We start from the raw sequence: 240843 nt of genomic DNA on the forward strand, positions 1-240843 counted from the left end.
CTGTTACTGCCCATGTTCTACTACTCTGTGGCTGTGGTAAGACACCATGGCCAAGGCAATTTATGGAGGATTTATTTGGGCTTACCCGCTTCAGCGGGTGCTAAATCCATAACCATCATTGGTGGAGAGCATGGCCAGCAGCATGATGCTAGTAGCTCATGCCTCACATTTGCTCCACAAGCACGAAGCAGAGACAAACCAAGAATAGTGTGAACTTTTGAAACCTCAAGTCCCACCCCCACGTCTCCTACAAGGCCACACTGCCTACTCCATTCCAAACAGTTCCACCAAATGGGGACCAAAATATTTAAATACATGTCAATGGAAACGTTCTCATTCAAACCTTAACACACTTAACTGTGCTATGCGTGACTTTTTGTTGCATTTTATTGAGTAGCAAATTTGTTATTGTATGTGGGGTGGTGGTGTGGACAGCAGAGGGGGCCCCAAGTGAGTGAAATCCAGAGGAATGTATATTTTGATATGGTGTGGCCTGTCAGGGTCTCTCAACGCCATTAAATATATGGGCCAAGCTCAGAGATACGGCAAAACTTTTCTCAGGAGTCCGTATTGTTTATGGATGATATCAGTGTGAGCAAAGAGACACTGCAGCTTCTCCCTTCCAGATGTTTATAGCCTGAGACCTTTCACCTGCTGAGACTATCTAACCCTTGTCCTTGGGCTGTACTTACTAATAAGCATAAATGAGGTTCCAGGTTCAGCAGTAGTGGTTAGATACACACACACACCCCGCCCATCACAGCTTCACTGTATATATCTGTGCTCTCTCCATTCCTTCACCACTACTAGCTAGAGTTGCAGGGCTAAAACACGTAAGATTGGTGCAGGGGGTACAATGCATGTTGCAGCACATATGGAGGACACTTCATGACATTGGGTATCTCCACCATAATTTCTGTTGGTTCCAGAGATTTAGCTTGCACTTCCTTACCTGACCCTCTTCTTCCTATTTAAAGTAACACAGGAGCCAGAGAAAGATGGCTCAGGCTGTCAGGCGCACCTCCTGTTCTTGCAGAGGACCCAGGTTCAATATCTAGCATCTACATAATGGCTCAACCACCTATAACTCCAGTTCCAGGGATCCGATGGCCTCTTCTGGTCTCCAATGCTTCTTATACCCATGGCACTTATACTCATGCAGGTTTATATAATACAGATTAAGGTTTCTTTTTCTTTGCATAATTGCTTAGAAATAAATAGCTTTTTTTTTTTAATTGTGAGCCTAGCCTTTAAAACTGAGGCATCTCTCTAACCCTTCATTATGTTTTAAAGAAGGACTTGCTACAGTTAAGCTGGCCTGGAACTCATGACCTCCCTGCTCCTGCTGTTTTAGTCCTGGGATTACATGTATATATACTTCAGTGCTCCCAGCTTGCTGTGCCTCTTAATACTAAACATATTTGTTTACTCCTGTTGGTTTAATGTACGTTAGCCTTGTCAAGATTTATACTCTTCAACTCCTTTGGTCTTGTCTGTAGCTACATTGCACTTTGGGTTCCAGAAAGCTAATAAATGTTACCGGGCTTGCTATCTTCATAGTATTGGGTCTTTCTGAGTACAGTTTTCTCAGTGGTTACACCCTCTATCTAAATGTACTTTTTGACCATTTCTCCAAGAGAAATTCCCCTCCCCTTCTCCCTCTTAGGCTGGCCTTCAGGTTGGTAAGTAGCTAGGGATGACCTTGAACTTGTGACCCTCCTGCTTTTCAGTCTCCTTATTCTTGAGAATATTTATTATAATCAGGTTTGTGTGTTTGTGTGTGTGTGTGTGTGTGTGTGTGTATATATATATACACATATATATAACATTTTCACATATTTCTATGAGTTGTTTCCGCTTGCTAAGCTTTATTCATACTGATTTATTTTTTAAGGGTGTGCCACCACACCCAGCAAATATATCATGCTTAATATATAGGTATGTGTACCATGTGTCTTTTGTCTGTGCACCATGTGTGCCTGGTACCCAAGGAAGTTAGAAAGCAACACTGGAGCTTCTAGAACTAGATTTAAATAGTTTTGAGTCATCACATGGGTGCTGGAAATCGAACCTGGGTTCTCCAAAAGAACAGTCAGTGCTATGGACTTCTGAAGCCCTCTCTCCAGCCCCTTGCTCCCTTAAATTGATGGTATGGATAGTGCGTTCACTTGCTGTCAAATTTATGGCATTTGTGTGAGCAGCTATTCCCACAGCTGTCTGGTAGTCTTCTTTGGAAAAAGACCAAAGCCCTTGTCAGTACCTTAAGGGGAAGGTCATGGCCTTCAGGCATGTCTCGCTGTTGACTACTTTCCCAGAACTATTAGGAGATGGACTTTTGGGCAGCAGCAGCTCTGGGAGGAAGGAGTTGTAGACATTACCAGCACACCACCAAACCTACTGCTGACAGTAACTGGATGGCTTGACCTCACATTCAAGGTGTGCTAATTAACCATTGCCATCAGTCTCACAGATTCTCAATATCTGGGGAAAATCTTGATACTTTTGAGTTTTAGTTTGTTGGTAGTAAATTCTCTTTGAAGAAAAGAAGTGATAGTAATTTTACTAATAGAAAACAAGATAGTTTATATATTCAATCTTTGTTTTATTTTAAGTGTCTCCTATAAATAGAAATTTACCATTATTAATGGAGGTATGGGGGGGATCAGGAGCATAAAGCGAGGCTCTCTCTGTCTTAAGGCAGGCTTGAAATTTACCACAATCCTCCTTTATCCTCACCAGTGCTGAGCCACCATGCCTGGTTCTGGTGATAATTGTTGCCTACACTCCTATAGTTTTTAATATTTGTTCTTCCACCTCAGTCCTGCTTTCTTTGTTTGTTTTTAAAGGTGTGTGTCTGCTCTCTCTCTCTCTCTCTCTCTCTCTCTGTGTGTGTGTGTGTGTGTGTGTGTGTGTGTGTGTGTGTGTGTATGTATGTATGTATATACCAGAAGATACCTTTGAAGTTGGAGCCATAGTTAAGCTACCCAGTGTGCATGCTAGGATTCAAACTCCAGTCCTCTGCAAGAGCAGCAAATCTCAAAAGTCATGGCATCTTTCTTACCTTGGCCCTCTAAATGCTGGAATTATAGGCATGGCACCACTACAACTGGTTCTATTCCTGCTTTCTGATTCGTTGGTTGAAATAATCTCCCTTGGCTGGTTTATAAGTTTCTATAGATTCTTGTCCTGACATTTTAGGGGTTTTCTCAAAATATTTACAACATGGAACGACCTGAGTTAAACTCTAAAAGGTATGAGCATTCTCCTATAAAATGATCTTATGTAACCACACTTACCTCTTAGCCAGTACTTTAGATTCTATACGGAAGGGATTATTTTATTTGCAGACACCCAGGAGGTTTACCTTCTCTTCACACTCAGCTGTCAGCTTGTCAGCCTCTTGTGCCTTAGCCCTGCAGCTGTTCTCAGATGGTACTGCCTAGCGTCACTGTCAATTGTGATACACTGAGACATGCAGCCCGGCCTCTGTGGTAGGACTGGGATATATGGATACATTCTTGAAATATTGGGAACTCAAAAAAGCAACAATATTGCCCTAAAGTTCTTATTGTGCCCCTCAGCATGGTCATAGGTGGACAGAAGTCATTTTTATGTAACAAAAGGTCAAAAATCAAAAGAGCATCTAGGGCAGCCAGCGTTCCTGTGGCACAAGCTCACCTACCATGGCAGGTGGGAGCCCTGGATCACCAGTGTGCAGGATTCAGGATGGTGACCTCACGGGTCTGCAGCAGTCTCGGGCTCTGCAAGTCATGGATGTAGTATGAAAAGCACAACCTAGTAGTCAGGCACAATTAAATAGCATGTTTAATTATCTCACAACAGATAGTGCAGCAGTAGAAATTGTAAGTCCTTTGTTTAAAAAGTCACTCTCCCTGAAACTCCCGACACCATGGCTGAGGAACTGGTGACAGGGCCAGAGGGATTAATAGTCTTCCAAGGAGCTCAAAGTCTCCAAGTTAGAGCTGCCTTGAGAGCAGCCAAGAGACCTATAAGGAACAGGTACACATACACTCAAGCACTCACACGTGCAAAGGACACAGAAAAGACATGGATGGAGGGACAAGGAAGGGACCACAGTGGGGCAGTCACACACATGCACACGAATGCCACAGAGTTTCAGTCCATCTGTGGCTATCTCCTCTGGGAGAATGAGTGGTGGCCTGAGCCTGGAAGCAGGTGCTGGTCATCCCCAGCAAGCCCCCTACATCCCTGATACAGTCAGTACACAAGCCGGCTCTTGAGATGAGGGGCCAGGCAGCAGTTAGTGGGCAAGGATTTCTCTTGGCCTGGGAAAGGCAGGGCACACTGTCCCAGAGAAGCTAACAAAGACTATGCCGAGGACTAGGCTGGTGGCACTCGACTCTGGGCTCAGCTGCACTGTTCTAACAGCAGAGAAGAGGCTAAGGGGCTGGCTGTGTCTGCTCTCAGGCGGGGGCAGGAACGTGTGTGCAAAGTGAGGCCCTGAGATGAGGATATTGTGGGGGGGGGGCCTACCACATAGGTTCATAGAGGAAACCTTCATTCACAGCTTCATTCAGGGGTTCCTATAAAGTATCTGTGGATTCAAGTACCAGCAGTTCTGAAGAGGGCTGTTGGGATGGAGTGACCAGCACATGCTGGGAGAGCAGCTGCCCTCAGGCCCAGGAGGTCAGGAACCAGCCTAGACGTGCTCTGGCCCCTGCCACTGAGGCCCAATTTGATGAGACAGACCAAGTAGTTATAAGATCTCCTCCCGTGGGCTCCTGGTCTTCAAAGGTGTTTGCCCATTTGGCACAGATCCATTCTGACCGTGCAGGAGTTTGCCTTTCTCCCGGTCTGGCCATGTGAAGATGGCATCATCGCTGTCCAGCTCCGACTCTGAGTGCATCAAGCTGCTGCTCAGCATGGGGCCTTTCTGTTTACTGCCTGCCAAGAAAAGCCCAGTGTCAGGAAACATCTTCTGAGGCCTGAGCCATAGCCCATTCTCATCTCTGCCTGGAAAGGAGACAAGCAAGAAGACCAGGCATCCTACAGAACAGGTGGGAGGAGGGCCTGGGCTGCCCAGAAGAGTGCAGAGGGCAAAGCCTGGAGATGAGACCTGAGCTTCAGTTGGTGTGACCAAGTGGTGGTCTGTTCTCCTTCAGGTAGTACTGCTTATGTCCCTGGACAGAGAGCTACATAGTGAGACCCTTCTCAACACACACACACCCTAAAAGTAGATCTTAAAACGGGCAGATTCTCATTCAGATACAGTCCCAAGCAGCCATGTTATCAGAACACACCATGTTCCGTGTGTGTGTGTGGTTTTTTTTTTCCTGTGACAGGGTTTCTCTGTTGCTTTGGAGCCTGTTCTGAACCTGGCTCTTGTAGACCAGGCTGGACTTGAATTCACAGAGATCCACCTGCCTCTGCCTCTCAAGTGCTGGGATTAAAGGCGTGCACCACCACCTCCTGGCACACACCACGTTCTGTAAGAAGCCTTGGGGCTGGATTGCTCAGCAGTTAAGAGCAGCAGCTGCTACTCCTCCAAAGGGCCTAAGTCTTATTTCCAGCACTCAAAACACGTGGCTTCTGTAACTACATCTCTAGGGGATTCCCAACACCTCTGGACTCCATGGTTCATACACTTACACAGATAGCACAACTACACATAAAGAATCTTTTTAAAATCCATAAAACTGAAATGCTAAAGGCCACAGCAGTCACCTTCACAGGTTCCCCTCACTAGAGACACAGGTATGAACTATTTGTCAACGGCTTTAGGGTAGATCCCATTCCCAGAGCGATGACTGCAAGTAGGGATAGCCAGCAAGATCACTCCAGCAGTGTTCTATACTGGCACTGCCCAACCACAGGAGCTAGCTTTCCATCTGTTAAAAGTGGTGGCTGTCAGGTGAGTTGTACTTCAGTCAGGCAGTCCACAACCTCGCCATCCAGCTGTCTAAACATCAATGGCACCCTGAAAAGACTGGTGGGCAGCCTGGCAGCTGTGAGTGCTCTCTGGTCTCCCAAGGCTGGCTCAGACCTGACCACTCCCATCCCACTCAAGGATCACACCCTGCAGTGGGCCTCATCCACATCTGTTTTGGCCATGCAGTGTGAGCTAAGGCCCACCATTACAGGGACACAGCGCTGGGGTATGCCTGCAGTCACACCCAGAGCCTCGGCACCAGTGCAGCAGAGCCACGGAAAAGCACTGGCACCATGGGCCTCTCCAGTGTGGTTGGAACAGCGGCAATGGAAGGCCCAGGAAAAGGCCCTGCTTTTTCCCGTAAATGCTGTTCCTTCTCCCACAGCCCCTCTACTGGAGACCTCAAAAGAGCATTCACTTCCTTCCTAGTATCCACACCCTCCTCTCTTCCCCACAGCAAAGGACAAGAGCCTTTAAAGGGATCCCTCCTTGGTTGTACAGCCCCATCTCTCACCCAGCACCTGTCTACCACAGCTCCTGCTCATGTACTTCACCCACTAAAAATGACAAAGTTGGGGAACAATCAGTGAAAACTATATATACACACATCGCTGGAACTCAACAGTTTTCTGAGTCTATACTCAGTAGAGCTCTGTGTGTGTGTGTGTCCTCTAAAAGACACAGTGATGAGCAGTATATGGTCAGTAAATATATACCTGTCAGTAGATGACTGGGTGTGAACCTGCTGTAAGGAACATGGCCCAGCACGTGGCACCATTTGCAATCTGACTCCAAGATACTATTAACCTGGGCACCGACTGGACGGTAGCACAAAGAGAGGGCCAGGGGCTGATTTCTTAGGCGTATTCCCTTGTGACAACTCCACCTGCTGTATTTCCAATATTCTGGCAAACAGAATTGCCACTTTTGTGTGTGGTAAAAAAGTAATTTTGGCCAGGTGGTGATGGCACATGCTTTGAATCCCAGCACTCAAGATGCAGAGGCAGGCAGATCTGAGTTTGAGGCCAGCCTGGTCTACAGAGCAAGTTCCAGGACAAACAGGGCTATACAGAGAAACACTATCTCAAAAAAAAAATCATTAATTTCATTTGGTTCCACCTACAATAATAAAAAGAACAAATAAAAGCAGATCTAAACCTGCTGCTGTCAGACTCTGGGCTCTATCCTGCCCAGTGTAGCACCTCAGCCCTGCTCTGCCTCAGAAGGGGAATCCTTGCTGCTCCCTTCATGACACTCCCAGTCTAGGATTTCACCACCAGGCCCTGCCTTGCATGCAGTCTGGTCATGAGTCCTGGCCCTCTGTCCCCCTTCTCAGATTATCTTTGTAACTCAATTTTGAAAAAGGATTCAAAACCCATAGGGCATAAGTTTCCCCACCTCTAACGTCTATAGTCCTCCACTCTGCCAGCCCTGCAGGCGGCTGCTAGGGTCCCTGGAGTCAGGACTTTTATGACAACGCTTCCCCTCCGCAGCTAGTCTTGGATGCCTGGGTCTTTTTAGGGTTGTGACCCACTTTTGAGTGCTGATCCTGACTGGCAAAGAATTCCACCTTTCAGTCCTAACCGACCATTCTGCTGGGTTCAATTGAATTCTTCTCTAACAGTCCTGGTAACAACTGTCCCGATTCTGTCAACATCCAGATAGGAATCGGCTTTGACCCTGTCTGCTCCTCAGCACTGTCACCACCTCCTCAGACCAGGCTCCCTACTTGCAGTTCTCCTTTTGACCTGCTACATGTCGTCACTAGACTCACTGAGCATGTTCAAAACACCACATTGTGGTGCCACCCAGACAGATGCAAAGCTCTAACCCCATGTAAGACACCCCACTACTCTTAGAGGGAACCTCAGCACAGACCTGTTCATCTGTATCCAGCCTTGGGTCACTCACTCTGGCTCACTTGGTCAGTATAAATAGCTTTTGTCCACATCCCCAAATGCCCTCTGCTCCTCCGAGCAGTGAGACTTCATCCTCACATTCCTATCTGCAATGCTGTTGACTGATCTGATGTGACTCATCCTTCACACCCAGCTTCACTCCTGCTTTTTTAGTTTTTAAACTATATCTCTCCTTTCTTGCCTTTCTGCTTCCCTCCTTCCTTGCTGTGAGTATGTGAGATTATGCATGCTTCTTCCAGTTTGTGGTTCTGGGAGCTTGAATGCAGGTTGTCAAAACTTGTGGCAGCACTTTACCTGCCGAGCATCTCTTAGGCCTCCCGTGTACTCTTTATTAAGACCTTTTACTATCATTCTGTATAGTTGTGAGTGTGGAAACATGGTCAGGAGTAAAGCCATAGGGGCCTCGCTGACCACTCTGGAAGCTAGTTACACACAGTATTTGTTTGGGGGGAGTGTTCCGACTGCTGCTCTGGTAACTAGGCTCACTTCAGACTCAGGACTCACAATGGAGCTGCCTGGGTGCAGAGCCCAGTTGCTTGTGAACACTTATTCTCTGTAGCTCTGTCTTCTCTGGGGCAGAGGGTCTTAGACCTGTCCACAGCCTCTTCAACACAAAGCTTTAAGCAGAAGGATGTTTAATAAACACTTTCTTTTGTTTTTGAGACAGGGTTTCTTTTTTTTTTAATTAATTAATTAATTAATTAATTAAAAATTTCCACCTCCTCGACAGGGTTTCTCTATAGCTTTGGAGCCTGTCCTGGAACTAGCTCTATAGATCAGGCTGGCCTTGAACTCACAGAAATCCGCCTGCCTTTGCCTCCCGAGTGCTGGGATTAAAGCCATGCACCACCACTGCCCAGCTAATAAACGCTTTCTGTAAAAGCAGTTTAGAAACAGCTTACATGGAGAGCGACGCCCACAGACAGATGACCTGTCTGGGGCCCTCATAAAGGAACCTCAGCTACTGATCAGGCCCAAGGGAAGGAGGCCCATGATGCTTGGTTCAGGAAGGGCTTGTGTAGCAGGAGTCACAGTGGGAGACACCTGGCCCCCAGGACCCACAGACGTCAGGAAAGCAGCTGCCATAGGACTGATGGCAGCTGGGGATCTGCTTAATGATGGAGAGGGTGGGGTAGGAGAAGGTCAGAGGAAAAGCAGGCTATGGTCTGGTCTCTGCCTGGAAGGATTCAAGAGACTGAGGCCCCTGACAGTGACCACAGGGTCACTGAGTGAGAAGCAAACCTGGGATGAACAGGCAAAGGAGCACGAGATGAAAGGAACATGGGGCCTGAACACTCAGTCCAGAGTCCTACCTGCTCGGGAGGTTGGCTTCAGCTCCAGGCTTTCCTGATCAGTGGCATCCAGGATCTTGTATCTGCTTTTCCTCTTGGGTTTTCCTTTTTGCCTAAAAAATAACCCCCATCTCTGCTCAGGAAGGATCTGTGAGGCTCGACGTGCCGAGGCTGCCGGTAGACGGTACCTCTCCTTACTTCTCAGCCAAAGCAGGTGGCAACCTGAGACAAGGGAGTTGTGGCCCCTGTGGGATGGGCTGGCTAGAAAGCACAGCAGACAGCGAGAGAAGCAGTACACTCTGCTGATGGGTTATCTGGCTGGTGGGGCTTTTAAAAAAACCATACTTTTCTAAGTTTTAAATAAGGCAATATATCAGATCTAGTCCCAACCCTCTCAAATTGCTCTCAGTTGAGTATTTAAGTCTGGGTTTCCTTATCTGTGGATTGGGAGAAGGCTATTGGGGAATATAAAAAAAGATAATGCCTTCTGAATGTTATCATAACACACAAAACTCAAAACTTTTGGTTCAGGTGCTAGCACCACACACAAAAGTCTTGCACATGCCAGACAAGTGTTCTACCACTGAGTTAGGCCTGTAGCTTGAAATCATGCTTAACAGTAAAAATTTTACAATCAATGTAACCATAAAATAATTAATACAGCTAGCTAGGCTGTCTCAAGTAAAAACAAACTAGAACATGCAACCATGAACTCAAGTCTAAGTCTGTGTCCAGGTGTGAGGATGGCTCATAGCACCGCAGAGCACATACACCCAGCCACACCTCCACCAGGGTCCCCACCTTGCAAATATCTGCAGTAATACCCCTTAAATGAGGGCAGTGCTTCTGCCTTCAGGAGTGGGAAATGAGGGTTTTTCTGCCACAGGCCTTAGGTGGTCAAATCCCATCCCAGTGACTGGTTGCCTGCAAGGAAGGTGCCAGGTACCTCCTCATGGAAAGGTTCTGTGACTGGAGCCACACAGACTCCAACACATACTTGTCAGCACCCTTCACCTTACCTCTTGCAGCAACAGATAGTAGTCCAAGACAGGATTCCCAAGGCAACAACAATGACAAAGGCCGCAATAATAACATACAGCACGCTCCATTCTGCAAAGAAATCAAAGTGGTGACTTCACAAAGGGTAAGAATGTGCTTGGCTCCCTTGGGAGGGTGAGTGGAAGCTTGTAAACGTCTAAAATGCCCCTGTGTCCCAGGCCCCACTCCAGCAATGCTCTGGGCACTGCCCAGTGTGCAGGGGCACAACTCTAAGATGGGAATGTGGGTTCCCATGAGGTCACAGCATGCAGGCACTCCAAAAAGATAAGGGGCTGCCTGGAAGCACATGGGATTCAGGTTACAGCATGCAGCTGCTCTGACTGCTGCAGAACCCTCTGCTGGCACTCAAAAAGTGTGGAGGAAGGGACCAAAGAGTCCTCTGCAAACAGAAAATACAGAGTTCTGCCTGCTCATCCACCTTGAACACCAACACCTACCCCCGCAGCACAGCGCCATTCTGCAGCCAAGCTGGCTGGCATAAAGCCACGCACTCACCACAGTTGCTGTCTCCGTCCCTCAGCTGCACCTTGATGAAATTCTCCATCCAAAATGGGTCACAGATACAGCGCTTGGTGAATGAGTCACAGTGGCCGTGGTCAGAACAGTTCAGCTGACATGCTGAAGGTGGCAGGAAAGAGGTAAGTGTGAGAAAGAGCAAGGCAAACAAAAGCTTCAGAGCTCATGGAAATTGAAGTCCCTTGTTTCATGTTAGCTTCATGTTGATAGGCAGGTGCCAGACCCCGGTCAAACAGCTCCCACAAGTCTCCTTTTACTGTCTGTATTTTTGTGACCGCCCATCTGGCATGCCCCTTCTTCAGAGCAATGTAATTTCAGAAATAATACGTAAAATACTACAGACTTTAAGAACTCAAAGTTTTAAAAGTAGACTCTAAGGAAGAGGCTCTGCAGTGGGTCTAACAACAGCTAATTCTGAAGCAGTGCTTTGTGAATGCTATTGCCCACAGCGTGCTGCCAACCATGTCAGTTCTTTGGCCTCAGAGTCACCAGCTCTGTTAGTGCTGCCTGCCTTCAAAACTGAGGGTGATGGTGAATTTGGAGGCAAGGTTGGATAAAATAAAGACACAAGTATTTTCTTCCTCAGGCTCACAGTTCTCTGAGCACTGTCAGGGGCCTCTGGGCCCTGGGGTAAGAATCTCCCTCCAGGTGAAAGGTTGTTTGCCTTAGGGCTTTGCTCCCAGCTTCCCGTGACTCACTGACAGTGTTGATTTCCAGGGCTCTGAATATCAGGAAGTCAGCCTTCTGCTTCCGCAGTTCACTCTTGAGCATGGCTGCCACCTCATGGCCTTTGAAGAGTTGGTGGGGAGGCTCATTCTGAACAAAAAATAACATCTTGGTGCTGTAGAGACAGACAACAGTGAGTGTGCTGGAGTGGTCCAGAGTGGCAGCCATAACCTCACCCACTAAGCACCCTGTATTCGTGAAACAATGCTCAGCCTGTGGTAACATGCACTGCCACAGCAGGCCAGCGAGAAAGATGCTTTCTTCCCCACCTTCATTTTACAGAGGACAAAATGGGGGCCCAGAGGAGCTAACTCACCCAGGGTCACACAGTTAATTATGGCAGAGCCAGATCCCCACCCTGTTACACAGGACCCTAAAGTTTACCCTTTTAGCAATACCCTGACTACCAGCAACTGTGGTCCACACAGCTAGCAGGAGAGCGAGAAAAGCAGGGTTGGATGTGGCCCTATCCACATTCAGTCTTCACTAGCTATCTAGCTGGGTTGGTGCTTGGGTTACTAATAAAGCACGCCACAGCACTTCATAAATGTAAGCTGCTGGAAAGATTGCCCATACGCCAAACAACTATTATTGTGAAGCAAAAAGACAGACTCCACACAGTAGGGTTGCTGGGCTGAAGTGATGCCACTCCAACCCAGAATCTGTTTGCTTCCCGCCTGTCATCTGAACTCAGGTCTCTCTGATGGCCTGTTCCTTAGCATCACAAAGCAAACCTTCCTAATCAGTGGGCCATGTGGACTTAAAGGTTTGCCCAAGATATTGACCCCTTAGCATATAGGGTGACTGAGGGGCCTTAAGTATCCCAAACACCCTGGCCCAGCTGATTCCAGGACAAGCTACCCTAAAGTATTGCAGCGTCATCCACATGTGACATGACATATAATTTGGGTTGAACTGTCCTTGACTAAAAGCTACTTACTACACAAAATGAAGCCAACAGTAGGGCCCTGCAAATTCCAGACCCGATACAGTCTTTACCATAAACCATTCCTCCTGTAATCCATGTGTACAGCTTTTATTTTTGTCTCTACCAATAACGCTCACATCTTCATCTCCATTTCCACAGGACAAATAGTGACTACTCTGTATCATCAGAAACTTGCTGACATTATAGAGCCCAGGTCTCCAGAGATGACTCAATCCAATGTGTCTCAAAATAAACTTGCGGTAGTAAGTAACAGCCAGGGTGGTGACACTTACCTTTAAACCTACCACTCAAGGTGGAGGCAGGTGGACCCCTGTGAGTTCTACTCTACATAGCATGTTACAGGTCAGCAAGGTCTACATAGTGAGACCCTGTCTCAAAATAAAAAGCAAACACACAAAACTGTTGTGGACTATTAGTTGAAAATATGTTCCATTCATTTATGCTGCGGAACATTTGTTTAGTGATGCAAAGATGTGTTGCATTCTTTCATTTTGCACTTGTTTAACTCTGTGAAGCTGTGTTTCTTTGCCTGCCTAAAACACCTGATGGTCTGATAAAGAGCTGATTGGCCATAGCAAGGAAGGAGAAAGGATAGGCAGGGCTGGCAAGTAGAGAGAATAATTTGAAGAAATCTGGGATAAGAGGAAGGAGCAAGAAAGGAGAAGGGGAGGAAGACATCAAGGGCCAGCAATTCCAGGTACACAGCCAGCCATGGAATAAGAAATAAAGTAAGATATACAGAAATAAAGAAAGGTAAAAGCCCAGAGGCAAAAGATAGATGGGATAATTTAAGAAAAGCTATCTAGAAACAAACCAAACTAAGGCCAGACACTTAAAAGAAATAATAAGCCTCTGCGTATTTTATTTGGGAGCTGGGTGGTGCCCCCCCCTCCAAAAGAGCCAATGTAGAAAAGAGTAAAAACCAAACAACAGCATTTTGGTGTACCAACGTGGGACTAGAATGAAAGAAAACTAACATTTACAATACAAAACCATCACTGATCAAATACTACATGTTATGATTTACAAAAATAGCTTATTAAATTTTTACTACACTACTTTGTGTGTGGATGTGTATGGAACTCAAAGGGCAACTTGTGGAAACCTGTTTTCTCTTTCCACTACGGAAGTCCCAGGGATTGAACTCAGGTCATCAAGTTTAGCGGCAATCTCCTTTACTTACCGAGCCACCTCTTGGTCCCACATGGTCATATTTAATCCTCAACATGAATGCTATAAACTAAGTACTAGAGTGTTCACAGGTGATAAGCAGGTTGAGAGAGGAGATATTTCCCAGGATACCTACTGTATGGAAGGCTGGACACAAGGCCCTGCTTTATCCCTGTAGTGTGCACCTCCCTCAAAGGAGGACTGATGTGAGACTTTCCTCTATATGCTGTGGTTACTGTTAATGAATAAAGAACCGCTCTGAGCCTACAGCAGAGCAGGGTGGGGCGGGGAAGAGCCAGGAGGGGAGGACTAGACTGAACGCTGGGAGAATGAAGGGCAGAGTCAGAGAGAAGCCATGTAGTCCCCACCAGAGAAGGTGCCAGAACTTTAGCCAGTAAGCCACAGTCACAGCCACGTGGCAATACACAGATTAATAGAAATGGGTTAAATTCAGATGTAAGAGTTAGCCAATAAGAAGCTAGAGCTAATGGGTCAAGCAGTGATTTAATTAGTACAGTTTCTGTGTGGTTATTTTGGTTCTGGGCAGCTGGAAATGACCAAGCTGCCTTCTCACTACAGAGGAGCCCATCCTCAAGTCCTGATCTACGCCCTGTTCTTCTTTATGCCCACCTGCAGTGATGCCACACTTCTACCCAGGCAATTCATAATGGCTTGGGCCAATCTAAGCGCCGTCTGTCCGAGTCTGCTCCCTAGACACTGAGCGCAGCTTTTTATTGCTGTTGGTTGAGCTGTTTGTTTTATTTTTTATTTTTAAAGAAAAGAGTCCTGGAGCTGGAGAAATAGCTCAGTAGTTAAGAATGTACACTGTTCTTACAGAGGTTTGATTCCCAGCACCCTTGGGAGGCAGCTCACTACTGACTGGAACTTGAGCTCCAGAGAGATCTGATTCCTCCAGCTTCTGCAGGCACCTACACTCACGGCACATGCATACATACGAGAAAGGAAAAAAGAAAGAAAGATGTCCTCGTCATTTCACTGACCCAGTGGACTGTGGATCAGAGTCCCTGGAACCTTGTACACTGCAGAGATCCAGCCCCATCCACTTAGGATGAGACCTGGGTCTCATTAAATCTCCAGGTGACTGTCACAAGAAGCTGGAGTGACAGTAGTGACAGTTGAGGAACCTTATCTCTGACACCAATGCTGCTCAAAGTCAGCATCCCTCCTTGGAGCTGCTCCCAGTCATCATCCCTCACCGATGCTCCCAAGCTCAGGATGCATCTCCCTGGGCCCCTCACACAGACCTAACAGGACCCAGTATCACCCGTGTTGTCTGAATCCTACCCCTCTCTGGCACTTTGCCCGAGGCAACAAAAAGGCTGAGAGGTGGCCTATCTTTGAGAGATGAGTCTGTATCCACTCTCCATCCTCTATCCTGCAGCAGCTTTTGCAGAAGTTTCTATGCAGACTTCTGTGTGCTCAGAGAGTAACACTGTCCTACCTTGTTGGCAACTGCAGAGTATACCCCTTGTGCTAACTGTGTGTTCTGAGTGTGCTGCAGGCAGCCCCACCACCAGGTCACCCTCCCTGTGGTTCTTCCCAGGTTTACCATTTCTTACTCTGTTTTCCCCTTAAATGCTGTGGGGCTCCAGGGTTATGCTCACCTTGCCCCCTGACAAGGTGAAGATCTGAAGAGCACTTTGCCATCAGACATGAAGATACAGAGTGTGGAGTTTGCCCACCTGGTTTCAGTCTTGCTTTGGCCCAGTATTTCCCCACTATGCCCCCTTCCCTACATTTTGGAATGGTAATGTAAGTATATCCTGTGCCATTTTATGTTGGAAGGATGTGATCTGCTTTTTTAATTTTTCAGGGAATTACAGCTAAAAGATTGCTTAAATCTCAGAAGGGACTTGGAACTTTAGACTTTTAAATAAGTTTGAGACTGTGATAGACAATGGGGACTTTTGAAGTTGGACTGAATGCATTTCTGCATCATGATATGGCTACAAGCCTATGGGAGCCAGGGAGTGGAATGTGGTGGTGGTTTGGAAGAAAATGACCCCCATAGGAAGTGGCACTATTAGAAGATGTGACTTTGTTGGAGTAGGTGTAGTCTTGTTGGAGGAAGTGTGTCACTGTGGGGGTGGGCTTTGAGGTCTCTTTTGCTCAAGCTACACTCAGTGTGACACACAGTGGCTTCTGCTGCCTGTGGATCAAAATGTAGAATTCTCAACTCCTTGTCTGCCTACACGCTGACATGAAGATAATGGACTAAACCTCTGAAACTGTAGGCCAGACACAATTAAATGTTTTCCTTTATAAGAGTTGTGGTGGTAGTTGGGCAGTGGTGGTGCACGCCTTTAATCCCAGCACTCAGGAGGCAGAGGCAGGCAGATCTCTATGAGTTCGAGGTCAGCCTTGTCTACTGAGCGAGTTCCAGGACAGGCCCCAAAGTTACAGAGAAACCCTGTCTCAAAAAACAACAACAACAACAACAAAAACAAAAAGAGTTGTGGTGGTCATGCTGTTTCTTCACAGCAATATTAACCTAACCAAAACATCAACTATAATCCTCTCTTTCAGAAAGTCTGGAGGCAGGAGGTTCAAGGATTCAAATCCAACTTGGGCTATATGAGGAAAAGAAGTTACCCAAAATTCAATAGTCAAGTGAGTTCCTTCTTTCTCCCTAACATGAGTCCATGGCCTGAATCACCTGCCCGGCTTCGCTCAGCTTCATCTCTGAATGTCCTGACCCAGGCACAGCACTGCTGCCACAGCTCCCCTGTGCTCCTTACCACCTTAACTAACGCTCACCGTGTTGCTGGACAAGCCCGAAGCTCCCAACTGCTCCTCCTTAACCTCTCTAACCTCTACAGTACTCATCTCCCTGAGGATAAATTTAAAATAGGATTGCCTTGCTTTTAAAACACACTAATTGGAGTGCGTTTGTACTTTCTGTCTCCACTGGCCTCACATTCGACCACATCCTGGGCTACTTGCCTTTAGGCGCCTGCACCATCCACCTCAGGCCCGCAGCTCTGCTGTTCCCGTCTGAGTCGTTTAATTCTCATATGTGCTGGGCAAGGAAACTTTTATTTCTGGAGCATCTTTGGGCGCCCTCCTCCTTCAGCTCTCCTGGGAGAACTAACTGCCCTCCCTGGCTATTTCCTGAAGGCCACACAGTGTGCCCCCAGCTGTGCAGTAAGGACAAACACATTCATCTCCCTTTCAGACTGTAGCTTTGTGAACATAAAGAATCTCTTCTGACCTTGCTCCCAGAGCCTGTTTGACTTTTTACCACAGGGCCTGAGGCCTGACTGGCAAGGCAGACTCATGAGTAGCTCCTAAGTCCTAAGTACCCACCCTTCTCCACCTAGCCCCACTGCTGTTCAGCTGGGAAGCCTTGTGATCCCCAGGATTTCCTTTTCTCTCCACATTCATTGTCCAGCTACCTCTGCTCCGTGTACGGCTGAATCTTTTGCACAATGATGTCGGAATCCAGCACCCCCAGGAGAACCCCAATCTGGCGAATGAACATCCCTTTCAGCCTCTCCGTCAGCTGGCTCACATTAACATCCAGAATGATCTCCACCAGGTTGTTTTTCCTGGGATCTGGAAAGCACAAGGATCAGTCATGGCTTCAGAAGTGAGGAGTTAAAACAGGCCTGTCACTGTGTTTTGCTTTGGCACAGAAGGGGAAGTGGTGACAGCAGTTAGACATTCTTCAAGTGGGAAAGAAGAGGAGCGAACTCTTAGTAAAGCTATCAGGAGCAAGCTTGGAAAGCTTCCCACCACCCCTGCCACCCAAATCCCAGGGTGAGGCACCAACCATAAGACACCAGATTTCATGGGAGGGGGCAGTGGAGGTAAGACCTGTTTGACAGGCACAGCCGAGCTCTCCAGTTAACCCTGTCAGCGGTCTCCCCAGACCCCACCAGACTTTCAGGGATATGCTGTACTTTGTTTATTAAATATGGGAGGGAGAATACACCTCCAACTGCCCTAACAGTGGTGTGGATGCAGCCAACACATGGAAAGTCCAGGTAGCCGAGAAATGACCTCAGTGCTACACTGATGATCTCTAGAACTGAGATGTGGTTATACGTGCTGGGCACAGCTGAAGCAACCATGGATTTCCCAGAAAATCTTGCCTGCAGACTTGGATGGAAGAGCCAGGGCTGTAGCCTGATTTTCAACACAGATGAGACCCCGTTTGTTTCAGCCACGGTCTTTCCTAGAGGCATGGCAAGGACTGAAAACCCTTCCCAAGGCAGAGCCATGCCTGAAGCTGGCCAAGAGTAAAGAGCTAACATCTCTACTAGGGGCCATCAGCCCTGCCTACTGCCATCCTCCCTACCACCAATGCAGCCACCAGCATCACAAAAGCAAGCTTCTATTTAAGGACATTAATTTCTGAAAACCTGAGACATGTGCAGGACATCACTTTACTTCCCTGGATTGTCCGATAAAGCCCGAGGCTCAACTTACAAAAATAAGATGTTTTTTGTGTATTTGGGTGCTGATGAGACATTATGACTCAAGCCGTTCCTGTGCTCAGATCCCATGGTACCTGAGCCTGCTCCCAGACATGTGCAGAGGAGAAGGGAATGAGCTGGGACAGGCACAACCGCCCTCTCTGAGGCTCGGGGTTTGCAGGAACTCGGGGAGGTCTGTTACTGGCTTGGTAGGAGGGTACAGGAAGTGAGCTCACCAGGTTTCACTTCCACAGTGGTCCGGTCTGTGTCACTCTCCCCCTTCGCATCGGTCACTTTCAGATGAAACGTATAGGTTCCCTCAACCAAGTTAGAGAGGAAGAGGACAGGGTGATGGTCAGACTGATTCAGCACCTCCTGTGGGGGTGAACAGCATGGATGTTGTGGGACAGAATGCCACTCCTTTCTTGGGATAAGCTGCCGCTTGAGCCACATAGCATCGCCCTTTACGGCCCCTAGGGTCAAAGGCTAGAAGATTCTGTGTGCACCAGTCTTGGTGACCCACAGGAAGGCATTTGACTCCCCAATTCCAGAGCACAATCTAGGTTTGATACAGGGGTGTTGTGGTTAAAACAGATGCTGGAGGGTAGGATCCCCCTCTTCACCTACCCCTCCCCTGACTTTACACAGCACTCCCACTAGCCCACTCACCCCTGCAGCTGGGCTCGCCTCGTCTCGAGTCCACAGGTAGCTGACTATCCCCTTGTCATCTGAGGACCTGGAGCCATCCAGCTCTGCCGTGCTTGTGGGCAGGGTAACCACCACATTGCTGGTGATCTTGGCTACTGGCGGCTTGTTTATTTCTAACCAAGGAGACATCATTGAAACAATGTGACATTCTGGAAAAGCAAGATGCTGCTTGTGATGCTGATGAGGAGCTAATACTGAAGAACCTTAAAGGGAGAGCTGTTCTGTGCTCATCCAAGGGTGTAGAGCAAAAGCCACTAGAGCCAAGGCTCCCAGGCTCTCCCGTTTGTTGCACACAGAGGGGACAGTGTGCTTTCAGCTCTCTACTTCAAAGGAATTTAGAGACTGGAGATGAAGGCCAGGGGCACTAAGAGCCCATGACTCTGGTTTTGCCAGTTAACACCAGGACCTCTCCTTTCAAATGCTGCTCTCAGGGTGCCCCCAGGGTTCGTTCCCTCCCATCCCTTTTGCCTCCCAGGAAAAGAAAAGGGTGATCTATGGCACAGAAGCTTGGCTGGCTGGGGGTTACACAGTTTGGTCAGCACACTGCTCGGATGTCACCCACTGATAGGGTGGTTTTTCTACTACGAGCTCATGGCCTCTCCCAATCTGCCCCAGTCCCGTGAGGCCAACACAACAAGGCCGAGGGACAAGCCAGATAACCCAGAACAACTGCGGTGCGACAGTCATTCCAGCCCCTGGCAGCAGAGGTCACTGTAGCTACCGGGATGTCACAGAAACCCCAGGTCTTAGCAATTAAGAAATTGCTTAATACCTCCACTATTCATTTGAGAAGGAAAATCAGGAAGGAAGCAGGGGATGGGGTAGGGAGTGCAGAGAGGAAGGGGTTTAAAATCAGTTACTACTCTCAAAGATTGTTTACAACATTACAGCTGCCCTCCCCAGTCTGCTTCCCTGTCTCCCCTTTAATCAGTTCTGCCCCCAAACAGGACAAGGTGGCTTCCTGGGCTGTCAGACCCCAGAGGCTGCTGCACATACACAGAAAGACGCACCTTCTTTGACAATGACATTCACAGAGCTCTGGCTCTGCAGGCTCCTCTCATCTTTGACAGTCAAGGTGAACACGTAGCTCCCCACTTGCAGCCCAGTCACAGTGGCGACACTGCTGTTGGCGTTCTCCAGCTGCACCCCGTCGGGGCCCCTAGACAAGACAGCAATCAGAAGGCGGAGTCGTACCTGTCTGCTGCTCTCCTGGCAGCAGGAACAGCAATTATTGCTTCAACTAAGACAGGAACAATTGTTTCCCAAACCACGACAGAAAATGTTTAAAAATATTCTGTTTGGAGAAAGTATCACTTGGCCCCCAAACACAGTCGTCTTCTGGTCAGAAAATTTCACTCATCAGCTCTTAAACAAATATAGGCTTATCTTTTATATGAGCTTCTAGAACATTCAAACTCTTCACTATTCTAGTTTATATAAGAAATAGTCCTCTGAGCAGCTCTGCTCAACAGGATGACCCAAGGACGAGGTTTCTGAGAAGCATTTCTGGCCCATTAGCTGGTTTACCCTTGCCTGCAAAGATGCAAAACATACTTCTTATCCACACTCCCGAGTCCTCCTGAGGAGGAGTTGGGGGAAGGATGCAGGCCAGGGCTGCAGAAGGGCTCTTGGGACAAAACTGTCTTCTCCCTGCTCTGTAACTGAGTCTCTTCCAGATCATGGGCAGTGCCACAAAACACTGCGACACCACATCCTGCCTGCCACCTTCCCCCTGTGTCTCAGGGCACAGCAGCCGTCAGCAGGCTTCCGGTCAGCACACAGCCAGAGCCCTGCACACCCACGCATCCCTCCAACTAAGGACAACCAGAGAAAGCTGCCAGCTCCCAGCTCTGCTTTTGAAACTTATTACCTCTTACCAGAATGGCCTCTCCTGAGTCGTCTCATCCAGGAAGCACTATCTCTGACTGCAGGTACCACTGACATTCTGCCTGAGGGTTCCTGAGGTCTGCCTTCAATAAACAGTTACAGCAACAACACACTGAGCTAAGGGAGACCCAGATCTCCAAAGCAGCTGAAGAGATGATGTCTGGTGCCTGACATAGACTGCCTAAGTAGAAACTAAAGCCTTCTCTACCCATCTCCAATGCTATAACAAAGTGTCTGTGTGTATATGGGTGTGTGTGTGTGTGTGTGAGCATATATGTTAAGACTAAACCCCACCTGTCCTGTGGCTGTTGTTTTTGGAAATAAAGAATTTTTCAACTTCCCTAGAATCCCTTCACTTCCTGCAGGATCCTGTATACAATTTAATTTCCATTTGTTATGGTTCATAAGTGCTGAAAGAAACTGTGCAAACAAAAATGGCTCAAATAGGTAATTTCAATTTAAAAAGTATTATCTTGGCTACAGTCTTTGATCTTTGGCTAACTTAACTGAGAAACAATGTCTCCCAAGAACAGTAACATAGGCATGCTTTTGTTTTATAGATAAACTTTCAATTCCTCTTAGTAGCTGCTTGCTCATCCTCAGCTAACCTTACCAGTTAGTTTTGAACAATGGTATTTTTCTGCTCCATTACCTCTCCAGCCTGCCTCTCAAATGTAATTCAACTATGCATTTGATGATGGAATGGACCTGCAAAAACCCCAGGACCACACTACCTGGGGCGACTGATGATACACATTCTTCTTTAAATGAAAAAAAAAATCAGAAAATCTTTCTAAAGAGCTGAAATTTAGAATTATAAACGTTACTTTCTCCTCTCCTGAATAAGCAAGTAGGAGTGAGTCAAGCCTGAAAAACAAGTAAAACCGTGCTCTTCCAAGGCCAGGAACTTCTGCACAGAACACTCACTGGGTCTTCTCCCAAAGATAGGAGACAATTCTCTGGTCATCCGTGCTCTTGCTGCCGTCCAGGGTTGTGCTGTCCACTGGCAAGGTCAGCTCTTTGTCTGGGCCTGCATCTGCCTGGGGAGGCTTGTTGTTCTCTAGGACAAAGAAATGCAGCCATCAAAAGCAACACTCCAGGTGGTAGAGGAAAGGACCCTTGGGGCATTTGTTCTGGTAGCCATGGGAACTCTGCCTCTTAGTCCAGAACTTTACAAGGTATGTGGGAGAGAGATGGATGCCATCAGGGGACTCACAAGAAGAATAAGACTGATTCATGTCAAGCGATTCTGAAAATAGTGAAGTTTTAGCTCTGCAATCTAATGCAACAGGGTAGGAAGCATGAGACAGCTTTCTAGATAAAGTGGGTTTCACACCACTCCTTTAAAATCATGTGACACTTGACATGGTGTGGCTCCCTCTCCCACGCCACGTTAACACACAGTAACTAGCAAGGGAAGGGCACACACTGAAGCTAAGAAGCCTCCTCTAGCTACGAAAGGGGGCAAGGGAACAACAGATGTTGTTCTCTGTGGGTGATGCCTTCTACCTCTGTTCCTTCAGTTCAGAACTCAACCCCTTCTCTCCTAGACTCCTGAGGAAGAACTTACCAGGCTGCACAATCACAGTCACTTGAGCGGTCGCCTGCTGGCCTATTGTGTCTGTCACTGTGAGCTGGTAGGTATAGTCTCCTTCTTGCATTGCAGACAGCTGCAGGGTTGGTGTTCTAACTCCCTACATGCAGAAATTCAGGAATGAGCAATGAATCCCAGGATCACAGCACTGCACACAATGCTCACTTGACAGAAATGGTTTAGCCAGGTCTTTAACCCTAACTTGGTTATTACCTCCCAGCTCAGCATAGTGAATGACGGCTGAAAGTTCAGCATGAGACATTGTACTAATAAGAATTTCTATAGATTCTGTGACCGCAGAAAGACCTGTCAGAACACATCAACTACAATGGGTCAAGCATGCCTTGGGTCATGTCTAGAAACCCAGAGATACAGAATCCTTCCTAAACACCAGAAGGAACATTGTAAAGAAGAGGCAAACCTCCAACACAGGTGCTTCCTATAGAATAATGCAAAACCTGGCAACCTAGGGCTGAGTCCAGCTTGTAGGTATTTTGTTTGGCCTGTAGTGCTGAATAGTTGGAAAATTCCACCCAAGAGTCTCATTTATGTCTGGAGTAGGGCCATATCTCCATGTGACAGCAGCCATCAGATTGAGGAGGCAAAGGGTCCTCCAGTACAGTCCCACCCGGATTACTTTATTTATTTAAATGCCCTGTCTATTCTGAAATACTTCTAGGGAAGATATCCTTTAGCCAAACGATCTCCTCCAATGAGTTTATGAAGATTTGCACCCTGGTTGCATCTGTGTAATTTGACTCTCTAGGCTGAGTCACCCATAACAGACACATTTCTTACCTTGCCTCCTAATATGAAAGGTTTCAGACAATGTGCTGGTCAGAGGACCTAAAACTTTCTGAATTAGTTTGGAGATTTTTTTAAAAAAAAAGTCTAAATGAACAAAACTGACTTTGTTAACTAAAATGGAACAGAAATAAACCTTGAGTGGGTGACCCCAACTCAGAACCTTCCTGCCACCTGAGTGAGAGGAGACATGAGCATTCTCATACCTGCATCTCCACCACCTTCCCTTTGCTGCTTGGGCTGAGTGACCACTCGTAGCTAGTGATGCCATGGTCGTCAGTGCTCTGGTTTCCAAAGAGGGTGATGGAGTTCTGCGGCAGGGTGATCACTTGGTTGGGGCCTGCGTTGGCCACAGGAGGGTAGTCCACAGCTTTGTTCACTGTCAGGCTCGCAGTGGTGGAGTTGGTAGCCCCGTCAGAGTCAACGACAGTCAGGCTATTGGAGAGAAGAGTTCAACAGGGAGGTTAAGGGAAAAGGAATAGACCTGGAGGACTGAGCGTCAGTACTGGGCAACACCACGGTGGCAGGAGTTTCCACTCCTCCCCGTCCTGTTGGAAAAGCAGGGTAATGTTAGAGACATCTGAAACCAACTGAGGGTTTCCTTGCAAAGGGTGAAGTTCCTAATGCTTTGTATCTACTGAACACAGACACAAGCTCTGTAAAGTCTAACCTCCTCACGTCTCCACACCCATGTGAAGAGACTGAGAGAAAAACCAACTTGCCCACAGTTGTACACCTTGACAGCAGTGGCCTCAGAATTTGTGATCCAGGCCCTATATGTCAGCAGCAGCAGACTGCTCTGCTGCCTGTGTGTGCCTGTGTGCTAAGACCCTCTCAGTGCTGCAGAGAAACCCTAGCTGCCCTTGAATGCACAGAGATCTGTCTGCCTCTCTCCTATCTCTGGAGTGTCAGGATTACAGGCACCCACCACACCTGGCTCAGAAACTCATTCTTAAGAAGGAATTGAAGGACCCCAACTTGTCTTAACCACAGTTATGCCGTTCTGCAAAGGTTTTCAGATAGCAAGCTTAATTAGGGGCCTCCGGAGTCCAGGGCCTCCGGAATGCTGAGCAGATAACAAGCTCCATTAAAGGCCTCCGGAATTCAGTGCCTCCGGTATGCTGAGCAAAGACACCTGAGGTTAGAGCAAGGGCAGCCTTATCTGGCTGCAAAACAGGGAATTTATGAACTGGCCATAGAAAGAAGAAAGAGAGGATTGCGAGGCCTGAGTCACGTATAGAGCGGGGCTCGTCACGAGTCAGGGGCTGTGCAATCAGACATCTGGTCGCCAGCCAGGAGAGGGGAAGGCAGGATAAGAGGAACAATAAACCGCTGAGTATTCCCCTCATTGTTATCTAGGTTAAGAATTTACCACCCTGCATCTCGCTTCTGTAAACCTTGCTTTTTGCTCTCCTATAAGAACCCCTCACCCCCAACCTGCGGGGCGCAAGTCCTCCGAGAGACTTGGTCGCCCCGGGTACCCGTGTATCCCCAATAAACCTCTTGCTGCTTGCATCCGGCTGCGTGTTTTCGACTGATCTTTGGGGCACGGGGCCTCTCCCAAGGGAAGACGCCCACGGGAGTCTTTCAGAATAATCCCTGACTTCCATTCCTGCAGAGCTCACAGACAGCACACCACTCAGTCTGCGGCAGGCTGTCCACCATTGTTCTGTTTCAGCCATGTGCACATCACAAAAACGGATATGGACATCCTGGGCACAGAGCTCTGGGACAGACCAAGAAGGTTGGCTCCAGCAAGGCAGGAGCTTGAGATGGGAATGAATGCTTCTACGCAACATGCCCACAGTATGTGCAGTAAGAAGCAGGATTTGAAAGGGGAAATGTTCTTTTATAAGAGCAGGCTTCCACCTAAACGATGCCTTCCAGCTGAACAGCCTAAAGCTTCTCACACCACCTCAGAATGTGAGTGTAAGCGAGCGTGGAGTTTGGGATCCTTCCATTTGCTGACAGAAAGAGGAAAAGCTCTGAAAAGACTTGCCGTTTGTTTAGCTCTCACCAGCAGCCTCAGACACCCCAGCCATCTGCGGGGCTGCGTACCAGCCTTACCTTCCACCTGTGAGCCGCAGAGAACCTGAGTACTGCAGCCTTTCCAAAGAGGCACAGAAACTTAGATATATGCACAAGATCAAGTATTGGAAAAGGGGAATCATGGTGTTCGCTTCTTCCCCTGGCCACCTGACTTCTCAAATGTTTGTGATTGTTAGCTTGCCTCCTATGTCAGGAGGATTACAGGAGCAATTACAGACATAAAGGCTGTGGTCCTTTGTTCTGACTCACCTGGAAGGGTCCCTGGCTGGCCCTTTAGAGTCTTAGACTCAAACTGCACATGGCTACAGGGCAGGGGTAAACTAATGCCATGTAAAGGCAGGAAAAGACAAACAAGCAATCAAACAGAAGCAAAATGCTAATCAGGGCCACTCTCATATCACAGATTAAAAAAATAAAAAGAAAAGAAAAGAAAGCATATTCCCTATACTCATTTACCCCCAAATTGTAGGTTATCAGTGTGATTAAAAGCTCAGGCTCTGAACCAGGCGGTGGTGGCACATGCCTTTAATCCTAGCACTCAGGAGGCAGAGGCAGGTAGATCTCTGTGAGTTCGAGGCCAGCCTGGTCTACAGGAACTAATTCCAGGGCAGGCTCCAAAAGCTACAGAGAAATCCTGTCTTGAAAAAAAAAAAAGGAGATATATTTGTTTAAAGAGGTAAAGATGTGTTACATTTGATGTTCCAAAATGGGACCCATATTTCCACATAAGACCTAAGGAAACTGAAGAAAGAAAGAAAAGAAAACCCCAAACAAACAAAAAAATAGAGATGATTCCTTTAAGAGGCTCTACTATACAGCAAACACTTGAATAGCCAGCATGTTAAGTAGAAACAAAAAGCTAAGTAAAAATGCTGGCCACCATGAGGGCACCAGTTTCCTAGAGCTGGGGCAGTTAGATGCAGCTCTCAGTTGAAAGCAGCCCTCGACCAGCCTCGTAGTATGTAAAGCTTGGCTCTCATGGATCTGAGCAGGATGGAGCCAGTCATTAGTGCAAATGCCACTTAGCAGTTTAAGGTTTGCTTCACACGGTCAGAAAAGGCTGGAGACATGCAGTAAAGACAGATCCAGTTGTGAAAAACTCTAAACAGGCTACAGCATGTTTTAAAATGTGTGTAGGCTTACGAAAGAAAAAAAAATGGGTATAGACAGTCATAGAAAAAATAGTTTATAAATAATGAGGCAAAGACTTTAAAGAGAGAGTGAAGTGTCAGGTGGTGGTGGCACACGCCTTTAATCCCAGCACTAAGAAGGCAGAGACAGGTAAGACCTCTGTGAGCTTGAGGCCAGCCTGGTCTATAAGAGCTAGTTCCAGGACAGGCTCCATAGCTACTGGAAAACCCTGTCTCAAAAAACTGAGGGGGGGGGTAAAGTAATGTAAAGGAAAAAAGTCACATAAAAATGAGAAATATGGGACGACTGGAGAGATGTCTTTGAGGTTAAGAGCACTGACTGCTCTTCCAGAGGACCTGGTTCAATTCCCAGCACCCACATGGCAGCTCACAACTATCAGTAACTCTAGCTCCAGGGGATCCAACACCCTCATACGGACATATGTGCAGGAAAAAGATCAATTCATATAAAATAAAAATAAATAAACCATTTTTTAAAAAGATGGTAAATACACAGGGAGTCTGGATCCTGTATGGTGTTGAACTGACTTTGAATTTTTTGGATGTTCATGAATGAACAACAGCTGCTGAGAGACATGGGATTGTAAGAGGGAGCGCTGAATTAAACCAGCCTACACACCTTAGGAATGCTTTAACTTTAAAACGGAAGTCAGAAAATGTATTGGGGAAGAGGTTATGCTTTTATTTCCACAGGAAACAAAAGGCCATGGATTCCTTCAATGTGAAGAGATGGATGGGGTTTGATGAGGGGGGTGAGGAACCTCCTGAAAATCCTGGCTACAGATACAAAGAAGTAAACCGGGAAAGACTACAAGACAGTTGACTTATACCAATCCCTCTGCATGGGGACAGCTCTGAGACTGGACAACAATGTGACAACTAGTGTTCCCAGTACTAGACCATTATCTCCAGTTTCTCAGGAAGCTGTCTAGAGAACACAATGTCCACATTCCTAAGTGGTGAGGTGGGTGGCTTTTGGTCATTTGGTTGGTTATAGATTTTTGTCATCATTTATGGGGGATATAAGAATATAGGATAAAAAGACAACTATTAACCTCAAATATTTTACATTGGTATGAATTTTGGCATATTGATACAAATTTAAAGTTATTTTTATTATACCTTAAGTATGTTTCTACTCTTGTTTGGGATATTGTACTTATATAGCTCATTATATAACTTAATTAAAAATTAAGAAATGCAGGTAGGTAGTAATTAGTCATCTACAATAATCAAACTTGGAGTCATGTTAGGTATGTTTTCAAGGTTAAATAGGTAAATTTTAGATAGATAGATAGTCTTCAAACACTTTAAAGGCCTACAGAATATGGTATTTAAGATGTTTAATAACCTAAGGCTTTTCATGACAGTGAGACATGCAGCTGCTCCTGGCAGCACCACTCTACTTCAGAAAAGATGATTGGCATTAAAGAACCTCCATTTGGAATTTGCTTTCACTGTGGCAATGCCAGCTCTTTGAGCAAGAAACTGCTTTTGCCTTGACTGCTGACAGTATGCTGTACAAACTGGACAAGCAGAACACAAAGGGAAAACAAAGTGAACAGTGCTTCAAAATTCCTCCTTCACAGAAAAGTCTGCCAGATATTCTAGGCCTGTAGGCCAAAATTAGATGCCCCAGTGTTGCAGAGGAACTTTGGGTGACTGTCCAGGCAGCCAGATGTCTCTGCTTCTACAGTTTTGGAAGTTGCTTGCTCTGCACTTCCTGCTTACTCAGGTAATATTATATCCTTCTTGGGTCTTTGATGGAGTTGAAGAATAGTTAGTTATAGCTACAGTTTGCTTTAGTTATGATAGAAGGTAAACTAGGTACTGAATCAAGATAGAATGAATAATGGAATATTTTCTCTGAATTCACCAAATACAAATGGTCTGGATATTGTAAATGCAATTCTTACTTGATGAATGTTCTTATTATATATAGTCTTACTGTGTTAAGTTTAAAACTTTTCTTTTTATTTAGACAAAAGGGGTAAATGCTATGGAATATTACTTTAATGATGTAAAGATGTGTTACATTTGTTTATGTTGCATTTGTTTAACTATGTAAAGATGTGTTGTTGTTTTACCTTGCCTGCCGAAGGCGCCTGACTGGTATAATAAAAAGCTGAATGGTCAATAGCTGGGCAGTAGAGGGATAGGCAGGGCTGGCAGGCAGAGAGAATAAGTAGTAGGACAAATCTAGGCTCGGGAGAACAAGGCAAACAAGGGAGAAAAAGAGGTAGATGCGCAGAACCAGCCAGGCAGCCGCCAGTTAGCCAGACACAGAACAGGACATAGAGAATGAAAGAAAGGTTAAAAGCCCTGAGGCAAAACATAGATAGAGAGAAAGAGATTAATTTAAGTTATAAGAGCTAGTGGAACAAGCATAAGATAAGGTCGAGCATTTATAACTAATAAGAAGTCTCCATATCATGATTTAGGAACTGGTTGGTGGCCCAAAAGAAAGCCTGCTACACTCTGAAGTCAGATTACTATGTGACCTTGGGTAAATCACTTAACATCCTTGTGCAAAATTTCCTAATCTGTAAATAAGAATAACCAGAATTCTTGTTTAAAGGATTAAATGAGATACTGTGTGGTAGGGGATCAGAAAAACACTTTGCACACAGTAGGTATTCTAGAAATAGTAGTTATTACTTTCCCCCCCTTTTTTGAGATAGTCTTGTTATTTAGCTTGGTATGAGGTCCCTGCCTCAGTCCCCCGAGCGCTGGGGTTACAGGTATGTGCCACTATGTCCAATTTTCTCATTATTTTTAAAAAGGATCAACATAGCCCCAGGTTAATTCTGTATTAAGTGTCATATGAGAAACTGAAGGCAAGAACCAATTCAAATTTCCCCTCTAAGCCAATGAGTTAGCTCCAGGCTGCACTGGGGACTATTGTCCCTTCCTCTTAATAGGCAGTGAGTGTTACCAAGTAAGAGCACAATACCGGCTATGCTAGGATATCAACTCCTGTAGAGGGCAAAAAGGCCAGTGCACATACTGTACCTCTTCAGGGAAATGAGGTGCACAGCTGTTCTTCCTGAAACGCTAGGAATGATGTGGTTTTACAACCTGGTGATCTTTTGCTGTCTGATGAGATAGGCTCCGTGGCAGCTCCCAGAATTTGTGTTGTTACTTATCCAAGACCTTTACCTCTACATCTTGAGCATTGTTTTTAGGCCATAAAACCCATGTTATGAATGATGTCACTTGTGCTTTACAGTACCCCAAGTGACTTCTGTGCTGTCTTAGGGCCAGGCCAATCCTGATTCCCACAGGCATTATGTTTACTTCATTCAACCTGCCTAGACCCTAAACCTTGGGCACAATCTCTGAGTCAACAATACCCACTCTTGCAAAGAAGTCAGATGTCCTTTGTAAGGAATCTCAATGTAAACATGTCTTAAATTGTTGTGTGCTTGGGACTGAATTAATTGTTATCTGAATACTTTTTTCAAAAATTGTGCTGTGCTTAAATATAGCTAAAGTAAAATGATCTGGGCCAGACTCTAGAAGTCCTGGTCCACACTGGTTACAATAAAATCTGGCTCAGTGGAGTTCATTCTTATCTCTTCATCGATTGTATTTTTTCCTGTCTGCTGTAAAACCTGCAAGGGAATCACCATGAACTCCATGTTACCAACAATGTCTAGAACTCAATATATCTTAGACCCATGGAGGACAGACACCCAGGCATGAGCCACACAATGATAGGTGCTAGTGAGAAACTGATTACTCTGGATAGATTATAGGGCCTCATGGGAACCTGAGGTCTGTAAATTAGCTAACACTCCTACAGATTAGAAGGGGATTCAAAGAATAGTATATAGTATTTGAAGATTCTGTGTGTATGTGTATGTGAGAAAATTGTGTGTGTGTGTGTGTGTGTGTGAGTGTGTGTGTGTGTGAGTGTGTGTGTGTGTGTGTGAGTGTGTGTGTGTGTGTGTGAGTGTGTGTGTGTGTTTCAAGTCCAGGAATGAAGTGGGATGAGCCCTGACTGGAGGATTAGAAAACCTTTTTTGACTTCTAGCTGTGTGATCTCAGAGGAGTTACTAAATACAAACAACTACACCTTCCCCTATCTTCTGCATAAGATTCATGGTACTCATTATAAGTATATTGTAACATAAATTATGTAAATACAAGAAATGCACTAGAGTCTGCCTAAAGCCTTATGAAGCACATTCTAAATGTCTATGCTAATTCTTCAAAGGACTTTCTATGAATTAAATTAAATTTTCTAAAAAGTCCCAATAAAGAAAGATTCCAAAAATCATCTCCAGACTGCTAGTGAAAAGTAAAGTTGCTGGCCAGGCAGTAGTGGCGCACACCTTTAATGCCTTTAATCCCAGCCCTCGGGAGGTAGAGGCAGGTGGATCTCTGTGAGTTCAAGGCTAGCCTGGTCTACAGATCAAGTTCCAGGACAGCAGGGCTACACAGATGCCGGTGGTCATGTCAGAGGAGTAATAGATGGCAATTGAAGTTCAAGGTGTCAGCCCAGCAGGAGGAAACTCTGATTGCATGAATCTCATTTTAAGAAAGACTATGAAACTACAGACCCCAGAATGTCTTTTGCTTCTGTTGTGCCTTTATATATTTGCTACTGCAACTTCTCTCTGGTATCTGGTATAGTGCAAGCAGATGTAGGGAGATCCTCCACTGCCTGTAATGTAGTACCTTTATCTCATGGAAACATCCCAATCTACTGGGCAATTTTATCTGTGGATTGTCAACAAGATGACCCCTCCCTAAACTGTACTGTCTAAATTGATGATAATAATAAATGATAGCTTATACAGAGTTTTGATGAATAAAAATAAATAAAAGGATATGTTTCACAGCCAGGGCCAATGAGTTCCACTTAAGGGGCGTCTTTAGATCACAGTTCAGGTTAATAATTAAGGAAAACATTTCAGTCAAGGAGCCAGGCTGGATCTAATTCTCTTGATGATGATGCAGTTGCAGATTTCGGTGTGCACCATTAGCTAAAACAAACCTTTAATATAAGTTTAGCTTAGACCAGATGCCTTGCTAATGATTTTTAAAATAAACATCCCCAGAAAACCAATCTAAAGTTTTCAAGGATACATAGCTGAGCACTGAGCTGTCTAATTTGTTGGCCAGGGTTGAAAGTGCAAAGCAGTCCCATTGCTTCTTACACTTTCCATGCTACGTCTGGTTGATAACCTAGGGCAATGGCTAATTCTGCACAGATTCCTGACCTCAGTTTTCTGATACTAGTATATACCCTGAGGCTCAAAGTTCAGCCACTTGATTGTATTTTATGTATAAAAGTATGGGGTCCTGGAATTGTACCGATGACAGGGAGTAGAGAACTGAGGTCTATAAACAGAAACACCTGACTAACCAGGAATTCTAACTAGTCAGGGCTACAGAAAATAATTTCACTCTAGCTCTGAGAAGTGCTACAATTTTCTTTTTGTGGTCAAGAGTTACACACAGGGCAGAAAGTACATTTTGAGATTGAAAGCACTATGGCATCACAGTGTCTTGGGAGTGCAGAAGTAAGAAAGAGATTTACGGTATCTCAGGAATGTTGACTTGAGTCCGAATTAGAGGATTTATGACATTCGGGTGTATCTGGGCACCCCTGGATCCTAAGAAAACTGGAATTTACTCCTGATTACAGGGTGTTAGTTCAAAATGTTAGTTCAAAATGTTTATATAGTTGTGGGTTACTTTAAATTGCCTTCCCCTGCCTGGGAGAATGACAAAATGGCCATCAGTCCTAACTACACTCAGAAGTATAGGTTATAGTACACAGTTTTCTTATTTTCTTAAGACTCCTTATTAGTTTAGGTTTATGACTCCTTTAAAATTCCTGATACGATTACCTCTCAAGATAAGAAAGTGAACTACCGCAGTTTTCAGCCTGTCAATGAAAGAGCTAACTAAGAAAAAAAATGTTCCTTCCTTGCTCTGTGACAAGTTACTTAGGCTTAGTGCATGTAAGCTGTCTGGATGACTCCGCTTTTAATCTTTTCCCTACAATCATTCACTGAGAAATGGATGTAGCTCGTTGTGACTCCTGCTGTGTTGCTTGGAGGGCTGTGTTGGGGTATAGAAGTTGTAAGGGGAAGGAGAGAGAAGGAGTTAACACGGGCTAGAAGGACAACATCAAAAACGAGAGTGTAATGGTTTTCTGTCTCTTTAAGAGACAAGCCACGCCCACTCCCTCCCCCATCCACTGAGGCAGGCTGATCTTCAGCTTCCAGCCTGAGCTCACTGTCCTTTCTGTCTTCCTCTCAGAAAGGCAGCTTCGCTTCTGCCTCTCTCCCCACTTCTCCGCTTCCCCCTTCTCTGTCTCTTTCTCCTCTTCTCTTCTCTCTCTCTCTCTCTCTCTCTCTCTCTCTCCTCCCTTCTCCCTCCCCCCTCCATAACCCCCTGAATAAATATTCAACCTTACTCTGCATGTCATGTCTACCCATGTCTCTGTCTCCTGCCCGCCTGCCATATGTCTCCCTGCTCAGGGACCGGCAGCCATCTCTGCCTGGGACTGGCTGCTCCCAGAGCCCGCTGTCTGCCGCCACATGGCCTGCCACCACCATTTGGGACCTACAGCATTTCTGCTGCCTACTGCCGCTGAGGATCTTGCAGCATTTTTTAAAAAGATCATGAAAGCGAGAACTAGAAGGGAAACTTCAAGAGTAAAGACAGAGTTAGAAAGAACACATGAGTACGGAAAATAAAAGAAAGAAACCATCAAAAAAACGTATGAGTGTCTTTTCCCCTCAACCCCCTCAGAAAGAAAAATCTTAGCTTATGCCAATACTGTGGATTCCTTTCGAGCCCTGATCTACCTGGAGGCTGCCCCCGAAGTGGCAATACACAGAGAAACCCTGCCTCAACAAACACACAAGAAGTCACCACCACCACTGTGAGCAGTCACCACGTGACTGAACCCTCCACCAGCCCCAGAGTGAACAGACATTTTCAGAGTCGCTCCTACAAGGTCGATGTGAACTGAATCCTGATTTACCTGAAAGTGTAGTTCCCGGGGATGAGCTTACTTAGTTTTAGTATGGCTGTGTCTTCAGAGATCTTCACTTCTCTCAGAGGCCCCTTGAGCTCCTCCCAGTGGTACTGGACAATCTTATCGTCGTCAGTGCTCTCTAGACCACAAAGAACATCAGTTATGAGACAATAATGTTGGGCCTCAGCACTTACCCAGTTGACACAAACCAAGCAGCCACATAGAGAACTCAAGCTAGAAAAACGTAAAATTAGATTCTCTCTCTCCAAAGCAGTTTTTCCCCTGGAATCCTGGGTCAGTTGGTCCCTTAGGAGTGTTCCTGTGTCATTTCCTAAGGACTCTAACATAGGAAATCTCATTAAAATGCTATTGTGTGAAAAAGGAAAAACAATTCTTAAATGCATGAAAACATATTGAACCCTCACTTAAAAGAAATGAAAATTAAAAATACTCTTTCAGATATTATTTTTTAACCTATCACACTGATTTTTAAAAAAAAGTTTCAGACCATCAAGATGGCTCAGCAGGTAAAGACATTTGCCACCAGGCCTGACCCCCTGAGTTCAGTCTTCAGGCCCCATGCGGTAGAAGGAGAGAACTGATTACCACAAGTTGTCCTCTGACTTCCACATGTGTGCACCACCCACCCCTAGCACATACAGCAAGAAAATGCAATAAAATTTTTTGCTTCACAGCATAGTAAATGTATGGAGAAAAGAGCCCTCATATTAGCTGAACTAATACAGTTTACTGCTCTACATGGCAACATGTATCTTCACTACTAATTAGTGTAATAATTCTAGAAATTTATCTTATAGATATACTTTCATGTTTGTTAAACATCATGTCGACAATATTATTTGTGGTAGCACTGCTCACCACAGAAATGAATTCAAGTAACCTAAACGGTCACCAACAGATACTGTAAACAAGCACACTGACTTTCCAGACTCAGTGGAAGTCATCTTTGAAAGTGAAATAAGCATTTCATGCATTGATCAGACAAATCCTCCACACAGAGCTGAGCTCCATCACAAATGACAGTGTATGTGACATGTGGCCGTGTGAGTAAGAGCAAAGATGCCGCTGCATGTGCAGTTTCCAGATATGCAGAAAAACCCTCTGCAAGACACAGACAACAGCTGCAGCCACTGCTGTCTGGAGGACTGGGGGACACTCTCCTCATGCTGTCTTTGCATAGTATTCAACTTGGACCTTCCAAACTATAAAGCAACAAGTGGTGTCTGAACCCTCCTACCCTTCCTCTGACACCTGCTTCTTCCTGGGCCCTTCCTCTTAACAGAACCATTGACATATAATGCTGAGCCCTTTTTAAGTGTTCTCTGCTAGAGCAGGGGCTACTTTGGTCAAAAAGGGTGTCAGTGTGCCAAGACAGGCAGAGTGATGGGGATGGAGCAGATCAGAGCACAGGACTGAAACTACCTGAGCACTTTGGGTTGGGGCTTGGTTTTTATTGTTTTCCCAGTGCTGGGACTAAACCAGCTCCTGTGCATGCTATATAAACACTGCACCACTGAGCCACATCAACAGCCCTAGAAACCTTGGTCCACAGTCACAGTGAATAAAGATGATGGCTCCAGAGCACATGATGCTCTTCCAGAGGACCAGAGTTCAGTTTCCAGAATCCATACCAGGTAGATCACAACCATCTGCAACTCTACTCCATCTAGGGAGCAGAACGCCTCTGGCCTCTTTGGATACCTTGGGTACATGCACATATATACCCCTACACATATTTAAAATAACAAAAATAAATCTTCAAGAATCATTAAAACAAAACAAAAAAGGAACATAGACCCAGGCAAAGTGCACAGTGAGCCTCTCCAGGAGGCTGACAATGGCCTATTAGGCAGTGATGTCTGTTGAACACTCCTAGGACAGCCCTTTTGGCTACTGATGTAGCCAAGAACTTGATTCCAACAACCAAAAAAGGAAACACCATCTAAGCAAATATGTAAACAATCAGTTTCAGCTAAGGTAATTCTAACTGTATGTACAATCCTATTTTCTCTGAGTAGAAATGTTACATCAAACAAGATTTTTAACTGGCCTGATTGATAACTTCCCAATCAGTTGCTTGGGATGGTTGACCTTTCTGTAACATGGTTAAAAAGACTGACCTAAGCACAATATGGACACAGCTGGCCCTAGAGTTCACAGTGACTTCCATTCTATAACACTTAGACAAATACTCACGGCTGCCATCGATGATGGTTGAAGTGGTTGGCAACGAGATTTCCTGGAACTGGGGGGACACAATAGCAACAGGAGGCCGATTCTTACGGGGTTCTGCAAGAGTGAGCCAAAAAGAAATGGGAGAGGAAAATTTAAAACTGTAGGAGGGTGGGGCATATCTGTGTTGATTACAAATCCTTCTCAATGAACGGCTGGCGAATGAAGTAGCACCAGACAGGAAAGTATCAAGACCAGGCTGCCATTCTAATGGGCGACACCTGCTCAGGCCTGTTCCAAACCTGACTGTTCTCAAGACTATGCCAACACGGAGCCTGCTAGCCGTGTAGTCCTGACTGACCTTCAACTCACAACCTGAGAGCTAGACGGAAACAAATGCCTCACTCCATGGCCCTGTCACTCTGTCAGTGTGTCAGGCTTAGAAGTGCATGGCTACCGATCGCTACTTCTGGGTTAGCACAGCTCCACCCATGCTAGTCAGCGCCTCGCCACTGTGCTACAGATCTAGTCTGCGGTCGCACACTCAATGTCTGGTGAGAAGACTACTTTGGGTTCAGAGCCCAAGGAATTAACTCTGTTGCCAATAGAGGAAGAAGGTGGCACTGACCTATGCCAGCGCAGGCACTCTCTCCAGCTTCCTGCAAATATCTGTCCAAATGCAAACTACGATGCCTTACTGGTCCACAGTCTACCAACATGGCTCATTTTAAGAGAATGACAGTATGGATTCAGGACTGAGTTTCCAATGGGAGAAAACTGGTAGTGCTTAAATGGTTGGTCACTGGGTTGGTCACGTGGCCAGTTCTCCTGTGTCCTTCTCCAGGGTTTCAAGCTCCCTTAGGCTTCTTAATTACAACACTGGGTCATCTCTCAGCCCTGTCCACTTGGAGTCTCTGGCAGAAAGTCATTGCTTGGGTCATTCCCATGTCCAGCCCAGTACACTTTGATACAATTACTACACTAGACTAAGAATTGCCCAATACATAGAATATGACGACCCCCCCCACAAAAAAAAGAATAGGAATCTCAAAGCCTGAGGCCAAATCTCCTTCTTAGGAGTCCTGCAAAGGGAGCCCTGGGATGGACGCATACCTGGCTTCACTGTCACATTCACGTAGCCTTCCCCATGGGCATTCTGACCTTCCACAATCACCTTGAATTCGTACAGGCCTGGAGTCAGCTGATAAGGGAAGACAAGATCCTTTAGATGACTGTAAGGAGCAGAAGCTTTGTTTTAGACAACAGAGCACTTGAGCTTTCTTGGCCTGAATCCTGCACTCTTTTTTTGCCTTGTTCTCAAAGTGGAAAAAGTAAAGAAGCTAAAGGGATTAAAGATTAAAATTAATAAAAAAACCCCACATCTTTTAATGTGACTCTTATTACTGGCTGTATCTGGAACAAAAGAAATGTTTCAATCTCTCTATACTCCAATTTTCTTCTCAGGGGAACACTGAAGACCCAACCATTCCACTTCAGTTATGAAATTAAAAAAAAAATCAAGACTTATAAGAAAAACATTTTTTTAAAGATTTATTTATTTATTATGTATTCTCAGTATTCTGTCTATATGTATGCCTGCAGGCCAGAAGAGGGCACCAAATCTCATTACAGATGGTTGTGAGCCACCATGCGGTTGCTGGGAATTGAACTCAGGACCTTTGGGAAAGCAGGCAGTGCTCTTAACCACTGAGACATCTCTCCAGCCCAGAAAAACATCTTATTAAAAATAAAAACAACAAATGGGTAACTGGAGAGATGGCTCAGTGATTAAGAGCACTGGCTTCTCTTCCAGAGGACCTGGATTCAATTCCCAACACCCCCATGGCAGCTCACAATCATCTGTTAACTAAAGTCCCAGAGGATCTGACACCCTCCTTGGGCAACTGGCATGCAAGTGGTAGAGAGATATGCACGCAGGAAAATCACCCATATACACAAAAGCTAATTTAGTTAAAACAAACAGGGCAATGGTGGCGCACACCTTTAATTCCATCACTCGGGAGGCAGAGGCAGGCAAATCTCTGAGATCAAGGCCGGTCTGGTCTACAAAGTGAGTTCCAGGACAGCCAGGACTGTTACACAGAGAAACCCTGTCTCAGAAAAAAACAAATCAAACCAAACCAAAAAATAAAAACAAAAACAAAAACAAAACAAAACAAACAAACAAAAAATCAAATCATGCTTAAATATCTGATTTTCCTTTCGGTTTCTACCAGAGAGGAAGCACAGTGAGACCACCACTGTCCCACTAACAACAAGCCCTCTAATCCTTGACCACATACCAAAAAAAAAGTTTTATTCAAGCTCATTTCTTTTTTATCTTTTTCTTTTCCTTTCTTTTTTTTGTTTTTGTTTGTTTGTTTGTTTGTTTGAGCCAGGGTATCTCTTTGCAGCCCTGGCTGTCTTGGAACTTGCTCTGTAGACCAGGCTAGCCTTGAACACACAGAGATACCCCTGCCTCTGTCTCCCGAGTGATTAAAGGTGATCACCACCACACTTAGCTTCAGCTCATTTCTTTTTTTAAAATTTATTTATTTATTATGTGTACAATATTCTTTCTGTGTGTATGCCTGCAGACCAGACCTCATGACAGATGGTTGTGAGCCACTGTGTAGTTGCTGGGAATTGAACTCAGGACCTTTGGAAGAGCAGGCAATGCTCTTAACCACTAAGTCATCTCTCCAGCCCAGCTCATTTCTTCAGAGCCAAACATTACCTGTATTATTCCAAGCCAAATTTCAGAGGTATTGGGGCCTAGCTAAAAATTAAGGTATCAAACTTTTTATTGTTTTTTATTTTGTTCAGTTAGCATAAGTAATGTCCCTGATTATGATATAGTCTCTTTACATTCATTTATCTTAGTGACTGTAAAACAGTGTATGGATATATGTATAATAATTCACATAAGAATTCCACATTGCTAGGTACTTGAATGGTTTCCAAGTTTTTGTTAAGATTAAAATGAACATCATGGAAGAAAATAAAGATTTTTCCTTTTTTTCTTCTTTTTTGGGTGAGTACCATTCAGCCAATCTCTCCTCAAAATGCTTTTGTCCTTGGCTTCCACCTTGCTTCTCCCATGTCCTCTGCTTCACCCCACACACTCCCACTGGCTGCCCTGAGCTGTGACTACACCTTCGATTTTAAGCAGATCTACAAATTTATCTCTCAATCCAGACTTATCTCCTGGTCTCTAGTCCTTTCTTCCAGCTGCCAGTGGATCCACTCCACCCAAATGTCCCATATGCACCTCAGTCATATACTCCAAATGACTCAATCACCTATCTGTAAATTTCCTTCAAATTTGGTTTTTCTATCTTCATTTCCTCTACTCCAAGTCTAAAAGCTAGACTCATCCTAGACGTCTCTCCCCAGTATCTCCATCCAGTATCTCCAACCCATCCGATCATCTCCACCCACACCCCCTCTGCCTTGTTCTTCATCCACTCATCACAGCAGTTACGAATCAAAGTGTGGGCTTTGGGATGGAACGTTCTAGATACAACCCACCATTTAATGGCAAAATCTGGCCAAGCCATTCCCTTTTTAAATTTTTTTTAATTTTTTCATTTGTAAAATAGATCTTAATACCAGCTATCTTGAGATTTTATGACAACAAAAATAATTAAAATTAAATAAAAGAATTAGCAACATCTCTATTATATGATCTGAACTCAATAGATGGCTTCTTGTTTTAATTATACTTCAGTGTTTTTACTCAGAATCACAGAATAATATCATTTCCTACCTAAATGTGTCAGTAGATTCCTTACTCATCTTCCCCCTTTGCGTCTTATCTCTGCCAATTTGTGGAAGGCCTTCTAAACTGAAAATCTGAGCCTACCTCTCACAGGCTCTCTGCTCTATAGATACACTCAAGGTAAAGCCACTGAGATGGCTCGGCAGGTAAAGGCACTTGATGATGGGCCTGACAGCCACACACAAAGAAAAATAAAAATCCAAAGGCATTCAAAGTTCTTCCACCAGGACCTCCTTCTTTCCTGACAGGTGTTACTCACAGGCTGAACCACGTGGTATTCCTTCTGCCACAAGTCCTGCCTCTGAGAGAGTTGCAGCCCAGGGCTTCTGTTGTTAGAGTATTCTCTTTCCATACACCCTTTACCCAGTAAAGAGAGCCCCTTTCATGACCCAAGTAGGTTAACTCTAAGAAACCCACAGTAAGCCCCAGGCCTTCAGTGATCCCACTGATAACCAACAGTGGCCCATTACTGCCCATAAACCCTTTGCTGTAATTACTTGTTTCTTATGTTGCCTAAACTCTACTATTCCTGAATATTAAGATTGATGTGGGATTTCCCTCTGTATGCTATGAACCATTGGTTAATGAATAAAGTTGCTTTGGCCTACCGGCAGGGCAAAATGAAACTAGGCTGAAAACTAAACTGAATTCTGGGAAAAAGGAGGCAGAGTGAGAGAGACGCTATGTAGCTACCAAGGGAGAAAAATGTCCACTGGAGCCCACCAGAACGTTGCCAGTAGGCCACGACCTTGTGGTGATGCACAAATTAATAGAGATGGGTTAATTTAAGATGTAAGAGCCAGCTAGAAATATGCATAAGCTAATAGGTTTTAATTAATATAGTTTCTGTGTGATTATTTCGGGTCTAGGTGGCCGGTAAATGAAAGAGCAGCTTCTGCTTACATATGATTTTGGCTGGATGTGGTGGCGCACACCTTTAATCCCAGCACTCCAGAAGCAGAGGCAGATGGATCTCCAAATTTGAGACCAGCCTGATCTTCATAGAGAGACTGTGTCTCCAGAAAAAAAAATATGATTAACCACTGGGTAATCCCAAGTGGCTGCCATAGCATGCAGTGAACTGTCATTGAATGCAGGAACCGCTGGGCCAAGGGACGTCTTATTGCCCATAACTACTCTGAAGATCCAGTCATGTGGACACAAATAACCTAGCTTATCTCTGGAACTCTCAAGTGCTTATGTCACCTCACAGAGCTGCTGAGTGTATATTTTCAGCCATCTCTAGCATGCTGTAGTCTTCTCAACAGCAATGAAAATTTGAGAATCATACACTAAACAAACACTGGCTGTCCGCCACAGAGACTTTTGAAGGATTCACCACTAAAAGATTGTTCTCAGCTTCAGTGTGGCCAGAAACTCTGTATTCCCTGTTTCAGAAAGTCAGGGGCTCTCCCCTCACCCTGCAGGTAGAAGGAGGCAAACTCACCTTGGACAGTCGGAGGACCTGGGAGTGCCCCCTTTCCATCTCCCCACTGTAGTCTATGGGATGAGTGATCAGCTGCCAGCTGTAGGTGTAGGTTTCTCCTACAGAAGGGCAGTTAGGAAAACCATGAAAACATGCACCTACACACAAAAGACTGCCAATAACAAATCGCTTCTACAGCCTGCCAATAAGAAACCGTTTTTAAATCCTGATAAAGCTGTAGTTTTAACATGCTGCCCTAAAGTTGTAGGGAAGCCAATCATTTCCTGAAAGGGCTCTTGTTGACTCAGCCACAGACAGGGTCTCTCATTCTCTCAATAGTGCTCATTCTGCCCCACACCCACCCTCCAGCCAATCCTCCCTTTTTTTTTTTTAAAAAAAAAAAAAACAGGTTGTTCATGGTGTATCTCTCACTGAAGATACATGCCCTACCAACCACTACAGATGAACTGATTGGGAACAAAGGTCATTTTCTTACAAAACTTCTTTCGCAACAAAGAACAGCAATGACTTCTAAATAACATGGTTCAAAAATAGCATTTTACAGAGTGCTAACAATGCTAGTCTAGCTGAGGTCATCACACCCTGGTGAGTTAAAAGAGCTACTTCATTCCTGCTGAGCTAAATAACACCCTGCAGAAGATGGCAAGGCATGGCCCATTTAAAACAGGCCCCACTGAAATTAATTAAGATCAAATGAAGCAGTAAATGGTCCTCTCTACAGCTTAGACTGTATTGTTGCATAGCATGAGGGTAGAATCCCATCATCTATGAGGGATCACCCCCCACCCAGGAAAGTAATCTTCAGCTGGGGACAGATGCACTTCTGGCCGGGAAAGGTGGGGTGTGACAGGAGGGCTGCTGGCTGCTCCAGGGAGAGAGGAAACAGTCCACAGCACTCAGCAAAGCATGACCACACTTTTACCTGAGGAGCTCAAATGTTGAACACAATGCTTAATCCTCCAAAACCTGAGAAGCAAATTTTATTTTGTAAGTGTTCCTCCACCAAACTAGCATGATGATTTGGCCTGTTGTCATCTCTAGCTGTTCTCACATATGCACACACAAAAGTCAAATCTGAAGAGGCAGGGGAGCAGCAATAGCTAGGACTCATGCTAAGAGATAATTCTTCAAACTGTAATTTAAAAAAATTTCCCACACAGAAAACATATTCACAATAGCTTGGGAACTACAATTTCATATATCCAAAGCTAAAAACAGACTTCAAAACAGGATGATATTCCTAGGCAAGAGAAGCTCACGGAATGAATTGTGCATTAGAGGTAGAAATTCACCCATTGGTGGGAATGTACACACATAGAGGTTGTAGACAGAACGCTGTCGATCTAGGGCAATGGCTTTGAAACCAGACCTTCCGACCTTACAGAGATCCGTGTGGGCTGCCACAGTGCAGAAGAGGCTGAAGAACATGCAGAGAGGATCCTGCCTCAGTGTCCCCATCTTTTAAAATGAAATCATCTACCTCAGAGAACCAAAGAACTTGGACAGAGGAGAGTAGGGGAATTTGAGAGAAATGTGTGCTTTGTAATGTTGATCTGCAATATGATAATAATTCAAAAATACATGTGCAAATATAAGTTAGGAAAAAAGTACTGCAGAGTTGGGCCTGACTTCCACAAAAGAGCAGAAGTGGAGCAACCACTGCTAAGGAAGTGTTTTCCTCTCCTCCTTCTGTAAGACTTTAAGACAATTCTGAAGCCATTTCTGACAATTCCAAACCCTCTCAGCCTCCATGCCTTAGTGCTTCCCCTTCTCCCCTGGGAACCAAGGACCTAACAGCTACACATGCACGTACTCAGTTCCTGAACAGTTACCCATACACGTATATTTTGACTCAGTCCCCTGGGAAATGGGGTCAAAATGACCTCTTACCTCATCTGATCTGACAATAGTTCTCCAGTCAATTATTGGTATTAGCCCTTTTCAAATAAGCCAATCATAATGGTCAAGGAACAACCCCTCTTGTTTCTATGGGGCCTTCTCCTTTAAAAGTAGACTGTACCAGCTATTCGAGGTCTCTCAGCTTCCCAACTGCTGAGGGACCCTGTCATGACAGAATTAATAAAATCCTCATGCTTTTGCATCGGCTGTGGTATATGAGGTGGTCTCTGGGGGCGACTCCTTCTCGGGTTAGACACTAGAGTCCAACATTTCCTCAAGGATGACTAAATTCCTTCACCTTGAACGTAGCACCCAAGGAGGAAAGGAAAGAGTCTCTCTGAAGACAGCGGTTGAGCCCTTTCATTCCTGTCTTACTCTGACTTTGGGAGCACTCCTCCTACTCCACCTCCACTCCCTGAGGACCCAGCTCTACCAGCTCTTTCTTGAGGCCTCTCTCTGCCTTCCTTCCTAGCACATCTCCATTCCTTTGTGCCACCTTCTGACTCACAGAAGCACCCTTTATCAGGGACCCCCACAGCCACCATACTTGCCTAGGATCCAGAGAAAGCAACAGCAACCAAAGAATGAAGCACCCTCCTAACAATGACAAGATACCAAGAAACACCTTAACCATGACTCCAGATGCTTATATCCCAATACAAACACACAAACATGAATAACCAAGACAACAAGCCTCTTCAGAAGCCAGTAATCCTATTGCAATAGGCCTTGAGAATTTAGCTGAAGCACAGGACAAGACTTCAAAATTGCAAGTCTGAATATATTCAAGAGCCTTAATGAAGATTGTGAAAATACAAGTGAATGAAATAATGAAAACGGTTCAACACATGGATGTGGAAATAGTATCACTAAAAAGCAGACAAAACCCAAAATTAAATAAAACTGTAAATGAAGAACTGAAGATGTCAAACAAAAATCTCAGAGGTGCCAGGCAGTACCTGGAGGTGGTGGCTCACACCTTTAATCCCAGCACTCAGGAGGCAGAAGCAGGTGGATCTCAGAGTTCGAGGCCAGCCTGGCTACAAAGTGAGTTCCAGGGCACCTAAAGATACACAGAGAAACCCTATCTAGAAAAACCAAAAATAAATAAATAAATAAAAAACCTCAGAGGTAAGCCTCATCAACAGATTACAAAACATGGAAGAGAGAATTTCAGGTCTTAAGGACTAGGTAGAAGAAATGGACAGCTCATTCAAAAAATAAAACAAAAAAAAGTTAAATCTAAAAAAGAAAAACCAAAACCCAGGAACAAAATGTTCAGGAAATCTGGGACACTATGAAAGAACAAGTCTATAAATAACAGGAATAGAGGAAGGAGAAGAAACCCAGGTCAAATGTACAAAAAATATTTTTTAAAGATTTATTGTATATATATGCTGTTCTACCTGCATGTATGCCTACATGCCAGAAGAAGGCATCAGATCTCATTACAGATGGTTGTGACCCCTGGAAGAGCAGCCAGTGCTATTCACCTCTGAGTCATCTCTCCAGTCTCCACAGAAAATATTTTTAACAAAATTGTAGAAGAAAATTTCCCCAGTCTATCAAGGTACAAGAAGAATATGAAACACCAATAAATTGGACCAGAAAAGAAATTCCCAATAATGCGTAATAATGAAACACTAAATGTATGAACAAAGACAGAAAATTAAAAGCTGCATAGAAAAAAGATCAACTCCTACATAAATGTAGGCCCATTAGAACAACATCCAACCTCTCGATGAAGACATCAAAAGCCCAAAGGGCCTGGACAGATGTGCTACTAACTCTGAGATGCCAGCCCAGGCTACTATACTCAGCAGAACCATTGATTAAAATCAACAAATAAAGAAACCATTTCACAATAAAACCAAACTTAAGCAATTTCTATCTACTAGTTCATCTCTACAAGGACATTAGAAGAAAAACTCCAGTCTGAAGAGGTTAACCACACTCAAGAAGACACAGGAATAAACAGTCCAAGAACAGTACATTAAAGGGGAATGACGACTACACTATACCTACAAACTAACAAGACTCAATAAACACTGAGAACCCTTGATACTGCAATAATAAGACAGACTATCAGACTGGATCAGAAAACAGGATCCATCTTTCTGCTGCATCTAAGAAAACACACCTTGCCATCAAGTATAGTGATCATGGCAGGGTAAAAGGACATAAGAAGGTATCCTAAGACACCAGTAGGTAGAGTTGTTTTAATATGAGACCACAAAAACAAAACAAAAAACAAATGATAGAACCTAAACAGAAGAGCTAGGGAAGAATATAACATAATCATTAAAGGAAAAAATCCAGGAGGATACTGCGGCTCTAAACATTTATACACCAAACATAACAAGGGCACTCAAATTCATAAAAGAAATGTTACTACAGCTAAAACAGGGCAGATGCATGTGCAAACTCACAGAGATCGTGTCAGTGTGGACAAAACCTGCACAGGTTCAAGCCAGATGGGGTCCAGGCACTGAAAGAGGGAAGTGGATACGGGGACACACCCTTAACCAAGAAGCCATCTGCAATTATACTCCTGGCAAAGGGACAATCAGTTTTCTCCAATGGAGTTCCCTAGGTATATCAACCACACTAAGGGCATACCCAACAGTAGGCTGGTCAAAACAAAACAAACTCAATGCCATTTTTAATGGACTTCATTTCATTTTGCTTTGTTTTGGACATTTGTCTTTTTTTGGTTTTTTGAGACAAGGTTTCTCTGTAGCTTTGTTGCCTGTCCCGGAACTAGCTCGTGTAGACCAGGCTGGCCTCGAACTCACAGAGATCCTCCTGCCTCTGCCTCCCGAGTGCTGGGATTAAAGGCGTGCGCCACCACTGCCTGGCATGTGTTTATTTTTTAAATCTTGTTTGGTGGTTGTTTTTTTTCCTTTTCTTTTATCTATTTATTCATATATTCTGTGCATATGAGTGCTCTGCCTCCATGCACATTAGAAGAAGGAATCTGACCACATTACAGATGGTTGTGAGCCACCACGTACTTGTTGGAAATTGAGCTCAGGACCTCTGGAAGAGCTCTTAAATGTTCTTAACTACTGAGTCACCTCTCCAACCTTATTTTTTTAATATTTATTTATTTTATGTGTATGATTGTTCTATCTGTATGTATGCCTGCATGCCAGAAGAGGGGATCAGATCCCATCATAGATGGTTGTGAGTCATCATGTGGTTGCTGGGAATTGAACTCAGGACCTTTGGAAGAGCAGCCAGTACTCTTAACTTCTGAACCATCTCTTCAGCCTTCTAGCCCTCCAAGCCCTGTTTCTTGCGACAAGGTTTCTCTGTGGAGTCTTGGCTGTCCTGGAACTAGTTCTGCAGATGAAGCTGTTCTCAAATTTGTTGTTTCTGTTTTTTGTCTGGTTTTATTCTTGAAAGAGGGAGGAAAATAAGAATATAAATATATAAAATAAGGGAGATCTGGGAGGAATTGGAAGAGAGGAAAAACATGATCAAAATATATTACGTGAAAAAAAATTTTCAATTAAAAAAAAAAAAGTGCAGTGACCTGATAAGGAAATGTTACTTCAAGAACAAAAATACAGAGTGGAACAGGGTTCCAGCTCTGGGAAAGTATATTCGGCATGCATATACTACTTAGTATTAGACTCCCACATTGAGAATACTGAATTCAACCAGACGCACACCTTTGATCCCAGTACTTGGGAAGCAAAGGAAGGTGATTCTCAATGATTTCAAAACCAACGAGGACTACACAATGAGACTGTTTCAAAAACAACAAAGAATGCATTCCAGAAGGATTTTATTTTCATTATTTTTAAATTATGTGCAGTATATGTCTGCGTGGGGATATGTGCACATGAGTGCAGGTGCCCTACAGGCCAGAGGCATCAGATCTGATGAAGCTGGAGTTAAATGTGATTATGATTCACCCAGTGTAGGTGCTGGGAACTGAACTTAGATCCTCTGGATGAGCAGAACATGATCTTAACCACTGAACAGACCCAACAACAAAGAATAAGAGAATCAGAAACACACAAACATAAAATGGAAGGGCTCGTCCTGAAAGAGGAAGAGCATTTTACTTGGTCAGCCTTTTAATGTGAGACACAAACCAACCCCTTCCTGTCACAGGAGATCATAAAAGATTATGGGTTTTTTGTTTGTTTTGTTTTTTGTTTTAAGAGACAGGGTTTCCTCTGTGTATTCCTGGTTGTCCTGGAACTAGCTCTTGTAGACCAGGCTGGCTTCGAACTCACAGAGATCCGTCTGCCTCTGCCTCCCGAATGCTGGGATTAAAGGTGTGAGGCATGCACCACCCCCACCCAGCTGAGATTATAGTTGTTCATGAGTCAAATTTGGTATATTAACACACACTTAAAAGATGAAATGGATGCTAATATTACAAGATTTGAAACAGTGAATTTATCACCAACTCTCTTATTTTTAAAATCAAATATCATTATATATGTGCATATATATTATATATATATATTTTTTTAGGTTTCTCGAGACAGGTTTCTCTGGGTAGCCCTGGCTGTCCTGTAACTCACTCTGTAGACCAGGTTGGCCTTGAACTCACAGAGATCTACCTGCCTCTGCCCCTGAGTGCTGAGATTAAAGGCATGTACTACCACACCAAGTGGTCACCAACTCTCTTATATGACTTATAAATATAATTTTTTTGTTTTTTTTCTTTAAATAAATTTTATGTGCATTGGTGTAAAGGTGTCAGATTCCCTAGAACTGAGTTACAGACAGGTATGAGCTGCCATGTGGGTGCTGGGAATTGAACCTGGGTCCTCTGACTCTTAACCATTTAGCCATCTCTCCAGTCCTAAATATAAATTTTATTTGCCATTTTGAAGCTTGTACTTTCTTTTTCTTTAAAATCTTTTTGTTAAACTTACCTCCCCACCTCCTCTCTCTCTCTCTCTCTCTCTCTCTCTCTCTCTCTCTCTCTCTCTCTCTCTCTCTCTGTGTGTGTGTGTGTGTGTATAGAGGCACACGTAGGTCACAGGACAATCTGTAGGAGTCAGTTCTCTCCTTTCATCATGTGGGTTGTGGGACTTGAACTCAGATCATCAGGTTTGGTGGTAAGAGTCTTTACACACTGAACCATCTTGCCAGTCCTGACTTTCTCAAGTAACAATCTATATTAGCAATCATCCTGAATAATTTCAAGGTCTGCACCTGTTATTTACTAATTGTTTAGCCAAAATAAATGGTATATCTGAGTCTTGGTTCCTTCCTTTCTCCCCCTACCAAGTATTCTACCACTGAGTTATATTTCAGCCTGGTTGTCCCCTTTACATCACACACAACACAATCTTATATAAAAGACTCACAATAAAGAGCGTCGGCTAGGCACTGGAGAGGCCACTTACATACCGTCACATTTTGCTCTTTCAGGTCATATTGTAAAACAGGGATTATTGTTCCTAGCTTTACTGAGAAATAAAAACCCAGGAGTAATTTGCTTAAAATAATTGAATGAATTAGGCTTGACATCGAAGCCTACAGATCAGGCTGGAGAGCAGCTCTATGACAAAGCACTTATGTAGCATATGTGAGACCTAGCACGCTAAGAAAGCAGAGTCTCTGCTCTCCAGCTGTACAGAAAACATCACCTCCAGTGCTGCCTCCAGATTTGTATGCCCACATGCCACATCCTGTCTTCACAGGGTTGTTCCAAAGGCAAATGCACCGAGGCTTGTAGCTACCAATGCAAACACAATTGTGTTTCCCAAAAGGGCCACCTTACCTTGTTCTGGTTCTGGGAGAACGTAGGCATTTAGCTGAACTTCGTTCTTAGGCAGGGTGATCTGGACACTCTTCCCAGCAGACACCACCAGTTCCTTCACAACTGGAACAAGTGACAGCACCATGAGCAGAAGCATCCAGACCGCTCGCTCCCCTTCCGCTGTGACCTGACCCTTCCCTGAGTCATCCTCAGCCACCATCTTCATCTGCTACCTGTCCACTCTCTAGTCCCCTCAAGTTTGATTCGGTATCCACTTTTCCATTGGAAAGGGTCTCTCGAGGTTATCAGAAAGCTGCTTCTTAGGTTTGCTCCCCACCTCAGGCTGGTGGCACTCACTCCTGCTGACTGCCTCCACATTAAAGCGCTCACAACACTAGACAGAGCTCAGGGCTCTGATTTCTTCTGCGCTGTACTAATGTCTGTCTCCACATCTGCTTTATACACTACTTTCCCAAGAGTCCAAATTCTGCTTCAATGACCACTTTTATCAGGTAAATACTTTTTCTTAAGACATATAAATAACAAAGGATAAGGTCAGTCAGAAGGCCCACCTTTTCCAATTTCTGTGACTACTGACTCATTGTTCACAGGTTAAGATTATTCCAAGATTCTTAATTCCTTTCCCACTTGTGCCCCACCTTACCCCACCCATCCGGTCTTGCTACGACATGTCCATCAATCTCCTGCCTCCCACACAAAGGCCTAAGCTGGCATAGGAGAACCACATGGACTCACCTTCCCTCTCAGTGTCACAGAAGCCGGGGAGCCTCTGGGAGCACACGGAGGCTCTGCAACTGTAGGTTCAGTGGGATGTTTACCTTTCCTGTATTCTACTCTTTGTTTCTGGTCTAAACTGTCTCCTCTCCAAGAGCTCTTTCCAGATCACTTTCTGCATTTCTGGAACTCCCAAATCAGCACAAAGCTGTGCACTGTTCACACTGTTTGCCACCTATCTCCTATGTGTCTGTGTTTCTCAACTTTGGCATTATTGATATTTTGCATCAAATACTTATTGGGGGGCTGGGGAAAGCAGATGGTTTACACCCACTGAAAAGCACTGATTCAGTCCTCCAGCAATAGCTGTTTACTGGACATGAGGCCTCAATTCTAGGAGGCCTTGCAGGAAACAGCAGACTGGCCAACTTGTATTCTAAGGCTGGGGTGAAAAGGGATTCCTGAACAAGCAAGGAACTTGAGGTTTATCTGCCTCTGCTCGGGAACATCACACTTAGAGAGAAATAAAGCCATAACCTTTATGGAAACTGTAACCTGCAGCTGCCCCAGGAGAGGGGATCCTCTCTGATGGAACTTTTGGGGGGGCAGGGGGAGACATTATACTCAGTATAACTGACCAATCTGGCTAGTCAATACAGCAAAAGCCAAACACACTTCAGTTTCACAGAAACTCCACAGGCTTTCTTCTGAACACAGAAATCACATGTGGCTTCAGGACTGGAACAATGTCATGTTTTATTAAAAGCAAAGGAGACCCCCAGAAAACCAAAAGTGGCAAAAAAATTAAAAAGTGTTCACTGGTTTTGCCTTGCCCCTGCTGATGTACTGTCTCCACTTGGTCCCTCAGTTCTGCACCATTAGGCAGAATTGGTAAGGCAAAGCTCTAGGTCTAAGCCCCTTCCCATGCTTGTCCTGAGAATCAGGTGGCAAACGCCTGACCCACAGCCAGGCATCTGGGAGGCAGAGCGGCACATCAACACTGCCTCCCTGCACATCCGTTTCTTCATTCTTAGCACCACCCGTCATACTGCCCCATTTATTTATTTATTTATTTAGGTTTTTGCTTGTTTGTTTGTTTGTTTGTTTGAGATGGTCTCACAAAGCTCAGGCTTGTCTCAAGCTCACAGTCAAGGGTGATTTTGACTTCCTGGTTCTCTTGCCTTCACCCACAGATAACATCCCCAGCGCAGTTAGTGCCTTCAGGTCACAGTGGCTCTGAGAAAATGAATTCCACCAAGTCTCCCAGGTGGGCAGCTGCTGAGGTAGGGACCTGGGGCTCCAGACCCACACTTTCATGTACAGACAGGGTCATGTACAACAGTCAGGCGTGCCTCCTCTGTTCTCTCTAAATGGGAAGACTTGAATCAAAGTCCCCACTTTCTCCTCTCATCTCCAAGGACAGAAGCAGTGAACCTCACCTGGGTATGGTGCTGAGGTGCTCTGGGAAGAGGCCTGGGGCGTAGGGGTAGCATAACTGTAGGAGGGGACCACTGGAAGAGAGGGATCGGTTGGGCTGTGCTCAGTGCTTTTTACTTGCTGAGTACTGGATGTAGGACTGGAATGCTCTGATGGTTCAGAATGGACGGACACATTCTTTGGCCAATCAGGAGTCTGTGTAGTATGGTCAATGGTGACGGGACTGGAAACTGTGACGACTTTGTGGACCTAAAGAAATATGAAAGATTAACTTCAGTGAGCAAAAGTTACAGACTAATTGGGGTGGGCTCATGAAATGATATCAAAAACATTGAAGAAATTAATCTTACCACCCAAAGTCAAATAGTGTTAAAATTTGGAGCTAAAGACTCATTGACGGAATGCCTGCCAGACATGTGAAAGCCCTGGGTTTGATCCTCAGATCCATAAATTACAGACAAAAAATAAAATAAGCTGGGTATGAAGACTCTCACCTAAAATTCTAGCATTCAGGAAGCTGAGGCAAAGAGTTTTTAACAAGAACCTGAGGCTAGCTTGGGCTATGGAGTAAGAACCTGTCTCAAAACAAAACAAAACAAAAAACAAACAAAAAAACCAAGGAGTTCAAGCAATGACTCAGCAGTTCAGAGCGCTGGCTGTTCCTTCAGAAGACCTGGGCTCAATTCCCAGCACCCAGATAGTGATTTCAGTTTCAAGGATCCAACAACCCTTTCTAGCCTCTGTGGGACCAGGCACACACACAGTGTACAGACATACATGCAGGCAAAACACCCATATACATTAAAGAACTTTTAAACTTAAAAATGACCAAGAGGGCTGGAGAGATGGCTCAGCAGTTAAGAGCATTGCCTGCTCTTCTAAAGGTCCTGAGTTCAATTCCCAGCAACTACATGGTGGCTCACAACCATCTGTAATGAGGTCTGGTGCCCTCTTCTGGCCTGCAGGCATACATGTAGACAGAATATTGTATACATAATAAATAAATAAATAAATAAATAAATAAATAAAGTGACAAAATATTATGCTCAGCTAACAGGGGAAAACAAACTAAAAGCATATAAGGTCAAACAGTAAATATCCCTATAAAAGTCACGATGAACCGAAGAAGTAACTGAGAACATGTCATGTTTTCTCTCTTGAAGGATTCTGGGCAAGAAGAGTCCTAAGCTGAGCTTTATAAGGGTAACAGCTGTTTACCACACAAAGGGGTAGAGAAGGAACATAGGCACAGACATGAAATTAGCATAGAGCAGTTGGGGCTAAAAGCCACAAGCACAGCAAGAGGCAGGAAGCAATGGAGATGAGCTGGAACACAGGGAGAGGCAGAGCCACACTGATGAACGCTGAAGGACCATATGCAGAGAACGACACAGTCAAGTGTCTGTCTAGGTCATGCTGCAGAAGCACAGTGATGACAGGACCACCACCTCATTCAACCAACGAGGAATAGAGAGTAGTGAAGCTAGCGTGGGGGTAGGGATCCTCACAAATCAACTTACTGGAAACACAATTCACATCAGAACATGAGGTCAAGTTTTGACAAATGCACACACCCACATAACAACAACTTAGAGACAGAACATCTCTACCAGCCCCAAGGGCTCACTGATGTCCTTTTCATTATGTCCCTGCCTCCACCTCCAGACTCAGGCAGCCATTGATTTGTTTTGTCACAGAAAGACTACTTTGTGTTTTCTTACACTTTCTATAAAAGGAACTGTATGTACTCTTTATTTCTAGCTGTGTTCACTAAACAAGGTTTTGAGATTAGCCCATGGTACTGAATGTATTGGTAGTACATTTTTTATTTTACTGAACAGCATTTTATTACAGATATATCAAAATTTATTTTCCATTTATTTACTGGTAGAGATTTAAGTAGTTTTCAGTCCCCAGATGTTATAAAGAAAGCTGCTATAAATGTTTGGATATATATATTTTTACAAACACGTTTTATTTTGTTTTTGAGACAGGATCTCATTATGTAACCCTGGCTGTTCTAGAACTCGCTATGTAAACCAGGTTGGTTCTGAACTCACAGAGATTTGCCTGCCTCTGCCTTTGCCTTTACAATGCTAAGATTTGTGTCTGGCCCAATTTTTACTGATAAATATTTAGGGGTAGAATTGCTGACTATACTTACTGAATGTTTGATTTTTCTTTCTTTTTTTGTTTTTTGTTTGTTTGTTTTGTTTTTGAGACAGGATTTCTCTGTGTAACAGCTCTAGCTATCTTGGAACTCACTTTGTAGACCACCAGGCTAGCTTCGAATTCACAGAGATTCACCTGTCTCTGCTTTCCAAGTGCTAGAATTAAAGGTGTGAGCCACCACAGCCAGCATGTTTAACTTTCTGAACGGTTAGCTAAACAGTTGATAGTTAATGTCAGCTTACACTCCCACAGCAAAGTACAAGAGCTGCAGGCCACAGCTTCCCCAACACTTGGTGTTCCTGTTCTGTACTTCCTTGTCATTCTAGTGGCTTTGACAGGGAACTTCCTTCCTTCACTAATGATGTTGGAGATATTTTCATGTACCTACTACCATTTTTTTCCCCTTGGATGAGGTCTAACCAAATCTTTGTCCATTTTAAAGGCTTTCTTAAGGTATAATTGACACAAAAGATATTTAATGCTTATACTTGGTCAAGTTTGAACAGATGTGAACAACTATGAAATCATCAATTCAAATGAGCTTCCAAAGATCCCCACGTTCCTTTGTACTCCCTTCCCCTCCCCACCTACAGTCACCAAGCAGCACCCTCTACTTACTCACTCTAACACTTTCCATTCTAGAATGTCACATGAACAGAAAGACATGATGACAGTGTCTCACTATGTAACTCAGGCTGACTTCCACTCTACGATCCTCCTGCCTCCGCCTGCCTAGTGATTGCCACCCTATGTCAAAGAATTTTGATCTTTCCTCTTCCTCTTCCCTTTCTCTCCCTGACCCCTCTCTGTTTTCAGTTTTCAAACCCAAGGCCTCACACAGACTAGCCCACTGTTCTACCACTGAGCTCAGCTCACGCTTTTGTAAAAATGTCTGGAATAGTTGTGTGTGGTGGCACATGCTTTTAATACTAGCACTTGGGAGGCAGAGACAGAAGCAGAGGCAGGAGGATTACTGCAAGTTCAAGGACAGTCATGGCTGCACAGTGAGACCCTACCTCAAAATAAATAAAAGAACAAACTTTCAATAGTTCTCGAAAGTTACTGAGGAAATTGTGTAGCATGCCCATTGATCTGGGCATTCAAGGTATCCTATGACCTTACCAACATTTGCTGTGAATGAGTTTTAGATTCATTTCTAAAGGTGGGGGCAGCATTATAGTGGAATATTATTTAGTGTTTTAGTAAATAAAGCTTGCCTGGAGACCAGAACATAAAACAGTCACACTAGTCAGCCATACAGACCAGGCAGTGGTGGCACACACCTTTAATCCCAGCAGCCACACTAGTTAGTCATAGAGGCCAGGCAGTGGTGGTGCACACCTTTATAGATGAGACAGGAACTCTCTCTTTCAGTCTGAAGACTTCATAGATTAAGAGCTCTCTAATGGCTGGCTGCTTTGCTTCTTTGATCTTCAGGTTGAACCCCAATATCTGTCTCTGGGTTTTTATTATTCATGCTACAATTGATGCTCGTCTGGGGTACAATTTACAAAAAAGCCATTTGTCTGTGGCTTTTAGCTACCAGGACAGGCCAGAGCAGCACGTGGGGCTCTGTCCCACCCAGCTAGGTTTTCTTTACTTTTTTATCCAAGCCTCTGAGCAAGTTTGGGATTTTCCTGTTATAGCTCTCTGAAACAGTCTCCAGCTGCCACCCAAACTCCAGAAGCACCTGGGCTCCAAAAGCAACAGGATTCACTTGCTCTTGACTAGCTGGTTCTGCCTTCAGGCAGCTCCCCCACCCCCTTCCCCACTCCCATCCTCTTCCCCCTCCCCTCCCCCCCACCATACATGCTCCCCCTCACAACAATCTTCTGTGCATTTTTCAGACAGCCAGTGCGTGCCCCCCCCCGGGTTGCAGGCTCTCCCTGAACCCCCTTCTCGGGCTGCTGCCAAACTAACTAGGTAGCTTCCTTGAAATCCAGTCAATCTTTCACTGTTCTATGCAGCAGCATTAAGTCTCACATCTTCATCAACCTTGTCAGTAGATCTGGTGAGACAACGGGGAATTCTTAAGAGGAGGAATTAGTTAAAAGAGGAAGTATTTTCCCACATTAAAAAAAATGGGAAAAACCATTATAATGGAGGGAGTTAGGGTCTTTTTATGATAATATGTTAGACAGTTTGAAAGCGGCACAATTAAATGAGAGGCTATCTAATTTAGATGGGATTCATGAGATGTCAATTGTAAATATTAGCAGTTTGTCATTTTCATTTGTCATCATTTTTGTCTTCTCACTAAAAAGTTAATCTGCGTGCTAGGATACAGGCCTTAGAAAAATCTAATAAAACAGATCACAGAAATATTCAAATCCAGTCAGAGAAGTTTAATCAAGAGTCAAATTCTACATTACATTGTAATAATAGAGAGGAATGGCCTACGGTTTTCAGACAACCAACCTTAACACATCCAGTAACCTTATAGGAATTGCCAAATGTCAGAGGCTCTGTTACAGATAACCGAACTCCTAGATTTAAGGAGATTCCAGGAAACAACAGTCTCATATGGCATACATGCAACTTTTGTGAAGCAAATGTTAAACTCATGGTCAGTTTGTAATAGAATTATCTTTAACGACTGAATAGATTTGGTTGAAGATGTTTTAGAGCCTGGTCCACAATTACAATGGAGCACCTGGTTCAGAGAAGAGGCTAAAACTATTAAACAGTGGAGTAAAGCTAGAGGTATAGAAATCTCCCAAGATCAAATTCTTAGAGGAGACCATGCTACTACAGAAAGGCAGGCTGTATATGATGACCACACCCTGGGTCTATGCCACGCAGCAGCTTTGAATGATTGAGACAAAATTGGAGAAATAGGAAAGAAAATTGAGTCATTTACTAAAGTTATACAGGCAGGGCCCAAAGGAAACCTTTACAGATTTCTCACAAAGATTGACTTCAGCAGTAAAAAGAATGATACCAAATTCAGAAGCTAACAAATAATACTGGAATCTCTGGCTTTTGAAAATGCCAGTTCTCTATGCAAAAGGATAAGATGTTTAAAAGCAAGAACAGCACCTTTGGAGGGATGGATTCAAGATATTCCAGATACAATTAATATTGAATCTCATGACCATGATGATGCATAGATAGGAGAGGTGATTTCCAGAGATCCCAGGAAAAATCAAAATGTCAACTGTTATAATTGTGGCAAACAAGGTTACCTTAAAAGGGATTGTAGACATGGCATTCCTAGAAACAATGTTTTTTCTAAGAATGATCCATTGAGAATGCTCCTTCCTTCTGGATTATGTGGAAGGTGTGGCAAAGGCAGGCATTGAACTAATGAATGTAGGTCAACAAGGAATATTCAAGAATTTGAATTAAAGAACTTAATGCTTATTGTAAGAAACCATACTGCTCTGGATAATAGAACAGGTACAGAAGAGAGAAAAAAATTCAGGAGAAACCATAAAGCAAATATTTTGACAAATTTCTATAAATGAACAAAGACCAAAATTAAAAATATGAATAAATGACATTATCATTGAAGGTCTGGTAGACACAGGTTGTGGATGTAACAATAATTTCTCCAGAATCTTGGCATCCAAATTGGCCTCTTCAGGATGTAAATGTTCAATTTTTAGGGATCGGAACTTTATCTCAGGTAAAGCAGAACATGAGATGGGTTGAATGTATAGGGCCCAAAGGACAGAGAGGAATATAAAAACTAACAAAGCAATGAATTTATGGGGATGTGATTTGTTACAGCAATGGAATACTCAGATTAACATTCCCCTAATCTTAGAAAAAAACATAAAATAACATATATTTCTAGGGAAAATATTACAAGATATTATAAAGAACAGTCACTGACCATTCACGTTATATAAGAACAGGGAAAAACAGCTGCTGATCTTCCAAAGGCACCAGTAGCCCTAGCTTTAAAATGGTTGAGAGACAAACCTGTACGGCTTAATCAATGGTCTTTAACAAAAACTGCAGGCTGTAGAACAGATGGTACACGAGCAACTAGACGCTCAGCATATTACAGAATCAACCAGCCCTTGGAATTCTCCTGTATTTGTCGTTAAAAAGATATTTGGAATATGAAGACCGGCAACAGATCTGAGCTGTTAATAATGTGATTCGACCAATGGGTTCTCTAGAGCCTAATATTTCTTTACCTATTGCCTAAAGGATGGCCTCTTATAGTTATTGATTTAAAAGACTGTTTCTTCACTATACCTTTACAAGAAAAGGATAGAGAAAAAATTGCCTTCACAATGCCTACTTATAATAATTCTCAGCCTGCTAAGACAAATCAATGGAAGATTCTCTCACAGAGAGTGTTAAATAGCTCCGCCTGTGCCAATATTTTGTACAACAGCTGTTGGAAATGATACATAAACATTTTCATGAATCTATAATTTACTATTACATGGATGACATTTTACTATCTGATTCAAATGTAGATACTTTAGAAAGTATGTTTGAAGAAGTAAGCAAAAATTTGTTTTGTTGAGACTTATAAGTTGCTCCTGAAAAAATACAAAGAGATGATTCTATCAATTATTTAGGTTATAAAATAGGTTTACAAAAAAATTAGACCCCCAAAAGGGGCAAATCAGGAGAGATTGATTGCAGACTCTTAATGACTTCCATTGCTAGGAGACATTTCCCATCTATGGCAAACTATTGGTATAAAACCCAATGAATTATTAATTTAAACAAAACCTAAGATGGTAATAAGGACTGAAATAGTCCCAGGGAATTATCAGCTGAAATTGAAAGAGAATTGGCTTTGATTGAAGAGAAATTGCAGAAGGAACATGTGGATCATGTATATCTGAATCTTAACTGCATTCTGGTCATATTACCCTCCAAATATTCCCCTACAGAAATTTTTATGCAGAGGGAAGATATTATCTTACAATGGATCTTTTTTATCACATAAACCAAGTAAAAAATGAAAAGCTTATAAGGAAAAGGTCTCTGAGTTAATTCTAAAAGGAAAATTGAGATGTCAACGAGTAGGAATAGACTCAGCAGAAACTATAGTGTCTCTTAATAATGATAAAATTGACATATTATGGAAGACAGTGAACCCTGGCAAATATTTTGTAGTAATTTTTGGGAGAGATTAACAACAACTATCCCAAAAGCAATAGAATTCAACTTATAAAGAACACTAACTGGATCCTTCCTCACATTGTATGGGACACACCAAAAACTAGAGCCCCTACATTTTATACTGATGCAAATAAATCAGGGAAGGCATGATACAAATCAGAAAATTTAAGTAAAGTGGACCAAAGCCCTTATGATTCTGTATAAAAGTCAATATTATATGCTATTCTTTATCAACAAGTAGAAGAATGAAAATAGACCCGTATCTATCACCATGCACAAAACTCAAGTCCAAATGGATTAAAGACCTCAACATAAAGCCAGCCACACTGAACCTTATACAAAAAAAAGTGGGAAGTACACTTGAACGCATTGGCACAGGAAACCACTTCCTAAATATAACACCAGCAGCACAGACACTGAGAGAAACAATTAATAAATGGGACCTTCTGAAACTGAAAAGCTTCTATAAAGCAAAGGACATGGTCAACAAAACAAAACGACAGCCTACAGAAAGGGAAAAGATCTTCACCAACCCCACATCAGACAGAGGTCTGATCTCCAAAATATACAAAGAACTCAAGAAATTGGTCATCAAAAGAACAAATAATTCAATAAAAAAAAAATGGAGTTCAGACCTAAACAGAGAATTCTCAACAGAGGAATCTAAAATGGCTAAAAGACACTTAAGAAAATGTTCAACATCCTTAGTCATTAGAGAAAAGCAAATCCAAACAACTCTGAAATTCCATCTTACACGTGGAGAAATGACCAAGATAAAAAACACTGATGACAACTTATGCTGGAGAGGTTGTGGGGTAAAGGGAACACTCCTGTATTGCTGGTGGGAATGTGAGCTGGTACAGCCCCTTTGGATATCAGTGTGGCGATTTCTCAGAAAATTAGAAAATGACCTTCCTCAAGACCCAGTAATACCACTTTTGGGTATATATCCAAAGGATGCTCAATCATGCCACAAGGATATGTGCTCAACTCTGTTCATAGTAGCATTGTTTGTCATAGCCAGAACCTGTAAACAGCCTAAATGCCCTTCGACCAAAGAAGGATAAGGAAAATGTGATACATTTACACAATGGAGTACTACACAGTAGAAAAAAATAACAACATCTTGAATTTTGCAGGAAAATGGATGGAGTTAGAAAACATTATTTTGAGTGAGGTAACTGAGACACAGAAAGACAATTGTCACATGTACTCACTCATAAGTGGTTTTTAAACATAAAGGAAAGAAAACCAGTCCACAAATCACAATCCCAGAGAACCTAGACAACAATGAGGACCCTAAGAGAGACATACATAGATCTAATCTACACGGGAAGTAGAAAAAGACAAGATCTCCTGAGTAAACTGGGAGCACAGGGACTTTGGGAGAGGGTTGAAGGGGAGGGGAGAGGCAGAGAGGGGAGCAGAGAAAAATGTAAAGCTCAATAAAAATCAATAAAAAGAGTTATCTAGGGATATGCTAAAAAAATGTTACTCTCATAGTACTAAGGGATTTTAAAGAACTTTTCAACATAGTTACCGATTCATAATATGCAGAAAGGGTTGTTTTGCATATTGAAACCACTGAATTAATACAAGATAATACAGAATTGATTTTATTATTTATTGAGTTACAAGATACCATCAGGAAAAGGAATCATCCCATATACATAATAAACATCTGATCCCATATGGGTCTGCCAGGTTCTCTAGTACAAGGTAATGCAGAAATCAATTAATTATTGATTGGAAATGTGCTTGGAGGCCTCAGAATTTCATTTAAAAAATCATGTCAATAGCAAAGGTTTAAAAAAAGACTTTTCCGGGCTGGAGAGATGGCTCAGTGGTTAAGAGCACCACCTGCTCTTCCAGAGGTCCTGAGTTCAATTCCCAGCAACCACATGGTGGCTCACAACCATCTGTAATGAGGTCTGGTGCCCTCTTCTGGCCTGCAGGAAGAGTACCGAGAATACTGTATACATAATAAATAAACACATCTTAAAAAAAAAAAAAAAAAGACTTTTCCATCACATGGCAACAAGCTACAGAAATTATAAGGAGATGTCCTACTTCTTCTTTATACAAACAAACACCACTACCTACAGGAAGTAACCCAAAGGGTACTCAAAGGAATGAAATCTGACAGACAGATGTGTTCCATATTATAGAATTTAGAAAACTAAAACATGTACACCACACCACTGATACCTACTCAGGTTTTCAATGGGTAACTTCTTTGAGTTCTTAAAAGGTGATTCAGTAATCATGCATTTCTTAGAAGATATGGCCATCCTGGGTATACCAGTACAAATAAAGAGAGACAATGCTCTAAGAAAGTGAAATAGGTTTTTGTTTTTTTTTTAGAATAGGTTTTTTTTCTTATTATAATATATAGCATATCACAGGTAAGCCACACAATCCTACAGGGCAGGCAGTTATAGAAAGATCAAATTGAACTCTAAAGGATATGTTACATAAACAGAAAGGGATGATAAATAACCCCAGAAATAGATTGCATAATGCTTTATTAACTTTGAATTTTCTAAATGCTAATGAGAAAGGAACAACAGCTGTAGAGAGAAATTGGATAGTAGAAAAAAACTACAGAATTAAATCAGTTGATATACTTTAAAGACGTAATGACCTTAGAATGGAAACCAGGACATGTGTTATATTGAGGACAGGGTTTGCTTTTGTTTCCACAGGAGAAGAAAAGCTATGGATGCCATCAAAATTGATGACTCAGTTTGAACAAGAGAGACCTGTTGATTAGAAGAGATGATAGTTCATTAAGCACCATGGCCATTTAATCTAAGCTAACCTATAAAACTAACAGATGTTTTTCATTTGATCAGATATAACTTGCCAAAAGAGAATCTCCAAAAAATGAGGGTTGGGGAAGGGCTTTTGTTTCTGTCTTTTCAGGAGAATAAAGGTATCCAGCCAAGGAATCTGAAGACCATTGGACAAATGAGACATCTGAAGAAAAAGAACAAATCATCCAGACAAAATGTCTCAAGCAATAGAATAAATTGGCCTATTGGTATATCACATTTCCAATAGCATAGAATTTCATAAATCTTCCCAAATGTTTGTTTCTGCTGTTCTCTACAGATATATAATGCAAATGGTTTTTTGTAGTCCCATTCTAATTAAAAATTAAAGGGCTTGAGAGATGTCTCAGAGGTTAAGAGCACTGGCTGCTCTCCCAGAGGACCTGAGTTCAACTCCCAGCAACCACATGGTGGCTCACAACCATCCATAATGAGATCTGGTGCCCTCTTCTGCACTGCAGGTATACATGCAGACAGAACACTGTACATAATAAATAAATAAATCTTTTTAAAACTTAAAGCTGGCTTTAGAGTTCGAATGTGACTCTCCTTCTCTAAACTCAAGTATACTTTTTAAAGTGAAATCCAAAATCTCTGTCTCATGTCAGAAGAGCCACCTGATATGAGTCAAAAGAAAGACAAACATTTAAGGACTATTTAATTGCCACTAATCTCTTAATCCTTTGGTTTTATATTGACTCTTTAACAGCTTTTCTTAAGGTATAAGATTTATAAGATTATATATATTAAACCTTTTGTCATAATATTAATGGTCATATAGAATACTAACTAATTCTAGAAAAAGGTTTCCTCTACCTTCTTGTACATGATTTTGGGTTTGAGTCTCTATCAGTTTTCTTCCGTGAACCATGAGCACACCTAACAGTAACTTTTGAAGTCTTCAAAAGGAGGATCGGGCCAAACAACAATGATTCCTCCAGACTATGGTAACACCACTAAGCTGAAAAACACCACCTAAAGATCGGCTTTGGACTACAAACTGCTCAGAACAATTTCGAGGTGGAGAGCTGAGATGATTCAACCTAACAGACTACTCTAGCCAGGACTTGAGACAAGCCCTGCATTTTCCCATTATACAGAGGCTGGACAACAAATGATATGGCTACCTCTCCCAGGACTTGACAATTAACTCAAGTTTTTCTTTTCAACATCCCTCAAATAGCAGGAAGTAAATTTAAGAACATGATGCCCACATTCCCAAAAAGTGGGGTGGGTGGATTTTGGTCATTCAATGGGTTATGGATGTTTGACATTGTTTAGGGTGGTTGGTTACAAGTTATAATTGGTTATGACCAGGAGGAAAGTTGAACAAAGGAGATTAGATTCAGAGTTCTTGTTTTGAAAAGAAAAAATGGGTGATACAGATATGATAGGATAAATAGTTAGATGATTGAATCTCCTCTGTAAGGAAAAAAGGGAGGATATAGATATAAGATAAAAAGGTAGACAATTGAATCTACTTTTAAAAGTCAACTACTAGCTTTAAATGTTTTACATTGGATTGGACTTTTGTATATTGATACAAATGTGAGATTAATTTTGTTAAAACATACTGTGCATACATTTCTACTCTTGAGACAAAAAATGAGAAATACAGTGGTATATTATTTGTGTTTTAGTAAATAAAGGTTTCCTGGAGACCAGAACATAAAACAGTCAAACACTATTTATCATACAGGCCAGGTAGTGGTGGTGCATGCCTCTATGAATGAGACAGGAACTCTTTCTCTTTCAGTCTGAAGATTTCATAGATGTAAGACTTTCTAGCGGCTTGGCTGCTTTGCTTCTCTAATCCTCAGGTTGAACCCCAGTATCTGTCTCTGGGTTTTTATTATTCATGCTACACACTATACTGTGGTTTCCTATTGATTAATGTTGAATATCTGCTGTGTATTTACTAGAGAACTGCATAATGGGTTACTAAATTTCTAGTTATAATTAGGTTCTCTAACATTTTTTTTCCAAAATCATTTTTTGATCATCAGTATTGATCCATGAGAACAGCTGTATTAGTTTCCTAGAACAGCCATGAAAAGTTAACATAAATTTAGTAGTTAAAACAACAGAACTTTGTCTTGGTTCTAGAGATGTAAGTCTGAAAGCAAGATGACAGGACCACTCCTGCAGCAGAGTGCTAAAGAATCTTTGTCTTGTCTAGCTCCCAGAGACTTTAACATCTGTGGTGAATTGAGTAAGAAAGGTCCATAGGCTCATATGTTTGAACACTTGGTCTCCAATTAGTGAAACTGTTTGAGAAGGATTAGTAGGTGTGGTCTCATTGGAATGGCTGTGGCCTTGTTAGAGGAGGTCACTCGAGATGGACTCTGAGGTTTCAAAAGTCCACACCAGGCCCAGTCTCTCTCTCTGCCTGCTGCCTGTGGATCAGGATGTAAGGCTCTCAGCTACTGGTTCAGCACTATGCCTACCTGCTTCCCACCATGATGATGATCATGGACTAACCCACTGAAACTGTCCCAGTTAAATGCTTTCTTTTATAGAAATGGTCGTGATGTCTCTTCACAGCAACAGGACAGTAATTAAGACAACAGTCCCTGGTTTGTAACACCTAACTCTGCCTCAGTCTTCACAAGATCTTCCTTTTTTGAGAATCTAAATCTTTATTTCCTTTTTTTTCACAATGCCACTAGTCACTGGATTCCAAGGTCAATCCAAAAATAGCTCTTCTTGAGCTCCTTAAATTACATTTGCAAACGTCCTGCTCCCAAATGTGGTAGGATGTTGGGCATCTAAAGGAACTAGAAGAAATAGGAGTCCCAGAGGAAACACTAGACAACCCATTAAAATGGCTTCTCTCCATTTATTTACTTCAAGTTTTTCTCTGCAATGTTTTATAGTTCTCAGTATATAGCTTTTGGATATATTTTGTCTGTTATTCCTAATTAGTTCATGGCTTTCAATATTATTGCACATTTTAAAAAACAGTTTCTATTACATTGTTAATAATGTATATATTATATATTAATGTATAAACAAATCAAACAGTTGATTTTTGCATATTGACCATACACCCTACAACTCTGCTATCTCCGATATAGAGTTCAGACAAATTTTTTATTTTTTTGGTGCATAATTACACTTGTGACAAAAGTAGTTTGCTTTGTTTCTGGTCTGCATTTCTTTTCCTTGCACTTTCAAATGGGCAGTTTTCCTTTGAGTTTCTGAATACATATATAGCAGCTACCTGGGCATTTTGAACCACTAATTTCATCATCTGAGTCAACATGGGGTCAGTTTCGGTTGACAGCCTTTTATCCCTGATTATATAGTCACTCAGGTTTGGGCCTGGTGTCACTCTGATTTCCTTTTTAAAAAATTGTTCTTTGGCCGGGCGGGTGGTGGTGCACACCTTTAATCCCAACACTTGGGAGGCAGAGGCAGGCAGATCCCTTTGAGTTCGAGGCCAGCCTGGTCTACAGAGTGAATCCCAGGACAGGCTTGATAGCTACAGGGAAACCCTGTCTCAAAAAATCAATATATATATATATATAGATAGATAGATAGATAGATAGATAGATAGTTTTACACATTCATATAATGAATTTTTGATATCCCCCATTATCTCTACCATTCTCCCCCTCTTCCCAGCAAGTTCCCCCTCCTATTCATGTCTTTCCCCCAATGTGTTTAATCATGCTTGATTGCATGATCATGGCTCAGCAGTTATTTGCTAGAGAATGGGAAACTTATCTGTGGATGAGGAAAGGGAAATGATACCTACTCCTCCAGCAAACACTAACTGCCCACAGTTCCTTAAGGAGAGTGAGGCCTCATGAGCCCCTCCTCCATACATGACAGAATGGTGACAAGACCAGTCTTTGGCAACTGTCACACTATGTCCAGAAGACAGTTTGACAGCACTCTCCCTGGTCTCTTTCTGCTCCCTCTTCAGAGACGTTTCCTGAGTCTTGAAGGTGTTGATACAGTTGTCCCGTTGAGAGCCAGCACTGTTCTCCTTGCTTGGAAAGGAATCCTCTTTTCAGTCACAGACTTTATTTTCTGACATCTCAAACCCTAAGACTTCGGACTTTGACCACCTGCTTCCCCATGGTTAGGAGATGTACTTGGTGTAAAGGGCAAAAAACCTTAAGCTCGACCTGACATAAACTGTCTTCACAATCAACTCTGCCCTCTTCATCCTGCACGCTTCCTCACCAGGCCTCCTGCAGTCTCCCCACATGGGTACAGTACAGAGGCTCAGTCAGGGATTATAGCTTACAGTCTTCTGGGGCTCATCTTCTTTGTTGTTTACTGTTTAGGATTTTGTTTCCTTGAAAGGTCCTCCTCGCTAAATGTCCACATAGTATTATTGTGCACCCTGCTCCTGGCAGCCATGAGACAGTCAGGCTTCCCCTAGGCACGCTTCTCTAGTAGGGAGCCTGCTGGATACCCCAGGCAATACTTTTTAAAGTGCAAATGAACATTTTTATCACCTCCAATCTTCATCTTTCAAAATTAAACTTTCCTCTAGCTTCTACATTCTTCTGGGTTCTTTCTAGTTGCTTTATGTACTTTTTCTTTAAAAAAAAAAAAAAAGAAAGAAAGATTTTATCATTATTATCTGTGAAGGTTCAGGAGACCACTTCACTCTGCCATCATCACTGAAAATTCCTCTTGTGGGATAAATTTCAAAATATTAAAGATCTAATATGTGTAAAGCTAAAATAGATCTGGGACTTGGGGAGAAGTAAGTATCAGATAACACCAGTGTTTCTAGCCTGAGTGAAAGCCTGGCTGCACAGTAAAGTCAAAACTAAGACAGAGTACAGGGAAGTAATGGGCAAGTTATGTTACAGACATATCGAGTCTACACCACCTCTAGGAAATGTCAATAAAGACTTGTTCCCAGATCGCAGCTGAAGCCACAGAAAACAGCAAACCACAATGAAAGAGCATATGAGCAAAGGAAACAGAGGCTTAAAGCAGAATTTGGGAATTCCAATGCATGAAATGACCCTAACACTGAGACACTGCTGTCAGAAAGAAGGAAATGAAGCAGGAAAGTGCACACAAACAAGAAACAAGGTACAGTGTAGCCATGCGAGACAAGGACCAGCGGCCTATCAAATACAAGCTGATGGAAACACACTGCAAAGGCAGTTGGAAATTTACCAATGACCCCAGCAAGAATGACTTCAGTAGAAAATTCCACAGGACCAGGGGTTAAATAAAAGTCCTCGAAGAAGAATAAGCTGCTATAGACTCCACTTCCTATTTGTGTGAAAAGCATGGAAGTGGGCTGGAATAGAAACTGAGGATTCAAGAAGACATAGTCAAGGACATATTTGGTATTACTGAGTGGTCTGAAAACTGAACGATGAGACGTAAAACTTGGAATGACTCTCAAAGAATGAGAAATATCTTTGCTACTGTTTTGCCAAAAAACAAAACAAAAATTTTGAAACCTGATGGCACTGAACTCACTGAGTCCTACCTGTCTCTGACTCCCAAATGCTGGGATTAAAGGAAGATGCCACCATATCACCATGCCAAGTCATCAAAATGTTTTAAAAAGAAATGAGAAAAGCCAGATTTGGTGGCATGCACCTGTAATGACAGCATTTGGGAAGTAGAGGAAGGAAGATAATGAGTCTGACAGCAGCCCAAACTACATAGGAGACATACATAGTAAAGATAAAACAAATGATAAGGAACAGGTTCAACACTCTGCCTAAAAACTTTTAAAACCAGATAAAATGTATAAAATAATGGCATTCGTAGAAAGCGGCAATTCCTACAAGATAAAACACACAAGGTAAACCTTGACCTGTGAATGCCCCATCTGACTGTCAGAAGTTTCTACGCTATGGCCCAAAAGAGCAAGACCAGTAGCCTAACTGAGCTGAAGAGATGCAGCTGGAGTCTAGAGGAGAGGGACACAGAGAAGCAGAACTCTCCTGGATGGGAGCAAACAACCCCAGGTCAAGGAAGGATCTAGAAAAAGGTTAGAAGAGCAGTACTGAGAACGGTTGGGAACAGCATTTACTCCACAAAACTGAACTGGGAACTTTATAGGGCATCAGTTAGAGAACTAATAATAAAGGAATTGCTTCAGTAGTTGGAGAAATTAACCCTCAAATAGATGTACCTCTGAGCTCAAGTGACAAAATTCAAAACTAAGATTCAAGAAGAATCACCACACACGCCAGGTGTGGTGGTGCATGCCTTTAATCCCAGCACTCAGGAAGCAGAGGCAGGCATTTCTATGAGATCAAGGCTGCCCTGGTCTAATAGCAAGTTCCAGGACAGCCAGAGCTACCAAATGAGACCTTGTCTTGAAAAACCAAAACCAACAACAAAAGATCAAATAGTTTTTCAAAGAGTTTGACCACATTCCAGAGCAAAGCTCAAGAACACCCACAGTAACACAAAGTCACCAGCAGCCCCCTAAGTAAAATTTGTAAAATAGCAAGTGCCTAATTAATAGCCAGACATGGAGATAAAAGAGGGAACTAAGTTCTTACAGGGAAAACCTCATTCAATTAAAACTGATCCTGGGCAGATATAAGGTATGTAAAGTGCTTCTTGCACAAGCCTGATGACCTGAGTTCAATTCCCAGAACCAACTCCATGATGCTTTCCTCTGACCATCACATACACTGGTATAAGCATGCCCTCTACTCCACATCATACACATGCACACAAATATCAATAATTATAATAGTAATTTTAAAAATTTATTTATTTTTTTTTAAAAAACCAATCCAGGCTGATGTGGGATGCCCCTCTGTATGTTGTGAATATGTTTTATTACCATTGGCTAGTAAAGAAGCTGCTTTGGCCTATGGCAGGGCAGAATATAGCTAGGCAGGAAATCCAAGTAGAGAGACAGGGATAAATAAGGTGGAGCCAGGGAGACACCAGCAGTCACTGGAAGAGTAAGATGCCAGAGCATTATTGGTTGGCCATGGGGCACATGACATTACACAGAGTATTAGAAATTGGTTAATTTATATGTAGAGCTAGCTAGTAAGAAGCCTGAGCCATTGACCAAACAATTATAATTAATATTACACCTCCAGATGTTATTTTATAAGTGGCTGCAGGGAAAGGCGGGCGGGAGAGAAGCCGATCCAGTGGGACCAGGCAGAACAGAGAAAAGTCTCCAGGTACATTTGGCATCCAAGGTGAAGCATGAGCCCATGACCCTGAGATTAAGAGTCTCATGCTCTACCAACTGAGGTAGCCAGGCTAGGGCAGGTAAGTCCTGTGGTGTTTAGAGCCTGGGTGCTTCTGGAGTTTGAATGGTAGCTGGATTCTGATATAGAGAGGCTGCAACAGGAGAATCCTGATCTCACTCAGAGGCTTGGAGAAAAAAGAAGAAAAAACCTAGCCAGTGGGAGCCCCTGTGTGCAACTCTGGAGTGTGCCAGTGACAGCAAAGCCACAGACAAGTGATTTTTTTTTTGTGAATTTGTGCCCTAAAGTTGGGCACCAATTGTTCCATGAATTCTAATTGGTCTTAATAATAAAAACCTGGAGCCAGAAATTGGGATAAAGGCTGAAAGATCAGAGAGACAAAGGAGCAAGCAACAGACAACTCGAACCTTGCTAACTCCTCAGACAAAAAAGGATTGAGCTCTTGTCTCTTCCTGCCTTATATTCACCCCCACCCCGCTCTGCCCAGCCATATCAATTCCTATCTGTCTGTATAGACCTCCAGACCTCTATGGTTAACTAGTGGCTAGCTCCACCCTCTGATCTTCAGGCAAGCTTTATTTGTTAGAGCATAAGCAAAACATTCTCACATTTCCCTTTTTGTTTAAAATATAAAAGGTTATAACTAATATAAGAAAAACCATATACAATAAGTTTAATAACTACATATAATACATCAATAATGTCTAGTCCATTACCGATTGACAAATTAAGAGAAAAAGAAACCTCTAAACAGGTCACAGTGTGTTTAAAAATGTATGTATGGAAGCTTAAGAAAGAAAATAGACATAGAAAGAAATAAAAGATTTTCAAAAATAAAACAAAATCTTTAAAGAGACAGCAAAAGTAATATTTTAAAAAGCCATCTAAAGATGGGAAATACATGGGAGGTCTGGATCCTGTATAGTATTGTGTTGATTTTAAATTTTTTGGTTGCTAAAAAGCAAAAGACAGCTGCTGAGAGACATAAGATTAAAGGAGATATGATAAAATATACCTACCTAAATATTTTTAAGATGCCTTAACTCTGAAACATAAGTCAAAAAATGTATTTGTAAAATGGAAATTAAAAGATGCATTGGAGAAGCAATTTTGCTTTTGTTTCCACAGGAAACAAGAGACTATGGATTTGTTCCAGTTTAATATGGACCAAGTTTGATCAAGGGAGATCTCCTGAACCTTGACAGGTGATGCCTATTAACAAAGGTTATAGCTGGTCTTCCCAGGACTTAGCAATTATCTCAAATTTTCTCAGGGACCCCAAAGATACTTCATCTGCAGACAGCAAGAGGCAGTTTGGAAAAAAATGACATCTACATTCCCAAGAATGTAGGGGCAGGGAAAGGATGGTCTTTGGCTATTTGGTAGGTTATGGATGTTTGTTATATTTATAGAATTATAGGAATATAGGATAAAAAGACAACTATTAATCTCAGATTTTTTCATTGACATAAATTTTGGTATAATGATTCAAATTTAAAATTAATTTTTCTACCCTGTACATATGTTTTTATTCTTATTTAAAGGATTTCTGTATATTGATACAGATTTAAGGTCAATTTTGTTATACTATATGTACATTTATACTCATTTAAGGTATTTATGCAGTTCATTTAAAAACGTAGTATATAATTAAAAATACAAATTAACAGTCATCTATAATAGCCAAACTTATAGTCATAGTCATGCTAGCTTACTAGATATGCAGAGATACATTTCAGTGGATAGGTAATCTTCAAACCCTTCAAAGACATAAAGAATATGGCATTTAAAATATTTTTAAAAACTTAGACTTTTCTTAAGAGTGAGACAGGTCTGCTCCTTGGCAGCACCAATTTACTTAAAGAGGATGATGGGCATTGAACAAGTTCCTTATGGAGTTTGTTTTCAATGTGACAAGGCTAGCCATTTGGGCAAGAAACTGCTCTTGCCTGGACTGCTTGAAATATGCTGTATAAACTAGACCCACAGAAAAATGACTGCTGAGCTTGCTGAAACAAGGTAGGCCATTCCTTCAGGGTTCCTGCTTCATGGAAGAGTCTGCCAGACATTCTGCAGGACACAGAGAAAAATGACTGACAAACTGCCAATGTAGGTAGAACAGTTTCAAATTTCTTGCTTCACTGAAAAATCTGCTAGATATTCTAGGCCTGTAGGCTGAAGAGGGATGCCCTAACATTAAAGAAGAACTTTGGGTGATTGTCCAGGCAGCGAGATGTCTCTGTCATTTATAGAGTTTTGGAAATTGTTTACAATGCACTTCCTGTTTACTCAGGTAATATTATATACTTCTGGGGTCTTTGATGGAGTTGAAGACGAGGTAGTTATAGTTTTCCTTAGTTACAATAAAAAATAAACTAAATATAAAACTTTAAACTTACAAAGATAGGATAGATAATAGAGTATTTTCTTTAATTTTGTCGAATACAAATAGATTTACTATGTAGACTTGGCTATCCTGGAACTCTGAGATCCTCCTTCCTCAACCTCCTGAATGCTGGAACTGAAGTCTCATCCTAGCATGTCTGTTCAGAGAAGGAAATCTCCTAGAGATAGCAGACCAATGAACATGAAAGTGGTGGAGATAAGGATGGCATGAAGGGATGAGGGTAAAGGAGGTTGACTGAGGTATAAACTGAATCTCAGTACAGTTGTTAAAAGAAACGTATCAGGAAATCTATAATGAACAGTTGATGGGAATAAGGGAAGAGGTGAGAGAAATGGATTAATTACTACTGGGCAGGGGGAATTCTGAGACTGATGGATATAGTCACTGTCTTTTAGTTTGGTGTAGTTTGATGGGCATTCATATGCCAAATTAAGCAACTTCGTCTAGTGTGCTGGTATATGCCTGCAGTCCCCAACATTTGGGAGACTGAGCAGGAGGACAGAAAGTTCCAGTGAGTTACAAAAATCAGATCCCATGCCTTTCATCCTAGCACTTGGGAGGCAGGTGGGTCTCTGTAAATTCAAGGTCAGCCTGGTCTACAGAGCTAATTCCCAGAGAAACTCTGCAAAAATAAATAAATAAATAAATAAATAAATAAATAAATAAATAATAATAATAATAAAAACCCTCCCATCTCAAGAAAAGAAAAAGTAACCAAAATGTAAACTTTAAAAAAATGTGTATGAATGTTTTGCTTGCATGTAAGTTTGTGCATACAGTGCCTGCAGGGCCCAGAAGAGGGCTTCAAATCCCCCTGGAATTAGAATTATGAATGGTTATTAGTCACCATGTTGGGTGCTGAGAATTGAACCCAAGTCCTCCGGAAGGACAGCCAGTACTCTTAACTGATAAATCATTTCTCTAGCCCCTTAAACACTGTTATTTTATGGCAATTTTACTTTTAAAAAAGTATGGTCAGTGGGCTAGAGAGATGGCTCAGCAGTTAAGGGTATGTGTTGTTCTTGCAGAGGACACTGGTTCCATTCCCAGCACCCACATGATGACTCAATCTCCTGAAACTCCAGTTCAAGAAATCTGATGCCCTCTTCTGACCGCTGCAGGCATGAGGGATACTAATGGCACACATATGCAGGCTAAACACTTACACACATAAAATAAGATAAATAAATAAATCCCTTCTTGTTTGTTTTGTTTTGTTTTGTTTTCTGAGACAAAGTTTCTCCATGTAACAGCCCTGGCTGTCCTGAAACTCACGTTTTAGACCAGGCTGACCCTGAACTCACAGAGATCCACCTGCCAAGTGCTGAGATTAAAGGCGTGGACCATACCTGCCCAGCTAATAAATCTTAACAAAAACATATGGTTGGGGGCTGGAGTGATAGCCCAGTGGTTAAGAGAGCTTGTTACTGTTGCAGAGGACCTGAACTGGTTCCTAGCATTCATGGCAGGTGGTTCCCAACCATCTGCAATTCCATCTCTATGGGATTAGACACCTTCTTATGACCTCCACAGGCATCACACATGTGCACACATACATGTAAGCATGTACACGCACACACAAACACAAATATAATAAAAAATAGATCTTAATAAATAATAAAGAGCTGGGCATGGAGTACATGCCTTTAATCCCAGGACTCAGGAGAAAGCAGAGGCAAATGGATCTCCGTTGAATTCAAAACCAGCTTGATCTACACTGCAAATTCCAGGCCAGTCAGGACTATGTAGAGAGATCCTGTCTTAAAAATAAGTAGACAGACAGATAAATTTTAATTTTAAAAAAGTATAGTGCATTAACAGTATAATCCAATGGTAGAGTACTTAATTAGTGTTAGCATGTAAAGGTACTAGACTGCTTGATTCCCAGCACTGAAAAGTAAATAAATAAATAAGAAGCATGAAGTCTAGAAAGAGCAAGCACTCATTTTATATGGAGTAACAAGAGGGTTACTTGTGCACCCAGAAGTTAATGGCTGTACAAGGCCAACCTTCCCTTGCTAACAGACTGTCTCCACTTTTTCATTAGAGACAGGGATAGCTACTGCTATATAAGATGACTGTTTGCATATAAAGATTAGGTATTACTTGGAAATGTACCTATCAGCTTGAGAAGGGTAGAGAGATAACAAGGCCTACTGGTCGGTGTCTTCATCCCTCTACCCTGTTCTTGAAAGAGCTTATAGACAAGCCAACTGATGTAATATAGACTCCAGGGCAGAGGAAGCAGGTCATTGATGGTCTCATCACCCAAAACAAGCGTCTGCTGGCAGCAAGACTTACTAGTTACAAGTTGTCCCGTGAACTCTGCCCCATGAAGTAGTCTCACGGAGTGCAGAGGCTAACATATCCTGGCACAGTGAGGTTCATGCATGTTACAGCAACCGACAAGACTTGCCTGTACCTTGTTGCCTGAAGGTAAGGCATTTCACATGAAAATAACTCATGACTCAGAAAATAAAGCACAACCCCTCTGTCCTCCAAAGCTATGCTTCCAGACATCACTGATGAACATTATTTTCTCTCACGGTGGCTTTACTTACTTCTGATTATATCAGAGGATCCCTAGATGCCCTTGATCCTTTTCAGCAAAGTCAGTGTCCAGGCTCTCAGTCTCTCCAGATAAGGGAGCTTGCTGAGGGGCTGGGATGTAGCTCAGTTTCTAGAGTGCTTGACTAGCATTCATGGGGCTCTAGGTTTAATCACCAGCATCACATAAACTAGGTACAGTGGTGTTCAACTGTAGCCCCAGAACTGTGAGGTATATTAAGAAGATTGTAAACTCAAGGTCATTCTGAGCTACATCATTCAAGGCCAGAGAAAGAAAAAGAAAGGAAGGGAAGGAGAGAGGGAGAAAAAAGAAAGAAAACAAGAAAAGGAGGAAGGAAAAAATGGGGGTTCCATGTATCAAGAAACCAAGAAGGGACAATTTGGATGTATGAAAGGACCAGCTTGAGGTAACAAGGGAGAAGTCAAATAAGAACAAAGTATATCTTGGTGCACCCCTATCTTAGCACTCCAGAGGCAGGGGCAGAGGCAAGCGGGTCTTGGTGAACTTGAGGCCAGCCTGATCTACGTAGCAAGTTCCAGACAGAACAGGGCTATATGGTGAGATAAGAACAAAGTACATTGACAAATGTATGAAGATGCCACTGGGCAAGGTGACATCTACTTGTAATACCAGTACTTGGGAGGCAGAACCAGGAGGGTCAATGTAAATTCAAAGTCAGCCTGGCTCATAGTGAATTCCAGGACAGCATCACATAGCAAGACACTATCGAGAGAGAGAGAGAGAGAGAGAGAGAGAGAGAGAGAGAGAGAGAGAGAGAGAGAGAGAGAAAGAGAGAGAGAGAGAAAGAGAGAGAGAGAGAGAGAGAGAGAGAATGAATGAATTAATACAAAATAAATAGCATCCTAACATTGTACACAAAGCTCTTTCTTTAGGAATCATTGCTCAAATTAGAGTCCCAGAAGCAGAAAACTGTGAGCTTTTTAAAGTTAGACAAAATTTTATTTTTAAAGAAACAGTTTATCATTTATTTGTGTATTTATTTTTAAGGAAATGAGAAGGAAAACTTGAAGCAAAGTATTTTACTTCAAAAACTATGAAATACTGAATGGCAGGGTGCATGATAGAAGGAAGGAAGGATGACAGAAGTCATTTAAAACAAACCCAGTTCTGAGGGGCTGGAGAGATGGCTCAGCAATGACAAGTACTCGCTGCTCTTACAGAAGACCTGGGTTCAAATCCAAGCACTCTTATGACAGCTAAGAACTGTTAGTACCTCCAGTGCCAAGGGATCCAAGCCCTCTTTGGGCCTTCTCAGGCACCACACACAAACACACACACACACGCACACGCACACAAACCACATACTACATATGCAAGCAAAACACCTAGTCACATGAAATAAAAAATAAATCTTAAAAAAAAATTCTGAGCAAATTATATTCAGAAGTTCTACAGAATAAATGTCTGTGCACCCCCCAAATTATATGTTGGAAATCTTAACCCCGCAAGGAACTGATATTTAGGGCATGGGGCCTCTAGGAGGTGAATGCTACCCTTCTAAAACAGGCTTTATGGAGTTTGTTTATCTCCCCTACCATGTGAGGAGAAGCAAGGGCCTATGAGGAACAGGCCCCTCACCGAAATTCTGATCTGCCAAAGCCTTCATCTTGAATTTCTGCAGCCTCTAGAACTGTGGGAAAGAAACTTCTGTGGTCCCTAAGTCACCCTCTGTGGTCCCTAAGTCACCCTCTGTGGTCCCTAAGTCACCCTCTGTGGTCCCTAAGTCACCCTCTGTGGTCCCTAAGTCACCCTCTGTGGTCCCTAAGTCACCCTCTGTGGCGCTGTTTCGACAGCCAAATGGACTAAGACAAGAGGCAGATAACAGTTTCACTGGCTGCATACAAGTAAAGCAGAATATTAAAGAGACCCTTAGAACACCAGATGGGAACGGAGCAGTTATGAGATAGGGAAATATGAGAGGTGCTGTGGATCAGAAAACAATGCTCTGCAAAAGGAAGTGGGGCCTGCGGGGACGTCTATCATACATACATAGCAAGGAAGCAGGCGACCCATTTCTTCTCAAGATGTAATAAGCCATTTGTGTAAGATTACAATGGGGAGCGGGGATGCTTAAAGGTATATATGCAGAGACCGCACTAGAAGAGTCTAAACCTGGAGTAAAGACCCACATGAACTACCCAAAGCAGAGGCCTGGAAGTAACCTAGGGCTATAAGAGAAAAAGTCAAGTTTGTTAGCTTATCTGTAAGGTAACTAAGTTAGAATTTGGGAAAAACAAAACAGAACCAAAAAAAAAAAAACAAAAAACAAAAAAAACCCTAGGCCCCAAGGGATTCCAAATTTGTCAGAGTAATAACCAGAAGAATAAACGAACTCTTGGCAATAATTTCACAGCCTAAAGGATGTAGACAAAATTTAAAAATACAAACCAAAAGCAAGCAAGCAAGCAAGCAAGCAAGCAAGCAGAAAACCATGGAGAGTTGGGCGGGGCATGACAAAACAACAAAAGAACTTTCCTTGCTAGAGATGAAAGGCTGTCCTTGGTTATGTAATTGTTCTCCTGGGCTGCCCACATCCACGCCTTATCTTCTCTTCTGATAAGAGGGAAGCTCAGGCCGCACCAGGAGTCAGCACATGAGTGCTCAGGGGAAGCAAGCAGCAGACAGCTGCAGATGAAAGGCTTGCAGAAGCTGAGCCGCTGTTCAGTGACGGGAATGGGGAATGAGCATGAATCTTCCTAAACTGTGGTCCACGTGGACCTTCCTTCCTGAACTCCTTCACAAAGCAGCAGCTAATGCCAAGGGCTGGACCATGCCTACAGTGCCTGTTCCAGGTTCCAATTAACCATCTTCCTTGCTCCTTCTGCCACAATTCAGAGGCTCTTGACACAGAACAAGTACAGTGCTCAAGCCAAGCGAGACTAACTTTTCCCTCTTTTAAATGGCATTCCTTCCCACTTCAAAAACACAAAATGTCCATAGTACCTGCTCTTGCACATCATAATGTATGTGCAGCCAAAAGGATGAACAATTCACCCTGACAAGCTAATGCCTTTACAGTACTGCAGGCATTTCAGGAAAACCCAGAGCAATATATGACAATTTCTCCCAACTTTGAATACAAAGCTACTTGACCTACCTTGATGAAAACAGAATAGACCAGAAACCGTTAGTGATGGCCAGTCAACACTGAGTAGGATAAGAACTATGGTGCATATACATTCTTCAAGTTTTCCTTGTTGACTAATCAGAACTCTGAAGCTGTCTCCTCAAAGAAACACCTATCAGTTAAGTACTTAGAAGGTACAGGTAACCTTACCACCTTCCACAGTTTTCCATGGCTTTGAGGCTAAAGCACTAAGTAAGCTCTTAAGCAAAGCATGGAGGGGATTGCCCCATTTTTAGCCATGCTTGCAGTCCTTGTGCGAAGTCAAAGTCTGCAGTGTCTCTCTGTGCAGCACTACCTGCAGCAAAGACCCAGTTGGTATGCAGAAGTCCTCCTCCACGTCCACCCACTCTATCAGACCAGAGAGCTTTGTAGCCACCCCCAACACATGTAAACAAAAAAAAAAAGAAGTCTCTAGCCGATCCAAACCCAGGGTCTGTCTCCCAGCATGCAACTGTGCTCAATAAAGCCCAAGTTGTGTTTTCACTGTCTTCTAAAAGACTGTCTGGTATAAATCTACTGTGGCTTCAGATTTACTGACCCATCGCTAATGCCACTGGTCCTAATCAGCCTGGGCTGCCCTCTCCCGTGTCCTTTGCAAACCATCACTCTTCCCCTTTCTGGACACACATCTTCCTACCAACCTGCTGGATTTTCATTCTTAGCACAACTGTCATCCCAGCTCACTCATCACTCCTGCCTTCTACATGGTGTTGACATCTGCCTTTCAAATCCTCATCATCCCAGGTCCTGCCTAAGGAGTAAGAGAGTTCCGAGAACAGACTCGGGATGGATTCACACTGCCCAAGTCAGACGAGCAAGCTGGGTGGCTAGTCTTTTTTTCTCCCTTGAGTTTCTTCTCTCTACCAAGGATAGTAACAGTACTGCATAGACTTGTTATGTGACTTGAGAACAACAGTCTGTAAAGGGCTCAGAATAGCACCTGGTACACAGGAAGTATCAGTGGACATTAGCTGTTGCTGTTAACACCATCATGTTAATGGTCATCTCAGTTCTCACAGGTCAACCGTTGTTTTTTAACAAAATCTCAATCAATAAAGACTCAAACCTGTTAGTTCAGAGGCAGAGGAAGTACCCAGCTGACCTTCCTCCTCCTCTCTCCTACTGTGGCAAAAGTCTCCTCAAACTCAGTGTCCTCACTTCTCTTCCCTCTGCATCTCTCTAACAGTCCATCTTACTCTCTATGGTTTGTTCTTAATCTTTTGTTCACTTCCTGTCAACTGCCTGCTTCCTCCGCCTCTAGACCTATGGTTGACTTTATTTAATCCTGTTTACAATATTCAAGCAGAGAGTTCTTGGATGAAAGGTTTGTGCTAGGGCTGAGCCACACCACAGCAAGAAGCAGGTTCCCAGTAAACAATGCATTCGGTTCACAGCATGATCAACAGACAACTCACTGACGCATCCTGTGAGGCTGTTTCCTGTGGTTTCTCAACCCCCTTGTCTCCACTAAACCTCACCATATGCTTCAGCAACGTCTTCCACAGCTGTGCTTCAGATTCTGTCACTACCAGAACTTCTACAATTCTAAATTCAAATATCCTATGCTCTGCATATGGCCTCTTGCTCTTCCCATAATCACTGTTCCTGGTTATATGCTTGACCATGGAAACCTCCAAACGACAATCTTCTGTATTCTACCAATGAGCCCATCCTATCTTTATCTCCTTTCATATCTTTTTTATTCTCTGTCATCCACTCCCTTGAAAACCTTAATTTCCATGCACCAATTTCCTTTTGCACAAACCACCTAGCAAATCTCCTACCTTGGATGAGTCAAACTACCAGCCTTTTCCTGGCAGGGTTGCTGGGAGCTACTGAGAAGAGGCACATAACTGGAAGATCAGCACACTACTGTACGGTCTTCATCTTCAAGACTACTTAGAAGGAAGGCTTCCTATTTCCTTACCTAGTTTGCCATCTTCTATCTGCCACAAAGTCTCCTTCAGACCCTTGCCACTCTCCCTAAACCCCTTATCTTCCTGTCTATTGCCCACCTACCCCTACCCTACCTGTTTCTGCTTCCATTTTCCATAATCTACCACACTTTAGAAGAACCAAAGAATGACTTAAGAATTCCTTTAGCAAACCTATCAATATTCACTTTAGTTATATCCATGAATTCTTTCCTCCATATTATAATGAAGGAGGTATCCTACTTATGGCTAGTCCCATGCTTAACACTAAACCAATGCTCTGTATTATTCTATACTAACCCCCACTCCTACCCATCCTGTAAGGCAGAGTCTCTAAGTATGGTCCCTGGACCAGAGTACTAATGATCTCTGAAAACTTAGAAAATCAAATCTTAGAGTGGGGCCTCACTGGGTTGAAGCCCAGTGATCTGTTTTGAACATAGCCTTCAAGTGAAGTTGATGATGCTAAAGTTCGGGGACCCCATACCTAAGGGAATTCTTGGTTACTCTCTTTTCTGTACCCTTCACTTACTTTGATAGTAAAGCATCTCTCTTGCCTGGGAGGCAGAAGCAGGTGGATCTCTGAGTTCAAGGTCAGACTGATAAACAGAGTGAGTTCCAGAACAGGCTCCAAAGCTACACAGAGAAACCCTGTCTTGAAAAACAAAAACAAAACAAAACAAAACAACAAAACAAAAAGTGGAACATTTCACAAGATGAAACCCACCTGGCACCACTGTTGGCCCAAGAACCTATCTATAGCTAGCCAGGTCATAGGCCCTAGAGGAGAACTACTACTGCTTTCCTGCTAAGTGGACACAGCATTAAACTGACTCCTACCCCATAGATTAGTGCACCTCTCATCAGAGAAGCTTCCATTTGCAGTAGGTAATGATTAACTCAGACCCACAACTAGGTGCAAAGAGGAAGAAACTGCAGAATGTTCAAGAATGCTCAGCCTTTCAATGCAATGCCCATCAAAATCCCAGCAAAACTGGTACATTTACACAATGTACAAATGTACAAAATGTGGTACATTTACACAATGGAGTACTACACAGCAGAAAAAAATAACGACATCTTGAATTTTGCAGGAAAATGGATGGAACTAGAAAACATTATTTTGAGTGAGGTAACCCAGACACAGAAAGGCAATTATCACATGTATTCACTCACAGGTGGTTTTTAAACATAAAGCAAAGAAAGCCAGCCTACAAACCACAATCCCAGAGAACTTAGACAACAATACGAACACTAAGAGAGACTTACATAGATCTAATCTACAAGGGAAGTAGAAAGTAGAAAAAGCCAAGATCTCCTGAGTAAATTGGGAGCATGGGGACCTTGGGGGAGGATTGACGGGGGAGGGGACAGGCAGGGAGGGGAGCAGAGAAAAATGTAGAGCTCAATAAATATCATGGAAAAAAAAAAGAATGTTCAGCCTTAAATGGAATATATGCACTACCCTTTCCTCCAAAGGTTCAGAGACGAGGGGAAGGAAGGCTACGAGCCAGATGCAGTAATGACTATAAGGAAACTGTGTCATCTGGACACAGCAGGGCAGCTGCACCTCTGAACCCACAGCACGGAGGAGAGTTAGGCTCTAAGTTCCACCCCTGCCAAGCACTATTGGCAATTATTAGCTGCTGGGAGAGAAAAGGTTGGTTTTCTCTAATAGTGTAACTCCTGAGAAGTCACCCATACTCCAGTGGAAGGCCACACATCAAGAATATTTGGGGGTTGGAGATGGCTCAGCAGTTAAGAGCACTGACTGCTCTTCTAGAGGTCCTGAGTTCAATTCCCAGCAACCACATGGTGGCTCACAACCGCCTATAATGAGATCTGGTGGCCTCTTCTGGCCTACAGGCAGGATACTGTATAAATAAATAAATAAATAATTTTTTAAAAAAAGAATATTTGGGCAACACAAGTTGGACTTGATAGATGTTGTTTTTTATTTTATTTTGTTTTTTTTAAGGGCACAAAGTTGGGCAAGCATGAAAGTGGGGGTGCATTGGGGAGCAATCAGAGAAGAGTGAATATGAGTGAAACAAATGGGATGAAATCCTCAAAGAATTGATAAAAGGTTTAAAACAGTCTGACGATGGTGTTGGCAGAAGTGCAAATTGCTGCCCAAAAGCAAAACAGTGATGCTGAGAATCCAGATATGGGGGGGGGGGGGAGAAAGCCAAGTGCTTCCTTCAACGTGGAAATGTGAAAGATCTCAATTTAATAAGGAAAAAAAGATAAACTGAGGGTGCTATTACAAAATCTACATTAAGAATAAAATGTCAAGCCAGGCAGTGGTGGTGCATGACTTTAGTCTCAGTAGTCAGGAGGCAGAAGCAGATGGATCTCTGTGAGTTCGAGGCCAGCCTGGTCCACAGGAGAGTTCCAGGACAGACAGCATTACACAAAGAAACTCTGCCTTGAAAAACCAACCCCCCCCAAAAAAAAACCAATCAAACAAACAAAAAGAATAAAATGGCAGGAGTTAGAGAGATGGCTCAGCAGTAAGAGTATTTGTTCTTGCTGAGGACCAGGGTTTTATTCCCAGCACCCACATAGAGGCTCACAATTGTCCAGGACTCCCATTCCAGGAGATCTAATGTTCTGCTCTGACCTCTGTAGGAACCAGGCACAGATGTGATATACACACATACATGCAAGCAGAAACTCACACAAATAAGAGTCTTTAAAAAATAATAACAATAAAGCCAGGCAGTGGTGGTGTACACCTTTAATTCCAGCACTTGGGAGGCAGAGGCAGGTGGATCTCCATGAGTTTGAGGCCAGCCTGGTCTCCAGAGTGAGTTCCAGGACAGGCTCCAAAGCTACAAAGAGAAATTCTGTCTCAGAAAAAAAAAAAATAAGGTGATGTCAGGCAGCAGTCTGTCCAGAGAACCGGTACTAATTTCAAGGGTCTACTGAGGTCCTGAGAACATCCTTCCCTGGGATGAGGGAAACTGCTGTCATTCCCTGCTTAAAGTCCTGAAGGACTTCTCACGCTCAGTGGTAGAGCATGTGCCTAACATGCACAGGGCTAGGTTTTGTTAACGCCATAATCACACGCTACAGAAAGACACAGACTATGTCTTACACACCTTCACACTTTTAGTGCTTAGAGAAGTACTTCTCACTGACGGTAGGTTTCCATAAATGGCTGAGGGTACATTAAGCCAAGAGCAGTAATCTCTAATGCTTCAGTAAAAGGTTTTCCTAAACAGTAAAGCTGGCTTCCAATCCCAGGCCTGCTGTTCATTAGCTACATGAGGCAACCTGCTTAACCTCTTTGGGCCTCAGTTTCCTCACTGGTAAAACAAGGCTAGGAATACCTATTTGGAAGTATTGCCATGAAAACTAAACAAAGTGGCACGGCACAGAGATTAGTACACACAGTGCCTGGCAAGTAGTAGCCTCCCCACTCGGGTTTCAACCTGACAGAGACAGCTAGGACAAAACAAATACAAAAATAAGTCCCAGTAATCAAGGCAGACCGCGCATAGAATGAGTCATTCCTGTTAATCATTTGCACAAGAAGATCAACAACGAAGAAACATAATAAGCAGCAGAATAAACTCTACTGGTAGCATGTTTCTTAGCATATAAGCTTGGTGAGAATTCCCCCCAGACACTTCTTAGCTGATAGACTTCCTGCATCCCAGCCCAGCAGGTCAGATCTTGGTCCACAGTACCAGGTATAGTTTATTCAAACTGGAATAGAAACCAGCTCATAAGGAATGTGTTTACAGGCAGGAGATGGAGGAGCAAAACTGACTGCAGCTACATCAATCGGCTGTTTTGCTATCTGGCAGAACAGACTGCAAAGCCATTGGTAGAGACTTACACCCACACAGCTGCACTTACCTGTAGCCAAGAACCAGCTTAGAATAGATAATGAGCAGTTTTTCTGCTTTAACCAAGCAGCTGTCAGACTTGCATAAAATGAACATTCTTAGGAACTATGAAGAAATACCGCCCAGCTTTCCACATACACTGGACCTGTGAGCACTGCCACAGTATCAGCTCCATTGCTCATGCAGGAATGAGAAAGAGTAGATTTAAGTTCTACTCCCTGGGAACCTGCTTACCTCTACAGAGGCGCTGGGACTCACAGCACCTGCTTCCTCTGAGCCATTCAATTGAGAATGCTGCTCGGCTCCACGTGGAGCCACTTCACTGAGAAGATCTCTCTTCTGGCGAGCCCTGGTTAAACTGTGATGGTCATCAGAGGACACAGCAAGGGTGAGGGGAGACCTGGAGAGGCTCTGCCTCCTCCGAGACGTCCTGCCCCAGCCTAGCCTCAGAAGAAGGGGCTCATCATCTTCAGGTAGAAGGCCCAAACCATTTACAGTTTGGGATTTTTGAAAAAATATCACCATGGAATTGGAAGACTCTGTCCTAAAAAGCTGGCAGTTTTGGGGCTTGCTGCAGTCGGCCTGAAAACACATCCCGTCCAGCCACCAAAGAGCATGACAGGCAGAGTCCTGGCAGCAGGCAGCCCAACAAGCTTGGAAAGACAGGCTTCCTTTAAGAAGCCAAAGGTGATTTTCTCCCCCAGTTCTCAAGCCAACTCCATAGAGTGTCTTCCCCTGATGGCATCTGCTCTCATTAGCATCTAAAAACAAAAAATGAAAACACTTTAGGATGAAACCAGATGACATTACTCTTCCATAATGAGCCGGAACACCAGCTCTTGAGGCTGTTTTGAAGACAGGTTTGTTGTTTTATTAAGACAAAATCTCACTATGTACCCTAGCTGGCCGGAACCCATTACTTAGACCAGGCTGGCCTTGAACTCACCTTGCCTCCTGAGTGCTAGGATGAAGGGTGTGAACTGCCATGCTTGGCTGAAGACAGGATTTTTTTAAAAAAATTAATTAATTAATTGATTAATTAATTTATTATGTATACAATATTCTGTCTGTGTGTAGCCCAGAAGAGGGCACCAGACCTCATTACAGATGGTTGTGAGCCACCATGTGGTTGGTGAGAATTGAACTCAGGACCTTTGGAAGAGCAGGCAGTGCTCTTAACCACTAAGCCATCTCTCCAGCCCTGAAGACAGGTTTTTAAAAGATAAGAAAATCATCTATTGAATAGAACAGAGGGAAAAAAACATTTTATGACTCAGGATATTTTAGTTTATAAGACAATTGCTCCACATCCATGGAGGAGATTCCATTCTCAATGAATTTCTGCCATGTAAAGCCTGTACAAAGAGTCATAACTTATGAAACAAAATATAGAGCAAAACTTCAAGGACTGTTCTGATGAAAGTACCTGGCCAGAGTCCCCAAACTTGACCTTCTACTTGCCTCCAAGGTGTGTCAGGGACAATGGGCTAAGGGACCAGAAGTGTAGGTAGATGAATACGCTGTAACATTTTCTCTACTGAACGAACAGCAACACAAGCTAAGCACTCCTGACCGCATGAGGTAACACACACAGGTATTTTCTAATCAGCTATTTGCCAGCCACATGACTTTGCATATCATGTCAGGCAAAGTAGTGATGAAAATTACCAAAATCAAGGGAGAAATATCCTAAATGGATTATCTTAATGACAAGCCATATCATTCCAAATAAATAAATGAAAACATGCAGTAGTGTTCTACTGTATGTAATCTAGGTAATAACATGATCGGATTCTCAGTTGAACTATTTCAGGAATGAAATTGATCTTGATCATTGCCTCTGACGAAATCTGTTCTAAATGAAAGTTGTTGTCTTAGGGCTTCTGTTGCTGTGATGGACACTGTGACAGGAAGTAACTTGAGAGGAAAGTTTGTTTGTTTCCACATACACTTCCATGTAACAGTTTATCATCAAAAGCAGGTAGGGCAGGAATTCAAGCAGGGCAGGAACCCGGAGGCAGGAGTCGATGCAGAGGCCATGGAAGGGTGCTGCTTATTGGCTTGCTCCCCATGGAGCAGTTACATGGCTCCCCAGTAACACAGGCCACCAGCCCAGGAGTATCTCCACCTACAATAGGCTGGGCTCTCCCCCCTCATCAATCACTCATTAAGAAAATGTTCCACAGCTTGGCAATGGTGGCACATGTCTTTAATTCCAGCACTCGGGATCTCTGTGAGTCCATAGTCGGCCTGGTCTGTTCCAAGATCTAGTTCCAGGACAACCAAGGCTGTTAAACAGAGAAACCCTGTCTCAAAAAAAATAAATAAATAAAAATAAAAATAAAAAGGAAGAAAAGGAAAAAAAGAAAAGAAAATGTCCCACAGCTAGTCTTATAGAGACATTTTCTCAATTAGGTTTTCCCCCTCTCAGATGACTAGTTTGTGTCAAGTTGACATAAAAGTGGTGTGGGACAATTCTGTATTCTGTCAATTATGTTTTAAATAAACGCTGATTGGCCAGTAGGCAGGCAGGAAGTATAGGTGGGACAACCAGACAGGAAGTATAGGTGAGACAAGGAGAACAGGAGAATTCTGGGAAGAAGGAAGCCTATTCCTCCCCAGTACTGTCCAGACACCAAAGAAGCAAGATGTGACCTGCCCCACTGAAAAAGGTACTGAGTCATGTGGCTAGTATAGATAAGAATAATGGGTTAATATAAGTTATAGGAGCTAATAAGAAGCCTGAGCTAATGGGCCAATCAGTTTATCATTAATATAGACATCTGTGTAATTTCTTTGGGGCTTACTGGCTGTGGGAACCGGGCAGGACAGAAACCCCAACAAGCAGGCCCTCATGTTACATAAAAGTAGCCAGCACAAAGTCCTCCCTCCACCCCACCCCTCAGGACTAGAGAGTAAACAGGGCCTCAGACATGTATATAAGAACTCTACCACTGGACTATCTCTTCATCCACTTTTAATCTTTTACTTAGAGATGCAGTCTCACTAAGGGGTTCAGGGTGGCTCTGAACTCACTGTGTACCAGGCAGACACTGAACTTGAATCCTTTCAGTCTTCCTAAGAGCTGGATTACAGACCTTCCTGTTTTATCTCAAACTTACTCTGTTTCCAAGGATAGGCTTGAGCTCCTGATTCTCTTGCCTCCACCTCTGAGGTGCTAGAGTTGCAGTCATGCACAACAATGCCCAACTCAGAATGGCTCTTTAAACTTCCTGTTGACCCATAATAGAGGCTCTCTTTCATCAGTTTAACCCTGTTCCTGAAGTTATAATACAGAAAACATATTAGAACTCAAGGAAATGCCAGGTGGGTGGGACTCAAAAGGCAAAGACAAGAGTTGCCCAGAACAAGTCAGCTAGCTATAACTATGAGCTCTGTTGGATTATGAGACCTGCCTCACAATGAATATATTGAAAGAGTGATAGAGGATGATTCCTGACAACCTCAGACCTCCACATATACTTCTGCAGAAACACATGCACACATATAAAATGGAAAAAAGAAAATTTAAATATATATAGATGCGTGTATGTATGTGCATGTGTGTATACTTGAAATATAGATAGGAAACATGCAATAGAATCAAAGCACTGATGAATAAATGCATCTGCATATACACAGAACTGAAAACACACTAACTAAAGCAACTGTTCACTGGCCAAAACCAACCTGACTCCCACGAAATTTTCACTAAGTATCCAACAGGCTAAATGTGGACACAAATTAACTGCAGAATAAAAAGATAAAGGCAGTCTTTTAGACTACTGAGTCACAAGTTCTATGTATGAAAGTCAGTCTACCATTATTCTCTGAAAAATGTGAGATACATTGGCATCTAATACCAGACAAGGCAATTTAGAAAACCAGAGAAAAAAAAGAACTTCCTTAAGAAAAGATGAATAAATAACAATTGTGAAACAAAGATGAAGGAAGCTACCAAAACATTCCCAGTGTCCTCGTCCATCTTCCCACAGTCATCTGCAGCATGTGTCTTGGCAATAGCTGTGCCTACAGTCATTGCTATCATCAATAAATTGTGGCTTAGTGATTTATAAACTTTGCTAAAAGCTGGTATAGTGGCACACACCTTTAATCCCAGCACTTGGGAGACAGAGGCAGATGAAGCTCTGAGACTGAGGCCAGCCTGGTCTACAGAGGGAGTTCCAGGACAGCCAGAGCTGAGTATCACTTTTGCAGTGAGTATCTCTGTAATTAGATTCATGTTCCTGTCTGTTGCCTTCAGTCCAGGGAATTGTCCTAACACAGACTTATCATTACTGGTATTCGAGTAAAGAATCTGGCATCCATTGCCAGATAAACCAGCCTCAGACAATCCCTATGCTTAGAAGAACAGATCTGAGCAACATATAAATGAAGAAGTAAGTCTTCTGGGAAAAGGATGAGACTATCCTCTGTCTTCTCTGCCTAGCTCTCAGAAACATGAGGCTCACAGACACTCTCCTGCTAAAGGAGCTACTGAGGAACAAAAGAGAAAGCTATGATGGATGAGATCTGTATAGAAAGATATTCAAGAAAACAAGCGGAATCTGAATGAGGTGATCAGAGTAACCAGACTGGATATGGTACGTCTGTCAACAGGAGAAGATGGTTAGGGTTAAGTAGAGTAAGCAGCATTCAATTGTTGTGGGATACATGATAACACTGTGAGCTCCAAGTCTGCATTTGTATTAGTTCAATAAAATCAACCTTGGGTCAGGAGGTGGAGTTAGCAACTAGTTGACAAAAAGTAATCATAGCGAGTCAGAGGGTGTTGGGGGAACGGATAGGGAGATGTACAGGAAGTAACAGGGAGGGACTTTCGGTTTAGTGCAATGGAAGAGACACTCTCTTTCTGAGGTGGTGAAGAGAGAAGGTCAGTTAGTTGCACTTCAATCTCTCTGAGCTAGCAGGTTTTTACCCCAGCATTTGATTCCCGAGTATTTATTGGTAAATAGAATGGTAGAGATTCAGTTAAATGGCAATGATAGGAGGTGGATCCAGCAAGATGTAAAAGTCCCACCAGGCAATGCTAGAGAAGTGAGCCAGTAACTGTAGCCACAGTCCGTAGATGAAACAGCAGTAGACTCAAGTTTAGTAGCTGTGTCAGAAATAAAACATCCAATTTTCAAAAGAGAAGAACACTAACATTTGGAAGGGACCATAAAAGGAAGTCTGGCACATCACTGGATGGCCAGACAGATCCAACATTTCCAAGAAGAAAATTCCCTCAATTATGAAGTAACCAATCATAGGCTCAGGCTTTTGGCAGTTTAGGACTGGGATCTAGGGTTCTATGGGGATTCATAGATAAGAAATATTGGTATAATGTTTGAATCTGGGAAGACACTTCTTATGTGCATGAAGAATGATCACTAACTTGTGACCACATCTCAGTGATTCATCAGTACAAAGAAGTCTAGGGCCAGGCAGTGGTAGCGCACACCTTTGATCCCAGCACTTGGGAGGCAGAGGCAGGTGGCTCTCTGTAAGTTTAAGGTCAGCCTGGTCTACAGAGTGAGTTCCACGGTAGTTAGGACTACACAGACCATCTACCGGTGAGTCTCACTACAGTCTCTGGCTCACAGGTTGCAGCTTGTACTTTTGGAAGGACCTGCTCCATACCAACAGGTCTTCCCTCTGGTTTATGGCATGTTTTCCTAAGTTCCTTATAGACCTCTTTTTAGCTGTTTCTCATTTTGAACCACTTGACTTCACTTTTCTTGAGTGGCTGTACAATGTGCCAGACTTCCTTTTGTGGTTCCTTGGGGTGAGGGGTGGGGTCTCTGGAGCTGAAGAGCTGGCTCAGTGGTTAAGATCATGTATTGCTTTTGCAAAGGATGAGAAGTTGGTTCCCAGCACCCACAAGGTGGCAATAATTGTCTGTAACTCAAGTTCCAGGGGACTGAACACCCCTTTCTGACCTTCTAAGGCACTGTACTCAAGGACACCCACCCATATTCAGATACACGTATATACACATAATAATTAAAAATAAAAATAAAATCTTTAAAAAAAATCTCTGGGCCAGGCTGGTATGTTTTTTCATTTGTTTGTTTTTATTTTGGTTTCTTGAGACAGGGTTTTTCTCTATGGAACAGCCCTGGTTGTCTTGGAGCTCACTTGTAGTCCAGGCTGACCTCCAACTCAGAGATCTACCTGCCTCTACTACCAGAGTGCTAAGATTAAAGGTGTGCACCACCATCGCCCAGTAAGCTTGTGTGGTTTTTGATTTGAGGACTGAAGTGGAAGTTTTGAGGCAAGGTTTGTTTTTTTTAGTTGTGTGTCAGTGTGCGGATGTGTGTGTCCACTCACAGAGTGTACAAATTGATGGAGTCAATTCTCTTCTTCCACAGTGTGGTTCTCACAGATGGAACTCCAGTCATCAGGATTGGCAGCAGGCACCTTTGCTTACTGAGTCATCTTAACAGTCCGAGTGGGAATCCTTTTAACATGGTAAAAAGTTCCCATATAAGTAGAACTTATATGTAATTAGGTACCTGCCTATGTGTGTGTAAGTTCCATGTCTCAGGAAACCCTTCTCAGAAGAAAAAAACCCAAAAACACACTATTCTCTCTTTTGTTTTCTATTTTTGTGAATTATATATAGAATTATTATAGAAGGGGTAAATATTGTGACACTCAAAGTTTTGGTGTATTTTTTCTAAATTAAAACATCTCTTGTACTTTGCTATACTTAAGGGAAATCCATTAGGAAGACCTCAACTTTTATTAGTCATCAAATAATACATATAGGAAAGAAGCCCTATCACCATGAAAATGTGGAAACTCCTTTAGGGTAGCTCATCCTTTGCTGGCTGTGTTGAAACTCACTCTGTAGACCAGACTGGCCTAGAACTCACAGAGATCCGCCTGCCTCTGCCTCCCAGAGGCTGCTGGGATTAAAGGCTTGCACCACCACCACCCAGCTCTTCCTTTTTAAAATGCTTATTTTTATTATTTTTAATTTTGAGTGTGTGAGCATATAGAGCGTAGGTCTCTGAAATCAAGTTATAGGCAGCTATGAGCCACCAGACTCAGATTCTGGGACCCAAGCAAGTGCTCCGAACCTCTGAGCCATCTCTCTAGTCCTACTCTTTTGCACTCCTGGTATTTTGTAGCAGTGTTCTTTTTTCCTGTGATTGGTTTTAGTTTATTAGATTTATTGACTTCTCAAACCACATTTTATTTTAAATAATTTTTCCCCTTTATTATCTTTTTGTTTCTTTGCTTTTTGTTTCCTTAATTGCTCTTAATGTATTATTCTTTTTCAATGTTTTAGAGATGCATAAATCATTGGTTTTCTATCATAAAAATTGAGCCTGCTGGATTTGTTAGTGCATATTTCTTTCCTCCTCCTCCTCCTTCTTCTTTCCAAGACAGGGTTTCTCTGTGTAGCCCTAGCTGTCCTGGAACTAGTTCTGTTGATTAGGCAAGCCTCAAATTCAGAGATCCACCTGCCTCTATCTCTTGAGTGCTGGGATTCAAGGTGTGTGCCACCACCACCTGGCTAAGGAGTAGTACACGTTTTAAGCCCACCAGTTGGGAGGCTAAGGCAGGGGATCACTGTGAGCTCCAAGCCAGTCTGAGTTACAGAGCAAGATCCTATCTTTAAAAAGAAAATAAAGTTTAGCCATTAATTACATAAAACACTTACACAAACAAAACAGTATTTTATCATTATTAAATGCTACTTAATGTTGCTTAGTTACTTTTCTCATTGTTGTGACAAAATACCTGAGAAAAAGGAACCCAAGGAAGGAAAGGTTTGTATATGTCTCCAGTTGGGCAGAGTGCAGTCCACCATGGAGAGGCATGGTCTGTGGTGCTGACCATCAACCAGAAGGGAACGGTGGTACTCAGCAGGCTTTCTCCTTTCCCCCTTTTTTATGCAGTCTGGGGCCGGAGCCCAGGGACAACGCCATCCACATTCAGAGTAGGTCTTCAGTTCAAGCCCTCTGGAAATACCTTCACAGATACACTCAAATGTGTGCCTCATTAACATGCTAAGTGCTTATTAATCCAACCAAGTTGACCACAGAAATAAGTCATCACATGGGTGGTTCCATTGGGTATTCAATAATTAGAAACACAAGACAACAGTTCGTCTCCAGCCATTCAATAGATGAGAGTAAGTTCTCTTCTGCATGATGAAAAGATAATTAACCATCTCAAATAGACACTAGTTCTAACTTCAGCTCTGAACATCAGTTACTAAAAGCTTAACCTTTGAAGGACAACTTCTCCAAGATTCAATTGCTGTTGCTCTTAGAAAACAGTCTGTGAGAAGAGGAGGCAGGGGCACCGGGGGAGTCAATATTGGATTCCAGAAGTAATGTGGATAAAAGGTGAGGTGAAAATAAACTCCAATTTTAGATCAGTTCCTCTTCCTGCCCACGCCTCCATAGGCTGGCTCTGCTCCCAGGGCTTAGGCAAAAGCAGTATTAAATGCTTACAAAAAAGGGCTTACAGTTGGTAGAACCCGAGACTGAAAACTCTTTGTGAACGGCTGGGGCTCACTGTAGGTAGAAACATGTAGAAAGTTCAGCTAGGGTAAGAGCAATAGGCAAAGTTGATCACTGTCTATAATGATGGCAAAGCAAAGAAAGCAGAACTCCCATGTGTGTTACCTGGATGACCCCCAACAAGAGGCCCTGGAACTAGCAATGCTTATTCTCATCACTCCTCAAAAGGAGAATTCTAATAAATCTGGCACAAAATCTAGACCGGGTTTCATAATTCCAAGTAGCAGAGTGGAGACTGCAGAATAAATGAATTATTGCCAGGAGGAAATTCACTAAATACTTTCAGTAAGCTGTGAACAATTCCAGAAATATTTAGAAGCACTGCGATTGCCTCTGGCATTCTTAAAACTCAGGCAGGTAACAAGTCTGATTTCAGGAGCAAACTTGGAGACTCCACTGACTGGCAACTGCACAAAACACCCACTACCTCAAAAGCCATATTGAGAAAGTACCCGGGGAATTGAACCAAATCCATCATACTGCATCCAAAAGGAAGGACTATGGTGGTGGAAATAGGAGTAGGGACTGGAGATACTTTAGAAAAGAAAAAACCCAGAGCAACTGTTAAGTTCTTCTGTGGGGTGGGGGTTTTTCTGCAGAAAACAGCACAATGAGGGCATTTAATAGGTAAAATCTGCATATTTCAGTGAATGTTTAAATTTATCAGAGCTAGCTGGGCAGTGGTGGTGCACACCTTTAACCCCAGCACTTGGGAGGTAGAGGCTGATGGATCTCTGTGAGTTCAAGGCCAGCCTGGTCTACAAGAGCTAGTTCCATAATAGCCAGAGCTGTTACACAGAGAAACCCTGTCTCAAAAAACAAAACAACAACAACAACAAAAATTATCAGAGCTAAAATTATTTTTATGAAGTCTCATGATTCTGTAACAAAGTATAGAATTCATCAAATGTTTTCCCCTGGACCTATTAATGAACTATTATTAAGGAGTAAGGCAGAAGCCTTAAATTTGGTGCTGAACCTGTGAACTGTGGCTCTATACCATCTCCCTCCCAGCAGTCATCATCAAAGGTATGCTCAGCCAAGATGGCCACCACAGAAAACTGGGAAACACAGGCACACTAATAGAACTGCTCAAAAAACAACATAGGGGCATGCCCACCTTCCTTTTGCTGTCAGGATATCTGTCACCTGCACACCTACTGATAAACAAATACCAAAAAAAAAAAATGGTGCCACATTCCTCCCCACACCAGTTTTCTTCTGTAGAGCACACTCAGAAGACCAGGCAGGGGGTAACAAATCCTTCATAGGGTGCAATTAGGTATTATGAAGTTTGGAAAAGGCCAGAGTAATAACCATTGCCCCCTCTCCTCTTTCTCAAAAGGGCCAACACTTTTATTTCCTCAACTGCACACGTCAGACTGAAGGTAGCAGCTGCCTCACAAAGCAGTCCTTTGAAAAGAAAATAATTACTATGTGCTGCCTTCGCTGTGTGCCTAGATTGTTAAGAGCACAGTTTGTTAAATGTTATGGTGTAGGTAACTTGCTGAAACTAAACTCTCCGCTAAACAAGTGTTACTAGGCTTTGATTCCTTTCCTTGACTGCAGTTTTTCCATGTTCCCATAGGCCGTTATAAGAAACTCCCTAGGACACAGATGCCTGACACATATGTCTTTGCTGCTATTTACATTAACTTTTGATGATCTGCAAAATGAAAAAAGGTTTCCACAGTTGGAGAGCTGGCTCAGTGGTTACAAGCACAGGCTGCAGCTAGGTGGTGGTGGTGCACTCCTTCAATCTTAACACTTGGGAGGCAGAGGCAGGTGAATTTCTGAGTTCCAGGTCAGTCTTGTCTACAGAAGTCAGTTCCAGGACAGCCAGGGTTACACAGAAAACAACAATAATAATAAAAAAGAAAACAACAACAATAAAAAAAAAGATCACTGGTTGCTCTTCCAGGAGACCCAGGTTTAATTCCCAGCACCCTCCTGACAGCTCATGCTGTCTATAACTCCTACATTTCTTTTGGCCTCTCTTTATCCATTTCATGAAGTCTTCCTTCTCTAAGTGCTGAGTTTGTACCTTGTAGCTTTGGATTCACAGGCTTGACAGACTCTTGACAGTAGACATTCATAGAATCTCCTTAGCTTTTAAAGTTCAGCCACTGAACTTTAAATAAATAAATTTGTTATTTTAAGAGGTAAAACTGAACAAAAGATGTCACCTCCAGTATGGATCACTTGGGTTTGAGTCAGGTTTTAATGCTGATTAATTTCCTTGAAAATAAGTTTTGAAGTTAGGTGTGGTGATGCTGCCCCACAATCTCAGCACTCAGGAAGCTGAGACAGGAGGACCTGAGCAAGACTCTGTCTCGGAGAAAGAGAATGAAGGAGGGGAAAGGAAACTGAGAGACACAGAAGCATGATGAGCTGTGTAGCGCAAACCTAAAGACCTACTACATGGCTTAAGAGATCACTGAGCAATGAACCAACTACGAAATGGGCTTCCTTGTCCAAACCGTAAGCTGGACAGTCCTTTCGCATCACAGAGCAGTGCTGTGTCTGTGAGAGGACCAGCCAAGTTTCAGTTCCTTGAGCTATCCATCTATTTCAAACCACTCCACTCCACTTCAAGATGCGCGAGGTTTTCACCAGGGAAACTTCTGAACAAAGTCAACAGTGGAGAATAGCTTCCTAGTTCACCTGGTCCACGACCCAGTCCTTTGTCTGAGTGACACGGACAAAGAAGATTTTAAAACAACCCAAAGTTCTGGCCACCTAAGCGAAAACATGGGAACCATTCTATCTCAATTTTAATTCAGCTTCTGACTGCTACTAATAAATGAAGTTGCATTAATTGGATATAGTTGTCATTATGTTTCAAAAGGCCCATCTGTCAAAGTTTAGCCCAGAGACATTTCTCACAACCAAGTGTTAACAGAATCACTGGTATAGCTGAAAATAGTGCTCTTACCATAAAGTCACCTGCTCAGAAACAACCCAGTCATCAAGAGCTTTATACTACTTAAAGGCAGATTAAAACATGTACTTAAAAAAAAAACCAACAAACTGTAACTGGGGGTTACATTGCTACATATGATGTACTCAGAATCCTGCTTTGCTGCTTCTCCCACCACTTTATGACTAAAAGACTCTCAAGAGAATGCTGTCAGTGAGGAGAGCACGCCTCCAAGCCACAGCGTGAAGGAAGCCCACACCTCTCCATGTAATGCTGTCTTTGTACTTCAAAAGCACAGGTATCAAATGATAACAGATAAGCTTTGGTTTGTATAAAAAAGGGTAGGCTCTATGAAGGAAAAAAATGCAAGAAACCAAAAGCATCTAGATAATGCCTAGGATCTAGCAATTTCCGTGAGTTCCCCTGACAATGACACTGTTGAGATGTTGCAGTTGATTGCTGTCTCTGACTGCAGCTATTATGAGCTGATAAATTATTTGCATTCAACTACAATCACACCAACCTCCTCTGAAACCCACACAAAGAACCTTGAATCAGAGCCCTGCTTTGTTTTGGAGAAGATTTTTTCCCCACCCCTGGTTTGTTTTCTTATTTCTAAAGAAAAGGTCATTTAGAAGCCTGCAGCAGAGACATACAGATGAAATAAATTAGCAATAAGCATGAAAGGAAACAGGAAAACTATAGCTAGCTATAAAGTGTTATTTCAGCAGATATGGCAAATAGGGAAAAAGTTTGTCAGTTTATCCATTGAAAGCCTCTCTTTTTGCAGCATTATGTAAGTGTCATAAAAAATTAAAAAAATAAAACATCTGCAGTAGGCTGAACTGGGACATATGAGGACTCGATACAACTGAGCTCCCAAACTTAAATATCTCAAACCACTTTTTGCTTATAGCAAATGAAGTGCAGAGCTGCAGATGCCGTCTCATCTGTGTGTAAATGAAAGCGGAGCCGTGGAGTAGTCAGTATTCTTAGAACTTCTGAGAGTCAGTTTATTTAAATTAAATCAAAACCAATCTGTATCTGTACAAAAATAATTTTCTCAGGGCTCTGACTCTCTAGACGCTACAGAGCTGCAGTGCCTTCCCTCCAACCCTCCCTCTGAGATAAACTGAAAAGAGCCGGCCAGACTGAAACCACTTCAGATGGATTCAGGAGAGGGAGGTTCAAAGGAATCAAAATAGCCCATGCCTCACCAGCCACCTGCTATAGAAGGGCTTGGCTCCTCTCTGCCCTATTCTTTGTGCTCCCACAGCACATCTTGTAATTTTCATGCATCTGTCTTTTCTACTTCTCCTCTGCTTCCATACTGTGATCTCTATAGGCAGGAACTGGGTTTTATTTTAGTCTGCTATAGTGCCCGTTGACCTAAAAAAATGTCTATAGTAATGCAATAACACTAGTTATTAGTTCTCACTAATTATTTGAATGGCATATCTTAGAGAAGATCTGGAGAGATGGCTCAGTTGGTAAGATGCCTACTGTACAAGCATGAAGACCTGAGCTCACAGCCCCAGAACCTATATTAGAAGGCTGGGACCTGTAACCCCAGTTCTAGAAGGGGCACTGGTGGGGAGTCAGGCAGATCCCTGAAGCTCACTTGCCAGCCAGTCTATAGTCTAATCAATTGATGCTCCAGTTCAGTGAGAGGCTCTATCTCAAAAAGCATAGGTAAAGTCAGGCATGGTAGTAGCATGTGCCTTTAGTCCCAGCACACAGGAGGTGAAGCAGCAGATCTCTGTGAGTTTGAGGCCAGTCTGATCCACATAGTGATTTTTCAGGCCAGCCAGGACTACATAATGATGTTCCTATCTATAAATACATACATACATACATACATACATAGAGACATTAAAAAAAAAGACACCAGGCATCAACCTCTGGCCTCTACCTGCATAAGCACACATGCATATGTACCCACATGCACATATACACATACCCCACACCAAAAAATAAAATTGAAAATAATAAATACCTTAGAAAACTTACTTAAAATGTAGCTGACAGGGACACAGGATCACATGTCTGTAATAGAGTCTTGCCTAGTACACTAGAGACTCTGAATTCAATCCTCAGTACTTAAGAAAATTAGGGTATTTCAAGCTTCTAAGTATATCAAACACTCATAAGAGCCAAGTATTACAAATATTAGAAAAATGTAACTTAATGCAGTGTTGACATTTATGTCTCTTTATCTGGTATAGACAAGCAGCTTTCAATTTTCTTTTTGGTTTTTCGAGACAGGGTTTCTCTGTGTTGCTTTGGAGCCTGTCCTGGAACTCACTCTGTAGACCAGGTTGGTCTTGAACTCACAGAGATCCCCGTCTCTGCCTCCTGAGTGCTGGAATTAAAGGCGCGTGCCACCACCACCTGGCCACTGACTTCACTTTATGACATATATTTTAATGCATTGTTCTTTATCCTATACCTTCACTTTCAAATTTCATAATTTATGCATTCTACTGACAAAAATAAAAATTTGGATAAACTGGTCAAGGCTCCTGACCACTAATTATCTAATATGAACTCTCTTTAAACACATGGCATCATTGTTGTGTTGAGTCAAAAGAAATTAATTTCAAGATTAAGTCTAGGCAGGGCACCAAAATGTGTCATGTGTCTGCAACCTCTCCCCAGCCCCACAGAAACACATGGAAACCTCTGGAAGTCTGTGGCACATGAGCTCTCACTCTCCACCATTTCTTCCCCACTGATGGAGGCAGTCATGCTCCCAAGCACTTCCCACATATGTACAGAAGGGTGGAGGCGAAACAGCTCAATCAAAACAGCTTGGGGAAGGAAAGGAGAGCCCTTGTCAGAGAGACTCCAGGGAGAGACAAGAGAACTTTTGCTTCTGCCTTAGCCATCCTGGGTAAAGAAAACTGTTCCAGGTCGGGTTTTCTGTGCTGAAAGGCCAAGCTTCCCACCCTTTAACCTTTCACAGAAGGAATGACATTAAAATCCACCTTGTTATTTTAAAAGTACCTTGTGAGAAATGTCAGCATGCAGCTTCTGAGCACACCCTGGGGAGCACAGCGGAGGGCAACTCTGAAAGCCCAGCAGTGGAAGCTGGTAGAGGGAGCACCAAGGGAGAGGGAAGCTTGGCTGCTGCCATGCAGACTGACCTGGCAGGGCACAGATTGCCTATCTACAAGGCAGCTTCATTTATTCTAATTGATACTCATTCACACTGGCAGGCCCATTTCCATAGTCTCCAGCTGACTCAGATTGCTTTCGGTCAATAAACACTGCAGTTTTTTGTGGGGGCACTTTTAACAGGTAGATGGCAGTTCTCTTAAATCTGTAAAATCTGAATTAGAAATGAAGACTACCAAAGTAAAACTAAGTCAATGTAAACACCACTCCTCTTCACCAAGCCTGTGAATAGTCAAGTCATTCCCTTTATTACCTACAAGTGAAAGAATTCAGGAGCACATAATTATCTCAAACTCAAATGTGTTGTTGAAGTAGGATCAAAGCATAGCGACAAGCCATTTGGAAGACCATTCCTAAAAACCCCTGTCTGCTGAGTGAGTTTGAACTGGGGCAAGATACTCTGAGCACCATCTTTAGGGACAGAGCCTCCAGAGCATCAAACTGGCCTTGGCCAGGATTCCTCTGCTTCATACTCTTTAGACGATGTCAGTGATGTTTAACTCCCCACTCAAGGGTAATCCCTTCTTATCTTATAGCATTGTCTAGATTCCCTTTGTGACTGACAGGGCAATTCAGGATGCTGGAGACTTCACCTGAGTAACGAACTTGAAACCAAAGCAACAAGAACATCCTGATGCTGGTAAGATCTTCCAGTACTGATTGGCTACATCTAAAAATGAAGCAAAGACTATACATATAGTTCTTGTCCTATCTCTTCAGATAAATATTCTCACTGCTGATTAGGGGATGTAGGTTATTCAAGGTAAGAGCAAGTTGGGTCGAAAGAGAATTGAAGACATGCCTGCATAATTCTGACTTGAGGTATAAAACAAATTGATTGAACCCAGGGCCTCCTGTATGCTAAAGCATGTGCTCCACCACTGAGATATATCTTCAACCTGTTTGCTTTTTGAGACACACCACATGGTTCAGGAGCTCTTAAAACTCCACACCAGCCTCAACTTCCCATTATCCCCTCAGCCTTCCAAGGGAATTACATGCAAATGTTACCATGTCAAGCCTCTATCCACATAATTCTTCATAATTCTTTTTTTTCTTTTTTTTTTTTTTTTTTTTTTTTTTTTGGTTTCTCGAGACAGGGTTTTTCTGTGTAACAGTCCTGGCTATACTGAAACTTGTTTTGTAGGCCAGGAGGGCCTTGAACTCACTAAAATCCACCTGCCTCTGCCTCCCAAGTGCTGGGATTAAAGGCGTGCGCCACCACCTGACACTATCCACATAATTCTTAACAGAGTTTTACTTTACTAAAACTAACTTGAGGCATCAAATTGCTTAGTGTTAGGTCAGGCATGTCAGTACACACCTCTGCACAGGGATGCAGAGGCAGGTAGATCACTGTGAGTGAGAGGTCAGCCTGGTCTCCATGGCAAGTTCTAATGTGGCCTGTAAGTGAGATCCTATCTTAATAATAATAATGATGATGGTAACAGACTAGTTCCCTACATTTCTAGAATTCTACAAGGAATACAGTGCTGTCATTGTCATTACATTGCCTCAAGACCATAAGGAAACCTCAAACTCCTATTTTTTTTAATGTGTATGGGTGTTTTGTCTGCATGTATGCCTGTATACCATATGCATGCAATACCCAAGAAACCCAAACTCCAAGTATTCCTTGGAAAGAGAATTCCCATTCCCCAGGGATGTAAAAGATACCAATAGAAAGAAGTTCAATGAGGGCAGAAACCAATCCAGCTCACTACTCCATTTCTAATGCTTACACTAGCTGGCACACAAAAATTACCCTTTTAATAGAGGGAGGAACTAACTCTGCTATCTGCTTCCAACACAAAATCTAAAACTAATTCTAAATCAACTCCAGTCAAAACAATATCCCAAGCCAGGTGTGGTGGTACACATCTGTAATCCCAGTGCTGAGGTAGGTAGCATGTCCGAGGCCAGCTTGAGCAGCATAGCAATACTCTCTCTCAGAAAATAAGAACCACTATCTTGACCAAAAGACAGAGCCAACAGGGTTGGGCACAAGATTCTGTGAAGCACAAACATCATCATGTTGAGGGAAGTGAAACAGGGTGGAGGCTACAACAGTGGTGTGGCAGCAGAACACAGTACTCCTCGAGAGGAGGAAGAAGACTAAACAGGTGACCTGTGGTGCTCCTCAGAGACATACCACACCATGGAGAGTATCTGACAGAGTTCATTCACTCCTAGACTTGAACCGGTGTTAAGCCTGTGTAGAAATGAATGGGAGCTACTTTCTCTGACAATGCAGAGAGGCCACTGTCTGCATTATACTTAGAAATGGAGACTCAGATCCCACTGAACAAAGACGCAAGCCAGCACAGATCTCAAGCTCGCTGCTGCTGGGTCACTCTGAAATTAAACAAGACTTTCACCAAATTGAATTTCTTATGAAAATAAATACTGCTAACATTTATTGACTGAATCTAAAAATAGGGTGAGCCCTTTGCATAAGTATTTCATGTAATCCCTATAATAACCCTACAAGAGGTACTTTCATCCCCACTTTACAGATGAAGAACCTGATGGAGTTAGCAATACCAGTCCATAAGAAGCCCAGGATGCAGTAAGGCTTGTATGACTCTCAAGCCCATGCTGTTGGCTGAGGTCCACCTCTTGCTACCTTATGAACCGGCAGGTGGTCAAAACCAATTGTTTTCTGAGACAGCGTCTCACTATGTAGCTATAGCCAGCCTGGAACTTGCTATGTAGAACAGGCTGGCCTTGAGCTCACAGAGGTCCACCTGCCTCTGCCTCCCAAGTGCTGACTAAAAGTGTGGGCCACCATGCCCAGAAAGATCAATCCTTACATCTTCTCTCTGAAACATATCCAGTACTGTCTGCAGTCAACAGTAGCTCTGGGAGCTCAACCACATGGGTTGACTCTTATCATGGAATCCTCTGGGTGGAGAATGAGAAAGACAGCTTAAAAACGAGATCCATAGGAATAGTGGTGCATACCTATAATCCCAATACTCCAATTCAAGGCCCACCTGAGCTATGAGATCCTCCTTCTCTCTCTCACACACACACCACACAAAACAAGTAGATTCTAGGGTCTAGGGCTGTAGCTCAGTGGCAGAGTGGTAGAACTATGCTTGTCATAAGTATGACCCTGGGCCCAATACACACATGCATATTAAATAAACAAAAATGAATCAAGAGCCATAAATTTTAACTCAAACTTCTTGACCTTCTTGACGCTGCTTGGCTGGAAACAGGTGTCTGGGCACTGGTCACATCACTCCTAAGTATATTCCTGGCAACTTCTGACACAATGCTTTAAACTGGCAGCTAATCCAAACACTGAGATTTTTATAAAACCTACAAAACAAGCCAAAGACTATTCTTTGACCTGTAATTGTTCTGTTTTTGTTTTTGTTTTTGTTTTTGTTTGTTTGTTTGTTTTGGTTTTTTTAAGACCTCACTGCTACCTTATTATTTCTTCTCCTAAAAAATCCCCAAGAAGAATCAATTTAAAAATGTTTTTACATTGGGCCAGGTGGTGGTGGTGCACACCTTTAATCCCAGCACTTGGGAGGCAGAGACAAGTGGATCTCTGTGAGTTTGAGGTCAGCCTTGTATACAAGAGTTCCAGGACAGCTAGGGTGGGCTGTTACACAGAGAAACCCTGTCTCAAAAAAACAAAACAAAACAAATGCTTTTAAATCAAGCTAGGTTTACTGCCAATCACTCCATTTCCTCATCTCTCTTCACTTTACTGCACAGGTTATTAAATAAGTTTCTTATGTTTGCATAGAGTTTCTAAAGAAAACCCACCAAAAATACTGTTTCCCAAGCTGAGGAACTGAAGATGACTATCTCTCGCTTCAGAATGTTTAAGTCACAGAAAACAATTTCATGTCATCGGGAGAGAGGCTAACTGTGGGAACTCTGACCAATCTCATAAACTTGCATCAACTTAGTGTAATATAACAAGATCCCTTAGACTTGCTCATGCCAGTTAGCTGAACTCTAGAATCAAAAGGCTTCATGGTCTGTGCCAGCAGCCAGAAAACTCTCCTTTTCCCAGACCGCCATGCACTCAAGTCATTACCTTACAATCTAAGGAGACGGATTGAGGATTAATAATTCATTACCTTCCTGTACTGCAATGTAGTTAAGAATATAAGACAGTTTGGCAGGAGAAAGTTCTGCTGAAGGCTCATTGCTGGAAGAGATATTCCATTAGTCATCCAACTTAAATTGGGCACCCAGCACATAGAAGATAAATAGAGGTACCTAAAGGGGCTCCCAAAAATGCTTTTCCCTGAAAATAAGACCCATGCATGTTCAAAATATATCACATTATTTAAAAAGAAAAAAAGACATGTCTTGCTCTTACTGGCATAAGAGGGCCACAGATCACAAAGTATAACCAAAAAGGAATAAGAAAGACAGCGGGCTCAAGACCTACAGCTCCTTTGGCTCTTGTGCCAGGTACCAGGAACACTCCTGGCATTAGGGACACATATCTGGACTCATGAACATAAACACAAAAGAACAAAATGGACACTAGAAAGGAAGAGACTCTTGCTGAGCTTGGAGCCATCTCTGTGTCCCATCTGTGGTCTTTGTGGGTTCTGAGGCTATTAATCTCTCCATGCAGAGTCTTGGACTGATTAAAATATAAGATACATGGAGATCAAAATATCACCTTTATAGTACAAATGATAACAGTGGCTGGAGAACATGGTAGGGATGTGTAGCCACAACATTTCTTCTGTTTTCCATACAGAATTAAATTTACTCAATGAGGCAAATGCAGGATGTCCTGGGAGAAGTAGGCCAGTAGAGCATGGTGGAGCAAGAAGTCCTCAAGACTGGCCCAATCCACACAATAGGATTTATTTCTAATTTCATGAACCAGAAAGAAAAATCCCCGCCATTTGTGAAATGAACTAGACAGAGAAAAGGGAGCTACATTTTCTTCCTTGGACATGAAAAGCCCACAAACAGGCTGCTTGAAAAAACAGAGCAGAAAAGATAACACAACACAAATGTTCAGAGGGGTGCTATGGTTACTTTAACGTCAGAACTTGTTACCTGCTCTACACTACATGCTGGAAAGATAACTCTAAGCAAGACAGTTTCATGAAACAGATACACAGTTAAATCATTATAGTAGACTCCTGTTCCTAATCAGGATGGAGAACTCATCATCCCACCAGAACTGCCATCTACCATACAGAATATGTGCAACAATCAGCAATAAGGCTGCAGCCCTAAGAAAAGAAAAACTTGAAATGACCCCCACAAATACCCAGTTTTCTGTTAGAAGATGGTCTCCACACTGTAGCACAAAAAGCTGGAACCTAAGCAGGACAGGGGAGTCTCCCTGATGTTACAAAGCAAAGTTCTACATTTGGCTAAAAATTGAGGAAGTTGTTGTAAAAAGATGGGGTGGGGCAGCAGTCCAGTGAGAACCAGTCTGAGGTTAAGGACTGGACTGCAAACAATGTAAAGTAAGATCACCAGGTGTTTATTAGATGGAGAACAATGCAGGATTGAGAAGCAAACAGAATCATGGGGTTAAGCAGTGCGTAGGGTAGGAGGGAGGCAGGGCATGCTAGGACTCAGTCCAGCTAGTGTTAAGCATTTCTATTACATCACCTGCTAGTGGTGACACAAAAAGACTTGTTTCACGGGCAGGACCTGCGCCTGGGTTCTCTTCACAAAGCCTAGCACTACAGCACAGAATGTAGGGTACACAGAGCACTGCACAAAGGAGTTCAGACCAGAAGTCTTGGAGTCTGAGAGAGGCTTGTTTATGTGATTCAGAAAACATGAGGCAGAATGATAATGACACATGCAGCAGAATGGAGCATAAAAGCATGATATGAATGATGATCTTCTGATATGGAGGAGGGAAGAAAGAGAGAATGACTCAGAGATTTCTACCTCAGAATATGGGTGGAGATGCTCTTTTTATGTTTATAAGGAATAAAGGAGAAGCAAGAGAAGAAAAGATCTGGCTTCCGTTTTGACATATTAAGCTAATGGTAGTTATGAGACATCCAGTTGGAGATGTGTGACATCCAGGTGGCTAGGCAGTTTGGTACTCAGCAGCAGTGACAGATCTGGGAGTGGTAATCACAGAGCTAACAACTGAAGGAACGAGCAAGATTGCTAAAGTGAGTGAAAGAGTGGGGGGAGTTTTGAAACAAAGCCCTCAATAACAAAAAACTTAAGAGAAAAGCTAAGGAGGGGTTGAAAGGGAAAGTAATTGAAAAGTGCAGACTAGCAAGTAGGAGAACAAAGAAAATGGTGTACTTTTAAGGCAAGAGAAGTCAGGGTCTCAAAAAAATAGACAAAGATGCCAAGGTGCACAGATTTGCAGGAGGGCAGTTTTGAGACAGGGTTTCTCTGTGTAACAGCCCTAGCTATCCTATAACTTGCTTTGTAGGCCAATCTGGACTCGAACTCACAGAGACCCACCTGCCTCTGCCTCCCAAGTGCTGGGAATAAAGGCATGTGCCACCACCACCTGGCAAATAAATCAATTTTTTAAAAATCTTAAAAAAAAAAAGAATTTCACAAGAAAAGGAGAAATAAGAATCCATCATGTCCAATACCATAAACTAGCAAGCACCTAATACAAATGAGAGAGAAAGAAAAACATAAACAAACACCAACAACAACTTATTGTCATTGTTCATTCTCAACATTAACTTGACAGGATCCAGATCAACCTTGGAGAAGAGTCTCTTGGCAAACTGGTGACAAATAACTATCTAGATGAGGTTAATGTGGGCAGTAGTGCCCCATGGGGTACCAGACTGAATGAGCACCATTACTCTCAGCTTCCTAGCTGCCTACACACTCTGTCCACTCCTTCCCAGCCACCATGATGGATAATGTATTCTTGAACTGTGAGCCAAAATTAACCTTCCTTCTTCAGAGTACATCTTGTTAAGTGTTTTGTCATAGAAACAAATAACTAATACATCTGTGTAGCCAATGAACAGCTGACAAATCCATCACGATTAGCAGATGTCCCTCAATAGTAACCATAAATGTACACAGTCTTAACCTTGCAATTAAAAGTGCATGAGAGCCTACTGGATTTAAAAAAAAAAGATCCAACTACCAGTGTCTCTAAGAAACACATGTCCCTGGCAAAGAAACCTGCAGACTGAGCATGAAAGGATGGAAGTCAATTTATCAAGCAAATAAAAGCCAAAACCAAGTTAGCTTAGTTGTTTTATATCTGGCAAAACAGACTTTAAACCAAAATCAGAAAAGATTTGGGGGTTTTTGTTTTGTTTTTCTGAGATGGTGTCTCACTATGTGGTCTGGCCTCAAACTCATGAAGATCCACCTGCCTCTGCTGAGTGCTGGGATTAAAGGTATGCACCACCAACTAGAAAAGATTTTTCGGTGCTGGAGAGATGGCTCAGCGGCTAAGAGCACTGGCGGCGGTTTTTCCAGAGGACCCTGGTTCACTTCCCAGCACCCACATGGCAGCTTACAACTGCCAGTAACTCTACCTCCAGGGGATTTGACACCCTCGCTAAATAACAATGCACAGAGAGTAAAAATAAATAAATCAAAAAAGAAAAGATTTTTCTAATGTCACTACATATTAAAAAAGAAAAAAACATAAGACACAAAAATTATAAATATACATACAACAAATGTTGGGGCTCCCAATTTAAACACAAAGCCTAATGTACATGAAGGATAGATCTTGACACAGTAAGTGGCTTCAATATCTCACTCTCCTAAGAAGGAGGACATCTAGAGCCAGCAAGATGGCTCAATGGATAAAGGAGCTTGCCACCAAGCCTGACGACCTCAGTTTGACTCCCGGGACCCATGCAGTAAAGTAAACCCTCTAACATCTACACAAACTAGGATGTTCATGTGCATACACAAACACACACACAGATACATAAAGAAATGTAACAAGCAAACAAAAATAGATCATATTGACTAAAAATCAGTAAAGAAACTTCAAGAAACCTGACGGTGGTAGCGCACGCCTTTAACCCCAGCATTTAGGAGGCAGGGGCAGGAGAATCTATCTCTGTGAGTTGAGGTCAGCCTGGTCTACAGGATGAGTTCCAGGACACCCAGTGCAACACACAGAGAAACCCTGTCTAAACAAAAAGAAAGAAAAAGAAAGTTCAAGACTTGAGTTACAGAGCAGTTGGCAGAGTGCTTGCCTAGCACAAGACCCTGGCTTAGATCCCCAACCATGCATAAACCAGGCATTGTGGTTTTTGCATCCCAGCACTTTGCAATCCCAGCACTCAAGAGATGGGGGCAAGAGGATCTGAAGTTCAGGGTCATCCTCAGCTACATAGCGAAGCGAGTTAGAGACCAGTCTGGAATACATGATAACCTATCAACAAAACAAATTGTCATTTTTCTTATTCAAAATCCATTTGTGACTTCCCCCATAAAGAATAAATATGAGTTCAAGTACTTTTTTAATAAACAGCTCAATGTAAAATATAAAACAAAACAAAAGAAACTTCTGAGTTAATCTGCACAATAGATCCAGAGGATCTAAGAGACATTTAATTTACAGAATGTTCTATCCAAGAGCAAAGTAAAAGTTCTTCTCAGCCAACCCAGAGAACTTTCTCTAAAACAGGTCATAAAGCAAATCTTTTTTTGCTGTTTTGAGACAGGGTTTCTCTGTGTTGCTTTGGAACCAGTCCTGGAACTCACTCTGTAGAACAGGTTGGCCTTGAACTCAGAGATCCGCTTGCCTCCTGAGTGCTGGGATTAAAGGCCTGCGCCACCACCACCTGGTTCCATAAAGCAAATCTTAAGAAATAACTTCTATTGTAATACAACACAGTGGAATAAAACTTGAAATAATTAACAAGAAACTTACATGTATTATATGAATATTTAATTATATGAACAACAGACTCTTGAATGACCAGTGGATCACTAAAGAAGTGAGAGAGGAAATTCAGAAGTTTCTAGAAGCAAATAAAATGAAAGCAAAACGTATAGAACCTTTGGGATACAGCAAAGCAGTTCTAAGAGGAAAGTTTATAGTTGTGAGTGCTTATGTGAAAAACCAGAGACATCTCAAATTAATTATTTAAGTTCTTCGAAAAACAAGAACAATCTAAATCCAAAAGTAATAGCTAGCAGTAAATAATAAGGGTCAAGGCAGAACACAGAGAACTAGCCAGATGCCTATCAAGAGACAAATGGACAAAGATAATGAGGTACATATACACAATAGAGCTTTGTTCAGCCATAAAGAATGAAACTACATGAATTCCAGGAAAGTGGATGGAACTGAGAGCATTATGTCACCAGACCCAGAAAAGCAAATACTGCCTGTTTTCTTATGCAGAATCTAGGTTTTATATATACTATATATATTACAAATATATGTAAGTTTTTTAAAATTTCATATATATATGAAGGTGTAAAGGAATTATCTGGGGAAAGAGAGATGGGAGAACAGGGAGTGAATATAAACAAGATAAAACATGTGTACAAAAGGATATTAAACTCATTCTGCACACTAAAATATTAAATAAAAACATTAAAATTCTGCTGGGTGGTGGTGACACAGTCTTTAATCCCAGCACTAGAAAGGCAGAGGCAGGCATATCTCTGTGAGTTCAAGGCCAGCCTGGTCTACAGAATGAGTTCCAGGACAGGCTCCAAAGCTACAGAGAAACCCTGTCTTGGCAAATAAAATTAAATAAAAATAAATTATTAAAAAAAATAGAATTGAAACCAAGTGTGGTGGCTCATGCTTATAATACCAGTGCTTGGGGGGCTGAGATACCACCTGCTGCAAGTTTAAGGCCAGTCTGAGCTATTCAGTCAGTTCCAAGCTAGCCTGGGCTACAAAAGCTAGACTGTGAGTTTAAGGCCAGTCTGAGCTATTCAGTCGGTTCCAAGCTAGCCTGGGCTACAAAAGCTAGACTGCGAGTTTAAGGCCAGTCTGAGCTATTCAGTCAGTTCCAAGCTAGCCTGGGCTACAAAAGCTAGACTGCGAGTTTAAGGCCAGTCTGAGCTATTCAGTCAGTTCCAAGCTAGCCTGGGCTACAAAAGCTAGACTGTGTTTCAAAGAAACCCCAAACCAGAGCTGGGTACAGAGAACCTACCTAACATGCACAAGCATTGCAGAAATAATGGGAAATGAAAAAAAAAAACTGGAAAAGGGAGAATTTGAGCCAGGTCTTGTGACACAGGTTTGCAATCCTGGGATACTTAGAAGCTGAAGCTGAGTCATAAGGATGGAAAAGTCAAGGACTACCCAAGCTACAGAGGGGATAATCTGTAGACAGCCTCTCTGAAAAAGATTCAAACGGAGGCTTCTAAGCATGGCAAACAAGACTCCTTATCACCTGGCCACTCCCGACCCCTTCAGGAACTGCCCTTCCAGAAGCACTGAGTGGGGCGTGGTTCATTCACATCCTTTACACCTTTGCTCTCCAGTGCCCATTGCCTGGGAAAACCTTCTGAGTCATTCAAATTCAATTTTCAAAACTGCTTAGGTGTCAGCTTCTTGGAAAGGACTCCCTTCACCTCTGTGGTGGTTTGAAAGAAAATGCCCCCCAAAGGGAAGGACACTATTAGGAAGTATGGCCTTGTTGGAGGAAGAGTGTCATTGAGGGGGTGGGCTTTGAAGTCTTTTTTTTTCTCAAGCTTCCCTCAATGTGACATTCAGTTGACTTCCTATTGCCTGCCAGATGTAGCACTCTCGGCTCCAGCACCACATCTGCCTGCATGCCACCATGGTCCCCATCATAATAATAATGAAACTGTAAGCAAGTCTCCCACCCAAATTAAATGTTTTCTTTATAAGAGTTGCCATGGTCATGGTGTCTCTTCACAGCAATAGAATCGCCAACTAAGACAGCCTCTAAGCAAAATACTTCTTCTCTGGTTCCCATAGCATAGTGCCTGAATCCCTCCATCCTTTCCCTTAGCATATACTAGTGTCTGTCTGTTTCTCTCATCAAACTGGACATTTTTCCAGGACAGGAGCTGTGCTGCACTCATTGTAATCCTACTGCCTCAATTAGAGTCAGAGTCCTACTAAATTCTCTAATCATTAACCGGGTATGCAATCTCCTTCTCAGAGGCAGATAAGGAAGTTTCCAGAATCAACTGCTACCTTTAGGCTTATATCCTTGTTTTAGAATTCCAAGATCAATTAGATCTGTGCTCCATGCACACATAACTTTTCAGATATACCCATTCTTGTTTGGATATGTTAATATAGTTCAGATTTTAATTCCATCTATTGGTTTCAAAGGTATTATGTCTCTTTAAATTATCTTTGTAGACCTCTACTTTATGTTGGCTTTAACTTAATTCTCAAAGGATAATCCCCTCATTGCTAATGTACTTATTCAGTAAACAAAAAATTTTATGTTACATTTATATGCCAGATTTTATGCTTGCTTAGAATAATATCTCAATAAGCAAAAAGGCCAGATTCCTGCTCTCAAGAAGATGACTAAGCCAGGAGGTGGTAGTCCGCCTTTAATCCCAGCACTTGGGAGGCAGAGACAGGCGGACCTCTGTGAGTTCAACGCCAGCCTGGTCTACAGAGCAAGTTACAGGACAAGCTCCAAAGCTACCCAGAGAAACCCTGTCTGAAAAACAAAGCAAAACAAAACAAACAAACAAACTGACTAACTACTGAGGAATTTCCAAGTTCTTAGGATCATCTGATATTTGTTTCCAAATGACAATTACAAGGTCCAAAATGCTATTCTCAAATCACATAGCAGTAAAATTATACCGAAAAACTCTAACTCAGTAGCTCACAAGGAAAACAGGGTATCTTTTATCAGATAAATCATAATCATTCATTTCTAGCCTTCACTACTGAGCCCAATGCAGAAATGAAAAGGAGCCAACTAAATGAAGTCAATGGGTACCGAGAGCTCTACCAAAGGAGGGACTACTAACTGGTACCCAGGAATAGGTGGTAACTATGGAGTTCCCTTATTTTTTGTTATTTTTGTCAGGAAGAAGTCATATAATTCATGAGCTAAATGATAACAGAAAAAAACAAAAAGCATCTTCTATTAGAGAAAAAACTTGAATGCTTAGGTAGAAGCTGAATAAACACAAGCAGATAAATACCAACTCAGGCTACCTAAATAGGTTTTCACTGATGCTATTTTGTTACTGCACTATCTGGTAGATTTGCATCTCTTTATTAAAAAGAAGCAAAAAGAGAAGGAGAAGAAGAAGAAGAAGAAGAAGAAGAAGAAGAAGAAGAAGAAGAAGAAGAAGAAGAAGAAGAAGAAGAAGAAGTTGAAGTTGTTGTTATCCAAAAATACTGGAAAGTATAGAATAAGAAGAGATCATAATATATATTCAGTTATATATCTTACTTTAGACTTCTATTATGTGATTTTTTTTCATTTCATACCATTGACACCATAGCAAACATGCAGTTGTTTATTTTGCTTTTACCATTTAGTTTAGGATGTCTCCCCATATATTCATTCTTCTAAAGAAGGGAACACTAGATAGTATCTGTCCTAGTCACTTTCTGCTGCTGTGATAAATACCATGACCAAAAGCAGCTCAGGAGAAGAGGGCTCATCTCAGCTTACATGTCACACCAGTGAGGGAAGCCTAAGCAACTCAAAGCAGACACCAAGGAGCAGAGCTGCTTACTGGCTTGTTCAGCTACCTTTCTTATACAACCCAGGCCCACCTGCCTAGGGATGGCAACTCTCATAGTGGACAAGATCCTCCTACATCAACTAGCAAGTAAGAAAATCCCTCACTGACTGGTCAGGCCAATCTTCCTAGGTCACACTGACCACTGAAAGTAACTATAACAACATCCATCACATAAATATGCAAAAACATTACTGCTGTGCTATTGGGCAGGCAAATGCAATGTTTCACAGTACAGAATAAACAAGTATTGGTGAATGCTCTTATTCACAAGAACTATCTAAAGGTATACTTATGATAAACTGTTTATATTTTCTAGTATTTATTTTGTGTGGGCCTATGTTGGATGCACACGTGTCACGGTGTGTGTGTGAAGGTTAAAGGACACTTGTAAGTTCATCCTCTACATCCACATGGAGGTCCAGCGTTGTCAGGCTTTGCAGCAAACCTCTGTCTCTCCAGCCCAGTCATTTGTTTTTGAGACAAGGCTTTATTTTGTGGCCAGTATGGGCTGGAACTCACAGAAATTTTTTAAGATTACATTAAAAGAGGGCTGGCTCAGTAGTCAGGAGCACTGGCTGTTCTTCCAGAGGATCTGGGTTCAGTTCCCAGCACCCACATGGTGGCTCACAGCTGTCTATAACTCCAGTTTCAGGGGATCTGACACCTTCATACATGCATAAAGGCATGGTGACACATGCCTTTAATTCTAGTACTTGGGAGGCAGAGGCATCGTAGGTTACAGGACAGCCAAAGTTACAGAGAGAACCTGTCTCAAAACACACACACACACACACACACACACACACACACACACAGAAAACAAACAAAAGGATTGCACTACAGTCATGCATCACCATGCCTAGTTTTTGATACATGCACACACACTAAAGCAAAGGTCTCACTATGCATTTGAGACAAACTCAGTTTTATTTAAGTGTAACTGTGTGTCAGTATGCATACATACACGAAGGTGCCCTCAGAGACCAGAAGTTATTAACCACCTGATATAGGTGCTGGGACCAAACTCAGATCCTCTGGAAGAGCAACAAAAGTTTTGTTGTTGCTGTTTGTTTTTCCAAACAGGCTTTCTCTGTGTAACAGCCCTAGTTGTTTTGGAACTCACTTTGTAGATCAGGCTGGCCTCAAACTCACAGAGATCCACCTGCTTCTGCCCCCCCCCCCCCGAGTGCTGGGATTAAAGGCATGTGCCACCATGTCCCACATACAACAAATACTTCTAACCACTAAGCCATCTCTCCAGTTCCCCTTAACTCCCCAACAAAAGCAACAACTCTTTTTTTAAAATTTTATGTGGGCAAGTGTTTTGTCTGCATGTATGTGTACCACTTTTATGTATGGGACCCACGTAGGTCTGAAGAGGACATTAGATGCCCTAGAACTGGAATTGCAGGTTGGTGTGAACCACCATACAGGTTCAAGCAAACTCTGGGTCCTTGGAAGAGCAGTCAGTGCTCTTAACCACTGAACCATCTCTCCAACCCCAAAACTCTTGAAAGGGGAATTAAGTTAAGAGCCATGAACTTTTTAGATATCCTGATATTTATACCAAATGTTTTCTGTTCAAATTTTCTAGCACTATTTGCGGGCAGCTAATGTTTCTTAACTATACTATTTATTTCTTTGTTTTGCAGTGTGGAATTGAACCTAGCGTCTTTCGCACACTAGGCAAGTGTCCTACCGCCTGCCCGTGTCCCAGCCTCTAGATATTTTCACTTTAATCTTCATCAGGCTGTGTAAAAATAATTTCTTGGAGCGGTGTGAAGAAGCAGCGAGAACGACCCCTGGACGGACCCGAGCCGCGCACCGCTGCAGCCCCGCGTTCAGCGCCAACGTGTCCCCGGCCGCCGCCATGCCCAAAAGAAAGGCTGAAGGGGATACTAATGGAGATAAAGCCAAGGTGAAGGACGAGCCACAGAGAAGATCGGCAAGGTTGTCCGCTAAACCTGCACCTCCAAAGCCAGAGCCCAAGCCTAAAAAGGCCCTTGCAAAGAAGGGAGAGAAGGTACCCAAGGGGAAGAAGGGGAAGGCCGATGCTGGTAAGGATGCCAATAATCCTGCAGAGAATGGAGACGCCAAAACAGACCAGGCACAAAAAGCTGAAGGTGCTGGAGACGCCAAGTGAAATGTGTGCGTTTTTGATAGCTGTGTACTTCTGGTGACTGTACAGTTTGAAATACTATTTTTTATCAAGTTTTATAAAAATGCAGAATTTTGTTTTACCTTTTTTTTTTTTTAAGCTATGTTGTTAGCACACAGAACACTTCATTGTTTTGGGGTGGGGAGGAACATGTGTCACTAGCAATGTCTCCCAAGCTGAATGAATGATGGTTCATGATGGAAAACATCTTTCCCTGATAATTTTGAAAGACTCCTCTCGGCTCCCAGGAGAGACGTCCTGGGGACATGTTGACATATGTGGCCACCATGGCACAACATGCCTTGTGTGGGAGAACTAAGTTCGTTTTTATATTCTCCTCCCCCTGTACCATCAACATAGACTTAACTCCCTTAAGACCAGAGACCTGTTGGAACCTGATCCCCAAAATTGGTTTTGCCAGTCTGTTGGGCAATCTGGACTTTGCAGTGATATCATTGAGTGTCCTCAAAAGCACAGCGGTTCCTTTTACAGAAGATTGTGGATCTGCAGATTGATAATTCTGCCATTTTCATTTCATTTCCTGAAAGTCAGGGTCGGCTTGTGAAAAGTTGTGAAACAACATCCTCAATGTGAAATGTCAGCCCTCACTCTAAGCTCCTCCCCCTTTTCAGAGCATCCAATGAAGAATCACCAGGTTTTATAGTGGCTTTCTGATTTTGGTAGTCATACAAGAAGGGAGTTTGGAAGTTCTTATATACTGTTACTGATTGTCTGCCCATGTTCTGCCTGGAAAACCATGATTGTTTATGGAAAGTGCCTTTAATAAAGCTGGATACAGGTTGGCTTGGAAAAAAAATTTCTTATCTAAATCTGAAATTCCTCCATAATTTTATTCTGAACCAAGTAAGTGTAAGTGAAAAACAAAACACAGAAAGTCTCAGAATCACGTTGTCCTCCCCTGGTGCTCTGACTCTTTCAGCTTATTGTCATGGTTCTGGGAAAAACAACAACAACAACAATTACTACTACAACTTGGTCCTCCAAGGACCACCTGAGGCCGGAAGGCCTACGGCAGAAGAGACAAAGAAAACAAGCATCAACAAACAAGCTGAGTTAGGATCTTGCTCTGCTGTGTGACTTCTTGCTATGTGACTCTAGTAAGTCATTTTGTCCTTCTCTTTCTCTCTGGGTCTCAATTTATTTATTAATATAATGAGCATAAACTATCTATTTCAGGGTTACCATAAAAATTCAATGAGAAGGTATGTGACATTTCTAGAAACCTGGCAGGGGTAGGTACACTTCCAAAGAAGTGAGTCTCCCCAAGTGATGTTGCTAAATTAATTACTTCACTCAAATTACCTTACATAGAATAACACCAAGAACTAGTCAACAAAGCATCATCTTCCATAAAAAAAAAATATCTGGGTCAGCTTTCTATCAACTCAGTCTCTACCACTATAATCATACAATCATCAGCTACCACAGCCAGTGCTACTAAAACTGCTAAATACAGTAATTACTTGATTCTCAAGACCATGTCGACAACAGAAATCTTCATAGCCATTCAGCAAAAGCTGAACAGTTAGCCATAGCTGCGGCCCTACAGCAGAAGGCTGTCACTGCCCAGAGTAAAGGCATAGTCAACGTCCTTCTCAAGCTGCTGCTTTCTCACACTCCATACTCTGCAAGGAACCATGTCAACAGCAACAGCAACAACAACAACAACAACACTGAAAGGGTAAAGACAGAAAGTAATCTGTTGTTTGGTTTGATTTGGGTTTGATTTTTTGAGACAGGGTTTCTCTGTGTAGCTTAGGCTGTACTGAAACTCCCTCTGTAGACCAGGCTGGTCTCAACCTCACAGAGATCTGCCTGCCTCTGCTTCCCAAGTACTGGGATTAAAGGCATGTGCCACCACCGCCACGCAAGCAAGGGTATTTTGAAATTTGGCCTTTGACATTTAGCCTTCTCGACACTAACTCTTGACAAGAGGCTGTAAGGTAAAGTAGTCTTGAGAAGGAAAGTATTCCGTGAAGTCTATCAACATGGTTCCTTTCTATGAACAACAACAAGCAGAGCCAGTGAGACTTCTCAGTTTAGCAAGCCTGACCACCTGAGTCTGATCCTCAGAATCCACACAGAGGTAGAAGGAGAGAAGGCTCCACAAAAGCTGTCCTTTAACCTTACACAGACACCATTATGGCATGTACATACAGCCTCTCCAAAAAATAAATAAATAAAAGTAAAAAATACAACTTGTTAAAGTGAGATGTCACCAGGCATCACCGGTGGCTCATACCTTTAATATTAAACTTGGGAGACAGAGGGAGGCGGATCTCTATGAGTTTATAACCAGCCTGGTCTACAAATCCAGTTCCAGGCTTGCCAGGGCTACACAGTGGTATCCTGTCTCAAAACCAAAACCAAATGTGGACTCCTCTAGGAAAGGAAGCAAAGCATCTTTCCCTGAGCAGGTACGTTTACAGAGCTTCACATGCTTTTATATGTTCTCTCTCAGGTCAAGCTACGAGGCAGATCTTATCTTTCAACAAGGTAAGTCAGGTGAAATAAGAGGTCAAGGCCAGCCTGGTCTACATAAGTGAGATCCATTTTTTTAAAAAAATAAAAAACCATTAGGTAATGAGCCCTAGGCCTCAGTCATTACATGGCAATATCCAGCTCCAGGACCCCAATCTACTTAACTCTGAAAAGTTTTGTTTGTTTGCTTTGTTTTGGTCAATCTGCCTTTATAAAATGTCAAAATGAGTGATGGAGGAGGGTTATCTGTCTATTGTGTTATTTTCATTGGTCAATAAAGAGACTGCCTTGGCCCCTTGATAGGACAGAAAATTAGGTAGGCGGAGTAAACAGAACAGAATGCTGGGAAGAGGGCTATGATGCAGAAGCCATGGAGCCAGCCACCAGGTCAGACATGCTGAATCTTTTCCGGTAAGCCACCACCTCATGGTGCTACAGATTATTAGAAATGGGTTAATATCAAGATATGAGAGTTAGTCAGTAACTAACTCTCTAAGAGATAATGGGCCAGGCAGTGCTTAAATAAATACAATTTGTGTGTTGTTATTTCTGGGACTAAGCTAGCCGTGCGGGAGCCGGACAGGATGAAAAGCAGGCCTGCCCACAGCTCCTTACTACAAATGAGGGCTGAAGAGACGGTTCAGCACTTAGGAACACTGGCTGCTCTTCCAGACCAGAGTTCAGTTCCCAGCACCCACATGGCAGCTCACAACTGTCTGTAACTCAAGTTCCAGTGAATCTGACTCCCTCACAAAGACATGCAAGTCAAACACCAGTGCAGATAAAAATAAAAAATTTAAAATGACAAAATTAATACCAATTCTCCCTTATGAGAAAAAAAATCCAATTCATATCATGATTCCAAAACAAAACAAACCCAACAAGCAAACACCCACCAAAACGATGACCATTTCTGTCAGCAGGTCGCTTTCCTGCTTTCTGGTAGGTCTTTAAACCGAACCCAGGAATTCAGGATGCTGATTGTTTGAGAGGGGGCAGGGCAGAAGGGATTAAATCTTAAAGCTCAAAAATTATACCTGTTGACAACCACAGAGCGCCGAAGCAGAAGAAAGTGTAGAGCAGGTACAGGCTTCTCAGCGGCTTCACTGATGTCTGCCAACAATATCCTGGCAAAATCCAGGAAGCAGAACTTGGCTTGACTCCCAGCCTCTTCTCCATGGCCTTCCAGAGAGGCAGAACCAATACACTAGAAAGACAGAAGTAGATAAAATTATATGCCAAGTAATTAATAATTGATTCCTGGAAATGTGGAATGCTAGAAAATGTGACAGATCAGGAGAAAGAGAAATTTCAAGTGTGTCTTTCAATTGTTCATCCCTGCCAGTAAGTTTTCAGCCCGAGCTTTGGCAGAGCCTGTAATTATCAGTGTGACAACAGAGCAAGAGATATAAAATGAATCTGCTGTTAGAGAGGAGAACCTACATTCCACTATTGTCTAACCTAACAGCAAATCTGTGACAGAACGGGTGAGAACACCAACCTGAGGAAGCGGCTTTGATTTTCCACTTCTACTCCTAACTGCTCTGTGACTCTGACCAAAGTACTCTGCTATCTACAAAGAGGTTGGACTTCCTCTAACTGATTTTCAAGATGAGTCTCTTCAGGCACAGCAATTACCATCCAGCTCGCTTCCATCCCCACCATCATTATCTTACAAACCTACCCGACTTATGCTTTTACATCATCTGCTGGCTCCAGATCATTTGCAATTCCTGTCTTCAAACCGTGCACACTGCTCCCCACATATTAAATTTCGCACTGTGCTGGCTACTCTGTAATCTAGTGGCTCTAGGACATACAGGGTAGGGGAGAGGAGAATGACACCGATTTTTCCAGAAGTTTCTTCCCTCTTGGATAAATCTTGACAACATATGAGTTGATAGGGTTTTTAAAAAGCAATTAAAAATCAGTTGGCTAAGCATGGTATCTCATACCAAAGTCCTAGCTGCTTAGAAGACTAAGGAAGAATTGCTTAAATCCAGAACTTCAAGGTCAGCCTAGACACTGTCTCAAAAAAAAAAAAATTAAAAATCTTGTGCTGGTAGTAGTGGTGCATGCTTGTAATCCCAGGGCTTGGAAGGCAGAGGCAGGTGGATCTTTGTAAATTCAAGGCCAGCCTGGTCTACAGAATGAGTTCTAAGACAGCAAAGCTACATCTGTCTCGAAAAAAATAAAATAAAAATCTTTCTAAATATTATCCACACCTGGCAAATGACCCAAGTTAATGACCCTAGCCCTCACCTCCAGCCAGCATACAGGAACACCAGAATTGCCTGGAATGGATTTCAATGCCAGGAAATGAAGAGACCACAAACATACCACTTCAAATTGAGACAATGTCTTTGGCTGCGCCATAGGCACCTGAAGGACTTTCTTTCTCATTCTCTCCCACCCATTCCTATTTCTAATTTTTCTAATTTTCTAATTTTTCGGAAGAGAGGTATGTGGCCACAAACACATTCAGAAGTTCATGAAATGTAGCCTAAGAAAGTACACCCAGGAACTTCTCTAGCCTCCCAGGATGGAGTGTGAGTATGTGTGTGTTCGTGTGCGTGTGTGGCTCTTACCCAACACATTTCTGCCTCCCACAAAAAGATTGGAAACTAAAGGTGACTCAACACCTGTCATCAATATCCTGGCAGGTGGGTGGGAAAAGCAAGAAAGAAATGAATAGGTTTTGAAAACAGGAGTAATAAACACTGTTGGACTAGCAAACTGGTTAGAAGTGCATGAGAAAGGCAGAGCTAATTTCATCTGCACTCCCTGCCATTGACTTGGCTGAAACCTACAATTGCGTATGGGCACAGATCGCTGCTAGGGTCCAGTTAAAGACTTGCTGACCAGAGGCAGGAACAACAAAACACCACTAAGATCCAAAGTGTTTGTTATCAAATCAAAGCGTGACAACCCAGAGCGAGAACACACACCCCCACAATACTTGACAAATGAAAAGCTCCCAGTAGTTCTGGCATTTAGGGCGTTACAAGCACACCCGAAATAAAAGCACTCTGTTGCAGCAGCTGTTCTGACAGAGCAGGGGGCAATGTTTACTTAATACTTCAGGTTGATGGGGAATGTATCATAGTTCAGTCTGTCAGCTACATACGTGGAACTCCTTTTATGTACACAGCGATAAGATATGTTTGAATAACGACAGAGCACGTCTATTCAGCGGGTGTGAGTAATCAAGAATAAAGCTTTAAGGGGGAAAAAAAAGGTCTTACATATTTGAGAAAGTTACAGAACAGACTGCCATGAATAGCTTTGCTTATATTTGCAGACACTGTTTTCCAAATAGCTGAAAAAATGAACAGATTGTTCCAGGAGGTCGTCTTTCCAATTTGTTCCTGGTTTCCAGTCTGTTAATCACAAGAAAGCACAAGGAGAGTCGGCTGTGCTTCAACAGCATCTATTGTCGGTTGGCCACAACCACCAGGAGGTGAGAGCAGGCAAAGCACTCCTGAACCCCGGTCTGAGACTTTCCATTTTGATTCCCTTCACTTCGCTTTTGTGCTCACTGCGGCCACCGCAGGACCCTCTGTGTGGCATAATTGTCAAAATTCTCACGGAGGCAGGTTTCGCCAATGTGCCCAACCCCGCCCCCTTTATCCTGTATCAACTTTTTTTTTTCTTTAAATCTCAATGGGGAGATAGTCAAACACCAGAGACAGCAACTGAGGCGAGGCTACAGAGGTCGAGGGTGTCAAGCCCGCAGCGCCTGGTCTGCCACTCTGTCAGGGAATGGAGGGAGCTGCCTGACCAGGCCTGAGCCCCAAAGCGGGGGTTCAGCTTGAGACTCTGGTACCTGCAATGCCAGAAGCAGCTCCGGGTACCAACGCCGGGCCAGCGTACCCCTAGGCATCGCCCGTCCCGCCTCTGCCCCTCCCCTGAGCTCATGGTCCTCGGCCTGGCAGCCAGTCGCCCGGGCCACCTACCGGGGCTCAGGACCACATAGAGGGGTGCCGGCTCTCGGCGGCCTCCGCCTCCTCCCGGTCCATGGGCTCGGGGGCCCCAAACCTTCTCTCCCCTCACTCAGAGGAGGAGAAAGAGAAAGAAGAAAGTGCTGGCTCCCCACCCGGACAGCTCCCTCTTGCCTCAGCCTCCCTGGACAGCGACCGCAGCCGGAAACGCCGCCTCCTCCCACCTCCCAGGGCTCGACCCGGAAACACACTCCTCATGTTGAGCCAGCCCTCCCGCCCCCACCCTCCGGAAGCGCAATTCCAGCCGCGAGCCCGGGGTGGGAGGAGGGGCAGTGCTGAGGAAAGGACTACGCACAAGCGAGGACGTCCGGGCCCTCAGCCTTTCGCCTCGAGACGGGCTGCTCCTTTGCACGAGCACCGAGGCCCCAGTCTCGGGCAGTGCCCACAAGCAAGATGGCCGCACCGGAGGCGCCCCCCTACTGCTTAGCGCCCTGCCGCGCCATTGGCCAGGGGGAGGAGTGAGGACAGCGCTGATTGGTCGAGAGCGATGCGGGGGTGGGGGTGGAGCTGTAGCCGTCTGGAGCCAAGAGTGGGCAACGCGGCGTGAGCAGCGGCCCCAGGCTCCCAGAGCATCGCGCCCGGAGAAAGACTTCGCCGCTCGGGGCCGCAGCCTGGTGAGCTCAGCCCCTTTCAAGCCCTCCCCTGTATCTCAGCCGGAGCCTCTCCGAGCCGGCGCTGATCGATGCCGAGGCTCCCCAGGGACCCTATCGCGACTCCATCGCGCCATATCGCGACATCCTCGTGCCCTGTCGAGGCTCCATTTTGTCACAGCCCCTTTCAGTATTTATCTATCTATAATTTAAAAATTTGCCCTATCATATTTGGGGGCTGTCCCCCTTCATGTCGTGATTTCGCTGTGATCTCTCCGTGACATCACCGCGCCATCGTGAAGTGTGATCTCATCGCTGCTCTGTCGTTCGACTTCATCAATGTCGTGTTGTGACCTGGCTGCGGCGGGACAGGTGGTGACCGCCAAGATCCCTTCTCCCCTTCTCATCTCTCCATCACAGCAGCCCCGCTTCGATTATCCGGCTTTTGGAGTCTGTTATCCTGAGAGCTACCTGACCCCTTCTTCCTTCTCCAGCCAATGCCGGTAGCGGGATGGGCAGGGAGAGTACAGGGAGCATAAAGGGTTAATGCTGCTGCTGCTGCTGCTGCTGCTGCTGCTGCTGCTGCTGCTGCTGCTGCTGCTGCTGCTGCTGCAGCTTCAGCTCCAGCTCCAGCTCCTGCTTCTGCAGCCTCTGCCCGAGGGAGGGAAGAGAGAAGGCAGGGAGGTTGCGGGGGCGATTATGAGTCCTGGCTGGAGGGGTGGGTCCTCAGGGAAGTCTTCAAAGCCCTTTCTGGAGAGCTTGCCTTCTCACTTCTGTTGAAGCCAATCTACTTTGTCTGAAGAAGGGAGGGGAAAGGAACCCTAGAATGTCCTTTTCTTCCTTGTCAGTGTGAGTCCGGATAATCGAACTTCACCCAATGTGTGTCTTCATCCCTCCCTGTCTGTCCTCACCACTCACTCCCCATGTGCCTCCTGGAGAGAGATAAAACCCGGTGTCCAGAGCCAGGGGCTGCTGAACAGTGGGGCCAGCTCCATCCCACTTCTAGACTGGTGGGGAGAGCTGTCCAGCTGAGCAGCAGCGTGCATGGTACTCTTTTCCCACTTTTCTGGAGGTGACCTTGGACCAGGGTCCCTTCATCCTAAAGAATTTGCAGGTCCAACCTCTTAAAGGGGCTCCCCCCCATTGGAGGTCAGTCATGAGGAAGCCACCCCTTCAAATCCACCCTCCCCTCCCTCTGTGCTAATCCCTCCCTACATCCTCCACTTCCACCCCCGCCCCCGCCCCTCCTCTGCAGAGGGATGCTCAGTCCCTCTTGTGTTCACAGTTGGGCAAGGCGGGCATCATGGCCTCGGATTGTGAGCCAGCTCTGAACCAGGCAGAGAGCCGAAACCCCACCCTGGAGCGCTACCTGGGAGCCCTCCGTGAGGCCAAGAATGACAGCGAGCAGTTTGCAGCCCTGCTGCTAGTAAGGACCTGACTGATAATTGGAAGGTGGGAGGGCTGGACAGGAGGGCACCCAAAGAATGGGGTCAGCAAGTCCCCAGGGATATCTAAGTGGTGTTAGCAACCTGGAGGCACCAAAAAGGCCCAAGAGCTCTCTACCTTTGTACTCTTCTCCCTTGGGGGAGGGGGTGTGTGGAGGTGAATAAGGCTGCGGCACTGGGACCATGGAGGAGGCTGCCTGGATTTGCTTTCTGGGGCGTCCCAGAGCAGATGGGAGCTGACTCATAGGGTAACAGCAGCAGGTTGTAACTAGTGCAGAGTACTTGAGGGCTGGGGTGGCTTTTCTTGGACCTGAAAGAGTAGCAGGATTAGAAGTAACTAGTGACAGGTTCTAGAAGACAGCCAGAGTGGCCATAGGTGTGTTAAAAGTAAAGCAGTGGTGTGGCTCTTAGCCTGTTAAAGGAACCCAAGCTGGGGACAGCGGAGCAGGAGCTGCAGTGCTGGGGGGGGGGGTGAGTTGGTGTGTGGGGGGTGAAGGGAGGAGGGAGTGCAGCAGTTGCTTGTTTGCCATGGCAACAGGGAGAAGGCTCTGGAGTCAAGGGCTCACACTGCAGCAGAGGAGGTGTTTAGGTGAAATGTAAGGGGAAATGTTTTGACATGCGGAGCAGCGAGACACAGGAGCCATTTCCCGTGAGAAGGTGGCGGAAATTGATCAGAGACTTCTCTGGAGACAAGTAGTTAGGGAAGGACCCTGCATCCCTCGAGGATTTTAAACATGGGTCCTGAAGCCCCTTGCATCCCAGGTTGTGGGCATATAGATTAATGGACTTGACACCTGGTGACCATTTGCCCAAATGACTGGTTAAGGGGCACTGGACCTCCCTTCCATAAGATAATCATAGATGACAGGGATCCCAGTGGTCACACCTGTCTGGCTCCAAGGAGAAAGGAGGAGCTGGATGAAATGACCCCAGGATGGATCCCATTGCATAACCCATTCCTGCTAGCCCTCAGTGCCCAGGGAACAGGGAGAGGACAGTCTGTGCTATGTGTCTTTCATCCTGCTGATGGCGCATTACCTCCCACCCACCATAGGTGACCAAGGCAGTCAAAGCAGGTGACATTGATGCCAAAACTCGACGGCGGATCTTTGATGCCGTTGGCTTCACCTTTCCCAATCGGCTCCTGACTACTAAGGAGGCACCTGATGGCTGCCCTGACCACGTTCTCCGGGCCTTGGGTGTGGCCCTGCTGGCTTGTTTCTGCAGCGACCCTGAGCTAGCCAGCCATCCCCAAGTCCTAAACAAGATCCCCATCCTTAGCACATTCCTTACAGCCCGGGGGGACCCTGATGATGCTGCCCGCCGTTCCATGATTGATGACACCTACCAGTGCCTGACAGCTGTTGCAGGCACACCCCGAGGGCCCCGGCACCTCATTGCTGGTGGCACAGTATCTGCCCTGTGCCAGGCATACCTGGGGCATGGCTATGGCTTTGACCAGGCCCTGGCACTCCTGGTGGGGCTGCTGGCTGCTGCAGAGACACAGTGCTGGAAGGAGGCGGAGCCCGACCTGCTGGCTGTGTTGCGAGGCCTCAGTGAGGATTTCCAAAGAGCTGAGGATGCCAGCAAGTTTGAGCTCTGCCAGCTGCTGCCCCTTTTTCTGCCCCCAACAACTGTGCCCCCTGAATGCCACCGGGATCTGCAGGCCGGGCTGGCACGCATCCTAGGAAGCAAGTTGAGCTCCTGGCAGCGCAACCCTGCACTGAAGCTGGCAGCCCGCCTGGCTCATGCCTGCGGCTCCGACTGGATCCCAGTGGGCAGCTCTGGGAGCAAGTTTCTGGCCCTCCTGGTTAATCTGGCGTGCGTGGAGGTGAGGCTGGCTCTGGAGGAGACGGGCACAGAGGTGAAGGAAGATGTGGTGACCGCCTGCTATGCCCTCATGGAGTTGGGCATTCAGGAGTGTACCCGCTGTGAGCAGTCCCTGCTGAAGGAGCCGCAGAAAGTGCAGCTTGTGAGCATTATGAAGGAGGCCATTGGAGCTGTCATTCACTACCTGTTGCAGGTAAGGGGCCACGGGCCTACAGAGGAGGTAGGAGTGTAATGGGGAGATGGCATGCCTTCATGTACACGCTGGCTGATTCTATAGCCGGCACTCTAGGAGTAGTGTGTGGCCGAGCCTCCTTCCCTCTCCCTCCCTGCCGTGGGCCTCCACACAAGCACCATACCACACACCATATGTGCGCTCTGATCACAGCACACACACACACAACACAGTAACCTCCCACTCACATATACTCCCAGTTCACACACTCTACACATCAAAATCGAAGCAGTCTCTGCTGCTCACGCTACACCATTGTTTTACATATCATCGTGCCTACATATTTATGTGTCTTACATGTAAACTTGTAGAATGCAGGAGAAAGGTGGGGGGCAGGGAATGACATGGTTCCTGCCTCTGTAGAGTTTCGGCTAAATCTCTTTCCCCCACCATCCTGTCCACTCTGTGTATTTGAGAGGCCGCCGCCTCTTCTGCTCCGTTAGGATTGAGACGTGACTAGTCTCTTCAGTGGCCTGCTTCAGCCTCTGGACTCACCAGCCTTCTACATAGTAACTTATGCTACGCTCTGGTTGGTCTCTTTTTCTGATTTAACCCAAATAGGAGTGACTCCTCACTACCTAATGCAAGTCTCTCCCCCAACGCCTCAATTCAAAGCCTCTCTAAAAGACTACCATTTAGCTGTGGACCCCCGAGTTTCCCCTGGTCCCCTTGTTACCTTAAAGGTAGAGCATTAGGGGTGTGTGACCTGGGCCTCAGCATCAGGCATGTTGTCTGAGACCAACTTGACTCAGTTGTCTACACTGGGGTCCTGCTAGGTGACTAGCCCCTGTAGGGTAAGCCCTTCTGTGTGCTAGGTTTCAGGTAGAAGTAGGCTTGGTGCCCTTCTTGGGAGTGGACAGGGAGGTTTGTTTTGTTCAGAATTTTTTGTTCGTTGGTTTGATTTTGGTTTTTGGTTTTTCTGTATAGCCCTGGCCGTTCTGGAACTCATCCTGTAGAACAGGCTGACCTTGTACTCATAGAAATCCACTTGCCTCTGTTTTCCAAGTGCAGGGATTAAAAGTGTACATCGCCACCACCCAGCTTTTTTTTTTTTTAAAGTTACATTTATTTATCTGTTTCTTAGATGGGGTGAAGGGGCAGTGCGTGCATGCCACAGCACACATGTGGAGGCTGGAAGACAAGTCAGTTCTCTCCTTTTACCGTGTGATTCCTGGAACTCACACTGAGGTTGTAAAGTACCTTTACCCACTGAGCCATCTCGGTGCCCATCTATGATGGTCGTGCAGGCCAGGATTCCCCTCTAGTGTCCTTGGCAGGCTGGGGAGGCAGAGGGGAATTTCTACTTCCACTTCATTTCACTCGGGTCGTGTGACAACAGGTGGGGCCAGAGAAACAGAAAGAGCCCTTCGTGTTTGCCTCTGTGCGGATCCTGGGTGCCTGGCTGGCTGAGGAGACCTCATCCCTGCGGAAGGAGGTGTGCCAGCTGCTGCCCTTCCTTGTCCGCTATGCCAAGACCCTCTACGAGGAGGCTGAGGAGGCCAATGACATTTCGCAGCAGGTGGCTAACTTGGCCATCTCCCCCACTACCCCAGGGCCTTCCTGGCCAGGGGATGCTCTCCGGTGAGTTTGTAGTTGTGGCTTGTCCAGTCAGACCATTCCAAAGAAAAGAATTTCAGGCGTGGTGACACATGCCTGTAATCCCAGCACTTAGGAGGCTGAGGCAGGAATATCTGAGATTTCAAGGCCTAGTTAGGCTACATAGAAAGTGCTAGTCCCTGAGCAAAACCCAGTTCCAAAAAAGAGGAAAAAATAAATAGGTAGATAAATAAATGAAAGCAAAGAAAGAGGCAAGGATCACATAGGAACACCCTATTTCCCCTAAACTGGGCTCCCTGACAGGTCTTGAGCATTCCCTTAGGATTATTTCTTAGTTCTGCCTCTTCCATTTCTGGACTTTTTCTCACAGAACTACTGAAGTATAATGTGCCACTTGCCATTCCCAGATTTGTGTTTTTAAATAATAAAAACAAAACAAACAACAAAACCAGGGTCTCATCATGTAGCCCTGGCTGTCCTGGAACTCAGAAATCTACCTGCCTCTGCTTCCCAAGTGCTGGGATTAAAGGCGTGCCCCACCACTACCCACCCAGCTGATCTCCATATTTTTGTTAGAAACAGAGTTTAGGTTTTCTGAGCACCTAATACAAAGCCAGGTGTTCTGCTGTATACTTCTCAAGAACAATTTCATTTGGTCCACATAGCAAATCTGACAGAAATCTTTGCCACCTTTTTAAAATAAAAATGACCACGGTTGGTGGCTCTCACCTTTAGTGTCAGCACTTGGGAGGATGATGGAAGGAAATGCGCTTCAGAGGTTGAGAAGCACATAGGCCATAATCGTGCCCCGTGGCAGAGTCGTCCCCCCCCTACCCTTGAGCTCCGGCCTGCGGGACTGCCATTTGAGCTTTCTCTGAAGCGTATGAAAGCATGTCTTCTTCCCCTAGCTTCGACGTTCCTTATCTCTCCCAATCTCACCTTCGTTTGTCTCCACGTGCCCAGGCTCCTCCTGCCCGGCTGGTGCCACCTGACAGTTGAAGACGGGCCCCGGGAGATCCTGATCAAGGAAGGGGCCCCCTCGCTTCTGTGCAAGTATTTCCTGCAGCAGTGGGAGCTCACGTCCCCTGGCCACGACACCTCGGTGCTACCGGACAGTGTGGAGATCGGCCTGCAGACCTGTTGTCACATCTTCCTCAACCTGGTGGTCACCGCGCCAGGCCTGATCAAGTGAGGGGCTCAGGAGAGGCTGGGAGGAGAGCCAAGGAAGCCAGGGGGACTGCCCAGCCACCCCTTCTCAACTGTCTGCTTAGTTTCCCTGTAGCTGTAGGTTTCTCTTCGTTAGTATAAGTGCGTTTCAGAATAGACCGAGCCAGTACCCCAGAGCTCTCAGGGCATGCCTGTCGGCTCCAGCCATTGCTCAGCGCAGCTAGGTGGCATCTGACCAACCCAGATGGCAGGATTGCAAGTCGAAAAGTTAACACTTCTCTCTGCCGCATGAAGGCCTGGCAAGCTCTGGCCCAGTGAAGCTAGAGACCTCAGATGTCAGGTTTTCCGAAGGGCTGGACAGGGCCGCCTAACCCTCCGCCTGCCCCTCTCTCCTCTCCTTTTCTCCCCAGGCGTGATGCCTGCTTCACATCTCTTATGAACACCCTCATGACGTCGCTGCCCTCGCTAGTGCAGCAACAAGGGAGACTGCTTCTAGCTGCCAATGTGGCCACCTTGGGCCTCCTGATGGCCCGGCTTCTTAGCACCTCTCCAGGTAAGCCTTGGGGACAGAACATGTGAGTGGATTCACTGTGTTCAGAACCTAAGCCCTCACTTTCAGAACATGGTTTAGCAGAATTTTCCCATTGAGAGGCAGTTTCTACAGTAGCTCCCCATCCTCCACCCCACCCTTCCCAAAATGATAATAGTCTCTTCCTTTTAAAGACTTTTAAGGCAAGGCCTGGTGGGTGTTTGGTACAAACCTGTTCAGAGGCACACGCATAGGCACCTGGAATCCCTGGCAGCCTGGGAACGCTGAATCCCGTGTCTTCAAGGTGGAGCTGCCCCCACCTAGGCCCTGAGTCACAGACCCGGTTTGCTGCATTGAGATTTTTACCACTTAGCACCCCACCCCACTCAGTGATACGCATCGCCACTACCCTCTGCACAACTTCTCCCAACCCTACCTACCCCTGGCTGTGTGCAGGGGGAAGGGCGTCCCCTCCAGCCCCTGACAGCCCTCAGTGTCTCCCACTTTGACCGTGGGTGTCTGCTTGGGTCCCTCTGTCCCCGCCTGTTCTCTGTGCCCCATCTGTCAGGTTGGAGGAACAGAGCAGATGCCTGGGAACAGGGTGTAATGTGCCCATACCCTCAGCTGCCTGTTTTCTGTGTGGGGATCCCAGCAGGGTACCCTGCCGTGGAAGGGGAAACATATCTCTGAACTAGGAACCCCTTGTATTTAGTCCCTAAGGAGAGTCACCATACTATGGATCCAATGCTGGCTCACCCACAAATGCTACTACATTAGTTGAGGGTCTCCTGAACCCCTGAGTGGCAGGTGGGCCAGAGCTGGGTCACTGCGCACCATCCCCTTTGGCGCCCTCTTCTGGCCAGATATCAAATTAGTTCATTCTCAGCCTGGTGAAGGGCTATGGGCCACCAGCTGCTTGGGTCCCTGCTGTGGAAACCTCAAGGAAGATTCTTTTTCACATCTGACATCAGGCTTACTCCTCCCTCTTGTGCTTTTAGAAGTCTTGATGATGAGTGTACCTAGATTATTTAGTTCTCACAACAAATTGCCAAGATTAGCGTGCTACTGGCCCCACCTTAAAATGAAGAGACTGAGGCCTAGAAAAATTTAAACACCCAGTGTCACACTCACTGTAAGTGTCAGAGGTAGGCTTTGAACCTGGGCAGTGTGACTCCAGGTGATGCTTCTGTTCTCTGAGCATGTCCACATGGGCAGGAGTGGGAGGCACTGGTCCCGTGCCTGTCTGGGTCACGCCACTGCTCTTTCCGTTCTTTCAGCTCTCCAGGGAACCCCAGCATCCCGAGGTTTCTTCGCAGCTGCCATCCTCTTTCTGTCACAGTCCCATGTGGCACGGGCCACCCCTGGCTCTGACCAGGCGGTGCTGACCCTGTCCCCTGACTATGAGGGCATCTGGGCTGACTTGCAAGAGCTCTGGTTCCTGGGCATGCAGGCGTTCACGGGTTGCGTGCCACTGCTGCCCTGGCTGGCCCCTGCCGCCCTGCGCTCCCGCTGGCCGCAGGAATTGCTACAACTGCTAGGTAGTGTCAGCCCCAACTCCGTCAAGCCCGAGATGGTGGCTGCCTACCAGGGTGTGCTGGTAGAATTGGCGCGGGCTAACCGGCTGTGCCGGGAGGCCATGAGGCTGCAAGCAGGTGAAGAAACAGCCAGCCATTACCGCATGGCTGCCTTGGAGCAGTGCCTGTCAGAGCCCTGAGGGGCATCCAGTAGGGATAGACCCAGGGGCGGGCAGCGAGGGAAGGAGGGAGGAGGCATCTTCCCTGAAGCCCCCAAACTGGACCCCTTCTTCAGACTTCCCCTACCAACACCCCAGCTTTCTGGCTTTTCTGAGGGCTAGGGCACGATGCCCACCTCTCAAGTATAAGGAACTGCATCCTGCCCCCAGTCCCCTTGGGGCAGGGATTGGCTTGGAACAGAGGTTGCCCCGCCAGGCCGGGGAAGGTTGGAGCAGCCCCCAGAAAGAGGGCAACTAAGTGTCATTATACCCAATGTCTGGCTCCCTGACAGGAGGGAGGTTCCAGGGTAGGAGCGGGCTGGCAGGCGCTGACTGCCTCAGCCTGTGTGCCCTGCCGGCCAGGGCGTGGTCTCCCCAAGGCTATGGTGCCCCTTCTGGCTCCCCAAGGTCCGCGCCCTTTAAAGTGGCCATTTGGTTCTTGCCTTTGGTCCTCTTGGACAGAGAGCAGGCTCAGGCCATTAACATCACAGTTCTTCCTTCAACTTCAGTGACCCAGGGTCCGAGTTGCCCCTGCCCTTCCAGGGCAGTTTGGAGCAGGCAGACCAGTGGGGGGGTGGGGGGGATCTTCCTTCCACCTGTGCTTCCTCGAGGGGACCCAAGAGCCCTTGGTCCCGGGTCTCTTGAGCTTTTGTGTCATGTGGCAGCAGGGTGAAGATGGGGGTTGGGGGTTATTTATTTTGCTTGTCCTTATCCCTGCTTGGACACCTGAGCATCAGATCCCTGTGCCCCTGGTGCCATCTGGCCTGGCTGGAGCCGGGAACAGGAGGTTACACCACCCTAGAATCCGCATGTTTTCCCAGTGATTGCACTCCACTGCCACCGTGGTGCCTGGCTTCAGCTCCTCTACCCTAATCCCTGCTTAGACTCCTCTCTGCAGGGAGACGCGACTGGCGGCTCCAGCAGGAACTACCTTTCTGAACCCTTGGAGACCCGCACACACCCAACCCCTTGCTTCCCCCCTCCCCCCAGTGCGTTCTGTGATCGCCAAGTTCAAAGCTGTGCACATGTGGACACTCAATAAATGTTCATTGGTGATGAGAAGCCGCCTTTCTGGTCTGCCCTGCACCTACTCTGTGCCCTTCAGACTTAACATGCTCACCGCCACCTGCTGAGGGTGTGTCTTGAATACTTAGTAGATGTTCTCATTTATCTCCCCAGAAAGCACCATAGCTCTGGTTTTACATGCAAGGAAATCTTAGACACACTCTGCCCTCGTCCAACAGGTTCATAGACCCAGATGTTGATGTGGCTGGGCCCAGAAGCCCCGTCTCTTTGCAGCAACTTAGTTCCAGGGTCATTGCCATATTCCCCCAATTAAAAGAAAAAAGTGTTATTAGGGTATGTGTTTGGGGTGGGGTGCCTGTCCCATAGCACCCATGGAGGTCAAAGGACCTTGAAGTTCGTTCTTTCCACCTTTGTGTGGGTTCTGGGGACAGACGTTGAGTTGCCAAGCTTCTGTGGCAAGTACCTTTATTCACAGAACCATCTCACAGGCTGTGTTCCAACTTCTAAAGAAATCAGAAATCCTAATTTTTATTTGGAGTCCAACTCAAACATGAAAAACTTTTCAATTAAGTCACTACTGGCCCAACAAAACACAGAAGCCACATGTGACTTCCGGGCTGTCAGCTGTTGACCTGTGTTCCATGCCAAGTCAAGAAGGGCCTGAAAGGGCAGCGGGGAAGCCGGGTACCCTTTGCCGGTTCCACCTGGAGCCAGAACTGTCAGGTTGGAGCCCAGCCCGGAGAGCCCCAGATCTGTCCTGTATGTAGGCTCTCAAGCCTACACACATACACTCAGTACATCCTGTTGCTTATCTGTGGTTGGCTGTGCAAAGCAAGAATATCCATTGGAAAACTGGATTCTCAGATAAATAGAAGACAAACTAACCTGCGCACAAATGGCTTAATATCCAGAGACAGATAATGTAACAAATGTATTCACAATGACGTCTGTGGAGGTCAAAACAAAATGTGCCTGGAATCCCAAGCTTCCCCAGTCTCGATCGAGCAAGTCCAGAAAACGGAATACTGGCACTGTAGATCAGGCTGGCCTTGAACATACAGAGATCCACCTACCTCTGCCTCCAGAGTGCTGGGATTAAAGGTGTGTGCCACCACCATCAGGGGATACCCAGCAATTTAAATATGAAATCATGCTGAGGGAGAGGATAGATTGCAGATTTTGGAACAGATGAAATGGGATCCAGTTTGTATTTTAGAAAGATGGCTGCAAATGGAGCTGCTGGAGTTGGCGGGATGTGGTGCACGTCTAACCCCAGCAGTCTGGATGCTGGAAGCCACTTTGGGCAAGTGCAAGTCGAAGGGGTCGGGGAGGGAGCAAAGATGAGGAAACACGGAGGCAGGGGGAGCTCGATAGGAGGTATTAAATCTGAACTAAGTCAGTGGTAATGAGAATGTTGTATGTAAGACTTAGGAAATAGAACGTAGAAATTGTGAGTCAAGAGGACCATGGAACGGGAAACGGAAGATTCTTGACTCTGACCACTGTGTGAACTGTGGGATCACTCAGTCATGGGAAACACCGGGAGAGGAACAGACTTGTGAAGGAAGCTGTTCGGTAATGCTTTGTGTTGTTCACGGAACATCCAAACAGTAGTCACCTCCCCTGGCACAGAAAGAAGTCTGAGGGGATAACAGATTTGAGAGCTGACAGTAATATAGAGGTTCTTTAGAAACATGGGAATGACCCATTGGGGAAATGAGAAGGGCTGCAAAGCAAGTGATTTCTGCCCATGATCCTTGCCGCCAAGTTCCCCTCCTGCATGCCAAATCCAGCCAAGCTTGGAAACACAAGTCAGAGTGAGTTCTGCCCGCCATGAGGCATGGTGAGAGGGTTCTGGGTAGGCAGGGGGCTAGGCTGAACCTTGCAAAGCAGTGTTTGCTCTGGTGCTGCCGCTAAGCGGGGGCAGGGCAGAGCCAAGCTGCAGTGGTAAACTCCAGCCACCAGATGGAGCCTCAGTATCTTGTGCCAGATTTCACATTCCAACAAACACTCCCAGACTGACCCGTTGGGAGGAGGAATGTGGCGCTGTCATCAACGGAGGCCAAAACTTTTCTTTTTTTAAAAAAAAAAAAAAAAAAAAAAAAAAAAAAAGAGGAGAAGCCAGGCGGTGGTGGCACATGCCTTTAATCCCAACACTTGAAGGGCAGAGAACTCTGTGAGTTCCAATACAGCCAGGGATACAGTGAAACCCTGTCTAAAAGAGAGAAGGAGAGAGAGAGAGACAGAGACAGAGAGACAGAGACAGAGAGAGAGAGAGGAGAGGAAAAAGCGAGCCTTGGAAAAGAAATAAGTCAAGTATGTCAAATAAGAGTCCATATATATTTGAGTATGCATACTATGTGCTAATTATTAATAAGCTGTGTACATGTCTTATAAATGTGTTTGTGCCTGTTGTGTCCCCCCAAGCCTCCATCTGAGTACATGTACCTCAAAAAACAGTTCATAAGAAATTGTCACCTGCATGCTATACAAAGTGCAGAACCCTTGTCCCTGAAGCAGAAGGCACCTGATCTGAAACCCTGGTGGTGCACAGCTCTTCTGATCTGCGAAGAAGCAGAAGCAGATTGTAGAGCGTGCCTTTCCCCAGAAGAATTAAGCAAAATCGTCACTTGTCAGATGAACTTCCATGGGTAGCTACCCCGGGTCATTCATGTTTGGGGAGGGGGAGCCCTTCCAAAGAGTCCCTTAGTAGACCAGGGAACTTCTAACTATTCATTTACTTATTTATTTAATAGACATTTGTTGGCTGCCTGACATGTACCAAGGAACGTACTAGATACACCTTCCTCTTCTTTAACCTTTTTTTCTTCCCTGTTGGTTTTTCGAGACAAGGTTTCTCTGTGTAGCTTTGGAGCCTATCCTGGGACCACTCTGTAGGCCAGACTCACAGCGATCCACCTGCCTCTGCCTCCCATGTGCTGGGACTAAAGGTGTGCACCACCACCGCCCAGCTTAGACTTCTTTTCTTAAAGATTCATTTATTATTTTGTGTAGGTGGGTGTTTTGTCAGCATGTATGTCTGTGCATCACATGGGTGCAGTACTTGTGGAGGCCAGAAGAGGGTGTCAGCTCACCCAGAATTGGAGTTACAGATTGTTGTTCCTGCCATGTGGGTGCTGGGAATAGAACTTGGCTCCTCTGGAAGAGTCATCAGTGCTCTTAGCCATCTCTCCAGCCCCTCACTTGGACATGACTCACAGAGCAGGAAAGGAAAAGTAACCGCAAGTCCTAGAGTGCCAGTTAGCTAGTGTGTTTAGTTTCTGGAGTAGGAACAGGCATAGATCCCAGAAGCATTTTCAGTAGGGGAGGGACATGGTCCGGGGCATAAAGTCACTCAACAGAGTTGGAAATGGATCACAAGAGTGAGGAACTCAGGTCACCTGTTCGAGGTTTGTTGCCAGGGTCTACTCAGTGCAACCTAGGTCACTTTAGGTGGTTTTGTTTGTTTGTTTTTGCTTGTTCGAGACAGGGTTTCTCAGTATAGCCCTGGCTGTCCTAGAACTCACTCTGTAGACCAGGATGGCCTTGAACTCACAGAGATCCACCTTCCGAATGCTGGAATTAAAGCCATGTGCTACTGCCTGTTCACTTTAGGGATTATTAAAATAGATTCCTGGAGTATACTGCAGAGTTGCTGATTCAGTGGGTCTGAGGTAGAGTTCAAGAACTGACATTTCTAACAAGTCCCCAAACACAAGTCATTGGTGTTGATGAACAAGGTACCACACTTTGAGCCTTTTGTTTATGAAGAAGATAGGAAGAAAACTTAAAGTAATGAGAAAGGGGTGCCATGTGCTTTTTAAGATACCTGCTCAATGTCTTCCATGGTGAGCATTTACGGATTATAAGTAGAAACCCTCGGGCTTTAGTGTGGTGTTTCATGCCTGTAATCCCAGCACTTGCAGAAAGGCCGTGAGTTCTGGGCTAGCCTGAGCTACAGAGTGACACACTGTTTCATAGGCAAAAGTAAAAACAAACAAACAAATAAACAAAAACCTCAAGAAAACTGGTGAGCTTTAAAGTTGAAGAATGTGATGTCATTTATGACTTATGGTGCTGCAGAACCTAGGAGGCCGAGCGGGTGAGCCTGGGAGGGTGGAAGAGACGTGCGTTCAGCTTCAACTTGGAAACGTGGCTAATTGAAGCCTTCCTGATGCTGCGACCCTTTAACACAGTTCCTCGTGCTGTGGTGATCCCCTACCATAGAATTATGTTTGTTGCTACTTCATAACTGTAATTTTATAATTTTGCTACTGTTATGAGTCATAATGTAAACATGTGTTTTCAGATGGTTTTAGGAGACCCCTATGAAAGGGCTCAACTCCCCCACCGAAAGGGTCAGGACCCACAGATTGAGAACCGCTGTCCTAAGGGATCATCCTCTTGGCACCTGCATGTATGGTTTTGGATTTCTAATCTAACTGACAGACTGTGGAGGACACATGTGGGGGTAACAGAGAGGCAAAAGGTCATCAGACTTGGGAGGGGGTGAAGTTGCTTTTGAAGACCATAGACAGAGAGCCGATGAAATGGTTCAACAGGTAAAAGGCACGTGGTACCAAGCTTGATGACCTGAGTTCAATTCCCAGAACCCACACGATAAAAAGAGAGAACCAAACCCTTCAAGTTATCCTCTGACCTCCACATATATACATGTGCATGTGTGTGCACGCGTGTGCATGCATGCACACACAATTTAAAAATAATAAAGACAAGAAAAGATAGAAGCTGCTATGAACATGTACAACTGACATTAAGTGTAGGAATGATCGCCAGCACTCAGGAGGCAGAGGCAGGTGGATCTCTGTGAATTTGAGGCTAGCCTGGTCTACAGAGCGAGTTCCAGGACAACAACCAGGGCTATGCAGAGAAACTTTATTTAAAAAAAAAAAAACAGAAAAAGAAGAAAAAGAATGATGGGGGGAGGTGAAGATGAAAGGGAAAACAGAGTTAAGAGGAGGTGGCAAAAAAGAGTGAGGGAAACCAGAGACAACCGGCCCATCCCAAACCTGTTGGAAGAGCAGAGGGCTTCCCCAGGCTGGGACCAGGCATCATCCTCATGGTTTCTGGGCTTTTCCCACAGAAGTCCACCAACTTGTGAGCTATGCACCGACATCTATCTCAGAGACTAATTTCAGATGTTTGTGAGTGAGGTAGAGAGTAGAGGACGGAGGAAGTTGCCATAGACTCACAGACATGAATAACACATATGCAAGCTCACACCAGATCTTAGCTCTGTCCTGAGGAGGAAGGCTGCCCAGCTGCCCCATCCACCCTCCTAGCTCCTGGCTCTGGCCTCTGGAAAGCTCTTAGGGACGAATCCTTGGTTGCTAGCAAGGCTTCATCCTTTCCTCATAGCCTCCCACCCTTCCCCCTGCCAGGCTGAAAGAAACCCAATATGAGCTCTGTACTAGCCAGGTGCATTCTGGGATACTTACCTAGATCATACATCAGGCCGGTCAATATCTAACTTCTCAGTGGCCTTACACCTTTTCCTTATCTAGAAAGGAACATAAGAAAGCAACAGCTCCTCTCCACCATCCCTTCCTTTTTGCTGCAGCGGCAGAAACAGTTTGGAGAAGCCAGACTTGCCCAGAATTACACAGGCACTCAAGAGCAAGACTAAACTGTAAAGCCCTGAATCCGAGACAGAAAAGAATAATGATCCTGAGCCCGGAAGGAGGCTGGAGAAGGGCCACCTCATCATTGCGCTGAGCTGGCTGTTTGACCTTAGGACAGTAAGTCATCTAGCCTCTCTGTGCCTTGTCCCTCACCTGAAAATGAGGATGACAAGGGACTTGGTGTGGTAGGTAACTCAGTATTCACATTGTGTGGTGGATGTGCACGTGATTGTTTCTATTCCCCCGCCCCGTTTTTGACCTAAAAAAAATCTTCCTTCTGCTTTTAAAATTCTCATTGTCCTTAGCGTTTCCCACTTGCCTTTCTGCTTTTCAGGACAGAAGGCTTGAATTTGGGGAGAAAAGTAGGCGAGTTGACGGTAGAGATTAGGACATGCTTGACAGACATTGCCTACCATGGTAACACACTCACACACAGACTGTGCACAAGTGTAACACGGCACCCCTTCCACCCAGTGTCAGTTACACACTCAACCATCTCTGTGTCACAGATTCACAGGCAGCCCAGGCTCCTGTGGCTTCAGAAATACTTTGGTCCCTTCTTAGGTGGAGCTCATACCAGACTCTGACTCTTTCTGGATAGGTCGTGTTTACAGTATCCAAAGATTCTGGCATGACGTTGAGGGTTACCATCTCAGGAAGTCAGAGAGAAACAGACACCTTCAGTGGTTTTGATCCAAAGCCATGAAGGAGAGACTGTAACCTAACCTCCTACACACATGCATGTTGACACAAGTGTGCACATGAACTGATAGGCTCGAGTTTGCAGCTCACCAGTGTCTTTCACATTCGCCATTGGGTGGTTGGTTGCAGAAAAGACGGCTACCATTTAACAGGGGAGGAAGCTCATGCCAGAAATGCATGAGCTTTGCTTAAAGTCGAACATGTGCATTTTTTATGCATTCACTTAAAAAGATTGGAAGGGGGTGGCGAGATAGTGTACTGGGTTAAGGCACTGGCCACCAAGCCTCAGGACCTGAGTTGGAACCTTTGAACCCACAGGGTGGAAGAAAAGAACCAATTACTGCAAGCTGTCCTCTGAGCTCCACAAGTGCACAGTGGCACACGCATGCCCCCCTCTCCACATACACACTAAATAAATGTAGTAAGCAAAAGTAGATAAAAATTGCACAGACCCGAGCGAGCATAGGCCCCTGCGTTGCATTCCAGCCTTCCATTTGATCGCAGCTGCAATCTTGGAGCCCAGAAAGAGCTTACATCAGAAGGGCTTCGAATTCATTCACTCCTCACCCCACCGGTTCCCACCAGAGCCACGCCTCCCTTTCGGAGGCCGCTGGGGAAAAGGATGAGGTAGGCCATAGCTTGTCCCTTTAATGCGCGCCCCCAGAGGCCCGGCGCGCCCCCGCCACTATAACTAGAGTGCATGGAGCGGGCTGAGCTCAGAGGGAGAAGGACGGGCTCTGGGCACCCGCTGATCGACTTTTTTCAAGTGCGATCAGCTCCCTTACGTTCCTCCTCTATGGACCCACCCGCGGGCACCCACCACTGAGGATCCCACACCCGCTGGGCTCCCCGACTGGGTTCCACCCAGGTACCAGACAGTGAACCCCGAGGGCTGTGAGGGCTCCGGGCTTGAGTTCTTGCAGTGCCGTCGGACGAGGGCTGTGTTGCTGCCACGCCTCACGCCCCACACTACCCTCCCCATGCTGGTGCACACTTACTCCGCCATGGTGAGTAGTCCCGGGCACACTCGGCGGTGACTGGGGGATCGAGGAACCTGGGTGCTGGAACTTCCAAACCTCCTACCCCCTGCGTCAACGAAATCGCGAGGGAAGGGTGATGCAGGGCCTCTGCCAGGCTGAGAAAGTGGTGGCAGGAGCCCGAGGTCCCCAGCCTGGGAGTTCTGCCCGCAGGGCATTCACTCGTGGACAGCAGCAGGACCCTCGTGAGCTGAGGGGCACCTCGCGGGCTGGTGTCTTTTTATCCTCTAATGGCTCGCCTAACACACGCCTCTCCTGCAGGAGCGCCCCGACGGGCTTGGCGCAGCGGCTGGCGGGACCCGCCTGTCATCTCTGCCCCAGGCGGCCTACGGACCCGCGCCGCCACTGTGCCACACGCCCGCTGCCTCTGCCGCAGCGGACTTTCAGCCTCCTTACTTCCCGCCGCCCCTACCCGCAGCCGCCGCTGCCCTACGGCCAGGGCCCCGACGCCACCGCCGCCTTTCCGCACCTGGCCGCGGACCCTTACGGCGGTCTAGCACCCCTGGCACAGCCGCAGCCCCCGCAGGCCGCCTGGGCCGCGCCCCGCGTTGCCACCCGCGCCCACGACGAGCAGCCCGGCTTGCTGGCGCCACCCGCCCGCGCTCTGGGCCTCGACCCGCGCCGGGACTACGCTGCCGCGGTGCCCCGACTCCTGCACAGCCTCGCCGACGGTGCGCACGGCCTGGCAGATGCTCCCCTTGGTCTTCCTGGGCTAGCGGCGCCTCCCGGCCTGGAGGAACTGCAGGTGAGACCAGAAGGGCCCGATATGGGGGCCGGGATGGGCAGCGATTGAGCATCCTGGCTGGAAACAAAACATGACAAAAGCAGGATCCTCGACTCTTCTCCCAGCCCGCAACTTTCCATTTATGCCTCTGTCAGGAATAATAATGGTTAGGTGTTGTCTGGCAAAAAGGCGGCCTCGAAACTGAGTAGGACGGCAGCAACCTTCTTGGGATCACTTCTTTCTCTCCCCACTGTGGGACTGAGCCACGGTGGGCATCCACGCCCAGCCCCAGACTTCTGGAGCAGCCTAGGCTGGAGTTTAAAGAGGCTCAGTAGATGTCTGTCTAAGGCAAGGAGATCACCCAGGCAGGACTGCGGCTTGGGCGCAGATGGTGCCGAGCCCAAGCGATTCCTAGTCACGCCCGTCCTCCTGGTAGCCGCCTCAGGCAGCCGGTGGTGACCATAGGGCGGAGCAGACGTGGACTAAGGGGCAACTGACTAGGTCCTTATGCGCCCTCGCTGTCATCCTCTTCTATTTGCAGGCGATAGACGACCCGGGAATGAGCCTCCTGGACCAATCCGTGATCAAGAAAGGTAAGGAATGGTGTGCAACTTCCAGGGCAGAGCCGGGCATGATGGTGCAGGCCCCGGGCCGCACAGACCCATTTTCTTCTCCCTGGCCGTTGTTTCCTGTGCGTCGCCAGGTTCAGTGGCCACGGAACATCCTTCTCAGCCCAGGAGAAGACTTGTGGCGCTGGCTGGACGATTTTGCTCAGGAGTTTGTCTCCGGAGGTGGGCCGCACTCTCTAAGCTACAACTGCACTGCCTCTCCTCTGGGGAAGGAGGGTGGTTTTTGTGGATCTGGAGTTTATTTGTAGAACGAGTTAAACCACTTCCCTGTTTCTTAAGGAATGGGAATGGGAGTGCTGTTCCCACACATTTTGTTCGATGATTTCCCTTTTATTGAGCTTTAACACTTTGGAGCCCGACAAATACTTTCTGCTCCTTTCTTCCCAGCAGCGGGCCTTGCCTTGCGTCCTCCCCACCTCCCAGGGCAGGGGATTTTCTTGGCGTTGAAGCCTCATAAAGCATTTAGCATTGGAACCGTGTTGGGCAGTGTGCTGGGGCAGACCTGCAGTCCCCGGGGGTGGGGGTGGGGGTCTGCATCTCTGGGCTCAGGGTTCTGTGCAGACTGTTCCTCTTCTAGGCAGCGGTGTTTCTTGGTGTGTGTGTTTGTTATTGCGAGTGTGTTTGTGATTTGTATCTGTGTGTGCTGGGATATATATTTTTGTGTGTGTGTTTGGGGTTCTCTGTGTACCTACCATGTGTCCTGGAATTTGTCATTGATATTCGAGGCATTCTAAGGCTGTGAGGCCCTCTCCTTGGCGGTTTCATTTTGTTTGCCTCCGGTATCTGTGTGTCTTTTTATATTAGTAAAAGACAGAGGTGTGAGACACCTCTTGAATGGATTTTCCAGCCTGAAGACCAAGTTCTGATCATGCCAAGGAAAGGTGAGAAAGAGACAAATTAGACAAAAACAGAGTGACCCAGGCCATGGGCAAGCTTCTTAGATTTGGGGTGGGTGCCCAAAGAAATTCAGAGGCACACAGGAGCCTGTAGTGCTGGAGGGCAGGCACATACACCTCCCGCAGGATTTGGCCAGAGCTGTTTTTCAAACAAGTGAATTCAAGCCCAAGCTGTTTGCCCTGCATAGGTTCTCAGGGGAGCCTTGCCGTGGGAGTGGAAATGTAGAAGGGGCTGGACTTCCAGGAATTAGAGCTAGGTATGGAATTAGAGGGGTGAGAGGTCACACCTCCTAGAACTTGGTGAGGGATGCCTTCAGGAATCTGGGATTGTCACCAGAAGCTGGGAGTACAGGGAAGATACTGAAGACCCACTGTCCCCCTCACCAGAGCTTTGCTATCTGTACTTTATTGGGTTCCTGTACAACTCTTGTTTTGATCTGGTAAAAGGAAAAGTTGGGTCTGGATTCTACAATAACCTGCCCCTGGACTCTTTGCAAGGCCCCAGATCCTGGCTCCTGCCTAGCTCAAGGGCAGGGAACCCGGGTTCACTGACTCCCTAGAGACACTCAAATCCTTTATTTGGGGAAGGGACTCAGTATTTTCAGATAGAAGAATCTACTGTTGGTCTGAGAGTTCCCTGTGGGTTCCTGGGGCCTAGCAGGGCTTCCCAGATCTGAAAGTGCACATCCGGGAGACAGCTGTGCTTACCAGTCTGTGGCCACGAGGAGTGAGCTGCAGCACCCACGGAAACTAACTCAGACTGAGGGATCCTCAAGTCACCGCCTGTGGGAAGAGAGAGAACAGAGCCGGGGGTGGGGGACAATCTGCGGAGGGCCAGCGTGGAGGTCTGCTGCACAGGGGACTTCTGAAAGAAAAAAGCGTGTCCATGCCAAGGGACTGCGGGCTCCCACGGTCCACCCTAAGAAGACCCGCTTTGGTGCTGTCGCCAGACCGTGTTTCCTGGGGGAGCCCCCCAACACGCAGGTTTTGTTTTTGCTTTTGCCGGGTTCTCCATGGCCAGCGCGCGACTCGACTTTGCCGGTTGCAGGGCAATAGGAGGCGGGTTAGATCCGGTCTTGGTCCTCGGGGCCCTTCCGATGTCATCGGATGGTTTCCAAAGACTCTGGACTCTGGTTGGTGCTGTGAGCGACCATCTACCGCCTAAGCCCTGCCTTAGGGAAAGTCGATCTCTGAGCCCTGGAGCGTCCTGGAGTGGAGGGAGCTTGCACGGCTAGGGACTGGGGTCTAGCACGCGAAACCCTTGCAGCTCCTGCCCCCGGCAGAAGTGGTCCTCCTCCTCCGGATGCCTGGGAGGCCTCGGGTGTCCATCTCACCAGTGCTTAAAGGCACTGGAGCCTGGACAGTCTCACAGCCCAGATCTGAGAGGTGCCGAGAGGAGGGGACAGGGGCGTCTCCCCCACCCCGACTTCTAGGTCCGCCCATTGCAGTCACCTTGTGGGTTGGGGGTGGTCGATTACTCTGAAGAAACCGCAGGGCAAAGAGTAGCGCTCCATTTTCTGCGCACAGCCGGCACCTCCAGTTTTACAATCTATCGCAGACACCTCAGGGACGACTGGAGGGGAGAAGGCGATGCTATGTAGTATTTTCCAGCCGAGAGGGTGGGGTGTCTGTGCAGGGCGTCCTACGAGCTCACAGGAGAGAGAAGTTGGGACGCTTCCTAAAGGACAGGCATTTGTAAGGTGCTTGGTGTGGGGTTGCTCAGTAAGTGAGTGCTGGATTTTGAAGTCTGAGCACGCTGGGACAGAGGATATAGAAAGGGCACCGCACCTTTACTTCCTGGCACTACAGCACCGTCGCACAAGCGCTTTTCCTGTGAAAAAACGGAAAGTGGGGGGGGGGACGTCGTGGAAATTAAAATGGAGTGGTGTAGAGAGATCAGAAATGCCCTGGAGGCCTAGTGTGGTGGCGCAGGCCTTTAATTCCAGCACCCAGGAGGTAGACGCAGAGGCAGGCAGATCTCAATGTGAATTTCAAGACAACTGAGAAAAGCACAGAAAAATCCTATCCAATTCCTTCAGTGATGACTGCCTGCACGTGTGTGTGCCCTGTTAGCTACTTCCTGCCCCAGCAACCCAAAGTTCTTCAGGCTGAGTTCGTGCCTCATAAGCCCCTCCGCCACAAGAAGTTTCTTTTTAAAACCACATTTTCCCCCTTTGGGTTTTGATTTTTGACTTTTGATTTTTTGAGACAGGATTTCTCTGTGTAGCCCTGACTGTCCTGGAACTCACTCTGTAGATCAGGCTGACCTCGAACTCACAAAGATCCGTCTGCCTCTGTGTCCCAAGTGCTGGGATTAAAGGAGTGTGCCACCACAGCCTGGCCAGTTTGCATTTTTATTCATTCATGTGTGTATGTGTGTAGGCAGGTGGGGAGGTCAAAGATCAATTTACAGGAGGTTCTCTTTCCACCTTTATGCCGGTTCCAGGGATCAAACTCGGGTTCTCAGCCTGGACAACCAGTTCCCTGGCCCGGTAAGAAATACCTTAATGTATCGTTTAAAAATTGAGACTAATGAAAACAAATCCGTGATGAGCTATTCAATTTTTACATGAAATCAGAATCTAGCTCAACATTTCCATAGCTCTTCTTCATTTGCCTGCTAAGACTTTCACTAGGAATTATTGCACATATAGAAATAATTTTAAATTTTCCTGAGGATAGTAGGAGCTGTAGAGTACATGAGAATTTAAGGCGTATGCCAAGCTCAATTCAATGGTTTCATTTTTTAAAATTCATTTATTTTGTGTTTTGTTGGGGTTGGTTCTCTCCTTTCACCCTGTGAGTGTCAGGGATCAAATCCAGGTCACCAGGTTTGGTGCAAGTTCCCTTCCTCACCAAGCGACTCACCACCCAATTTAATGATTTTTAAAAAAAAAAGAATAAATGTATAGAGTTGTATAATCACTACAACAACCCATTTGAGACAACCCATCTGTCACCCCTTAAAGTTTCTTTATTTCTGTCTATAGTTACTCCTTGTTCTTGCCTCAAACCTTGGGCAATGCCTGAGCTGCTTTTGCTCCACAAATTTGCATATTCTGGCATGCCCTATGGATATGTGGATATGCATCTAGGTTTGTTTGCATCTAGGTTCTTTTAGCAAGTGTTTCCAGGGTTTGTCTCCACTGTAACATATTACAGATATGTCAGATATTGGGTTTGTAGTTTGTTTTTGTTGTTTGGATTTGTATTGTTGAGTAATATTGTACTGTTTCTCTGAGACTTTCATTTTAACCTTCTTGGGAGCTAAAGAGATGGAACTGCCGCCCTCTGTGATCATTTTATTTATTTACTTATCAATCAGAGGAGTGTGCGTGGGTACATGAGTGTGCCATGGATGCACAGTTAGAGGACAGCTTGTAGAAACGGGCTCTCTCCTTTTGCTGTGTTGGCACTACGTACCGAACTCTGGTCACTATTATGTTCCATGACCAGGGCCTTTTACCCACTGAGCCTTCTCTCCAGGCCCTGGTCCATATATGTTTAATTGTTAAGAGATTTCTCATAAGTGGAATCCATCCGAGGAGGGATAGAAGGGAGAGAGGAGGGGATGGAGAAAAGGAAAGATGGGAAAGAAGGCTTGGTCGCTTCCTGAAGTGGTTGGATTGTTTTACATCCCTACCGGTACTTTACTTCTCCACACCCTCATACTTCATATTATCCTTTTTATTATAACCATCCAGAGTCTCCGTGTTGTTTTAATTTGCATTTTCCTAATGACTACTGGTGTTAAGTATTTTTCATGTGTTTAATGGTCAGTTATCTTATTCTTTTTAATGAAGTGTCTTTAGACATTTTCCTCCTGTCTATGATTCTTCCCTTCCCCCTTCCTCCTCCTCTTTTTTATTCTGGAGATGGAGTTCACAGCCTTGTGTGCTCAGCCAAAGCTCTGCCTCTAAATGCATCCCCAGCCCTGAGCCTTTGTTTCTTTTAAGATTATTTTATATGTATATGTGTGTATCTACACACAAATGCAGGTGCATTTTTGCATTATGTCCTCTTAACTGTTGAACCATCTCTCCAACCCTGGAGCCCTAGGTTTCTTTTGTTTTTTGTTTTTAATTTTTTAATGTTTATGGATATTTTGCCTGCATTAGGTCTGTGCACCACATTCATGCAGTTCCCACAACAACCAGAAGGTGTCATTGAATCTCTCGGATTAGAGTTTTAGATGGCTGTTCCTGTGATGTGGGTGCTGGGAATTGAACCCTGGTCCTCTGGAAGAGCAGCCAGTGCTCTTAACTGCTGAGCCACCTCTCCCGTCCCAAGCCTGAGACTTTTCTTGACAGAATTTCTCCTATGTTGCCCAGACTGGCTGTAAACTTTCTATCTGACTGCCTCTCCCACGTGCTGAGATGACAGTGTGCACCCACTGTGCCTGGCCATGTTTTTATTTTCCTAAATACAAATATTTTCAATTTCAATGATGTCCAACATATAATTGCTTTCTCTTATCTGTTGTATTTTGGGTATTGTGACTGGGAATTCTTTGCCCAACTCAAGGTCTTGAAAAGTTTTATTCTATATTTTCTTCTAGAAGGAACTGTAACATCAGCACACTTTCTTTCTCTTTCTTTTTCTTTCTTTCTTTCTTTTTTTTTTCGAGACAGGGTTTCTCTGTGTAACAGCCCTAGCCATCCTGGAACTAGCTCTGTAAACCAAGTTGGCCTCAAACTCAGAGAGATCCTCCTGCCTCTGCCTCCCAAGTGCTGGGATTAAAGGCATGTGCCACCACTGCCCAACTTTAGTGCACTTTCTAGAACTGTCCATTGCAGACAGAGTCTACTACTTGGCAAAGAGTTGGGATTTGGAGAGGAGTGTTTTGCCTAACAGGTCAAGTAACTAAGAGCCCTTGTGTTGTTGACCTGTGTCTTAAGAACATGTGAATGGCTTCTGCATGAATGATGGGTAACACCAGGGTCAGACCACTTTGGCTTCAGGAGTACTGTGCTGGGGTCTGCCCTGTGAGTATGAGGGCAAATGGCATGTCACATGGTGTCTCACCCTTATTGCTGGAACTACCGTAAGGAAACATTGCTTTTTTTCATTTTGTTTTATTTATTTTTATTTGAGGTAGGGTCTCACACTGGCCTTGAACTCACAGTTCTGCCTCCTGGTGGTTGGGATTAAAGGCGTGTCTCCCTATGCCCAGCAGGAAATGCTGTTCTTGTGCACACTTAGTTTTGTAACACGTGCTAAGTGTTCCACAAAGCCTTGGCCTTTCTCCCATCTCACAGGGCCTGGCATTAGGGGACACCAGGCTTTAGTAATAGCTCTGTGAAAGAGAAAAACTTCTGGCCTTCCCGTTCTCCTGACACCACCCTCTGGCTAGGCGTCATGGAGGGAGGACAGTCACATGTGTGTGTGTGTGCATTTGTGTGTGTATGTGCACATGCATGCTGGCACATCCATGCCATGGGGACATGTGTAGAAGTCACATGACAAATTTTGGGAGCCAGTTCTTAAATCCTACCTTGTTGAGACTCTCTGGTTTCTTTTTTCTCTTTTTTTAAAAAAATATTTATTTATTATGTATACAATATTCTGTCGGCATGTATGACTGCAAGTCAAAAGAGGGCACCAGACCTCATTACAGATGGTTGTGAGCCACCATGTGGTTGCTGGGAATTGAACTCAGGAGCATTGCCTGCTCTTAACCACTGAGCCATCTTTCCAGCCCCTTCTTTTTTCTTTCTTTGTTTGTTTTTTTTTTTTTTTTTTTATCAGGATAGGGTCTCACTACTTACCTCTGGCTGTCCTGGAACTCACTAGGTAGACCAGGCTGGCCTTGAACACATGGAGATCCACTTGCCTCTGCTTTCCTGAGTGCTTGGATTAAAGGTATTGCTTCTGCCTCTTCAAAGCAAACTCCAAGTTAGCTGGTACGCGAGCTCCCAGGTGATTCTTCTTGTCTCACCTTCTCGTTACCAGATGCATGCCACTACATTCAGTTCTGTCTGTGAGTTCTGAGTGACAGATGCATGCCACTACATTCAGTTCTGTCTGTGAGTTCTGAGTGACAGACGCATGCCACTACATCCAGTTCTGTCTGTGAGTTCTGGGTCAAACTCGGGTCATCAGGCTTGTGCTGCAAACAGTTGTGTCCTAGGAGCCATCTCACCTGTCCACAGTTTTCTTTCTTTCATTCTTTTCTTTTCTTTTTTGTTTGCTTGTTTGTTTTGAGACAGGGTTTCTCTGTGTAGCTCTGTCTGTCCTGGAATTATCTCTGTAGACCAGGCTGGCCTTGAACCCACAGAAATTCACCTGCCTCTGCTTCCCAAGTGATGGGATTAAAGGTGTGTGCCTTCACCGCCTGGTCAGTTTTCATCTTGTTTTTGTCAAACTTGACAAAAAGTCAAGTTTGGTGTATAGAACATATAATGCCCATTTCTATGACAGATGTGTTTAGAGCTATGGGACCACAAAAACCAAACTACAGAAAAGCTCTGTTACCCCAGGTCCTCTCAGGATAGGACAGAGATACAGGCAGAGTGACATAGGCACAGCTGCATGCTCTCCCTCTGTCTCTGTCTCTGTCTGTCTCTCTCGCTCTCTCTCACACACACAGAAGACTGGAGACACGGGTGGGGAGAGGCAGCACCTACTTGCTTGTCCAGTTTTGGTGTCCCTGGAAAACCTTTTCCTCCCTCGGGGGCAAGGTTGGGATCAGGGAGAGCAGGAACAGAGCAGCTCTGCTTTTATTTGGAATTCTGAGATCTTGTTCATCACGGATTTTGCTTCTCTTTTTCATCTTTTACATATGACTTTATATTAAAAAAAAAAAACAACAACCCAGGATTGCAGGTGTAGTGGCACATGCCTTGAGTCCCAGTACTCACAGGCAGGTGGATCTCTATAATTTCAAGACCAGCCTGGTCTACACATCAAGTTCCGGGCCACCCAGAGCGGGATAATGAGACCCCATCTCAACAGTAAACAAACAAACAAGCAGGAGTCACTGAGATGGCTCAGCAGGTAAAGGTGGCTTCTAAATCTGCTGATTTGAGTTTGATCCCTAAGAAAGACAGAATCAGCTCCTGAAAGTTGGCCTCTGCTCTCCACACATATGCCGTGACACACGCAAGTGCGTGTGGACACACAATAAACAAAGATGTAAAATACCCACCAGGGCTTCGTGGCACAGGAGACTGAGTAACTTAGTAAGACCTTTTTCTAAGTAAATACATACAAGGGCAAGTAGGAATATAGGTCAGTGGCAAAGGGTTTGCTTAGCATTGTGAGGGCCTGGGTTAGATCTTCTAGACTAGGGGAAGAAAAGACATTTACATGGTAGCCATCAGTTCCAAAATCTGCACTCATCCACATTCAGCAATGGCTCCCTGTGCCGAGCCCCCCTCCCCCCCAAGACTCCTAGCTGGTGGGAAGGTGGCTGTGGAAACAGACAAGGACATTGAGAGCTGTAAGGATGGGGCCGGGTATACAAGGGGCTGAGGTGGAAGCGGGGCAGCAAACTGCCCACAGAATGGTGCTGAAGCCGAGGCTGAGTAAGGTGGGGCTTGAAAGAAGAATGTTATGTCTGTGTCCTGGGGAGCAAGTTCTGCTGATGACAGAGGCCAGGCAGAGGCCTGCTCCAGGCGAGGGTCTCTCCTGATCCCTCTTCTCCTTATTTGTGGGTGTAGCGTATGTACTCAACTTTTGAAGTCTAGGGCTGTGGTGGCCCACTTGCCACAAAACGCATAAAACTGTGAGTATTTGAAAAGTGACCGTCCTGAATGGAGGCAGGCTGTATGTATAAACTGTATTGGATTTTGAAGACTAAATACAAAGAAAGAATGCAATATATCTCATTTTTATCTATTATTATTTTTAAACATTCTATTTAATTTTATGTGCATTGGTGTGAAGGTGTCAGATCCCCTGGAACTGGAGTCACAGACAGTTGTGAACTGTCATGGGGGTACTAAGAATTAAACCCAGATCCTCTAGAAGAGCAGCCAGTGCTCTTAACCACTAAGTCATCTCTCCAGGTCCTTCATTAATGATTTTTTTAAATATTGACTGCATGTTGAAATTACTATAGTTCTGATTAGGATAAATAAAATATATAAGCCCTATATACTACTGAATATATTGACATGAATCTCATATTTCTCTTTTCTATTTATTTGTTTTATTTTGAGACAGGGTCTCATTCTGTATTACTGGCTGGTCCAGAACTCACAGAGACCCATTTGCCTGCCTCTGCTTCCCAAATGCTGGGATTGAAAGGTGTGCACCACCTTGCCAGGGTCTCATTTTCTTCCTTTTAAAGATTTATCTTTATTTATGTGTATGAGTGCATTCCTGTCTGTCTGTGCATGTGCCATGTGAGTGCAGAGCCTAGAAAGCCAGAACAGGACATTGGAGCCAATGGAACTGGAGTTAAAGATGGCTAGGAGCCGCCATGTGCGCCCTGGGAAATGAACCCGGTCCTCTCTAAGAGCAGCCAGTGCTCCTAACCACTGTGCCATCTCTCTAGACACTCGTTACTTTGGTTGTTTGAGACAGGGTTCTCTATGTAGCCCTGGCTGTCCTGGAAATCACTCTGCAGGCCTCAGTGAACTCAAGATCCACCTGCCTCTGCCACCTCCTTTGCCTCTAAATTCTGGGATTAACATTGTGTGCCACCAATGCTCTGCTCATTACTTTTTAATGCTGTGCCCCAAATTATGTTCCTATGGGTCCGTTTTTAGTATAGAGCCGAAAGACTGTTAGTTGAAGATGTGTTACATTTGTTTATGCTCTAGAACATTTGTTTAATGATGCAAGAGTGTTGCATTTTTTTTTTTTTATTCTGGAACTCGCTCTGTAGACCAGACTGGCCTTGTACTCACTGAGATCCACCTGCCTCTGTCTCCTGAATGCTGGAATTAAAGGCATCACCACCACCACCTGGCTGTGTTGCATTCTTTTAGGTCACATTTGTTTAACTTTGAGAAGCTATGTTACTTAGATTGCCTAAAACACCCAATTAGTCTAATAATGAGCTGAACAGCCAACAGCTAGGCAGGAGAGGGATGGGCAGGACTGCTAGGCAGAGAGAAGAAGAGAAGAGGAGCAAAAAAAGGAGGAAAAAGAAGGAGAGGAGGACACCAGGGGCCAGCCATCCAGACACATAGTAAATCACAGAGTAAGAAATAAAGAAAGGTATATAGAATAGAGAAAGAAAAAAACTCAGAGGCAAAAGGTAGATGGGATGATTAAATTAAGAAAAGCTGGCTAGGCCAGGTGGTGGTGGTGCACACCTTTAATCCCAGCATTCAGGAGGCAGAGGCAGGTGAATCTCTGTGAGCTAGTTCGAGGCCAGCCTGGGTCTACAAAAAAGAAAAAAAGAAAGATGGTTAGAAACAAGCCTAAGGCCAGGCATTTATAAGAAAGAATAAGTCTCTGTGTGATTGTTGGGAGCTGGGTGGCAGGTCCCCCTCAAAGAGTAAAGTGCCAAAAGAATAAAGAGTCAAAAAACAAAAACCAAAACCAAACCAAGTACAAGACCAGGTGAGAGACAGAAAAGGAGGCAGGAGCCAGGACACAAAGGAGGGTGAAGGAGGCAAAGATGGATCAGGACATGACCTTTGACAGCAGCAGCCAGAGTGCGTGATCCTCTTCTGCTCAGTAAATGATGTCAATCTGAGCTCTGAACTTTCAGTTTCTTTCTTCTGACCTGGGGATATAGACGGCAGTGCTGCTCCACAGAACTGCAGGAGGAGCTTCCTAGGGGTGATTGGCATCCGTTGACAGAGAGCATCATCCTATCTGGTTATGGGCTAGGATCTGATTCTCAGGGAGCTAGCCAGGCAGGTTTCAGGCTATGGAGTGATCCATGGTTCAGAAAGACCCTCTAGACTACGGCAGGGGAACCAGAGCAAGGGCTGTGTAGAAATTCAGGCAAAAAGTAAGTGTCTGTGTACTTGGGAGGAGAGCCTGCTTCTCAGACAGGTTAAGAATGAATGGAAGCCACAAGACATGGCCCTTTGAGGAGTGTAGCAAAGAAGACTAGAATTACAGAGGTTTCTGGCTGAAGTGAGGTAGGGTTGGTTCTCCCAGGAGGGAAAATGTTGGGGTTGTGCCGTCTTGGGATCAGGTTCTCTTTAATCTCTGTAATCTTGAGGTCTAGGACTTCTTGGTTTGAGAGAACTGGCAAAGTATTTTCTCAGTAGTAGCAAGGCTCAGAGTCCTGCCTTTGAGACCCTGGTCTGGGGTTTGCTGCTAGCTCAGTCTGCCAGCTAGACAATCTCACCTTCTGGGTTTCCGTCTTCCCACCTGTAGAATGGGAACAGCAGCCCCATCATGGACTGCCCCAAGGGTTCGAGGGGTGAGGTATAATCTGAATGCACACAGCAGGGGGTGCTCAGTATTCCAGCCCAGACTCCCCATGGATTTGTACTCCCACCACACACAGGCCTTCTCCACCAAGGCCTCATGTCCTTGAATGAGGAAACGAAGAGGTTTCCAAAGAAGTTTGTGCCTGGCCCCTTCCTTCCTCTGCAATTAAGAAGGGAGACGGGAACAATACATGGAGGACTTCCTTTCTTTATTTTATTTTATTTATTTATTTTTTTATTTTTTGGTTTTTCAACCCAGGGTTTCTCCGTGGAACAGCTCTGGCTGACCTGAATCTTGCTATGCAGACCAGGCTGGTCTCGAACTCACAGAGATCTGCCTGCCTCTGCCTCCCAAGTGATGGGATTGAAGGTGTGCACCACCACCATCCGGCAGGAGAACTTCCTTTCTGAGCCAAGAGTATAGAAAATTCTCTGTGACAGAGAACATTTAGGAGAGGATGTTATGGGGCACACAGATCCTTATTCCCTGTCTTCTGGACCTGGGAGGGGGAAAGCTGGAGGGCTCTTGGGGCCCTAATCTCCTGTTTCCAGCACATGGGACTCCAAAACCCCTAGGATGAGAGGGTGAGATTCATAGTAGAGAAGGGGACTTGGGAATCTGGGAGATTTCCTAACCCTGTCACAGGGATTCAGGAATCCCGCCTCACCTTGGAGTCCATTTCCTCGTGTCCAGAGAAAAACTCTGATAATGGCGACACCTGGCTAGCGCCAGGCTTTAAGAGGGAACCAGTGGACTCAGGAAGGGGGTGCCAGGGCAAGAGCCAGACAGCTCAGGGTTCAGAGTTGCACCCATCAACTTACTTGGGTCTGTTACTTCCATCTCACCGTGCCTCAGTTTCTCCCCTTGTAAAGCAGGGATATTAGAACCCTCCCTCTGCAAAGTGTTGGAATTCTTCAACATCCACAGCTGGTGCGTCAGCCTGCCTGCATCACAGCAGCTGACTGACGCCTGTCCTGCGGTCGGTCGCTGACTCGGTGTCCCCTCTCTCTCTCCCCTTGCTTCTGCTCCACAGTCCCCATTCCCTCCAAAGCCGGCAGCCTCTCCGCCCTCTCCCTGGCCAAAGACAGCCTGGTTGGCGGCATCAGCAACCCCAGTGAGGTCTTCTGCTCCGTGCCTGGCCGGCTGTCCTTGCTCAGCTCAACATCCAAGTACAAGGTGACCGTGGGGGAGGTGCAGCGGCGACTCTCACCTCCAGAGTGCCTCAACGCCTCCCTCCTGGGGGGTGTCCTCCGAAGGTAGGAAGGCTAGCTCACAACCCTACACAGCACCCCAGCCAAAATCTTTAGTCTTTTCAGACCTCACAGCCTCACTCCAGGCCTCGACATCAACCCCGCCTCAGTCTCTCTAATAGAGCAGTGCCTAGGGACTCAGGATGGTACATGGCCTGGGGTGGGTGGCGAGGTCCCAGCACCTCCCATAAGGTCTGAGATTGAGCAGGGGCAGAGACTGAAGACAAAGAAAAAGATTCACCTACAGCAAGGCTGGGCAGGGCTGGTTCTGGGAAGGGTGGCTCTTCCTTTAGCTCTTCCCCAGGGCAGCACAGGCCTCAGTGGTGTGAGTTTGGAGTGAACAGCACAATGGGCCATGTTTTTCTCTCTGCATGTTCTTGTGTTTCGGCAGGGGATCTGCTTCAGGGATAAGCTGTAATGATCTAAGGACTACATGTGTATGTGTTGTATGATGGCCAAGAGTGGGTGTTACCAGGGTGAGGTTCTGCATTAGTTGGGAATGTGTGGCCTACAGTGGGTTCCCTGCACATACATGTGCAACTGCATGTGCACCTACAGGTTTATTGGCTCCCCCCTCCCCCCCCAAGACAGTGTTTATCTGTGTAGCCCTAGCTGTCCTGGAACTTTCTCTGTAGACCAGGCTGGCCATAAACTCACAGAGCTCCACCTTCCTCTGCCTCCAGAGTGCTGGGATTAAAGGTGTGCTCCACCACTGCCCCGCTTCTTTTTTCTTTTTCTTTATTCTTCTCTCATAATTTTTCCTTTTTTCAAAAAAAATTTATTTATTTATTTAGTTATACAGTATCCTGCTTGTAAGCCAAGAGGGCACCTGATCTCATTATAGATGGTTGTGAGCCACCACATGGTTGCTGGGAATTGAACTCAGGACCTCTAGGAAGAGCAGTCAGTGCTCTTAACCGCTGAGCCATTTCTCCAGCCCTCTTTCCTTTTTTCTATGCAGCTAGTTGTTTACATGTATGTACCTCCGTGTGTGTGTGGGCACATTAGTGCTACGAGGGGTGTCCTCTAACTCTTGATCGCTTAATGTCCTGAATAGACCTGTGTTAAGTCCCTGGGATTGTGTGCACATCTCTGGGATCCCAATGTGCACATGTGTCTCTGCATGTTCCTTGGTGTTCATGTCTGTATGTCTCTAATGTTATTTATGTGTCTCCATGTTCTTGGAGACACTGAGGGTGGGTTCACCTGTGTATATGTAGCTGATTTTGTATATAGTTGTGCCTCCTTGTATTTGTCATCCCTGTGTGTCTCTGTACACAGTTTTATGTGTCCCCAGCAAATGTGCTAAGGTGGGGGAAGGAGCCTCAGATGCTACCCTGTCCTTCCCACCCTGGGCTGCCCCTGCTATTGAGAGGCCTGGGGAGAAGGAAGGCTCTTAGAGTGGGGTGCTGCTTCTTATCCAATCCTGACTGCATAATGGAAGTAGGGACAGGGTGGGATTTGCTCAGAGACCCCAAGGTCATGGCCACACCCAAGCCTTAACAGGGGCTGGTATAGCGAACAAGAAAGGTCCTTGGGAGACACTTAGCCTGTAGGCGGCTCTCATCTTCATAGCTGTGTGTCTGTCTCTGTCTGTGTATGTTAAGGGCCAAGTCCAAGAATGGGGGCCGGTGTCTGCGGGAACGACTGGAGAAGATCGGGCTCAACCTGCCAGCTGGCCGCCGGAAGGCAGCTAATGTGACGCTGCTGACCTCCCTGGTGGAAGGTGAGTAAGGCCTGAGGATGATGCATACGAATGGGAGGGGACATGTCATCTAGTGTAGGAGGGTATCCTTTAGCTATGCCCGTGAATATTGCTGTACCAGCACATGTACTCAGTGTGTCATGTGTAAAGAAGTATATGTGTGAGATGCATAGACAGTCAACTCATCTGAGGATTTAATTACCCATGGTTCAAAATATTTGGAAAAGTTGCACCTGTGCTGCACACATGCAAACATTCTTGGTCATTATTACCAATAATGCACATAGCTCTTCACATACAAAGCATCTATATTTTAAGCCACCAAGGGACAATTTGTAACATACAGGGGGATACAAGTAGGTTTATATGCAAACACCATGCCATTTTATGTAAGGGATCTCAGTGCCCACTTATTTTGGTATCTGTGGGAAATTCTGGAGCTAACCCTTTTTGTTTATGTGTCTGTGCATCTCTGTGCACACACAGTAGAGTTACTTGGGTGTGGTAGGGGAGGGCAAGTGGTCAGTATTTGGATATGGTAAGTAGGTGAGGGGTGCACCCCTCTTCCCTAGAGGTTGCTGACTCTAGACTCTGGTTCTGGGATACATATTGGTCCCAGCTCCATCTCTGAGCCAAGGGTGATGGACATGAAGCTGGAACTAAGAAAAAAAAAAAAAAAGAAAAGAAAAACAGAGAGGGCATCTCCAGAAGCTGGACACTCCTTAGCCAGGGGTTAAGACATTCAAGGCTAGGCTCTGGTCTTCAGAGGTACACCAGTAACATCCCTTCTTTCCCCAGGAGAAGCCGTACACCTGGCCCGGGACTTTGGTTATGTCTGTGAGACGGAGTTTCCAGCCAAGGCAGCTGCTGAGTACCTATGCCGACAGCACGCTGACCCTGGGGAACTGCACAGCCGCAAGAGCATGCTGCTGGCTGCCAAGTGAGTGAGACGGCATTGCGCATGGCAAACGTGGATGCAACGCAGATACACGTGTCAGACCTTTGACTACACATGTTCATACAGCATATACAGCACCATACATGGCAGCTGGATTCCTTGTTGAAGTTCACATGGAACACTTGTACATGCCATACAGGCACACATGAGTATTTGTAGATATCTTCATTGCATTTAGACTTTGATGAACACTCCCACAAGCTTCCAAGGGCACATACAGACACCACAAGTAAACAGCTATTATATGCACACATTAAAAAGTGTCATGTGCAGGCTTGCAGCCCACATATGGGTGCTACACTTCCTTATGATTTCATGGCATGACCAGTCCAGGCCCTGGCACGGGTCCACAGGGGTTATTCTGCTTCTGTGACCTTTCTCCTTAAGTCCTTAGGCCATATCTGAGCCCTCTGCAGGTCCCACTGCCACCTCCCTCACCCCCGACTGCATGCTGCTACTTCAGGTCTTCTCCTCTTAGCCAGGGGTTACTATAATAAAATACCCTCAGCTGGGTAGCAGCTCACTTCTCATGGTTCTGGAGGCTGTTCAGGACCAGGACAACATCTGTATATGGTGAGGGCCTGTTTTCTAACATACAAACAGCACTTGATTTTGCTGTGTTCTCCACATGGTAAAGGAGCACAAAGGTACCAATGGCGTCTATGGCAGTGGTTCTCAACCTGTGGGTTGTGACCCCACTGGGGGTTCACATATCAGCCTGCATATCAGATATTTACATCATGATACATAACAGTAGCAATTACAGTTATGAAGTAGCCATGAAATAATTTTATGATGGGGTGGTCACCACAACACGAGAACTGTATTAAAAGGGTCACAGTGTTAGGAAGGTTGAGGACCACTGGTCTATAGGGTTCTAGCCCAATGACTTCATCACCTCTCAAAGACTCTATCTTCATCTGTATCTCAGGAAAGATTTCAATATATAAAACCCAGAAGGCTACAGACATTCATTTGGAAGGCAAGTCTCATTGAGAGGTGGGAAGAAAGGGCTAAAAGAGATGCAGAGCTCAGAATCCTCTTCCACAGGCTAAATCCAGATGCCTTTGAGGACCTCCCAGTCTGGACCAAACTTCTAGTCCAGCTGATTTTATGGGCTTGGCCTTCAAATCACAACTCTGCCCTCCACGTGGGGCTTTCCTCCTTTAAGCAGCAAAGGATTCAGTCTCATAGGTTACTATGGAGTCCTGGAAGGCCTCTTCCTGTGGTTTGAGGAGCCTATCCAAAAGGAGCCTGCTTCATTCAAGAATATGGGTCAGTTCTTGATTTTGCTGTGTTCTCCACATGGTAAAGGAGCACAAAGGTACCAATGGCGCCTATGGCAGTGGTTCTCAACCTGTGGGTTGTGACCCCACTGGGGGTTCACATATCAGCCTGCATATCAGATATTTACATCATGATACATAACAGTAGCAATTACAGTTATGAAGTAGCCATGAAATAATTCATGGCTACTATAAACTCAAGAGCATTGAGTGCTCTTGGGACCTTGGTTTGTCTAAGATACTTGGCCAGACACGGGTTGAGTGATGATGGATTCTCTGATCTGAGTCACACATATGCTTCACAAATCTTAGCTACTCATCTGTCTGGAACCATATGATGAGAATGACAGTATAGAGCTGTTGGATGATGTAAAATGACATATGCAGATTAGTTCACCTAATCTGTCTGAAACCATATGATGAGGATAACGGTATAGATTTGTTGGCTGACGTAAGATGACGTATACAGTGGATATGGTACATCAATATTTGCTGCTATTTTAATTATGTAACCCAGATTCTGGGTTGTTCTCTTAATTTCACAGACAAGCTTCTGTGAAGCACTGTTTGGGTGGAAGGGACCATAGAAAGTTTAAGGGAATAGGCAGCTGAGCTGCATGCATTAGGCAGACAGGACGTCTAAGGGAGAGAAATTAAGGTATTAGCATGAGTTGCTCACAAGTGTGCAGCGCTGAGCTGCTGAGCTAACATCTGTGAAAGTCAGTTTCAGTTTTTGCAAAATAGTATCATTGTTACTTGTAGGTTGTCAGGAAGGTCAAATTATATGGATAGTGTAAATAAAGAATCCAGTAAATTGCTGGGTGAAGTGGTCCATGTCTTTAAATCCAGCATTTGGAAGGCAGAGACAGGTAGATCTTTGTTGAGTTTGAGGCCAGCCTGATCTACATAGAGTAACCCTGTCTCAAAAAAAGTCAGCAAGTAGGCCCTCTGCTGGGTTTGGAACCTTGTTCTTTAACCTCTGACTGTTCTTCCCACCAGGCAGATCTGCAAGGAGTTTGCAGACTTGATGGCTCAGGACCGTTCCCCACTGGGCAACAGCCGTCCAGCGCTCATCCTGGACCCTGGGGTACAGAGCTGTCTGACACACTTCAGTCTTATCACTCACGGCTTCGGGGGACCTGCCATCTGTGCTGCCCTCACTGCCTTCCAGAACTACCTGCTAGAATCGCTCAAAGGACTAGACAAGATGTTTCTAAGCAGCGCGGGCAGCGGGCACGGAGACACCAAGGCTTCAGAGAAGGATGCCAAGCATCGGAAGTAACTGTCTCTTGTTCTGTAGTGAAGTGACTCCCGATGAGACGAGGCCTTGGCTGCTGCGGGGGCCTTGCAAAGACTAACAGGTGGAATTCCATTCAGGCCAGAGAGAACTTTTATCCAGAAGCCTGACTGGGTCAGGGAAGGTTTCTGGTAAGGCTGACAGGAAACTGTCATGGAAAAGTCTGGTTCAGGGGGCAGAACCCTTCCCACCGAGATGCCTGGGCAGCCATTAACAAGTCTGAGGTGCTACTGAGGAGTTAGTGACCTCCACTCCAGAATCCTCTAGCCCCAGAGAAAGGGGGATAGCAGGAGGTCCCAGTGGGCTCTTTGGATACTTCCTGCTCTTAGGGAGGAGTGGGCAGGAGAGGCCCCCGAGGAACAGAGATGGTACAGCACAAATCACAGAACTTGAACCCAGGCTGCACACCACAGACCTGCTGTCTGTCCTATTTATTTATGTATAATGTAATTAAATTTGAAGATTTGAAATTGTCCAGCATGAGTTATTTATCCTAATGGCTTGGAGGTTCATTCTACTGACCCAACGTCCCAATGTGTCCACCTGGGCAGTGATGAAGGGTGTGTTTGCTCATGAAGGGCTCTGAGTAAGAGGAGAAGAAAAGGGAGGTAGTTAGACAACAGCAGGCTCTTCTGGACGTGATGGCAGGAGTCCCCACGCCTTGTCACATTGGCATGCTGTGTGTGTGTCAAGTGAAGGTGGTTCGTGTATTATGTACTGTGACTTGCTGGGCCTATTTGGTCTATGCAGTGATCAGATGTAAAAAGGCAGGTTCTACCCCAACAGGTACAAACCACAAGAGCAGGACCAATTAGTTTGTTTCATTAAGCCCTACAGTAAACTGGGCATTGCTGTGCACACGTGTAATCCCAGCACCTGGGAGGTGGAGAATCAGGATTTCCAGGCTAGCCTAGGCTACATGAGAGTCTATCTCTAAACACCAAAAAGGAATAAACAAAAATCAAATCCTAAGGGGCTAGAGTACAAACTTAGATTTCAGAGTCACAGCTCCGAGGAGAACTCAATTCAGGGGTTTTCTGTCAAGACAGAAGATAAGAATTTGGGAAGCTTAAAGAAATTCCCACATCCAGCTGGGTGTGGTGGCACACGCCTTGCCTTTAATTTCAGCACTTGGGAGGCAGAGGCAAGTGGATCTCTGAGTTCAAGGCCAGACTGGTATGGATGAAGTTCCAAGATAGCCAGGACTGCACAGAGAAAACCTGTCACAATAAACCAACAAACAAACAAACAAAAAAACCAAATAAATAAAAATTAAAAAAAAACCCAAAAACCAAAAAACCCCAAAGCATTTTAAAATCTGGAGTGCAGCGCAATCAATTTCACCACAAAAGAAAACATCTTCAGGTTATTCTGATACAAACAGCGTAAGCACTACTGTTTGGGGCTGGAGATGGCTCAGCAGTCAAGAGCACTGGCTGCTCTCTCAGAGGACCTAGGCTCCATTCCCAGCACCCAGATGGAGGCTCAAAACCATCCTAACTCCAGCTCTGATCTGATGCTCTTCTTTCTGGTCTTTCTGAGCACCAGGAACACATGTAGGGCAGTGGTAAAGTGAGTGCATGAGTCTGAGTCCCTGGTTCCAAATACAAACACACCCACACAGGACCACTGTTTCAGTGGAGAAATACATATACTGGGGGGAAGGGGATGTAGCTGTCTGGTTAACAACCTGTGGTTTATCTGTTTGAGGGAATATAACATAACTGTTCACAAGAATAAGGTATATTTGTAAGCACTGGCACAAAACACTTTCTAATAAGTGTAAGAGAACACTTACAAAATTTTTTTTTTGAGATGACACACACACACACACACACACACGCACCCCTGGCTGGCCTAGAACTCAGATCCTTCTGCCTCTGCCTTCAGTGTAAACCACCACACTGAGTCTCATCTTTTTACATTTATTTACACATTTTAGTGTGTGGGTGTGGCACACATGGAGCCACATGGAGGTTAGGGGCAACTTTTAGAAGCTGGTTCTCTCCTTCTACCATGTGAATCCCAGAGATTGAACTCGGGTTTAGTGGCAAGAGCCTTTCTCTACTGAACCATCTTGCTGGCCTCTAAAAATAGGCTGAGGCACAAGGATCATGAGTTTATGGTCAGCCTGGTCACCATAGCAATTTCCAAAACAGCCTGGACTACACATATGCAATGAGTCTTTACCTCAGGAAAAGACTTACCTGGGTACCGTGTCAAATGCCTTTAAGACACAGCATTCAGAAGGCAGAGGCAGGCCTCTGTGGGTTGAAGGCCATCCTGGTCTACAGAGTAAGCTCCAGATCATCCTAGGATTTATAGTGAGATAGCTCATTAGGCACTTGGTGACCAATGACGCAAACCCGACTGCCCAAGTCTGAGTTACATATAAACACATTAATTTTTTAAAATAAAAAGCTCCTTTAAAAAAAATCAAAAGACCTAAAAAACAAACAAACAAAACAAACCCCTCAGGTATGAATAGCCTTTATTTTTGTGTTGTGCGATGCTGCAGATCAAAGCCAGCGCCTGAACTTGTTGAGCAGGTATAGGTATTCTACCTCTGGGCTACCCTGTGTATACTTGTATCTCTTTTTTTTTTCCCTTTTTTCTTTTTCGTTTTCTGAGACGGGGTTTCTCTGTAGCTTTGGAGCCTGTCCTGGAACTTGCCCTGTAGACCAGGCTGGCCTCGAACTCACAGGAATTCCTCCAGCCTCTGACTTTCAAGTACTGGGATTAATGGTGTGCGCCACCATTTCAGACAACAAAAAAAGATTTAGGTTTAAAGGCAAAGAGAACCACTGCTTCAGAGAGAAGACATTAACAAGCAAAGACTGACAGAGCTAGATGGAAGATGGACAGAAAAGAGTGTGGGGCTGTGAACCACTTAGATTATTAAAGAGGGAGAGCGCATCTGACAAGAAGAAAACCTTCCTACCTGTTCCTTTCTATACAATGTTAGACAAACTGAGACCAAAACCAGAAGCTCAATTTAGTATTGTCAGCTTTATTTTGAATTAACCATTTATCAAGAGTGCACGCCAAGAGTAGAAAAAAATTTAAGGAGCCTATCAAAAAAGTCCCCTGATGAGTGGAAGGAAGAACGAGACGTTAGGAGCCCTTCTTAGAGAAGGAGATGTTCTCCAGGTCATGGATGCCATTTTTGTCAATGACCCGAACGCTGAAGGTAGGCAGATTCAAGATGAAGCGCTTCTGGAGCTGCAGAGAGACGAAGGAAACCAGTGAGCAGACATTCACTGCCCTCAGCTAAGGGGACAAGTGTAAAGCCTCTCCTCTTGGGGAACTGGCCAGCTGGTACCATGTCACTGAGGAATGTCTAGACAGGAGCTGGATGCTGACTGGAAGGCGGTGACCATGACCTGGGAAATGCAGCTGTGAGCCTGCCTCTGGCCAGTCAGCAGGTACACAAGACAATCCAATGTGTATCCTCACAGTCTGCTACCAGTTGGTCTACAAGAATACACTTGCCTCTAAGAAAGTCTCCAGATACCAAGCCAGCAAGGAGCTCATCTAAGAACAGACTCTGGACCCGGACAGGACGCCCTAGGTGCTAATAGTTTATGTAGTCACTTCCCTGTGTGTGTGTGTGTGTGTGTGCAGCTGCAGAGACGGTGGGAATCATGTCCAGAGAACATCCTGGAACAAGCTATGCCCGTCTCTTGCAGTCCAGCTTAAGGCTGTCCTGGTTACCCCTTCCTACTAGGATATCTGTCGGTAATACTGTACTGGCTACCCCTCCCTCCCTTAGGATATCTGTGGGTAATATTGTCCATCAGCTGGATGGCTAGGAAACCCACGACTGATTCTCAGCAGCTCCCCTGAAGGGAAATTTAAAAAGAGGAAGAGGGATGAGGTCACCGTGGTCTAAAATGACAGAGTTATACAAGAGGCAGCTGAAACCGACAGTGCTGCCAATGCCCTCCTCTGCTCCTGTCCCCTCGCCCACCAGACAGTTCATTCAAGTTCATCCTTAGGTCACAAGGAAAAAGAATGACATGTCTAACGAGGCTACTTTCTGCCAGCTTACCCTGTATTCTACACTCTTTCTATGAGGAGACTTTGGGTTTGTGACCTCCCACAACAAAGATCTCTCCCCTTCTGATCCAAATTCTCAGGAGCTTTCTACGGTGACCTAAATGCAATGTTATGGGAGTAGGCTTTATGGTGGCACAGCGGAGTGCACAGGGTGCTGGGGCCTGATTATCACCCTGCATTAAAATCATTTGGTTGCCTAGCCAGATGCACTGGCAGACATCTTTAATCCCAGCACTTGGGAGGCAGAGTAGGGTGGATCACCCGGAGTTTCAGGCCAGTCTGATCTACAGAGCTAGTTCCAGGCGCTACATAGAAAAACCCTGGCTCAAAAAAAAAAAAAAGAAAAAAAAAAAAAAAAAAAAAAAGAAAAAAAAATCACTTAGTTGCCAGTTAAAACAAGAGACTCAGTTTCTACCTATCTACAGATGATTTAGAATTGGGTGCTGGGGCCTACCAGGGATAAGGAAAGTTTCCCCGAGGTGATACACAGTGAATTTTGAGAACTACTAGTCTAGATTAACCAGAAAGGAAAATAATTAAATCAATGAAACTGACATTGACGCGGAGGTGACCGGTGGGAGAAACTAATATGTAAGTGCATTACTACAACCTCCCCACTGGTAGCAACTTCCCAACTGGCCAGTGGAGAAGTGTCTGGCAAGGAGCAGAAACAAGCAACCAAGAACAGGAATGGTACTTCAAACTGAGACAAAACATTCCTTCCGGATCCCCTGGGAGCTACTTACCTCCTCCAGACATTTCCTAAGAAGCTCCACTGCCCTCTCACGTGAGATAGCTGAAAGAGAACAGAGGCCGAGCACTGTAGGCTGTCGGGTGCCCAGCTCCTAACAGCCTGTGATTAAGTTTCAAACGTCCTCAGGTCTGAGTGCCACACAATTGGAAAAAGCAAAACACACTCAGACTTCTAGCCTGTATCAAAGTTAGTCCCCATGCAGGGGAGGGCGCCCCAGATCAATGCTCCCACAGCCCTGAGCCATCACAAATTGATTTGCTGCAGTGAAGGGTAAGCATGACAGAATTCTGTCTCCCCTGGCCTGGACCCGCCTCTCAAGAAGTTCAGCAGCCTGCCTCTCTTTTTCATAGCTCACCCTCACCAGTCCCCTTTAGTCCAGGGCTTAAATCATTTCCACCTGCCCTTGCCAGCTGCAAATCAGGGATCGGGAGGACAAGGCCAGAGCGCCATCCTCATGCTCCCAGCTGGGTCTCAGTGGAACAATGGGAAGACAGTTAAGAGGATGGAACTGAAACTCTTCTGAACAGGATCCAAAGGGATCGCTGGTAGGCGTGGCAAACCGGGATGACATATTAGGCATTAGGCTTCAAGGGTGGCTGGTGGTTATTTTGGTGGGGGAGTCAGCTGTATTACTGACAGATGCCAAATCAAGAGACAGTCACCAGGAGGCCAGGCTAATTCTTTTCAGGATGTGGCCTGCAGCTCTAGCATGGCTGAGGGTGCATGAGAGGGCAGTACCACAAAGAAAAGATCATGCCGACTGCTATGACATTTCCAGGGAAGACTGGAGTGCAAGGGAGAAGTGCTCAACCGTGCTGTGTCTCTAGCCCGGGAGAGCCCACTAGCCCACTAGGAATGTCCCGTCCCCACGACTAACGCTGAGGCTGGAAATGGGCCAGAAGACAGACTTGGCACAAAAGCTTTGCTCTTCTCAAGTTTCATCAAGCTGACAGTTTAGGTACAAGCAAAGAAATAACTTCTTCCTTCCTTCCTTCCTTCCTTCCTTCCTTCCTTCCTTCCTTCCTTCCTTCCTTCCTTCCTTTCTTTGTTTTCCAAACTCAGTAAGGTTAAATTTTCTTTTATAGGGAGTGATCTTCAAAAGCTTTGATGTTTTTAAATAAAGAAGTCCTTAGCTATCATGGTTGGACCTGTTTATCCTTACAAGTTCAAAACATTCACATAAACGTTTACAGGCTCACTGTCTACAGCTGAGACATCAATAACCACCTAGGCAGAGGAAAATGAATGTAAAAGAACTGAATAAGGTATGTCTTATTCATGGTGACATTTACCCCAGCACCCCTTCCAAACAAAGTAAAACCCAGCTCCAGAGATAGGAGTAACTCATTTTGGTTGGCAGGAAGACTTGGAACTGGAGCAACAGACAGTTGTGAGGTGCCATGTGGGTGCTAGGAATTGAACCCAGGTCCTCTGGAAGAACAGTTAGTGCTACTAACTGCTGAGACACCATTCCAGCCCTGGCAGGCAGGTTTCTAAAGACTGTACTGACTCATAAGAGAGAACAGCTTCCAGAGAGGAGTTATCTTCTTTGTAGGGTGCAGTCAGCCAAGTCCAAGGTTTGACAAGACTGGGAAACAGCTAAGAGTTTCTCCCTAGAGTGCCAGTACTTACTTGGTGTGTAGTATCGGTCAAGAATACTGAGAGTCAGGAAGGCACCATAGCCATGAGCTGCAAAAGGAGCCTTGGCCAAGGCTGCCAAGTAGTCCATATAGTAAAGGGCAGGCCCTTCATGCTCATCATAGCCAGCCAGGAGGAGGTTCACATGATAGGGGGTCTGCAAAGAAAAGACACAACAACGTGCTGATTAGAGCAGAACGCTGACAATGCAAACAGTAGTGCCCTGGCTCTTGAGAACAAGCAAATATTGGCAGCAACTGCCTAAATCACAAGAGGAAGTAAAAGTTCACCCCTACCTGGAGAACTACGGTCAGAGGTACAGGAAAAGGATTTTTTTTTTTTGTTTCTATTTAAAGTCTATGGAAAAGAACCTCATATGGGCAGTCAAGATGGTTCAGCAGGTGAGGGAACTTGATAGCCAATCATGATGACACGAGTTTGAGCCCTAGAACCTGACTCCCACCAGCTGTCCACATATGCATGCACACATGCACACACAGGCAAGGCATGTGAGCACGCATGCACGCGCACACACACATGTTGTAATCAGAGAATGCTTTTCTGCTTCCCTCAACCCATACCTGAATAATCACACAGAAACTGTATTAATTATAACACTGTTTGGCCAATGGCTCAGGCATATATCCAGTTAGCTCGTATATCTTAAATTAACCCATTTCTATTAAACAGTAATCTGTGTATTGTAATGATACTGTGGCTTACTGGGAGTCATTCTCCTTTGGCAGCTTCATGGCGTCTGCCCGACTCTGCCTTCTTTTCCCCTATATATGTATCACTGTTCAGATTTCTCACTGGGCTTTACTCTACTAAGCCATTGGCCAAAACAGCTTTATTCATCAACTAATAAAAGCAACACACATATGGAAGGACATCCCACATCATATGTGGCGGTGGGGGGTGGGGAAGGGAGATGATACAAAAGCACTTCAAAGGCTTAGATGTTCTTGGGCCATTCTTTACTACCGAAACCAAAAGCATGGAATGATGGTGTACACCTTGAACCCCAGCACTTGGGGGCAAAGGCAGGCAGATCTCTGTGAGTTCCAGGTCAGTCAAGGCTATATAGAGACCCTGTTTCAAACAACAACAAAACCCAACAAACGCAATTATGCCATCAGTCCAGAGGTTGGGTCCAATTATGTCATTCAAAAGAAGCAAGCTAATGAGCCTAGAAGTTTAGGACTAGGGTCCAGACTGGGCAACACAGTAATATATCTCAAAAATCCCACCCTCCCCCAAATACCTCACACATACCCCAAATCCCACCCCAAAACTAGTTTAGGCTAGGCATTAGCTTAATATCAAACTGTAAACTATATGTTCTATAATTACTGAGAGGGGAGAAGAGAAGGGAAGGATTAGAGATACAGCAAATATTTAAGCTAAAACCACTACACTTTTCTTTTCTTCTTTCTTCCCTCCCTCCCCCCTTTCTTTTGTTTTTCTGAGACAGGGTTTCTCTGTAGCTTTGAAGCCTGTCTTAGAACTCCAGGTTAGCCTCAAACTCACAGAGATTCATCTACCTCTGCCTCCTGAGTGCTGGGATTAAAGGCAACCATCCCCATGGGGTGTCTTTGGTTTTTCGAATCAGGGTTTTTCTGTAACCTTGGCTGTCCTGGAACTCACTCTGTAGATCAGGCTGGCCTCCATCTCACAGAGATGCACCTGCCTCGAGTCCTGGGATTAAAGTGGGTGCCACCACTACCTGGCAATCAGTACTTTTCAATTTAGGGGAAAAAAGTAAGAGGAGTCCATGATAACAAAGAGCAGCCCCAGAGCTGAAGAGCTAAATGAATTGCTGACATTTTTTCTCTTTGAGCTGCATTTATTTATTGTGTGTGTATGTGTGCATGTCCTTCATTTCCCTTTCCTTTCTGGAAGGCTCCATTTACTTCTCGTGTCTGTGATCTATGGAGGTTAGAGGACAGTTCTGTGGGGTTGGTTTTATCCCTCCACCATGTGGGTCCTGGGATTAAACTCAGGTTTCAGGCTTGGTGCTAACTAAGCAGCTTTTCTCACTGGGCTATCCCTCCGGCCCAACACCCTTCTAATACAACAAGACTCCAATAAGACGGATAAATTCTACTTTTCATCAATGACACAAATAAAAAGATGGTTGTAACTTGCATTTAATAAATATTTGTTCTTCATATTACCTGTAAGTCTAAAAACACAAAGTCTGTGTTGCTGTTCATTTCCAAATGGATAATTACTTTTCCTGTATCAGCTGGGGCATTCGTCATGCTAAATGCAGTCTGTCTATGCCCCAGGCACCAGTGGTGGCAATCCCATTTTGTTTATTCTTATATCTCTTGTATCTGCTTCAGGGGGTAGCATACAAGCCTTGCCCATGGTTTGTGCCTATCCCTACACTTATGCTTGTGTTCAATTAAATGAGACACTTTATCATGGAACATGAAGTTGGAACAACAAAAGGCTTTAAAAGAGACACTATATTTTTATACAGTGATCAATGTGGGCATTTGGTAGCTTGAAGAAACTCATGTTAGAGCACACAAATATACCTACTGGAATACTGCTAACCAGCTGTGCTACTAAGCAGGTAGACTTCTAATGTCCCTCGAAAATTACAGGAGCTCCAGCCTCTAAACAGGTGCCTGGCCATGGAGTAAAAGAGTAGACAGCTCACAGGAATAAGAATTAGCCACCAGTAGTCAGGACTGTGGAAATAATGGCCAGCCTGTCTATCACATTTCCAGTGAAATGCGCTGTAGTCTGGAACTGTACTAGGGACTGCCTCTCAGTAAGCCCAACCACAGGTAAGAGGTTTAAGTGTTATACGCTATGAATATCTGTTTTCTTTTATTATGCTTACTTACTGTGTGTGTGTGACCACACGTATTTGCCTGCATGCACATGCCATGGCACATATGTGACTTCAGAGGACAGCTCTGCAGCAGCGGTTCTCTCATCATGTGGGTCATGGGAACTGAACTGAGGCCCAGGAGCAAGTGCTTTTACCAGCCAATCCATCTCATTGGGCCCTGACCTTGTTTTCTTATGTGCCAAACTAAGCTGATTGCTATTACTTCTTTCTGTCTTCTTAGGCAAGAGAAAACAATATAGGAAAAGCCCGATTCTGGGGCAGGAGAGTTATCTAGATTTCCAGTGTGTCAGCTACATTCCAACATTTTAATAAAGCACTCTTTAAACAACAGCAAAAGCTCTGCTTAAATTAGCTAAAGATAAAAATATATAGTTAATAGAATTATTTTTAAAGTGTGAAAACAGTCAGTACTGCAAATCTGACAAGGCATAGGATATTGTGATGGTCTTTTTATTTTACTTTTTTCTTTGAGGGAGAGGGGTTTCTATGTATAAACTTGGCTGTTCTGGAACTCTCTCTGTAGACCATAGTGGCCTTAAACTCATAGACTGCCTGCCTTTGGCATCCCAAGGTGTGTGACACCATCACCTCACTAAATCTTATAATGTTCTTATAGTTTAGGGATGGGGAGAAAAAGACTAGCCTAATGTCTTTAATTAGCATTCTTCCTGTAAGAGAATCCATGATACATTTTCTTACCTATCACAAAGTAAGTTTAATCTTTTTCCTAAGTTCATAACTTGGTCTTTCCAGCTCAGCATAGCCAGAACAGCCACTGCAAGGTTAACCAAACCAATCTTACCAAGTTGCATGGTGTATTAGGAATCCATAAACACTCAAAGAGGCCTCAAGCAGCAGATTCCAGGTATGTTCTATTTAATGAAGTCTTCCTATATTATGAGATTAAATCATGCTTCAGAATAATTCATGTTACTCAACAATCATTACTAGAAGATTTTATATGAGACCCCATGTAAACACAAGTACAGAAGCAACTGTGGTGCTTACTTGAGCTACATAATATAATTTATTTATGCTTAAGCATCTCATATACACTTAGTGAAGCTGGTAGCCAGAACCTACAACTTGTGGTATAGAAGATAACTCACAAATATTGTGTGACTTCAAATTACCAACTTTTGCATGTGTGAGATGCTTAAGCATAAATAAGCGGTGTTATCTAGACTAATTAAGTCAATACATCTGGGTAACAACTGCAGTTTCAGAAATTCTGACAATGCTCCATCAGAGACCTTTGACTTATGCTAGGTTTTTTTTGGTTTGTTTTGTCTTTAAATTTCATATAAAGTCTTGAATATTGTCATTGTTTTGCTGGAATCAGATCAATTCCAAGTCACCTTTGTGCTATTCTAAGCAATTCTATAAGGAAAGGTAACAGCTACATGTTCCTATAATTTTGTTCTAACAGCTTACACAACGGTGACTTCTCGTGGTGTGATGGGGGAAAACAGTATATAGAAGATACAATCCACCTATTCACAAATATTTCATATATTATAAACTTTGTGAAGGCAGGAGTGTGTCTGTCTTCTTCAATGATGCACAGGCATACATCATATATTCAATAAACAGTTGTTAAATGAGTAAACACTAATAATCATACAAGAGAATATCTCAAACATTTTAACATATATGTGGCCAATGTTTAATATTACAAGAAAATATCATGAAAACCACTAAGACAAGGCAAGGATGTAACAGGTCCTATTTTCTTCTTTTAAAAAATATTTCTTTTAAGTATATGCATGTATGCCTGAGTGTATATATATGCACCATGTGTATAGGAGCCCTCAGAGGTCAGAGGAGGTACTGGACCCATTGGAACTGGGGTTATAGACACTTGTGAGTTGCCATGTAGGTGCTGGGAGCTGAACCAGGCCCTCTGCAAAAACAGTAAATGTTCTTAACTAATGAGCCATCTCTCCAGTCCCAATAGGCCCCATTTCTGACAAGTGGTTCAGGTTTAAATTAAATGCCTACAGCTCCATAAATAAGCGAATTTGTTGCTTCTCTTCCCACCTCCCTCTAGACACAAGCTGCTAAGAAGAAAACAGTTTAGGATGCGAGCTAGGCATTAACTCCCAGATAAAGAGGGAGCTAAATCACAAACAACTCAGGAAGAAACAGGCCATAGAGCAAAGGGCTGGGCCTGAGCTTAAATTCTGACCCTACTAACATATATGTGTTACTTTAGAGAAAGTACTTCATCAGTCTGAATTTTAGAATTCTCAAATGAAATATGGGCTAATGCCTAGCACAAAAAGGCTGCAGTGAGGGGTCCGAGAAAATGCATGTACATGGTTAAGTCTCTAAAGAATACAGTCCTAATAAGTGATAGATAATTACTATCAGTAAAGCAAAACAATCTATGAAATAAAAAGTATAAGTAATTGGAAGTCCAACTACTGGCACTAGGCAAATTCCTTCCAGGTCTGGGTCTTTATAAAAGGATATAAAGGAATGTTTATTTAAAGTATCCAGTACACTGGAACATAGAAGCAAAGTAAGTAAAGGAACCTTCCTAGTCTCAGCCAGGTGTGGTGACATATGCCTTTAATTGCAGCACCCAGGAGGCAGCCACAAGTGGATCTCTGGATTTGAGGCTAGTCTGATCTACAGAGAGAGAGAGTTCTAGGACAGCTAGGGCCACACAGAGAAACCTTGTTTAAAAATAAAAAATCAAAACAAATAAAAAAAGGGGGGGGTTTCCTAGTGTCTCCCTCCTAGGATTCTTTACCCACACCCTAAGGTTAACAAATGTGTATAGCTGAAAGCAATCAAGCAATCATATTAGGCACTTACAGTATTATTTTATTTTATGGTCCGTCTACCCTAGGTCCTTAGAGAAAATACAGGCCCACATGTGGAAACTAAGTCAACATATATTAAGTATTTTCCTACTGCCTCTTGCAGATGTGGCCATGCTAAGCATTAGCATCACTTCTAGCCTGTGTACTTTTTCATCAGTTCCTGTATTTTCTATGCACAGTAACACTTATTAAACTAAATGCATATGAAATGGAAGACTCTGTCTAACTACTGAGTAGTACAAAGGCCAATGGCAGGACCAAAAAATCCCGTCTTTTACAAAGTAACCTCTATTCTATCAAAGATGTAAGACAGTTAGGAGGTCTACCAGTGGAGACCTGTGTGTTAAGATGACTAGACATTTTCTACAGCAGCGGCTGAGACTGAACACAAATATTCAACAGTCCATCTAGCAGAACCCAAGCACTTAGTTAAGGTTACTCCCAAGAGTCACCACAAGTGGTTTACAAACACCAACATGCTTAGTTTTAAGTTGTATATGACATACAAAGAAAAACATTTTAAAAAATCAAACCAGGGACTTAAAAATAACTTTTAGCCTCTAGAATAAGATATTGCAAACATTTGCCTTTCTCTTTTCAGGACGCAGGTGGAGACACGGTCTTTATACAGCCCTGGAACTCACTGTGTGGATGAAGCTGGCCTTGAATTTGCTGTGAGCATTCTGTCTCATATCTCTAGTGCTGGGATCATAGACATGTGGCACCATACCAAGATAAAAAATTGCCTCTTATTACACATATGTGAGGGGCTAGGCAAATAGACTTTTCCCTCTTAAAAAGTACACAATAAGCTTATTTACTAAGTGAAGAGTTTCAGGCCATTTTAAGATTTCCTGGTGTTTAAATAAATTCATATGAAGGAGTCAGGGCAAGGCTGGATGCACAGTAATATAAAAACGTAGCTACTCCCACCTGTTCACTTTTAGGAACTGACTGTACTAACAGATTGGACTAGATAATACAAAGATCAAGGAGATGCTATTACAGAGAATAAAATTATCTACCTTTTATGGTTACCAAAGGGATAAAATTGAACTGGGTACTATCTATAAAGTATATCTCTCATGTACTTCCTCCTGAGATCAAGATGCATTAACTTATCTCTGTGCCCCTGAGAATCATAGAACTAAGCTCAGTTACACACTGTAACTTGTACATTTGGGAGTGGGGAGTGTACATCACACACAGAAACTGGTTAAATCTAACTTTTGTGCATACAACTCCTTGTTTGTTTCCTTATTATGAAAAAGAACACGGTGGTGTTTAAGAAGTGTGTGAAATTCCATAAATTTTACAGCTAAAGAAAACAGTTGTTACAAATACACCGAAACAACAAAATCAGCGATGATGAGAGTCTGGGCGGTGACAAGCAGCGGTGTGACATCTGGCGGAAGCCAAAGTCACAGCAAGGGGGAGAGAGGTGGGCGCGAGGAAGCATCCTGCCGAGCGTGGACACAGAAAAGGAAAGGAATTGACAGTCTTCTTTTGGAGCCAGGCCAGCCTTTGCCACCTCTAATTGAATGGGACGGCATTGCTATGACTGAGGGTCTTGAAGAAAAGTGCAGTATCTTTAGTTGCACCTTAGAGTACTAAGCAGTGTGGGAAGCAGACGTCCATGCCTGGTGGGTCAGTAATGTGGAAGTAGGTACAAAACACCATGGGACAAATGAGATGAGCATTTTAATCAACGGATTTCTAAACATATTAGATAATATGTCTTTTTTTTTTTTTTTTTGGTTTTTTGAAACAGGATTCTACTGTAGCTATCAAGCCTGTCCTGGAACTAGCTCTTGTAGACCAGGCTGGCCTCAAACTCACAGGGATCCACCTGCCTCTGACTCCCGAGTGCTGGGATTAAAGGTGTGCACCACCACTGCCTGGCTCGACAATGTATCTTGAAAAGAATACTGTGGCTACCTTTTTGGGTGGTTGTGGTGGGAATCAAACCCAGGGCCCTGTGCATACTAAACACATGCTTTAGCACTGATCTATCCCACCAGCCCCATGCCTGCTGTTTCTTTTAGTCCAGCAGATTGCCAAGATTCCACCTTTTATCCTAAGATGGATAAAATACAAAAATGCAGTTTGGAGGACCTATGACTTCAGTGAGCTTACCCAGCATTCCCTTTACACATGGAGCCAATTGTTCAAAGAAAGAGAAGACTGTCATCTACATGGGTCCTTAGCACCAGATTCAGGACCAGAATTCAGGCTTCCCAACTACAAGTTCTGTGTGCTCTCCAAGAAACCACTCTGCCTCCACAAAATGGAAATTGGTAGAAATGTATGATTCAATATATAGCTGTGAATTTCATACAAAAGCATTCCCCCAACTTTTATACTAGTACCCACTGTTCTGCATTGATCAATAATTCAATAATGTTTTGGGACTTAAGAGAGCAGGTTTAATGTCACAGCTGTGATTCCTCTGTAAGGTCTAGAAGTATCTGCAGGAGCTACCCCTTAACTGCTTGGTCAGGACCCATTTTCACCTTCATTAGGAAGTAAACAGGATCAATTACTCTTCTATACTAGTGCTGAACTGAGGAACTTGTTTCCAGTAACCAACAGAATTTACTACCTTCGGGTGGTTTCAGAGTGTAATTTTTTAAAATTCCAATTCTGCCACTTTAATAGCAGACTAATGCTATTTCTGTTTGTGAGCGCCCAAGGTCACCTGTAGGAACCTACTTCTCTCCTACCACCATTTGAGTTCCAGAAATCAAACTCAGGCACGGCAGCAAGTGTCTTTACCTGCTGTGCTATCTTGCTGGCCCTATTACAGATTTCCATACTTAAAATAAAATTCATTCCAAACATTTTAAAATTTAGCAACTTCCAATTATGATTAAATACTTTTACTTGATCTAAAATAATATTTTAAATAATACTTATTATCTATTCCTAAGCAATACAGAATCATTTCCATAAGACAGAGGCCTCACTAAGTAACCCATGTTTGCCTTGAACTCATGGCAATTCTTCTGCCTCAAACCTCCAAGTACTGAGATTACAGGCATCAGCCACCATATCCAGACAAAAATATCTGTTTTTAAGAAAACCATGTACACAGTTGGGTGGTGGCGCATCCCTTTAATCCCAGCACCCGGGGGACAGAGACAGGCGATCTCTGTGAGTTTGAAGCCAGCATGGTCTACAGAGTGAGTTCCAGGACAGGCTCCAAAGTTACAGAGAAACTTTGTCTCAAAAAACAAATATTAAACAGAGAGAGAGAGAGAGAGAAACATGTATAGACCGGCGATAGTGGTGTACACCTTTGATCACAGCACTTGGGAAGCAGAGGCAGGTGGATATTCAAGTTCAAGGCCAACCTGGTTAACTGAGTGAGTTCCAGGACAGCCAAGGCTACACAGAGAAACCTTGTCTCAAACAAACAAAAAACAAACAAACAAAAACCATTTATAGATTCAATCTCTTCTATCTTCAAGCCTATCAACAGTTTATAAAAATCTTTAATCGAATCCTGTAAAGTCCCCTGGAGTTAGTTATAAGGCAGGAGAATTATGAAACTGCATATACTCAACCAGTCTCACCTGATCCCTAGCTCAGGACAAACCAGGTGACCAAGCCTGTAATACCAGCAAGTGGGAAAGGGAAGAAGGGGTATCAAAAGTTCAAGGTTACCTTCATAAACACTAAATTTAAGGCCAGCCTAAGCTTTGTAAGAACCTTTCTTAAAGCCAGGCGGTGGTGGCACACACCTTTAATCCTAGCACTTGGGAAACAGAGGCAGGTGGATCTTTGTGAGTTTGAGGCCAGACTGGTCTACAGAATGAGTTCTAGGACAGGCACCAAAGCTACACAGAGAAACCCTGTCTCAAAAAACAAACCAAACAACCAAAAACCAAACCAAACCAAAAAAAAAAAAAACCCAAAAAAACCTTTCTTAAAGAAAAGGAGGAATATGAACAGTATGTAACCATAGAGGAGTTCCTGGCACTTTTGGCCAGGAACTGACATTTATGACAAATTAGGATGAAACAGAAAGGGAGAACATTTGAAGTGTACCCCAGTAGTCTAGATGGAAGATAGTGAGGGCTAAACTGCGGTAGAGGGGATGGGGCAGATGTGGAATATGAGGTACATTTAGAAGGTAAACTGGTAAGAACGGGGAACAGAAGATGCAACAAAGAGTTAAGACTTTCACTAAGGGGGAAGTAGTCAAAGTCAGTAAGACCGAGCCAAGAGACAGCCAGTGAGGAGTGTTTACTGGCACCACCACCTACACGCTCTCACGTGGAAGACAGTAAAGGATAGAATCACAACGGGGCCCTTGGCAGAAATATATGTAGGTTGCTATGACAGCACAAAGTTGAAGGTGACATTCATATGAAGGAACGGGGTGAAGAGTGCAGAGAAGATTTCCCTAACAAATGCTAAACCGAGCTTAATCAGAGTTCTGGAGAGAATATTAGCAAGGACACAGAGATACAAGAAAGAACTTAAAGAAGGTTAAGCTCCTGTTACTGACTGGCTAAAGGAAAGGAGAGAGTTGGAATTTGGATGCAGTTTCCTTCTTAATCCTTAATCCTATGGACAAATAGAAAAAAAAAACTACAAGTTTAAACTAATTAGAATCAGAATATTAACTCTACGTTTCACAAATGTACTTAATCACTGTAGCACTAAAAACTGTAACCACAGCTCTGTAGGAGGATTCCAAATTCCCAGCTGTGACTATACTGTTTCAAAAATTAAAACCAACAGGTTGGGGAGGTGGTTCAGTCAAACTCAACCTCCAGCATGCATGTAAAAGGCCAGGCTTGGCAGTGTGCACCTGTAATCCTGCTGCTAGGGAGGCAGAGACAGGAGGATCTTAGGACTTGATGGCCAGCCAGCTTAGCTGAATCTGCTAAGTTCCAACTGAGTAGGATCCTACCTTTCAAAACAAAATAAAACACACAAGATAAACAGCACTGAGGAGACACTCAATGTCTTCAGGCCTCTGCCCACATGCACACACATGAGCACATACACACATGCATTAAAGAAAACAGAGGGCTGGAGAGATGGCTCAGTGGCTAAGGGTGCATATTGTGTTTGGTGTTGTGGCACACAACCTTTAATCCTAGTAATCCCAGAACTCAGGAGGCAGATACAAAACTAGGGCTATAGAGAAACTATTTAAACAAACAAACAAACAAATAAATCAAGCAGAGGCATGAGGTCAATTCCCAGCACCCATACCCGCTCACAATTGCTTGTAACTGCAGCTCCAGGGATTCGATACCGGTGGCCTCCAAGGGTACTTGCACTCCCCTGTACCTGCCCCACATAACTAAAAATAATAAATTCTGACCGGAGAGACGGCTCTGTGGTTAAGAGCAATTGTTGCTCTTGTAGAGGGTCACAGCTATCCATAACTCAGTTCCAGGGGATCCAACACCCTCTTCTGACTTCTTCAGGAACCAGGCACACATGTGGTACATAGACCATAAACATTAAATAAAATAAATTTAAAAAACCATTTAAAATAAAATAAATCTGGGACTGGAGAGATGATTCAGTGGTTAAGAGCACTTGTTCTTGACCCACGTTCAAGTCTCAGCATCCACACAGTGGTTCACAAAAACCAGCAATTTAAGTTACATGAGATCTGATATCCTTTTCTGACCTCCCTGGGACCAGGTATGCATGTGGCACACATACATAACATATACAGGTCAAGCACTCACACATAAAAGAAGCAATAAAAATAATCTTAAATTCACCAGCCAGGTGGTGGTAGTGCACACTTGCCTTCAATCCTAGCACTCAGAAGGCAGAGGCAGGTAGATCTCTGAGTTTGAGGCCAGCCTAGTCTACAGAGAGAGTTCCATGACAGCCAGGACTACATAGAGAAGCCCTGTTTTGAAAGATAAAACAAAACAAAACAACCATAAAAACCTCAAACCAAAAAGACATAAACCACTAAATATTTGCTAGGGATGTAGCTCAGTGGTTCAAAACTTCCCTAGGATGTATAAGGCCCTAGGTTTAATCTCTAGTAACTTAATGTCTATAAATGTTCATGCCACACTGAGAACAAAGAAGCAAGGTGCTACAAATGAAATAACCACTGGACTTTTAGAAACCCTAAATGAGATATGTCTACAATCCAACCATATTTTTGCTCTTCTTTTTTCTTTGAAAGTAATTGCTCAACTTGGAGCCTCACATGCCCAACCCACTTGTCTAGTGGCAATACGATGAATCACAGTGCTGACCCGTGTTAAAGTCCCTACAAGTAAATAGTAAGTACTAAATAAATCTGAGTCGTAGGAGCCAAAGGAAAAGAAAGGAAGGAAGGAAAAAAATTAAGTAGCATGTAAACTCAATGTTTATTAAGCCCATCCCACAAAAATGCCAAAATGCTATTAATTTTACTTCTCTAAAGCCATGCTAAGCTCAAGTTTGGCTGACTCTATTAAATGCTGTAACCTTACTGTAATTAGAAGTTGAGAAATTTAATGAGTTGAAATGCAACATGGCACAGATGCCTTATTATACCAACTAGTTAACACAGTATTTGTTTTCTACATTAATTTTACTTGCTAATCAAAAATACTGCTTTCTCCCAAATAACATCAAAATAAAATTGCTGACCCTGCAATGGCAAAATCAACACCACGTTTGCAACAAGGTCGCTTGGATCCTTTCTCTTGAGCTGGTGGTTTCTAGGACAAATGTAGGGTTCCATGTACATTCAAGTGAATTACTAAAACCCAAACGCAGAATCATGCTTTGCTATACACACGCATAACACAGCTTATATATTAAATGTCTACACGGAGCATGTCTGTGAATATCTAGGAACGCTGATGCATAACAGATTCATCTCTGAGTTAATAGACACTATGGTCTTCTGGGAGGGAATACTTAGAAAATACACAATTGTATACGTTTTCAGATGTCAACAGTGTACATACAGAGTAACAATGAATTCTCCAGAAAAAAGACTATTTAGGAACCCTTCTGTGAGAACAGTGTTCCCTATTAACACGTCATACCCAACGTAAGTTATTCCTACAGTCAGCGGCTACAACTCTTCCTATTTCCTCAATTCTTTCCTCAAATACTCCAAAAAGCAGCCAATGATCTAACAAAATCTGATCTGATTATGCAAATTTCCTCTTTAGCCAAAAGATTTTCAGAAAGGCCCACTGATTTTTTGTTTTGTTTTTCGGATTTATTTATTTTTATTGTGTGTATGAAATGTTTGTCTTTATGGCATGTATGTATGTATTACAAGATGCATACCTGGTGCCCAAGGAGGCCAGAAGAGGGAGTTGGATCCAGTGGAACTAGAGTTACAGATAGTTGCGAGCTGTAATATAGGTGCTAAAATCTGCGTCCTTCTTAACCACTGAGCCATCCTGCCAGGCCTGCCCACTGCTTTTATGATAACATGGACCACCTCTCAAGTTTCAATCTCTTAAGATCCCTCTAGCTGGGCAGTGGTGACTCACGCCTTTAATCCCAGAACTTGGAAGGCAGAGGCAGGCGGACCTTTGAGTTTTAGGACAGCCATGGCTACAGAGAGAAAGTCTGTCTTGAAAAACAACAATAAAACCCCTCTAAAACTCTCAGCCCTACTTACTAAACTATAGAGTTTTATATACAATAGAATATGTCACCTATTAGCATTTAAAAAAATCAGTAATACCCTAATTTGTATACTGTGTCCTATTACTTAAAAGAGATAAAAGTAGGAGTAAGTGGTTCAGAGAACTATCTGTTGCTGCCCTGAGCACCTGCAAACACTGACACGCTCTCGCACATCCTGGTCTGTGCTCCCAGCTGTCCCTTCTGCTGCATTTTTTGTTTTTCAAAGCATAGGTTAAGTCTGTTCCCAGAACGCCCTGTGTATATATGTATCCCAGCACTTTCATTCTGCAGTACAAATAACTTTTTACTTCTGTTTTCCCATCTGAAGGGACACAGTGAACTTTGCACCTGCTTCCTTAGCCCCAAAGAGAGTGCAGGCTAGAGATCTGCTGAATGAATGGCTAACGGCAATTAAAGAGCATCTTGGCTATAGGTCACCCCTATTTAAAGGCTTCAGAAAAGGATGCATACGACTCTGGTAGAACATTTCAGTGATTCAGGTTATTATATTTGGGTCGAGATTTAAGTAGGTGGTGAGCATTTGCCTGGCAAGCACAAGGCTCTAAATTTGGTCCTCAGCTCCCTAACACAAGAACAAAAACAAACAAAAACACTAGCAATTAGCACACAGAAAAGATAACCTTTCCTTTCCTTTTCTTCTTCCCAGTCCTGTTAATCATATTTATTATTTTTTTATTTTTAATTTTAAAATATGTTTTCTTGCTGTTAGCCTTTCTTTTGTCTTTTTATGAATTAGACCTTTTTATGAGTAACATGTAAAAATACATAAAACATACATGTATAGCTTAAATGAATATAACAGATACATATGTAAGTACTTCCCAGGTTAATGAAAAGCAGTCAATTCTTCCTCTACTGTGAAGCCTTCCTTACTGTACACATGCACTTTTTTTGACAGACAATAAAAGGGTTGGGACCAGTCCTTAAATCCATAATGTTGTATGCTCCTACAAAGATAAAAAGAGTCAGCAAGAAGCCTGGGCTTATGTGTGCTTCTGTCTGCGTGTTAGGACTTAGCCACAACCACGCCTACACAGACTAGGGCACTGCTGTAATCGTAAAGGTGGGGGAAAGTTGGTGTTTCTAAGGCAAACACCAAAAACTAAAAGCATGTTCTTACTAAGCTCTAGTCTTGAACCAAACCTTGGTAGAAAAACCACACAAAGTTTTAAAGATATGTTTCAAAATAATACAAATCTAAGCCAATTACCTATATTATTTCACCTCCACTGTGCTTAGGAAAGATATTTTAGGTGAAAAGTTGGCATTATGGGATTGTACGATTCCAGCCATCCAATAGGCTTATTCCATACAACCAGAACAGGGGTTCTCTCCGCTCACAGCAGGCATCCAACAGGGTAGCACATACATGCTCTCTGAGTGAGAAAGCAACACCTTCTCACATACAACCCCCTGGAGAGATGGGGAAGGGGAGGGGGAGGACTTTACACCTGCAGAATCCTAACTCTATCAGCACTGGGGTTGGGAAAAACACCACATAATTTTTTTTTTAAGAAGGGGAAAAAAGGTTTTCTGATAAAGTCAGTAGCTTCAAAGAAGAATCATCTGAAGCCATTTTCTTATCCTTAGGAGCCAGTACGTATAATGATTCAACAACCACTCGGTCTTCTTAATGGACTTAGGCAAGCCCTAGTGACTGCAGAAGCAAACTGCTGAAAGGACAGCTGTCAGGATTTTTACCCTGGTGAAAACACTGTAAGCATTGTGCTGTAATATTAATTAAGGTGCCTCAACCTCAAGGCACACCTGTCTCCGGGCCTTTGGATAATCAAAATGACCACTAAAAATAGAACAGTAGTATCTCCAATGGGGCAGACATGAGCCACCCCCAATCCTAGGGGACTGATGTGACCTGGGATATTCATATGTTTTGCAGTACAAATGAATACCTATCTAAATGTAGCCCTGTTTAGTTTTTAGTCTATGCTATTGATACTAGGATGTAAAGTGACAAACACATATAACTCTTGGCCCACAGTGAAAATCCACAGACTAGCTGAGACATTTGTGGGGGAGGAAAACTGCTCCCCACCAGCAGAAAACTGCTAGTTGTATCGAAAGTCCAGGAATTGATTAACATCTTCAATTTTGTTTTTCTCCCCAATCACCCCATAACCAAGAGCAAGCCAGCTCTGTCTGTCGAGATGCCCAGGCTGTGTGGCAGTGGTGTCAAAGGCTGCCATTTGCTCCAAGGCACCGCCATCTGCAGCAGCACAACATTTTGTCTCCGGAAAATAAACACATCTGCCTGTGCCAGTGTCCTCCCACTGTGCCGCCCATCTGGAGCAGGTGAGCTGGAAGGCAAGCCTGGGCAAGGGCAAGAGGGGCGAGCAGGGAAGATGAGGCCCCAAGGGAGACGGCACACAGATGAAGAAGGCCGTGCTTCGTCATGTCACATCCTGCTAACCACATTTGCCAAAAAGCATGTGAAATTACCCTTGTTAGTGATATTTTAATCACATGTAACAAATGGTTGGCTGTGTTTAGGGGATAAGACCTGCAAAATCAAGGTTTCACCTGGCCCATCTGTTCACCAATCACATGATCCCAAGGCTACCAATAAACAGAAGATGGTCTTGGAGCCAGCCACGTAAGGCACTCCAGGGCAGAACAGCAGTCTCTCAGCAATAGGATTCTTTCAGAAGAGGAGCACACTGCACCTGCCTCTCATTACTCAAAGCAAATGCTTCAAAACCAGAGCAGAGAAGTAGTGGTCACTTCTGAAGTGACTAATACCAAAACTTATCCGGCATTTCTTCCCCTTCATTGAAACAAATATATTCAAGCCTTGACATTAGATCTTTATGTTTTATTTCTTGGAACCAGGGTTGGACTAGGGTTTTGCTAAGTGCGTGCTCCCCTGCTGAGCTCCCCCAGCCCCCCACCCCCGACAATAGACCTTTGGATCATGCCATCTGATCCAATCACTGCAAGCTCTCTCAGCATTGTCAACTAGCTCACAGCAGAGCAGGCGCTAAACCTCCTACGACAGGTTTTAACTATTAGATTTTAAACTACGGGGGAAAAGAATGATGAAGCCATTTTTTTCTGATTAAAATTTTACGTGTAATTCCTGCATGTGGAAAATAGAGGTGGGGTTAATTGGAGTGGAATGAGCTGAGGCTTTATCACACTGATCTTTCCTGGTAAGTGTTTAATGCGAGCGTAGGGACAAGGGTTGGAAACCAGTATGCCAGGTTAGATGGCCTTCATTATTTCTACTGTTTATTTGCTAATCATTCACGAGAGAGAGAGAGAGAGAGAGAGACAGACAGACAGACAGACAGACAAGGGTTTATGAAGCGCTTCAGGAAAAGGTCCTATGAAGACACTGAGCATTCCCTGAACAAGTACACACTACAGAGGCCAGCATTCTGCTGAAGCTTCAGCACAAAACTCCACATTCCCCAAGGACCCCAGAGTGGGCTGGTTCACACCTCAGCCCACACCAGTGACATGGAGATGGTGTACAGAGCAGATTTTTAAGGACATCAGATAACCACATAAAAAATGCAACAGTGGGGCAAGGCAGGCAAAATGACTCAAGGGTTTGCAACCAAGCCTACCGGTCTAAGTTCAACCCCTGAGTCCCATCCCAAAGGATGAGAGAACCTGACTCCCAGTGTCTTCTGGGCTCCACAGGTGTGCCATGGCATGCACACATGCATGTGCACGCGCACACATACAAAAATTGGGCTTTGAGTGACAGAGCACATACTTAGTATGCCTATGGCTCATTTAAAACCCAAAACTAGGAAATATAAACTTATTTCTCACTCAATAAAAACCCAGGAGACATTTTCCTGGATTTTTTTTTATGAATTAAAATATTTTATTAGGCTGGGCAGTGGTGGCATATGACTTTAATCCCAGCACTTAGGAGGCAGAGGCAGGCAGATCTCTGTGAGTTTGAGGCCAGCCTAGTCTACAGAGCAAGCTCCAGGACAGGCTCCAAAGCTACAGAGAAACCCTGTCTCAAAAAAATAAAAAACACAACAATAATGTTTTTTATTAGGTCCTAGGTTCAAGCCAAAGTGACAGATGGCATGGAGAGAGGGGGTTAATTAATTGGAACTTAAATAGCCCTTTATAGCTAGTGGCGATCATATATCCTGGGCAGCTCTAGAACAAAGCTATGTAACAGATGCTTGATGCTGGTTTATTTCTATATTCTCCGTCAATACTAGCAAATTCCTATACCCCCCCCACTTTAGCAATTAATCAGTCCAATTAAAAATCAACAAATAAGCTGGGTGGTGGTTGCACATGTCTTTAATCTGAGAAGTAGAGGCAGGTGGATCTACGAGTTTGAAGCTAGCCTGGTCTACAGAGTGAGTTTCAGGACAGCCAGCGCTACACAGAGAAAGCCTGTCTCAAAAAGTCAAAACCCAACAAACAAAATCAACAAACAGTTTCCTTTAAAGATAACTTATAACCATTAAATTGCTTCTTTAACCAAACAGTAATAAGAGGCATTAAAAACAAAATCATTTATTAATCATTACGTTTTATATAATGTACAAAGAGCTTTGCACGATTATCTCTTAATCTTTATAATAATCCCATAAAGTCCTATTATTTTGTAAACAGGGAAACTAAGCTTTGAATTAGTTCAAAGACATACAACTAGTAGTAGTCTAAAGACTATTCAACCACAATTCCAAACTGTCTGCATTTTATTGACCTATTATACAACTCATTATATACATTAAGTACAGTATAAGACTCCAACCTGATACCACTAGTAAGCACGTGCGCACACACACACTGAAAATCAAACAATCTAAGCTATAGACATGAAACTTCATGGACATAAAATCTGGTTAATCCAAAGTATGTATTTCACGTCAAACAATGTCACCTTGTAAATATACCAAATGTAATAACTTTAGGAATATACAAAACTATTATTTCTTTCTGTAGAATAAAATAAAGTACTGAGGTTAGAGGGGATGGCTCAGCAGTTAAGAACATTTGATGCTTTCCGAGGATCTGTGTTCTCTTCCTAGCACCTGTATCAAGTCACTCATGATCACCTGTAACTCTAACTCCAGGGAATGCAATGCCCTCTTCTTGCCCACCTAGGCACCTACACACACATGCACACATGCACACCACATAACTTAAAAATAAAATTCTAAATAACTAAAGTACAAATTCCTATTTTAGAATCCACTCTGATAAGGGACTAGAAGAACAAAGAAGCACAAGGCAGAAGCAGTCAATACATACCAGAGCGCCTTGTCATTGTGCACAAGGGATAAGTATTTGTTTAGAACATCAAACATTTCTGCTAGCAGAGATTACATGGATGCACTGCATTTTCACGAAGCAAATTCCCACTCTTATCTCAATTCTAAAAGGAGCTTAATTCATTCAGTATCTGCAGCATTTAATGGTCAACCTATTATTGTGCCCAAAGCTAGAATGCTTATTCCAGTTCTGCTTGGTAAGTCGGAGGAGCATTCTACACAAGAAGCTATGGCATACTCCTTGCATAACACAGGTACTTCTGGATGGTAGGAAATTTTGTCCCACACTTCTCCCTCAAAGATTAAATAAAAAGATCCCTAACTTTTCACCTAGATAAAAATAATGTACATAAATCTGTCTTCACCTTGCAATCCATTATGTTTGTGATTTATTCTTAAAAATAATGATCACTTGCACAAATATTATATACAGACATACATGCAAGCAAAACACATACATTAAAAAATTGTATATTGGATCATTGAGATTGCAAAGTCTTTGGTCAAAGCTAGCACTGGGAAAGATTCTATTTAGGGAAATGTTTGGGGTCTAGTATTGGGCACTGGAAAATAAAAGTGCTTTAAAGATCTACAGTAGGTCTAGAAAGATGGGTCAATGGTTAAGAGTCTGTACTGCTCCCAACACCCATGTCAGGAGGCTCACAACCTGCTATATAGAGCTCCAGCTCCAGAGTGAGCCAATGCCACTGACCTCCTTAGGCGCATGCAGTCATGTGCACATATTCATACACAGACATACAAACACAGCTTTAAAAATAAATCTTTAAAAAAAAAACAGCAAGCAGGCATATAAAGAGCTTAACACCCACACTTGTTTTGATTAGACGTGCCGAAGGTTAAGAAGGTAGATGAACCCAAAGCATCAAAAGATGAATGCTCTAAACTGCTACTGAAGAACCAAAGAGTTGATCTTAAGGTAAACAGTCAAATTATGGTACAATTACTGCCACTTTGCCTGACCTGCTGTGTGCCCTGAACTAGTCCCTCTGCCACTTTATGCTTTTCACAGTATCAGCAAGAGAATCAACTATTATCTGTCTCAGTGGAATAGTGAGTAGATTAAATTATTAAGTAAAATGCTTTGGGCAAAAGTCATATGAATGTTAAATATTATGATTTACAAGTATTCATTTTCTTGGCACTCCTGTGGGGTTAGGAAGTTATCTGGATATCATAGATAATAAATAGGCATGGGGGTAAGGTCACATGGTAAGAGTCTATTTACTTAGTCCCTATGGAGAAAATACACACCCTTTGGCAATTATGTGAACTTCCTTGGCACACCCTACACAGTCTTTAAGCATTCAATCTTTAAGTCAACTTTGCCTCTTTTAACACGAGACAGAGAATGCTACAGTACAAGATCAGAAAAAAGAACAACTCCCCATGCTTGGCTGAAGAGACACAGAAAGCTAGGGATTACCTCCCTCCATTACTATGTAGGGACCTTCAGCTACAGTTGAACAAAAATAAAAAACACCTCAAAAATTTCTGGCACTTTCTTACAAAATTCACCATATTCTAACTTGGGGTGGTGGGAGGCAGAGGCAGGCAGATTCCTATGAGATCAAGGCCAGTCTGGTTTACAGAGCTAGCTCCAGGACAGCTAAGACTATACAAAGAAACAGTGCCTCAAAATCAATCAACCAATCAATCGACATATTATTACTGCACAAACCAGCAATCACACTCCTTAGTATTTACCAAGAAAATTGAAAACATCTAAACAAATCCAAGATGCAAACTGCCTCAAATTGGAAGCAACAAAGACGTCCTTCAGTAAAGGGCAAAGAATAAATAAACTGCTGTATACTAAGAGCCTAAAATTGCTTTGAAAAAAATTAAGTCTCAGGGAATGGGGCAATTTATCACAACAAATAAACACTACACCTCTTTTTTGAGGCAATGAGAGGCTCACCAGGTAAAGACAATTGCCTTCATGCCTGTCAACCTGAGCTTGATCCCTACAATCCACAGAGTTGGAAGGCGAGAACCAACTCCTCTTCTGATCTCCACACCCACACCACATACAAAATAAACATTAAGAAAACAAAAAAATCAAAATGTTCTTTTAATTTACTTCTTAAAATAAGGCATCTTATCACTACATTTTCGGGGCTGACCTAGAACTAGCTATGTAGACCAAACTAGCTTTGAATTCAATAGCCTTCGTTAGTCTCCCCAGCAACAGAATTAGATAGTAAAAAGCAGTAACAAAGGAAAACAAACCCAGGGGAACTAAAAAGGAATGGATAGCAATAGGAGGGTATCAGGAAAGCCAAAAAGGGGGCAAAAATACCGTTCATGTCTAAAACAAATATAAAAGCACCGATCTTTCTGCTGTTATTGAAGGCTGCTAGCTGCACTGCTTACCCGACTCCGAAGACAGTCAGCCAGGTTTCGACGTGTGAAATTAGCTGCTGCTGTGGGGGACAGTTCATACCCTGTACAAACATTAAGAATTATAACTGAAGTGCAGCAGAAGAAAACAACAGCATCCACCCAAATCACTTCTCCATACCTTTTCTTTTTAAAGACAGGTTTTAAACTTGAGCTCCTCCTGTTTCTGCCCCCCAAGTGCCAGGATTACAGGTGTGCACCACCATAATATCCTAACTGAGACTATTGTTAAAAGCAATTTTTATTTATTTATGTTTTCTAAAATATGATCTTGTGTAAACAGGGTCTCTTAAGTCAGGCTGCAGTTGAGGATGGCCTTGAACTCCTGATCCTCCCACTCCCATCTTCCAAACTGTACTTACCTGGGTAACTTAGGGTCTTTAAAGGCTAACCTAGTAAACTCAATTTTTCTTTTAGGCACTGACTTTTAGCACCTAAAACACATGGAACAAGCAACTTTTCTAATCTTATCCAGTTGACCCCTCTCAGGACAGCCAAAGAAACGGAACCAGTCTTCAGGAGCACACTCAGACCCTTCACCCTAAGTATGTGTAAGCCCAAATAGCACATGTTTTAGGTTCCTGAACGGCAGGCTCCAAGTCTTGATCACCCATAAATTTCCAGTGTATTAAGCATGGTGTTTAACACTGGTAAGATCTTCAAAAATACTTAAGTAATTGGGTACATAATGCTAAATGTACTGCCTAAAAAACATGTATGAATGGATGCTATCTAATCATTTTACATATTTGATCATATAAAAATTAAACTAAAGCTATATTCTGTCTTTTTGTTTTTTAAGATGGTTTCTCTGTGCTGCCCTAGCTGTCCGTGAACTGAGAGACCCACCTGCCTCTGTCTCCTGAGTGCTAGACATTTGTAAACCATCATGTGGGTCTGGAACCAATCAGATCTCCTGCAAGAGCAGCTCAAATGCTCTTAACTATTAAGCCATTTCTCCAGTCCCAGTCCAATGTGACTGGTGTACTCATGAGAGGAGATGTGGACAGAAACCCGGAGGGAAATTCATGTAAAGGCACACAGGGAAGATGGCCATCTACAAGCCAATGGAAAGGCCCCAGAAGAATTCAATCCAGGGGGCTGGAGAGATGGCTCAGAGGTTAAGAGCATTGCCTGCTCTTCCAAAGGTCCTGAGTTCAATTCCCAGCAACCTCATGGTGGCTCACAACCATCTGTAATGGGGTCTGGTGCCCTCTTCTGGCCTGCAGGCACAGACACAGAATATTGTATATATAATAAATAAATAAATATTAAAAAAAAAAAAAGAATTCAATCCAGCTAACTCCCTGACCTCACACTGTAGCTTTCTGAGATATGAAAGAGTTCTGCTGCTCAAACTGCCCGCTCTGTGGTACCTTGTTGTGCGGCCCTAGAAAACTACTGCAGCAGCCAAAGCTACCCTTTAAGTCTTACCCACCATTCCGCATCTTATAAAGCTGCACGTTTTTCTGGATATATTCTGCAAACTGTACAGTGTCTCCAGCCTCTCCAACACACAGGAGTAAGATTTTTTCACTCATCTTAAACATCTTGTCATGATCTGCTCAAAGAAAAAAAAATCCGTATTAGAAAATACCACCACAGAAAGAAAAGGTCATTTATATACGCAACCATGAACAAGTCTTCTAATTACTAGCTGAATAATTTTACTAACCATTATTATTATAAGAATAGCTTCACTAACCAACAGGTTAACTACATATTTTACTAAGGTTAATTTCAATTGAAAATTGTATATGAAAGATTATTTAGAATACAACTGTGGGGGAAGGCAGGGTTGGAGAGACCGCTCAGCAGTTAAGAGCACTGGCTGCTTTTCAGAGAACCCAGGTTTGATTCCCAGCACTGACATTAAGGTTCACAACCATCTGAAACTTCAGTTCCAGGGAATCCCACACCTTCTCCAGACCTCTAGGGGCACTGCACACATGTGATGCATACATGCACCTATACACATAAAAATAAATAACTATTTTGTTCTAATTACAATTTGGGGCTATAGAAGTATCAGAGTGAGTCAGCATATGCTGTGTGCATATGAGGTCCTGAGTCCAATCTCTAGCACTTAATTAATTAATTAAACAATAAAATTTAAGCTTGACATGGGTCACATGCTTTAATCCCAGTACTCTAGAGGCAAGGGTCAGCTGATCTCTATGAGCTGGAGGCCAGCCTGTTCTACATAGTATGCTACAAGACAATTAAAACTATATAGTGAGACCCTATCTCAAAATACAAAACAAACAAGCAACAAAAAACAATTTAAGAACATTTAAAATACAAGGAATAGAAAAATGGGGGGAGTGAGGCAAATTGAAGGAATTCAGACTACGGTGATTATCTTGAGGCACAAGATTAGGTTCAAAGTTCTGTTACTACAAATACAAATGCTATATAAACATACAAAAAATGTGAAAAGAATGGATTCTACAGTTCAAATTAAGGAACCATTTCAAGAAAAAACAATCAGCTGAGACTTCAAATCTCAAAGTAAACAAATGCATTTCAAAAGCAAGCAAGAAAAGTAGTTGCCAAAGAAGAAACTTTAAGGAATGCGCTAACAGTGAGCTATCTAAACACCTAACAAAAACTGAAATACTCTATCCTTATCTAGCTGAACCAGACTCATTCAGATTAAATAGATAAATAATTAATCAGGCTGTAATTGTTGCCTAGGGAAGAAAGCTCAGTATTTAGTCTGCAGCTTCAGAGGAGAGCTTAACTCTTCCTATCTTACCCCTGCTTTCACTTTTCATTTCTCTAACAGTGCTGAGTAATCTCCCCTGGGAGACATGTTTTCCTGCATGAAAGCTTTTGAAATGTCAAAATCTCTTAATAGGATTTAAGGAACAAATGCAACTATCAAATACTTTACAAGTGTTGGAGAGTTGTAGACACTAACAATGTGGATTTTTAGATGGGGGGGGGATCCTACATAAAATATGCCTATAGACAATGTTGAATTGCCCTAAAACTCCCAAATAAACAATTTTTCACTTGCTACACATTCAAAGACTGTTAGTTTGCAAAGTTGTTATAAAAGGAAGATTCACTTACGCATGCACGCAAAAGACCAGAAGGGTATATATTCTAAGTTCCTGACAGGTAAGAACATGAACATTTTTTTATTTCCTTCTTTTACTTATTAGTATTTTCCAAATCTTATACTTAACACGCTTCATCTTTGTAAGAAAACATCATTTAATAAGTTTACATTATTTTTAGAAGCAAAAAAGGATAAGCATCATGGCTCAGCAGGTAAAAAAAGCACTCCCCCCACCCCCGAAATCAATTCCCAGAATCCACACAGAGGAAGAAAGAGAAATGACTCCTTCACACGTGTTTGACATGTCTGCACACACAATATCGGGGAGGAAAGTAGGTCTTGTTGGGGAGTAAGTTTATAAACTCACATCACATTTCAGCAAAAAGGCTAAGATTCTAGGCAGTAAACCGTTAATTATGAAATAAATGTAATTCAGGCAAATTTATCTTAAACAGGAAGCACGTTCATGTTCAGCAAAAGACAACACTTCAGAATAGGGTCGTACAAGACACTGCCTCTGTACAGCTCTAGGACGTTCTTACACTCGACAATACACTCACAAGACCCCTTCACACAGACAACCAAATGAGTATAAGCATGTAATGCCACGTGGGCAAACTGAGGGGAACCTACCAGACACGCATTTTGGTCAGACACTGCAGGCAAACAATTTGCCTGTCTAAACTTCAGTTACCAAAAATGTGTAAGTGGTGACACTATCACTTCCGAATGCCTAAGTCACAGGTAAGGAAAACTATTACACTTAGTGGCGGACAACAGAGTCTAAATCACATATGCTGTAGGAATTCAGAAAAGCAAGTTTCTGGAGACCTCTGAGTAACTTAAAAAGGCACTCTGTTTAGGGCAAGAGAAAAAAAGGCATGAACTGCGGCACATATCCAGGCAAACTGAGAGCTGAAGCAGCGAGCTTCACCAGCAGGCATTTGGAAGACGTCTTCTTCCTGGTAAGCAGCATGATGAAAACACAACGCCTGGCAGGATTCTGAGCCTGTATGTTGGTACATGCCTCTAACTCCAGTCCTGGGAGCTAGGTTACGTGAGAAGTACCAGGCCAGCCAGGGCTTCATAGTTAAGACCCCATTTCAAAGAGCAAAAAAGCCCTCCTCCCCTAAAAGTATTGACAAAGCAAGCCTCTCCCCAATCACTACTATTCATCACTCTTGCCTACTCCACACAAATTTCCTCAGACAACTCCAAACCCCCTACCCTAAGTTTTTCACACCAGAAAAGGGTATTAGCTGAGTGCAATCATTTCCAACTCATTTTCAAGAACTTGATCAAATTCATCCTTTTTCCATTCCATAAACTTTTTTCCTTTTCTGTGGCTATTCATAGGACTTACTCCTAAAATTGTTAATTTAAAAACTAGCCAGCCTAAACTGGGTGGTGGTGGCACATGCCTTTAATCCCAGCGCCCCAGAGGCAGGGTTTGAGGTCAGCTGGTACACAAAGTGAGTTCCAGGACAGCCAGAGCTACACAGAGAAACCCTGTCTTAAAAAAAAAAAAAAAGCTTCCTCCCACCCCCACAAAACCCCACTACCACCACCACCAAAAACAAAAACAGGGGTGGGAGGGAAAAGTGTGGAATGTAAAATAATTTTTTTTTTTAAAAAAGCACTTAAAAAAAAACCCCAAAACGGGGCTGGAGAGATGGCTCAGTGGTTAAGAGCATTGCCTGCTCTTCCAAAGGTCCTGAGTTCAATTCCCAGCAACCACATGGTGGCTCACAACCATCTGTAATGAGGCCTGGTGCCCTCTTTAGGCATGCATGTAGACAGAATACTGTATACATAATAAATAAATAAATAAATATTAAAAAAAACCCAAAACAACAACAACAACAAAAACCAACCCTAATCTAACACTAACTAGTAATACTTCCATCACACAAAAAGCATCTTGTATTTATTTCCTAGGTTTTTCTTTGATTTTTTTTTTTTTTGAGACAGAGTCAGAGTCACATTAACATAATCCTACAACAGCCCTGAATTCATTTTGTAGACCAGGGTGGTCTCCAGCTAGAGATCGTCCCGACTCTGCCTCCGATGGGATGGGATTACAGGGAAACACTACGCCTGGCTTTCCTTGTTGCGCTTTTTTCTGCAGGTTTCACCTAAGAAGCTGCACCCCCTGTAACAACTAGAAGTACAGTATGGATAAGGGCGTGGAGCACATTCTTCGTCTCAGAGCCACTCACTATCACTGTGATGAAACAGAAGACACCCTGACCTGGTGACTGCTCCGCCCACACGCCTCATACTAAAAATCACCTGCTCTTCAGAGCCTCACTCTTCAAAGCAACGGGCAAATTGACCCTCACAGCAAAGACTGTGAGGAGACTGGTTACAAACCACAGAACTTCTACAAACTAACCATATATTTCATAAAGTCTCTTGAGAAACAATTCATACCACAGGTGTATGACTTCAAGTTCTTCAGAAAGAACAGAGCTCAAGCAAAGTTCATAGAGTTCTTTCTGTTTTCCCAGATGGGAGCTCCAGGCTCACAACCAGACAGGTAGCTTTTCCCCTGTAAAAGCGGCCACAGACACCTATGCTGCTACACCTCCGATCATATGCTTCAGGAGACTCCAGCATCGACACTTCTTCCAGAGACCAGGATTAACTGCTATTTGCCTTCAAAGCTTTCCCTAACCTCTACAACCAGAATATCTCCCTCACTACTGTTACCTAAAAACAGCCCCTTCTTCCTATTAGCGCAAAGTTTGACAGCTTTTGTCATGACAAATCAAACACTTTCTGGCTTGTTTTATAATTATCTATACACATATCTAAATCTCTTATTGAATTACTTTGTGTGTGTGTGTGTGCACGCGCGCACGCTATACACACAAGAGTGCATGGGTACACCTGCCTGTGCCCAGGACAGAGAAGGACATCACCTTATTTTCACAAAGCAGCTCACCCTTTGGGCTTGGCTGACTGGCCAGTGAACTCCCAGGAGCTGTGTTTGTTGCTCCCAACAGGGGTTACAGGCACACAGCCATGTATGCCTTTTTTTTAAAAGCAAATTCTTGAGACTTAAATTCTGATCTGCATGCTTGCACAACTACTCAGCCATCATCCCAACTCTGCTAATTTCTTTTAAAACAGGGATTACACAGCATTCTTTCCCCGCCTCCTTTCAGCACTTAGCACTGTAAAGTGCCCGAAATCCATCAAGTGGATTTCTAATTCCCTGGACAAAAGCAAAATACCTTCCAAACATGCCTATGATCAATCATGAAAACCCACTCTAAGATTTTGCGGGTCAATTGCTACTATAAAAGAAGCAGTTGTGTATAGTAGTTATGGGTAAAAGGGATCGTATTTCACAGACCGTCTACTAACTTGTTTTTGCAGTGCTAAAAACAGAACTCGGACCTTGCGCATAGCAGGACTGTACTTCGCCACCGAACTGTAGCCTCAGTCCCAAGTCACACAGGTTTCTGGGTTATTACCTGGGTCTGCCACTTGTAAGTTTAGGAACTTTTTCTTTAATAATTTAAAAATCATGTATTTATTTAGGGACTCTTTCTTGTCCTGCGCGTGCACCACAGAAGGGGTGTGGAGGTCAGAGGACAACCCGCAGTGAATCAGTTTCACTCTATCATCTGGGCTCTGGAATCAAACTCGGGTAGGCAGGCCTGGCCAAAAGCACCTTTCCTTACTGAGCTTTTTCGACATCTCCTTAGGAAAGGTTTTTGTTTGTTTGTTTAATAGTCTGTGTCCAACTAACTCTACAAAGAGGGGATATAATAGTGCTTATCTTTTTTTAAAAAAAAAATGGCTGGACACACCTGATACATAAATGCTTCAGTTTGTTAAGTATTTGTCTAGTGCTAAACTCTTACACATAATGCGTTCATGCAATCCTCTCAACAAATTTTTATGTTGAACATTACTAGTCTGAGAGATAAGAAAATCTGAACAATGAAAAAAGAACGTACAAAAAGCAAATCTCTTTTTGTAGACGCCATCTCTACCTGCATTAACTATTTAAATACAAGGAAGACCTAGCAGCAGGTAAAAGCTGAGGAAGGAAGATCTGAGTTGGGCAACTGAAGACAGCCGAAGCTAACGGGAATCGCCAAAGTCTGGCCCAGTCTCACGCTGCCCAGGATCCCACCCTAGGGGGCCCGCAAACTAGCCTCTACTAGCGATCGCGGAAACTTAACCAGCAATTCGGAGGTCTGAGGAGTCTAGCACCGAGCACACATTTCAGCTCCTACAAACTAAATTCCCCACCCTGGGTGACTTTCACTTAGCAAGCCGCAACTGGGCAAGGCCAGAGCACAGCCAGGGTCCTAAACTTGTCTGCCAGCTTCCTCGGTTCTAAATCCTGCAGTGCTGGAAGGGCAGAGCAGGGCAGAGCTCCATCTTCCAAGCTGCCCCGAGATTCACCCAACACTTCACCAACTTCCGCCGACTGCCCCTACACCCAGGCCCGCCGGGCCTCCCCGGCTTCTTCTCACCGTCCTTCATCTGGACAATATTGCTGGCGGCCACCCGATCGGAGGCGACGAGGACATAGTCGGGGCCCTGGATGCCGATGAGATACTCCATGGTGGCAGGAAGCGTGAGGCAGCAGGGTCTACAGAGAGAAGGACTTCCCGGGTTCACGGCCTCACCAGTGAGACAGCACACCCGGACGAAGCTGGGCGTGACGCACACCGCGCGACAGCCCGGGCAGTGGCGCGGGCCAATGACGTCAGCTCTCGCGAGAGAGCAGGGACACGACGTGAAGTGGATCAGGTGTCATTTAATAACGTACCTGTGGGTTATGCAGTGTTCGGTTTCCTTATATGCCGAAATTTGTACGAAGATTAAAGCCGCGCCCTGTGTGAGAAGTGCCAGCGCATGTGGGTCTTCAGGTTTCTGTTTCGTTGCTCGGTGAACTAGCTGAAGTCTTGTCCTGCTAGCTAGTTTGGAGAAAAACCATCTTGAGCCCTGGAGTTAGGCACCAACCGGGACAACATAAGGAAACAAATCTCACAAGCAAAGTTCAATTCCTTGAACCCACGGAAAGAGAACTGACTCCCCAAATTTCCTCTGACCTTCACACACACGCACACACACACACCAAATTTTAAATATTTACTTGTTTTTTTGAGACAAGGTAGCCTTGACTGGCCTGAAACTAACTTAAGCTGTAGACCAGGAGGATCTCAAATTCATAGAGACCTGCCTGCCTGTGCTTCCCCAGTGCTGATTGATATTAAAGGCCTGGGCCACCATGTCCCACTGAAAATAGTTTATGGAAGAGAAAGAGTAAGATAGGAGTTAGGAAGGACTGAGAGACGGCTCAATGGTTAAGAGCACTGGCTGCTTTTCTGTAAGACCTGGGTTCAAGTTCCAGCACCCACATGGCAATTCACAGAAGGTTATCTGTAACTCAGACACCTCTTTGGCTTCTGCAGGCAAAAACACTCATAAAAAATAAGTCTTTTAAGGAAAGAAAGGGTAATAGAGGCGTGACTATAATTAAACTACACATAGAGATGTCATAATGAAACATGACTTTGTACAATTGATATACCTTAATAAAAAAATTAGACATTAAGGAGTTGGGGTGTCGCTCAGTAGTAGAATGGTTATCTAGCATATTTAAAACTCCAGGGTTCATCTCCACAAAAACAGTTAGAGTAAATTAAATGGGCATTATCGGTTAAATCTATCCAAATAAATATCTGCACAATAACCCAAGTATTTATGCGCAGAGGTATGTCATATTGCACCACCGTAACAGTGACGGAAAGAACACCAAGTTCCATGTTTACGAAGAGCTGTGTTATAGATGGTGCTAGCTGCATACCGCGTCCTATTGAGATGGCACAGTTCACAAACATGCCCAAGGACAGGCCTGGCGTGGGGCCATGTGTCTGTGAGCTCAGTCTCAGGGGAAATGAGAGGTGGGGACAACAGGATCACAGGATCCCTGGGAGCTCTTACTCTGGCTGATTTGGCCTGTATGGTGAATGAGAGACCCTGTCTCAAAGCAAAAATTGGAACGTGCCTGAGGACTCTCTCTCTCTCTCTCTCTCTCTCTCTCTCTCTCTCTCTCTCACACACACACACACACACACACACACAAATATAAAAGATGAAAACGAATTGTCCTATAATGCGAGATATATTTCATTTAACTGAATATGAAATTGCTTTCTTATTTGTACTAGGATGCTATTTTATAAAAGAGGAATGTTCGCCTAGGAGTGGAAAATATTTAGGAATATTTTAAGGTCAGTCATATGCAATCATTTACTGTATGTGATTTAAAGGGAAAAATTTTCCCTTGAATCTGCCAGAATCCTTCTGCCTGTCCATCCTAGATTCTGGGATTGTGCACACACTCCACTATGTCTAGATCACTTTTTTTGTTTTGTTTTTCTTTTTTTTTTCAAAGTTTATTAAATTATGAAAGTTTCCATTTCCGCCCCTCCTCCCAACACCTTCCCACTCTCCCCTCCCCCTCCTCCTCCCTCTCCATCCCTAAGAGCAGTCAGGGCTTCCAGCCCTGTGGGAAGTTCAAGTTCCTCCCCCCTCCCTCCAGGTCCAGGAAGGTGAGTATCCAAACAGACTGGATCCCAAAAATCCAGTATATGCAGAGGAAACAAGTCCCAGTGTCATTGTCAGTGGCTTTTCAGAAAGGCTCCGGGCCAGCCACATTCAGAGAATCCGGCCACCTTCAGAAAATCTGGTTGGATCACATGCTCGTTCAGTCCCAGTCCAACTGGCCTTGGTGAACTCTCATTAGATCAGTCCCCTTGTATCAGTGGGTGATCACACCCTTCGCGGTCCTGAGTTTTTTTTCATGTTCTTCCTCCTTCTGCCCCTCATTTGGACCATGGGGGGCTCAGTCCGGTGCTCCAATGTGGGTCTCCGTCTGTATCGCCATCTATCATCGGATGAAGGATCTAAGGTGATAAGCAAAATCTTCATCAGTATGGTTATAGGCCAAGGCCGGTTCAGGCACCCTCTCCTCTGTCTAGAGAACAATCTGGGAATCTCTCCTTGACCTGGGATCCCATTTATAATCAAGTCTCTTGTAAACCCTAAAATGACTCCCTTAGTTGAGATATATTCTTCCCTGATCCCATATCCATCCTTCCTCCCTCCCCCATCTCAGTCCCCCTCTAGATCACTTTTTATTGTACATGCATATGTTTTGTTTGAATGCTTTATCATTCTCAAGTGTTACTTGTATCTCTGTGTGCATGTTTGGGTGTATGCGTTGGAGAATATCATTTTTAGCTGTGTTACTTTTGTTTATGTTGCATTTGTTTAACTCTGTGAAGCTGTGTTACTGTGCCTGTCTAAAACACCTCATGGTCTAATAAAGAGCTGAACAGCCAATAGCAAGGTAGGAGAGAGAAATAGGCAGGATTGGCAGGCAGAGAGAATAAATAGAAGGAGAAATCTGGAGAAAAGAGAGATCAGGGAATGAGGGAGGAAGGAGGAGGACTTCAGGAGTCAACCACCCAGCCAGAGATGGAGTAAGAAGGAAAAAGGTATACAGGAATAGAGAAAGATAAAAGCCCCAAGGCTAAAGATAGATGGGACAATTTAAGTTAAGAAAAGATGGCAAGAAACAAGTCAAGCTAAGACCAGGCACTCATAACTAAGAATAAGCCTTCGTGTGTGATTTATTTGGGAGCTGGGTGGTGGGACCCCCAAAAGCTTAAAGAGTAAAGAGTAAAAAACAACCAACATGTATGTGCATGTGTATGCTAGGGATTAAAACCAGGACCTTCCTTTCTATGTTAAACATACATTTTACCACTGAGTTACAGCACACCTAATTTCTTGTTTGTTTGTTTAGTTTTGGTTTATTTGAAACAGGTTTGTAGCTTTGGGGCCTGTCCTAGAACTAGCTCTTGTAGACCAGGCTGGCCTCGAACTCGCAGAGGTCCGCCTGCCTTTGCCTCCCGAGTGCTGGGATTAATGGTGTGCACCACCGCCACCCGGCTACACCTAATTACTTGTAATTAATTACATGATGTAATTAATTAGCATCTTATGGAGCTTCAGATGACTTTGAACTCACTATATAGCTGAGAGTGATTTCGAACTCTCCTGAGCCTCTTGTCTCTACCTCCCAAGTGCTGGGAGTATAGGCATGTGTCACTACAAAAGGATTTAGTTAAAAAGAAAACAGTCACCTCTTTAAGAAAAAAAAAAAGGTGGGGGACTGCCTCAAGACTAGGTTGTGACATATGCAACTGAGTCCTCATATGACTTCATGGGAGACAGAGAGTAAGTTGCAATTCTGTCTCCAAAAACAACTATGGGATTCCCTGTCTCTGCAGAAATTCTAGTAATTACTTCATTCTGCATGTTTCTTCCAAGTCTCTGCCCGTGAGGGGACATAGAGCCTGAGGAGTTTGGGACAGCCTATCTATCATGGGATGTGTGCCAGGGCCAAGTGAGCTCATTAAGCCAGCCATCTCTCTGAATACAACTACATCCATCATTCTCAAAGAATTCTTTTCTTAAGCATCACTAGGAAAAACCCCACTGAAACCCCCTCCTCTCTCTGTGACACATGCACACAATTGTATTTTTAATTGCTAAAATTACATAGTTATGCTGTAACTATATACTCACAGATAATGCACAAGTAAATCGCAAAATAGCTCCTTTCATCAATAATAGCCATCCACAAAATGCTTGTATCTTTCATATTTTCCTTTGCATATATTAATATTAATTATTTAATTCATTCATTCAAGAAGAAGCAGAACTTTGAATAGGAAAATCTGATTCACACATTACATATATACACATCTGTACACATAAATGTTTATATAATACATATACATAATATATAATGTATATATATATTGTGTACATATACACAATCTCTTCAGTGGATGCTTCTCTCCTCTTCAAGACTTTTGAAATCCCTTCTAGATTTCAGTCCCTAGAGAGGCCTTAATTTCTTGTTAGTTCAGAAGAAAAAAAAAAAAACGGGCTTGGGGCTGAGGAGATGGCTCAGTGGCACTGGCTGCTCTTCCAGAAGAGTTGAGTTCAATTCCCAGAACCCACATGGCAGCTCACAATCTTCTGTAGCTCCAGTTCCAGTGGTTCTGAAACCCTCACTGAGACATTCACGCAGGCAAAGCACCAATGCACATAAAATAAATATAAAGTATGAAAAAAAACCAGAAGGGGCTGGAGAGATGGCTCAGTGATTAAGAGCATTGCCTGCTCTTCCAAAGGTCCTGAGTTCAATTCCCAGCACCACATGGTGGGTCACAACCATCTGTAATGAGGCCTGGTGCCCTCTTCTGGCCTGTGGTCATACACACAGACAGAATATTGTATACATAATAAATAATTTTTTTAAAAAAGGAAAAAAAACAAAAAAAGAATAAAAAAATGGCCTTTTAAGACCTAAATTATGGTAACAGGGTATTGGGGGCTGCCCTGCATGGACACCCCTTGTGGAAGTGGGTGAGAAGGCACAGAGTCAATGACATAGACTCCAGGAATCAGGTGACACCAAAACCCACTCGTTTATTGAAGATATGAGCAGCCCTCTTATACCCACTCCCAAGGTTCCATTGGCTCAGGCAGCCGACTCTGCTACGTTGTCCTTTCTTTCCTCATTGGCATCTCCAGTACGAATGTCTGTGTCAGCAATCTCCGGGTGTAGCAGCAGGCCTTAAGCGGGCTCAGGGCCGGAAGTACCTGTTGCACATGCTCATGTGGGCTGGTTTGGACACTGTGACTGCAGCTTGGGTAGGCTGGCCGACAGTTTCTCCTACAACAGGGGAGATGACTCAGTCGATAAAGTGCTTGTGTTCAAAATCATGAGTTCAATACCCAGTATTCATGTGAAAAAGCTGGGTGGCGTGGTGTGTGCATTGTTCCAGGACTGGGGAATCAGAGATGGTGAATCTCTGGGGCTCACTGTACAGCCAGCCTGGCTTGCTTGATGAGCTCTTGGGAAAGGAGTGGACAATGCATGATGAACAGCACCTAAGGGATACTGTCTGAGGCTAGCCCCTGACAGCCATGTGCGTATGTACTCGCGGGCATGTGAACTTGCATGTGTGCATCTGTACATGTACAAACAGAGGGGGCAGGCAAAGAGGGCACACCGTGGCTCAGTGACGACCTGAGTGGGTTCTCCCGAATCCACATGGAATAAAGAGAAGACTTAATCCCTCTGATTGTCCTGACTTTCACAAGTGCGCAGTCGCATGTGTGTGTGCACCATGTACATACTACATAATAAATAAATGTAATTTTGTAAGAGAAAGGCCTCAACTGTGGTGTCTCACTATGAGCCAGAAAGAAACTTTCCTCCAATCAAAGTGTAGAATGGCTTAGGAAGTTTAGAAGAAGTCAGGTTTTGGTGCAGACAAGGCCATCTTCAAGAACCACACACAAACAGTGCCTAAAATGGCCTCAAGAACTCCAGTCAACTAGGGGTGTTGGTGAAGGTGCTGGTCTAGGGACAGAGAGTGCCACCGTAGAGCAGAGAAGACCCAGACAGGTCGTTCTCCGTTTGTCCTGGAGCCTGACACTACAGTTCTGCCACACTTCCTCCTGGGCAGTGAGGGTGTTTGGAAGATGCTGGGAACTAAGAAGAAAAGGAGTAGAAGTTTCCCCAGGGTTTGTGCTGTGCGTCGTTTGCTGTTTTAGTGGTCGGGGTAATTAAGTTAGCAGGCTCGGCTCCATGAGAAGGAGTCTGAGTGGCTGGGCAGCCAAACCTACACGGTCAGGGTCCGCTGTGTGTTCTTGGCACTTGCGGAGTGAGACAGAATGATGTCTAGAAAGGGGCAGGTGACCTGCCAGAGACACTATGCTGCTTGTTAGAGGCACAGCAATTGCCACAAGGTCTTGAGGTGATGAGAAAGACGGCTGGGTAGCTAATAAGATTTGGCAGCTCTGGCCCTTAGTTTCCCCCATGGTAGGGATGTGGGGCAAAGCAGGTACCATTCATATCAAGGAACTGATCATATGCCAAAACTGGTTTGTCCAGTTCCTCTTGGTGTCACCTCCTTGACTGGCCCTCACCAGTGCAGGGGATGGCAGTATGTCCCCGCTTGTCTATACAGGAAGGAGCACAGTTATGGATCTTAAACTTCTATGTACTGTTTTCAAGATTATGGCAGGCAACTGTTCTCCACATCCTGTTGGTCTGTTCCACAGGTAGAACATAGTTGAGTTGATACACATGTTGGCTTTCAGGGGCCAATGGTGCCACATGCACACACACCAGGAAGAGCAACCAGCAGCCTTTTCAGTTAAGGGAAGTACACAGTGATTGGCTCTTTAGAAAGATTGTACAAGTCGGTGGCTGTGGCTACATAGTTGTTGGTCTTGAAGGGCATTGTGGACAAAGGCTCAGAGGACAGGTAAAACCATAATTAGAATCTGGACTTCCTGGATCCCACTGAGTTATGGTGGTGGTCATTGGTGATCTGAAAGGGTTTTTGTTGATGTTTTTTAAATAAAAAAATGTGCTTACTTAGAAGCCTTCAGAATGTCAACAAAACAGGTACATTTTATCTATCTATCTGTCTATCTATCTATCTATCTATTTATTTTTGGATTTTCGAGACAGGGTTTCTCTGTAGTTTCTGGTGCCTGTCCTGGAACTAGCTCTTGTAGACCAGGCTGGCCTCGAACTCACAGAGATCTGCCTGCCTCTGCCTCCTGGGTGCTGGGATTAAAGGCGTGTGCTACCACTGCCCGGAAATTTATTATATCTATATATATATTGCAGTTTACATTGTGGTATTCAGTTAGTGAAGCAACAATTATCTCCATATAAGCTGCATCAGAGACAGTTGAAGATGAGAGACAAATCAACTACCACCCCTATATAAAAATAATTTGTGCTGTGCACCAACAAGAACGTGCTTTAAATTTCCATGCCAACTTACAACCCCCAGACTGATAGAATAGCGCATTATTTTCCATGTCGTTCAAGGACAGTATGAAGCAGCTTGCATCCAAATGCAACCAACAGCAGTACCTATGAATGGTGCTGCCTCTGGCTAATGCCTCATTAATTCTCCTATAAAAGCCGGTCAAGACTCTCTCTCTTTTGATTTTTTGAGACAGGGTTTCTCTGTACAGCCCTGGCAGTCCTGAAACTTGCTTTGTAGACCAGTCTGGCCTTGAACTCACAAAGATCCACCTGCCTCTGTCTCCAGAGTGCTGGGAAGAAAGATGTGTGCCTCCTCCACCCAGCTGTGAATCATAATGTAAATATCTGATATGTGACCCCTGTGTAAGGGTCATTTGAACCTCAAAGGGGTTACAACCCACAGGTTGAGAAAAGCTATGATAGACGCTAAAGGAAATTACTTAGAATATCTGCATGCTAGCAAGCTTTGTCTAAAATCCTCTGGCAAGAGACTTTTACCTTGTGCACAAAATCTTGCTTTGTATTATGCCTAGATTAACACCACAGTGAAATGGAACAATTTGCATTTGAGCTAGAAGAAAATTCAGCCTATCTACGGTAGTTTCAAAAAGCTGTTGGAAGCTGGGCATTGGTGGTACAGTGATGGCCTTTAATCCCAGCACTCAGAAGGCAGAGGCGAGTGGATCTCTGTGAGTTTGAGGCCAGCCTGGTCTACATAGAAACTTCCAGATCAGTCAAGACTACACAAAGAAATCCTGTTTCAACTCCCCGCTCCAAAAAAAAAGAAGCCGTTGCAAGTATTAGCCAGGCTTAAGAAATAGATACCCAACATGCCTTTCAATATTAGATAAGCTTAAGAAATAGATATCCGGCATGTCTTTCAAAGCCTTCTTACATGTCCAATTATGCATATTTTTCTCGCCATTGTTTGATGCCTGTTGTTTGGGGTCTCCTCCACATCTACACAGCTGCTGCCTTGACATGTGTCTCAAAAGACAAAGACTGGGTAAAGTTATATTGATTGACGTGTAAGTTCAGTCTTTCCAAATGAAACCACAACTTCAATGCAAATAAATAATAATGGTAAATATCTGGCTAATTCTTGTTTATCTTTCCCATTATCCTTGACGGATTGAAAACTAAAGAGAATCAGAGATTGTGGTTCCTCACACACTTATGAGAAGGTTGTTATCAAAGGTCATGATATTAATCCATATTTTATTCTATGCCTTCCTAGTCAATGGATGTTTTATATTCTTGCTAACAATTAATGATGACAAGAACCATTTTTAAAATCTTTTTTGTTGGTTGGTCAACATCACACACATGTGAACAAATTTTTGCCAGCCAGCAGTTTAGTGACAGCTCTTGGTCAGCTAATCAGATCACATTCCAATGAACAAACTTCTGAATGGCAACCTGTAGATGGCAGTTTCTGTCCTACCTAGTCCCGCAGCCATTCAGTTCCAGTAAAACATACCGAGGTTTATATTAATTATAAACTGATTGGCCTAATAGCTCAGGCATATTATCAACTAGCTCTTATAACTTAAATTAACCCATAATTCTTATTTATGTTTAGCCATGTGACTTGGTATAGGAGGAGGGCCTCTAGTTGGTTCCTGGCTGACCAGCCCCGAAATACTCATACAGAAACTGTATTAATTAAATCACTGCTTGGCCCATTAGCTCTAGTTTCTTATTGGCTAACTCTTACATTAATTTAACCCATTTATATTAATCTGTATATTGTCACAAGGTCATGGCCTACCAGCAAAATTTCAGCACATCTATCTCCGGCGGCGGATCCATGGCATCTCTCTGACTCTGCCTTCTTCCTCCCAGCATTCAGTCCAGTTTTCCCTGCCTACCTAAGTTCTGCCCTTTCAACAGACCAAGGCAGTTTCTTTATTCATTAACCAATAAAAACAACACATAGACCTAAGGACCTCCCACACCATTTCCCCTTTTCTATTTAAGCAAAAAGGAAAGCTTTAACTTTAACATAGTAAAATTACATACAACAAGACAGTTATCAAGAAAGAATTACAGTTACAATATTTATATCTACTTTATTTTTTATCATAACTAAGGAAAATTATAACTCTCAATTCTTTAACTCCATCAAAGAGTCCAGAAAGATATAATATTACCTAAGTAAACAGGAAGCACATTGTAAGCAACTTCCAAAACTCTAGAATTGACAGAGACATCTCACTGCCTGGGCAGTCACCCAGAGTTCTTCTGTACCATTGGGGCATCCATCTTCAGCCTACAGGCCCATAGTATCCAGAAGAATTTTCCATGAAGCAGGAAGTTTTAAAGACAGTTCTACCTAATTTGGCAGTTTGTCTGTCACTTTTTTGTGTGTCCTATAGAATGTCTAGCAGACTCTACATGAAGCAGAAATCCCGAAGGACCATCTCACCTTTAGGCAAGTTTAGCAGTTATTTCTCTGAGGGTCCTGCATGTCCAGTTAAGTAGTCCAGGCAAGAGCAGTTTCTTGCCCAAATGACTAACCAACTCTATAAGGAGCTTCTTTGATGCTCGTCTTCCTCTTGAAGTAGCTTGGTGCTACCAGGAGCAGATGTGTCTCACTGTAATGAAAAGTCCTCAGTTCTTAAACATTTTAAATGCTGTATTTTGGAGGTCTCTGAAAGATTTGAAGAATACCTATCTTACTGAAATATATCTCTATACATCTAGGAAATCTCAGAGAGGCATTCTTATTTTGCTTCCTCTGAATTTGGGTGGCAACTGCAGACTGAACCTTTCCTCTTCCCAGAATTCTCCTAGTCTGGTTGCCCCGCCTATAATTCCTGCCTGGCTACTGGCCAACTAGCATTTTATTAAACCAATGCAAGTGACAAATCTTTACAGGATGCAAGAGCATCATCTCACAGCACCAACCAACAGTCTCACTTTAAGTGACCCCACTTCTAAAGATTCTGTCAGCCTCTGTAAAACCTGTGGATCCCAGAATTTCATGCTATTAGCAAACTCTACAATTAGTGGTATGCCTTTTTTGGTGGAAACTGTCATTGTCCAGCATATGCTTAAGCAAGCAATCTATTAAGCTTTGTAGTTTTCTGTTCAGAAATTGAGTGGTGCTCTCATCCATTGACACGTGAAGATTTCCAACTTTGAGTATTGGCAAAAAGGGCTCTGTAACTCTATCAAGGTTCCCTTCCACAGACCTGTCATCTTCAACCAGACAGCTTCTTTTTCCATGTTGGTCAATTGACAGAAAAACGCAAAGATTGATTTTGGAGAGATGGCTCAGAGGTTAAGAGTCCTGGCTGCTCTTCCTGAGTTCCCAAATTCAGTTTCCAGCACCCACATGATGCCTCACAGCCATCTCTAACTCTAGTCCCAGGGGATCTTTGCCCTCTGCTGACCTCCTCAGGCACTGCATGAACATGGTGCACAGACATAAATGAAGGCAAAACATATATATATATATATATATATATATACATATACATATATATATTTAATAAAATAAAAAATACATAAGAACATTTTGCTTCAATAGGGAACTAATTCTTTGGTCTCATTTGTATCCAAGATTTCTCCTATAAATCACATAGATCATATTCTTTCCAGCTTTTTATTTCTTGTTCCATATTGCTTGTCTTGTTTCTTTCATCTAGAAATTATTCCCTCAATACTTCCCTCAAATAAGAACTTCTAGGAAACTCAACCCAAGTCAGTGCAAATGTCCAAAATACTTTGATAATATTAGATAGCAGGCTGATACTCACAGTTGTTTTTTTTTTTCTGAAATTGAATCTTTCGTTAACAGGAGGACTCTGTGGAACATGGAACATGTGATACTTCCTACACATGCGAGCTGGGTAGCTAAACCCACAGGTATGTATTTTCTTGTCCTTTGGCACTGCATACTTTCTCGGCATTTTGAGAATGGTCTTTCCACTTCTAAATGCAAGACAGCTCTCCTAGGACAGATTACGACTTGACAGGAAGCAGACGCTTGCCAGAACTGGGCTTGCCTGAACGGCCACCCCTATGCCTTTCTTCCTCCTCCCCATCTACTTGTGCACTTGGCATCCTGCGGTTGACCCTCTGTGATGTCGGTGTCACTCTTCGCCTCACCCCTGCTTTACAGGCTGGTCTTGATGTTCAACCACCAGCATCCAAGAGCTGTGCGTGGCTTTACCTCTGAATGTCACCCATATCTCTTTCTTTTGTCTTTTCCCCTTTTTTCTACAGTGCTGGAGATCAAACTTAGGGCCTTGCATATGCTAGACAAATGTTCTACCACTGAGCTACATTCAAACCCTTGCCCTCACCGCTTTCCCAGCCCTTCACATGTGCTACCCGGCTCTCTGGCGAAGCCTTCGCGTGTGCTACCTGTCTCTCTGGCGAAGCACTCTCAGGGTTCTTGGCTTTACTAGAATCACTGAGAGGAAACACTTCATACTCAAGGCAGTTGTCCTGTTTTGCTTTATCTCAATGGCACACTGAGATTGTCCAGCTGAATCAATCAGTATTCCAGTTCACTGATTTGTCATCCACAGTCTATATTAAAATCATAAGTGGAATATTTAACCGTTTAGTTTCTTTTCCTTCTCTCTCTCTCTCTCTCTCTCTCTCTCTCTCTCTCTCTCTCTCTCTCTCCTCTTCTTTTTCCTCTTCCTCCTCCTCCTCTTTCTTCTTTTGAGACACAGTCTCACTACATAGCTCTGGTTTGTCTGGAACTCACTATGAAGATTAGGCTGGCCTTAAACTCACAACGACCCCCCGCCTCTGCCTCTGAGTGCAGTTAAAATTATTTCTAAAATTTGATGTGTTGAGTGTTTTGCCGGCAGCTATGTAAATACACCACATGCCTGCAGAGTCCATGGAAGCTAGAATGGGGCATCAGTGCCCCCCGAAACAGAAGTTACAAACAGCCCTAATTTAACACGTGGAAGCTGAGAACTGAGCCCTGGTCCTCTGCAAAAGCAGTCAGTGCTCTTAGCTGCCGAGTCCTCTCTCCAGTTCCTCCAAAGCCTCTTTGGAAGTACGGTCAGACAGGAATTATCTGTGCCCAGCCTCCTTCCTTCCTGCACTGCACTTCTTTCCCACACCTCTGGCCTTTGTCACCTTACTTTGTTTTAGTCTAGATGGTCACCGTCCTTCCTTACCTCTTTTTTTTTGTTTTGTGTTTTTGAGGCCAGGGTTTCTCTGTACATCTCTGGCTGTCCTGAAACTCGATCTGTAGACCAGACTGGACTCAAACTCACAGAGATCCACCTGCCTCTGCCTCTCAAGTGCTGGGATGGAAGGAGTGTGCCACCACCACCCGGCATCCTTCTCACCTCCTTATTCAGCACTGTCTGCATTAGGACAGGATTCCTTCCAAATGCATTCCTGTGGGTGATTTGCATAATGGTCTCTATGTTTGTCATTATGTTCCAAAAAGCTCAGCACTTCCATGTTGAATGACAGCGCAACATGATGGTTCCAAGCTTATGCAGTATTTGGAAAGAAAACAAACACGAGTTTGAATCCTAGTCTAACCATATAGCAGCTGGGAGAACCTGAGTAAGATGTTCCATTCTTTGGAGTCTCAGTTTCCTCTTTTCTAAAACTGGGGTATGATCCTGACATTACTTAATTTCATAGAGAGATTGTGAAGATGAAGTTATATAAAACAACACACTAAGCTCCTTGCGTGGCATATTGTAGGTATTTAATATATGTTTTATTCTTTTTTTTTTGGCTTTTTTGAGTCAGGATTTCTCTGTGTAATAGCCCTAGCTGTCCTGGAACTAGCTCTGTAGACCAGGCTGGCCTCGCACTCACCAAGAACCACCTGTCTCTGCCTCCTAAATTCTGGGATTAAAGGCGTGCACACCACCACCTGGCCATGTCTTATTTATAATCTTATCATCAGTGTTCACTGACTGCAAAGGTCATTGTTTAACTTCCAGAGCTGCTCTATAGTTATGGAAGGGCCAACACAGTAAGAGCTATCCATCAATGCCATCTATCAATACGGGAGGGCCTAGGGAATGTGTCAGAATGATGTCCATTACAGAAGAGGTTGACCCAAAGGGAGGTGAAGCCAGAGGAATGGGAGGTACCAAACTGAAGTATAGAAGAGGAAAGGCTGCCCATCAAAGCCTCTACAGGAGAGGTAGCACAAGGAAAAAGACCAGAACTGGGTGAAGGTGTGTTTGGGGTGGTGAGGATTAAAACACAAAGGGATGAACTGGGTCTTCTTTGTCCATCGTACCTCTAAGTGATAAAAGCCGAGAGCCAGAACAGAGAAAACTCCCTCTCCATCATGGTTTTCACTTAGAAGGCTTTGTAATGAAACCGACCACATGCACAGACTGAATACACTTTGTAATTGAGGATCTAGGCATGGTAATGCATACTTGTAACCCCAGAACTCTGGAGGCTGAGGCTGAAGGATCGCCCCAGAGTCCCAGGTCAGCCTGGACTACATACTGAGACACCATCTCAAAGACCAAACAAAAACTTTGTAATTGAGTCTTGTACTCCAGGCATTAACATCTCCACCTGGAGTAGAGGACCCCTCATTGGAAAATTGGCTCTTTGCCCACCTCCTGCCCCCATCACCCCTGGGACACATGATTGGCTTGAATATAAACACCAGGGGTAAGTAGTGTCTTTTCAGTGGGTTCTGATATCCCTCGGGCTTCCAGACAAATGATGCCTTCTTATTTCTTGCACTCTCCTTAGGGGCCAGGGCAGTCACATCTGCTGACGGTCAAAAACACAACACTCTCCTTGCAGGTCCCATAGGAACAAGTCCAGCTCCCTTAGAGCTGAACTGGTCCATGATCAGAATCGTGTGCCTTACACTGTCTGCCACTGACCGTGCCAAACACACCACTGGCAGACAACTGTTATTTGTCATCTGTAATTGTTTTAAACTCTTGCCCAGAGGCAGGAGAATGGACCTAATGACTTTCAGAGAGTTCCATTCACCTAGGAAGTCTGTAATAAGTCAATGTCGCAATGCTGGGATCTCCAAGAAATGTCACAGGGGACTCAGGAGGATTCTGCATAAACATCGCAAGTGTCGTTTGTGCCATCTGACTTCGGATTCCCCCAAAGGAGAGGAGAGAGTGTCGTGAAACCTGGTGTGACATCACTTTGTTGTGATGAGACAACAAAGGATCTCAGGACTCAGCTAATCCCTGCCTTATTTATCTCCTTTCATTCTCATCCCAAATTCAACTACAACCTGGAAGCCAGCCCTGTCCATGCCGTCCACCATCCACTCAGGCTCTGAGCCAATGGAAATTGTGAGCGTTCTGGCTCAGGGCCCTATACTCTATTGTCTCCTGTCCTAAAACACCCTACTTCTTTATGCCTAGCCTTTGATATATGAAAGACTTCGAAACATGGCAACAAGAGAAAGATGCCAATGTGTCCTGGACCTAGTGGCCAAGAACTGATGTTTGGATTGCCGAGATTGGGCAGAAAGCCCAGCCTGAATCTGGCCCTCCTCACTGCTCATCTATGAGGAGCATTTGCTTCCCTGCTGCTTCTACTAGAAGGAAGCATGGCAAGCCATCTTGCTGCTGGCACCTGCCACACTGTAGCATAACACCAACACTAATGGCAAAAATAACCACAGTGACAACGACGGCTTGGTTTACGTGCAGAAGGCACTTGTCATCTCCTTGGGAGCCTCCCCGCCTCGGGCTTCATGCTGATGGTGGCTTGGCCCTTGGCCCACAGCACACACTGTCACAGTCACACATTGGTTTCCTCTGAATGGTTGACATTATCATTACTGTCATAGCGATTATGGATAACTCTTGGTTTCTTCTTACAAAGTACGTTTACTGAGGACAAACTGGATGCCTGCTTCCACGCAAGGTTATAAAGGAGTCCCGCATTAAAAAAATACTTTCAAGAAATAGTTTAAGAGGTGGGGAACATAGTTCAGTGGCAATGCATTTCCCTGGCATGCACAAAGCTCTGGGTTCTACCCACATCACAAAATCAAGGGGAATAAACAAGGGGGAGGAAAAGGAAGAGGAAGAGGAGAAGAAAGAGGAGGAGGAGAAGGGAGGGGATAAGCATGAGCACGAGGGGAGATAAACCATGCGTTATGCAGACAGTTGTGAATGGATAGCTTCACAATGACCAGGAAAAAAAAAACAGCAGGACACAGTGAGTGCTCAATAAACAAGTCTGGATAAAATGGAATGAGCAAATAAAAAAATCAGTGATTATACAAAGGGCTATAGTATCTGAGACAGGGAGCAGAATGACTTTTAAAGGAATCAAGGAAGGCTTCTGGGGAGGTGACTAAAAGTTCTTTTCTCTCCCTCGTTCCCTTCCTTCTCTTCTCTTCCCTCCCCTTCCCTCCCCTCCTCTTCTTTCCTTCCTTCCTTCCTTCCTTCCTTCCTTCCTTCCTTCCTTCCTTCCTTCCTTTATTTTGAAGAAAAGATCTCATGTAGTCCAAGGCTTCTAACTCACTACGTACTGAAGATGTTCTTGAACTCCAATTCTTCCTGCTTCCACCTCCCACATGCTGGGATCATAGTCCTGTACCATTCTGCCTGACTCTAAATTCTGAAGGCTGAAGAGGCAGCACCTGATACTGCTTGCGTTGGAACATCACCTGCGCATTTGTAAAGTGTTGGATATATAGCCTAGTATTACATAAACATCCAATAATAAATATGACTGGCTTGGTGCTCCTCAGACCAGCAGGATAGGAAGCCGAGGGCATGAGGAAGGGCCTTCCAGACAATGTATTGAAGTTTTAGAAGAATGGCTTCCTCAGGAACAGTGGGAGAGAGTGAGAGAAAAGGATTAGGAAGAATATTTTGAGTTATCAGAGTAATGGATGATTTTTAAGATTACTTTTTATTTGCCAATCATTTCAGTTTTACAGAAAGTTGCATAGTACTGAGTGTTCTAGTACACCTTCACAGTTTTGCCAAATGGTAACATCTGAAAGGGGCCATTGTGTTCAAAGCCAGACATAGTCAGACATGTCCTGGAAAGCTTGTAGCTGTTGTGGAGGAGGAGAAGCAGGAAGAGGAGGAAGGGAGGAAGAACAGACATTCACCAGGAAGAGGGGCTCTCAGCATTATCCCAGTGGGCAAGCTGAAAGATGCAGTCCAGACACGGGGTGGCTCGGATGGCAGAAGTGTGTGGGGACTCCTGAACCAGGGAAGCTAGTTATGGATGATCTAGAAGAGAAGGGAACAAGAGTAGGACCAGGGGCAGCCTCTGTTGGAGAGAGTGGTTGACCGTCTCTCCGTGTGAATGACCAGGCATGTCTGTGAACGGGAATTTCTCTGAATAGCTTAGGAGATTGACAAGCCTGGAATGGGATGGGCAGAGGCTAGGGTTCCTTTCCAGTACCCCACGCCTGTGTTCTGTGTATTATCTAACAGAGGGTCTTCCTGCAGTTGCTCCTGGTATTTGGCAGCTAGACGCACTCAGTTGCCTGGCCCTTATCTGGGGATATGGGCCCAGGTGAAGCAGATTCATCCCAAGCCTTGAGGTGTTTCATCATTGTACTGATGGCACGATGTGGCATCAGACAGACTGGTTTAGAATCTCTGCTCTGCCATTAAGACTGTGTAACCTTGAAAGGACATCTTAACTTCTCTATGCCTCAGTTTCCTAATTTGTAAAAAGAAGAGAGCTAACTCATAGTTACACTGGCCTTGTAAGTGGGACTTAGGGTTCAATCTGTTGATGTATGCAGTGAATTAGCATAATCCCTAGGCCATCGTTAGGTCTTATAATGTTTAAGTCATTCCATTAGTTTACTTAAATTCGCTCAGATTGTTTAATATCACTGTGCTTCTCATTTTATATCTGAGGACTTTGTCTCAATAGGAAGTACGCACAGATTTTATGCTGCCCCAGTATGTCTAATACCTAGTACAGTAGTTAGAATAGTTAAGTCAGCATAGTTTTTTGAGACAGAGTCTCATGAATCCAAGGCTGACCTCACTATGTAGGATGTTTCTTGTTTCTAATCCTCCTGTCTCTACCACTCAGGTGATGTATACCAGGTTTACAGAGTGCTGGAGTTCGAATCTGGGCTTTGTACATGCTTCACAATCACTCTGCTGGGCTACATTCTCAGACTGGCTCGCATTTTTCTTGATTCTGCCTTTCTTCTTCCCTGTATTTTCAGTTTGGCTTTCCCACCTAGCCTTATACTGCCTTACTACAGGTCAAATAAACTATTATTAACCAATGAGAGCAATACATATCACCGCATACAGAAGGATTATCCCACGGCACAGACTCATAAACCTTCCTTCCTCAGGCTTCCAAATACTGAGAGTTCTGGTGTGAGCTGCAATGCCTGGCCTCTTGCGTGTTGTTGCCTCCACATTTCTCTGCACCTCTGTTCTGGCCTCCTCTCAACAAACTGGCTCCCTTTGTTTTCATATGAGCTACTGTGGACGGCCCCACACATGGGTAGCTTCCCTGTCCACAGCACATGAAGTTGGAAAGAATCTTTAGCCTGTCTTGGGCAGGAATCTCTCACTCCATTGAGTCCTCAATGGCCAGGAGCTGAAGGAAATGAGTGGCTTCTCTGGAACATGAGCCTCCTTCCTGACATCGGAGCTCCTTTCTGTTAGATTAAACTGAAGAGCCTCGTCAAAACATTTAGTTACACGTGATGGCATGTTTGCTCGCTTCTTTGCTTGAGACAGGAACTGGCAAGGCAACCCAGGCCATCCCCAAACTCTCTATGTAGCCCAGGGCAACCTTGAACTCACGATCCTCCTCCCTCAGTCTCCTGGGTGCTGGAATTATAGGCAACATCACTGTTGGGATGCTGTTTGGAGCTTAGGAGGTAACACAGATATTTGCCCAGAGTTTAGAAGCACCCTTTCCCAGGGGCTCCACTTTGGCTCCCAGCGGCCAAACTGCTGGCTGTTTTTTTTTTGGGGGGGGGGTGATGGGTAGAGAACCTGACCTAGCACAAGGGAAGAGAAATTCTCTCCAAGTTTATGTTAGCAGAACTGCCTACCCAGCATGTCAGGCCTTAAGGATAGAGCTGGGAGGAGAGGAGAGAGCGTGCGAGGGAAGAACCTAGGATCCTAGAAGCAGGCAGCTGCACTTTAGCATTTGCTGGCTACAGTTTGAAGGTTTCTCTAGCCTTGCAATCACTGCATACAGTTGGGAGCTGCAGAAACCCTGCAGAGCTGACATCTTTATCCCCATTACTCAGCTGATAAAATTGAGGTTCCGAGAGGCAAAAATTGAGGTTAGAAGAAGTGACATGATTGGCCCAACATAGCGCAATTAGCTGCTGATCCAGGAGTGGCACTTAGGCCTGCTGCACTTCCAGCCCAGGGTTCCCCTGTATAGCTCCACACGAGCAACGCTTCCAGAGTAAGACTGTATCTCGGGGAGAATACAGAGGAGGGCAAAACTCACAGGTGGTCCGTGCTGCAGAGTTAACCAGTTTCTCAGTCCCTGGAGGAGAGATGGCCTGGTGAGGCCAGTTGGGGACTGCAGAGAATGAGGAATCGATCCACCATTCCATGTGAGAATGGATTGCAGCCCCAGCCTGCGTGTGTCAATGGATCTGATTAGCACTTGCGTGAGTCTCCATCTATCGATTGGCAGGTGAGAATCATTCTGGGACCAGCAGGGAGTCAGTCCTCTCTGTCCCCTTTCCCATCAGTTTACTCCCTTTGCAGGGGCATCTTCCTCCCCCCTCGCTATATCCCTGCAACCTGGAGGTCTCCAGATTCCTCCAGCTCCCAGATCTCTAGGGAGCCAGGGCTCCTATGGATGCTACTGACCAAGGAGGGGCATACGACTGGCAGGCATCTCATCCAGCGATGCCAGGTTCAGTTCTTAAGAGAGCCCATGAGAATGGATAGGAGCATTCACTTTGGAGCCTAAACCACACAAAGGAAAAAAATCAAAGGCTCTGCAAACATGTGCACCATGTAACCTTGGGCAAATCATCTGCCCTACGAGCACCCGTTCCTCAATGTGCAAAAAATAAAATCTAGCATCCTCCCCATACTGTCTGTGTAAAAGTCCCTTTCAGTCCCTAGCACATATGGCCTAACATGTTAGATGGGAATTGATTCTCCCACTCTCCTGAGGATGTGGGCTCACTCTGGGTAACCCTCTCTAGTTGACCCCATTTCTGCTTCTGTTCTCTTCATGTGAATGCAACTCATAAGTGGCAGGCTGCTGGCTCCACTGACAGGCTATTGGCTCCACATTTGGTAAGATCTGGAGCATCTCTGCCTTCAAGGAACGTCAACCCATACTATTGGGTTTTCTTCAGGGACACTGAATTGTCAAGTAAGGAAAGAAGACAGGTTCAGCTTTGTCATACCCTAAGAATCCTTTGGACCCAGAGGTCTTACCCAAAGGTAGCCATGTGCTATCTGGAGGGGGGTGTTTTAGGCATTTTTCTGCCTGCTAGGCTGGGACTAGCAGGGAGCCAGTGGCCAGAGGTGTGGTTGGTCTCTTTCATTACCCCCAACTGTAGGAAGTCTGTGTGACAGGAGTTCTTTTTTTATGTTTCCTTCCCTGTCCTTTCAAGGCTGGAGCTCACAGTAGTGGGGCTCCTTTGCCTTGAGAGTGCCAGACTTTTCCCCTGGGGCCTGCTGGATTCGTCTACTGATGGCTGGCCCTCAGACCATCTGTCACAAGAGCTTGTCCTTGGCCTTGCCTGAGTTGGGCTCTGTGGGACCTTTGAAGTCCCTGATGGCACAGCAAGAGGGAGAGCCTGCCCTGCGATGGCAACGGAGAGCTGTGCTCAGAACCATGGACAGATGCTAAGGTTCCAGGACGCGTGGGATCCTGTCTAGGAACATAAACCGGACCTCACAGTCAGCAGCACCATGGACAGACACCGCCAGCTGCCTTTCCCTGGAAGAGAAGTCTTGGAGGAGCATGAATTGCCAAAATTCTTCCGATTCTAAGCAATAAAGATCTGGGGGTTGGAGAGAAGGCTCAGCAGTTAAGAACACTTTCTGCTCTCAAATGGAGACTAGGAGTTCAGTTCCCAGGAACCACATCAGGGCCTTTCACAGCTGCCTCAGCTCTCCAATATAGTGACATTTTATTTGTGTTTTAATAAATAAAATTTGCCTGAAGATCAGAGTGCAAAGCTAGGCCACACTAGTCAGCCATAGAGGCCAGGCAGTGGTGGTGCTCACCTTTAATCCCAGCACTGGAGAAGAATATAAGGAGGGATGAGACAGGAACCGACTCTCTTTCAGTCTGAAGGTTTCGTAGAAGTAAGAGCTCTCTAGTGGTTGGCTGCTTTGCTTCTCTGATCTTTCAGTTTGAATCCCAGTATCTGTCTCTGGGTTTTTACTAGTTGTGCTACACTCCAACATCCAACATCCTCTAGGGAATGACCTCCTGGAAAACTCCATGTACCTGTGCATGCAAGAAATATGTGCATTTGGGAGGCAGAGGAAGGGGGATCTCTGTGAGTTCAAGGTCAGAGTGATCAGCATAGCGAGTTCCAGGACAGCCAGAACTACATAGTGAGACCTTGTCTTAAAACAATGAAATGAATACATGCACATACACATGATTTGTATATACACAATACATCTTTTAAAATTTTTTAGCAGGATGGGGTGGTACTCACCTTTAATTCCAGGATTCAGGATGCTGAGGTAGATAGATATCTGGGAGTTCAAGGCCAGTCTGGTCTACATATCAAGTTCTAGATCAGCCAAGGCTACATAGTAAGACTTTATCTCAAAAATAAAGAACAAGAAATTTTAGAAACAAAAATGGGCTGATGAATTGGCTCAGCATGTAGAATCACTAGGCGGTCCAAGCCTGGTGACCTGAGTTTGGGCCTAGGAAGCCATATAAGAAAGCCAGATGTGGTGGCATGTATCTCCAATCCCAGCAGTCCTATGAGAAATAGGAAGTCAAGACAGTGGACTCACTCGGAACCTCACAGGTCAGGAGTTCTGGAGTACACAGTTTGGAACAATCAAGAAAGACAGCCCCTGAGAGATGGAAAAAATTGACTGCCAAAAGATGTCCTCTGAACTCTACCTGCACATGCATGTCATGCATGTGCATGCACATATATAGCAATAAATAAAATAAAATTTAAAGAAACAAAGAGAGATGGGAATCTATTTCAAACTAACCAAAGCTTTGCTTGGGCCAGTGGAGGCACTGAACGTCATGATTTGTTGCATTAAGTAGTGTGAGGTTAAAAGTGTATTTTCCTTTATTTTATTTTATTTTATTTTAGGTGGAATCTCTTCCATATTTATGGCCCTGGCTGTCCTAGAAGTCACTATGTAAGCCAGGCTGGCCTTGAACTCACAAGGATCTGCCTGTCTCTGCCTTCTGAGTGCTGGGATTAAACACGTGTACCACCATACTCAGCTCTCCTTTAGGAAAACAGAAATGGAATTATTTACGTGTCTATTTCTTCCTAAGTGAGCTGAGTCAGTCAAGAAAATTCTTTGTACTCAAGTTTTCCAGTACATGACACAAGCTTCACCTCAGTTTTGCCATGAAGCCCAGGCTGGACTTGAACTTGTTATACAGCCCAGGGTGGCCTCGAACTTCTGATCCTCCTGCTTCCACCTCTACCAACTTTGCTATACCCCAGCTCGCTTGTCCTTCTGATGCTTCTCAGTATTGTGTTGACAACTGCTCTCTGGTTCCTGATATTAATTTTGGTAACTTATATCAGCCTGATCAGAAGTAAATTTAATTAAATTGCACATGTTTTCCCCACTTCTGCCTCCACCTTCCAGCTTAGAACACTGTAGCTGCCTTGTGGCAGCTTCCCAGCAGGCTTCCAGGCTCTGTGTTCCCACTACGGTACATTCTGCACATTGCTGCCAAAGGAAGCTTCTTACTTAAAAGGACTGTTAGTGGCTCCCCATCTCTTCTGAATAATTTCCAGCCCCCTCCACTTTCCTTTAATGCCCACCCCCACCATCTAACAAGTAGCCATGGCTCCCAGAGTCGTTGCCAACTCCTCCCCAGAGCAGAATTATCTCCTTTCCAGCTAGGCTGGTCCACTTTTCATTTACATTAAACCCAAAGGATTGCTTTTAACTCTGTGCTTCTAAAACTCCAACTTTGATGAAATAAGAATACCTGATTTGGAGATGGGGTCAAGACTGGAAAGGGTGGTCTGCCGGCTAGTTTCATGTCAACTTGACACCAGCTAGACTCATCTGGGGAGAGGGACTCACAATTGAGAAAACGCCTCTGTAGATTTACCGATAGGCAAGTCTTTAGTGCTTTCTCTTGATTAATGATTGATGTGGGTGGGCCCAGCCCAGTGGATACTGGTTCTGAATGGTATAAGAAAGCTGGCTGAGGCTTTAATCCCAGCACTTGGGAGGCAGAGGCAGGCAGATCTTTGTGAGTTCGAGGCCAGCCTGGTCTACTGAGTGAGTTCCAGGATAGCTAGGGCTACATAGAGAAACCCTGTTTCAAAAACAAACAAACAAAAACAAGCAAGCAAGTAGCCTGAAAAGGCCACGGGGATCTAGCCAGTAAACAGCGTTCCTCCATGGTTTCTGCTTCAGGGTTCCTGCCCTGAGTGCCTCAGGGTTCCTGCCCTGAGTTTCTTTCACGCTGAACTACAAATTTAAGCTGAAGGAAACCGTTTTCTCCCCAAGCTGCTTTCGGTGATAGTGCTTTAGCACAAAAGTAGGAGCCCTCCGACAGAGACAGATGGTAACTATAGTCAGTATTGCTCAGTATTTCAACGGCAAATGGGAAAAAGCAGTGGTTCTCAACCTTGCTAAGGCTGTGGTAGATCAGTTGTCTTTCTCAATCACTCTCTACCTTATTTTCTGAGTCAGGATCTCTCCCTAAAACCAGAGCTCTCTGACTCAGCTAGACTGCTTAGCTGGCTCTTAACCCCTGAGCCTCTAGCTCTGTTTTCAGATTATTATGAAATATCATTTGATATCTTGTCACCCCATCCCACACTTCTTTGTCCCATGGTCCAACAGTTATAGTACAATTGTTGCAACCAGCCCCCAGCATTTACATGACTGATTCTGCCGTCTCAGCCCACTGGAAATCTCATCTGCACTGCCTTTCCTTCACAGTTTGTCTGCTCTCGTATCGGGGGCTCAGTTGCCTTTGTTTCCCTCCTGTTTTCTTAATTTTTCACGTCTTTATTATGAAGTTCTTCCAAACTCTTTAATAGAACATAAATTGTATCTAAACGCTAACTTCCATATGAGGACACATATCAAGTGGGCTGTTGATTCTTCTTCCCCGAAGGACCTTTGGGGCCGTCCAGCTTCCTTGGGATCTTCTCCATAGAACTCATTCAGAGGATTCTGTAGGTTGATTTTCTGGTCTGGGTCTTCTTTTCTAGATTCTATGAATATTTTTCTTCTTAGTTTAGTCTTTCATTTTGACAGAGCACATCCTTATTCTCAGCCTTTTGGTTAATATCAAGAATAGGGGTAAGAGGTTCAGTGGTTAATAACACTTGCAGCCCATGCAGAGGATCTAGACTTGACTTCTTCCTTCCTTCCTTCTTTCCTTCCTTCCTTCCTTCCTTCCTTCCTTCCTTTCTTTTTTTATTTTCGTTTGGTGTGTTTTTTGAGACAGGGTTTCTCTGTGTAGCTTTGGAGCCTGTCCAGGAATTCACCCTATAGACCTGGCTGGCCTTGAACTCACATAGATCTGTCTGCCTCTGCTTCCTGAGTGCTGGGATTAAAGGCATGTTTCACCACTGCCACCTGGCCTAGGCTTGATTTCTAGCACCCACTTGAGAGCTCATAATTGCCTATAACTCCAGTTTCAGAGTATCTGGCACCATCTTCTCATCTCTTCAGACACTGAACACACATGATACACATGTGTGTATGTGTGCAGGCATATACATATGTGTACTAAAATATTTTTTAAAGAATAATACAGTAGGGGCTGGCAAGATGGCTCAGGGTTAAAGTCACTTGCTTCCAAGTCTGACAAATTGAGTTTGATTACTGGGACCTGTATGGTAGAAGAAGAGACATGACTTCTGAAAGCTGCATTCTGACTTCCATATATGTGTGGTGGTGCATACACACATGTGTGTACCTGCTCGCACATGCATGTTCACACACACTACAAAATGACAATGGCATACATCCTTTGACTACTTCCTGAGAAAAAGCTCATAAAGAGAAATCCCTCCAGAAAAGTCTTTAGTGTTCAACTTTTGTAATTGGTTTATAATTTGGGAATTTCTTCAAAGTCCGAAGGCATCGCTGCAGTACAGCTGTTGAGAAATCCATTGCTTTTTCTGGATCTCTATTTTTCAATGTGTGTCTCCTACCCTTTCAGACAGAAGGCTTTTACCATCTTATTTCTCTTTTTCCATCTAAAAGGTCTTGTTAGTGTGACTTAGTGGGATCCACTTTCACTCATATGTGTCAACCCTTGGTTTGTGCACTGGTATCTTATGTCTGTCTCCTGTGAGGTAGACACAGCTCCTATTTCTTCTGTTATTTCTGTGATGACCACTTCATTGTCTCGAATCTCCTTCTCAGTATTTAAGGGGTCTTTCTCTGTAGCTTTTTCCCAGGAGCACCAGGGGAAAGCTCACAAGTCTCACCCAAGAGGGCACACCTTGTAGAACATCTGCAAGCATTCTAGACGCTGTCTCATGAGCCCCAGGGTTTCACTGTTTGAATGCACCCTTTCCAGTATGGCCAGTGTCAAACTTTCCTGCTTCACCTTTTTTTTTTTAATTTATCTTGTGTGCATGTGCGCGTGGATGTGTGTGTGTGTGTGTGTGTGTATGTGTGCATGTATGTGAGCGTGGATGTGTGTGCACGAGAGAGAGCCGTTGTACGGCTGTTGTCAGAAAACAAAGCACAGGCGCTGTCCGTCTCCTTCCACCGTGTGAGACCATTAGGCTTAGCAGCGGCACCTATACCCGCTGAGCTGTCTGGCCCATCTCTCACTTTTTGTAATACTGAGACCTGGACCTCAGGGACTCGCACATGCTAGGCAAAATCTATACTTCTGGAGTATATGCCCTACTTCACTTATCAAAACAGAAAAACCTCCAAAATATGGACGACATGCCAACTATTGGTGTATGATAGGGAAGTGACGTGATTCTCAGGGAGACTTTCAACCCGTTCCCACAGTGCTTGTTTGGTTATGGTTGCTGTTTGCTATTTTAGATTTATTTATTTTATTTTATAAGTGGAATATTTTTAAATGTATATCTGTAGTAGCATTTCACTTGTATTTTAGTAAATAAACCTTGCTTGAGTATCAGAAAAGTAAAACAGCCACACGGGCCAGCCTTACAGACCGGGCAGCAATAACACACACTGTTAATCCCAGTAGCCACACTAGCTTGCCATAGAAACTACCTGGCTACCGGTAGTGGTGCATGCCTTTAATCCCAGAACTAGAAAGAATTATAAAACAGGAGGAGACAGTCTCAAACACAGTGTCATTCTGAGATTCCTGGATGCAGGATCACCATTTCTGACTGACGTCGAAGTAAGAGTCAGTAGCTGGCTGCTTTGCTTTTTCTGATCTTCAGGTCAAACCCCAATTTCTCTCTCTGAGTTTTAATTTATTGTGCTTCATATATCTGTGCACCACATGTGTGCCTGTGTTCCCAGAGGTCAGAAGAAGGCATTGGATCACTTGGGACTGGACTGGAACTTCCGTGTGTGTGTGTGTGTGTGTGTGTGTGTGTGTGTGTGTGTGTGTGTGTGTGTGTTTGTGTGTTGGGAACTGAACTCAGGTCCTCTGCAGGAAAACTATTTCTCGTTGCTAAGACACCTCTCCAGCCTCTGTTTGTCTGTTCTCATGTGTAGCCATGGCTGTCCTGGAACTCACTCTGTAGACCAGGCTTCCCTTAAACTCCCAGAGATTCACCTGCCTCTGCCTTCTAAGGCAGGGACCACCATGCCTGGCATTCTAATGCCCTCACCTTCTGTGGTGTTTACAATATCTGATCTTTCTCTAGTCCTGGGTCTCCACTTGGTTGCCTTCTCTTTGACATCCTTGGTCTGCAGCTATCTCAATTTTCTCAACCTCTGCATCCACCTGACATCTTCCAAAAAGAAATCTTCTTCTTCTTATTAGGTTACAAGGTTTGTTGGGAGGGCAAGCATACATGTGTTTATTCCACCTGTCATAGTTAACCATATTTTTTTAAGAACACACTCTAATTACCCCTCTGTACTGCCTCTCAAATGAGACAGCACGTCAAGGATCCTTCAGTCTAATGAGTATGAAATGAGATCACACATGTGAATATATTTTGCAAATAGGAGTCAATGTAAATTCCTCTGCCAAAACACCTCCCTTCCTCCTCTCTGTTCGCTGACTTCTTCCCGTCTCCAAGGTACAGCTCAAGCTTACGTCCTCCTGGGGGCAATCTCTGATGATCCAGCTCACAGGGATGCCCTGAGCTCTGTGTTACTGAATGAGATTCTCTTTGGTCTTTCCTTGGCCTTAAGCAGCGTTGCTTTCTCCTGTTGTAGTCACAAGGCTGGAATTTGGAATCCCTTGTGGGTCTTTGGACGCATGCCCGCATGAATGTGGGCACACACACACACACACACACACAGTCTTCCCTCTTCCTACTGGAGACATGGGCTTATCTAAACAAAGATGACAGGAGCACAGATGAGTTTTTTATTTGTGTGTGTGTGTGTGTGTGTGGTTGGGAGGTATGTGGAGTTTGAGACAGAGTCTTATTGTGTAGCCTTGACTGGCCCAGAACTCACTACATAGACCAGGCGGACCTTGAGTTCACTGAGATCTACCTGTTTCTGCCTCCCAAGTGCTGAGAATAAAGCTATATATCACCACACCAAGCCAAGGGTGAGGTTTTTATTCGTTTTCCTTCCTTCCTTTCTTCCTTCCTTTTCTTTTCTTTTTTCAAGATGGGGTCTCACTCTGTAGACCAGGCTGTCCTCAAACTCAGAGATCCGTCTGCCTCGGCCTCAAGCGCAGGAAATAAGCGTCGCCACACCCACCTCAGAGGTGACTTTAAAGTACTGTGTAGCTTCTGTGGCCCTGAAGTCTAACCTGCGACTGTCGCCCTCAGACAAAGCCTACCTTCTCCCTCTTGCATCTTCTCTCCCAGGTCTCTGCTCTGGACAGTGGGGCTGTGGCTGTACCAGCACCTGTGCTAATATTCAGAGGCTTCACCCTTTTACTGTTATTATTCATTGAAAACCTTTTATTTCCACATATTGGATGTGTGCGTCCAAACCTTGTTGGAGATCAGGGTCTCTTTTCTGTTGCTTGTTATTGAGTATGCAAAGTCAGCTGACTGGCAAGCTTCCAAAAACTGCCTTAGGAACACTACAGATGTGTGCTATCGCATCCTGGATTTTATGTGGGCTGCAGAGATGGCTCAGTGATTAGAAGCAAAGGACCTGGGTTCTCTTGTCCAGCTCCCAGCACCCGTGCTAGGCGGTCCACAACTGCCTGTAACTCCAACTCCAGTCCACACACACACACACACACACACACACACCCCACAAATAGTTTTAAAAAATAATAAAGATCTTTTACTAAAATTATTTTGTTTCTATTACTTTAATTACATTTATAATTTATATTCTATTGTTTCTACCAGAACTGCCTGATCCAACCATCCTTGGCTGGATTCTGATCCCTCACTCAGATCTTGACATTCTTTTCCACAGGCCCAGGACCCTTCCTTGTCAATACTGAAGGCCCTGGCAGGATGGAATAATGAATGGATGATAATATAGCCAGTCCATAAACACATCACTTCTTTTCTGGACTCCTTCCCACCCTTCCCTCTGATTTGGGGCCGGAGGTACAGAGCATCCCCCTCTCCCCAGCTTGAAGTCTCAGTCACTGCTTGCTTGCTAAGCCTAGACTCAAGCGGAGAACTCGCCAGGAGGCCCAGCGCAGTCTCAGCCCACACTGTCTAGTAGGGGATGGCCAGGTGGCCACGCGAGCAGCGTCTTTCCCTGACTTTAACTTCTTCCCTCTTATCTGCCCTTTCCTCCCCCCTACCTTTCTCTTCTTTTTTAAAAGTCAAATTCTGAGCAGCCGGCTCCGTTCAGCCTGACTGGTTTGTTATGGCTTATAATCTGCACCAGGATTAATTACCTAATTACTGACAAACGTCCGCTGGCAAGATTCCGCTCCAGCTTGTCAGCTTGAAGTGTTTAATTATTTTAATCATTTACTTTCATCTTCAAAATTTATGCTGCCAAGGGAGTTGCAGGGCATCTTTTAATTATGATTTGGGCTTCTGCTGGGCTGTGTTCTGTTCCTGGGGAGAGGGGACATTATTTTTTACCATTCCAAAAAGCCTGAACACCTTTCGACTCCCAGAGTCTGGCTCCCTGTTCCAGAGGTGGGAGGTAGGAGGATCTTAGGTCACCCTTCATCACCGAATCCTCAGAACGTGATGTGTGTGGGTGTGTGATGGGGGATTTGTACCTTGGTCTACTTATGATGTGCTAGACTACATGGTACGTGTTTGTGATGAACAGTGTTGACATTTGTGAACATAAAGATATTAAAACCCCTGATAACTGTATCAAGCATCCTAGTGCCATAATAGGGAGAAGCAAGGAGGGGGTTCGTTTCATTTATTTTCATGATATAACTTATTTTCAAACATTAAATCGCCATATGTTAATTACATATAATAATAGAGTCAATTACTGATTTTTTTTTTTGAGATGGGGTTTCACCATGTAGCTGTGGACATCCTGGAACTAGCTCTGTAGACCAGGCTGTCCTCAAACTAACAGAGATCACTTACCTCTACCTCCCAAGTACTGGGATTAAAGGCGTGCTAATGTGGTGTCTACTGCTAAAGTGTTTGAGATTTCTAAACAAATTTTAAATAAGGATTTCTTTGCTGGGAGCTGGAGAGATGGCTCTGTGATTGCAAGCATGTACTGATCTTGCAGAGGAGCCAAGTTTGATGCCCAGCACCCACACTGGGTGGCTTACAATCACCCGTAGCTGCAGCTTCAGGGGATGTGATGCCTCTGACCTTCTCAAGCAGCTACAACCAAATGCACAAACTCACACACAGACACACAATTTTTAAAAATTTTAAAAAGGACAAGCTTAACAGTTAAGAGCACTGACTGCTCTCCCAGAGAATTCGGGGTTCATTTCCCAGCACCCACATGGCAGCTCACAACTGTTTGTAACTCTAGTTCCGGGGGGACACAACACCTTCACACAGAAATACATGCAGGCAAAATATCAATGTCCATAAAATAAAAATAAGTAATTAAAAAATTAGAACTGCGTGGTGTTGGTATATGCCTTTAATCCCAGGATTTGGGAGACAGAAGCAGGCAAATCTCTGAGTTTGAAGTCAGCCTGATCTACAGGGTGAGTTCCAGGACAGCCAAATCTACACAGAGTAATCATGTCTTTTTTTTTTTAAAGGCAAACAAACAAACTGTAGTGGTTTGAAAGAAGATGGTCCCTCTAAGGAGTAGCACTATTAGGAGGTGTGACCTTGTTGGAGGAAGTGTGACGCTGTGGAGGTGGGCTTTGAGGTCTCGTATATGCTCAAACCATGTTCAGTATCTCAGACCACTTCCTGTTGCCTGCAGGGATCAAGATGTAGCTCCTTCTCCAGCACCATGTCTGTTTACATGTCGCTGTGTCCCACCATGATGATACTGGATTAAGCCACCCAATTAAATGTTGTTTTATATATATATATATATATATATATATATATATATATATATATATATATATATATATATATAATAAGTGTTGCTATGGCCAGCTAGGTGATAGTGATGCACAAAACAAAACAAAACAGACAAGAAAAAACAGTTGTCATGCTGTTGTGTCTCAGCAATAAAAACCCATCTTAGACATAAACAAACAAAAACCCCTAGCAACAACAACAAAACAAACTTCTTTTCCCATTTATTATGATTATTTTATCATGATTATTAAATAATAGAATGAAAAATTAAAGTAGGAGTAAGACAGTTTTCTGCCCTGAAAAGAAGACGTATTGAGGGCTGGCCAAACGGCTCAGTTGGTAGTGGCGCTTGCCAAGCAAGCCTGGAACCCACAGTAGAAGGCGAGAACCAACTCTGAAAGCTGTCTTATAGCTCCACAAACTTGCCTGCACACACACACACACAGACACAGACACACACACAGACACAGACACACACACAGACACACACACAGACACACACACATACACACCAAGAGCAGGAGGAGGAGATTTCTAACCTCTCTGACCTCACAATGTTACCTTACCTAGAGACAGGCTCATCACAGAGACAGTCTAGTTAAAATGAGGTCATTTGAGTGGGACTTAATCCAATATGACTGATGTCCTTATAAAAAGGTGACCTTTGGACACATATGGAAAAACTTTTCCCCATATGGAAAAAGGAGAGAGAGAGAGAGAGAGAGAGAGAGAGAGAGAAAGAGAGAGAGAGAGGAGTTATGTATCTATAAGCCAAAGAACACTAAAGATTATAAACAAACCACCAGAGGCCCAAGGAAAGGCACAAAACCAAAGGCAACCCTTCAAAGGACCTCTTCCCAGCTCCATCTAGACGTCTAGATTCTAAACATGTGACAACAAATTCTTGTCCCTTCAGCCCCTCTGCTGTGAGGTCTTGCACAAGCATTAGACTGGCTCCATCCCCTAAGGGAGTTCAGGTTGTTCCTATGGAATCTGTGTCACCACACTGACAGCAAGCAGCCTCTGCGGGAGCCTTCATGTGGGAGCCACTGAGGGCTGCCCCAGCCTCAGGCTGGGAGTGACAGGGGTGACAGCTCAGTGCTGGGAGACTAAGGAGAGAAGAAAGATCAATTTAATGAGCTCAGCAATGCCATTAATGAGGCATTAAGCATCCAGAGGCTTCTAGTGTGGCCTGCATCAGGGCAAGACAAGCTAAGGATGGCAGGAACTAGGTGAGGCCGGGTCTTAACGTGCTGTGATCTGTCTTTTGGATGGATCCCTCTATGGAGTCTATGGTGGACAATCGCTTCCCTGTCTCTGGACCTAAACCTGCTCGTGGTGCCACACTCCCTAACCCAGTTCATGTCAGTTCATCTCTGTCGTATGCGCCTGTCCCTAGCTGGGCTGGACGGCCTTGTGCCAGGTCCTGCCAGGCACTCGGAATGTGCTCCTCTCCCCACCGCCTCTCCCGGCTACCTTTGTGCTTCCACGTGAACAGCTTGCTTATGTCTCTGAGAGACTCCTGCCTGAATTCTACAAAACCTTCTTTGTCTGGGACCTGGGCTGCTCCCTGTTAGAAACCCCTCCAGCTCTCTTTCCACCTCCCTCAGGTCAGAGTCAGGTCAGAGTTCAAAAGCCCTGCCTAAAGGTCAGCTAGCTTCCTCCCCTATAGCTGCTGGCTCACTCTGTCAGTCATCAAGGTGGGGTGTCTATGCAGAGTCCAGAACCCCTGTCAGTCTTGGTTTCCTATAGCTAAGCCTAGCCTGTGATGATCCGTGATTACATGGTGGGTCTGTGTGGTGTAGGCACTGACTGGCACAGAAGCAGTGCCCAGTGTGATGCAAAGTTGGGCACAGCGACTGAATTAGGAAGGATCTCACTATATAGCCCTGACTGGCTTGGAATTCCCTAAGTAGACCAGGCTAACCTTGAACTCACAGAGATCCACCTGTCTCTGCCTCCCAAGTGCTAGGATCAAAGGTGTGAGTCACCAGCCTAAAAGAAGATTTTGTCTGTTAGTTTCCCCATTGTTAGCAGACACCTGAGAAGAGTTGGGGCAGAGGGGAGTGTGGGTTGGGGACTTGAATGGCTTGCCTGCCCACCCACCCTCCTTTCTGCCTCCCTCCCTTCCTTCTTTTTCACCAACTTAGTCTCCATCTGTGTTGACAGAAAAGGTTCTTTATGCTCCCCCCCCCGTAACAAGCCTTCCTCTGTCTAGCCTGCCAGCTCCCAAATAACAACACAGAGACTTATTATTAATTATGGAAGTTTAGCATTTGGCTTATTCTTGTCACTAATAAAAACAGTTATAACTTAAATAACTGCTTTTATTGTGCCCACATCATGAGTCCCCCAGAGACCACCAGGAGTCTGAGTTTGTATGCAAAAGCAAAGAGCCTTTATTGCAAGTTCAAGCTCGGGTTTTCTGTCTGTTCAGAAACAGCAGTTGGATCAGCGAGAGCCCCAAGCTCAGTTGTGGAAGGGTTTTTAAAGAGTAAAGGATGGGGTGGGGTAGGGGAAGTCTGGAATCAGATGGGAGTTGAGCTCCTAATTGGGCAGGAGCGGGGCAGTAGGAGTCTTGTCAAACAGGGATTGGTGTTGGCGTTGCTGTAAGGAAATTGGCAATCTCTACACAAGTTAGGTAAGCTATTCTTAATGTTCTGGAGCAACTAGTACTTGTTTATCTCAGTTCTGATTAGTCCCCCACAGGGTACAGTGTGTGGTTTTTCCTGGTTCTTGTAAGGGTGAGGCCTAGCCCCAGAATTATTAACCTGCAGCCTGTCATGGCTGCACTGAGGCTAAGTTAGGCCTCTTCACTTTTATTAATATACGTTTTGCCATGAGGCTTTTTACCTTTTTTTCATTCTGGATGTCTGGCTCCCTCCTTGTCTCATTGGCATGTCCTCTGCACCTTGAATATCTCCTCCTCCTTCCTCTCTCTGTGCCTGGAAGTCCCACCTATATCTCCTGCTATGGCCGTCCAGCATTTTATTTAACCAATCCCAGCAATATATCTTCACACAGTGTACAAATATCCCACAACAATCATCTCCCCTTTTAAAAAACGGTTTCCTATAACCCAGGCCAGCTTCAAATTCCCCACATAGCTGAGAATGACTCTGAACTTCTAATCCTCCTGCCTCTAGCTTGGTGCTGCTGAGATAACAGGTATGTACCACCATGCCCTGTTCATGCAGTGCTGAGAATTGAATCCAGGTCCTCTGCAAGAGCAGTAAGAGTGCTGGGCGGTGTCGGCACAGGCCTTTAATTCCAGTACTCGGGAGGCAGAGGCAGGCAGAGTGAGTTCCAGGACAGCCAGGACTACCTAGACAAATCCTGTCTCAAAAACAAAACAAAACATAAACAAAAAGAGCAGCAAGTGTTCTTAACCCCTGGGCCATCTCTCCAGCTCTGCCTGCCTCCTTCTTTACAGAGAATACACACGGGTTAGACCCACCAAATGCAGACCCTTGTGATTTCCTAACCCACGGCCACTGACAGCTGCCCACTCACATTTGCTCTCCTTTCCATCCTCCAGCTCCTGTCTCAGAAGTGTCCAGGGCCAACTACTCACTGGTGCTTACACCCCACAGCTCCCACCTCTTCTGGAAACCTGCCCTACCAACTAGACTTCTCCCCCATCTTTCCCTTGACTCTAGACTCTTGTTCTCTATTAGAGCCTTTCCTTCACATACAAATATGGTCAAATCTCTTCCATTCAAAAGGTGCCATCTCCCAGGCAACACTTCCTTCCATCCATCATGCTCTCTCCTCCCATTTGTTGCCAATCACCCTGAATCCCCTCCTATGGGATTCCCCTCTGTATGCTGTGAATAGCATTAGTGAATAAAAAAACTGCCTTGGCCTGTTGATAGGGCAGAATTTAGGTAGGTGGGGAAAACTAAACTGAATGCTGGGAGAAAGAAGGAGGAGTTAGAGAGAAGCCATGTAACCCTGCTGAACACTGATGTCGGAACTTAACCCAGTAAACCACAACCTTGTCGCAATACCAGATTACTAGAAATGGGTTAAATTAAGCTACAGATAAATAATATAGTTTCTGTGTGATTATTTCGGGGCTGAGCAACCTGGAACCAACAAGCAGCCTTTAACAACAAATTAGTGTGCCAACATGGTGGACTAAATCCATATGAAACCTGAGAAGCTTTTAAAGGAATTCTAGACCCAAGAGTTAAGCATGGTTTGGTAGCGGTATTTTCTTGGGTAGGCTCTGTTTGCTAGAGGTAAATGCATCTTATTTAAGAGAGGCTTCCTGACTCAGCTTTAGCTGCAAAAACTTTCAGCCCTTTTAAGAGGCTCTGCCACAAAACACTTAAATGGCATTCATAAATAGCCTACAGCATGCTTCTTGGTGGTGGCATGAACCTTGAAACGCCATAGAGTTGTGGTAATAAACATGGCTCCTGCCAGTACCTCTGCCATTAGGTTAGACCCTCAGAAAGCTAAAAAAAAATGGGGTGGATTCAGCCATCAAAGCCACAGCTTTAATCCTGGCCATATCACTTAGCAAATTAAAGACCCAAGTGGTCAGAAAAAGAGAGCTATACAGTAAAGATAGATTCAGATGAAGAAAACCTCCAAATGGTTGATGGTGTGTTAGAAATATATGTAGGCACACACCTTAATCCCAGCTCTTGGGAGGCAGAGGCAGGCAGATCTCTGTGAGTTCAAGGAGAGGCTGGTCTACAGAGGGAGTTCCAGGACAAAGATACACAGAGAAATCCTGTCTCAAAAAGCCAAAAATTAAAAATAAAAGAAATAGAGTTTAAAATAAAGCCATGTAAAGATTGAAAACACACAGAGAATCTGGATACTGTATGTTATTACGTTCTCTTTGAATTGTTTGACAGTTGAGAAAGGAGTAACAGCTGTTAAAAGATATGTGTTTATAAATGTTGCTGAATTAATCCAAGATAGGTATTTTGAAAATACCTTGACTTCAAAATTGAAGTCTAAAAGTATGTTTCTTTGGAGGAGAGGTTTTGCTTTTGTTTTCACAGGAAATGAGAGGCTGTGGATTCATTCTGAATTAAGAAAAATCAGGTTTGATCAAGGAAGACTACCTGAGAAATCTCTAGTAGGAATGGATGGACCAGATGTCTGGGTTCTACATCCAGAACAGCCTCAAGACTGCTGACTGAGATGATCAAGCCTCTCAGAATATTCCAGTCAGCACTCGACCATAATTCAAAATTTTCTTTAGGTCCCTATTTGATTTTCAGCACCCCCAGTCAGCAGGAAGTAGCCTGGATAACTATGCCTACATTCCCCAAAAATGGATTATGGATGGTCAATTTATGTATATATTTCTGCTCTTGATTAAGTTATTGTGACTTTGTAGTTCATTTAAAAATGTAATGTATAATTAAAAATTATAGGTTAATAGATAATCATCTGTAATAGTCAAGCTTGTAATTATGCTAGATAGATTTTCTAGATGTACAGAGATGTTTTTCAGATGGATAGGCTTTCTTCAAACCTTTCAAAGGCTACAGAATATGGCATTTAAAATGTTTAAGAACTTAGGACTTTTCATGACAATAAGACACATCTGTTCCTGGCAGCACTAAGCTACTTCAAGAGAATGATGGGCATTGAAGAGGCTCCTTATGGAGTTGACTGACTATTTGGCAAGAAACTGCTATTACCTAGACTGCTTGATGAACTGGACATGCAGGACCCACAGAGAAATGACTGCTAACCTTTCCTAAAGGTGAGATGATCCTTCAGGGTTCCTGCTTCATGAAAGAGTCTGCAAGACATTCTGCAGGACACAGAAGAAAGTAACTGACAAACTGCTAATACAGGTGGAACTGTCTTTGAAATTTTCTGCTTTGTGGAAAAGTCTGCTGGGTACTATGGGCCTGTAGGCTAAAGATGGATGCCCCAATGGTACAGAAGAACTTTGGGTGACTGCCCAGGCAGCAAGATGTCTCTGTCAATTCTAGAGTTTTGGAAGTTCTTACAACTGTTTACTTAGGTAATATTATATCCTTCTGGAGTCTTTGATGGAGTTGAAGAATTTATAGTCATAGTTATAGTTTTCCATAGTTATGATAAAAGATTAAGTAGATATAAATATTGTAACTATAATTATTGCTTGATACTTGTTTTGTCATATGTAATTTTACTATGTTAAAATTAAAATTCTCCTTTTCATTTAAACAGAAAAGGGGAAGTGTTGTGGGATTCCCTTCTGTATGCTGTGAATACCATTGGTGAATAAAGAAACTGCCTTGACCTGTTGAAAGGGCAGAACTTAAGTAGGCAGGGAAAACTAAACTGAATGCTGGGAGAAAGAAGGAGGAGTTAGAGAGAAGCCATGTAGTCCCAATGGAGACAGATGTCGGAACCTTGCCAGTAGGTCACAAGCCTTGTGGTACAACATAAAATAATGGAAATGGGTTAAATTAAAATGTAAAAGCTAGCCAATAAGAAGTTAGAGCTAATAGGCCAAACAGTGATTTAAATAATATAGTTTCTGTGTGATTATTTTTGGGTCTGAGCTGCTGGGAGGCTGGGAAACAAAACAAGCAGCCTCCACCAACACCCTCCCCTTTCTCACCTCTTCTTCACTTCCCAAGTTACTGCAACATGTCCCTTGCCACCCCACAACACCCACAACAACTCATCAAGGGCACCAGCCATTCGTTTTGGAACAGACCGCTTAGAATGCAGAGGGATGCCCAGCAGTATTGGCTGCCCCTGACCATACCCTTCTTGAAAGTCTCCTACGCTGGCTCCTTTATCTTCTCTCTTGACAAGTACCAACTCTTGGTTTCCTCTCACCTTTCTGGTCACCTCAAAGTATATAAGAGGTGAGTGCTGGGGACTGAAGCAGGGCCTTATATGCTAGGCCAGCCCCTACCACTAAACTATATACCCAACTCTCTCACCATCTCTCTTTATTATTACATTTGTTTATTTATTCAATGGAAGGGAGGTATGACTACGCCACAGCATACACAGGAGCTCAGAGGACAACTTTCAAGAATCAGATCCCTCCTTCCATTGTGTGGGCCCTGGGTATTAAACTCATGCCAGATTTGTCATCAGGTATCTTTACCCACGGAGCCAGCTCTTGGGTCCCCTCCCCACTGTTTAGTGGTCTTTTCTTCCTATGTCCTGCACTTAGACTTCCCACATCTCATCAATATCAATTGTAGAGTGCCATAATTCTCTTCTCTAAATGAAGAGAACCCTTCTTCTCTTCTTTACAACTGAGAATCTCAGCTTTGACCTGAATTTAAACAGCGTCCTCCTACCTGGCCCTGCATCAGTTCTGTTCTAACTCACGATATGCATCTCATTTAAAAGTACCTTCAAAGCCGGGCGGTGGTGGCGCATGCCTTTAATCCCAGCACTAGGGAGCCAGAGGCAGGTGGATCTCTGTGAGTTCAAGGCCAGCCTGGTCTACAAGAGCTAGTTCCAGGATAGGCTTAAAAAGCTACAGAGAAACCCTGTCTCAAAAAACCAAAAAAATAAAAAATAAAAGTACTTTCAAAATACAAATATGGCCAGGCATGGCGGCATGAGATGGCAACAGGAGACCCTGGGAGCCCAAGGCCAGCTTGGGCTACAAAGCAACTTTAAGACCAACCAAGGCTACCCTGGGTATTTGAACCCAATGCTATCTGCAGGGCACCCTCCTCTACCCTCATTCTGTCCATATCCAATTCCTTTTGTCCTTCAGGTCTGAACTCAGCCTTCTCCCCCTTAAAACCATGACCCCAGCTATCATCCATTAACCCATTTCTCTGTGTACTTAGTGAGGGAAATTGAACACAACTTTGAAAGCTTCCAAGAGAATGCTTCTCCCACCCAGATACTTCATAGCGAAGGGAAGAAACTAGAGGAGGGAGACTGTGTGGTCCTGGAGGTTTAAAGGTTTGAAGCTCAGAGGCAAAGGTGCTGAGAAAACAAGGGTTCACGGGACAAAGTGCTGTGGTTTAAAAAGGAAGTTCGGGGCTCAGAAGGTAAAGGAGCTTACAGAGTGATGATGACTTCATTTTCTTCTCAGGGAAACCACACAGTAAAAGGAGAGAATTAATGCCTGAAAGTTGACCTCTGACCTCTACGTGGGTGTCATGGCATACCCATGCCCACACCCATGTACACTCATAATAAGTGAATAAAAAGAAAAGAAAAGCAGGTTACTAGTAAAAACTATGCGAAGTCTATCCTGGTGTGTGTATGTGTGTGTGTGTGTGTGTGTGCGTGTGTATGTGTGTGTGTTGTGTATGTGTCTGTGTGTATACGTGTGTGTGTTGTGTATGTGTGTGTATATGTATATATGTGTGTTGTGTGTGTATATACGTGTGTGTATGTATGTATGTGTGTGTGTTGTGTGTGTATGTGTGTGTGTTGTGTATGTGTCTGTGTATATACGTGTGTGTGTTGTGTATGTGTGTGTATATGTATATATGTGTGTTGTGTGTGTATATACATGTGTGTATGTATGTATGTATGTATGTGTGTGTGTGTTGTGTGTGTATGTGTGTGTGTGTGGCTTATGAGGCAATGAAATAGTTTCTCATGTAGTCCAGGCTGGTCTCAAATTTGCTATGTAGCTGAGGATGACCTTGAACTCCTATTTCTACGGTCTGTGGATTGGGATTATGGAGTACTCTACCACACCTGGTTCCTAAAGTGCTGGAGAGCAAACCTAGGCCTTTGTGTGTGCTAGGCAAACCCTACCAGCTGAGCTACATCCCTGGCCCTCCTGTGACCATCTTATTGTCTTTGTACCATTTTGTTTCTGTAGTACCGAGAGTTGAACGCGGGGCCTTGAACATGTGGGGTAAACTATATATCAACTATGTTACATCGCTAGCCTCTCTTGTACACTCTAACTAAACCTTCTTGGACCAGAAAGAACTTGGAGAGCGTCTAGTAGGGAAGCCCGAAAAGACAGAAAAACTGACTGAACCATGAAGTCATACTCAGTGGTACCACAGGTTCTGAGTGACTCGTGTAGTATACATTCCTGACCACAGTTCTGGGACGAGGTAAGAGGTTCTAGTCCCACTTTGCAGATGGGAAAAGTTGAGAAAGCTAAGTGATTTCCTAACGGCTCACAGTAAATGACTGACAGTCAAAAGTCAGACCCAACTCTGAACCCCAAAGCTCTTGATCTTGATGATCTTGTGCCCATCTTTGCTACTGGGGTGGGTTTGGGGGACAGAATCTAATGTGGCAGGGTGCCAGGGAGCCCATGGGTAGCTCCTGCATTTAATGTCCCTGTGGCACCTGTCCTGTGTGTGCTGACAGCTTGACAACTTATCCAGCAGCTGGTTTGCTCAGAGGAGCTCTCCATTAATTAAAGTAGCTCAAAGGGAGAACAGCCTGAACCATGTTGTTGGGTAATTAATGCGGAAGAGGGCCCAGGCAGCCAGAATGCTCAAGAGCTACCTGGCAGAACCAGGCTCCACTCATTTCCCCCAGCCCACAGCTACTGGTCTGTTTCTCTACCCACAAGCTGTTACCATCTGTGACCTCCATGGATGGAGAGGACCAGTTGTCCTCTGGGCCAGATCCTGGATCACCCCCCTGGTTCCCTCGGCCTCTTTGAACTGGGAGGTCATGGGTGATATAGCTGGTGTGCACGCATCCGGGACCCAGATCTTGGAAGCATCACCTCTGAAGAAGTACATGTCCCTATCATTACGTTGGACAGTATTGACATCCCCCCTGAATCATTACATTGGCCAGTATCAATGTCCCAAAGCTAGAAGGGCCATTTTGGAAGAACCAGCCTCAGCACCAGAGACTCAAAGCTTTGCTCTGTAACCTTCAAGTGTCCGCTCATCAGTGCCGTCTTTCCATAACCTTCTAAAGGTGCCTGTTGCTCACTTAATCAGTTACTTCCACCATTGATTTTTGCAGGCCCCACTCACTGGCAGATGGTCCTGACCTGTGTAAGAAAGGCAGCTCAGCTATACATTGGCCAGAGAGCAAGCAGCATCCTCCATGATTCTTGCTGCCTGCTGTACCTCTTGACTGTAGAACGAGTTTCTTAGCTGGAGATTACTCTGTGTAGACTAACAAATTGTCCTACCTTCAAGCCCCTGCTGTAGCTTCCGCCAATGACGTACTGTGATCTGGAGCTGAGAACTAAAATCAACCCTTTCCTCCCTAAACTGTTCTATATGTAGTTGTTTGGTTAGTTTTTTGAGACAGGGTTTTTCTATGTAGCTCTGCCTGTCCTAGCCTCACTCTGTAAACCAGGCTGATCCCAAACTCACGTAGATCTGCTCGCCTCTGCCTCCTGAGTGGTGGGATGGAAGGTGTGTGCGCTATGCCCAGCTCTAAGTTGTTCCTTTTGTTGTTGTTGTTTTGTTTTGTTTTGTTTTTGTTTTCTAAGCAGGGTTTCTCTGTGCAACAGCCTTGGTTGTCCTGGAACTAGCTCTTGTAGACCAGGCACACACAGAACTCACAGAGATGTCTCTGCCTCAGCAACAGAAATGAAACTAGGACAGCGCCAAAAAAAAAAAAAAATGTTTTTTGTTAATTCAGCACCTTTTTGTCATCAAAACTCTCAACAAACTAGGCATGGAAGGAAGTTATGTCAGCAAAGAAAGCCTATCTAGGAAAGATCCAGTTATACACACTTAGTGGAGGCACTGGCACAAGGCTAGGAGATGTCTCAGGCTGTGGGTGGTTGTGGCTCACAGAGTAGTGGAACTCTGGCCTAGGTTTCCAAAGGAGATAGGTTCACTGTCCATCAGAGAAAAGCCATAAAGGTGGGAGAAGGCAGGACAGTGGGGCTATGTGTGTGTCTTCCCGTTTGCCAGCCCTGTTGGCCCAGGCCAGCGGCAGCAGAGACAAACTCAGAGTTCTCCCAACAGAGCAAATCAAAAAGGAGTCAGAGTAGGGGGAGTGAGGGGGCAGGTGGCCCCAGGTGGACAGGAACAGCTGGACAGACTGACACCCTCCTGCTGGGATTTTGTCCTTCTAGGACCTGAACCCTCAATTTTTTCCTTCCTCTACCCCTCCTGCTGCAGTCTAGGAGTTCCGTGGCAGTGGGATGGCGGATGGAGGGGTGCTTATTTGTAAAGCGAATTCCCCCTCTCAGCCCCAAGAGCAGATCTGGAGACTGGTTCTGGGGTGGAGGCGAGTGGCTGCTGGCATAGTGGGTGACAGGCAAGCAAGCTGAAGCCGTGTGGGGGAGGAGAAGGTAGAGGCACAGCCTCCCACATCTCCACCTCCAGGGCATGGAAGCTGCAAAGGTGTCAGAGATGGAGACTTAATGACAAGCCTGGGGTCTACCTGCACAGATGAGCAGGCTGGGAGGCGGGAGCTGTGGGGAAATTGGAAAAGGGACACATTCATTTTTCAATGCATAGCTACATACACACACACACACACACACACACACACGCACACGCACACACACTAAAGAGTCACAAGCTTCTTCCTTTGCTCTGGCTCCCACTCCTTGTCTATAGAGGACCTGTGGGAGAGAGGTTGTACAGAGGCAGAGAGAGGAAGGCATGGGGCCTCTCCCTCGGGCTTTGCCACTGTCTGTACATTAGCCTGGGGGTACACTTTGTCAGCCTGGCTGGCCATGACTCTCAGGAATATTTCTTAAGATGAGCCTCTCCGCCAAATTAAACCAAATAAAAGGTGCCCACGTTTGATACAATGCTCCCTGGTGGCACCGGGAAAGAGAGAGAAGGGGAGACCTGTTTTTCCATTTTTTTCCGATTTTCTGGCTTTTCCGGATCTTCCTGTTTTCCCTGTTTTTCTGGGTTTTTTTCTGTTTTCCCGGTTCTTCCTGTTTTTCCTGTTCCTCCAGTTTTCCTGTTCTTCCTGTTTTTCCTGCTCTTCCTGTTTTTCTGGTTCTTCCTGCTCTTCCGGGTTTTCCTGCCCTTCTGGCTCCCCCCCCCCCCCGTTCTTTCCGCTCTTCCAGTTTTTCCTGCTTTTCCGGCTTTTCCCGTTCTTCCAGTTTTTCCGGCTCCTCTTGTTTCCCTGGTCCTTCCTGCTCTTCCGGTTTTTCCTGCTCTTCCAGTTTTTCCAGATTTTTCTTGTTCTTCCGGCTTTTCCCATTCTTCCTGTTCTTCCTGTCTTTCCTGCTCTTCAGTCTTAACTTCCGGCTTTTTCTGTTTTTCCTGCCCTTCCAGTCTTTCCTGTTCCTCCTGTTCTTCCGGTTTTTCCTGCTCTTCTGGTTTTTTTTCCTGTTCCTCCGGTTTTCTTATTCATCTTTTTACATTGAAAATTTGCTGGACTGAGAGATGGCTCAGTGGTTAAGAACACTGTCTGTTCTTCCAGAGAACCTGAGTTCAGTTCCCAGCAACCACATGGTGGCTCACAACCATCTGAGACCTGGCACCCTCTTCTGACCTGCAGGCATACATAGAGGAAGAATGTTGAATACATAATAAATAAAATCTATTAAAAAAGGAAAAAAGAAAATTTGCAAGCCTACAGATAAATTGCCCCCTGTGCTTATCTAATTTACCCAGTTGTCAGCATCTGCCACATCTGTTTTCTGAACCATGAGACCAAGTTGCAAATATGTTCTTTTGCACCTAAATATTTCCTCATGTGTTTCCTTCAAATAAAGAAATTCTACCATATAACCATAGTGTATATAACCATAATTATATTCAGAAAATGAAAATAGGTGTAAACAAAATAAACTTATATTCAAATTTTTCTAAATGCCCACTGAAGAATCCTTTTCCAACCCAGTAACTGGTTCAGCATCCTTTAGCGGCCTTGTCTCTTTAGTCCCTTTCCACTGGGACCACTCACCCTTCTTTCATGGCACCAGTATTTCTGAAGAGTACCCATCAGGTGTTTCGTAGTGTGCCATAAATGTGGGTTTGGTTTCCTCCTGGCCCCACATCCCTCAGGTTCTGTATCTTTGGCAAGAATGGTACCCGGTGACGGTACGCCCTGCAGGCTTTACTTAGCGAGGCAGGTGGCCATTTGTCTCATAAAGATTAAGGATTTTTGACTACTCGGTTAAGGTATACAATAACTGCTTTTTAAATTTTAAGTGTGTGAACGGAATGAAGACAGAGACCAGATCTTTTTTCTCCAGCTCTCTATCCCCCAAGCACGACGGCTTTAAACTGAGAAGTGCAGCCATCACATGTCAGCCACCAACATTCCCCTCATTTGGCTCACAGCAGCCCCTGGAGGAACCGAGGTCTCAAGAGGACAAGCTTGGGACAGGGCAGTTTCCCCATACTTTTCCCACCTGGGATGGTCCTTCCCTTCCGAGACTCTCTCTCCCCGCTCAGTGCTGGCTTCCGCGGTAACAGACATCGCAGAAAGAAGACAAGCAAAGCGCATTAGCTGTCCAGAGCCCAGGGGCTGGGGGAAAGGAGTGGGAGGCCCTATTTGCATTTTTTCCATTAACGAGCTGGAGTTGAGCTCACTCGCCTGGGGAGATAATTTGAGAGGAAAATCTTTGCATATTTTATTTAAAAGCACGCTGCGTTAGGCGGGTAATAAAGCAGAGTGTGGCGATTAGGTAAGGCCTGCAGGGGGCAGGGGGTGGGGTTCTTTCCTTCTTGTCTTCCACCAACCCACCCCTCATTTTCCCCTCTGCCCTGGGAACCAGCCTCCTTAAAGGGGCATTCTCCTTAGGCAGGTGGCATGAAGCTCAAGAAGCGTTAGGAATTTCGGCTCTTTTTTTTTTTTTTTTCTTTTCTTTCTGAGAAAGCCCAGAATGAAGAGTGCCTTAAGCAAGAAGAGTAGAGAGAGTGGGTTAATAGAAAGGGAACCCATGTCCAAACCTGAGCCCCTGGCTGTGGTTCTAAGCAGTGAAATGGAGTAAGGAATGTGTGGGCGGGGGGATCTCATGGGGGGGCTTTTAAAAAACTTGTGATGTTAAAGTGTGGTGGTGCACTCCTTTAATCCCAGCACTCAGGAGGCAGAGGCAGGCGGAGCTCTGTGAGGTCGAGGCCAGCCTGGTCTACAGAGTTCCAGGATAGTCAGGGATGTTACACAGAGAAACTCTGTCTTGAAAAACTTGAGATGGGGGGGAGGGAGAGAGGAAGAGATAGATAGATAGATAGATAGATAGATAGATAGATAGATAGATAGATAGATAGATAGATAGATAGAGAAAGAGAGAGAGGTTTAGTTCTATAGTAAGTGGGTAGAAATAATGAGTTCCAGGTCAGATAGGATTCCATAGTGAAGCCCTGCCTCAAACAAATAAACAAGGAAACAATGGGATCAACATCGAGGGACCGTCAAACTCTGAGTGCATACATGGATATAATTACATTTATTTATGTATGTATGCATGTGTGTGTGCATGCATGTGGGCAGTTACATGCCACAGCATTCAGGTGGAAGTCAGCAGATAACTTGAAGGAATTGCTTTTCTCCTTCTCCCATGTGAGTCCCCGGGATTGAACTCTCCACAGCAATAGAAACCCTAAGACAGGTGCCAAGGCATAGTGTCCCTTTCCATTCCTGACTCATATTCAGAGGCTGGCCTTCGCAGTCCAAGCTACTTGGTGTTGCAGACCTTTTCTTTTGAATCACTACTCGCTCCCAATAATGACACGGGGCTTATTATTAGTTATCAATGCTTGGTCTTACCTTAGCTCTCACTTCAATCTATTTCTCTTCATCTACATTTTGCCTTGGGGCTTTTTACCTACCTTCCTTCCTTTCTTCCTTCCTTCCTTCCTTCCTTCCTTCCTTCCTACCTCCCTTCCTCTTCCTTCCTTCCTACTTCCCTTCCTCTTTCTTCCTTTCTTCCTTCCTTCCTTCCTCCCTTCCCCTTCTTTCTTCCTTTCTTCCTTCCTTCCTTCCTACCTCCCTTCCTCTTCCTTCCTTCCTACTTCCCTTCCTCTTTCTTCCTTTCTTCCTTCCTTCCTACCTCCCTTCCCCTTCTTTCTTTCTTTCTTTCTTTCTTTCTTTCTTTCTTTCTTTCTTTCTTTCTTCCTTTCATCTATTCCATGCCTGGCTGGCAGCTGCCTGGCTTCTGGCCCTGGGTATGCTCCACTTTTTCTTCTTATTTCTCTATGTTACTTTATGTAGTAAGGAGGGGGAGCGGGCTGCATCCCACCCAGCTCCTGGCCACCCGTCTGGCTTATACCCGAAATAATTAAACAGAAACTGTAGTCATTTAAACACTGCCTGGCCCATTATATCTAACCTCTTTTCGGCTAACTCTCACATATTAGTTTAACTCATCTCCATTAATGTGTATCGCCACTTGACTGTGGCTTACCGGCATGAGTCTAACCAGCGTCCATCTTGGAGAGGAGAGCCATGGCATCTGCCACACTTCCCTTCTTCCCAGCCTTCTGTTCTGTCTACTCTGCCCACCTAAGGGCTGCCCTATCAAAAGGCCAAGACAGTCTCTTTATTTAACCAATGAAAGTAACAGAAATACAGAAAGACCTCCTACACCAACTTTATCTGTAGGAATGTGCACCACGTGAATGACCTGGTGTGGGAGGTCCTTCTGTATGTGTGTTGGTTCATGAATAAAGCTATTTTGACCAATGGCTTAGCAGAGTAAAGCCAGGCAGGAGATCCAAGCAGAGACAGGGAGAGACAGTAGGACGAGTCAAGGGGATGCTATGTAGCTGCCAAAGGAGAAAGACACCAGAACCTTACCAGTAAAACAGAGCCTCATGGTAAAATATAAAATAATAGAAATTGGTTAATTTAAGATGTAAGAGTGAGCTAGGAATACACCCGAGCCATTGGCCAAGCAGTATTGTAATTATTAAAATTTCTGTGTTATTATTTGGCCAGAAAATGAAAGAACAGTCTCCACTTACAGTGCCTGGTGACAGTTGTGAGCCACTGTGTGGGTGCTAGGAATAGAACCTTGGTCCTCTGCAAGAGTTACAAATACACTTTTGTTGTTGTTGTTATTCTTTTTTTTTTGAGACAGTGTTTCACTGTGTAGCCTTGACTGTCCTGGAACTCACTCTGTAGATTAGGCTGGCCTTGACCTCACAGAGATCCACCTGCCTCTGTTTCCTGAGTGCTGGGATTAAAGGCATGCACCACCACAGCCCAACTACAACAAATACTCTTAATAACTGAATCATTTTTCCAGCCCCAGAACACTTTCTGTATCAGGGTAGACCATAGTTCAAGGAGATGAACCCTAGGGAAATTTCTGGAGGCTTTCTGTAACATTCTTTGTCAATTTACTGACCCTAAACCCAGCAGGCTCTGGACCTGCACCCATGTGCATGATGTGGACCTTGGCCTGTGTGGTTGGGATCCAGGATTCCACAGAACCAAATCAGTAGACACCATGTAGGGTCTTTTCCCCTTGTTTTTTTCCTACGTGGGTGGTGTAGGTATACATATGTGAGGGTGTGCACTCCCACGAGCACCTGCAGGGGGCATTAAGTGTCCTGTTCCAGCATTGTCCACCATAGTCCCTGGAAACACATCTCTTGCTGAACCCGGAACTAGGATGGCAGCCAGCAAGCCCTATCAGTCTTTCTGTCTTTGTCCTCCACAGTGTGACAGTTATATATATGCATTGCTATGGCTGGATTTTTTTTTTTTTTTGAGACTGGGTTTCTCTGTAGCTTTGGAGCCTGTCCTGGAACTAGCTCTTATAGACCAAGCTGACCCTGAACTCACAGAGATCTGCCTGTGAAGTTCCTGAGGGTTGGGACCATATCTGAGGTGTCTGATCCCCAATGCCTAGCATAGAGTTTGGCTCATAGCAGACAGTTTATAAATGCTTGTCTAATAGAGGAGTTTCCCATCTGTACCAAAGATCAGAATGTGATGAACCCAGAGGCAGGCTCTTGGCGGCACCGCGAAGGAGGTACCTGGTGGGACACAGACCTGCTTGCAGAATGTTTCTGGACCCTCTGGGAATGTGATATACATCCTTAGAGATCTAGGGCAATGAGGTCCCCCAGCATCTGCGGGCATTCAAGTCTGAAGGGGCTTTGCAGACCTTAAGTGGGTACAATAGCTAAAGGAAGGAAGCCTGAGAAACAGAACCGCTAGAGCCTAGAAGCCCCAGCGTCCATATGCTACAGGCACAGAGTGGGTAAAGCTGGGCCAGCACGCAACTTTAGAGGCGTCATCTGCTACTCTGTAATTATCTGGGGCTTGGGGCTCTGACCCGCAGGTCTGTGAAACATAAGGCTAGCCTGCAACATTCCATTCCCTCTGCAGAAGTCTCATGAAGGTAGTTTTGTTACTTTTGTTGTTTGTAGCCAGGGTATTCATGTAGCTCAGGCCAGGCTAGAACGTATTGTATTATGTAGCTGAGGAAAATTGTGAATCTCTGATCTTCCTGCCTCCATCTCCCAGTGCTGGGATTACAGCGCATAGCATCACGCCTATTATTTTATACAATTCCGGGAGTTGAACCCAGGACCTCATTTTTGCTGTGTAAGCACTCTACCAACTAAGCTATGTCTCCAGCATCCCCGAAGGCTGTTGAGAAAGGTTTTTATGGACTCGTGGGAACATTAGACCCTGAGGAATTGCGTCTGTGGTATAAAGGAACTGATAGGGCACAGAAGTCACTGGAGGAGAACCGTGGCACGATCCTAAATCCAAGGTGAGGTTTGGCTGTATCTGGAGTTAGGCTCCTGGAGGGAGAGGTAGTCCCTTTCTCCAGATTTGGGATTATGGTGCCTGGACCCCAGGTGGTCCAAGTGAGACTACTGGCTTTGGGAGGGAGGGAAAGGTCCAAGGTCCACCCCGTGCACCTCACTCCTCTATGATCTGTGGAATGTTACTGTGTGAGTGGGGAGAAAACGAGCTCCACTCGTGTGTGTGCCCGGAGATACAGGGGGTTCTGGAATCAGCTGGGTGAAGAGCTCAGAGCGCAGATATGCAAGTGTGGAGGGGAGGCTCCTGTTGGAGGCAGGTTTGGGGTTCCTGAGGCACAGAGGTGACAATGGAGATGGCAATGTAAGTCCCATGATGGTTGTCAAGGAAAGCGGTCTGGGGATAGCCTACGGAGGGCATCAAGGTCTATAGGGAGTTCCCAGCTCTGGCTGTTTAACAAAAATGTTGGGTTCCCTCTAGTTCGGTTAACTCACTCCCAGTCATAGGCACGTGTCTATTAATCCAGCCCCACCTGTGTTTCTGTTGGGAGGTTTATGTGCCACGCATCCCTTCAGAGCAGTGAAGTTGCACCCCGCAGGCCTCTCTCACACTCCACATTCGGGCAAAACCCCGGGGTTAAGTCTTCCCTCCCCCAGAGCAGGGGTGTCTGCCCTGCTTTGTGCGCCCAGGCGTGCTGGAGGCGAGAGCCAGAAGACAGCTGAGGTGAGGAGGGTGACTGGGGTGGCTGGGACCAGGCATAAAGAGGGGGAGGGGGCTTTGGCTGCAGCTGTCCCGCGAGGGGCCGGGACAAAGGGCCTGCTGGCGACCAGGCCGAGCCGTTTTCATGCTTGTTGGGATTAGACGCAGGGAAAGGCTCTCGGGGACCGTGATGATCTGTGTAGCCCGGTGCAGCGCGGCGTGTGGGGCGGTCGGCGTCACCACCCCTGGCTTTGTGCGCAGCCCTGCGAGCGCCGTCGGCTCTGGGAGGTACCCCCTTTGTCTGAGCCCCGCCGGAACCCAGTTGACCGAACGTCAGCTGAACGCACAACCACCAATGCCTGAGCCAGCGCTGGAACCCGATGAACTGAACAGGTCCCAAGGGATTCAGCCCCTCCCCGGGCTCTAACATGTCAGACCTCAATACAATGAACATTTTTCCCGCACCACTCTGGTCCCATCCGCCTGCCAGTTGCTCAACCCAAGGAATCTCGCCTCAAATTTCGGATGATGAAACACAGTTTAGGAGATGAATTAGCCAAGGCTGGGGACTTGGTGGGGAAGAGTATGGTTGGGGAGGTGGGAGGATCTGGGAAGTTCTGGGACAGGGCAAAGTCTAGCTGGAGAATCCCTCAAGCCCTAGCAAACTGCAGTCTTATTTCTGAAGAGTTGGTGGGGGCATGAGTCAAGGTCTGTGTCTGGAAGTGATCGACGGTGAGGATGTGTTCATACACAGATGTGGGGGCTTATCTGCCAGCACCTGGTGGGTATGGTGATGTTTGTCAGCGTGTATGTGAGGTTTGATTCACATCCCAGAGCATCTCCAATGTCATTCTGCCCTTTCTCAACAGTAGCATCTACTAGGCTCACTGGGCTGGTACTGGGGGGGGGGGTGTTGTTGTTGTTTGTTTGTTTTTGTTTTGATAAGTTCTGGCCTAGAACTTACTATATAACTGAGGATAACCTTTGAATTTCTGGTGCTGCCTGTACAGGCATTTCCCCCCACTCCACCTGGTTTTATGAGGCTCTCAGGATTAAACCTAGGGCTTCATGCAAGCTAGACAGGTACTCTAGCAACTGAGCTACATTCCCCAGCCCAGCAAAGCTCTCCCTCCCAAATTAACCTTATCTGATGTGAGTGTTTTGCCTGCTCTTATGTGCCAGTTCCTGTGGGAGCCGGAAGAGGGTATTGCATCCTTCTGGAATCGTAATTACAGAAAGTTGTGGGTTGCCTTGAGAGCGCTGGAAACCAAACCCTGGTCCTCTGCAAGAGCAGCCAATGCTCTTAACTGCTCAGCCGCTTCTCCAGCCTCGGCAATGCTTTTTAACACACAGAACAACTGCTCATCTACAACCCCGGCCTCTGATGCCTTCATCCTCTCCTCATCAAATAATAATCAGCAAGGGTGGCTGGGCTGCTTCCAAGCAGGCTCAGGCTCAGGTCTAAACCTTCCATATATAACTTACTCATCTGACTCTTTCATGACCCTGGAAGGAGAGCACTGCTGTTAACCCTGCTTTACAAGTGAGAAACGTGAGGCACAGGTGGTTCCTGGACTTATGCGGAGTCCGTTGTGCACTGCCCTCTGGCACCTGCCCTGCTACTGCTTTCTAGGCTCCTCCTTCTCCAAGAAGGGGCATCAGGCATTGCTCCTTCCTTTTCCTATGACCTTACAGGCTCGCCACATGAGGCACTGACACTGGATTTGAGTGAAGTCTAGACAGGTCACAGGCTGCCATCAGGGGACAGCTACTCTCCTCAGAGGTGGCCACTACATGGTGCTCTAAAGGTTTCAGGCCGGAGGTTGTTATTTTGAAGCCTTCTGGCCCTCTCAATTCTGTATTCTTCCTTTGTTCCAAGATCACATTCTGCACCCCAGATTTTTAACCATGCCTCGTCTGATCTTGTGGTTAGGGCTGCCCTAGTTGGGGTCTGTCCTGGGTAGGCTTTTTTTTTTTATCAGTTTGCACAAACCTAGATGTGTCTGGGAAGAGGACTCTTAATTGGGAAAAGGCCTCCATGAGACTGACCTGTAGGTAAGTCTGCGTGTGTCTCGGCGGGGGTGGGGTGGCACCGGTGGGGTGTTGTCTTCATTACTGATTGATGTGGAAGAGGCCCGGCCCATTTTTAGGTAGGGCCAACCCTGGGCAAATCATCTTAGATGGTATAAGAAAGCAGGCTAAGCAGGCCGTGGGGAGCAAGTCAGGTATCAGCACCCCTCCATGACCAGCTCCTGCCTCCAGGGTCCTGCCCTGCTTGAGTTCCTACCTGGACTTCCCTGAATGATGGACTGTGATCAGGACACAGGAGGCAAATAAGCCCTTTCCTTTGCAATGTGTTATCATCACAGCAGGAGAAGCCCTAAGACAGAGACCCTTGTGAGCATGATCTGGGTGAATGGGACCCCCCCCCTCTCTCCCTATGGAGGTCTGTCTACCCCTTGGCAACTCCTTCATGCTCCAGGTCTGGGACTGCAGAGCCTGTTATTTCTGTCAACGTTACCACATATTCTTCTTAATCAAGACCAAGTTCTTTTTTTTCTTTTCCTTTTTTCCCAGCGAAAGGGTTTCACTATGTAACCTTGGCTGTACTGGAACTCACTCTGTAGACCAGGCTGACCTCGAACTCACAGAGATCTGCCTGCCTCTGCCTCCCAAGTGCTGGGATTAAAGTCGTGTGTTACCACTACTGGGCTCCAATTTCTTCATGTAGCATCCAAAACCTGGGTTGTGGTCAGGAAATGTCATTCTTCAGGAGGGGAAGAAGGTAAGAATGACTTTTGCTTGGACCTTTTCAAGTTCATGAGTTTCTCCTTATTCCCTTCCGCTCCCCAGGGACTAAAAAAATCCCCACTCCAACAATTAACACAAGTCTCCAGATTGATCAAACACCAATTTGTGGTAGATGGGGTCTTCTTGTTCCACTATGTGGGTTTGGGGACCAAACTCATGTCATCAGGTTGGCTGCAAATATGCCCATTTATTAAGACACATTATTTATGTTAAAACAGAGTCTCTGACAGCTCAAGTTGGCCTCCCACTAACTCCGACTCCAATCCCAGGCTGGTCTTAAATTTCCGATCCTCCTGCCTCAACCTCCCAAGCTGAGATTATAGGGATGCCCAATAGGCATCCTTTTCACAACAGGTAAACCTCTACTTTGGTTTGGTGGGTGGGTGAGTTTGTGTATATGTTTTTCTGAGACAGGATCTCACTTGTCCTTGTTGTATAGACCAGGCTGGGCTCTACCTCACAGAGCTCCCCCCCCTGCCTCTGCTTCTCCAGTGCTGGGGTCTGGACACGCGAGGGTGCACACGGAGGACTGATGGTCA

The 240843-nt window shown here is 44.5% G+C and overlaps 4 protein-coding genes, 1 non-coding gene and 1 pseudogene across 11 annotated transcripts; 4 read left to right on the forward strand and 2 right to left on the reverse strand.

Annotated features, from left to right (window-relative positions):
- Nucleotides 1-3802: 3802 nt before the first annotated feature.
- Nucleotides 3803-117929, reverse strand: Kiaa0319l (KIAA0319 like). 6 transcript variants are annotated; one of them, XM_048434392.3, is made up of 21 exons: nt 117832-117929; nt 114573-114742; nt 81828-82354; nt 50403-50649; nt 48250-48351; nt 40596-40693; nt 36481-36568; nt 35392-35484; nt 33181-33313; nt 23181-23409; nt 22147-22270; nt 21504-21636; nt 19700-19848; nt 18651-18802; nt 18218-18356; nt 16959-17118; nt 11396-11538; nt 10677-10799; nt 10142-10232; nt 9144-9235; nt 3803-4926 (listed from the first exon to the last, which is right to left on the reverse strand). In XM_048434392.3, exons 2-21 carry the CDS (start codon nt 114712-114714, stop codon nt 4739-4741), a joined length of 3153 nt encoding a protein of 1050 aa, XP_048290349.2. In that variant the 5' UTR covers nt 114715-114742; nt 117832-117929; the 3' UTR covers nt 3803-4738. The 6 variants fall into 6 exon arrangements, with proteins under 6 accessions (XP_048290349.2, XP_048290350.2, XP_048290351.2 ...); XM_048434393.3 differs by lacking the exon at nt 117832-117929 and adding an exon at nt 117651-117744; XM_048434394.3 differs by lacking the exon at nt 117832-117929 and adding an exon at nt 117632-117698.
- On the forward strand, nt 110686-111115 carry LOC148122680 (non-histone chromosomal protein HMG-17 pseudogene; annotated as a pseudogene).
- A 66-nt stretch (nt 117930-117995) lies between the features above and the next one.
- On the forward strand, nt 117996-127680 carry Ncdn (neurochondrin). 2 transcript variants are annotated; one of them, XM_048434397.3, is made up of 8 exons: nt 118038-118150; nt 118429-118498; nt 119412-119552; nt 120626-121594; nt 122973-123214; nt 124154-124378; nt 124768-124910; nt 126164-127680. In XM_048434397.3, the coding sequence occupies exons 2-8, from the start codon at nt 118466-118468 to the stop codon at nt 126598-126600; spliced, it is 2190 nt and encodes a 729-aa protein (XP_048290354.1). In that variant the 5' UTR covers nt 118038-118150; nt 118429-118465; the 3' UTR covers nt 126601-127680. The 2 variants fall into 2 exon arrangements, with proteins under 2 accessions (XP_048290356.1, XP_048290354.1); XM_048434399.3 differs by lacking the exon at nt 118429-118498 and having other exon boundaries at nt 117996-118150.
- Nucleotides 127681-128961: 1281 nt separating this feature from the next.
- Tfap2e (transcription factor AP-2 epsilon) lies at nt 128962-154584 on the forward strand. Its single transcript, XM_048434042.3, is given in 10 exon segments — nt 128962-129461; nt 133226-133403; nt 134475-134995; nt 135287-135430; nt 135432-135770; nt 136291-136342; nt 148652-148874; nt 150476-150594; nt 151372-151513; nt 153817-154584. Coding segments are annotated over 8 exon segments (1329 nt in total). The 5' UTR covers nt 128962-129461; nt 133226-133403; nt 134475-134968; the 3' UTR covers nt 154100-154584.
- A 2520-nt stretch (nt 154585-157104) lies between these two features.
- Psmb2 (proteasome 20S subunit beta 2) lies at nt 157105-189373 on the reverse strand. Its single transcript, XM_048434401.3, has 6 exons — nt 189173-189373; nt 183048-183170; nt 181583-181653; nt 160560-160722; nt 158920-158969; nt 157105-157336 (listed from the first exon to the last, which is right to left on the reverse strand). The coding sequence occupies exons 1-6, from the start codon at nt 189261-189263 to the stop codon at nt 157229-157231; spliced, it is 606 nt and encodes a 201-aa protein (XP_048290358.1). The 5' UTR covers nt 189264-189373; the 3' UTR covers nt 157105-157228.
- A 5744-nt stretch (nt 189374-195117) lies between these two features.
- LOC125400551 (small nucleolar RNA SNORA55) lies at nt 195118-195250 on the forward strand. Its single transcript, XR_007231990.3, has one exon. It is a non-coding gene; the product is annotated as a small nucleolar RNA SNORA55 (small nucleolar RNA).
- The last annotated feature ends 45593 nt before the right edge of the window (nt 195251-240843 follow it).

This window comes from Myodes glareolus, chromosome 3, assembly GCF_982192425.1.
Source record: "Myodes glareolus chromosome 3, mMyoGla1.1, whole genome shotgun sequence".
Classification (NCBI taxonomy): Eukaryota; Metazoa; Chordata; class Mammalia; order Rodentia; family Cricetidae; genus Myodes; species Myodes glareolus.

Bases quoted from the DNA above. Each gene is read 5' to 3' on its own strand.
- Psmb2 (XM_048434401.3), bottom strand. From the start codon at position 189,263: ATGGAGTATCTCATCGGCATCCAGGGCCCCGACTATGTCCTCGTCGCC. The intron at 183,171-189,172 runs GTGAGAAGAAGC...TTCTTTGAGCAG, and splicing joins TATTGTCCAGATGAAGGACG to ATCATGACAAGATGTTTAAG. The intron at 158,970-160,559 runs GTAAGTACTGGC...GTTCTCTTTCAG, and splicing joins TGACCGATACTACACACCAA to CTATCTCACGTGAGAGGGCA.
- Ncdn (XM_048434397.3), top strand. From the start codon at position 118,466: ATGTCGTGTTGTGACCTGGCTGCGGCGGGACAG. The intron at 118,499-119,411 runs GTGGTGACCGCC...TTGTGTTCACAG, and splicing joins ACCTGGCTGCGGCGGGACAG to TTGGGCAAGGCGGGCATCAT. The intron at 124,911-126,163 runs GTAAGCCTTGGG...CCGTTCTTTCAG, and splicing joins GCTTCTTAGCACCTCTCCAG to CTCTCCAGGGAACCCCAGCA.
- Kiaa0319l (XM_048434392.3), bottom strand. From the start codon at position 114,714: ATGGAGAAGAGGCTGGGAGTCAAGCCAAGTTCTGCTTCCTGGATTTTG. The intron at 17,119-18,217 runs GTGAGCTCACTT...TGTGCTTTCCAG, and splicing joins CACTGTGGAAGTGAAACCTG to ATCCCAGGAAAAACAACCTG. The intron at 4,927-9,143 runs GTAGGACTCTGG...TTTTCTTGGCAG, and splicing joins GAAGCCAACCTCCCGAGCAG to GCAGTAAACAGAAAGGCCCC.